Source organism: Tenebrio molitor, chromosome 6 (assembly GCF_963966145.1).
Source record: "Tenebrio molitor chromosome 6, icTenMoli1.1, whole genome shotgun sequence".
In the NCBI taxonomy this organism is placed as follows: domain Eukaryota; kingdom Metazoa; phylum Arthropoda; class Insecta; order Coleoptera; family Tenebrionidae; genus Tenebrio; species Tenebrio molitor.
Genome location: NC_091051.1, coordinates 4,976,901 through 5,213,840, shown reverse-complemented (window position 1 = coordinate 5,213,840; position 236,940 = coordinate 4,976,901). Strand labels below are relative to the sequence as shown.

General features: G+C 38.7%; 13 protein-coding genes and 3 long non-coding RNA genes across 21 annotated transcripts; 12 read left to right on the top strand and 4 right to left on the bottom strand.

The window, feature by feature from the left end:
* Nucleotides 1-28,591: 28,591 nt before the first annotated feature.
* Nucleotides 28,592-37,724, top strand: LOC138133333 (uncharacterized). The gene is made up of 3 exons (XR_011160327.1): nt 28,592-29,801; nt 36,890-37,250; nt 37,309-37,724. It is a non-coding gene; the product is annotated as an uncharacterized lncRNA (long non-coding RNA).
* A 6,520-nt stretch (nt 37,725-44,244) lies between these two features.
* LOC138133332 (uncharacterized) lies at nt 44,245-48,238 on the bottom strand. Its single transcript, XR_011160326.1, has 2 exons — nt 48,102-48,238; nt 44,245-48,051 (listed from the first exon to the last, which is right to left on the bottom strand). It is a non-coding gene; the product is annotated as an uncharacterized lncRNA (long non-coding RNA).
* A 4-nt stretch (nt 48,239-48,242) lies between these two features.
* Nucleotides 48,243-49,639, top strand: LOC138133328 (piRNA biogenesis protein EXD1). The gene is made up of 3 exons (XM_069051205.1): nt 48,243-48,999; nt 49,047-49,160; nt 49,214-49,639. Exons 1-3 carry the CDS (start codon nt 48,385-48,387, stop codon nt 49,439-49,441), a joined length of 957 nt encoding a protein of 318 aa, XP_068907306.1. The 5' UTR covers nt 48,243-48,384; the 3' UTR covers nt 49,442-49,639.
* Nucleotides 49,640-51,619: 1,980 nt separating this feature from the next.
* LOC138133064 (protein giant-like) lies at nt 51,620-58,601 on the bottom strand. Its single transcript, XM_069050855.1, has 2 exons — nt 52,553-58,601; nt 51,620-52,477 (listed from the first exon to the last, which is right to left on the bottom strand). Exon 2 carries the CDS (start codon nt 52,467-52,469, stop codon nt 51,870-51,872), a length of 600 nt encoding a protein of 199 aa, XP_068906956.1. The 5' UTR covers nt 52,470-52,477; nt 52,553-58,601; the 3' UTR covers nt 51,620-51,869.
* Nucleotides 58,602-58,743: 142 nt separating this feature from the next.
* Nucleotides 58,744-60,624, bottom strand: tko (technical knockout). Its single transcript, XM_069050856.1, has 3 exons — nt 60,502-60,624; nt 60,324-60,445; nt 58,744-59,104 (listed from the first exon to the last, which is right to left on the bottom strand). The coding sequence occupies exons 2-3, from the start codon at nt 60,442-60,444 to the stop codon at nt 58,767-58,769; spliced, it is 459 nt and encodes a 152-aa protein (XP_068906957.1). The 5' UTR covers nt 60,445; nt 60,502-60,624; the 3' UTR covers nt 58,744-58,766.
* A 73-nt stretch (nt 60,625-60,697) lies between these two features.
* On the top strand, nt 60,698-61,779 carry LOC138133066 (uncharacterized). The gene is made up of 2 exons (XM_069050858.1): nt 60,698-60,834; nt 61,348-61,779. Exons 1-2 carry the CDS (start codon nt 60,814-60,816, stop codon nt 61,708-61,710), a joined length of 384 nt encoding a protein of 127 aa, XP_068906959.1. The 5' UTR covers nt 60,698-60,813; the 3' UTR covers nt 61,711-61,779.
* A 1,011-nt stretch (nt 61,780-62,790) lies between these two features.
* Nucleotides 62,791-63,264, top strand: LOC138133679 (keratin-associated protein 19-8-like). Its single transcript, XM_069051617.1, has 2 exons — nt 62,791-62,838; nt 62,886-63,264. The coding sequence occupies exons 1-2, from the start codon at nt 62,827-62,829 to the stop codon at nt 63,180-63,182; spliced, it is 309 nt and encodes a 102-aa protein (XP_068907718.1). The 5' UTR covers nt 62,791-62,826; the 3' UTR covers nt 63,183-63,264.
* A 2,111-nt stretch (nt 63,265-65,375) lies between these two features.
* Nucleotides 65,376-66,708, top strand: LOC138133108 (odorant receptor 10-like). Its single transcript, XM_069050912.1, has 4 exons — nt 65,376-66,154; nt 66,202-66,403; nt 66,453-66,608; nt 66,655-66,708. The coding sequence occupies exons 1-4, from the start codon at nt 65,376-65,378 to the stop codon at nt 66,706-66,708; spliced, it is 1,191 nt and encodes a 396-aa protein (XP_068907013.1).
* Nucleotides 66,709-75,067: 8,359 nt separating this feature from the next.
* Nucleotides 75,068-76,559, top strand: LOC138134102 (cuticle protein 16.5-like). 2 transcript variants are annotated; one of them, XM_069052176.1, is made up of 3 exons: nt 75,068-75,228; nt 75,458-75,787; nt 75,965-76,559. In XM_069052176.1, exons 1-3 carry the CDS (start codon nt 75,214-75,216, stop codon nt 76,448-76,450), a joined length of 831 nt encoding a protein of 276 aa, XP_068908277.1. In that variant the 5' UTR covers nt 75,068-75,213; the 3' UTR covers nt 76,451-76,559. The 2 variants fall into 2 exon arrangements, with proteins under 2 accessions (XP_068908277.1, XP_068908276.1); XM_069052175.1 differs by having other exon boundaries at nt 75,959-76,559.
* Nucleotides 76,560-76,970: 411 nt separating this feature from the next.
* On the bottom strand, nt 76,971-228,436 carry Dop2R (dopamine D2-like receptor). Of its 4 annotated transcripts, XM_069052171.1 has the most exons (9): nt 226,715-228,436; nt 222,718-226,608; nt 89,768-89,877; nt 86,923-87,175; nt 86,242-86,507; nt 81,271-81,309; nt 80,522-80,692; nt 78,434-78,621; nt 76,971-78,093 (listed from the first exon to the last, which is right to left on the bottom strand). In XM_069052171.1, exons 2-9 carry the CDS (start codon nt 223,162-223,164, stop codon nt 77,879-77,881), a joined length of 1,689 nt encoding a protein of 562 aa, XP_068908272.1. In that variant the 5' UTR covers nt 223,165-226,608; nt 226,715-228,436; the 3' UTR covers nt 76,971-77,878. The 4 variants fall into 4 exon arrangements, with proteins under 4 accessions (XP_068908272.1, XP_068908271.1, XP_068908273.1 ...); XM_069052170.1 differs by having other exon boundaries at nt 222,718-228,436; XM_069052172.1 differs by lacking the exon at nt 81,271-81,309 and having other exon boundaries at nt 222,718-228,434.
* On the top strand, nt 119,598-125,924 carry LOC138133359 (transient receptor potential channel pyrexia-like). Its single transcript, XM_069051227.1, has 8 exons — nt 119,598-119,748; nt 119,796-120,399; nt 120,452-120,565; nt 120,615-120,817; nt 122,217-122,334; nt 124,926-125,065; nt 125,115-125,598; nt 125,743-125,924. Exons 1-8 carry the CDS (start codon nt 119,731-119,733, stop codon nt 125,796-125,798), a joined length of 1,737 nt encoding a protein of 578 aa, XP_068907328.1. The 5' UTR covers nt 119,598-119,730; the 3' UTR covers nt 125,799-125,924.
* LOC138133403 (transient receptor potential channel pyrexia-like) lies at nt 128,811-130,906 on the top strand. Of its 2 annotated transcripts, none has more exons than XM_069051308.1 (7): nt 128,811-129,215; nt 129,264-129,374; nt 129,433-129,635; nt 129,683-129,806; nt 129,855-129,994; nt 130,041-130,536; nt 130,586-130,906. In XM_069051308.1, exons 1-7 carry the CDS (start codon nt 128,867-128,869, stop codon nt 130,669-130,671), a joined length of 1,509 nt encoding a protein of 502 aa, XP_068907409.1. In that variant the 5' UTR covers nt 128,811-128,866; the 3' UTR covers nt 130,672-130,906. The 2 variants fall into 2 exon arrangements, with proteins under 2 accessions (XP_068907409.1, XP_068907408.1); XM_069051307.1 differs by having other exon boundaries at nt 128,812-129,215; nt 129,852-129,994.
* LOC138133405 (transient receptor potential channel pyrexia-like) lies at nt 132,275-134,701 on the top strand. The gene is made up of 7 exons (XM_069051309.1): nt 132,275-133,021; nt 133,070-133,180; nt 133,233-133,435; nt 133,483-133,603; nt 133,652-133,791; nt 133,838-134,321; nt 134,383-134,701. The coding sequence occupies exons 1-7, from the start codon at nt 132,673-132,675 to the stop codon at nt 134,466-134,468; spliced, it is 1,494 nt and encodes a 497-aa protein (XP_068907410.1). The 5' UTR covers nt 132,275-132,672; the 3' UTR covers nt 134,469-134,701.
* On the top strand, nt 135,769-137,733 carry LOC138133346 (transient receptor potential channel pyrexia-like). The gene is made up of 7 exons (XM_069051213.1): nt 135,769-136,165; nt 136,214-136,324; nt 136,377-136,579; nt 136,627-136,750; nt 136,798-136,937; nt 136,984-137,464; nt 137,515-137,733. Exons 1-7 carry the CDS (start codon nt 135,805-135,807, stop codon nt 137,559-137,561), a joined length of 1,467 nt encoding a protein of 488 aa, XP_068907314.1. The 5' UTR covers nt 135,769-135,804; the 3' UTR covers nt 137,562-137,733.
* On the top strand, nt 144,247-148,241 carry LOC138133347 (transient receptor potential channel pyrexia-like). Its single transcript, XM_069051214.1, has 7 exons — nt 144,247-144,640; nt 144,689-144,799; nt 146,525-146,727; nt 146,773-146,896; nt 146,950-147,089; nt 147,136-147,601; nt 147,652-148,241. Exons 2-7 carry the CDS (start codon nt 144,724-144,726, stop codon nt 147,708-147,710), a joined length of 1,068 nt encoding a protein of 355 aa, XP_068907315.1. The 5' UTR covers nt 144,247-144,640; nt 144,689-144,723; the 3' UTR covers nt 147,711-148,241.
* Nucleotides 170,404-171,528, top strand: LOC138133252 (uncharacterized). The gene is made up of 2 exons (XR_011160292.1): nt 170,404-170,532; nt 170,581-171,528. It is a non-coding gene; the product is annotated as an uncharacterized lncRNA (long non-coding RNA).
* Nucleotides 228,437-236,940: the final 8,504 nt, after the last annotated feature.

The window sequence follows — 236,940 nt, the reverse complement described above, 5'->3', positions numbered from 1 at the left end:
CGACGATGATAGTGATGATAGCAAATGTGCTGAGATGTCGATGCGCAAAGGATTCTTTCCCAAGGTTGTCCAGTTGATCCTTGTACTGATTTAACTTGAACTCGGCAGTTTTCAAATCATCTAGGTTTAACGTGTTGATTTTCAAAGGTTTCAGTTGATGACGTTGATTAAGTGGAGGTGTGAAATTTTCGCAACAATCGTAGTATATTGAAGGAATAACATCAGCTTCGGAATAATTTGAAAATTTTTCTTCTTGGGCGTGAACTTGGATTGAGCCAATGAAAGCGGTGCATCTAGGTGCCATAGTTAGAATGCTGTTTTGATTAATAAATTCAGCCCTTGGACCTCCAGATGAACAAGTAATTGGCAGGTTTTTGATAGTGATGATAATCCATTTGTTGGTCTTGACTTTCTGGACGTTGTAATCTTCAATATCTAGTAGTACTGGGTAGCATTTTTCGTTAGCTGTCAATCTTGTCAAGACTTCGATTTCGCAGGGTGGATTTTCATAAAGGAATGGAATTAAATCCGAACATAACAAAGTTTCTTCTTGAAGATCTTTACATTTCTCTATACTGTTAATTTTTAAGTATTGTCTATTATTGTCAGATAGAGCAACATACTTCGATTCAAGAATTATTGTATGAAACAAGTTTGTTTTAGAGTCTTTTGTTGGAATTGAATACAAATGATAGAGTGGATATTTTTCCTTTTCTATGAGTGGAATTCTCAAAATAAGGACAATTCTTTTGTTTGTTTGATATGCTTGTAAAGTTATTAAATTTGTTAAAACTGGAAGTGCATAAACACTTGGATGCAAAGGAAAATTGTTGTGATCTAAATTTTGTGATGTTTGACTTCTTAATTGGTTCAAGAGATATTCCGGTTTAATAATAATTGATGGATGCAAAACCTTTAATTTTGCAAATGTAATGCTCTCAATAATATTGTTTACCTGAGATTCGATAAGAACTAGAGATTCTAACAACTGTTCACAAGTATTAATTAATTTCAACTGATTATTAAAATAATAATTATTCTCCTCGATTTTATTTATTTCATCTTCGATAATTTTAAATTCATCGTTAAAAATTTGTTCATCGATCTGCAACTTTTGTATGGTATAATTAAAATTTTTAATAGTTGAAGTGGTTACTTGGATTTGTTCCTTAATTAAATTTTGAATTTCCCTATCGTCCTTTTCTAATATCTTATTTCCTTTTTCTGATTCTCTAACATAATCTTGTTGATTAAGAGAATAATTTGGCTTATTTGCTTTAACGTGTGCGTCAAATCTTGTTCTTGATTTTTCTTTGTTCCTTTGTTGATTTGCAACGACTTCCGGATATCGATATGAGATTAAATTATTTTTATCGCGTACAAATTGATTTTGTGTTTCTTGTGATGTTATAATTTCGTTTTCGGATCGTATGTGTCCGAAATTTAATTCTTGTGGAGTGAATTTTGTCGATTGACTTCTATTATTATTATTGGATGTAATAACGACATTTAAACCTTTCAAAACATTTTCCTTTGAGTGATCATCATGATAAGATCTTAAGGATTCTGATAAGGTAGAGTAAAATCTTCCGATTGATCCATTCGATTGAGGTTGTGCTGTTGAACTAAACTCGTAAGTGAATTTGTAACCATCATCATTAGGTGATTTTTGATAATGTTGGTTATTAAATTCTAATCCTGAATCTGAATGAATTTGTTTAGGTGTCGTATCATGTCTAAGAAAAATATCTAAGTTGTTGCAAACATTCTCTGCAGTTTTACTTGTGATTTCAACCGGGTCAAAGTTTACAACAGGAATAATTAATTCTTTTTCTACCGTGGAAACATTCGCAATAGTAGTGTCCAATTTTTCATTATTATCTGTTACGATAGAATTTGGAATTTTTTCTTGAGAATCACGGTTTAATTCAGAACAAATATCTTCATTAAAATTTGGTTTTATGTCGATTGTTTGTACGGTACGAGGTGGTAATTCAACTGTATTTTCTCCTTTATATTGATAATGTAAAGGGATATCTTTAAAATTTGTTTTTAATAAGTTTTCTTTAAGATTTATTATACAATCAAAGGTAGTAAGAAAATCTAATCCTAAAATTGCATCAAATTCAATATCAAGATCTGCAATGTAAATTTTGAACAAAGTATCACTATCATTGAATTTTTTGTAGAAACTTTCGTTAATCTTTATATGTTTGTTTGAGATTCCTTGAATTTTAAAATCTTCTTTATGCTTTTTAATATTTTGTGGTACTATACATGGTTTCATTATTGAAATTGCAGCACCAGAATCGATTAAAAATTTGTTGTTATCTTTACTTATAATGTAAACTAGTTTAGAATTTTCAAGAGAATTTTCAAAGTTTAAAATTTTGTGGTATGAATGACGTGGATAATTTTCTTTAGGGACAATTTTATTATTGACCTGATTATGAAGAGATGGTTTTGAACTTTTGAAATTCTTTAAATAAGTAATGTTTTCTTCCTCAATTAAAAATTGTTCCGCTTGTTCTAGTGTATTTGGTTTTTGACAACGAATTATTGAACCTAGTGGATCGCTGAGACCCGCTAAAAATGCTTTCAACGCTATTTTTTCATGCGACGAATTTAATGCGTTTCGAGCTGCTTGATTTAATTCGTTGTTCAGAGCTACGCTGCTTCTAATTTTTGTCAACAAGTTCTCAATGCGTTGTGCAAATGCTCTAGGAGTTTCGTTAGATTTTTGAAAAGTTGAGGTCAAATCGTAAAGTAACCCTTCCGTGTCACGACAATCACCGTAATGACTAATAAGTAAATCTTTGATGTCGTTCCATTCTTGAAGTTGTCTCGATGAAATAAACTTTCTTGCTTTACCGACAAGCTTACTTTTAATAATAAAAATGATTGCATTTTGTTGATTTTCGGGAACATTTTCAATTGCAAAATTAACCGCTTCGATAAAATCGAATAAGGTACTCTGATCTCCGTCGTATTCGGGAATCATATCTCTTAAATCCTTTAAGTTGAATCCGGCCATTGTTTAAAATTAGAAAATAAAATTTTCTTACAATTAGACAAACGTCAAAATATGTTGCAATATAGCAAAAATAATAAACAAGTACTACTTACAGTACAAGAGAAATCGTTTTCATCGATGCTGTCCGGGTGGTTTCTTCTTTCCAAAGCCCAGGTACTAGCTGTTCTTGATTTCTTCAAATTTTCTTTGGCGATTCTTCTTCAAGTAGTGTACAAGAGGTTTTCTCGCTTCTTCCCAGGAATTAGTTTCGCAAAGATTCGTTAATTCGCACTAAAGTATTAGAACACAAGACTAAATTTTTATTTAATCCGTGCGAATCCTACCGACTGCGCCAATTTTATGTTTCGACCGAAAACACTTTTTAAAAAAATAATAACTTTATTAAACACAAGTTACAAAATTAGATACGAATACGACAGTGACAGTGTCGTGCACAAAGATGGTAAGAAAAATGCCCCCGTGTGGACGTTACGTTTGTCTTATATAGGGAGTGATAATAAAAAAAAAAGAAGATTAACGACTAAGTGACATCCACACGTTCACAGAAAGTAAAAAAGAAATGACATGTGAACCAAATCTGAGTAGGCAAAGTAGTAATATGATACAAACGAAATATTGGGCGTGTGAACCAAATCTGAGTAGAAAATGAGTAATATGATACAAACGAAATATTGAATTTTTAGATAACTGGTGGGAAAACTAAAATTTTAGTACATCTGCGTTAAAAGCAAAGAAATAAATCAGCTTAAATTATTAGGGTCAGGGTTAGTTATCAGTTATCACTTCGTCCGGGATGGTGCACTGTGGGAAACTAGCTTAGCACTGCACTGGGATATAACATTAATGTGCAAAAGCTGGAGTCATCAATTCCAATAGTCATTGTTCATAGTGTTGTTTTTTGACATTTAACACATTTGACATTTGACAGACTGAAAAACCCCGATTGGCGCAAATCCATGAATTGAGCAAAGTTTAGCACCAAATCCTCGGGTCTGCGTGACGTCACAAGAATTTGCCCACTCTAGTCGAAAGGTCAGAAATGGTCGTCGTGCGGATCCTGTCTGTGGTGGAATTCCGAATCGATCTGGGACCACAAAAATCAAACCGAAGTGTTTCCCCGATTTGATTAATTACCACTGGCTTTTCGAGAGGCCATTCGTACGTCACGACGGTCAAGATGGCGGCCGGCTGCGTCAGACGTCACGTTCTTCCCAAAAATCTCCACCGACCGGTCACGCTCACGACAGCCGTTCTCAACTCTTCGCTCCAGCAGAAAGAAAGAAACGCTTTTACGTACGAAAAGCGATTACGCCATTGATTTAACGACTCATCTGATTAAGTCGTGCAAATTGTGTGTTTATTTACGTGCGAATAACGAAAATTCTCGATTTGTAAAGTGGAACAAGCTTCGACCACTGGACCACGAATAATACCATATAAAAAACGGTAGTAAAACGTTTTTACAGCTAGTCGTTAATTTTGAATGGGTCGTGGATGGTGTTCCTCGAATCCCGACCGGAGCCGGCGCACCACGAAAACTCCAGAACTTGGAACGCCTTATCTGCTTATCGGACCGATAACGTTCTATTAATACCGATCGAGTGGCCGGTTCCTTCGATTTTCGCCACAAAAAATCGGAATAATGTAATTCCAGTCACGTGGTCGTGGTTTATAGCTACAGGTAGTAGTTCCACGACATACTGCGATAGTTTTATGGTCAGCGTTTCCAAGGCTAACTTGAACATGACGCCGTTCAACGTGATTATAGGAAGTGATTATTGGTTATTTTAAGTTTGAAGGTTGCCAGCGATGGTCGGTCCCGGAACCGGGCCCGAGACCATTTTTTAGGAAGCGTCCAGCTGCGTAATTCCCCCAATTAACAATTGACAGTAGTACGCCGGGTCCAGCCGCCTAATCAACATGTGTTAAATCGTGACGTCATGGCCGCCTCCGATTGTGGAAAAGGCAACAGAGTCGCCGTTCATGGATGTCATAATGGGACATGTGGTTAATGTGTGTGATATTTACACTTGTCTGTCTTTAATTAGAACGCTCGTCCCTCGGGATCGCAACAAACAAACAGCTATACAGTTACAGACAGCTGAACATCGCACAAAAAACTGTATCCCGATGGCTGAACAGACGCCCAAACGCTCGCTTTTTTCCGATAACGGTCGGCGGCGCAGCTCCCCGGGTGACTCTCCCCTCGTCGAAAATAAACTGCACTTGTCTCGGTCGTCTTTTCTTGTTCGCAGCGGGAGGCGTCTTCGCCAGATCTGACGACATCGAAAACGCTTGGGGTGCGCCGCGCTACACCCTATGTAGCAACAGGCGGACAAACAGCGACGCAGATAAGATAGGCGCTTTGCTGCACGGCTATTTCAACAAGATAAGCGATGTGTGTTCAGGAAGCCGAGAAGAAGTGACAGAACTGGATCGATTGCGTCGGAGGAATCTCACGGTCTTGGCGCGGACTGTCCGAGCAGCGGAAAAGATGAGCTGGACGTCGACCTTATTAGGTCTAATTAGTGGCGAACGGTTCGTTTAAGTAGAAGAAGTGTGGAGGACGAAATGGGAACTTGTGCCAAATGTACCAGACAACTTGGAGATTACTATTAGTCATCGAGATGTACTCGTATCTGCTGTTCGCTTCTATCTTATCTAATCCACGTTGATTCTAATTAAAAAAACTGGAAAAATTTATGACAGCATCAACGCATCAACAGTTTAAGGCACTCACTCGAGATAAATTGCTTTTTCAATTTATTATTATGTCCATTGTGTTGAAAACTGGTGATTAGATAAAGGAGCAACATAACAAACAACCATATATACCCGGTGAAATGTGTTTTGTTTTTCAAAAAATTGTCTTTTTTAAATTTTACTTGACGCAAGTGAGGTTACTCGGTCACGTGATAACCCAGATCGCATTTTTGTTCGATCAGATAAGATAACGCATTTGTAAAGCAGCGTTTGGGTTTTAGACGGATTCCATCGCGTTTGGATTATTTTTCGAGTTTTTCCTCGTACTTGAACGAATCTAATCAAGTTTTTCAATTCAATTTTTTTTTTAATAAAAAATGTATTGCAACTTTGTTCATTGCATTTTCCACTCAAATACTTTGTTATCTGTCTTTTAATCGAGGTAGAGGTGTTGGATTTTCTCATGGGCTATGAGTCACAGCTGCGCATCTGTAAAGTAGTTGACGTTTTCATTTAAAGATTCTTCATTGGTTCATTGCTCCGCTTTCGCTCAGATATTTCCAAGGTCACAGTTCGTGAGAGAATCCAACACCTACTCCAGTTTTAGCAATATAAAGCTCCACTTTATTTGACCAAATGAAGTTTTCCAAAAAGATAAAGCATTTTTAAAAAAATTCTTAATTCTTTTTGTAACAAGATGGGACTCCATCACATTTTAACTGTTTTTCCAGTATGTGTTTTGATCCGAATACATTTTTTCACATATTATATCCCAAGTGCAAAGTTTTTTATCGGAAATTTTTTTGCTAATGAGGTCAGAAGACCAATTATTAGCAAATAAGAGCACGAGACGAAGTCGAGGGCTTTTATTTGATAATAATTGGTCTTCTGACGGAATAATTTATGGATGTTTGAGTTCATTAGCAAAAAAATTGCCGATATTAAAATTTTGCACGAGAGGTATACAGCTGATTATTTCCTGAATTGAATGAAACCAAACGCATTATTTCCAATCCTTTTTATTCAAAATAATTTTAAAAAAATTCAGGTACCGACATTTTTTTTATCAGATTATTGCACGTGCATTTTAGAGAAATTTTATCGGTTATTTTTTATTTTCTCGTTTTGATTGGTCAATATTTGTCACGCAATTGGTTGCTGAACACATGAAGGAAATAATCAAAATTAATAAGTCAAGTGAAAATTTGTATTGAATTTTTCATTAAAATATTTTTTCAGAATAAATTTTTACTAAGAGTTCCCAAAGAGTTCCGTTTTTCAAAAAAAATATTAGGTGTATCTGATTTTGTAAAATCCTGAAGCCGATAAAAAATCTATTCCGGAAATTTTATTTGGTTTATATAAAAGTTCCTGATGAAATCAGCTTTACAAAAAATGTTTTTAGATGTTCCATTTATCTAAGAAAACATTATTTGGGTTCTATTGAAACTATTTTAAATCAAGAAACTACTGTTTATTAATCGAGATACTAAGGTTTCAACAAGATAAAGCTCAACCTTATTTAACTGAAGGAAGAAGCTTTTCCTAGGAGATAAAGTTCCAGGCAAGGGAAGATTTGATTTAGAATGCATTCATTTTCTTTTTTTTTTTTTTTATTTGGGGAATTTTGCTTCTGGTGATTGTACCATTTTCCAAAAAATAAAACCACAACGAGATGGAACAATATCACATTTTAAATGTTTTAAACCAATAGCTTAACAGTCAATCAAGTGAAAATTTTGACTATAAGTATTTTCAATTTTTAAACAAGGATTTTTCGAAATTAATTTTTACGTGGTTTATTCAACAGTTCCTAATATTTTTTTCAAAAAATCATTGGGTACGTCTGATTTTGTGAAAGTCGGTGAAAAACGTTCCCAGGATTTTTATTTGCTTACTCAAGATTAGTTTTTCAAAAAATTCTTCTTGGATGTTGACAAAAATGTATTCCGGCTGTGTTGACTCCATTTTCCAAGCAAACAACTACCTGTTTATAAATCGAGATACTCAGATTGTAACAAGATAAACCTCCACCTTATTTGACCAAGTATGTAAATATTCCACATAGAACGAATTTTCAATTTGTTTTTCCCATTTTGAAAGAATTTACTTCGCTCTTGCCGGTTCTAAAATAACCTGCAATTTCCCGTGCGCCATATTCGTTTTTAACAAGATGCACCTCCACCACATTCTGCCCTTTTAGAGCAAATTTTTGAAAATCGTAAAAAATTTGCCATTCATTTGGAGCACGTAAGTGTCGATCGTTAGCCAACTCGTAACAACTTTACTGCTCACTTCCTTTTAAAGGCAAACACATCTGACACTAATTCCAGGGCGAATTAATAAGTCTCGAATGTAAACAAGGATTACGTTATTTTTATTAGAAAAAATAAACAGAGCAACCGTCAAATAAACGACAGCGACTGGTTTTGATTTTTTGCGAGCGCGAAACCGCAGAGATTTTTTCAAATTTTGACATTCTCAGAGGTGAACGTCTAGGTGTGGTGACGTCCCACTCGACGCAGCTTGTTTTCGAAGAGTTTGACGCAATTTGTACACATTTCCGATTTATTTGTTGTGTATCAAGCGTCCGCGATAAGTGTCAGCCATAACTCGCCGGGTCGCCTCCAAATACCATTCATAATAATTTAACGTGGCGACCTCAGACCGGTCCCGAGAGTAAACACAGATCACGTTATTTTTACGGAAACCAGAACAATCGCCGATTCGCGAAAACACGAATTATCGCCAGCAGGCGCGCCAGATTCGCGCAAATTGAGCGCGCCGAGGGGGCGGAGGGACGCTTCTAGAAGACGAGAGACGCTCCGGCGTATTTATTGACACAGCCGTTAAAAAACGTTATCAGGATGTTTTATGAAACTTCAGTAACTACATCCATCACGAAGATAAACTGAGATCTTCAATGCACACAAAATTATCAAGAAACAAACATAATTAAGCATCTGACGCCCGAATCAAGGTGTCCCCCTTAATCGCGTCGAACCGCCTCGGCGATATATCGCTGCGATTTGTCGCGGCGGCAAATCTCGCCGGGACGAGCACCACCTGTTGCACCCGTCTCTCGCGCCCCGCAGGTGCCTCGAGGGTGCGCGTCAAGGGGCAAACAAAACAGGAATTCGGCCCCTCGCAAATCCCCGGCTCTAGGGGTGGAGCGTTCCATCTTAGGAGCTCAGCATGTGTGCGGCGAGAACGCACATGTGCCACCATGGGACCCGGAGTATTTATTTGTTGGTACGCCCATCCACATGTTCTCGTTCCCACGATTCTGAGATTGCCATGTGTGGAGGCGAGGGTGGTAACCTCGACACTTGCGCCTCCAAAGGGTGGTTTTTGCGTGGGATGGCTCCTCGTTTTTCTTCATTCTTCAACGATTCTTTCGAAGGCGCAAAATTCGCCAAGTGGCAAAGGTCACATTTGTTCGTGAGTAATTAAAAACCAAGCGACATTCCTGAGGCGCGCGTACAAGAAGCGGAATCGTGTTGATGAGTGATTTTGCATGGAATCATAAAACTGGAGGAAATGGGTTTGTGGAGTTGCGGGAAAATGGCGTTTCAATGCCGAATGATTGCGTCTTAATCACCGACTGCGCTTCCGAGAAGAGTGCACTTGCACGAACGCAAACCATAACAATAACAATATAACAATTATTCGGGACAGGATGGGGCCCGAAGCTGAGACTTGCGGCCCGCGCGGTCTGCAACAGTGACTCCCAAACTGTTTTATCAACAGAGGTGTTCTGGTTTCAACCCAATTCATCAAATGGAAATCACATATTAATCACCATGACACAATGCAGATTATTTTCTAGATTAAGATGTTTCTAGCTTTGCTCTTTATTACTACAAAACTCGAACATCCGGCTTTATAAAGATGTGTGATACGTGGAATGGAAATGCGTTTTTTTATCTCTTTTAACTGGTTTAGCTTGATCGTAGTCCATAACCATGATTAGGAAACTGCAAGATTTTGTTTTTCCCTTTAAAATCAATGTGGAAATTTCTGAAAATCTGAAAATTAATTATGTGGGGAGAGATCAATTTATGCCGATATAATCTAAAAAATAATCGTTCCGTGAATATAAATCATCCACATCTATAATTCATCTCTTTAGAACATCTGATTTCTGATTATAGAAGAGTTTTCCCTACGCTTCTAAATAACATTGGGATTATACTCGTAATCTGAAGTTTGGAACATGACATTTGTAACAAAATCTTGTTTCTTGAACACCTCTAAGAAAGTAAAATCTACACAGATTTGTTGGTTTATCTTGGAGAATTTATTTCCTTTCCAAATCTGCAAAAGTCTAGAAAACGAACCTCGTGGTGGACGTTCCAAAAGAGCAGCAACACAGAAATCATCACAAAGTCTACGATTTAGGTAAAAAACTTGCAATACGATGAGTGGAACAGGATAGTTTCCAAAAAATTCATCCCTAACGCATTTTAGAACAATTCCTCACCTCTTTTGGCTGGAAAAAAGCAACAAAGTTTTTCTGTCTCTTCATCTTATAGGTCAAAATTTTGAACAGGAAATTGTAGAAAACTGTTTTTCACCACTTCCTTGCGAATCTAACACTTCTTATTTTTCCATGTTTCCAAAATCTCCTGTCGCAATGAAATTCTGTTGATCTAAGATATGTCAGTTGGTGCTACTTTCCACACTTGCATTTGCAACCAGAAATATAGAGAAAGTTTGGTAATTTCTCTTTTCATAATTTGACTCCACTGATCTTTACCAAGCAAAAATATTTACAACCAAATCTGTCAGAATTTGGTCTTTCTACATTTTTTTGGAAATGGAAAAGACAAGTCTTGTATGGAATGTCCAAATGAACAATAATGAAACTTGGAGCAAACTGGACCAAGAAGTCTTAGGTGGGTCATTTCTAATTGATTTCTAAGTGAAGGATTTGTTGGTACATCCACTTTATTTGCCGGATCTAGCTCCACGACACTTCCATGGATTTGTGCGAATTATATTCAAGGGTCAAAATCTTGTTTGTGGTGTGAAGCAACGCTTCCCACGCTGGGCACCCCCAGCGGGGATGTTCCAGATCGTCTAAACCGCGGCGAAAGTCTCAAAACCTTGAGCTCCGCGCTTCATACTTATTTTTGGCACGGCCATTCGCTCTATGTACTCAAATCGATCGAGTGTCAAATTTTGTTGTCGACTGACGTGTTCGCACAATATTTACATTTCATTGACGTTCGCAATTTGTTTGCGTTTTTTTTCCGCACTCCTCCAGGAGGGTACGTGTGAACGTACCGATATTGGCATGCACACAATCCAAACAGTGCGTGATGTTGGGGCGGTGCGTGCACCGCGGATGCCTTATCTGAGCCGTATTGAAATTCTCTGGAATCATCCGAAATGCGTAAGAATTCATATACACCTGGTTAATAAACATGTGCTATTTCAAAATTCAATTGGTAAAACACTCATCTGAATGACCAAGGAGACAGTCGGCCAGAGCGAGCGTGGGCCGGTGCATCGTCGACGATCGCTAGAGAGTTGCTTTGGTCGATTGACTCTGTTGCGTGCGGCCTCGATAACCACAGGCCAACGACCAGGTCCAATGTTATACAGACAAAACACTCTATAGGAAATAATCTGTCAAATGCACGGCAGACGTCAAGTGTGGCCTTTAGGGCGCTCGGCACCATCTCCAGGGCTGGATTTGGCACCAGGGGTCGCGCGTCCCGCGCAAGCTCCACAGATCTTGCCCAAATTTTGGGAAAACGCCGAGGATCCAATCCTGACCTAGTTAATCCCGAACGCTGCGGTGATCACCTATCTGGAGCTAATTACGCGCCTCATTCATAACCTCCGACCACCTTCGCTCGATCGCAGCCTTAGTTTTTCCTTTGGTGGCCGTCAAAAAGCTCGCCCATTACTGCAGAAAGCGATTCAAGGCGACCGACCATTATCTGCCGGACTGTAAAATGCAACACATCCTTCGCCGACCATAAACAGCCGATAAGAGCGATGTCAATGCACCTTTGTCATTTTTCCCTTCGGGCTCGCATACGCGGTTCGCCTAGTTTCTAATCAGTTGAAATAAACTCCTCGGTTCCGTTTATAGCACTGATAAGGACTTGAAACAACACACAAGGACTCGCCTCGCATGCACCATTGCGAAACCAACTTGGTTCCTATTTACCAAACTATTTCGCAGCACTGTCAAAATCGAGGCGGGGCCTGCGAGAGACCGCCCAATCACAGGCGCGGAACCCGACCACGGGACCCGCGCCCACAAATCGCGACACGCGCCGAAAATTCGCGCCAAATCAGTTGACGACGGAATTTTTCTAATCCCAAACGCTTTCACACGGATTATGACTGCGCTGTGTAAACTCGATCAAATCGAGTGGGTGAATGTGCAAATGTTGATTTGCTATCAGGATCTAGTAAACAAGTTTATCTTGGATGCGATCGAAAATTTTTGCGAGCCTTGTGGGGATCGTTTGGGAGGGAAGATTTTTTGGCAAATTACGTGGTGCAATTATGGAAAACAGAATTAAAGCGTGGAACAATGGCATATTAAGCTAGTAATAAAATCTGTTTACAAAAAGATTGTAAAAACGTAAAATTAATGGGTGTTATCAGCGTCGCATTAGAAAATTCGCAGGAAACGCCATTACCGCAGGAATTAGTTTTCATCAAGGCTGTTTTGTCCTGGAAATGAAACCGAAATGAGTGGAGCTTTATGGGTGAGAGGCATTGTATACAAAACAGCTTTTGTCAGTTTCTTGGCTCGATTCGAATTGCTAATCCGCTATCCGGTGTGGAGCAAACAACAACGAATAAACAAAAACTTCATTAAAATAATGAACGAGCCATGCGGGCGATTTTCTAAAAAATTTCGCCAATTTATATAATTTTACGTACGCACCTGAAAAAGCATATTTAAATAGCATTTTCTATAATCCCGGCACGACGAACATATATTATAATTGTTCCACTTTCGAACGGAAGAAAGTTGAATAGGGAAAGTGAACGCAGAATTTGTTTACAGCGCGCGCCGCGCGAAACCCGCCTCTATCGCCGCCTCCTTACGGCCGACAATCCCCCGAAAAAATCTCTGTCGCTCTTTGTTTACATTATCGAAAAATAACCGCAGCGGCGCTGTCATTGCCGTTCTTGACTGAATCAAATTTCGGTTTCGGGGGTGGCCTTCCGCGGCCAACTCGGGTGCGCCGGACCTGGAGGCTGAGGCGCGCACATTACCATTTCCTGCATAGTTCAAGAACGCGTCTGTCTCCGCGAACGCAGATCCTTTTGATATTTCGGACCGGTTGTAAATGTGACAGAAATAAGGAAGGCTTTCTCTCGCCGAACCCGGCAGTGAACCATAAGGAAGCCGTGTATCCACCGCGATTACAATAATTATCGAACACACTCGATGTGGGGATTTCTTCGCGAGGGCGAAGAAGCCGCGAGGTGCAGACTGCAGACGGGGCTATTAGGCTTTATTGAAAAATTGCGCACAATGGACGCTTCTTTTTGTCTGTTTGGGTGGTGACCTCTGGCGGACGCGACGGGGTGGAGTCCCGCACGGTTGCGCCCAGGGGCCCCTTTTATTGCCCCGATAACGCTGCACAATGATCTAGGAGTGTTAATCGACGTCCAAACATCTCGAAATTGTTCCTTGATTGTTTCTTACCACGAGATGCAACGATTTTTAAAAACGTGAACGATGAAGCGCTGCGCCGCAGGGGTGCACTTTGAGGCCCACTTTATTACATAGCAGTCTCGACGTTCAAACATCTCAAAATTATTCGTAGGTTGTGTCTTTGGACAAAATGAGCCAGATTTAAAACAATGCGGCGGATGGAGTGGAGTGCCGCAGGGTTGCACTTTGAGACCCATCTTAGTACACAATAATCCTAAATTGTTTCTTAGCAAGTTTGATTATGATCTCTTATATTACTATGTATGCATAGTAATATAAGAGAAGATTTTTGGAGAATACGCCGCAAATTAAGAAAATTGTCAAGTGAATTCGCACAACAAAAGTATAAATAAAATACAAACATAATTATAGCTTAGTGAAGGTGAAAAACAATTAACTTAATTCTAGGTATTGTGTTCTTTGTAATTTTTGTCCTCGCGTTCTTTTCTTTCAGCCTCACCAAAAATCTTAAGTAAATATTGCCACTCTGAAGACAAATAATACTCATCTCAATTTTATTTCCACTTTTTTCTCTCCATAGGAACACTCTCTTATCTTGAGATTTTCAGTGTCCTTAATATTGATTATGCAAAGCAAAATGTTTCCACGAATATCATTTCCTTATCTTGACCTTCTACAGCGTTTTGCCACTGACGTCTTCATCATTCTTCATCACGATTAGGACATTTGTGCCATACAGAGTAATTCTTACACTACTCCCACTCCTCTTATTCTCCATTTATTAGAAGAATGTGGTTCAAGGAAAATCGTACCTGTTGCTTTTGGTTTCATAAAAAGTGACCGCAAATTTTCTTTAAAGAAATTGATACATTTTTTCTCTAGTTTTTAAATTTTCCAAGTTTTAGTGAGATAATCTCTCCTGTTTCGTTTTTTTTTTTCAAGACAGCGGACAGACAACGAGATCGGCAAACAATGAGTTTCGTGTTTTATCTAAAAATAAAATTTTTCTGAAGTATCAAAATCTTCAAATAAAACAAACAACAAAAATCAAAATAAGATTAAGAATGAAGGTAAAAACAATAAATTCCAAGTATTGTTTTATTTGTAGTCCTCGCTTTGCGACCTTTCTGCATCTTCACAAAATACCTCAAGTCTACATTTCCACGTTCGGGACAAAGAAAATACTCATTTTCATCTTGTCTTCACTTTTATCTAAGCTTAAACACATTTCTGATGTCCTTAAAGCAACGATTGCGAATTTAAAAAATTCCACGAGTACCACTTCCTTATCGCACAACCTTCTACAAAAATTTGCTACTGATGTCTCTATTTTCTCATCACGCTTGGAATAAATTGGAATAAGGCAAGGTTTACTCTTAAGACCTCGGTTGTGCCATACAGGTGTCCCAAAAGTACCCCCTTCCCTTGAAGGTGCGTCATCTAGAAGTGTTATGGAGTACTGAAAAATAGTTTAAACAATTCAATATCTACTTCTACGATGACTCCTGAAATGCTTGAGCGCGTTCACGGCAACATCGTTAAAAGACCCAACGCATGGGCAAAATTTTGAACATTTATTTTAATAAAAAATTTTGTTGAAAAGCTTGATTGTTGTGTTACCTCTCAAGCTCATCAAAATGGTTGCCTAGGTATTCAATAATACAATGCTATTACATATTTCTAGGTAGAGGTAATTCTCAGGTTACAGCGTTGCCTTTTTTATATTTTAAAATTGCGTATATGTATTTCCTAAATGAAGGGTCAGGATTTTTTAAAAATATTTTTACAGCACTCTACCACATCTCTAAATGACGTACCTTCAAGGACAGGCAGTACTTTTAGGACACTCTTGAGCAACACGATGTGGTGCATGAGTGATTTTGAATAATCCCGCTACTTTTGAATTTACCAAGAAGGACCATACATTTTTATTTGGAAATAGATTTTGAAAAAAATACTGGATGAATTTTTTTTTAATTTGTTTTTTCTGTAAAAACAGTACTTAGCAGTACTGTAGTAGTAATTTTAATCTCACTTTAACCTCATGACAGCAGACAGACAATGAAATCGGCAAACAATGGATGTTTATCTAAAAATAAAAATTTGCTAAAATCTCAAAATCTTCAAGTAAATACACAACAAAAACAAAAATACGATTAAGACATATCAATTAATTCTAAGTGTCCTCGCCTTACGACCTTTCTACACCTTTCTGAAACATCTCAAATCTATGTACAGTTAATTTCAAAATTATCGAGTACACCTCAAAAATCAAGAAGTCTATTTATTACAGTTTTTTCAACATGTGAAGATGCCTTTTTGAAATTTGAACGTCATATTTTTATATAGGTTAGGTAAGTCTGACAACATAAATGTCGCTGATATTTTAGAGCACCATAATATTGTTTGTTTTATCCTCTCTACATGGTGCTCTTCGCGATGTTATAATATTGAACACCCTTCTTCTCATTTAGAAAGAATGACCACTTTCGTGTATTCGGTTAAATTAGGCATTTTGTTTGTCAAAATTAACATTGATCTTTGACAAAAAATGTAAGTGCATTTTACACTGTAGAAAATTAGGTGTACTCTATAATTTTGAAATTAACTGTACCTACTTTGAAGACAAATTGTTTTTTTAATTTTCATTTTGATTTCACTTTAATCTCAACTGGAACTAATAATCACTTCCTTGTGACAAGGCCTTTCCTATTCACACCTTCGTTTATCTATTACCATTGAAATAAATTGGAGTTACGCAAGGTTTACCGTTGGTATCTCGTTTGTGCAGTAGCGTGATTCTCCAACTATTTTCACTCATTTCACTTCTAATTCATAATGTTCACAACATGAAAGTGCACATAATTAGTGCAATCACCTGTTAATGACCTTGAAAAAATTTCCAAAACTTTTATTTTTACTGGAAATGACCACAACTTTTTATCTGCAAACAGAAGGTTGTCTGGTTACTTTTCGAACGTGAAAAAATTGTACAAATCATTCTAAAATGATTATTTTGGCAAGATGATAGTTCCGGGTTGTTGATTAGTCAGGGGTTGAAAACATTTTTGTGATAACTGTGGCAACATGTGTACTGGTTCGGTGATTTATGTGTTTTTGGGTGTCCCTCAAGGCGCCACCGGGGAGCCTCTCCTTTGCCCGAAAAATGGTCCCAAGTCTGTTGCGAAAACGTTACGTTACGGTTGAAAAAAGGTTTAGAAATGCTCGATCGGGGTCAGCCTCATCTGTGTGTCCGAAACGTCTAGATCTGTCGTGTTCGGTGGCATTTTGTCATGAAACCGCTTTATTTTGACTCCGAGCGCGTTTAATTAATATGAAAATTGTGCCATTAAGGTTAGAAAGCTTTAATTAGATATTCCGCTCCATTAGTCAACCTCGAAGTGATTATTTCAAAACAGCAGCGCGCTTTTTCCCGCTCCGAAAGGCTCTTGGGGGCGGAGGAAAGTGGAAGAGTACCGAGACGTGTCAGTCGCGTCCTCCTCCTCGCGATTGATAATCGCCGTGCACATAATAATTCCATTTATCCGTCTAAATATAGCGCGATAAATATTTGGCTTTGCTTTTTGCGTAAATACGCCAAAAGGCGACAAACAACGCCACCAAGGCCGCTCCGGCAGATCTGCACTTGCAGAAGACGACTTCCGCGCCATCAAGGAGAACCGGGACGGCTTGGGCACCCTGATCTACCTGTTATATAAACGATCTTGAAACCTGAATGGTAATCAGCCGGATTAGACGTTCGCCAATTCGCGAAACCATCCAAACAGGATTTTTTGTTTACCATTAACACGTCGAGCATAAATACGACCATGTGAGCCTTCAATAAACAATAATTGCGGTTTATTGAACTTTGCCTTAGTCGAGGGCTTTGGAAGATTTTTTGGCACTAGCTGTTATCTCTCCTAATTGCGGCGCCTTATCTCCCATTGTCGCTAATTCATCTTAATGCCAGATAACGCCACGCCACGCCAAACCTCCCCCCGAGAGCTCACCACTCCCCCAAAACTCCTCTCCATCGCTTCCCCCAAACGGCGTCCATGGTGTTGTTGTGTTGGTGCGTAGAGGTCACCCATAGCGGCTCCGCCACAATTATGTTTAATTAAAGAGCTTTTTATGTATGCATTCGTTACATAAGTCATACTCTTGACTCCCATACCGCGAATTCACAATAACTTATGCAAATTTTTTCCAAGATTCGGTGTTTTTCTGTACGCAGGTATTTCCACCGCGTCACGCAAATGTCAAAAGGCAACTTGGATCGATCGACTCCATTACGCGCACATCCCCAACGATCGCCCAAAAAACGCCATTTGCATAACGTCTCGTCACGATCTCGTCCAGCGGGTCCGGCCCATCAGGATGCGGCGCAGTTGACCATCGCAAGGTCGACCCGGACAGAATGGGTCCCGAGGTGGGTCTCTGCGGGACGGGCGGGTGGCAGCTGGGCCCTCCACCTGTCCGGCAAGGGGAATTCGGCGAGGAATTTGGAGAACAAACAGGAAGCGCTCTTTTTACGCGAAAAAACACCAAAGTGTGAAAATAATCTTGAACGTGGTGTTGGTTTGGAATGATTGGACCATAGTGGTTGGATACTAAAAATAAAACCAAGTAAACAGAAGAATTTATTTGGAGCAAAGTTCATGATGTAGTAGAAGTGCTTACTACGTAAAGCATAAAAACAGATAACAATTGTACAACAAGAGGAGGAAAAGTAAATACAGTACACTTGTTTTTACAATTATATGTTTACCAAGTCCAATACGAACATGAGAAGATGTGAATTGGTCGAGTGATAGGAAAGATGACAAATGAATAACTGTTTTGTAAGGACAGTGTATTGTTGTTGTTCATGATATCGCTGAAATTAACACCAGTAATGAATGAAAGACGTGAAAACATTAATGCACTCATAGATAAAACAATTTGAAACAATGGAAACGAAGGTGAAGAGAAAATAAATGTAATCTCTGATTTCAAAAATCTGCAGCAAAGAAGATGAAGGTGACGAGAACAAAAGTAGTTTTGATGTTTTTGTTACTGGAGAAATGTCATTAGTAGAGACCAGGCCAAAATTTTTCCCGGAGTTGGCCTCAAGGCACCACGTGGAACCCTGTTTTGTCCCCAACTATGACGTTAACTTCTTTCAGTTTCTGTTACGTTCTGTTTTCTTTTAGCAAGAAAAGTGTCTTGACCAAGGAGGAAATAAAATAATTTTACGAAAATTTGCTACACTGATTTTTTTCTTTTCACTGTCTTAAGTATGTGTTTCCTCTCTGACGACAAATAAAGTACTCATCTTAATTTTTATTTTCACTTTATCTCAACGAGAACACTCTCTAATCTTTACGTTTTTAATACCCTCAATAGTGATTAACGTAGAGTAATAGCTCCACGAATATTTTTTTGATCGTGACCTTATACAGGATTTTCCATTTGCGTTCATCGTTGCGTCGAAGAAACTGGAGTCACGCAAGGTTTGCTCTTAGGACCTGTTTTGTACCGATACAGCAATTCTTCATTTACGACAGTAGGATCAAGACCGTGTGGTTCACACAATGAGTAATTTTCAAAAATTGTGCTAAAGTCGGCGCGGCGACTCACTGGAGTAATAAACTTTCCTATTGGTTAAAGCGCGCGCATTAGGAAGTTTGGTGCGGCTCAATGCACGCAGCCGAAATTTCCAGCCATTCTTAGAGTGGGAAGATTTAAATTTCCCGCACAAAACTCAAATTTGGCGAAGCAAAGTAAATCCAGCTTTTCACGAAGTATCACGTGAATACCTCGTGACTACTGCACTGGTTCGCCGCGCCAACTATAGTTTTGGTTTCAACAAAAATTACCGCAAACTTCTACTTGGAAATAAAACATTGTGTACATTGCCTTCTAAAAAGTTGTACATGTACATATTTTACTTCCGTTTCTGGAAACAGTCTTGCCAACTTTAGTTTGCTTCTAATGTAGTAAAATTTATAATAAAAATAAATTTTTAAGTTTTCGTTCAAGTTTTCAAGTGAGATAGTCTATCTTGTTACAATTTCATGACAGCAGAGAGAACAATGAAATCGGCAAACAATGGATTCATGTTTATCTAAAAACGAATTTTCTAAAATCACAAAATCTCAAATAAATACAAATAACAAAAATTTTAAAAAAGATTAATGATGAATTTCACGAAGGTAAAAACAACTGACTTATTGTCTTGTTTGTAGTTCTTGTCCTCGCCTTGTGACTTCTCTATCTCTTTACGAAATCCTTTAAGTCCACATTTCGCGCCAAAATACTCATTTTCTCTTTTTTCATTTTTATCTAAGTTAAAACACATTTTCGATTTCCTTCGCAACAACGATTGCGAATTAAAACAGTTCCATGAATATCACTTCCTTATCGCGACCTTCCGTATGGTCTTCCTATTGTCATCTTCATTTATCTGTCACCACTTGGAATACATTGGGGTTACGCAAGGTTTAACTTCGGACCTCGTCGACGTCTTGCCGCGATTCCCCAATCACCCACAAAAAAATTTTCTCCGAGTTGTCCCCACGGCACCACAGAGGACCCTCTTCTGTCCCCAATAATCCCCATTTCAGCATCTTTTCTCACCAATGGCTTGTCGAACATTAAAATTGTACTTTTTATTAACTTTCCTTCCAACAATGCACCCGGTATTGCTTCCATTAAATTTTTAAAGTGAGAATTGCTTCAACCGGGAAACATTTTGAGATGTCGATCCAGTCTGGGGCATTTTAATTTTTCTTCCTTTCGGTCGCACTTTTCAGCAGGATTGACAAATCGGCGGGAACTGAAACATTGCATTCGCCATCTCAAAAGCGTCGTCGGGTGTGTGCGTCGTCGCGACGCCTCTATCATTGGCGTCAAGATCGACCAATAAGATGCGTCCCCTATCGGCCAATGCCCTGTTCGTCTAAGCTCTTTATCGGGCGGCGCAAATAGCATTTTCCGACAAAATCAAGAACCAACTCGAATCTGGAGTGTTTTTTTTTGGGTATTTATTTTGGTACCGGCGTTATTTATTTGGGTTATCTTGTCCTTCGTGTCCGCCTATTACCCAACGGTTGGATAATCGAACTGTGGCAAAAATGTGTTTTTCTCAAGATGATGAGTAACCAGCAGTCGGCCATTTTAAATCGTCATTGTTTACAACGTTCCGAGGCGAGATGATAAGTTGCGGACGTGATCAAAACCGAGTAACGAAATTAGTAGACCAACAACCAACACGATAAACAGTATCAGAGGAAATTATTTTCGACAACATGGCCGTGCACAATAACAAACCGATTCCAGAACTGCCGCGCTTATCACCTTGTGGACCAGGATCTACGATAAGACGCCGTAAAAAACGCGAACTCTTCGATCCGGCGCGCTCTTTATCGGCAGCTTCGAACTTTCCGGTCGTACCAGGCGATCTCCAGCGGCACCGAATCTGGGTGAGATCGCGGCTATCTCGCGTCCATCCGGTGCAAACCCGCGCCGACCTTGGCCATGGAATCGCTCATCCAACAAGAAATACACCAGCACGGGACGGTTTTCTGGCCTGGTTATTTACAAACAAAACAGTGACGCCGCCAGTGGCGTCCCGTCCCAGATCGAAAACGCTAATTGGAGTCGTGCGATCGATTTTTTGTCCGGATTAACGAGCGTGACCGATAATTGGCGGCGGCCTTGGCCCACCGTGGATCCCACTTGGGTCCTTTCCGCCCAAGGCCGTGCGAAAAACTACCATTTTTTTCCCACCAGCGGAAAACCGCTCCAGCGTCATTTGATAGAATTATCACGGGCCATAAAAATCCGACACTCGCTAATTGTTGCGCAAACTTGCGCGGGTTCGCTGTCCGCCCTGCGCTTCCCGAATATCGCTTTCCCGGCGTACGTGACGCTTTCCGTCGGCGTTGCCACTCCGCCCTCGAGAAACGTGACAACGGTGGGAAAAAACGCGGTAGTCTCGGCCCTCAGCCCCTGTCAGCTAATTTCCTCCAGTTACCGCACTCGCCTCCTTTTTCTCCTCTCGCATTGTGCGTCTTGCGTCGAAGATGCGTGGTTGGAGTCTCCGTTGCCACTTGTTGCCGACCATGCCTTAATCAGCCGGCCGGCGTTGCCACGTCGCCACCTGGGCCGAGTTCACGCCGCACAAACGATGCGATTTTGTTTACAGCCGACTGGATGAATTCAACATAGCACGGCCGGCGTATACGAGAGGCGGCAATCCAAAGCGGACAACGGAAAGTGACAGTTGACGCCTGAAAACTCCACAAAAATATTGACGCGACGGGAGCGGCACCAAACAAACGAGATTAACAACAGGCGCAGAAATACAAACAATAACAAACGCGAGTTTCAAAATGTCGACAGTAAATAAATAATAAACTCGAATTTCAAAATGGCGCGAGTGAATAATCTTCGAGAACGATTAGAATTCGTCGCCCACGTTCTAAAAATAAGCCGGGGCACAGGTCACGATATTTTAAAAACAGAAAGTTGAAAAGAAAGTAATTAAGTGTTTTGCATGCTGATAAAAATAACGTACGCAAAGAAAAACAACTGATATGTCTAGAAAAAATTGCGAATCATGTTTCATTTTTAGCAGTGTATTGAATATTTGCATGCGTGTATGTCATGGAAAAACTAGAATTCTTGAATCTCGAATGAAACAAATGCAATACCGCTGTGTTGTTTCTAGGGTCATGGCTAACCACGATGACGCTGAAGAGTTGAGGGGAGGAGTTATCCAAATTTGCGCTAAAAGGGTTCAAATCGATTCTACAGCGAACAAAAATTTGTTTTTGTTTGTTTTAGACGTTGCTGTTCTTCGTTGTGTCTTTCGAATTGTGCTAAACGAGCGAGTAAATAATTTGTGACGAGTCAAACGCAAAATCGTCTAAACAATGGAAAATATTAGTGGTGGCAAAACAAATATAGAAGTGTTTTTGCAAAAATTATCGGTTGTAGAGTCAGTTAGAACAATTTGGGAAATTTCAAAACAGATTTTTGTTCACGATGGTTTTGTAAAGTTTACGGTGTGGACTAGTTTTTTATTTAATTTAGTAATTGTGACAGAGAAGTGAAAAAAATAAAGACTAGAATTTGCAAAAAAAAATACATAGGTTTCAACAATCTGACGACAAATAATTGCAGAATTTTGCCTTAATAGATATTCTAGAAGTTCAAAATACAGATTGAAATCAAAAAACATTTTTCCAAAACGAACCACTTGTTATTCAGACTTAGTCCTATTGATAAAATGAAACACAATAGAAGCCGAGATAAGTCTTGCACTTACAATGACTGTGTAAATAATTTTATAAAAAATAAAAATGATCTATTCAGTTCTGTGTTTACTCGACAACTTTTTTTCTAATCTTTTGCACAATTTGACACAATCAAATTGAAATGAAAATTGTACATTTTTACAAAATAGGACAACAAACTTCTTAAGTAGACTTAGTCCTGGAGATAAGTTAAAGAAAACATGAGATAAGTCAATACTTAAATGACACCATAAAAAAGTCGTAAAGATGAATCAGTTTAGAAAAAATAAAAAAATATGTTGGTACTATTTACATAAATACTACAATTTTTTAGTTCTCTTCATGGATAGCGGATTAAAATGAAGATTGTATTTTTTCAAAAAAGAACGTCTTCTGGAGATGAAACTGAAAAAACATAAAATCAAAGTCGCATTTGCATTTAGAGATGAAATGAAGAAACTCTTAAAAGCAAGTTGCCAAAAAACGAAAAAGAATGTTGATCACATACTCTTCAACAATTTTCTTATATTATCGTTTTTTTTTCTGTTATCATTATAACTGGTGCTTTTTAAAATTTGGCGTTGAAGAGTCGATTGTGAACGCACCACCGAATTACAATTCTGATCAGCTGTTTAAATCTTACCTCAATTTTTGCATGTTCTTAATATGCAGTTTGACCAGTTTGACAAATCAGACGAGTGGTTCATTCACAATCGACTCTACAACGCCAACTTGGACGCCAAATTTAAAAAACACCCTTTATGCAGTGTCATTCGAAAACGCGACCAAACAGATTCGGGCAAAAAAGATATCTTTCCAAAAGTAGACTTGGTACTGAAGATAAAATCGAAAAAAAAATCCACAGTCGAGCTGAGATAAATCCACTTTCAAGCCATGGTGGCAAATAGGTGGTGCAGCGCTATCTTTGTCCTGCACATTAATTACCAATATGCGTCATCTTTCTCTCTTGCGCCGTTACCATGGCAACAAGTGCGACCGTCGCACGTCAACTTGAAATCGGCCTCTTGAGTGAATTTTGTCCGGGTGAAAAATTTGGCTCTGTAATTTTCTGGCCCCGTTCTCGTTGGTTTGTTTGTTGTTGTGGCAGCTTCCATAAGTGCGTTATTTCCTCGCTCGATTAGATTGCAATCGCGATAACAACAACACCGATAAAACAACAGCCATTGTCATTTGTTGTCGTCGAAGATCTCAATCCACCTTACGTTTCGAATTTGTGTCGAAAAGCGAGATTTGAGCAGTGTAAACCGCTCCGCCAGGCTTAGTTTCACCCTACAATTTATGTTTCTGCCGGTCCAATTCAACTCTCCCAGTATATGAATACGTCCGGGTCGAGTGTCGGAATGTCCGACTCCAGACACTTGTAGATACATTTAGTTAGTGGAAGTGAGTTTCGATACGTTGGCAGCGCTGAAAAGCCTCCAGTCAGCTGCGATAGAGCACGTCTGTCCGTGGGCCCTCCTCTAAACTGCTTTTTGCACACTTGTGGCTGTATAATAATGTTTAGGTTTGACAAGGGGTCGAATTTATCTCCGAGAAATCTTTTTACGAGGGTGGAGTGGCGGTTGGGGCCCACGAGGGACCCTTCCAGTCGACCCTCTTTGACGTCACCGACCGATAACCAGTTACCTCCCGATAACCCGCGAGGTCTCAACTCGCACTTTCACCCGAGGCGGGTGGAGCCACCCCCGGCAGCCTCGGAGACGGCACCGTTTCGCAACCGCTTGCACAATACCACAATTACGCGTGTAGATTCAGGGGATACGTAGGTATTAGCTGCACGGTCGGTCGTCACGCTTCGAAGAAGATGTCCTAGTCCTCTCAAGACTAACCTTAACCTGGCATTTTTACACTGCGCGCTTTTACATTGTCATTAGCGCTAATTGGCGACCCTTTGGGCGAGCGGATTCGAATCGGGCGGACGCGCCGCTCGAGTAAAAGCATATAATTGCAGTAAAAGTGAAGGAAAGCGCATTTTTACGCTGCGCTAATTCGCACTATTGGATTGTTTTTGCGGCGTATGCTAATCAAAAGTCGACACCTATGCTAATTACTTTGCTTTATTATCATTCTGGTTTGTATTAATGGTTCTGTTTACAGCGACCACGGCGTCAGAAAACTTCTGATGGGGCGATGGAGATCAAAGGGGCCGCTCCAGGACTAATAGAGCACTGGAGGGCTTCGCTCGTTCAAATTGGACCTATTAAACAGACCCCTCAAAGAAAGGGCCCCCCCCTCGACACATTTTCACAACCATCCAAATTTAGACAATCCTTGACAATTCACTCTTATCTCAATTTACATTATTCCACTCTTACGTAAATCAACGTTGTTTACGAATCCTCTTCGACAACGTTAAAAATAAAGATGGGGTCAGCTCGAATAATTAAAATTTTATCGAAACTGAACTGTCAGTTCCTGAATTATGATAATTCCACGAAGTTCATCGCGGACCTCGATAACCAAACTCAAACACAAATCGCATAAATTAACCAAGACAGCTGACGCAAACCAACGGAACTAGGAAGCGACTCCATCGGTAAAAGTCATATGAAGTTGTGTCGTGTCAAAACCCAATTTGACACGGATCTGATGTGTCAAATCTTCGCAGATGATGCGATCCGAATTAAGTGCGGATCGGTCAAATTGACTTGATCCGAAAGCTAGTTTGAGTACTTAATTGTCGACTTAAGTGGGAGTCATTTTGCGTGTCAAGTTTCGAAAAAAACAACTTGCGTAGGTGTGATTCAGGTGTAATTATTCGACAAAAATTCGTTTGTTTAAAACGGTTCGGCTTGAACTGCATTCAACTCTACGCTAGAAGGAGGTTGTTTACGTTAAAATATGTCACTTTATCTCGTGATGACTTGGGATTAGATAAATCAAATTAATTTAAAAATAAACTAGTTGGAGATAACGTGATTAAGAGATAATGTAGGTGTGAACACAGAAAGATACAAAAAGATTCAATTTCGCCAATTAAGAACTAAAGCACAATCATGAAGCTTAGTTTTACTCACTCAATTAATCTTAATTAGTAAAACTTCAATTATGACTATATCTAAATTAATTTCATAACCGGTACACATAACCCTATCTCTTGTTTATTTTTATTTCAAATTGTATTTACTTACGTAGGAGGTTGATAAATTGTTGCCCAATACATTTTGTATCGATGTTTTTAAAAATATGGCTTAATTAAAACGAAAACGTTTATGTTCGAGTTTTTTTCAAATATTGTATGACGACCACCGCGTGGACTGATAACACGTAACTTCTTGATAACCGTTGGAAGCTTCGTCTAATTAAACATATAAAAATATAAGTGTTGACGTTATTTAAAAAAATGATAATAAACGATGATGAGTGCATGCAAGAGAGGAAATAATTAGTGAAGCAATTCGAACAGATCAAAATTAATTAAGACAGCTTTTGTCAAAGAATAAAGAAAATATCGTTATGACTTAAATTGTCACAACACTTTAGAAATGCATTAACGGTTTTGTAAGATTGCAGCTTCTTGCTTTTATTTATTTATTTAATTTGTTGACTACCTTTTAATATTCGCCATCATAATTAAACAGTTTCTTTTTAAATGACAGATTTGCAACAGTGTAAATTAATTATATCTCATTAATTATAGTACATTTTGTTTGATTAAAAAATTACAACAAGTAGAGTTACGTCATTTAAAGTAATCATAAACGCAGATATTTCATTGCAAAATAACAATTAGATAATTGAGACGCTTTTCCTCATGTTTATAATATTTTCGTCCCTGAGGTTCAAACTTCAAAAAAAAATCACAACAAAGTGAATTTTTGAGAAACAAATATTACGAAACGTTAAATAAGGTTCTCAATAATAAATAAGGTAACGGACAACTCATTCCTCAAATTAAAAGAGAGGATATTATCGATAAATGCCGTGAGTGTGACAAAGATAGAGGTACACTATTTCTAGGGATTTTTGTGACTTGAAATGTTACGTGTCAAACAGATTAACGTCAAACAAATTAACTTAACCAAATTAAGTGAGATGGAAATATTCGTGGCAACCGTTGTCGTTACCTTATTTATGAATTTATGATCGAAAACCTTAACTTTAAATAAGGTAACGACAACGGTAGTAACAAATATTTCCATTTCATTTAATTTGGCGTAATGTTAAGTTAATCTGTTTGATACGTAAAATTTCAAGTCACAAAAGTCCCTAAAAATAGTGTACTTCTGTCCTTGTCACACTCACGGCATTTATCCGCTCTTTTAATTTGGAGTCTCAAAAATAAGCATTGTCGTTACCTTATTTATCATCGAGAACCTTAACTTTAAATAAAGTCACTAGATATCTAGTGACTTTAACTTTAAAGAGTCCACCGCGTCATCTACTGCCCCACAATTAAACTAAACTTTTTGGTTTTGTTATGTTTTCTCGAACTGTCAAATATCTTGGTTACTCCGTAAGTAAATGTAAATATGTAATTCTATACTGCACGATAAAAAATGTTTATTTTCAACAAAAATACATTTAACGATTCCACTAAAACAACATAAGAAACTGCACTAAAAGGTATCGGGCATTTCAATTTATCCTCAAAGTTGGCGTTGAAGAGTCGATTGTGAACGCACCATTCGCCAACACAAACAGCGCAAAAAATGAGGTTAGATTTAAACAGTTAATCCGTGATCTGTAATCCGTGGTGCGATCACAATCGACTCGTCAACGCATACTTTGATTATTTTCAATGTGTACTTCGAACGTTCAAAAAAGTGTTCTAGAACGCAAAATTATCAGTTAGTGTCCGCACTGTATTTATCTAGTGCGATAACGTTAAGAACATCTCCTTTATTACTGGGAATTTTGTTTGATACATAAATAAAAACATAGTTACGTCATTTGAATTAATCACGAACAAGGATTGCAACGTACGTTGGAACAGTTAGATAATTAATTCTTTTAGAAAGTATTTTTCAAGTTTTTTTTAACTCTACGAAGTATTTCAATTGGCACAATTAGGCTTGGAATTTCAAAAAATCTTTGTACATACTCGTACTTTGGATTTTCAAAAATTCTTCTAAATTGCGAAATTATCAATCAGTGTATGATTTCCACGCTGTATACATCTACTGCGATTACATTGTAGATTAATAAAAATTGCATTTTGTTAATTATGTATTGAAAATTTTGTTTAATTAATGTAATCAATTCTTTACCTTATTTTCACAATGTTATTCTGTCTGTGCTAACAAACTTTAATAATCTCACATTTAAAAAAAAATATATTTTTTCACAACGTTGTCATCGATCATAAATCCAAATTTGTGAACTTTTGGATACAAACATTACTTATAAAACTTTAAAAAGTTCATTGTCTTCTGTTGGTTCACAAATCACAATGCAACAAAATTTTGTTGTTGTTGTCATTTATTGAAATGTAAAATATCTTTACTTTATGAGTAAATCATTCTGTAGCACGTGATATAAAACGTTTTATTTTCTTTCTGTTTACAAAAATAAATCCAAGGACTTGATCAAAACATTGCATTGCAATGCACTAAGAGATAAAAAATGTACTTCAAAACTTGTTCTAGAACGTGCAATTATTAATTTTAATATACAATGCGGTATCCACGCAAGTGCGAAAACATGATTTTGTCGATTACTGTCACAAGCGTGACTTTCCCTGGTAGTCCGGTCCTGATTTTGCATCAGTACTACCAACCATGTCAACGCAATAAAAATGACTCAACTTTAGTCTGCAAAATTGGTCGATCGATTAGTGCGCTGTGTCTACGCTGCATACAGGGTGTAACAGAAAAAAGTGCATTTATTTTAACTGGTAATAGTACTCATCAGTTACAACAACTTTTCTAAATAAAGTTTCTTGGAATTTGCAAAATTGAATTTTATAAATCTTTAAAATCTTTTTAAACAGGAATCGTAAAAAGTGAAAACGTTTTTATTTCCTTCGTATTGCATTTGATGAATAAAATGGATTCACTTTCGTTTGTTTTTTTATTACTGCTGGGGCGGGTAAGCAAATCTTTAGTAAATTTAGATTAGTTTTTAAAACCCTTCAGAATCTGTTTTCGAAAATAAATTATTTAGAAAAGTTGTAGTAGTCCTATTACCAGATAAAATAAATGCAACTTTTTCTGTTACACCCTGTATAACGTTAAGAAAACGCGTTATTGTCGACAATCAGAAGTGGGCCTTTTCCTGGTTGTCCGTCCCTGGTTGGGCAACGCTCGTTATCGGTACCATCACGTCGAGCGTTATATAAAAACGTCTGCACTAAGTATACAAAACCGTATTACTTAATTTTAAAGTTCATTTGTCTGCGGGACATTTCACTTCCTTGTAAATCAATCTGTGCGACACATTGCGCCATTCCCCACAAACTTACCGAGGCAAATACTATTTCATATAGAGGAATTTTGAAAGAGAAACGGAATAGCAAGCCGCACGGAACGACCGATATTTCTCGCCTGGTGGTCGAAAAAACCTCCGACATCCTATCCCCCGCTCGCATTACGCCCAGGAAGTGCGAATTTTTGTTTACAAACAGAAAATCTAAACGCCATTCGGAATTTCCTGCCGTCAGCGGCGCACACCCGACACAAAAAAAAAAACAAGATCCTGACGCTAACCGAATCCCACGACGTCATCAACTTGTTTATGAAAGCGAATCTGCTGTAGCAGAAGAGGACACCATTCGAAAAATATGGACGGATTTAAAGGCCAAGGCCAGCTCGATCACGTGACGTCACGAGCGCTGTCCGTCGACGAAAAACAGGCTGGAGTTGTTAGTGCTGCTGCGAAAACGGTCTGCACGGTTTTTTTTTTCGCCGCACTGTTCTTCGGATCGAATTGGCTGTGTTATTGTGGTCATTGCGAAGCAGGTTAACGTGTTAGACGGTCGTTTGAAGGTGGCGCTGTCAAGGTTGACGGCGCCATCTCGCGACGAGTCGCCATTTCGCGTCGGGGACGCCATCTCGCGGCGGTCTCGCGTCGGTTAGAGTTTGAACCGAACAGACCACTCAGATAAGACAAATATAGCTCGATGGGCTCTTATTTGTTCGACTTATCGGGAAGGGCACCTAAGGTTAAGACTACACAGATAATTTTTTAAATGTCGCTTATCGCACTGACACAAACAAATCAATTATTTTTATTCGATACGGTTCAAGTGTCTTAATCGTTTCCATCTACGAAAAACAGAATTCGGTTTACAAAATAATGGAATGGCGTAAGCCGCGATTTTCGGTTTGTTTTTATATGCGTCAGTTGCGAGATTTTACACCAGGAGCAGCAATCTTAATCGGCTTTTTGAGTTATCTTGCGCACTTTGACTGGTCAGACACGAATGACTCGGAAATATTACTCAAAAATTTTATCGCGAGTAACGTAAGTGGAGCATGGAAAAACTGGCGTTATTTGCAGTTTCTCCGATTTTTTCGGTATCTTATCGGGTGATAGCCTTGGTGTTTCTCGATTTTCCAAACTAACACAACAAGGATCGGGTTGATTCTGTTTGTACACAGATGCGTCACATGTTTGCGTTAGTCTCTTCGAAAACAGACAAAAATTTTTCATTTCGTAAACGGCCAAGGTGCTAATTTACGTCCTATTTCTTTGGCAATTGTGTATCGACGAAAACTGATTTGTAAATAGGTTTTTAACAGCGTGTGTAAATTACCATTGTGTTAGCTTGATAAAAAAATTAGAGATGTGAAAATTGAGGTGCCACCTAGCAGTTGTAACAACTCTGTAATACTGACTGCAGAAAATTCAACAAACAACCCAAAAAAAAAACACGATTTTTAGTTTTAAGTTTTCTCTAAAAACTTAAAAATACGTATGTTACTAAAAAAGAACTTTCAAGGACTTTAGACTGGACTTTACAAGTTTTCTTAAATCGAAATAAATTTGCAGAATTGTGAAACACTTTTGCAACAACTGGCTTCAACAAGTACTGAATTTGACATCATTTTTTCACTTCAATTTTCGGTAGAAATCTTTAGTAAACTTTAGAAATATAGAAATAAAAATCTTTATGTTCGACTGTGACAAATATAGATGGTTTATGACGTTATTTTGAGACCATAAACTACCACTTTATCGGACTAGTCCGGTATTTATTATTCCAAATAATAAATACTACTATAATAAATAAAGTCGCAAACCTGCTGTCATTCTACATTTACTTCATAGATGTCACTGTTATTTTTTTGTAATTTGAACAAACAATGCAGTCGAACATAAAATATTGTATGCAATACGTCCGTAATGATGCTTTATTGGACTCTTCTATTTCGACTCGTCCAATAAAGCATTACATTATGGACTTATTACATAAATAGCTATTAAAGAGTCTGTTATTTTCCAAGTATGTTGAAATTTGTAATTTGCACATTTTGAAGTTATAAAAGAATTTTTTTCTGGGAAAAAATTGGGTAATTGTTCACTTTAACTACTTCTGGAATTTTCGCGTTTTTTCTGGTTAGACAGCTTCAGGGCGTCCTCCATTCAAACCTTGCACAAATGCCTTTTTTTTTCTCTTGTTGTGTTTCAAGGTCGCGCCAATGCCTTAGTATAACTACAGGGCAAGGAAAAGTTTTAGTGGTGGAAAACGATATAGGAGGACGCCCTGAGGCTGTCTAGTCAGAAAAAACGGGAAAATTCCAAAAGTAGCTAAAGTGAACAATGGCCAAAAATTGGATAGATTATTCTATAAGTTTACTTCAATAAGTGGTGGAGTTGACATCACTTTTACAACGTCCTACTTTCCGCAGAAACTTTTGACAATCTTTGTAAAACTAGAAATTCTTCAAGGAGTGATTTGGATATTTTCTTAAAGTAAAAAAAGTCTGACAAAAAATACAAATTGTTATGAAAAGAATTTAGCAGAGCTAAATTAAAGCCGTAAATTAAACTAGACAACTTATCTCGATCTGATAGATATGTATTTGTGAATGACTTTGCAAGGTCAATTTAATTTTCATATTTTCTAAAAAGCAAAAACCATTTTTGTAACGAAGGAAAGACAAATCATCCCTTGCAGAATTGCACAGATTGTGTCTATAAGTCAAAGATCTACAAATTTATCCCAATTTTTCGCAAATTGAAGTAAGCTTGTAAAGTTGTCAAACACTCTTGGAACAACTTACTTCAACAACTGATTGATTTGACATCACTTTTTCAACGTTAATTCTCAGCAGAAAATTTTGGGTAATCTTTGTAAAACTGTAGGAGTTATAGAAGACAAATCAGTTTCTCCAAGAAAATAAAAACTTCTGTAAGTCAAAGATTCATTTATTAAATTTGACAAATTATCTCAACCAGATAGAAAAGCCGGAATGACTTTTCAAGTCAAGTTAAAAGACTTGTTTGTAACGAAGAAAAGACAAATCGTTCCGATGAGAAAAACTGCACAGAACGTTTCTGTCAGTAAAAGATCTAGAGATTCACCTCAATTGAAGGAAGCTTGTGGAGTCGTCAAACGCTTTTGGAACAGCTTACTTCAATAAACGAAGAATTTGACATTGTTTTATTCAAAATAAATTGTCAGTTTAATTTTTTTATCCAGTCGTCGGTATTCAAATTGAAACATGATTTCTGCTTCGATTATTTCAAACTGAACAATTCCATTTCCTAAAAATGTCTAGTTCTACAATTGAAATTTAAAGGTGTCATTGTGTGGCAACCACCGTTGAAGATTTATTCTTATTGTTAGAAGTCAAGCTGTCTGACATTTGTCCTGTTTGCAGTGAGATCTAAGTTAAGACAGGGCAAATCAGGTCAAAGTTCTAGTTGTAGGTACACAACGTAAATCATCAGCGTGTCATTGTACTAAATGCATCACAAATCCATCTAAAAATGACGGGACAATTTTTTTTTCTGAGATTTTTAATTTTTCAGGTTCAGTGTTCGCCTCTGACACAATGTCAATAATTTGCAAAACCTGCCAGGTGCTAAACATTTCGCGTCTGGTTGACAAGATATTGTAAGTCTAATTAAATATTTAGCCAATTACGTACAACCTGCCGTTAAAAATTGATTTTTAAATGTATCTTTAACAACTTGTATAAATTACCATTTGTGTTTGCCTGCGGGTAATTAAGCAACTAAAATAAGAAATAAAATGCAAACGTGAGCGACCCTGAGAAGTATCTTCGCCGCCAAATTTCGACGAAAACTGTTATTTTCGATCCGGAATGACAGTTGATGCGAAGAAAATCTTCATATTTATTGTCAGCTGTCGGATTTGGAGGCATCTGTGATCGTCCGTCGTCTTAAATATTGACTCTGCGATAAAGAAGAGATAGATACAGCGGAGACATTGATAGGAATATTTTGAGTGCACACGTGTGAATTTTGAAAGTACAATGCCTCATTATACTAACAGATCGAAGGGTCCCATCTCTTCAATGGATCGATCCGAGTCCCCGATAAATCAACCGGCTGACCTCGGCCAGAAAAGCCAATTTTCTTAAATTAATAAATAGGTGGGGAATTCCTCCTAACAATGCCTTATTAGCATTTATTAGCAGGAAATGTCCTTGTAAAACACCACACGTACAATTTACATTGTAATTCCAGAGGATAAATCTTGGCTGGCGGTTTCATAACCAGACCCATCCGAGAGGCAGTCTGAGTGGCGCCGACGATGACCGAAAAAGAAACAACGCCGGCCAAGGGGTTGAGGTGCAGACCTTGAAACAACTTTTGGTCCGGTGGTTTTTTTATCCAGCGATGGAGCCGAAATTCACGGTCGAATCGGCCGGCCGCCTCTCTCTCCGGATTCGCGTCTGATTGAGGAACAGCGCTTGGTGACAACACGAAAATAATAAACAGAGAAAAAAGTCGGATTTTGAAAGAGAGAAACTTGCGCGCTCAGAACCAGTCTCTAAAAGTGATGTTTGCAATATCCAGTCGTCCGTGACTTTCAGATCCTCAAATATTTAGTGATCGTTCGCAAACAGAAAATTAAATAACGTTCATGAATATACAATGCGAGGCGTTGTTATTCTTCGCGTTTGCCCATCTAAAAGCTAAACAAACAGAGGACCCCCGGGGATGGCGCGCAAACAGGAGACCGCCGCCCCTGGTGAACGACCCCAGTGGCGTAGCCGGGGAGAAAGCGAGGGAAAGACGCTCGACCGGCAATTCGAAAGCTTCAAGAAAGTGCCGGCTGCTACAATGACAAATCAAAAATTCGTCTCGATTCCCGAAAGTCGAAATTAGAATGCCACAGGCTTGAAACCGCTAATTTTGCAAATTTGCAATCGCACCGACTGCTCTCTGATACTGGGAAAAAATAAACTTCAATTTCACAGTGTTTAAGGAATTAGCGCAACCAAACCGCAAACTGGAAAAAGCTAGAGAAAACGCAAAAAGACAAAGTGGACTGGAAGGAACAAAAGACACCAACAAAAACAACAGACAACACGGACACTTTTCCAACGTTTTCGATTTGTGCGTTTTGACGCGCACTTCGTGGTGTTTTCTGAACCCGCGGTGTGATTCCGAGAATCTTTACTTCATTATATTCACGATAATAACCACTCTGTATGACGGGAAAATACCAACGCGTGACCAACTACACTTACTGTCTCCAACCGTGTGTTATTACCATTTTTGTTTACCAATGTAACCACGCTACGGAGGATGAAGAAAAAGTAACCAACAAGAATTACAAAAAAATACAAAATATGTACCAAAATAGAAATGCTTATTTTGTACAAGTCATTTGTGAATGTTAGAAACTGCAAAAGCAGTTTTTGGGCAATTAAAAAGTTCTGGGGAAAAACCAAAAATGAGGAAAAATGTTGTATCCTATGAAAGGATTTTTGTTAAGAGAAAATTCTTCTTGCATATCTTATTCCAAGTTGGGCAAGGAAATTGACAACAGTGAAGTTGCGTAAGTTTTAATTAATTTAAAGGGTCCACCGAGGAAGATACAATTTTGGGTAATTGTTGGAATTTTCGCGTTTTTTCTGGCCTCAGGGCGTCCTCCTACATCGTTTCCCACCACTCACACCTTGTGCAAATGAATTTTCCTTGCCCTTTAGTTATACTAGACATTGATGCGACCTTGAAACACAACAAGAGAGAAAAACAAGGGCATTTGCGCAAGGTTTGAGTGGTGGGAAACGATGTAGAAGGACGCCCTAAGGGTGTCTGGCCAGAAAAAACGTGAAAATTCCACAAATAGGGAAAGTCAACAATTACCCAATTTTGGATATTTTTAAATAGATGAATCTCTTTCGAAAAAGCGACACCTGGTACCTAATTCTGAGTTTTGACCAAAAGATGATTTTAAAACTTGATCCAAAAATGGTTTCAAAATGTATGTACTTTCTGAAATGTTTAGGTCCTTTTTCCAAAATAAAATATTAGAGTATTGCTTGAACGTTGTTCCCAAACGTTCAAGTGTTCTCCATATCCATGAAAAATCTTCACTGTAAAATTATTTTTCAAGAAGAAACTCTACGAGGAGTAGCTTTTGGAGATGGTTGGTGGAAGCATTTGCTAGAAACAAATTCCAAAAATAGAGAATGTAGAAAGAGGGACAAAACATTGAAATTGCTTAAAAAGATACTTTTCCCAAAAAGACCTCATCCTCATAAAATACGGAACGGAAATACGGAATTTTAGGTTATTGATTGATTACCATCTTGAACCAAAAACATCTTCCTTTGCAACCTATTTATGAGAATTTGTAACCAAAATTGTATTTTCTGGTGAATTGTTCTACAAAAAATAATCTAACCGAAGTGTTTTCTACAAAACACTTAGAAAGTGTGGTGCGGCATTTGAAAATCAAAAACAGATTCACTCTAGAGGCAGCGCAGCAGAAACGATTGTTGGAACGTGTTATTTCAGAAGTTATTAGTCTTTGGTACTTTTTTCCATCTTCATGTACACATACTAGATACACACACAAAGACAAATATTTTGTGGTTTAAGAGAGTGCAAAGCACGTGTTGCCAACTTATGACAAATTTAACTAAATATGTGAACCTCGCGCAAACAATGAATCATGTCAGAAAAAATTACATCGTAGGCAACCCATAATCAAATGAACAAAAACAAAAACCATTTAAATTGAAGAGACAGGACAGGAGGATAATGAAGCATCGATCAAGGCTAAATTTAAAGACTTACAAATACATACCACGCGTGAAAAAAATATTTCTACTGGACCCAAATTTGCACAATAGGACTTTGAAAGGAAATATTTGTGATGAGTTTTGAATAATTTTTGCAATTTGGTCATGATGTCGACGATCGCTTTTCCGATGAGTCATTTCAGAATCGTTTCTATTTTTGCGTGGTCAAGTGTCTCTAACAATTTGAGTAAAATTGTGATTGTCCTGTCAATCACGAATTATAAAGTCAACGGTGCCATTACCGTCGACTTTCGGTTAATTGTGGGACCTGAGCCGGCACTGACCATGTGGAATATCAATTTTTATAATCACCTTGCGCTTTCACTTTCCATTAAATAAATCCATGCAAAAGTTGAATTATGATTCATTCATTTTCCGTTTCCTGTGTGGAAGTCGAAACTGTGCCCACCATCACCTTTCTCTCGCTCACGCGCAACCAATTAAAAAAATAAAAAATCCATTCGAGTTCCGTACGTTTTTATTTAAGAAAAATAACAAAATCCACTAACAATTTCCCTTCGAAAGTTACCCTTAGGAGTTCCTCCTTTTCCTCCTCCTCTTTCTACTCCTGCGCCGTCTCCGCCCTCTGTCTGACGGCTCGGGAGTCCTCGTCCTGCTCCTGCTCCTGTCCGCCTCCGAATCCGTCTCGGTCTCGTACTCGTCGTCCTTGTCGCTGAAGATGCTGGTCGCGTCCGTGGACTGGCTGCGGCGACGCCTGCGGCGGCGGCGGCGGCCGCCCTCTTTCTTCCGCCGGCGCCGCCTCATGGTGTACGTGTTTTTGGAGGGGTCGACGCGGCCGCCGTACGCGTTCCGGATGGCGTTTTCGACCAGGCTGATCGACTTGGAACCGCCGCCCCCTTTCCTCTCGGAGATGGCACGCAGGACGTGAGGAAGGAGACCTGGGTACTTCCCATTGTGCTTCATTTTGGAGTACCACGCGTTCAATTTTGATTCATACTTTGACAAATTTTTTGTGTTTTTCACTGTGTTGCCACGTAAACAAATTTTGTTTTGACAGCGCCAAAGCGATCCAGCGCAGGATTTGTTCCGCCGTTTCTACAACCACCTGTCGCTAATCCCCTCGTTTGCGTCGCAATTTCGCCAAAAATCGAACTAGGCCATCTAATTTGCCATTCGTAGATAAGACGAAGGGCAGGTGCAAGTTCGCACTCGCCTCTTTTGCATACCTCAGCCATCTGCCAAAAATGCGACCCAGAAGACACCGCTCCGGAAGAGTTTGACGCACTTGGTGGGTTTTCGCGGGGCATCTGGGCCAGTGGACCAAAATAAATGCGGCTTTTGTGCGGAGACAACGCACTTTTCGCAGAAGAGGAGTCGCTGGAGCGGTGCCAGTCGAGAAAGCGGCCATTACAAAACAGGTTCGTATTTGCCTGTTCATTGAGTAATCGGCGATTATGAAGACGGTAAATATTGCAGGTCCGGAGGTTCGGTCTTGGCCAATCCCGTCGAAAATCTCCGCGCTTCTCGGACAACAAACGTGACCTTCACGGAGCGAGAGTCCGGGTCTCTAGCTCCGCAATAACAGGAACTCCATCAGCTTAATTACCTAGTTACCAAGTTTACAAAAAAGTACTGTTGCGGAGAAGAAAGCGAAGACGCTCTGGGACTCTCGGAACGCGGAAAAAGCGTCACCAAAGACGAAGAAAGACCTGGTGGTGTTGTATTTTTTGGACAAAAGGCGGAACCGCTTGTTTTGATAATTGCTCCGAAAACTGCGCACCTATTGCGTAAAACTACTCGAATTATTACATCGCGATTTCCTTTAATTTTAAAAATCGAAAGTAAATGTGTTTGACTGTTACTTCACTAAATAAATACTGGTTCGATGACTTTCTCTTCGCGTTTAATCCACGATCCACGTAGGTTTCCATTTTCGAAGTGGCAACCATATTGACCGGAGTTTGTGTCGCTTCTGTGAATTATCACCGGACCACGAATTCGATTAGCGAGTGACGTTCGCACCAAATTCCTTCGGCAAACACAAACAGATTTAATTACGGAAATTAAATTTAATTTCCTTTTGTTGGCGGAGTCGCGATTTATCGTGTTGTTGGGCACGAGGTGCCATTACCGCGACCATTAATTGTTGGTGCGACGAAAAACAATACAAATTATTACATAATGACGGCGATTTCGTAATTGATAACAAACAAATTAATCGGTTTAAAAATAGCCGGCCCGAATTTCGGCCGACACTCAATTTGCCCGACTGACTCATCAACATCGATCTGGACCAAATAGCGATCATTGCCGATTTCAAGTGCATTTGCGTCAGAAGCCACAATTCTGCTCATTGTCAAATGAACTAAGACCCCCATATTTCACATGCTTCTTATCTTAATGATTCCACAATTCGCCATTATATTGCCGCAACATAAACTAAAGCACAGTTTTGTTTGCTCGCTTATTGGACAATTAAAATATTTATGGAGGAATTTGCACGCCAGCTCTTTCAAAAATCCAACAATTCGATACTTGCACCGAGATCGCTCATGCTGAAAATTATTTCCTCGTATCTTCGGTAACCGTGACCTTTTGACCCGGTTTCAGATCGTATATTCCTATTTTTTCGCATTGTGCGGAATCGCTTTTCCTATCGGAAAATCTCCGAGCGCCAACTTTCTTGCACTTTTTCGCTGTGCTAGACTCTTCGCTCTACTTGTCCATCGAAACGAGGATGACACTGAAACCGCCGACGCAATCCAAAAAACGCTACTCTTTTTTTGCCAAAGCTCCACAATGGCGGATTTTGATAATGAGCGACAATATCTGTACATGTTTCTCTCAAGGTTGTTCCGGTACTTGCTTCTGATTAGTACTCGTGTTTTTGGAGGATCTCCAAATGCAGTTTCCCATCGCATCCTCCTTTCCTTCGGCTTTGTTCTTGTCCACGAGTCCTTCCCGACTCACCTTCATCGAAAGTCCGGACCTCTCTCTTTCAAGACTAACTTTAATTATCGCCGACGTTAATGACTACAAAATTAACCTCTGTACACTCCACACAATTACGCGAAATCAACAGAAATATTTGACCAAGTCCTATTTTGTTTCCTCAAAACAAGAGACGAGTACTTTGTATCAGAACTGGCCGGCAAGATATCCAGATCCATCATTCTTTTGCCGCGCCTTTGTAAATGTATTGTCTTATAACGGCAGCCGGTATTTCTCCGACTATTAAACGCACTATACATTAGTCACACTGTCTTTCCAACAGTCCGGTCTTGTCTCTTTCAAGAGTAAATTTAACTATCGTCGACGTTAATGACTACAAAATTAACTTCTGTACACTCGGTGCATACAGTAAGTCCAGAAGTAACACCAAGATTCAATCAAATAAACGTTTAACAAGTTTTATTTTCTTTGAAAAATGCAAAATGGCCAGCAAGAAGTCCAGATCTGAAACCAGTATGGTTTTTTTGCTGCGCTGTGAATTGTTCTCACTCTTATGAATATAGCGTCTTTCAAAACACAAGAATAGTTGCCCAAGAGCAAATTTCTTGTTCTTGTGATGCATACAGTAAGACCAGAAAATCAGAAATTACACCAACTTTGAGTTGTCAATCAGCGAACAGTTAGCAAGTTCGGTCTCGTTGAAAAAGTGCGTTCTGCACCAAGAGGGAGTATGTTTGTCCCGAACTGGCCACCAAGAAATCCAGATCTGATACCCATATCACTCTTTCTCTGCATGTCGCACGTCAAGACTTTCAAAATGAAATCATTTTCAAGGTGAAGCAAGCGTGCATTGCCTTAAAAAACCCAAGAATACTTGTCCAAAATCTGTGACCGACTTCTCGCAATCTCAAACGCACTATACATCATCACAATTTCTTTCCGTTTTCAAATTTACTTTCATTCTGTCGCACGAGCGGTCCATTTAATTCGCCCGAATTAAAACCGGAGAAATGAATTACTGGATTCGAGCTGCAGTGGCATCCATTTTCTCTGATTCTGATTATGCAACAATTCCGTTCGGCCATTCCGCCGGTTCGTCAACTTTCACAAGTTCGCCTCTTCCCGTTTTCGGGTGCGAGTTTGCGTCACAAAATCGCGCCGTCCGTGGCGGCGTTGTGATCGGTGCGTTTGTGACCTTTTCGAATCTGGTTTAGGCACGCCGCGTTTCCAAATAATACGGGGATATATCTCGGCGAGAACTAGAAATCTCATCAAGTGACTCGCCGGCCGTCCCACATAATAATCGTCTCTGTCGGATTATAAAAAACGGCGTTGCGAAACGTCGTATTATAAATACAATTAGGCAAGCGAAGTAAAAGAGATACATAATGCATGAGCGTGTGGAGTGGAGAGGCTGTGGCGAAAATGCTTCCAAGCACATTAATTCTTCATGTTATCACTTAAATGAAAATAATAACAGTTTAATTGGGAAAAAACCAGACAAGTAGCATGTCTGGAACATATTAATAAACATAGTAGATGTTGTCGCCAGTAATTTGACTAGATTGACGACCGTCCAGCTGTGGGCAATTGTTTTATATTAAATGTGACCGGCGAGGGGTCAACTGAGCCCCTTTCCGTCTTGATTGGCTGAACAAGCGCCGCTCGAGCTGTCCAATTACCGTAATTGTCCGAAAAACGAAAACACTCTGGTGGCAACTTTTGAGGACCGCTCCGACCTGTCGTGATTCGCTCCAAGAAAGTGAAAACTGATGTTACAACAAGACTGGAAGATTATGTATGTCGCGTCGGACACACAATACAAGGAGGCTCCACCGGCATAATAATAATACACCGCACGACACCGTACTACGAATGCTAATATTACATTTTATATGTTTCTAATACCCGGTATCCTGTCTCTTGTATAATGGATTGACGAAACCAACACCCGATCCGACAAAAACAAAGCTCGCGGGGTTGTGGAACTGGTTCTCCACCTTTTACGCGGTTTCGATCGAAAAAGCTCTCGGCCATCCGGAAAAACAACTAACTCTTCGTAACAGCCATTCAGGAAGGATTATGGGGTCGAGATTGCACAAGGGGGGCCGTGCAAAACACGTGTACCGCAATTAGTTAGTCCAATTGGAAATGAATGGAAGAGAGATTGGGATCGACGTGAGTTTCCGGCGTGGTCGATTAACAGATGGGTGGATTACCCTCGAGGAGGGGTTGGTAGACGGGGTTTACCGTTTGCTGTGTTGTACCAACGCACCTGTCCACTTAGTGTTCACATTCCGACCTGAAATCTGCAAGGGTGTTATAAAATCGTACCGTTGGCTACCTGGCCAGGAGCTAACCATTAACACAATATTTTATTATTCTTTGGGAATTCCGACCAGAAGACGAGATTGTGGCGAATCTGTTTTCTTATTCTGGACGCCGCGCCGTTCGATTGTCTTTAGCAGTATTGTTTTAGTCATTTATAAACATATTTTGTTCTTCCTCGTTAAAAAAAATTGTATTAAGAATGCAGACGGAAACTGACCTTTCTCAGGAGGCTTCTTCGTCCAAAGAAAGAGACAAATATAAATAAACTTTGTTTTTTATGTCTTACAAAATTCAAGTAGTGCTAGTTAACCAATGTTATTTATTATTTCTGTTATTTTTTTATAATCAATTGTCAAAGTGTTGTCAGGTTGGTATGAGCCACTGGTTATTTGATAGTAATTAGGTTGGCAACGTAAAATGTCAACTGTATGTCAGTCATTTATGTGAATTGTGAAGGCGCTTGCGCTAGTGAAGCCTCAATTACATTTAAATAAAAATAAAAAGTTAAATGAGTTTCCGAAAGCAAGGATCTAACACAACGAGAAAAATTGGCTATGATTAGATTACGTGAAGAAATGCAGAGAGAAAAACCGACCATGCTAAACTGCAGTAAAGATGCACACATATTCGAGGTATTTTCTTTTATAATTTTAATTTTAATATGGGCCAATGGTGTTCGTCACTGCGAGGAACTGATTAGAGAGGACTGGAAATAATTGATGGGAAATCTACCAATTGAGGACATTCTTTCAATAATAATTCAACTTTTCGCAGAATCATATTCGGAAGACGATTGGGGGTTAGATTCTAAAGATGAATAGGTAAACTGCTTATATTACCCATTAAATAAATTCCCATTTTCCTGTTCAGTTGCACTTTTCAGTATCATTATGGTCTTTATTTCTTGTCTTTTGGTATAAAATTTGGCTGCACCTGAAACTTTTCTGACATTTGAAAATTACTGACCTAACCTCAATCCTGATTTAGGGAGATTTTACTATAGAGGTGTTCCGAAATGCAAGGTTTTAGGGTGATATAGCCTCTTTTTTGAGGGAATTTTGACACTGACAATTGATTTAAAAAAAAAATTGACTTTATTTTTAACCAGTTTTTACAGAAAACTTGGTTCGTAGTTCCTTAGGGAACATGCATCAAAGTTTAATTTTTCTATTGTCGCCTTGATGATGATAGCCTTACTGACGAAACGCGCTTTCGCTTCAATTTAATAATAAAGTGTATTTGGTATTAACGATAAGGTGTTTATAAAACTTTGGCTGTTCTACTTTAAAAGTCAAGAAAACAAAAAAATATTAAACAGGTTTCCGGATTAATCACTTTTTTTGTTCGACACTGTCAGAATTTGAGAATTTTCTCCTATGTGAACGGATTTTGATAAATTTGACAACTTGTCAAAACGAAACGTCAAGCTAATTTAAAAGATTTTCAGCGATTTGGAGCCTTTGGGGGGCTCGTCGAACAAAAAAACGTTGTATTCAACTCATTCTTGTGTAATTTGGGCTTTTCTTGGCACTGAACCTTTAAAACTTTCGTTTCACTCCAGTTTTAAACTGGCCCACTCATGTCAAAAAAAGCCCAAATTACACACGAACTCGTTAAATAAACTACTATTTTGTGAACAAGATAAAGAAAAAAACGACAATTCGTGGAACTATTGATGTTTGTAATTTAACCATTTCAAAAGATTTTGAATTTTATTTTACAGAAGAAAAATGCATCATAATCATGTTAGTTCATTAAAAAAAAAAGAAAACAAAAAATCTGAAAATATTAAATTATTGGACTAGTGTAATCTGTGCACCATAACGTGATTGGCTGGAGATCTATAAAAACTTTAAACGACCATAATACATTATGTTGTACTTTGAAAGAACCCTTGTGAGATCCCACGATTTCCCGGTCCCCAAATATTTGTGGTCGTTGAGAACTTAATTGTTCAAGTTTTAGTTTTCATTTAATGAACGACCCCACATTCCAATTTCGAGTTTTATTCACCGAGTACTTTTCGATATCTTGCAAGACTGCACTCTCCACGCCAAGTAATCTTTTCGTTTACAATCCATTTTCTCTTCGGCCGCGTTCACCCGACTTTCACGCTATTTTTGTAGATTCGTTTTTTGCCCAACGCTGTGAACAATTTCCATTGTGTCTGGTGGAAGAGCGATCTCCACGTCCATCCGTCATTTCGCGTCGAAACGGTCGTTTCCCGTGGAGGCGCTCGTCTTCAAATGCTGAGACCTACACTTTCCGGTTATCGCTGCGCCGCCTTTCTCTAAATCAGCCGTTTATCCAGCAAACGTAAATAGCCTTGGGCCGAAAGGGCACCCCTGCCCCACTCCGCTACCGTCGGAAACGCTAGACCGGCGACAGAGAGCCTACGAAAGCGGCGATTGTTACGAAACGTCGCTACACATTACCATATAATATAGATGTGAATTCGGATATTCGTGGAATTGAAACGTGTCGTGAATGCACAATGCACCCGGTGTCGAAACGTCGCCGCTCTGCGAAATTTCTTTCTTCCACCCAGCTTTTCCCCGGGCGAATGCTGCAAGAACGGTCCGTGTTGCGTTGACCGCCGCGAAAACGCCGCCATTAAAGTGAAACCGGCACATGCATTCGTTGCGGCGAAAAAATCCGATCGCTTGCTGCATTTCTCGTTTTAATTACGTGTGTGCGAGCTAATTTAATTTCATATTAGCTTGTCGCTGCATATCTTGCTGCACCGTTTTCGTCATTACCGACTCTCGGGCAGGGTGTGTGCGGTCGAGTCGCTCGCCTTGGTACCGAAAGGCGTCCGAACGCGGTGAAATCGCACCGGGATGGGACACTAAATGGTACGATCGCGTGCCGTTTCCTACTTCCGGAAAATGCAACCCAACTGCACGGTTATTAGAATATTGCGACATGTGCGCGATTACCTAACCGCACAGTTATGAAACGGACGAAAATAGTCGCAGTGTTCGGAGAAAAACCGTCCTGTTGACCAACAGGATGCAGACGAGTGGAGTGCCGTCGCCACCTCTTCCCAACAGGTGGAGAAGATGGATCGTGACTCAAATAATGTCGTTAGCATCTTCAATTTGGGTCATGACAATGAGAATCTTAATGGCTTGTTTCAAAATGTATTTGAATACCAATAGGTTAACATTGTCGCAACAGCGAAAACGATAACCAAACAGAGGAGCCCCGAATCGAAGAAACGCGACACCCATCTGGACACCCTGAGGGGCTTCTCTTTCGCCACTTCCCATCAACTGCAGTCGACCGTGGTGTCCACCTTACCGTCGTGACTTGGCACTCTTCCTTCGAAAACTGTTGTCCTGTGGGAATCACACAAATTGAGGATCAGTACGTTGAAAAACAAAATTAAGCCGGAGGTGTTTTCGTTTATCATATGTGATTGTCCAGGAGTCCGTCTAGATCGCCGCCCCTCGCCGGTATATCCGCCGCCCCCTTACGTAACGGTGGCCGCGTCCGCCACTTTCGCTTCTCGTCCGAGCTCCTCCGTCGCATTTCTCTTTTGACGGTGAAAGTGATCAACATGAGGAAAAAGAGTGAAACCATCGTTACGACCGTGACCTAGTGCACGGCGGGACCTGCAGAACTCTTCTCTCGACGCGGTGCGCTCTCGAGCGCAACTTCCAACCTGGCGCACCCACGCCTATCCTTCGATACACCGACGATAAACACTGTAATTAGACGACGGGACTACTCTTGCGTTAAATAATCTGGACTAAAACGAGACTGGAACTAATTGTCGAGCCGCTGGAAGCCCCCGCTTCCTTGTGCCGCATCTCTGGGGGGCAATCCGGCATCGTAACGGCCGTGTAATTTCGCAATTGTCAGCTTTTAGGCGGTTTTTCGACGAACTGCGGTTGCATGTTGGCGGCGAGTCACGTCAAATGCGCTCGAGGAGGGACTCTTCCTACGTGGTGAGCGGCCTCTCACGGAGAAGCTCCCAACTGGGGCTAGCTCTCAGCCGTAAACGCACTAATTACAACGGACGACACTACAATTTACCAAATAATAACCTACACACAAAAAAAATAACCGAGGGGACAAAGCACAGAGTTTCTGGTCCCACCAACCGAAGAAACGGAAAAACAAAAACTGCTCAAATTCTTTTAGAAAACTAGAGTATCCGTTTGAAACAGCAAAAGAGTCCTGAGAAACAGTTTTTAAACAAGGCAACTACATAACTGGTGAAAAGAAATTGAAAACAATGGAGAAACGTCCATGTATGTTGAACCAAAAATTATGTTAAATGGAGTCATAATTTCGTGCGGTTTTCAATTTTTTCTCATGATTCAGGTGTGGTGACCACCGGAGCAATTTACATCGCGAATGACCTCGAGTGTGTAGCCCCGCCTTGACCGTCGGTGCAGTTTCCAAAAGTCTGTTTTGTGATCTGTCGTTGGCAACTCGAAGTGTGAAATGCGTCGGTGGTGCCAAAACTCATCATCGAAGAATGTTAAAATCTGGACCTGGGCAATGGAACGTTTGTTGCCGTAGATCGTTGTCCGACGGCGTCTTGCACGAAAAATTTGTTAAGAGGAATGTTTCTGAGTGAGCTTCGAAGCGACTTTTTTCGTGAGGCGTTGGTTGACGGAAGCGCCCCAAAAAAGAGAAGAATTCGATCGGAGGGGCATCGTCGGTCGCGATTGTGTAAGATGGCGTTCGCGTCAAAAAAGACAAAAACAGAAATTTTACGAGCGCTTCTTGGAAGCGGAGGGAAACGTGGTTAAAATTACAACTCCGGTCCGGTGACTTAGTCAAAACAAAAGGTCAAGTAACAGATGTGAACTTCTCAATTTTCCCTAATTGTCGGTCAGCATTGCACGACGTCGATAAATACGCAGTTGACGAATCGCCGACGCAGGAAACGCAAACCGGAAAGGTCCGGCGCGCTTCCTCCTCTCAACCGGAAAAGGGATTATCAGCGCCCTCCCACAACGCCAGATTTAACAGTGCGTGAAAATTTCATTTAATTATTGCAACCAGGAAGAGTCGAGTGTTGGTTCCTTCACGTGACGATAGATTATCGAGGAAGGTTTTTGTCATTCGTTAAAATTCTACGGATCGTTCCCGGTTCTCTCTCGATCTTTGTGTTTTGAAATAAACTCGCGACTCTATTATTACCGGGGGCGGTTATTTTTACGCACTGGCTTGTCTTGTTTGTGTGTACGTTTCACCGGCGATTTACATTTATTTTCTGGTTCTTTATTGTGATATTTCGAGGCTCACTCTTGGTCAGGGTCGCCCAACAAACTGCTTATTCATGACAGCCATCTTAAAATAAGTCGAAGCGTTTTTTGCACATCGGACACACCTAGACGAGATTCGCGAATTGGATTTGCGTCCTCCAACGCGACAAGTCGCAGATTCGGACGACGCCGAAGAATTGTGACTAATTGAGGTGTACTGGTGTTAACAGGAGTCCGAAGGGTCACAGCGATCCACTGATTCACGAAGTGACTCTTCATGCTCCGATAAAAAATCTATGATTCACGGCGGATAAATCAGCTTTCGCTCGACGTAAACCGAGACCGCTCCGCACATAAATTCGATATTCTAAAAACGCGTTATTAGCTTGAAAAACAAGTTTATTTCTAGAATTCCGATAAGAGCGCCCGATAAAGACCTCTTTCTCATTGGCCGAGACTTCTCCCAAATCCGGCTCCGCCGTCGAGGACCGCAATTGATTTTTTAACCCTCCAGTTGCGCCACTAATAACCCCTCTCGACTGACATATGTCGGTGGGGCTTATCGCACCCCTCGACAATTCGACCGTAAGCCATACGGGTATCACCTCGTCCGTCGAGAAACCCGATAATGGCCAAATTGAGATGAATAATTGGTCACTTACGGAATCGGGGGTCGCGTGCGTCGAAAAATCACACGAGCATCCCCCGGACATGTGGACGCATACGGGTCGCAACCCTTGACGACGCCCCGATGCGGGCGCAACCCCTCCGATTACAAAACAAACACGCCCAACTGGCTATGAATTTTAATGCAAATCCCACTTGTTGGTGCTTTCCCATCGCTTCTGTAACGAGAACGGTCGCGGTCGCTTTTCGACGAGGCCTTAATGGGAATGCAAATCGATCAAAAAGGCGAAGCGATTTTTTTACGGCGAGATTAATTGGCCGATTCGGGAAACAAACGAGCTGTTCACCGCTGTATAAAATTGCAATAATTTTCGCAGCCAAAGGAAATACAATGCGGATTATGATATGAGTAATTTATCGTGACATTGCTATACATCCTCTTTTGAAAAATAAATTAAAAATAAAACGCGAAGTCCAAGGTTTTCAACATGTTAATTGTTATGTACTAAAAATGATTCACCTGATACACGCCATAATCATTTATACCAACACTAAATTTACATTTTTGCCACTTTTAATCTAACAGATAAGTGAAAAACGCAAATACGCCTCCGTAATCATGTTCGTTATTATTAATACGAATTGCTAATGATAAAAATTATCATAAGTATTTTTTCTGGCGTAGTCACGACCTAGCTATGTTTTTCGAATGCCAGTACAATAACAGACCACCAACATGTATGCAACCCAACATACACAAAGCGCCCTCTCACGGCCAGTGCACCTCACTAAAATACAACTCTACATTCACCTAAATAATCACTTACTCATCTCTTTAAATACATCGTAGTTGCATTTAAAATTCCTCCACCAAAATAATACTCCTCTGAAGCCATATAACAAAGACGTGAAAATATTCCACAAAAAAAGATTCCTGCAATGACCAAATTGTTTTTTGTCAACTAGAAAACAGCTTTTTTTCTTGTTCAAAAAAAGATTCTTGCACAACACTCTCGTCAATATTCTTGGCATAAGGTGCAAAAAAACTGTGGAATCCAAAAAATATGTTTTAATCCATTCCAGACTATAAAAACTCTGATAAAAACATCATTCATTCCCTCATTTAATTTGAACCTTTCTTACTGTTACAGGTCTTGACGTCCCTAAAATATACAAATTCTGGTCAAGATTTTCTTATTTACATTCAACAATTTCCTTATAAAACAACAATAAATTAACAATAGACATTTTAAAAACAAAGTTTATCACCATCTTCCTTACCGACTGCCGACTGGACACCACCCTGCATTACCGACTTGACCAAAACAAACCAACATGGACACCAGGACCAGCTGACACCTAACCTGTTTTATTTCCAGTTGAGTTTGTGTACGTTGTTTCCGTTTTTTGTGTGACTATGGCAGCAAAAATAAAACGTGGGGATCGCGTGATGCTCGAGATCCGCTCGTCGGAAGTGTTCGAAGGCGACGTGGAGTACTTCTCGGAGAAGAGCGTCGAATTGTACAACATCTTCTGTCAGGCCACCAACACCGAGTACGAGGGGAGCATGGTGTTCTACCGCAACGAAGTGGTGGCGATTTCGCGCATTTCCGAGTCAACCGAGTCGGACAACTCGCTCCCCGAGAAAGGGGGCTTCCCAGAGGAGTTGAAAAAAATAAAGATGCACCCGGACGAATTCGCGCGGTTGAAGCAGATGACCTTTGATTTTGTTTTTGTAGATACGTTTGGACCGCGATTTAAAGATGCGGTTGAGGTTTTAAGCAACAGGGAGTCAGTCGCGGTTGTTGGGTTAGGAAGTACTTTCACAAGGGGGAAGCAGTTAAGTTTGTTGATGATGGCTGATTTTAAACAAGTTTTTATTTTTGATATGTTCTGTTTGGTGGACTTGAAGGAACTCAAGGAGATTTTACAATCTAGTTTTATATGTAAAGTTGTTCATGATGGTAGTGCATTGTTTGACTGTCTCTACCATAAGTACAAGGTGGAAATGAAAAATGTTTTTGACACGCAGGTACCTTGTAAACTTTTACTTATGCAACACTCATATTTTTATTTTAGGTGGTAGATTCCATGGAATCAGAACAAGAAGAAAAGAAAATTGTTAAGAGGAATTTAAGTGAATGCTTAAGTCATCACTTTAATTTCCCCCCCTCTTTGTTATCAGCTGCAATGGTAAATATTTATTTATTCATCTTGAGAATCTATCTCAACATTTTTTTCTACAGGATGACATGCCTGACAAAAACTGGCTTGAGAGACCTATTATAAAATCAAATAAGATCAAGGCAGCACAATTAATCACATATTTGTTAAGTCTGAGGGATCACCTGGTGTTAAAAATACATCAAAAATATACTGACAGAATTCATACTGAATACACCAAGTACAAACATATAAGTGATCATGAACTGATGATGATGAGAAATATGAGTTTACACAGCTCTAAATCATAATTTTAAAGTAGTTTGCTTAATGGTGATTTTAATTTTTTTAGAAAATATGAAACTGACATTTGCTATAGCAATAAATTATAACTATAAACAAATTGCGACTAAGGATAATGTGATACTTATTTTAAGTAATATTAAGCAAATTCAATTTTTTTATATGTATAGTGAAGGTTGGTCATGAGTAAAATTACTTACAAGTTACATTTTGGCAGTTTTGGTTTCCTTGAATTCTTGTTCGCACGAGTGAAGCACTGTACCACAAGAAAAACCCACAAAGTGAAATCAACAGTGTATTGCACAAAAATTTCGAAAAAGTTAGGTTATGTCTCGTATTTTTATTTTGACATTTACCTCATATTATTATAAAGTTTTCAATACAATACCACTTCATTTTAATTAAGATCAGTTAAAAATACTTTAATATGATACATAAGACAGAAAATTTGCCAATTAAAATGTAATTAACGGCGTTCAATTCAAACAAAAATGACAACTGTTATGACGTCATAGTCACGTGAACAAGTTGAAAAATCAAGAGAAATATACAGTGTGATTTGTTTTTCAAATTAATTTTATTGCCACCACAGTTGACACCCTACCGCGACTTTGATTAAAATTTACTGATTTCTTATAAGCAATTGCATTTTCTATTGTTTTATCATAAATTATTATCCAACTAATTGAATAAAGAATAATGTCCGCAACCAACATTACACTTGTTTCAACGGAAGGTTCCAGAATCCTGTACAAAATTTCTCAGTTTTCTCAATTTATCACGTCCAGTATCTCATCTCTTTTTTTTTCTCTACCATCCTTACGATTACTATTTGTATTTTGAATTTGGTTATTGTCCCTCTGCGCATTTATATTCCACGAACCCAAAATCGGGAAAAGATGTTTTCTGCTCCCGAATTCGCTTTATCAGACGACTCTGATCGAGAAGTCCAGAACGCTCCTTGAAGTATGCTCCAGAACGGCGACATTTTTCCCTTTAAATTGAACGTCTTTATCTCGGGGTCGTTAGAGTTATCGGAGGTTTGCGAATTTCCATTTGAAACGGGACTTTATTGACAGGTGGCCGAGCCGTAATCTCTTGGGCGGGTCCTCCACTCACGAAGGCACAATTCCGAGAAGACACGTTTATCACTAAAATCCACATTAAAAATTATATCCGGAGTAAAAACAACGGAAACGTATCGCGTTGACACTGATTAAAAATTTAAATTGAATTAATTTCTCGGCTAAAATAAATAATGGAAAAAGGAGAATTGCGGTCACTGTTTGATTGTTATGTTTTCGTCGTCAACCCTTACAGGAAATTATTGTTTTTTTGATTCACGAAACAGAACAGTGATAAATTGAAGGTTCAAGGTTACGCTGCGACCATTTGTAAATGAGGCAAATCTGCAGTATATTGTCAATATGTAATGTTAATTCGGATCATTTCTCGTCTCCTATTTGTTGCCAAAAGTTTTCGAGGCTCTGGTGGAAACAACAGCTTTTTACCTGTAATGAATTTAATGTTTTCGTCAAATTGTTGCTGCTGATTCCTTTTGCTTTTCTAATAAATGGTAAATAAATCCCCTTTTAATCTGAAGATCTAAATGATGATTTATTACATTCCTCAACAAAAATTTACTTAAGCCAGGTATTTATTTTATTTCCCTTCTTGAAAATTAGAATATTAAATACGTTTGTTCAACTTAAAAGTAATTAGGTACCTGTCGGCGAGATTAACCTTTCCAAGAAGGACGAAAAGGATATTCGGCAAGGATTCAAATATTTACGAAATCTGAAAAGCCTCCATATTTCTTAGAAAATTTGTTTGTTTATTTATGTTTGAAGAAAACAGCTAACTGGTGTCAGTAAAGTTTTAGATCCGTTGTTATTGAGAAGCAAAGTAGGTACCTAAGCATGTTTTATTGAAATAAATTTCGTATTGAACCACATGTCGCAAGAATATAACAGTGCCCCTTGTGTTTTCTGGTAAAAAAAAATTAAATCGTTGTCCTAAATATATAACGGAAATCTATTTTGATTAATTAAATTGATCGAATTCGTCTTGCAAGAGCATTTTGTCATCTCTTTTTAATTACCCTCACCAAACTGAAGCTTTTTTTTCAAACTCAAACCACAATTTGCATTAAACGGATTTTTTCTAGTAGAAAAAAAATTCAGACATTCGCTTCAAATCGTTTTTATTATCATATTAAATCACCTTATACACTAAAGTACGCAATTACGAAATCCGCATGTTGCTAGAACGTCATCGAGCTGCGGCACCACCGTGAGCTGGTCGAGATTTTTTAGGACGTTCAGCAACAAGTCAACAATTATGAAGAGTCACACATATATACAGAAATAAACATAAATACTTTGAATTTGGAAATTCCACCGTTCATTTTCAACTGACTAGTAGCTAACACTGTAATTACACTTTCGGCCCAGAACGCGTATAGATGAACTGTGTTAGCCTCTTCAGCTCTTCTTGCAGCGACTGGGAGTACGCCTTCAAAGACGTGTTTTCTTGCTCCAGAAAGGCGCATCTGATCGCGATCTCGTCCTCTTTTGCCCTTCTGGCATCTCGCGATCTCTTCGCCGCTTCGTTATTCTTGCGCCTTTTCTCCCAGTAGGTCGGGTCGTCGATTTTATTCGCATTGTTGTTACTCCTTCGCATGTTCTTATTAGTGCCGTTGTTGGGGCTCTGCACCTGCGACATAACCTTGTGGCGGAACTCCTGGAACGCTTCGGTGGAGTCCTTTCCGAACAGCATGCCCGGAGTCATCGCTCCCTGCACCATGATGAAGGGGTCCTTGATGTAGGCCTTGAACGGGCGACACCCTTTCACTTTGGGCGTCTTCACCTCGGGGTTGGTGGAGTTGTCGCACGATTCGGAGTCGCTGTTGGAAACCGGGCTGTACTGGCTGGTGGCGGCGTCGAATCGGGCCGTACTGGTGCAGGAGTCGCTCTTGCGGACGCACAAGTCGAGGACTTCCTCGCAGGTGGACGAAGCGGTGCGTGCAAACTCCATCACTGAATCTAGAAAAAAAAATCCATGAAATCACCAGTAATAATAATAATTATTATTATGAAAAAATGAAACATTTCACTCACCGAGATTGCGATTTAAATTTGAAAAATCGACGAACCACCGAAGCACTGTTGGTTTATTTCGGAAATGTACCAAGCACTGATAAGAAGTTGTGAGTTGATGTAAGACTGCGTCCAGATCAGTAATGATTACAGCAGAATTCGTAAGAGTCTTTCGACGTCTGTGAGTGACCAATGGATTCCCTTTTCCAAATTTTTGTCCCCACCCTCAAAATTGCATGGTCAAGGATGCGAATTTGTGGTGGGGTGTGCAAATTTGGGTGTTTCTTGCGCTTCTGTAATTTGTTGTCACCCCTCCACAGAATTGGAAATGCATCCAACATTGGTGCCGTCAAAATTTTTTATCAAAAGACAAAAAGTAATCTCTTCACAAGTTTTTTGTACAACAAAACCTCACATAAATTAAATTGTAATTTCATGATTTTGATTGACACACAGTGTGTTTGGTACATACTTTTGATTTTGAAAAAATCTGCATTTGATTTAATTTTTTCACTGTACTTTCAGGCATCAGAGAATAAACAAAGGGCGCCAATTAAGTATAAAAGTTTTTATTTTATTTAGCTTTGGACCTAAACATGTCGGGCTTGATGATTTCATGAGAAACTGTGATAAGGGTTGTTTGTCGGGTACACAGATTAGCAGTACGCGTAATGAGGCATAAATAATCGCAAACAGTTTTGAGGAGTTTCTGGAAGGCCACAGGGGTTTTAAAATCGGTGAACTTTCTCTAAAAATTTGCATAAAATCTGGGTAAAGAGGTATTTTCCCGTCCGTCTTAGCGTCATGATTTATAACAGTTGCCAAAGTGCCGTTAGAATCGTAAAACCGAAGGGGGTAGTTCCACGTAAATTCGGCCAAAATTGGCAAATGTATGTCAACCCTTCGTCATTCTGACTCACCCACTTTTAGCCACCCTCGCCTACACAAATAACTATGAAAATAGGAAGATATTGAATATGTTCCAACCCTTCCGCTTCCGCAAATCTCGACATGTGCGCATCACATGTGGGGCGAAATTGTCAATTAACAATTGCAAACTTTTGCGATTATAACGGAAATGTAAATGTGTTTTCTCTGGGAACTTTCTAACTGTACTTTACGACGGGTGGTCATAAAAAGCTCGAAATTGTGGCGCACTCAAATGCCGACACTGTTATTTCACTTTACCTAACGTTGTATCATTAAAAAACTATTACAGGTATGAAAATGTCGCAGGTTGGGAGAATTTCGAGTAATGAACGTACATTTGAAAGTGTGATGGGTTTTCATTTCAAGGTAGTTGCGTAATTGCCACCGCAATGAACAGATCTTAATCTAGGGAAATGTTTTGGTTGTGTTAAAAGAATTCTATACTTATAACGGGAATAAAATTTATCTTTCAAGATTTTATTCTTGAACTGGGTTATTAAAAGTAATAGATGTTACCAATGACAAACAGAATAATTATTATGACAAGTTTATGTTTAGGCTATTTCAATAAATTTGAATTTTTAAGCCGTAATTGTAGAAGCTTCAGTACTTACTTAATTATTAAGTAAAAATTTACAACTTTCTGTTATGCTTTAAGAAAATATGATCACAAACCGATGAGAAAAACGGAAGCTTTGAAAACTTGAATAATCCAGTCGTACATGATAATTGTCATGATCATGAACGAGATAAAAAATGGTTTTGGTTTGAGAAGGGTTCCTATATGAATGAGTCACTGATAGCCTGAGGTTATTTGTGATAACGTAAAGCTGCGCTACACGTTGTCCATGCTTTCGTTTTTCGCAACCACTCTTGTTCAAAGATTTTTTGAAACACACGGTATTAATTTACCTCGCGTATCATTTCTAGAATTATTTTTTATAAAAAGATCATTTTGTCTTTATTGCAATTATTTACATTTTTCAGTATATTTTTCTTACAGTTTTAGAGATTGGTTTGGCAAACAACGAGGTAGTTTTGTTATCCTAAGAAATTCCAAATATTTTGTCGTATTTAAAAGTGCAGACCGAAATGGACATAATAGTCGCATTTTGAGGAAAACTTGAAGCAAGAATTTGAAAGCAAACATCTAGCGATAGCAGATAAATTTTAGCAACTGTGATATAATTTTTGTTACACAGACCCCGTAATAGTCAATACAGTTAAAGATGGCAAACAACATTAGGATAGAAATCTGTTTCAATATTTTTACAAAACGGTATAGTCGGAACATGTAAAACTTGTTTTGATCATTTATCTTGAAGGAGACAGTTTAAATATAAACATAATAATTACGTATCTGTTTTGGTTTCATTCTTACGTCGTTGTCATTTCCGAAAAGTGCTCATGATGGAAACATGTATTAAGTATGTATTTTTAGTTCTACCATTTTGTCAATATGTATTTTGCAATTTTTTTCTTCAAATGACATTTAACATCGTAATGTATTCGTTGTCTTTTATTAACTTTTAGACTTTTACTCAAAAACGTCATAATGAAATGTACTAAAGCTAAAGAAATATCCAAAACATTTTAATGAAGTTTAGAGATGCGGTGCAAGATCTTGAAAGATTCAAATTTATCTCCTTTTCGTTAAATGTATTTTAACCAATTTGTGTTTTGAAATGTGTACAGTTGGTTGCACAAAAAACGGGAAATGAAAATTTTCCTAATGTAAATTTGGTTTTGTCCATTTGTCAATTAATTGTCTACTTGACAATACCTGTCAAATAATATTTAAAAATGTCATTGAATTTTGACCATAATTCTAACCTATCGTAAAAAGGTTTCACACTATGAAAAAATTGTAAAAATGTGGCAATTTTATTCTGACAGTTCCCGTTTTTTTTGCAACCAACTGTAATATATCTGTCCATCTTAATTGTTCTTATGAAAATGTTTTCAAATATTTTTGATGAGGAAAATGAAAAAAAAACCTGTCAAAATGTGTTTGTTTTTGTTGTTTCTGGAGATTTAATTTTCGGAAGTGTAGTTTTACTTTCATTCCAGATTTTTTGAAAGTTATTATAACTACCCAAAGTACCTACTCCTGTATTTTGTCATTGTTATCCAAGTTTCATTATTTAGCGTGACAATTTATTTTCCAGCGAAAATGTCTATTTATATTTTTTATAAACTTCACCTAGAAACCCTTTTAGATCTTGATTAGGGGAAAACAAAAAAATCGAATGACCTCAAAAAATGTAATTTGACTACCACTGCGTGATCACAACAGTCAGATTTTTGTTCTCATGAAATGTAACGAGCGTTCAAAAAGTGTGTGCTCTTCTCTCCCCTTTACAAACGCAAGTCGTCTTTTCACTTGATATGCCTTGACATTTTTTTCAGATACTTAACCTCACTTTGATCATTATATCTTAGGTTATTAATTTAAAGCAAAAACAGTCATATAGAACTATGTACCTAAACGAAAAAAACTCTCATTGGTTTGTTTTAAAATAAACTTTTTCTTTGCAAAAGAATAATTCACACCACTACTTGTTCACTGAATAAATGCTATTTGACAGCTGATAAAACTACGCCATACGTTTTAACTAAACACAACATCATGATCATGAAGTACCTACGTTCTGTTATTTGGTCCCGAATGTCTTTGTAACTTGTAGTTTCAGTTTTTAACACCAAGCAGGAACTTTGTTTCAATATTTTAACCAAGAAGTACCTACCTAAATATCTTGTATTAAAAAGCTACTTACCTTGATAAAGTCACTTAATATACACAAATAAAAATATAAAATTAAAATCGTTTATAATACTTCTCCTTTGAAAGTGATAATTTGGAAACAAAAAGAAGTTTTAACAAAAAATGCTTTAAGAAGTTTAACACTCTCTGTTACTGCATTTTGTCATTGCTGTAGGTTTTTGTTCAAATAACAGTTGACCCTATTCCCATTTCAGATACTAATTTTTTTTACTCAAAACAGGCATACAAACTCCCAAACTGTTAAATATTCTCTTAACGTCTTAAATCTTCCAGATTCAATTAATTTCAATCCTGGAAGGTTCTTCTTACCCAATAATACCTAATACGTATTTTGAGGTTATTAAATTTCCAGAAATTTCTCGTATTCGTAACAAATACTTATTTCATTCATTTTCAAACCAGTGGAATGTTGACAAACAAAACTTGCACAAAAGGTTTCATTAGAGCTATTGAAATAATTGCTACATTTTTAAAAAGAGCAATTTTTTTATGAAGCTGTACACGATCTAAAATACAATTCGACTAATAGACCAATCTAAAACGTATAATAGTTATTTATATAACAAGTGCAAAAAGTGAATGATTATTGCACGCGACTTGAAAATTGACCCACGAGCCACAGGCGAGTGGGACAACACGTCAAGTGAAATAACACTTTTTTCACGTGTTGCATACACCATTTTTTCTACGATCGAACAAAAAAACGTTGTATTCAACTCGTTCCTGTGTAAATTGGGCTTAACGAGCGTTTTAAAGGCCCACGAGTGCCAAAAACATCTTTCACTATTACACTGAAGGTGAGGAGGAGCTTAACTAAAATGTAATGAACACTCACTTTTTGCACGATCATAGACAGACTGTTGACAGATGCGTGCAATAAAGATTTTATTGCACTAGTGCAATTAAGAGGCACTTTTTGCACTGAAAACAAACATTTTAGACGTGCGTTTGAATCAGAGAAACACAACATTGAAAGATTCAGATTTGTGTTCTTCTCGCGCAATCTTTTTTGAAACTAATTTAACAATTTCGCATTGAATTTTTGATTGATTGCCACTTGCTGAACACAGCACAAAAAATCACCGCAAAATTTATCATATTTTCTTCCTCATTTGGCCCGCTTGAAAAATACCCTCTGAACCCACTAGACAGTTCTTGGGGCCATTTACAATTTCCTCGATTTGGAAAAATCGTGACTTTACGCAAAGCCCCCTCACCAGCGACAGCTTTCTCGTGCAATTCCTCTCCCCGTTTATTGCCGCCATAAATCTCTACGACCTTGTAAAAAACATAACAACCCAAAAAACGGGAGAAATTCGCAAGGACCTCGGCATCCGCAAACGGACCCCGCGGGCGGTCGATCTAACTGTAAATGGCCAAACGGGAAGCTCGGGCGACGAGTGCCAGGTGGCACGCGTTAAAGGGTTGCTCCTCCCGAACGGTCCCCGTAATGGGGGGCCCTCGGTGTCGACAGTGGTCTGCGGTGGTGCGACTCAATCAAACCCCATTCGATTGATCGATGGCACAATCAAAAACCGTTCGACGGACGATTAAGAGAACGGGAGAGGTGACCTCGACGTCTTGTTGCGTGGGACTCTTCTACCTACTTGTCACTTGTCATCGTCCGCTTGCCTTTACAAATAGACGCATTATTAAAGGGTTTTTGACGTGAATACACTAAAACTAGCCTTTACTTGCTCCCTTTGTCGAGTTATGATGGATGTCTCTGTCAGACTTGGAATAACTGTATGTGTGCAGACAATATTTTAATCTCTATTGCAAATAGACCGAGCGCGCTTGACCTACATAGGAACAGCTGCCGTAACCAATGGGTTTTGACGATTTTTTGCAAAAACACGCCGAGACGGACGAACGGTACATTTGACCGTTTATTAGGGGGCGATAAAATTTTACCTAACTCCGGTAGCCGGGGCCGACCGCAAAGGGTGCCGGCTCAGGTCTTCCGCTCGAAATTGCACCGTTATTTTTGGATGAATGACTTGAATATTCACGTTTTAACTTGCTACCTTAATAAAACATAACGGGCCGGCGCTTTGCGCCCCCAATTTTTATGTTTTCATTTTTTAATTGCTTCACCTACACCCGACCCGCTTTCATTCCCTTCGCTCCTAAATCCTCCCCATCTAATTAATTCCACCGAGAATTTTCACATCACGTTACTCTAACTGATCACGCCGATTTCCGACAAACACTTTGTCAATTATTACCCAATTCTAATTAAACACGCTGATTGGAGCACGCGAATTAACCGAAAAACTCTTCAATAATTAATGCACCAATCGGTGCTCGTCAATGTCGTTCCGGCCCCAGGGTCACAACGATTATCCTGAACGAATCCATTAATTAGCAAATTCATTTCCGAAAACTGAACCGCAATGCGCCTCACTCCACACATCCCAAATCAAATTCTTTTTTTCTCTTTTTTTGCTCAAATTTTTGTGCAACTGGAGTACTTCACGGTCTGCATTAACGCAACTTTTCAACGACTCAATTATTATTTTATTTCTTAATTACATGACCTAGGTCGAATTTCCCTCGCACGCATCTAATCTTGACCCCTGGACAATCCTTCAAGCGCCCCACTTGGCACAGGACGATGTTGTGCTCCTGTAAGTTGTGTCCTATTCCGGGAACGTACGCTACCATTTCTTTCCCGTTGGAGAGTCGCACCAGGACGCACTTCCTGTTGGCGGAATTGGGTTTTTTTGGCTTTTTGATCAGCGTCCTCAAGACGACACCTTTCATAAAAGGATTACCGTCCAGAGGACGCTTGGGAATGCGCTCTTTTATGTGGGGTCCAGTCTTGTGCATCCTCTGCAAGGAAGAGACGAACCGCTCTGCAACACAACCATAATTGAATCCTTATCTGTGCAGCTGAACGAAGCTGACATCTACGGAGTGGTCAAATGCAATAAGCACAATCCCGGAGATTAGGATCTGGACGCACCACGCGTCCAGGCCCGGACTGGTCGCGTTGGCGGGTGCTCGGTGGCGGTGATTTGGAGACGCGGGGGTCGGAGTCGAGGGGTGGGTCGGGGGCGGTCGTGTTTGTTGGGGGCCTCGTGATGGAGCGATTCAAGATCGAAGTTTGGAAATTTGTGTAATTGGGGTTGGGCAAGAGTACGGCCCACGAATAATCCTCCCACACTTCACCCTTTGGGACCCGGTGGCAGGTGACGCATCTCGGACATTGTCCAGTGACAGATGAATAGCAGAAACCACAATGCATTGCTCACATTCACGCTGTATTACACTAGGAAATGGGAAATATGCCAATGGGGATTAAGATTTGTCGTGGCCACTGGTCAGTGGTCATTTCGGCCACACACGTTATGTAAGTCCGCCGAAAGTTTTCTCGTTATGAGGAAACGGACGAGGGACAATGCCGCCGCTCGCAAACTGGTCAAATCGAGATGAGAAGCGACAATGGCTGAGTTTCAATGAGATACTTCGACCGATAGAGAGACAACTTGTCGACCGGACTTAACTTCAATTTTTGCCACCGAATGATTTGAAACATTCTTGTAGTATGTTCCGGCCGCGAAAAACTCCACTTTTCGAGGACTAATAACGTGACAAAAGCGACCGACAGTTGGCCCCAACCCTTAATTCGTCGGCAAACACCTTAAAAACATTTCCTGTAAAAACAATCGCCGTCCAGCGAAGTTTCCACGTTTCGAGCTGCTTAAATCAACAGAGAGGCAAATATTTACCGTCCGAGTCTTTCGCCGCGCACGAGCACGCTATAACCTCCGTCCATAAATTCAAAACACAAAGACAAGTTTGGGCGAAACTGAGCGATTTTCCGTGTCATGAGGCGCGAAGCAAACGCATGCAGATTGGCCACTTCGACTTGTCCCTCGCATAAACAACAATATTTCGATTTCGCTCGAGCGGAATTTCACGCGAAATTGGCCTTTTATTGGGTCCTGAAAAAATTCCGCAAGCGCCGGAATTAATCAATAGCGGCCGAATTCTTGTGTATGTGTGGTTGTCTACCCGGTAGGAATTTTACGGTGGGAATTTCGGGACGGCTAATTAACAACTCAGACTCACCCTGGATCGTCAGACATGACAATTTCTCGGCGAGCAGGCACGGGGGCGGCGCCTGTTGGGGCGCGAGTAGGCGAGCGGGTGTCTGGCCGACCCTTCGAACAATTTGCATTAGGAAATTCATGCTGCAAGCGAGATTGGGAAATTGAGCGGTCAAAACGGTCGCAATTTATCGATTTACCTAGTTGTGCAACGAGTTAAAAGCTTCACTTGTACACATAACCTACAATAATAAATGTCAGTGGGTGATCGCCGAGTTGGGGATTTTGGTTTCTTTGGGTTGGCGCGGCCGCGCGCGGTTCAAATCGTTGGAGCGCGGAATGGTGCAATTCTTACAAATGCAAAATATTTGTTTATTGGTGGATAGTCTGGATGGTTGCGCCTATGAATTAATGATGTGGTTTCGAGTCGGGTTGTATTTGCATATTAGTTATTTGCCATAATTCAGTCGGCGCCGAGTTTGCTAGAAGAAAGTGGCACAGTTGTTGACAATATGCGTTCGGTGATCGCACAGGTAGTTCTTCAATAATTCGTAATTAGCGTAACATTAATTAACTAAGACTGTCCAGGTGGTGATTAATACAATAAGCGTTGGGTTAATGGTGAAAAATTTTGATCGGGTCTGGGCACAAAACCGTGACCTAGTTGGCCCCCAACCTTTAACTTATTGGTCGATCGCACTAACCCGTAATTTATTCACTAAATCCTGCTATTAGTTTGAATTAGTTTAAGTCGTTACGTCATAATTGCGGAAAATCGACTCGGAAAACTCGACCTCCGCTTGCGAACAATGGGTTTTTGTGCTAATGGTCGGATTGTACCTTAAATAATGTCATTGCTAGGAAAACAATACGACTGGTCACCCTACCAACAACGAATCTTTTGTATTTTCGTTAACTAGGTAATATCGGAGGCCTTCCATTGTTGCGCAACGTCGAATTATGAAACTAATTACAGGAATGATCCCTCGCGCATTTCGTGTCTCATTAACGGAATAATTATCGATACTAATAACAGCAGTTTACAGGTCTTGTTGTTGTTCTTCGCCAGCGGCGCGCTCGTCAAGCGGTCGCCTCTGCAGGTCGGTTTGGTGGCCATCACCGAGAGACCGCATCTGCACAACGTCACCGCCAAGATAGCGATCCCGCCGGTGATAATGAGCTCGCACACCCACAAATGGATACCTGGACATGTTCACCACCACTCGTACATTCCTGCTCACTTGAACCACCTCTACCTCCCGACGCACGCCCTGCTCCTGGCCAGGACCGTGGAGACGGTTTTCGTGCACCCCGATCTCTACAGGCACCACATCGGGGGCTTCGGGATCGGCGTCAACACGGGAGGCCACGGCGCCGGACACGGCTTCCACGTCGTCTTCAACTTCTAGACCTAGACTAGTCCTATTTATTTATTTATTGCCAGTAGCATAGGGAATGTAATAAATGAAGTAACTCCACATCTCCTTATTTATTGAACACCCCGGAGAGCCATCGCACATCTGTTTGATCACTTCACAAAAAATCTTGACACCCAACTCGCTTCCTCCCTGGTGTCTCATCTTTCAAATCGACTGTTACCATTTTAGTTATTTTGTTAGTTGTAATTTACCCGTTGCATCGCGGTTCGGTGTCATTAAGCTGTAAAATATGGACCGTAAATCTCAGCAGATCGTTTTATCGTTGCGGGGTCCCATATTTTATTTTCTCATTGTTGTAATTTACACCTCAAGTGTGGTGCATCGCCCACCATCGCGTTTTCCTTCTATCAGGTACCGAAAGCGCAAGCGACGCTTTTTCTTAATCCTCGGCATATTTTTATCCTGCCCGGGGCCGTAATAAACGAGACAGTTGCTTCCATTGTGATCGTTTTTTAATGTCGCCAATTCGCCACACGTTCTTTAATAGAAAAATCAATATTTTCCTTATTATTCGCCTTTTTTCTTCCATTCCCGTTCCGGTGGGTACGTGAGCTAATAACACACGCAGCCTTCCCCTGTTATTTCACAACTTAAGAAAACTAATTTGACACTGACGTGTCCAAGTCAATTACGAGCGTACTCCACCGTACAAACGTACATATGCTAATTTCGCACACTGCCACAACAATTTCAGGAAAAAACCTTATCAGTGTCAATAACAGCGAAAACATGGAACCTTGATGGATCAGCGTGCGTTGAGGAATTGCGTCAAGTCGTTACACCCCATTAATCTCGATTGTTATTGATCAACTTATTAAAATGATGGAGAGCCCTGGTAAAATGGGGGATGATACCGTACGATGGTCGTCAAAAGGGGGCCATCGAGATATGTAATTATTTCAATGGAGACACGCAAGTGCCTGCGAAACAATAAATAAAAACTTCCTTTTAACCTTAGCCGTTTTGCAATCGGCTCACCTTGGAAGGGGTTGCAGTCCGGTGCCCCCTTCTTCGACTCGAGACCGCTATAAATATGTACAAGATGGACACATAAGACAGACACACGTCGTCAACGAACAAATCATCATGAAATATTTGGTGAGTCGGGAGTTTTTGTTGACAAGTGTTTCATTGCAGAGTTTCAGGCTCTACTTTTGGTCGTCGCTGCAGTCGTCTTGGCGGAAGAGCAGCAAGTCAAGAGGACCGCCAAAAGAGGAGCCATAGGGTACGGATACGGGGGCTACGGGAGCTACGGATTGGGCTACGGCTACGGACACTATCCATACTACTCGAGCTACTACACCCCGGTCATCAGCAAGGTGGGCTACGGCTACGGAATCGGACATGGCTACTACGGCGGGTACTACCCTTACTACTCGGGATATCATGGCTACGGAGGCTACGGGGGCTACGGCGGCTACTACGGCGGCTACGACTGGTGACGACTTCACTAAATAAGACAAACTTGTAATTTTAATTTAAAACTGTAACCACTCCCAACTGGTCAATAAAATATTTAAAACACTTAAGTGTGTTATACTTTAGCTAGGCTCGAGCAAATGTAAAATTGTCGCGTAATTGGTGCAATTAGGGACTGGCTGAACTCGCCCATCGTTTATTAATGTCCAATTGGAATATAAATTGCGCCTCGATTTGTAACTCGTCACTGTGCATTCAAAATGCGCATTGTGAAGACTTATTTCGGCAAAAGAGTCGACACTCGGGTCAATATCGACTATTTTCTTTCCATTCAATTGAAAATCTTGCAAGTGGTGTGGTTTTATCCCGACGAGCACACTCTGTTTTACTGGTTGCTCACCTTCGCAGCTGTCACCATCAGTTCGTTGTTGATAAATGATAATAATCGAGCCTTATTCGAGTTTCAACAGTTACGAAAGTTTTATCAGAAATGGGATGTTCACCACGTCCTTTATTACAGCGTGGGTCAAAAACAATCAGTTTAGGAGGCAATACAAAGAGATTGCGATGCTTTTGGAGACACACAAAAATCCTGCTTTCCAACCGAGGAGCGACAGTCAAGGAAGAGCGTTGAAGGACGTCAACAGACAACTGTTTTCTTCTTTTTTTCTACTGGGTGATTTTAACATTACTCCTGTTCGCGAGTTGGTTGCTGATAACGCCAGGAACTTCAAGCAAATCAAAATTTCTTGTTAAATAAATTTGACAAGTTGTTTTAGTAATTGTACCACTCCTTCTGCACGTAGAACCGCGGCTACGGGGGCTACGAAAGCTATTACAGCTACGATTGTGGTTCTTGAAGCTAATCTAAATAAGTCAAACCTGTAATTTAAATTTGAAAATGTACCTGTTGCTAAGTGGTCAATAAAGATATTTAAATCAATGACGTGTTTCATTGCTCTAGTTTAAATAGTTTAGGTGAAATGTAAAATGAGTCGTGTAATTGGTGCAATTATTAAATACTTGAACTCGTTCATCGTTTATTAATTCTCAGCTGAAAGGCAAATCCCTAATCGGGTCCAAAATGCACATCGTGTTTTGGCAAAAGAATCGCCGTTTAAGTCAGTATCGATGATTTCCTTTAGATTCAACAAGTAATGACGTTTCTTTTTTTTCACGCAAGAATACGATGTTTTGCTGGTTCATTACAGTTGCTGCGATTTTGATTATTTAACTGTTGGAAGTCACATCTTTTTTGAGGTTATGAAGGTTCCATCATAAATGGGATTGTCTCCACGTCTTTTATTATAGTGTAATTCAGAAATTATTACTTCAGGAAACGGTCCAAACACTTTTCAGTACTTATGAATATACTGAAAGATTCTGTTTTCCAACCATGAGCGTCATTGAAGGTATTTCAGATTTCAGATTTACTATTTTTTTCCAAATTGTTTACCAGACGTACCTACATCTTTGTAATTTTCTTGTCGTGTGTTTTGCACCTCAGCAAGGAAGAATTTTGGCAGCAGTTAGAATATTTTAAAGTTTGTATCAGCCTTAGCCTTGTCTTTTATTTTTCCTTTGCACTGCTGCGGTCATCATTCTCCCATCATATTTTCTTAAAAAATTGTCTAACATTATAATAATAAAAACCCTGTCAACTGTACTTACGAAACTGCATGGATTCCTGCCTCTAAAAATTCAAAACTGATCTCGCCATTTTTATGATATGGTTGCGAGACCCTCTGGAGTCTGGACAGTATCGTGGGCAAGTTATACTGTATAGCTTTGCAAACTTTCGTCAAGGTAAGAGTTGCACTCTTGCCAACAACAATTAACATTGTATTGTCGATGAACAACTAAAGTAAAAATAAAAATATTCTGCGAGAGCAGGCACCGGTACTAGCCCTACTGCACGTAGAACCATGGCTACGCAGACTAGGGAAATAATTACAGCTACGATGGCGATTCTTGAAGTTGAGGTAAATAACCCAAACCTATAATTTTATTTAAAACTGTATCCATTGAAAATTGCTCAATAAAATATTTAAAACACTTAATTTCTTTCATTGTTCAGATAATTTAGGTCTTGATAAAATATAAAATGGTCGTGTAATTAGTGTAATTATGGAATAACTGAATTCGTTCATCGTTTATTAATGTCCAACTGGAATATAAATTGCGTCTCCATTTCCACCCACCATTGTACATCCAAAATGGATACAGTGAAGACTTATTTCGGCAAAAGAGCCGACTTGCGAGTCAACATCGACGATTTTCTTTCCATCCAACTGAAGATTTTGAAACTGACTTCGTTTTATTCAGACGAGAACATTTTGTTTTTCTGGTTGATCACCTTTGTTGCCGTTTTGATAAGTTCGCTGTTGGTGGTCACGACTTATTTGAGTTTCAACAGTTACGAAAATTTCATCATAAACGGGATGTTCGCCACGTCTTTTATTACAGCATGGTTCAAAAGCTACCAGTTCAGGAGGCAGTACAAACCGATTGCGATGCTTTTGGAGACACTCAAGCATCCTGCTTTCCAGCCGAGGAGCGACAGTCAAAGAAGAGCGTTGAAAGACGTCAACAGACAACTGTTTCTTCTCTTTTTCTACTGGGTGATTCTGACAATACTCTTGTTCGCGAGTTGGTTGCTCACAACACTAGGAACTTCAAGCCAACGTTTGATGTTTGATATGTGGCTACCTTTCGACTACACGAGCCACCCTTGCTACGAAATCGTCTATCTGCTGCAGTTCTTTTACTTGATTGTTGACGCTTCACTTCTAATCAGTACCGATCTAGTTGTTCTCAATTTTATGGCCATCATAGGAGTGGAATGTGCGATGATTGGTGACACTTTACGCAACATCTACACCATAACTGAAGAAGAACTGGTTGAAAATAATCTAGTCGTGTTAAAAACGGACGTCTACAAGCGTATGGACACAACTCTGCGAAGTTGTATCCAGCAGTACCAACACGTTTTGGAGTAAGTCCAACAGACTCTTAATCACATTTCTATTTTATTTATTGCAGATTCACTCAACTTTTCCAAACCGTCTACCAAACATACATATTTGCAATTTTCTTGTCATCTGTTGTGATGATCTGTGTCATCATGTTGCACCTCAGTAAAGAACAAGATTTTGAGCAGTTGGCGTTTTTCGCAGTTTACCTCTGTCTGAGCCTCCTTGAATCATTTTTCTTTTGCTACTTCGGCCAGAACATCATATCTCGTGTAAGTCCGACTCAGACATCTCTAACACTTTAATAACTCACGGTTGCAGAGTGGAGACATTCTCAACTGTGCTTACGAAACTTCATGGATTCCTGCATCGAAAAAATTCAGAACTGATCTCGTCATTTTCATGATACGACTTCAAGATCCTTTCGTCATAATCGTGGGCAAGTTATTTCCTATGACTTTGCAAACTTTTCTTGGGGTAAGAGTCGTACCCTTATCAACAATTTCTAATCGCGCTGTTTCAGATACTGAAAGCTTCGTGGAGTTATTATACAGTGATATTGTCAGTGAAAAACTAAAATAAAATATAAAATAAAAAACCATAATCGAATTTGCACCAGTACAGGCTTGATGAGTTTATTAGTGATTGTAATCTGACAGTGGTACTCCTTGTGCACGTAGAAGCGTGGCTACGGCTGCTACGGAAATGATCACAGCTACGAAACAACTCTACAAAGTTGTGTCCAATAAGACAAACAGGTAGAAATAAACGTCAACTATTTATTGAGACTGTAAACTTTCATTCAGGTAGGCAAGAGTCACCTTCTTGTCAACAATAATTAATTCCATTGTTTCAGATAATAAATAAAGCTTCAGGAAGTTATGTAATACCTACAATTACATTGTTAGTAAAAAAAAAACAAAATAATGAAAGCTTCGTGTTAGCATTTGGACAGTTATATGGCCTTGACAAGTTTTTTAGTGATTACCTATAATTTGACAGTATTACCCTCACTGTACGTAGAACATGGCTACGCAGGTTACGCGGCTCCGGAAGTAACACAGCTACGATTGTGATTATTAAAGTTGATGCAAATAAGGCAAACCTGTAGTTTTATTCAAACTGCACCAATTGCAATTACCAATAAATTATTTAAAACACTTAAATTTGTTTCATTGTTGTGATAATTTACCTAATCTTGATGAAATGTAAAATGGGTCGTGTAATTGGCATAACTCTCGTTCATCGTTTATTAATGTCAATTGGAATACAAATTGTGCTTCTATTTTGCATCCCCCTTTGTTCATCCAAAATGAATACCGTGAAGGCTTATTTCGTTTAGTGTTTTTCACTGCGTTATGTTTTGGAACTAGAATTTAAAAACCTGCAATTTATCAGCGTACGGTACGGTCGTACGGACTAGATCAGTTCAGAAAGTAGAACCTGATTGTGGTGCTCGTGAAGAAATTGAAAAATCCTGCTTTGTAGCCAAGAACTGACAATCAAAAATACGCATTGAAGCAATGAAACAAAACACTTTTTTTCACTGCTAGTAATAAAGTCTAGCGTTATCGGTTGTCATAGAACCCTGAGAAGTTTCGTTTTTCTACGTTGGCCCAGTGACAGGTAAATCATTTTTCATTATTAACCAGTGGTGAATAATGGAACAACCGTCACCTAGCAACGAAAGATTGTCGTCTATTTCATTGGTTAACGTAGACGATTTTCATACCAACTGTCAAGAAATGACAACTCGGACCCGTCGCATCCGACAAAATAATTTGATTAATAATTATTATCAGAAAGGGTTTTAACGTATCTAGTAGTGAAAAAAATAGTATATAAACCACGGTGGAGAAGTCCCTTATAGCCTTCGCGCCTTACAACCCTCGGCGCGCCTCGGGCTCTAATCTTGGCGCTCTGGCTATAATCATGAACTTCTCCACCTTGGTATATAATATACTATTTCTTCTTGTTTTTATTGAGGGACTGTTATAATATTTTTATTCACAAGTGGGATGGTTACAACATTAGGAAATCCAAAAGGTAAAACTTTGATGTTTGACTTGGCATGTGGTTACCCTTTAATTGCTTGAGTCGTCTTTGGTACGAAATTACTTAAACACTTTACATTTCAACCAGTTGGCATTTTTTGCAGTCTACCTCTTTTTGAGTCTTTTTTAACCGTTCCTGTTCTGGTTTTTTTGTGAAAACATATCTTGTGTAAATGTAAATAAAACATTTCTTAAGAGATAATTAGTGGTCGGAGAGTGAAGACATTCTCAACGCCGCTTACGACACTGCCTGGATTCCTGCATCGAAAAATTCAAAACGGATCTTATTATTTTTATGATCTGGTTGCAAAACCCTCTCGTCATAATCGTGGACAAGTTATTTCCGATGACGCTGCAAAGTTTCGTTGAGGTAGGTTGCTGTTCTAGTGAACAAAAACTATTTGTTTTGTTTGAGGTTATAAACGCTTTGTGGCGATATTACACAATTATATTGTCAGTGACAAACTAGAACTAGAAAGAAAATAAACATTTCTTAATAGAGCATGCATCAGAAAAATGGTTTTGGCAAGTTACTTTACTAGTTGCAATCTGACATGAAGAGGACTACGCAAAACTACCAACGCTACGAAAGGTGCAGCTACGATTGTGATTCTGAAAGTTAATGTAAATCAGTCAAATCTGTAATTTTAATTTGAAACTGTACCAATTGGCCAATAAAATATTTAAAACACTGTGCGTTTCATTGTTCTTATAATTTAATTAATTTTGATGAAATGTAAAATGGGTTGCTTAATTGGTGCAATTATGAAATAGCCGAACTCGTTCATCGTTCATTAATATCCAATTGGAATTTAAATTTCGTCTCGATTTGCATCCAAAATGAATATCGTGAAAACCTATTTTGGCAAAAGACTCGACGTTCCCTTCAATATCGACAAAATTGTTGCGATTTTGATAAGTTCTCTATTGGCAGTCACGACTTTTTAACATTAACCTGAGTCTGTTTAGGAGGTGTATCCGGGGTCAGAATATAACCTTTCTAACCCTCACAGCTCCTAAATTAAGTACCACAGATCTATAATCAGATGTTCGCTTCAACTGCGTTGATGAATGTGTAAAAAAATATCTGAAGTAGCTTCATCGGTATCGGAGAAATGGCACGTCAAAGAATATGATGAAAAACTGAAGAGTAACTAAAAATCATTCCTGTATTTTTCTTTGGTGATTTCAACAGCACTTCTATTCATGAATTGTTTGCCCACAACAATAGAAAATCGCAACGGTGAAAGCTTGATGTTTGACATCTTGCTTCCCTTCGACTTCATGATCCATTTCTTATCTATTGGAAATCTTTTATTTGATTATTGAGGTAAAAGGAGTCGAATGTATGATGATTAGCCACAATTTACGCAACATTTCTTCCACAAATAAAGAAGAGTAATTAGAGAAGACTTCCGTGTTAACTACAGATGTTTACAAGCTTATGGAAACAACTCGAAGCTGTATCTAGCAATACCAACACGTTATAGAGCAAGTCGTGCGGATTCTTAAGACATTTCAATTTAATTTATCGCAGATTGACTAACCTTTCTTAAACTATTTACCGCACATGCATATTTGCAATTTCTTTGTTATCTGCTGTGATGATCTGTACCTAGATCTGTGTCATCATATTGCACTTAATTTATCAACAATACCTACCTTAACAAGTTTATATCTTACGTAGTTGGTCTCTCTTTCAGACTCCAATATATTTTTGAATTGAAAACTACTCTTGACGTATTTTAAAATGCAACCCACACTACATATATTTCCGAAAAATGCTGGCTACTGAAATTAAAATGTCCGGCTTTTTTTGAAAATGTATTGTGGATTGAATTTATTATTACCTACGTCAGGCTCATTATCACTCGTGAAATACCCTGTATAGTTTTCTATAATATAAACGATAAAGACACGACAAATATTGTAAGTTTACAGATGAATGTAGGATTTAATACGTAATTCTCAATTATATGGCTTCAACAATTCATCTATTGGAAAAATTTGTGTAGCAAAATGTGAAGAGGAAAATGGACAAATTATCATAATAGAGGGTATTGCTATTGTGTGCTTGTGTTGTGTTCAATATCATCGTCAAGAAAATAAAACTTAAACATCCAAACCTAACCTCACAAATTTTGCCAGAGTGTACCTACCTCTAAAAGCGGACGGATACGCAGTTTCTATTGAAAAATACAGATTTTTTATGTTTATTTAAAAACAGCATCATAGAATTTTTCACTTCTGTCGTGCGGTCTTAAGCACACACTCTTTTTTTTTTTAATAAAAACATCACGTTTTGTGTAAATATGATTAAAATGTTTCTAGGAATTTAATAGTTAACTGCTGCAGAGTAGGTAAAGATATCCTCAATTTTGCTCACTGCATCGATTTTTGCATCTACAAATTCAAAATTGATCTCTTCATTTTTATGATTCTGTTGCAAGATTGTCTTGTCATAATCATGATCAAGTCATTTCCTATGACTCTGTACCTAAATTTAGTCAGGGTAAGAGTGACTCTTGCCGCCAACAACAATTAATTCTGTGGACAGTTGTATTGTCCATGAAAAACTGCATTGTTTTTTTCTGCTAGAATAAGCACCAGTACTACCACTACTGCACGTAGAACCATACTAGGCAGACTATTAAAATAATTACAGCTACGGTGGTGATTCTTGAAGTTAATCCTAACCTATAATTTTATGTAAAACTGTATCCATTGAAAATTGCCCAATAAAATATTTAAAACACTTAAATTTGTTTCTTTGTTCTCATAATTTAAGTAGTCTTGATGAAATATAAAATGATCGCGTAATTAGTGTAATTTTGAAGTAACTGGACTCGTTCGTGGTTTATTAATGTCCAACTGGAATATAAATTGCACCCACCACTCCACATCCAAAATGGATGTCGTGAAGACTTATTTCGGCAAAAGACTCGGCTTGCGAGTCAACATCGACGACTTTCTTTCCATCCAACTGAAAATTTTAAAAGTGACGTCGACAAGAACACTCTCGTTCTTCTGGTTGATCACTTTTGTAGCACTATTGATAAGTTGGTTGTTGATAGTCACGACTTATTTGAGTTTCAACAGTTACGACAATTTCATCATCAACGCGATGTTCGCCACGTCTTTTATTACACCATGGTTCAAAAACTACCAGTTCAGGAAGCAGTACAAACTGATTGCGATGCTGGTGAAGAGCTTGGTAAATCCTGCTTTGCAACCAAGAACCGACAGTTAAAGATAAACATTGAAACAATTAAACAAAACACTTTTTCTTCTTTATTTTTATTGGGTGGTTGTTACAATATTTTTATTAACAAGTTGGATAGTCACAACGATGGGAAATCCGAAAGGTAAAACTTTGGTGGGTACCCTTCGACTGCTCCAGTCACCCTTGCTACGAAATTGCATATTTACTGCAACTGCTCTACTTGCTCAGCGCTGCAATCATCTTGGGTAGTAACGATCTGAGCGTCCTCAATTTTCTGGCCATCGTGGGTGTTGAGTGTGTGATGATTTACGACACCTTACGCAACATTTACGTCGTAACTGAAAAGGAGTTATTGGAAACGTACAAAGTTGTCACAAGATGTTTACAAACGCATGGAAACAACTTTGCGGAGTTGTATCCAACAGTACAGACACGTTACAAAGTAAGTTGAACGGGCTCCAGAATCGTCACATTTCCATTTAATTGATTGCAGATTTGCCAGACTTCTCCAAACTGTTTACCAAACGTACATATTTGCAATTTTCTTGTCATGAGTTTTTTTATGATCTGTGTCACTTTACTACACTTTAACAATGAGCAAAACGTCAATCAGTTGGTAGTTTTTGCGGCCTATCTCTTTTTGAGTCTTTTTGAACCGTTCCTGTTCTGTTACTTCGGACACAACATCATATCTTGTGTAAGGATAAATCAAAAATTTCTTAACAAGTCGATAATTAATGACATTCTCAGCGTTGCTTACGAAACCGCATAGATTCCTGCTTCGAAAAAATTCAAAAGCGATCTCGTTATTTTTATGATCCGGTTGCAAGATCCTCTCGTCGTAATCATAGTCAAACTATTTCCTATGACGCTGCAAGCTTTCGTCGGGGTAAGAGTCGCACTCTCACCAATAACAACAACAACAACAACAACTGATCCTTTCGTTTCAGATAATAAAAGCTTCTTGGAGTTATTATACAGTAGTGTTGTCGTTGAAAAATTAGAATAAAATGTGACGAGTATGCACCCAGCAATACACCTGCGGCGAGAGTTTTTTTTTTTAATTGCGTGTTTGCTGGAATGTTCTTTTTGGAGAACAGCCGCTCACTTAATTGTGAGGTGTCCACAGTCAAATTACGTCGATTTTGTCACGAGACGATCCAAAAAGAAGCATTCAACCTGTTCGGCGCTTTCTAATTCTCGATAAATCATTATAATATACGATAATTTTTAAGATTACATCTGGAAAAGTACGTGGTAAAGAAAGCGAAATTCACTTCCGATTTGTCCGTGCCCAACCCACCTTGTTTGTAAGGTCTAGTTCAGAGCCGCAGCGCTTCGAGCCACCTGCCTCAACTATCCTATTACGATTGTGGATGGTAACATTTAAAAAATTCAATCTAGTCGGGAAAAATGCCGTTACAGGATCAAAGCGATCCCCGGACGGGATCGAAAGACACTCTAAGACTCCATCAATTTTGCACAAAGCGACACAACCCGAACTGGGACCGCGCTTTTGTCATGGTAATAGTCAAAATGGAAACATGGAATTTTGGAGATCAACTCTTCACGGCGAGTTGATTAAACTCAAACATTTTTTGCCGAGCTCGCCCAGCTCTAATTTATGCAAATGTGGATATGCCGGCAGGTTAATGCATTTAAATGGTACTAACTGGAGGAATTTTAATTAAACTTCTTACATTCAAAAAGTTCCAACAATTTCATCTCCATCAGTCCGGGTTTATTCGCGATAAACCCCAACTTCGTACCCACAAAATATTTACCCCCGTGCCATAATTCATGGAGAGTGGGTGTTACGAGGACACACGCTCGATGAATAAATATCATTTCGGACAAATTTCAGGACAATTTCAACGCGTGTTGCAACTCTAAATGTTAAAAATTATATAACTACTATTTTTTCTCTAAATAAATGAGGTTGGTTTTGCGCGACCAGCAGCGACTCGTCTCCTCACTCTCCACACATCATGCACTAGAGGCACTACTTTTGAATTTCGCGCCACAATCAATCATGGCGAGTACCGAAAAATTTGAAACGATCCCAGGAAATTATCATTTTTACACAAGATGCATCACTCGACCACGAAATCTTGCACTTTTATTAAAATTATCCCACAGGTGCAAATTTACCCTGACCCGTGAGTCTCACCTTTACGTAATTGCGCATCGCCTAACCTCACTTTTTTCCAGACGAGTGGGCAGTCCTGCGCCTCTGGGGCGCCGCAATTCCGGTGTGATAACAGTTGTTAGCCGAAGACAAAGTGCAGGAGAATGCATGATAATAAAAATCGGTCAAGGCACTTGTTGCTAAATTGCACCAGATATTGCTAACAATACAACTTGTTTTGAAATGTTGAACCGAAACTGGACTTGTCTAGAACAAGGGTTGCGTCTTTTCAAAATATAAAGAGATTTGTATGATGGCACCAACCAGGGTGTCCTTTGTCCTGTGACGAGAGGTCATCAGGGCGAAGTAATTGCATAGGGGGCGCTTTTACGTCAGAAGAGTGTGTTGCGTTAAATGTCGGAAAGAACCGGCGAAAAAAAGATTTTGTGAAACTAGAAAGATTAGAACAGTTATTTCAAGGCTGCGTTCTTTGAAAGTGGGTTGAAATACTGAACTTTTTAAAATATCGAATCGATAAATCAAATCAGAATGAAGCGAGGATCTTATTATGTAGTTGTGGCCAAATTTATCGACTTTTTTATCGTCGTATGAAACATTTAACTCGGTTATATAACGTGGTTTTTAAGAAATTCGGCCGACTCTGAAATGTGTGAATTGTGGCATTTTAAATATTTTTCGCATTTTTCGGAATGCACCGGCCAGTGCGTAAATCACAGCCGAACGATTTTTTTATGTAAATTTTTTTATTGTTGGCGTTCCTTTTAATTAAGCTGAATTTTGGAAAAGCACGAGTTATTTCGGTCCAGTTAAATGGTCGTTACGAGAGGTGCTTGCCGTGCTGATGTTTACTCAAATTACAACAATGCCCATTACACAAGCGAATTGCTGATCTCATGCCGGTGTTATCCATAGCCGAATTATCATTTAAATAAAATAACAAGATACGTGTTACGGTCGTGTGTTACGAGCCTCGCCCATGTTTTATTGTTTAATGTTTTATCCGGTCATCATTAATAACAGGGTTGTTATTACGAAAGCAACGAAAAGAGAAATTTCACGTGATCCCGGTGAAATTGTGCTATATTTAAATCGGCTGGTGTTATGTCACTGCAGCGTATCTTATTTCATTTGGGAGATGTTGCAGTGTCTCTCTCGATGCAGGTTTTGTCTTTGTTGGGAGATGAACGCAGCAGGCGAAATAATTAAGAGTTTCCACTTACCTTGACGATTGTCTATTTCTGGAATCAATTTCTGGGGTGAAATTCAAACGAGAAAGTGGACAATTTAAGAAATTTATTATTTTCGATATTGATCAGATCTGTAGAGAATTTGCGTGTTGCAGGAAGGAAGAGACGGAACAATGCAGATGATGGTGGAGATTAAAAGCGTAAAAATGTACGCAAAAGAGGAGACGACGTTCGCACGTGAGAGCAGAAAACGTAAAAATGTGAAATATATGAGTTTGACTTTATGGCGTTGATACGAAGTGTTTGAGTTTTTTAGTGGGTCCGGAGACAATGCGAGCCGGTAGTAGGGGTAGAAAAGGGCGTGTTTGGAGAAAGGAGATCACCAGGAAGTCGAAGATATATAACGAGCTGAAACCCTCATGCACACACACTCTCACTGAAACTGTTCACCAAATCATCAGGCAGCACGATGAAATTCCTGAGCGTGAGTAAATTTTTAGTGTCAGTGGTCTTGTGAATTTGAGAAAAAAGCGCGTCGCAATTAACGAAAGTGATTAATCTGCGCCATCTGTTACCGTCAAATTTAATTGGACGCCTTCGCCGGCGTTTTATGTAAATTCATTGGAATCGAACGGTTCAGGAGGCAATAAAACAGCAGACAGTGTCGGGACGGCTCTCCAAGTAATTAACTTTCATTTTCGTTCTGTTCGCAGTTGGCAGTCCTGGCGGTGGTCGCCCTGGCCCGCGGCGAGGCGGTCCAGGAGAAGCGCGGCGTCGTGGCCGGCCAGCAGGCGTACACCAGCCAGCAGACGTACGCCGCCCCCGCCCCAGCGTCGATCGCCTACACGAAAGTGCAGCAACCGGTGCAAAAAGCGGTGGTGGCCCCCCAACCCCAGTTCTACAGCCAGCAGGCTGCCGCCCCTGCGGCTTACGCCGTCCCCACCGTCCAGCAGCAATATCAATACCAGCCCCAGGCGCAAGCTGTCGCCTATGCCCAGCCGGGCCTCGCCAAGTACGCCGCAGCTCCCGCCGACGCCGCCAAGGTGAGTGTCGGGTCACTCCACTCGGACTCATGAATATTCCGATCGAATCCTAATCGCTTTCTTCGGAACCGGAGCGATTTGAAAGAAATTAGAAAGCGCGAAGGTCGTCGCATTCACCTTGACCCCCGAACGCGTTTCCGTGAAAGTAAAATTCAATTTCCAATTAATTAGTTGCAGGTGGCGGCGTACAGGCCGCAGTTCTCCCTGGCCAACGACGTCTCCTCCTTCACCTATTCTAGTCCGGTGGTGACGTACAACAACTTGGGACTTCTCTCGCAAGTCGTCGGCAAGATCGCCAACCCAGGGCAAGCCAAAGTCGCCGCCGCACCCGCACCCGTCGCATACCAAGCACAAGCGCAAAAGGTCGCCTACCCTCAACCCTCTCCGGTGGCTTACGCCGCACCCGCACAACTCCAACAGGCCAAGTACGCACTCCAAGCCCAGCAACCTCAGAGACTAGTGGCGGCGGCTCCGCAACAGTACTTCTCTCAAGTTCCACAACAGGCGTACGCCGCCGCCCCTCAAGCCGCCTACCAACAAGCCCAAGCTCAGGCCTACACCTCTCAGTCCGTTCCCCAATCCCTCTACTCCCAAGCCCCCCAGTATTACAACGCCGCCCAACAGGTCAAACAGGTCAATCCCGGAGTATCCTACGCCCAATAAAAACAACTCAGTCACTTTGTACATATTTCCTAGATCTAGACTGTTAAATTAGGAATGTACCTTCTAGTATTATCGAGAGGTGTTATTTAATAAAGGTTTTTTTCTAAAACGTGTTCTTTATGAAGTGAAGGGGATCCGTGAAGAGTAATTACTGAATTAATTACACTTTGTGTTAAGGAGACGATCTGCAAGTGAACGCAGAAGAAAATTAATTCTGCTTTGTGTAAAACGGTAACATCAGCTCGGTTTTCTGTTGTCCTGAGATACAAAAGCACGATAATATCATCTGGAATAAAATGAAGAGTGCACCATCTCGAATAATAATTAAGACGACGTAGTGGTGTGGCTTGTTCGAGTCTCGAAGAAGAAATAAAAGCGAGTTCGAGTGGACAAATTCGTTGTCGAGATCGCCCCGGCGAAAAGGATCGGGTTAAGAGATGGAAAATTGGAAGCGATCGATGGTAATTAGAGAGAAGCGGAGCGGATTGCGTAAAAGGAAATGAACTCAATTAGAGAGTCGTTATAAGAAATAGCTTTATTTTAACATTAGATATATGTCCATTGCAATGCACCTAATATAATACATCCTATGTTACAGTATTATGATAATAAGCGTAAGGTTTTTGATTTTACAAGGGATGGAAGTATCAGAGCAAACGTTTGTAAAAATGGGGCTCAAGAGTGTGTCTGAAGCGACGGCCTCAAACACACGCACTTTTACAAATATTGCTTTGGCTCACACAGGACATATTACTGCAAGTTAAGCGCTAATACTGATGTTTAAAATGTACCACCGAAATTATTTGCAACTTGTTCATGTATTATTTACACAATGTACAGTGAAATGTCAACGGAATTTGAATTACGAGCGCCGCCGCACCGGGGTGCACTCGTCGCCTAGCTGTTATGTTGGTTGCATAATTCGACCCCGATGCGGCGCCATAATATTGTTCTACAGCAGCTGTCAACTTGAGATAAATATTATATACAAAACGCGAAACTCAACGATATACTCTTTTTAAAATTAATCTAGACTAACTTTAGAGCGATCACAGAATATATTTGGAATGAAAGTAGTGATTGACCCCGCGTCAGGGAGCCAACTTTACGAAAACACTAATTATTATCAATGATTGAAGCTCGTTTGCGTGGGCTCTGCATGGAAATTGATGATATGTCTATAATAAATTCGGAATCTTCTTATTCGCCTAACGTACGGAGAGCCGGAGCGAGAAATGAAATCGCTGAGTCTTCAGGTACGGGATAATAATAATGACAGAAGCTTGAGCAAAGAAAAAACGCGAAGAATTCAATATGGGATTAGCGGAAAACATGTCTCCTTGAACGTCGTTTATGTACATTGAGCAAGAGAAATCTTCATATAAAAGAGTTCGAACTGAATGTTACTTACAAAAACCTAGAGTTAAATTAAGGCCCGAGGAACATTAATTTCTTGAAGGCTTTCCTAAACTCCGGATTGAATATGGTATAGATGACTGGATTCACGAAACTGTTCATGTAGCCCAGCCAGGTGGTGAGAAGGAACGCCGCCACGCCGGGTTGGCAGGGCAGGTTCAGCTTGCTGCACATCGCGTCCATGATGTTGCACGTGAAGAACGGCACCCAGCAGATGAGGAACACGCCTGGAACAGGAGAGACGACAGGGTGAGGGGTCGCACGCCACCCCCGACGTTTTTAATTGATTCAATCGAGTCGCACGGGACTCGTCGAGATATTGCAAGATGTCGAGTGTTCTTGTTATTCGAAACCGAGATCTGTGAAAGAACGACGAAGGAAAGTTTCCCTTTGAATCGGTGGACGGGAACTTTTTCGCGCGATCAATTCGCGAACATTTCCTTTCGAATGGACTTTTCTCCTCTTGTCGCCCTTTCTCCCTCCGGTCGATACAAAACGACGGCGAAATTAGTATAATGCGGGGCTTTATTTATTTATGGAACGGATGCGGCTGAACGTTTCACTTACCCAGGACAATGGCTAATGTTTTCGTGGCCTTTCTCTCCTTTTTGGCCGACGATTTTTCCCGCTTTTTACGACTGGCCTTGTTCACTTTGTATATGGTGAATCGGGCTGCGGCTGTGGCTTTCCGCTCTTTTTTGGACCCTGTTGATCTGTCTCGTCCAGATCCCGTATTTATTGTTGATACGACGGTTCTGGAAAAAGCATACAATATTCATGGGAGCACTTTGCAACCGCTGCAAACACGGGGTGGCCCAACGACAAGGCGCGATCAAAAAACGCTGCGGAAGCAAAACTGCCGGAAGTGTGGACGGTGAACCTCAAAAAACATAAGGAAAGGCTTGAACGATTTATCGGGGCAGCTCGAATACCACCAAAGCTTCATCGTTGCGTTAAAAAAATAAAAAAAATATCTGGTCAGGAGCAAGTAAATTTACGGCAATAATACTGATTGCCTATCTGTTTGTCTATAAATTCCATTTCTTAATAATCTCCTTTCTCGTTTCTTAAAGTGTGACATCTCTCGCTTTAGCTTTGTAGTTTCAAAATTTTCGTTTTTATTTACGAAACATGTCAAATGTCAAAAAAAATCTGTCAAAATATTCCTAAAGAAAGAATTTTTATCTATCTGGATATCTACATAACTACCAATTTATCTGTCTTTCTGTGTTTGCCTGGAGTAAGATTCCAAAATTTAGTTTTTTTTCAAGAAGATTTTAGGGTTAGAATGGCAAATCAAAAGACACTATAATCTATAATCAAAAATCCACCAACACTGCATTCTATACCTCGAAAATACAACCGACAACGTCGCCAACTTTTGTTTTTAGGTTGTTTCCAAGTATCAGAAAAAAGTGGGGTTATGATATGAAAGAAAACTGTTGACAGTTGTTTAGGTCGTAATTCATCGTGTTTTTTAATTCTCATTTTATTATATCACTCAAAAGTTATGATACGGTAGCTACCACCTTTTTGTACATAATAATTATTTTGTGTTACGTAAATAAACTCAACAGTTCAATGTCAAATTCTTGCGGGAGGTTGGGCCAATCCAAAAAATGAAACTTATTCTAGGGATTTCTTTTTTCTGCCAACATAATTCAACATGGTGGATTTTTGATTTTGAAACAGATTATAAGACATAAAACAATCTGTCAAAACATTTCTGTGAAATTTTGCACCTTTCTGTATTTCTGTCTCTCTATCTGTCTGTGTATCTATGTATCAATTTTGTTTCACTAATCAGGACATCTTGGAGGCGAGAATTGCAATCTAGAAAATATTTTTTTTTTGCATTTTCGCAAATATTTTACAAACAATTTTTTTTTAAATTTTTTAAAGATATATCTGCATACTGATCTGTTTCCGTGTATTTAGTTGTAGCAGGTCTGTCTATTTATTTATTTATCAATAAATTTTGGTCATCAGTCCTTGACACAATGAAAAATGCTCTATTGTTATCATAACCTAAAACATGCTGTATTATTTGTCATAATTTGTATTTTACTTTTACTTCAGTTTTAGGCTTTCACTTTTTTGTTTAATTTAAGTGTAAATCTTTGAATTAAAAAAAATAACACTTGATCTATGGAATTTAGTAAAAGTCTATTTCTTATTTTCGCACATTTTGTTGGTGGACTTTCATTATTATTCTGTCATAAATCACGAACATCTGTTGTCTGACCAGATTCGGTTCCTCTCTACCAAGTCGTAAAGCAAAAACATTTTTTTTTAATATTATATTGGGATATAGATACATTTTATTATTAAAAATAGGACAAAATGTAATAATTGACAGAATAAAAAACACACAACGGCACCTTGGTAGGGAAATTAATTAAAAAAATAAATAGTTGTGTTGGCAACAATGAAACATAAAATGTCGCAACCCACACTACTCTAGCCGAAATTAATAGCAAATGAAGCTTTGGCACTGTCGGATTCAGCTTTCGACACTGGCCCCGCATCCCGGTCATTATTTATCCGTTCCGGGGTGACAAGAACAAGAGGATCTGCCCTTCTAGCGGCGCGCCCCCTGCCGGCAAGTAACGTAAAATATGTCAATCGCACCGGATCAAGCACATCGACACTTGCCTAATGTCAGTGTCCAGAGTGGCGCCGTTTCTCTTGGACTGATTTCGATTCCTTTTAGGACTCTCCGGTGCTGTGGTGTCAGGTTGACTTGGGGCGTACCCTGAATCGTTGTTTCCGTTCGGGTCAGCTAGAGGCGCTGGCGACGCTAGGCTGGCTACCACGCTTGATATGCTGCCAAATAAATAAAGACAAAATGAGTAGCAGACACCGCGAAATCTGCCCCGACCTAAACTAGCTAGAGGGGTCAAGCTGGGGATTGACATATTTTCGTTACTTGGGGGGATGCGGTGGCGCTTTGCACAATTAGTCTACGTTCAAGTATTCATGCGACTAATCCGGGGTGATTTCTCTGTGGAAAAGATTCGCCGGAGGACCCAAAAATCTACAAACTCAATTATTAATCGCCCCGTTTTAACGAAATTTATCTCTGAACGCGCAAATTAGCAAGGTCGGCTCTAATTGATAACGAACTTTGAGCAAATTGTGACGCTAATTTCTTGCCAGACGGTACTAATTAATAAAGTTGTCGCGGGGATTTTTTTGCTTCGGGGGTAAACGTGTGTGACAATTAGATCGAAGGGGTTGGAGAACAAACATGACTTTTCGACAGGTCGGGACACACAAATTATCCATGTTTACATCAAAAATACACAGCAAACACCTTGATCGTCTCTAACGGGACAAAAGGTCGACCGGGATTTAATTAATTTGACAACTATCACTCGAGGGTCCTCTAATGGCCAACTTACACGTCGTCGTATTTAGGCTTGGAGTTTTTGCGCTGCACTCTGCAAAAAACAAACAGACCTCGAGTTCTCATTCGAGACAAAAACCTACTATTAACTCCTAAAAAAAATAATATTTTCTTCGGGGGCGAGTGAGAAACTCGAGATAATTCCGGCTGATCTTCTTAGGACTTGAGTCAATTGTTCTATAAAATATCTGATTATGAGGAAGCAGTGGTGAGATGAGAAAAATCGAGAGCGGCGGTCTTCCCCAAAAATCCCCTAATTGGGGGGTTCCGCGATGATGAGCAACAAGAATGAAAAATTAAAACATCGGCTAAATACGTTCCCGCGCTCGTGAATAACGTTGTAAAATTAATTTCGCTCTTGCACGACTTTTGTTTCGGGCCTAGAGTCTAGGCGAATTATAGGTATTAACTTTAATTAAATTGTGAATAATACAAGTGGAACTGATTGTTAGTCTTTGTGGGCGAAGAAATCTAAATGGGCCCCATTAATTACTCGTGGAACAAAGGCTGCCCTTAGCGAATTCTTAAATCTAGGGCGCGATTAATCCGAAAAAAATATATCCAGGGCTTTGTGCCGCCCAATTCGGAAATCAAGCCATAAATCGGCGAAGAGGAAGCTTGGCACGCGATCGCACCTCACTCGTCACACTCTTTGCGAGATCAGAAGCATCGGATGCACACGAGCTGCACGTCTTGTGCATTGAAATACGACCGGCTTGGAGAGCATCGGGTCGCGACTGGGGACCGAGAGGTCTCACGAGGGCCGTAAGAACAGGCCCATTTAGGCGAATTTAAATGGAGGCTGGCTATAAAAACGGAAATTTGATTATGGGAATTTTATCAAGGGTGAGGAATCAAATTTTGAGAAAATTTGTTCTCGGCGCTGACAATTTCGTTCGAGGGCGGGTGTCGTGCGGTTGGTCTAGGAAAGGATCCAGATGTATAAATTTCGCGTTTCAATTTCAAATTGAAATGTTTTGTTATGTAGGACGTCTCGTGAAGCAAGAACGCAAGTCGGTGTGACGAGAAAGCTGTTTTATTTTTTTTCGCCCTTGCTTTGTATTAGGTTATGTTTAACACCGAGTGGTCAAAAATGTATCTATATTATGTCTATTAATCTGTTTCAAGTTTTTAAAGATTTATTTTCATCTATTTTCCGATATGTCTGTTTGTTTGCCTCTTTATCTGCGTTTCTCTGTTAATCTGTTCGTCTACAGGAGAGATTCTGAAATTCATCTTAATTTATTTTTGGAAGTGAGAATGTCAAGCTAAAAGATACTTTCCTTTTGCATTCACTCAAGTTACTTATTAAAAAATTTGTTAAAATTTTCTGGAAAAATGTATCTTTCCATCCATCTATCTATCTACATGTTTTTTTATCTATAGACCGTGCCAAACACAAATAACCACCACCTGTTGAATTAAGTTGGTGAAAACAAAATTAAAGTCCATTCATTTTGCATTGAACTTTTCAAGGTCAAATAATTTAAATTTTGGCACTGTAATTATGTTTTGTAAATAGTGACATGCATATAACCAACATAATGTGATTTAGCAATGCTCAATTCAACGTTTACGGTGTTTACCTGCAGGTCACTATTTACAAAACATAATTACAAAGCCAAAAAATAAAATTATTTGACCTTGAAAAGTTCAATACAAAATGAATGGACTTTACACTAAGTGTACAATGGCAATTTTGATATTACTAGGAAGCTAGACCAATCAAATCTAAGTACACAACGTTGGCGGATGATTTTCTAGGTAGAATGCAGTGTTGGTGGTTATTTGGTTTTGGCAAAGATTATACAGGGTTATTCTAAATGATTGAAGTCAAAGTAGGCGTGAAAACTGAATGCAAAATTTATGGTTGCCGCTCCACATAAAAAAACATCAAAATGATGTGAATAAGTGAGTACTGTTACGATTTAAATCGCCGCGCGATTGTAAATCTTCGCGATTTTTCTAGAATGTTCTAGAATCCATCGCGACGGAAACGTACTCGGACTTCCGCCGAAAAATCTGCGCACAGAGGGGGTAGAAGCTATAAATCGGGGGAACCAGAGACAGAACAGGGATTTTTCACGACCTTTTGCCGGGGAGTGTTGTCAGTGCCTGGGGAGAGTCAAGGGGACAGTGATCGAGTGAATTTGCAGGGCCGACGAGACGACGTAGTGGAGTTCACGAGGGCCGTTGGAGACGATTCGTCTAAGTACCACCGCCCACATCGCCAAGCGGATCACGGACTTCACTACGGAAGGTTCCAGACCGAACGCTTTTGCGGATCAGGATCTCGTCGGGTCCTGTCAGTCCAGGTCGTCCCCGGACTCACCGGAAGGTGCCGGATCTACCCTCCAGCAAGTCAGGAGCAGTGGTGACACCCCATTTTCCACAGGCCGTAGCTTCTCAAAGTTTTCGGTTGTATTTTGTCACTCCGTCGAACTAATTGAGCGTTTTGTATTTAACTATAGTCAAATTTCCATTGTCACTCATTATTTCGACGGGTGAAAAGTTCTATCAAATTCCTTAATTTGTATATCGCGTTTAGGATTTATAATTTGTTCCACTGTTAAAGTTGCAGTTTTGTCATAAGACGCGTCATTTCAGTAATCGTACTAACTTAAGAAAAAATTTCCTTATCAAGTCCGTCGGGTTTTTATATTCACGAACGATTATCAATCCGTGAGTGACCTCGCCAGGAATTGTGTATCGCGCTCACCGAACATTTTTTTTTTGCGCGTGGTTCGTACCGGAGAAAAACATCTTAACTTCAATTTTTTTTTTTGGAGCGAAGGAAGACTTGGAGGACCTACCCGCTTATGCGGGCGGCGTAGCCGAATAGCGACGTTACGTAGGACCAGTCGGCCTTCCTCCTTCGCTAAAGAAGGAATTTTTTTTTACTGTTTCGCCGGTACTCGTTCGTTGAATATCTGGGACCCGGAGGACCCTCCGAGGAGTTAGGGTTATTCAATTTTGTACACGCCATAGGGCTAGTCAGGCTTCGTTGTTTTCTTTTTCATTTATATCATTATTTTCATTGTTTGACATCTGAATAAACGATTAGTTGGAAGATTGTGTATCATTTCCCGTACTCCGGGCTGTTCTCACCAATTTTTCAGCTTCAGTCGGCGTTTCTCGTGGTTCGCATTGTAAACCGAGTCGAAGCCACGACTTGTTCGTTATACCCCTGAACATTCCGGATTTGTAACCGGTAACAGGGTTGCCCAGTTTCGGGAGCGTAATTTATAACGTAACAGTACCTACACACCGTTCACACACGGGAGTTAAATTAGGTGCAAAACAATTCAATATTTTTAAGATTGATTGCAAAACAACTCAATATTTCTGGATTCAATCGTTAATTTAACAAAAATAAATAAAAATCTCATCACCGCACTTTTCATCTAAAAAATGACAGTGACAGCGACAAAACTGACAGTTCACATGAAAGCGGCAAAAATGTAATAACATGGGTATGGCCTACTTCGACTACAATCATTTAGAATAACCCTGCACTTGTCTGTCTAGGTTTTTCTTTATTTTTATTTCTATGGTTGGTTTCTTTGGTGTTTTATTGGTCTCTGTCTGAGTGCTTATTGTAATTGTCATTTGGAAGATAATTTTCTTCACATTTTGTTGCAAATGTTTTTTAAAGTATGTATTACATAATTTTATCTATCCATGTCTGACATGTGTTTTTCTATCTGTCCATCTGCCTACATATTTGTCTCTGTGTGTCTATTTATCTCTCTAAAAAATCCTCAAACAATTCTTTAAAGTCTTACATTCAGATCTTGCTATGTAGTGCTTCTTTCTTAGTTTGTTTCAAGTTGCCAAGAGATGTTACTCTTTCTGGATACACCATTACACCTTCTTTCTTATTAAATAAATTCTGCCAAAAGTTTTGTTAGCCTCGCAGTTTTAATAGATCCTTAAAAAATCACCTGACAAAAAACTTTCAAACGATTTCTCTTCATCTTTGCAAACGCTTTGAAATGTCACTAAAAATGTAACTCGATAAGTAGGCAACCAAACATACAAATGATCTTGAAATTGATATCCACCTAAGAAAGCACAGCTCTTTTGTTTTAGTCGTTGTAAAAATTTTACATGTTGCTATATTATTTTTATTGCGTTCTTTTCTGTTTGTGACTTGTGAGGTACTGTTGTTAACCTCTGACGCGAAAAATATGTTTGTACCTCGAAAATGCTTCACAAAGAAATTTAATCGTCATCGTGGTCCTTTGAGAGCAATTTTGTATTAAATAAAATCGAAGCAACACAGTTAAAAAATTTGGTATTTAACTCGACATCAATCACGCTAAATTATTTCCTTTAGAATTTAATAAATTGATGGAAATTCCTAACCGACAATTTGTTAAGTGATTACGAATCGATGAAAAAATTCACATGAAAGGATGTTTTTTGTGGGATGTCCTAGAGTTAATTAGTGAAAATGTCGGTTTAAAAGATATTTGAATACTTATAACTTCATCAAATTAATCTGAAAAGCGAATACGTTTTCATAAATTCTACATTAATTCAAAAGACAAAGAGCTCTAGTTGACTTACATAATTAAGCGAACGCAAGTCAATACGTTAATAATATGCGAAGGACACTTTCGGAAGACGTAACTCCCTTGGAATTCTCGACCTAACAAACTTGTTACTAAAATAATACAACTTTCGGTGCGTGCTGCAACCTTGACAGGTTCATCCAGAGAAATATGTTTTAAACTTGTTATCACTGGGACTCCCTGATCCTCTGAGCCGTTTGCGCCGCCCCAAATTATCAGCAGTCGTTCCGCGACTGCCTCCATTTTCCCCATATTAACATTAACCGCGCAGATTAAACCCAACAAATTCTCCCCCTCGGCCGCGAAATAAAAGTGCCTCTCGTAACCGTAATTCGATTAGGCGGCGGCGCTCCCGTCGAACCCGATAAAAGTAAAAGAGGAGGACTTACGCGGCTTCTTCGACTACCGTTGCTAAAATGAATTCAGTGCTCTTGTCGTTTGATATGACGTGACAGTCGGCTTCTGCACCCTCCTCGTCCTCGTCCCCCGAGCCTGAGCCTGTGTTCGTCGCCTGCTCTTCGATGGTGGCCGGGCCGAGGGTCGTTTCGGCCAAGCGTCTTGTGTTAGCCACGTTCTCTATCACAGATCCGGGCTTGATTTCGGAGGGGAGCGGTTTGCGGTTGAGACGTGCCTGGATCGCCCTGTTCCTTAACGCCTGCAATGTGTACAGTTGGTTGCATACATTCACGGGAAATTGAGTCGTGGGGGCGGTGGAGTGAGAGCGGGGGTCGCATCTGTCATTTTTATTGTTTTGTTTGTGGAGGAAGAGGATCGCGGATGATGGGGCGAGGCGTAAATGCGAAATCCTATATTGAAATAAATGGGTGAGGAGGTCGCGTTATTTGCAAACGAATAAAGAAGTGAAACTAAATAGAGCCGATCCGGGCCCGGAACGGTGGAAGCGGGACCGGCAAGGCAAAAGGTTTTAATTGGATGAAATTTTGCATATGAATGGGAGTAAATTGGGATTTGCATTGAGTTGGGAGCTTCTTTAAAACGGGATCCGTGATCGGGTCGGTGTCGGAGGAAGCTCAGGTGGTTAACAAAAATATAATACGTCTCGCTCTCACCTTAAATATATTGTAGTAGAGGAAAACCATGATGATACAAGGGATGTAGAAAGAGGAGAGACTCGAGTAGATGATAAAATCGCTATTGTAGAATAGGCACGCATCTGCTTCACGATCGGGCGTGTTATTCAAGCCCAAGACGATGGGAGATCCTATGGCCGCCGATATCATCCACACCAGAGCGATCGTCAACCACACACGTCGGTTGTTTTTGTGTTTGGCGTACTTTATCGGCTGCGTCACGGCGATGTACCTGGAAAATCACCAAATGGAAGATGCGACAAAATGGACGTTGATTAACAAGCGTCAATTTGTCCAATTAGGATCATTAAGTGCATGGTTCAGTCTTATTTCGCACGAAGCGGGATTTAATGACGCGAAAACAGCACAAAGCCCTCACAACGCTAATCTAATTCCCTCGTGTTTTAATTTAATTCTTTCATGAAATATTACTCGACACTGTTTGATCTACGCCACTGTCATTACACGGAGACACTAAAAAAGCATGAAAGGCAATACAAAACTTAATCAGTCGGCACGTGGGTCGCTACAGTTCTAATTCAATTACTGAATACTTTAAATTCATATTTTTGGAACAAAAATTAACATTGCGTCGTCGAGGCTACGTTTTTCCAATTACATGACTTATGAAAGTGAGCCTAGTCGTCGAAAGGACTCCAGGAGAAGTGCTACCCACGCGCCAAGGCTCAAACAAGGAAAGTTGCAGAAGACGTACAAGAGGGATACAAGTTTGAACAAGAACGAAACGAAAGCTCCACAAAAGTAGAATAATTTTTTAGTGAGGGTTCCAAGATTTGCGGCAACTCCTTGGTCAGGAGAAAAACTGTGTGCTAGAATGTAAATTTGACATTTGACAGCTTGTACTTGTCATTGTGCATTTTTATTGTTAATTATTGTGTAAAATACGATATTCTGAGTTATGTAAAGCATTACAAGAATTTTTTACAGTTGTAGTAAAAAGTAATCATTTTGTTTACACTTAATTTGCATGAAAGATAATAATTATGGTTTATTCGCTGCTACAGGATACATTTATTGTAATGTAATGTCTTATTTTCGAAATGGAACATGATGAGCGGAGTTGTTCAGTTTCAGCCTGCAAAGAATACATTCTTTACGAAATTGACAGATTTGTTCGAATTGGAAGTGTAAATAAAAGCAAATCAGCTTTCCATTACCTGAAGAAGTATAGGTATAGATTTGTCACCTTCCAATTTCCAATTTGTGTGCTAGAATGAAATCTGACATTTGACAGCTCGCGGTTGTCACTCCAGTTTTCATTATCTATTGCAATCAAAAGTGTAAATTAACGTGTTGCAAATTAGTTGAGGCATTAAAAGAGCCTTTTTCAACGACAACGAGTTGTTGAGTATCGGCCCCAAAGAGGAAATTCTTTACGAAATCTTGCAACATTCAAATGTCTTTAGTGGTTCATACTAGGAATGTAATCGCCAGATTTGTTCTAATTGGGAGCGTAAATAAAAGAAAATTAGCTTTGGAAGCTTCCAGTCTCTCAAGAAGTATGCGTATAGCCGTATAAGTAGAATCGCCACCTCTAAGTTTCCGTGTGCAAGAATGTAAATTTGACATTTGACAGCTCGCGGTTGTCACTCTAATTTTCATAATTTATGGTTATTTAAAGTGTAAATTACGTGTTGTAAGTTAGTCAGGCATTAAAAGAGCCTTTTGAACCACAACCCTGTGCAGGGCATTATTTATTGTAATAAGAAGTGACCATTTTGTTTACACCCAAACATAAACACCCTCTTGCTTGAGCGCCAATAAAAATGGTTTATTACCTGGAACAGGACACATTTATTGTTATGTCTTATAATCGAAATGGAACATTCGGCGATGATGAGCGGAGTTGTCAGTATCGACCCGCAAGAATAAATTTAGGAAATATTGCAACGTAAAAATGCAAGAAAGGTCTTTGTTGGGTCATATTAGTGATGTGATCGACTGTTTTGTTCGAACTGGAAGTGAAAATGCAGGAGATTTGTTGTAGGGAAATGATGTTTGAATTAATTGTGACAGTTTTTTAATTGTAAATAATGTTATTTAAAATCCCCTTGTGCTTATGCAACCAAGTAATCACCAACTAATTCTACAGTATGGTGGGATCATGTTTTGTAGAGGTATTTTGAGAGGGGTCAATAAGAACAGAGATGAATTTGAATATTTGGATTCGTTTGGAGGGCTTTTGAGCGGTGCAATTGGGCGATTTCGCTGGGGGCCATCGACAAAAAGCTGGTCGAGATACGGATCGGCCGCTATCCGGAGAATTATCGTCGGGAAGTAAAAACCTGATGTACAATGAATTTTTTGGCAAGACCGGTTGAATGGGCCCCCGAGGGATTGCGACCTTTGTTGTGGCAAATTAAACGAGGCTCATCAATCACGCGAATGATAATAGGTCGGCATTGTTATTCGGAATATACACATAAACCTAGATATGCAATTTAGACTAACAACGTCCCTTTCTAGAGACAGCGCGACAGGTACCCGATGAGCGAAGTCATATTGATCCCCAGCGCACACGCTCCGCCACAGCCGCAAGGAGCTATATGGATGTCTGTCACTTATACTAATGAACTCATTAACTTCGTCTAAAGTGGGGACGGTTCGTCACGTTCGCACCGAGAGCGGATACACCCCCGCCCCTAATTAACGGGCCGATGCGAAAAATGTAATCAAGTGGGTAACGGTCCCGCGGTGGCTATCAAATTAGGGGGCGATAGCGCACACCGCATCCGCTGCCGGTTTCTCTAACAGTTTGATTAAAGTCGTCGGAGTGGATGTGGGTCGGCGCGCTATCACGCACCTATCTATGGAGATGGCGACCAGGTTGAAGATGGAGGAGGTCGAGCAGGTCACGTCCATTGCGATGTAGAAGTCGCACACGAAGCCGGGCAAGGTCCAAGCGCCGTTCACCTGGAAAATAAATGCACGGGTTACAGTTTACAACAGCAATCGCCGCCTCTACGGGAACGGAAATGGATACCTGAGGGATTGCGATATTGATTCGGGACGCTTTGAGGTGATATCCGATACATATACACAACTACAGTGGCGTCACAAAAATCAAAGCAGATTTTGATTCGTGACAAACGACAAAAACGTTACAAATTTATTTTAAATTCATTCTTGGTTAGAGAAAAAGATCATCAAAGTAATGTTTTGATGAGAACAAACTTGTTTTTTTAATTCTAACAAATACCAGGGTTATTCGAAAAGTTCGCGACCGGATAATTAAACGCAGCATTTTCATTTTTTATATGTATTCTTAATGTAATCTATTTTTTATACGCTGCCGTAATCAATAACAGGGTGATGTACTGTCGCGAGCAATAAATTTTGGTCGTCAATGTCATTTCAAAATTTGGTTAGATTGTCACAAATTTAAAAAATTTCCCTGCCTGATTATGCCCACGCCAACAAAGTGTCAAAAAATTGAGAAAAAAATGACAATTAATGTCATACAACATGATGATAGGTTATGATATTTACGACTGTTTTACAATGGAGCATTTTCGATTGCGTCAAAGAATGACCTTGACGATCAAAATTTATTGCTCGCGACTGTACATCATCACACGATACGTTTAAAAATGGTATTGTTGTTCGACACTGTCAGAATTTGAGAATTTTCTCCTGTGTGAACGGAGTTTGATAAATGTCACAACTTGTCAAAATGAAACGTCAAGCTAATTTTAAAGATTTTAAGCGATTTGGAGCGCCTTTAGAGGGCTCGTCGAACAAAAAAACGTTGTATTCAACTCGTTCGTATGTAAATTGGATAAAAAAAGCCCAATTTACACACGAACTCGTAAATAAACTCCTACATATTACTGTTACTTATCAAATTGGGTTCCAAACATGGAAATCGTTGAAACCAAATTGTTTTCTTGTACTTTATTTCTTTTCAAGTTTGGATGAAAATGTCATATTGAAAATAACAAGACGGCGATTGTTTTAATCAACCATAAAAAAATTTAGAAGGAACATGACAATTTTCTTTTATCCTTAATGGTAGGATACATCGCAGTTTTTTGTCAATTTGTTTCCAACAACACATTTTATAAACAAATATTATGAGTAAATAACTATTAGTTTATTAAATGAATACATTTAATTATTCACTTCAAAACTGCACATTTTATCCAAATTTAAATAAAACGGGTTGACCGTTTCAATCTCGTTGCAAACATTTTTATTGACTCAATTTAAAACGCATTAATTCATTGAATGAAAATATTGCGTAGGAGGTCCAAAAATGTCACCCGACCATGCGTAACGATTTTTTTTTCCATTCATTCATCAATTAACCCGTCAGATAATATCGGGTCTTCAAATGAAATCCTGGGCTGGGGAGGCGTTGGAAGCCGTCAATTGTTTTGTTTTTTTAATGTGTAAATTGACAGTTGTAATTAGAGCATGTTGACATCTAACCTAAAATTTGTAAACCAAAAATGTTTCCGTTTTTTTCTTTCTTTGCAATGTTTAACATTAAAAATCGAATAACTAACGATTCAGCCTATTCTCGAAGGAAATATCTAAGGGCACCGCTTGCTAAAAACAAACATTCAATTATGTGCCGATTAAACGTAAACAAATGTCATTTGTGTCAAACGGCGGGAAATTCAAACTTTACACTGTTCCAAATGGTTTAATTTTTTCAACGCCTACTCAGCCCATGTTTTCATTTGAACGCATGATAGTTGTTCCTTTGTTCTGCATTTTAAAAATGTTTCAAGTGAATTTCAGGCTGTCATTGGATTGTTAACAAAACGAAACAAAAATCCACTGAAGACTAAAGATTCTCTGACTATTGCTTGTACGACCTTTGTCTCTTCGCATCCCTCCACACTTTTATAACAAAACTTTTCCTCTTGAAAGTTTACTATCTTTCTTTAAACAGCTCTACTAGTTTCATTCAGACTGTCCAAACGACAAATCGCCAAAAAAATACATTTATCTCAGCAACCAACACAATTATTTGGTCACGTTTTCATCATTTTCAAATCAGTTTGTAAAAAAAAAAACGGATGAAGCACAAAACTACACAATATTTTTTTATGAATGATTATAACATCGTAGTTGGCGTAGAAAACCACACACATTTTAGATGTGCCGCTAGTCTCGTAACATAAGACAGACTAGTTATGTAGAAACGTGTGTATGTAAAGCGGCACACTTACAATTAATCGCCCAGCCAACTACAATGTTATAATCATTTATAATAACCCTGTACAATATACTGTATTGTATTTTGTGTGGTGAATTGCAACATCCTGTTTACTTAAAGAATTTTGTAGTTAGACTGCAATAGTTGAATAAAAACAGAGAAGCATAAATATTTCACCGTTAAAATGAATATTATTGTAATATTGATTGTATTGGCACTGTCACTGAATTATTAACGAAGCAAAAAAATTCATCGGAGCTTAAAGCTTATCTAGATGTTGCCTCCCGCCAAAATTTTTCTCTTTAAAATTCATGATCTATTTTATGTATAAACAGCTTGACTAGTTTTTTTCGGATTCTGTAAAAGAAAAATAGTCAGAGAAATAAATTTATTTAAGCGATGTAAAGCATTATTTGGTCATCTGCCAATAATTTCCAAATCAACAACACTTTGCTTCGTATGTTGTGTGGGGACGCGCAACATTCTGCTAACTTAGCGAATGTCCCAATCACCTTAACGTCCAAACTAGGACAGGTCAAAAAATGACTATTAAATAAAAATATTATCATATAAAATGAGTGCAGTGAAAAATTGTCTGTCTGACTCTCTCCCATCTACGCCACTGCCTTCAGCGCTTTCCCGATACGATCTCCGACTGTAAAAGATTTTTATTGTCATAATTGAGGTTCCAGCTTGCAAACTTTGCAACGTACGTCGTTGTATTATCGCCTTCGGCCACACTCCAAACAAATCATTCGTTCGACACTAATGCAATCTTGATTGTCCTTGTTCTCTTTATTTTAGCTTGGGATAATCCAATTTGCACGTTCCATATAACAATGACATACAAAAGCTACAAGATGATTGCCGAATCAATTCTATTTAAAAATTATTTCACGGAAAATCCCACCGGATTTTCCGGAAGGCTGGTCGCCGCTTGCACTGAATTATCCAGCAATGAGTGTTAACAAGCTCCCGTTTCAGCAATGCAAACCGCGCCCTGCAAATTCTTCCGGTTAAGCTTTACGTAAACACGTCAAGGCTGAGTGGTCTTCTCGAGCTTGTTGGCTTACAAAATTAAGCGGCGATGACTGTCTACGTCGGTGCTGGCCATCACTTCTTGATCCGGAGAGTCCGGGTTTCATTTCTGCGGCGCCTCTGCGTATTTTCGCATCGCCGCCACAAATTTACTATAAAAGTGGGAACCTGCGCAAGTTTAATAACAACAACCCTATCGATTGGCGATCGGTGCAGAACAGGCCCTCGTGATAATCGGCATGTGCTGCGGCCCCATCGAAATTCAGAGGGCGCGTTTCATCGTCTCGTAACGCAAAATAATCGCAACTTGTTCGCCAACTAATTAATATGTAATGGAGCGGCCAGAGCAACAGCAGGTCGGGTTCGTGAAATTTCGCAGGAAGTTGAGCGAATTATTTCTGTATTATTAATTAGGATGATTTATAATGGAGGCGACGCAAAGGGGCTAATGGGGCCGCGGCTTAATAGCCCTAGCATCGTCCCCTCACGATTTTTCTCCCGATCGATCCGCACCACGTCTGAAATAGTAATTATTGTAATGGAGTCCTTCTTTTCTCTCCCTTCGGAGAGTAAACAAGCCTATAACATGTTTATGAAAGCGTTTCAGAGCTCCGTAAATCGCTCGGTTTCCGCCAGTTGTACTCCCTCTCCTTCGCCATCTCCAAGACGGGAGAATCGGACGGAGAGCGAGACACCGCCGTGCAACCCTCACCTTTTCTCCACACTTAAACGGGGTTGATCGTTTTGCACCGGTCTCGGTTAATAGCCACTGTAATTGAAAATATACCGACAGGGCTCTAATTTATGGCGCCTTGTAAAGCGGACAAAATTGCCCGGAGCAAGCTTTAAAGCGCAGGAGATTCATCAAATTACATTGTCCAAGGGGTACATCTTAAGAAAACGGAGGCGGTGAATTGAGGACGAAGGAATAGGCCAAGTCTTGAGAGAAAGTTATTTTGGGATGCTTTTCGGGAAATGGAAGAAAACCTTCAGGGTGGAAGACTTGCAGAGGGATTGGCAGCTGTCAGCTTGTCGTGTTGGGTCAGTTGCGGGAAAATGTCTTGCTCCAGAGGAGTCATAAGGAATTCAGAATAAATTATTATTTTTTAGTGTTTTGAAGTGTCAAGAAGGGATATAATGGAAAAAAAATGTAAGAAATAGGTATATCCTTAGCAGATAAGTATGATATATTTGTTTCGTTTGGGACGAATGAAGCCCCAAAAGAGTTATTTCTGTATCAAGGCTAAAAAGTGCATCTTTTTCGTCCGAGTCTGTGTTTTCTGGCCGAGGCGCAGCCGAGGTTTGAAAACAGGCGAGGACAAAAGGCACTTTTTGGCAGAGGTGCACGTTAAATTTTTTAGGTGATCGTACGAAAGCAAAAGACATCATCATTGGAAAAATTACAAATTTATTTTGTATCTACTTTTTTCAAATACATAGATACATCTATCAATACATATTAACAATTTTTTTATTCAGCTTGCCAGCAAAACTAGAAATGTACTACAGTTTGTTGCAAAAAAAAAAACGGGAAACGAAAATGTTCCTAATGTAAATTTGGTTTTGTCCATTTGTCAATTAATTGTCTACTTGACAATACCTATGAAATAATTTTTTTAAATGTCATTGAATTTTGACGTTAATTCTAACCTATCCTTCGTAAGAAGTTTTCACACTATGAAAAAATTGTGAAAATGTGTCCATTTTATTTTGACAGCCCCCGTTTTTTTTTTGGCAACCAACTGTACAATACAATTTCTTATTTACATAATTTATGTTCACAGAGCAATTATCGGTTTTGTCGGTCTCGTTATTAACTTACAAAACAGACCAACAGATGGCGCCACGGTCAGTGCCCGAAAAAGAGTTACTTTTCGTCCGCTTGTGAGTACGTAAAATTACTGTTTGCATTAAGGGTGCCTAAAAAAATAATTTTCAGAACGCATAAAAATTGTTTAAACAATTACGTGTTTCCTCCGGTGTCCAACAAGGTTTAACGAAGCGATTTGTACCGGTCGTGTGTTTTTTTGTACTCTCGGAGAGAATGTAGTAATAACGGATGATTTTTTTGCGTGGGTGGCACTTTTTAAGACAGGTCCTGGTGGAGGAAACAGTGAAGGGCCATTAGGAATTGGAACCGGGTCGCGAATTCGGTCGAGAAATCGGCGATAAAAGAGCCTTTATCGTAGGTAGTCGTCGGCAATCTGAAGTCCTTTCGCGTGGGCCTCGAGATGAAAGGAAGCGGCCCCGGCAAAAACGGCAATCGTCTTAATGAATGGCGCAGTTGATGTGAGCTTATCTGAATGAGCGTTTAGTCCCCGCGATCCGCCGCCCCTCCGTTATTAAATAAATAAAATGTCCAAGTTTTCCCATCGGTCTTGATTACCGTCTGGCGGCTTTTAATTAAAACACTTGCTCTCCCTTTCGGCTCTTCGGCGAATTACAGAACAATCGTGATACCGACCGCGTCGACAAATTGTATACATGTCGGACATGCAGAAAACGTCAACTCCAATTGCTCTTCTTGTAAACGGCTTTGTGGGGCGCTTTGAGGCGAGCTGACGGCGCATTTTTCGTCCTGGCTAAATTGCATTTACGGCCGTCGAGTTAAAATCACACCGTGTGCAACATGATTCGTTTGATGTCGGCGCGATACCATCTCCTGGGAGAACGCGCACGATACGGGTCTTCCTGATAAAGGACGAGCCGCAGGTGCCGCCGCGTCCGAATAAACGCTAAGGTCAAAGTGTAATCAACAATTACGGCATCTCCAGGGTGCAACATCCGACCTGGACGATTCGAACGAGCACGAACGTCTCAATTTTTCAGGGGAACCGAGCCCCATCGGTGATTATTTTGATGGGGCGCTTACAAAAGAAACGCTGTGAATTGTTGGTAACGTGCGTGATGGAGGATTGTAGATGGCCAAAAAACGGAAAAATTCCAAAGACGCAATTAATTACGCACACATTTCAACAGAAATTTCATTTCGTAACTGTGATGTCTCGTGAAGAGGATAAAGGGCGCTTCTGAGGGTTTTTCACATAAATTTAATGGCGAAGGCGCGATTGTTGCGCCGGAATGCGTGTACAAAAACAGACAAACAAGCTCGAATGCAAATATCTAGTTCAAGACGCCGACGCCAAAGAAGTTAGCAAAGATGAGCCGGCGCTCGAGGGGCAAAAGAATACCGTTAAGACAATCGAATGAGAGAATTCACGTTTTTCTAGTTTATTAGCTTTAACTTGCCGCTGAGATGAGTTGCTTCAAAGAGTTGAAATTTTGAATAGTTTTTGTTTGAAAGAAATAAAATGCAAATGGATCTAATTGTAACACAAAAAAATCATCAAGGTCTAATAAGTATTGAAAGAGTCTGTGGTGTAAGGAGTGTAGTTTTAACTTTGATAGATGAATCGAGTTAGCCTCGGAAAAAAAGAAAAGCAATTATGAAGAAAGACAGAATCGTTTATTAAAAGACGACAATGGCGGATGGACCGGGAGACTAAAAAATAAAGAAAATTGATAAGATTTGAAAATTGAGTTTTGCAGGTTCAGTTGCAAACAAAAACTGCAGAAATGTGCAAATTTGTGCCTTTCATAATGAATGAAGTAAGTGAGATTAAAAAATGGTGGATGCGCCGGGAAATGCAGTCAAAGCTTTGATATCTCTGTTACGTGTTGAAATAAACACAAGCAGAAAATTGCGCTTTGGGCATTTTGTTGTGGTAAATCGAATAAATGAAACCGCAAATTGTAGTCGTGGTGATTGGAAATTAAAATAACCAATTTTGAAACATTGGTGGATGCGCCGGAATTTTGTTGAATTATTTAGGGTGAATTATTTAGGTTGATAAATTCGTTAACAGCGCTAGATCAAATTTAATAACTGTGTTTTATAGCTGTATTGTGTTGAAAAGAAGAAGACAGAAAATTGTGATTTTTTAATTAAAAAGTAATTTGAAAGGAAAGCTTTTCAAAAATGGTGGATCCGTCGGGAAAATAAAAATCTCTATTTTGTACTGTCGAAATATGAGTTGAAGAAAATGGTATATGGGTCAGAACATTTAACAAGGAAAAGAACGACAAACTTTAGTGTTATTGGTGCTTGTTAAAACGGAGAAACTGTGTTTTGCAGGTTCAGTTGTAAGAAAAAGGAAATAGAAACCAAATCGATATATTGAGAATTTAAGAAAATATGATATATTTGAAAATGGTGGATGCGCCGGATGATTCCATATCTCTTTTGTTTTTTGAATTAAAAAAAAATTGTGGATGTCACAAAATCTAAGACAAAGACATAGATCGATAAATTCGCCATTATTGGTGCTACATAAAATCTAAAAACCGTGTTTCATGCGTTTCGTGTTAGCCGTAAGAACTCAGAAAACCAGTATTTTCTATTTCAAAAATGAATTAATTTTTTTAAATTCAGTAAAAATGGTGGATGCGCCGAGAAATGCAGTCGATGCATTCTCTCTGTTACGTGTTGAAATTAACACAAGCAGAAAATTGCGTTTTGGACATTTTGTTGTGGCAAATCGAATAAATGAAACCGCAAATTGTAGTCTTGGTGATTGGAAATTAAAATAATCAATTTGGAAACATTGGTGGATGCGCCGAGATTTTCTTGAATTATTTAGTTTGATAAATTCGTTGTTAACAGCGCTAGATCAAATTTAATAACTGTTTTATAGCTGTATTGTGTTGAAAAGAAGAAGACAGAAAATTGTGATTTTTGAATTAAAAAAAAATTTGAAAGGAAAGCTTTTCAAAAATGGTGGATGCGTCGGGAAAATAAAAATCTATATCTCTGTTGTTATTTGAAATAGATAAATACAAAATTTTGTTTTGGAGGTTCTGTTTCCGCAAGTAAATAAATATAACGCAAATTTTGTACTGTCGATATATGAGTTGAAGAAAATGGTCTCGTATATGGATCAGAACATTTAACAAGGAAAAGGAACGACAAACTTTAGTATTATTGGTGCTGGTTAAAACGGAGAAACTGTGTTTTGCAGGTTCAGTTGTAAGAAAAAGGAAATAGAAACCAAATTGATATATTGAGAATTTATGAAAACATGATATATTTGAAAATGGTGGATGCGCCGGATGATTCCATATCTCTTTTGTTTTTTGAAGTAGGTGCAAGAAAAAATAATGCCAGTCCTTATTTAGGACATTAGCAAAGAAAAAATTAATTTATGAATTGGAAAAAAAATTGTGGATGTCCCGGAATCTCAACAAAATCATAGATCGATGACTTCGCCATTATTGGTGCTACATAAAATCTAAAAACCGTGTTTTATGCGTTTCGCGTTAGCCGTAAGAACTCAGAAAACCACTATTTTCTATCCCAAAAATTCATTAAATTTTTTTAACATTTAGTAAAAATGGTGGATGCGCCAGGGAAAAATAAAAATATCAATTTCTGGTGATGTTTGGGTTAATTAATAGTATATAACGGTATTAGGCCGATATGGGTTATATAACAGACATGGTTGAGGTATAATCAACCGAGTCTGTTATATCCATATCGGCCGCATGTTGTTTTATAGTTTTCTTTATACCAATAATACTTAACATTTAACGATGATTTATTTGTAAGACTGACATTTCTCTTTACTTCAAAAATTAAATTTAGTTGTCATCTATGCCGTAACCGTAGCAACGGTAGCAAAAATAACGGCCTCGGTCTGATAATTTTGAATAACGGCCTAGTCTGTTATAGGTATCATATCAATCAAGTACTGATAAATCCTAATAACAGTATGGTATAAAGAAAATAAATTAAAATAATTAAGTAAATTAAATTAAAAACCTTGCCCTGTAGATTTTGGAAATTACCCGTAAATTTGTATTCTTAAGAATACGAGTAGATATAAATTCAGAGGCAATTTCTAATGATTTTTACTAAGTTTTTAATTCTCGCTGTCTTTGTTGCTTCTCGGATTAGTTAAACAAAAACTCTCTCCTGTGGATTTTGGTAATGCAGAATGAATAAAAAATGTAAATGTTTCAAAGAAAACTGCCGATATATAAGTTGGAGAAAATGGCGTAGGTGTCAGACAGAATGCTTCAGAAAGGAAAGGAACGACAAATTTATTGTTATTGTGTTAGATAAAATGTAAAAACTGTGTCTCGCAGGTTTCGTCGTATCGAAAAAGACGTGTTAGATATGAAGGTAAAATATATTTGAAATCACTATGAGAAAATGAAAAAAAAGAATAAGAGCGATAAAAAGCTAACGTCAATGGGTTAAATTTTTTGTCAAAGTAGAAAGAGTTCATCGATTAAAAAGGAAAGTAATAAGAATAAGAATTAATCAAAATCTTCGGGAAAAAATTCTACTGGTCATAACGCGTAACCTACGAAATTGGTTTAGTAGAGAAACTAAAAGACAAAGCAAAGATGAAGAAAACTTCAGGAAAAAAATTATTTGGATTTGTTGTCGCTATCTAAACATTATATTTGATTAAACGTTATCCGTCCCTGGAAAGAGAAATCCAACTCGGATGGTAAGAGCAGAAAATTTGCAATTTTATTACTACTGAGATCATTATAACAGTTTGCTTCAGCATTGAAAGTATCTCTTTATTTTTTAATAAACTTCCATAATTTCTAAGATTCGTGCAATCCTTGTAAAGATCTTCTTATACTATGGCGGACAATAAATTTAGGCCGGCAAATTTCTGACATTTCAAAAAAGTCAATGCAAGCGACCATTTATTGTCATTATGACTGATGTGTCAGTTTGTCAAACTGAAGGTTTTCAAGCTGTTTGGCGTTTCCTTCGCCTTTTTCGTAACTTACAGATCATGACGCACTAGCATAACTGATTTGTAGTAGCACTTCTCTCTGGTGCACGCTTCTTTTCGCAATTTTAATTTTGATTATCGCTGTCACGATGACAAGAATGACAAAAATCGAAAATGGGGTTAGTTGAACATAATGCCAGCTTCACATTTTGATGTCAACTCAATGACAGACCGGCCTAAATTTATTGTCCGCCATAGTACCGAGTGACTATAAATGATTGAAAATTATTTTGTTATGTTGGTGACACATTTGAAATCTTTAGTTGGCAACATCGTTGGCATGACACACGCAATTTTTAAAATTGAAACAAACGTCAAAAAAATCTAAATCGACAATGTACTTCGTGACTTAACTTAACCTAAATAGAAATGATTGACAGATGATGCACGAGAAGACTTCCACCACCAACTGCATCAGTGCTGCCAATCCACTATTTTCCTTCAATCATTTATAGTCACTCGGTACATATTTAAACGTAATGGTGAGTTTGTCGAATTGTACCGTGAGACCGAAAAAAAAAAATTAGAGTAGGCGCTGACCAAAAATTTCAGTTGGCAATTCGTTAAGATTTCAATTATCTGATGTCCGTCTTAAAAGTTAGGTTAGTGATTTTGAGAATGTTGACATCTTAATTTTCATAAAGAATTTTGTGTGACCTGTCGGTTCTAAAAGAATTTCCCCAGCTAGTGTAATGAAACAATGAGATTTAAAACTCCCGCACTTTTATTTAACGTCAAGGGTGAGCACGCGCACGCCGCTTGTTTATAAATCGACCCAAGATCCCACGATCATCGATCAATCAATATTATCCAGAGAGGTTGTTGTCGGTTGTGGGGGCTCTTATTGTCAAGGGGTAATTTCATGCACAACAGACACACGATAGAGTAAAAAGTGCAAATTTTTTTTCAAGGATAAAGTGAACTGTACCAAATGACAGGTTAGTTTCTTGGGTTAATCTCTGCAATAATTCTTTGTTCAACCTCTTCAATATTTTCAGTTGATCTTTTTGTCGGTCGTCTACTGCCATTTTTGCGCAGAACACTACCTGTTTCCAAAAACATGTTTACGCATTTGTAAACTTTCTGGGCAAGTTGTTGGTTAAGTGCCTTGAAAGTCCGGAAACTTTTGTTGAAATTCCTCAAAAACTCGAGGTGTCGAATAGGACCAAGCCTTTCTCCATTGCTGAAGAAACACTGGACAATGAAAATTTGTTGCTCTGAAGTGAACATATTGTAATAACAAATTTTAATAGTCAATAATTAATAATGACAATTACCATTGTAATGACATTTGAATTAAATTTTTACGTGCTGCCAACTGAAGTGTATTAATCATGGCCATCTCGATTTTATTTTATTTTCGATCGCACGGTACTATTATTAAATGCGATAATGTGTATTTTTAAATGTCTCAAGTCCCCGAAATGTCAAGTAAAATTGTGTCTTCTAAAAAGAATTAATTTGTCAGACTGGCGTTACGACAGATTAAGACGTTGTACATTGCCAGACAGAATGTCTCACGGGTTACGCCTGCGACCCCCACAATCCCCCCAACCGTTTATTTTTTCCGGTTTCCACGAAACAATTCTATCGCGATAGAAAGTTTCGCAAGCTCGCAGAAGTTGTGTTGTCAGTTTCCGGCAAAAAACTCCCATTCGTCCAACTCCAGCAGCAATCAGCACATTTAACATGTGCTTCACCTCCAATATTCGTCCATCAAGCGGACACAACACCCTTCTGCTATCAGCTCTATCGAGTCTCTCCGGAAGGTGACGTTTCCGAGGCCCGCGGAAGCCGCTTTGTTAGATTATAAACAATTTACAAGCGCCACAATGGTGATCGTAATTTTTTACAGTTCGTGGAAAAACGTGCTTGTTTGTGCAAATTCGAGGCGAGCAAACATTAACACCCATCCCAAATCTTAACCCTCGGGGGTCAAATAACCCAATTCCCGGGCCGGGGCTGCGATGGAACAACGTATGGGGTCATAGTTGGCCCCGAAATGTTTATAATTACACATACTAACGATTATTAAGAACGTTGGTGGAATTGTGCGCAGTGCGTAATCGCGTGGTATTGTTCCTGGTGGACTGCGGGTTGGATTTCCTGCTGACAAAGGGCGGAAAAAGCGCCATTTTTGTCAGGAAATATTTCCTCCCGGGCGGCGGAGATTAGACCGCGTGTTCAAAGAGTGACGCAGATAATTCGAGAATAATTCGCTTGATGAAGACGCCGCCTAATTCGATTTGTTTTTTTGCCGCCGCCGGCCGACATTACAAACGTCCTGATTTGGATAGCGAAGTATTAGCATTTCTTGAGGGACGCGTCAGGGTTGACTTAGCACTTACACGGTTATTCACTTTAAGTGATAGATCTGAGTAATTCGGTTCGTTCTTGTTGGTGCATGTTCGCACCGAAACCATGAAGATTTATTTCCCGGTTGCTTTTACTACAGACGCTAACTTACAACAATACGCTCGCCTCGTGTTTAGCCAAATTTATTACGAATTATTCGGAGAGCAGGCCCCGGTTAATTATTACCAGTGCAGGGTTGCTCTTTTCAGCGGAAGCGATGTAGCACTTTGATAAGTTTTGCTGGAACAGGAGCGGGCCCAGGGGCCGTCCTTGCGCCGTGCCCAGCTCAAAATTACTTGCTCGCCTTAATTCCGTCAGTACAAATATTATAACTGGCTCGCTAGACCGTATCATACATTTAACCAATTTATTTTTTCTTGTAGAAAAAAATTGATTGATAATTAATAAAAACTACGATTTATTTATTTAGTCCTAATTGAAAGAAGAGTGAAAATCGCAATTTTCTACTTTAAAATATCATTTAAAAAAAATCTAATTAAATGTAGCAAAAATGGTGGATGCGCCGGGAGAAATAAAAATAAACTAACCTAATCTCTGTTGCTTTTTGCGTTAATTAAATAAACAAAAAAATTAATTCCCAGTGTTTACTAAATTTTGAAAGGGCGTAAATCACGCAAAATTGTAATATTTCGCGGCGCCCTTAAACGCCTCTCAAGTCTAAACTCTAGCAACTACACCGCTTCGAATGAAATCTTGTCCTCCACAAAAACGTTTCCGTAACGTTTTTCTCTAGTCCTAGATCCTCGCCCCTGTCCTTCAAAAAATGGCGGCGCACTTTTTCATAATTCGATTAGGCGGGATCGCTTTATTTACAGCCGCCGTCTTATTATCGATTCGATTCGACGAAAGTGTATTGAATTACGGCCTCGAGAGTTGGATTAAGTTTTCTAATAATTCGGGAGTTTCGCAACAGCCTGTATAAACACCAGCAGAATTATTTCACGTTCGGAGGACGTGGCGAAAGTGCCAGCTTAACCTTTCCCCAACTTTTGCCGCTTCAATTTCGACTCGTCTTCTTCGGAAACGCAACATTTTAAAATTTATAACTTCGATTAAGAGATGAATTTTCCGAGGGCCCACGTGTGCTTCATTACAAAACTCCAGTTACCGTCCTTGCGCGATTGACACCCTCTTTCCTAAATCTGGCTGTTGCTCGTGCATAAATAAGTCCCCGGATTTGGAATATTCTCCCGGAGCCGCTCCGGAGGACACTCTCCTCGCCATAGAGAGGCGGTCATGTGTAGGTGATGAATAAATGCGCGGAGGGCGCGATATTGCCTTAAAGTCGAAGAGATATGAGTTATGGCGCCTCTTCCCGGAAAATAAAAGGGACGTTTGATCCTCTCTCGAAAATGGACGGGAGGAGTTTCCCCCGGGAGGACATCAGCCAGAATCAAGACTAACTGCGATGAAGCACTGATACGTCGCACTCAGCTGAGACCGCTCCCGTGACGTCATCAATCATAGGCGACACCCCGATCTTCGCGGGAAGGGTTAGCAGCGGCCAGAGCCAAGTGAAAAATTTCCATCTCGCAAATGGGACGCCGGAATTAAATCCGACAGGTTTTCTTTATACGAGACAGGAGGGAGAAGAATGCTCGTCGATGGAAGTACCCGGGAATAAAATTAGGCGATTGTTTTGTACAGGGGAAATTCTACTTTCAGGGCACGGATACGTGAAATTTTGAGCGACGGTGTATTTCTCGCACGTTCGTCAACTTCAAATAGTGTTATGAATGGAGAAAAGAGAAGGGAGTTATGACAAAAAGAGAGGCGGGAGGAACAGTGAGTCAGGACGCAAAGATAGGAGTAAATTAATTACATTGGTATTAACCGAGAGCCGACTCGGGTATTCTTGCTCAGGAAACTAAACTGCCAAGCTCACGGTTTTTTACTTTCGACAAACATAAAATGATTATTGTCCCAGTTGTGAAACTTCCACTGAAGTTAATTCAACTTGAGTGAAAATAGTTACGAAGTCTGCGCGGCTATTGGATCGAGAGCTGTGCGAAAGGGCGTTGTGCTAAAATTATCTCCAGTTTTGTTTTCATCACTGTTTTGGACATTCTTTACGACACTGTGGAGTGCATAATGGTGGATGCGCTGGGAAATAAAAATAGGTTTTGTGGTGTTCAAAAGAACAAGAAAACCACGTGGAAACTATCAATAATGTTATTTTTCTTTTTTTATTGGCCAGTTGTAAGCGTGGTGGATGCGCTGGGTAAAGTTAAAATTAAATTAATTTCTACTTGTGCCGTGTTTTGCGGCTGATAAATGAAAACTTTTGTAGATATTGTTATGACAAAGCGAATAAAAGAAATTGCAAGTTTCTATCTCGACCATTAGAAAAAAAAAAATGGTGGATGCGTCGGAAAAATATAAAGTTAGTCCATATCTCTCTTGATTTTTGACATTTGTGTCTCATTGAAATTGTTGCCGCAAAGCGAATAAAAGAAACCGCAAATTTCTATCTTGGATATTAGTAATGAAAAAAAGATTGGTAAATTGGAAGAAATGGTGGATGCGCCGGGAGAATTTAAAAATACATGGATCGATATGGCTCGTGCTAGCCAGAGAGATGAAAAAACATTGTTTCTTGTAAATTCTGTTGTGGTAAAGCGAATAAAAAGAACGGCAATTTTCAACGTCAGATAATAAATGAAGGGAAAATGCCGGATGAGCATTGACATTGATACCTAGGAAATGAGTAAGTCGATAAATTCGTTGTTTTTGGTGCTGGATAAAATATAAAAATTGTGTTTCATAATGAAAAAGAGACAAAACATTTCTAGTTTCTATCTTTAATAGGAATTAAAAAGTAAATGAGGAATTGCAAAAATGGTGGATGCGCCGGGAGAGACAAAAAATAAGTTAGTTCATATCTGTGTTGCTTTTCGAGTTACGCAAATGGAAGAAGCTGCCTTTTGTGGATTCGGTTGTTGCAAATTGAATTTAAGAAAAAGCAAATATCGATTTCGAACAATAGCAATAAAAATTTTGAAATGGATGATCCGAGATAAGAAAGAAATATTTTATACATTCTGTCTTGTGCTGGATAAGAACTAAAAGCTGTGCCTAGCAGACCTCGCTGGAATGAGAGGAAGGGAGAATTGTGAAGTTTGTAACTTTAACAATAGTTAAAAAAATAAAAATACAATAATTAGTGCATGCGTCGGAAGAAATTAAAATATTACTTGGTCGCTATCTATTTTACTTCTTAAGCCAGGTAAATGAGGAAATTGTTTCTTAGTAAGTACATAAAAGAAATCAGAAATTTCTATCTCGGACATTAGTAATAAAAAAAAATTCAAATTGAAAACTAGGAAAAAATGCGCTGAGAAATTAAATTAAAAAATAAATTCGACAAACCTGCATCGCTTCGTGATAATTAAATTATTAATAAATTAGATAATAAAAAAACTGTATTTGGTGTAATATGTTAAAGTAAATAAGAGAATTAGCGAATTTCCATCATCAGTAAAGAAAATGTTGAAAAAATGATATTTAAGAGAAATTGGTCCGTAAATTTGTTCTGTCTTGTGCTGACGTGTTTTTCAGATCTTCTTGGAATAAAAAGAAGTGAGAAACTTCTTTTGTATCTCTAATATTAATTTAAGAAAATAAAAAACGTAAACGTAAACGCGATTTTTGGGTTAATTCAATAAAAAAAACCTTGTGTAGATTTTTTATAAATGAAAACGTTACAGGTAATTTCCAATGATTTTTGATTTTCAACGTTGCAAAATGAAATTTTAAATTTTTTTGTAATTTTTTTATTAGAGATTTTTTATGAACCATATACAGGGTATTTTACGAGTGATAATGAGCCCGGCGGAATAGAAAATGCAACCCACAATACATTGGAACGTAAACCTGGACATGGAGGCGATAAAATCCGGCTTTTCCTCCTGATGTATTGTGGGTTGCATTTTCAATTCCGCCGGGCTCATTATCACTCGTGAAGTACCCTGTATACATTTTACGTGTTTCGCGTTAATAGAAAAAAAAATGTTTTCTATCTCAAAAATTAATTTTAAAAAAATTTAAATTCGCGGAATTGGTGGATGCGCCTGGAAAAAATAAATATTAATTGGTCGTGTTCTGTCTTGTGCTGATGTATTTTTCAGATCTTCTAGCAATAAAAAGAAATGAGAAACTTCTTTTGTATCTCTAATATTAATTTAAGAAAATAAAAAACGTAAATAGTGGTTGCGTTGCCGTCGGAGGAAATTAAAACATTAATTAGTCGCTATCTCTTTTGTTAGATAAATGAAAGAATAGTGTTTTGTAGATTTTGTTGCGATGATAAAAGAAACCACAAATTTCTATTTCAAAAAGGAAAGAAAAAAGGACGAATTTGAAAATTAGAAAAATGGTGGATGTGCCGGGAGAAACAAAAAGTGTGTGCTTAAGACCTCACGACAGAAGTGAAAACTTCTATGACGCCTATGATTTTAAGTAATATGTTTTCTATAAATTATATTATTATGGAGGAATCAGGAGCAAGGCGTGTTGCGTATTGCGATTTTATTAACGTGTTGCGAACGATTTTAGCGTGTCGCATGAAACTAATTCACTGTTCGGGAATAAAATGTACCTATGTGGTCCGTCTAAAGAAGTTTTCACTTCAAAAATAATTTGTCGAGATTTCTATTGCTTCATGATAGATAAATAAAATTCAATATCGAATTGAATAAAGTAAATAGAAAATGGTGGATGCGCCAAATTTAATTAAATATTAAAAGGAAGCCAGAACTCTCTACCTCCAATATTAAATTTAAAAATATAATTAATTGCGAAAATGGTGGATGCGCCAGGGAAAAATTAAAACTAAATTTGATGAGATTGTAAGATTGTCGAGAACGTAGTTCAGTAAGCAAAAAAGAAAGAGAAGCTTTTAGTGCCGCTTCCTTGTGTACTTGTTCCGGCTGGATCACAGTATGAGTTGCTAAAAGGGACAATTGGACTCAAAAGGCGCTCCAGTAAGATTGAAGTTGTCCGAGTGGAGCAGTTATCGAGTGAATCCGTCTGTAATGTGTGAAAAACAGCATCGTATCAGACATTTGCAAACTTTGCCTGTGCCGAGCACGCGATTGCTCCGACGGGTACCACAGCGCATTACCGAGCCGTCTGTCGCCACTCCATCCCTTTGACTCTGCACAATCCCCTCGATGAATAATTATCGAGCAATCCACCGTAATCCGGCAATTATGTTGCAGCAGCTCACAGTTAAGACGTCACAATATAATTCCAAATTGCATCTGGAGTGCTCGCGTGTGAGCCGGATCCCGGAGGAACATCAACAACAAACCCGAAATAAGACTGAATTCTGGTAATGAAGGCAATTACGCTCTGGTAATGGGATCGATGATGCGTCTTTCAGGAGCGTAAGCGGCCGAAATTAATATCGCAGCTGCTCTAACACGAGCAAAAACTTTCATTTCGACTAATTCGCGAATCATTCCGAGTTATAAAATTTTTATTAGGAAGCTGGAGACGGCGGATTTGCATGGGACGGCTTTAATTAGCTCCAATAAAAATGAGGCGTGTTTTATTGCGGATTTTCGAGTCGAGTGTTCGGTTATTACGGCTCGGGAAATAAACAATTAATCGGTGAAAGTTTTTCAAAGGACGATTCTCGTTCCAGGACTCGGCGACCTTTTGTGAGTCGGGTCGAGGACCAGGACAATTTGTTTTAAGTAATTTCGCAGTGGATTTTTATGGCACTTAAAATGAATTAAAACGAGGTGGAAATCTTTTTTTAAAGTATCACCTAAAAAGCGGATACAAGAAAGAATTGTGTTTTGTGCACTTTATTGTGACAAATTGAATAAAAGAAACCGTCAACCCATTTTTCGGACGTTGCCAATGAAAATAACCAATTTATGAATGGAAGAAGCGGTGGATTTGTCGGGATCTTACAAAAGGAAATAGATCGATACATTCTATATGACTGGTGTTGTGTAAAATCTGAAAACTACATTTTTGCATTTCGTGTTAATTGAGAGAAAAAAGACAATGGAAATTTTCTATCTCAAAAATTGTGTTACATTTTTTTAATTACATCTAGAAGAAATGGTGAATGCGCCAGGAAAAATATAAATAAATTAGTCCAATAAGTTTCTGTTGATTTTTGGGTTAATTAAATTTAAAAAAAACCTTGTCGTGTAGATTTTTTATAAATGAAAACGTTACAGGTAATTTCCAATGCTTTTTGATTTTTAACGTTGCAAAACGAAATTTAAAAATTTTCTGTAGATTTTTATAGAGATTTTTTATAAACAATATACAGGGTATTTTACGAGTGATACTGAGCCCATCGGAAGAGAACATGCAACCCATAATACATTGGAACGTAAACCTGGACCTGGCGATAAATATCCGGCTTTCCCTCCTGATTTATTGTGGGCTGCATTTTCTATTCCACCGGACTCATTATCACTCGTGAAATACCCTGTATATATTTTACGTGTTTCGCGTTAATAGAAAAAAAGATTGAAAACCGATGTTTTCTATCTCAAAAATTAATTTAAAAAAAATTAAAATTCGCCGAATTGGTGGATGCGTCTGGAATAGCTATTTATGCACCAAGGGCGTTACAACGATGATTACGCCCGGAGAACGATGAATCCAGCTCGAGGGCTTTAGCCCGAGAGATGGATATCGTTCGATGGGCGTAATCATTCGGTGACGCCGTGGTGCATACAAGATTTTATTTTTCACTATACGTGTTCTTTAAAAAATAAATAAATTTGGCATCTTTGCAATTATGAATTGATGAGGGCGTTATGAATTCATTACGCCCGCTTATTCTTATTACGCCCTGTTTTATTCCCCGGTTGTTATGGACAAGTTTACGTATTTCGTATCCTAGGAGTTATCATGCAATTATAAATACTAAAGTGAAAAATAAAAAATAAATATTAATTGGTCTTGTCTCTGTCACTTTTTGGATTAGTTAAATAAAAAGACTCTGGCCCGGTTTCTGGAACGGTCCGATGACTTAACGGCCGGTTAAATCAAGCGTTGCTATAGAAACGCTAGAAAGTGACCAATCACATTACATGATTTTTGTATTATTCGGCGAGTTAACTAACTGGCCAAATAAAATGTTTCCAGAAACAGGGCCTACGTCTTGTAGATTTTGCTACGGCTAAGTGAAAAAAAAAATGTAAATGACTGTCTCAAAATAACAAAATTAATGTTACTGGTGTTGTTGTTTTTGGGTTAGTTAAATAAAGAAACTTTGTCTTGCAGACTGTGCTACCGCAAAGTGAATAAATAAACGCAAATACCTCGAAGAAAATTGTCGATATATGCGTTGGAGAAAATGATGTAGGCGTCAGAATATTTAAGAAAGAAAAACAGCAAGAAATTTATTGCTTCTGAGGTTGATAAAATGTAAAAACTGTGCTTTGCAGATTTCGCCGTATCGAAAAAAGTGTTAGATATGAAGGTAAAAAACCTTTGATCTCACGATGAAAACATAAAGAAAAGAACGGAAATAATAAAAAGCCAATATCACTGAGAAAAAAAATTAAATACTTTCTCGGGACTCGTCCAGAAAGAAACACATTGCTGAATTCGAGATTGCCGGTGCTAAAAAATGTAAAAAAATTTTTTTTTTCGATTAGCGTGTTCGGTCATCACTCTTCACGTCTTGTGAGCATCGCGAAAGGGACAAATTAATCGTTGAAAGTTTTTCAAAGGAGGGATCCTGATTCCAGGACTCTTCGGTTTTTGTGAGTCATTCTCTACTACCAGGACAATTTGTTTGGCAAAATGGTATAATTTGCCAACAAAAGGATCATTCACTAGTAGCCGACCGTTTCGAAGCCTCTTATTTACAACGTTGCCATAAAATGAATTCAAAATGTAATTGGTGTTTTTTTCTGCTGATTTCATAAATAATCAAAGGAAGTGAATCTGTTTAGGTCAGTATAAAAATCAGAATTTGACTTTTTGGTTTAAATTTACTTTTTATTTTTTTGACTTTGTTTGTAAGTGAAAAATTACCAAAAAATTATGAAATGTACCTTACCAATACCCAGGTAAGTGTGAAAAATTTCGACAATTTTATTTAATTGGAAGTCGCGAATCTAATTAAAATTCCCAGAAATGGTGAATCCCCCATGAAAAAATAAATATTAATTGATCGATGTCTGTGTGACTTCTTGAGTTAGATAAATAAAAAAACTCTCTCTTTTAGATTTTGTTACCGTAAAGTAAAAAAATTAATGTAAATATCCATATAAAAAAAAACCGATAAATATATCAGTTAAGGAACATGTTTCAGGCGTCAGAATTTTTAAGAAAGGGAAACAGCAACAAATTTATTGCTTCTGAGATTGATAAAATATAAGAACTGTGTTTTGCAGGTTTCGCCGTATCGAAAAAAGAGTTAGATATGAAGGTAAAAAAACCTTTGATCTCACGATGAAAAAATAAAGAAAAGAACGGTAATAATAAAAAGCCAATATCAGTAAGAAAAAAAATTAAATACTTTCTTGGGACTCGTCCAGAAAGAAACAAATTGCTGAATTCCAGATTGCCGGTGCTAAATAAATTTAAAAAAAAATTCGATTAGCGTGTTTGGTCATTACGTCTTGTGAGCATCGCGAAATGGACAATTAATCGTTGAAAGTTTTTCAAAGGAGGGATCCTGATTCCAGGACTCTTCGGTCTTTTGTGAGTCATTCTCCATTACCAGGACAATTTGTTTGGCAAAATGGTATAATTTGCCAACAAAAGGATCATTCACTAGTAGCCGATCGTTTTGAAATCGGTATAAAAATCGGAATTTGACTTTTTGGTTTAGATCTCCTTTTTTTAAATTTTTTTTGGCTTTGTTTGTAAGTGAAAAATTATCAAAAAATTATTAAATGTACCTTACCAATACCTAGATAAGTGTGAAAAATTTCGACAATTGTATTTAATTGGAAGTCGCGAATCAAATTAAAATTCCCAGAAAATAATGAAAAAATAAATATTAATTGGTCAATGTCTGCGTGACTTCTTGAGTTAGATAAATAAAAAAACTCTCTCTTTTAGATTTTGTTACCGTAAAATAAAAAAAAATAATGTAAATAAATATGTATCCTTCTCAAAAAAAACCGCCGATAAATATATCAGTTGAGGAACATGTTTCACGCGTCAGAATTTTTAAGAAAGGGAAACAGCGACAAATTTATTGCTTTTGAGGTTAGATACAAAGTAAAAGCTGTGGTTTGCAGGTTTGATCGCATTGAAAAAAAGTAGATAAAAAACGTTTGATCTCACGATGAAAAAATGTATAAAGCCAACGTCTGGGAGGAAAAAAATGGAAACGCTGTATTTGGAGTCTTCCGGAAAGAAACAGATTGTTAAATTTGATATTACTGGTGACAAATAAGTTTAAAAATTTTTTTTCGGGTCGAGTGTTCGATTATTCCGTCTTGTGAGCATCGCGCAATAAACAATGAATCGTTGAAAGTTTTTGAACGGACGGATCCCGATTCCAGGACTCGTCGACCTTTTGTGAGTCATTCTCGAGTACCAGTCTGAGATCTTATTTCAGTAACAATGCGGGCATCAACAATTGAAGCCCAGGGGTAATCGCAGTTAACAATGACGTCTATCTGGAGTGCATCAATGGCCCGAGGACCAGGAGAAACTATATAGTGCTTCCAGCGGCAGACCTTGATAGCGCCTTTGTAAAATTAACTATTTACCTAAATCTGGGTATTGCTCGCCTTTATGGCGGCCCTAATGCGAGGAGGGATTAAATTTCGGCCGCATTGTATATAATTTCCCCCGAGGTGGCCCTCTCAAAAATCCTAGTTATTGCTGGTGTCGTCTAGTTACGCTTACGCAACTTTGCGGTCTGCCTAATGTATTGCACACAAGATAAAACAACCCTTTTAAGCGCGACGAATCAAAGTTGACTCCGGCTACGTTATATTTAATTGATTGTAACTCCGGTCCGGCTTTGCATCAAGAATTTGCTATTTGCACCGACCGCAGCTTCGCACACTAGCTACAAGCCTATTTGTATAAATATTTAAATAACTTTGATTTCGGGGACCCTAATGCCGTCCGTAAACTTCGTCTTTATTTGCATATAAACTGCGAGGAACACCACTTGTCCGGATTTACATCCCAGGTGAGACTCCTTTTAATACTAACGATACCGGAAGGGTGCCGGAAAAATCCGGTCTCGCAACTAATCCCAAACCTGCAGGATCGGTATGGATTTATGCGGGGCGCATCTTTTCCGCATTAAAATCATCTAAAGAAAAATCGGTTGCAGATTCTTTGCCACAAGGTGCGTCGCTTAATTTTTGCTCGACAGCGATAAATTGGACGGGTTGTGGAGAGCAAACCAGTTTACAAATGATTTTTTCTTTTGGTCTTTCGTTGCTGTTTTTATTTCGCTATTTAAAAAAAACTATTTAAACATATCTGCGTTACCTCCAGGGTTGAATTAAATTTCAAAATTACAGAAATTATAATTTGAAATTTTAATGGATGTGGCGGGATATGAAAAAAAATCAATATCTCTCTTGTATCTAGCTTGATTAAATTCAAAACTTGTATTTTACAAAGTTTGTTGTGAACACGAACAAAACTGAAACTTTCTGATCTTAATTATAATTTTTTTTGGACAAATTACAAAAATGGTGGATGCGTCAGAATATTTACAATATTTATTTTAAGACGATACCATTATGTTTGCTTTCTCTAGAACGGGGTAGAGATTTGAAAATGTGTGTTAGAGATGGTGTTGTAATAAAAAAAACTTCCACTTTTAATTAAAAACAATTTAGGCGTAAATAGGCGTAAATACAGGGTGTTTTTGAAATGCGTGCACAAATTTTAACCACGAGCTACTGGCTACAATTTTTTTCAATTGCTTTTAGTCTTCTACGTTGTCAAACAACCTCGTAGGTAAAATTTCGGCACATTTTAAAAATACACCCTGTATATCATATTTTATAAAACGTACACCAATGCGGTTTCCTTGTTTCAAAGCATATTTCCTATAGGTTACTTCGCATTAGCGTACATTTTATAAAACAAGATATACAGGGTGTATTTTTAAAATGTGCCGAAATTTTACCTACGAGGTTGTAGGACAACGTAAAAAACTAACAGCAATTTAAAAAAAATTTAAAATTTTATTTTTTGACATAGAATTTTTTAAATATTTTTTCCGTGTTCTACATGAAGCCAGTAGCTCGTGATTAAAATTTGTGCACCCATTTCATGTCTCTAGAAATAGATAAAATTCACAAATCATCATATCTTGTTGATCTAGTTGTGAAGGAAATAGTAAAGAAATCCGCAAAATTTTCTCTGATTTGAATGATCAAAATATATTTCTTTGCAGCTGGACTTAAATGGTGGATGCGCCGGAATAGCGTTCTGAGTTTGAATTTGAAGTTTTCTAGACTTTTGTGTACTGGAATAAAAGCAGAAATTATGAGAATCATATTTAAACATTTGAATAAAGGATGAATGCTCCAGGATATTTTACGAAAAATTCTTCAGCTAGAATAAATCTAAAACTTGCATTTTAGTTATTTTGTTATGATAGTAAAATCCAGAGAGCTGTAAGTTCCTCTTTGAATTAAAAATATTTGTTAATTCGTATAAAAAGTACACAGACGGGGATGTTTCAACTGGAAAATCCTAGATATTTTTTTACTATAAAATTATACACAGAAACTTTTGTGCCTTGGAGATTTTGTTTTAATTAGTCAAACATGGAAATCTGCAAATGGCAAAAATGGTGGAAGCGCCAGGATATTTTTAAAGAGAGTCGGTATCACATTATCGTTGAAACTTAGTAAAAAGTCCATAGGTCACGATTTATTTATCAATTACACGAAATATTTAATAATGAAATTATTCCTATTAAAATACGTTCGTTGTGGGCGTGTCCATGCTGTCAGATGTGATGTTAAAATCACAAATGGCGCAAGTAAGAAGGTCGTTCAGTCGAAGAGAAGAATTCTTTGAATAGATTTTCGAAAATTATGCAAATATTTCAGAGCAACTCGTCAATATTACACATTTTGTCAGAAATCTTGGACAATCAGGGCAAAATAGAAGGAAAGATACATCTTTCATTCTCCCCCGAAGGTGAGGCTTTCCAGAGCCTTTTCAGCCACATTGACGGGAAGATTCGGGATGGGTACGGTGTGGATGGGTACGGTGGTAGGTGGTACTGCAGAGGTTGATACTGACCCAGCAATCGCCTTATCTGTGATCATACCACGATGTGATGGTGTGGGGAAACCTTTGAAAAAAACCCACTTCTGGTACGGCAGTACCGGGGTTAGAACCCGGGACCTCCCGAATGTAAAGTGGCGCGGTAGGCGCTTGGCCACAGTACTCGGTGGCAAAATAGAGAAAATCTGGAACAGACTAGAACCGCATCAAGAAAACTTCGCGGTCGATCAGCAAATTGCAAATTCTTTATGGATTTATGCAGATTGTCCGATTGAAGAGCATTCCTCCGTTATTAAAATAAACACAGTTGCATGTGCACGCTCGCATATACAAATCGGTGGCCGCATCGAAGCAACGCCATTATTATTCGTTTCACGCTTTTCCACATTTTATTCATAAAATATTTTCCATAATGAAAATGTATAAGGTAATTCGGTGGCGGTTTTCTACAAGAATTTATGCAAGGATCAAGCGGGATGCGGCTGCGGCGCGTCTCGACGCACATTAAATATAAAAAATCTCCAAGCTCGGAACGATTCTGTTTCTCCAATTTTCCTAAATTAGGTCGAATCTCCATTGTTTCCCCGAGTTAAGTCGCAAAAAGTTTTATCCCCGCGATTTTTTTTATTCGATGGGGCGACAATAGAATCCGAACGCGAGGACAGATTATACCGGCGGGGCGGAGGTAAAAATGATCGAATCCTGCGGATTTGATAAATCAGCGATAGATATGAATGTGGTGGAGTTTTTGCCGAAAATAAAACAATAATCTGTGTGCGCAACAATAGAGAGTAGTGTTTAATTAAATATGACAATGGCCGCATCTGTTCGCGGCGGATAAAAACCCTCCATGTCTGTGCGCATTTGCAACATTATTAATTACGCGGATCTGCAATCTGTGTCCTCCGCGGCGGCGGTTTCCTGGAGGCCGTGCGTGCAGCGGCATCCCCGGCAGGTAACGAAGCGGATCTCGATTAATGAAACAAACCGGGAACACACGTTTTGCCGGGGTTTTGACGATTTGCAAATTCCTCCATTAAAATCAAAAATTTCATATCCGCATTCCCCGTTTTAAACGGATTATCTGTAGCCTGAACTTTAGTAATTTGAATTCTTCGCTCGGCTTTAACATAATTGCAGTATCGATCAGGAAGAAGGTTCGCCTGATGGACGACAATAATTCAATATAGGAAATAAAAAGGTCGGGATGAGATCGATTCTTGCTCCGCTGCATCTGTCCCCTTTTCTCGGATGACAACCGAATCTTGATTTATACGCGCAATAAAAACTTTTTAAATCGGTTACTTTATGTTTAAGGTGCGCCATTGCTATTGATTTATCAGATTCTATTATGTCCGAAATTTGGCGGAAAACTTCGCACTGCCCCGCAAGGATTTACACAAGAAAATTCGCATTCGGACTCTTATTTCAGATTTCTTAATCGAAATCTCCTTGGAAAAGTTTCACGATTTATAACAACTTATACCACAATACCTCACGTGTGAAATAACTTCCAATTTCAATAAAATGTTGCTAAGACCTATTATAACGGGCCTTCAAATAAATTTATATTTAGAGCAATCTATGGAAATTCAATTGTTTGCAACATTTTTCCAGCGTAGAAAATGACACAAGAAACGTCTGACATTTTAACGAAATAATGAAAATTAGGTTAGAAAATATTTTTAATTTTTGTAGTGCATTCTCCCTATTCCCCCTCCACGGAATATGACAATATGATATTGGGAAAAAGCTTACTATGTAACCTGTGTAACTCCGGAGAATAATTGGTTACCTACAAAAATTACATTACACTGTCAAGAGAATTAGAATGTCGCCTACGCCTACTCTAAATATATATTTATTTGAAGGCCCGATATTTTGGAGACTGGGCAGAAGTTTTTGGAAATTGCTCCGATAGTCAAAAATTTTCATATGTAAATTCCTCCGAAGGTTGACAATTACCACTTCTTTAATGTTTAAATTTATTCTCTAAGAATGGTGGATGCGCCGGGACAGTTTAGAAATAAAGACGTCAATTCCTCTGGTATAAAAATTATGTCTTTACAGAATACCGAATTAGTGAAATGATTTTTCCCCCTAGTGGCGTTTACGAAAAGTGAAGTTTACAAAATAAATTGGAAAAGTTTGGATATATCGTTGTCCTTCTTGTTGGATAATAACTTTAAACGGAGTTTTATTGAATTTCTCGATAATAAATAAACTGCAAAATGGTGGAAACTCTCAAATTGGAACCTGTCTATATTGCTATATCATTTGCTGTGTGGTATCAATCTAAAACCTCTATTTTATAGAGGCTGCTGCGGAAAAACAATGGAAACAGCACCAGATATCATTGCCATTTATTGATTTTGTGTTGATGAAGTGAACAAAGTAAATCGCAAGCTCTCGGTGTATTTATAAAAATAATATTTCATCAATTGAAAAATGGTGGATGCGCCGGGAAATTTTATAAATAAACACGTCGATATTGCTGTTGTCACTTGAGCGAAGTAAAATCTGCTGTGGATTTTATTGCGATGAATTGAATAAGAAACACCGCAAGTTTCTATCTCTAAAGATATTTCTTAAAAATTCAATTTGAAGAAGCGAAAATGGTGGATGCGCCGGGATGGTGTAACAAGGTTCATGTCTTGAGTGTCATATAAGTCTCATTAAAATTATTTTGGCAAAGAGTAAAGTACCAAAAATTGAGAAACAACTTGAAATAGGAATGTGTTGATATATTTGTTGTTTTTACGTAAGAAAAATTTAAACCCGGAGCTTATAGATTTTGTTGTGAAAAATAAATAATTTGGAGGTTGAATGTTTTTTGGAATTAGAAAAAAAATACAAGGTGATTCTTATTGGATTTAAGGTAAAATTTTACAAAGCCATGAAACCATACTTGTTATTATCATTGGATAAATAAAAATTAAAAAAAAGAAATTAAAAAAAATCAGTTTATTTTTTTAAACTAAATAAATCCAAATTTTGTGCTCTCAGACTAGACTAAATCTTTTGATTGTGTTTTATAGATCTTATACTTATGAAAAGGTGTATTTATAAAAATATTTTATCAATTGAAAAATGGTGGATGCACCGGGAAATCTTATAATAAAGATGTCAATATTGCTGTTGTCACTTGAGCGAACTAAAATTTGAAAATTGTGTTTTGCGGATTTTATTACGATGAATTGAATAAGAAAAACTGCAAGTTTGTATCTCTAAAGATATTTCTGAAAAATGAAATTTGAGGAAGCGAAAATGGTGGATGCGCCGGGATGGCGTAAAAAGGTTGATGTCTTGAATGTCGGATTAAAATTATTTTGGCCAAGAGTAAAGTACCAAAAATTGAGAAACAACTTGAAATAGGAATGTGTTGATATATTTGTTGTTTTTACGTAAGAAAAATTTAAACCCGAAGCTGATAGATTTTGTTGTGAAAAATTGATAATTTGGAGGTTGTATGTTTTTTGTAATTAGAAAAAAAACAAGGTAATTCTTGTTGGATTTAAAGTAAAATTTTACAAAGGCATGAAGCGATACTTTGTTATTATCATTGGATAAATAAAAATTAAAAAAAAAGAAATTCAAAAAAATCAAATTTTTTTTCGAAAATGAAATTTGAGGAAGCGAAAATGGTGGATGCGCCGGGATAGCCTAAAAAGGTAAGTTCGAGTCATTTAAGTTGTATTAAAATTATTTTGGCAAAGAGTAAAGTGCCAAAAATTGAGAAACAACTTGAAATAGAAATGTGTTTATGTACGTGTTTTTTTTACACAAGAAAAATTTAAACTCCTGAGCTGATACATTTTGTTGTAAAAATTACATAGAAAAATTACTTTGCTCTCTAAGATGGACAAGAAGAATTTGATAAGTAGCAACAATGATGGATGTGTTGGAACATTTCGGAATTAAATAAACTAAATAAAATTAAGTTAAATGAGATGGTTGTACGTTTTTTGGAGTTACAAAAAGTAAAGTGATTCTTGCTGATTTAATTTTACAAAGATATGAAACGATTGTCATTGGATAAATAAATATGTAAATAAAAAAAAGAGTGTATGCTTAAGACCGCACGACAGAAGTGAACATTTTTTACTCGAATGAGCCTTTCAGCTCGAAGCGTGTGACGTGACGCCTGACGCTTAGCGCCGTGACGGTGAAACTAATTCTCTGCCCGGGAATAATGTTGCGTCTAAAGAAGTTTTCACTTCATAAATTATAAAAAATCTTAAATAATGTTTTTCTAAACTAAAAAAGAAATCTAAATTTTGTACTCTCAGAGTAGACTGAATCTATTGATTGTGTTTTATGGATCTTATACTTATGAAAAGGACAAAGAAATCCGGAAGTTGCTATTTCTAATACTATTTACAAAAATGACATTTAATAGATTGGAAAATGATTGAAAGTGTTCGATATCTTGTCATTTTAGTTAAATAAAAAATAACAACGAGGTTTTACTGAATTTCCAAGTAATTAATGAATTGCAAAAATGATAGAAGATTTAATTTATTAAATAATATTGGTTGATGTTTCGGTTGTCGTAAGTTCTTGTGTCTTCTTGGTCTCCTCTGACCTTTTGACCGAAAAATACCTCTTTCCCAACTCTTGCAGTCACCTGTTCGCAGTCGCCCTCTAATAACCAACCTTCAAATCCAGTCGAAGCAAGTCTATTAATTTTTTGCCTCCAATACACAAAAGCACAAAGAACATAAAGGAACGCTTTACGCCGCTTATCCAATCTTTTCCCTCCCAACAGGACTCTAACAAGAAGAAATAGTCTCCTTAAGTCACCCTGCGATTCGATTTTTTGCATCCGCTGATTCTCTCATCTTCACCAAAGCCCTCCGCCTGCAAGATTCACCTCCTGCGTTTTTTTAATTTTAGCTGTGGTGATTGATCATTTTCCAATGTATAAAATCTTGATGAGTTTCTGATCGCCCGCAAGTGCGCAAAACGCTGCCGTATCTGCGGTTCATGAAAATGTAAATAAATGTTTAAAATTTATCGATAAACAAGCTCGTGTAGGCCATAAGGGAAGCGGTTTCGGCGCGATAAGAGTTTATTAATCTTGAATGGGCTAGTTGCGGTCTCGGCCCAATTCACATTTATTACCTTGTTCCTGGATGAAGTGGTCGTGTTTTCATTATGGCGGATGAGCGCCGGGTGAGTATCTATCGATTGTTGATTTCGACACGTGATATCTCTTGAAGGGTCTGCACGGGGCTGTGGCGTCGGGGGACGAGGCAGCCGTCCGGCTCCTGCTCCGGGAGCAGGACGTGAACGCGCGGGACGAGAAGGGCTGCACGCCGCTGTTGCTGGCCGAATGCATTAAAGATGAGGCCAGTTACGATTCCATCGTGCAAATCCTGATCGAAAACGGGGCCGACGTGAACATTTGCCACGACACGCCCCTCCACAGCGCCGTCTTCTACCAGAAGCAGCACTTGGTGGCGGCGTTGCTAAGGGCCGGGGCCGACGTCCGCCGCAACAATTTATTGCATATTGCGGCGGAAAAAGGATGCGAAGGGATATTAGGCCTGCTGCTCGCCGATAAGAGATGTACCGAGGACATGATCAACAGTCGGGACGCCAGCGGCAGGACACCTGCTTTCCTCGCCGCCCTCCACGACCACAAGGCCTGTCTGAAGATGCTGATCGCGCGGGGGGCCGACTTGAGTCTCGCCGACGCCAACGAGGACACAGTCATGGGGGCGGTGTTCGAGAACATGACCCGCGCGGTGGAGTTCACCAGGGAAGTCCTGGATTCGAGCGTGGGTCTGGAGAAGGTCAACGAGAAGAACCGCTACTACGTCGGTAAGTCGGGGGCGGGACAGGCGATAATGGAGTTTTCCGTGTCCACGTCCAGATTTCAGAGTACTGGCTCCGGGGAAGGGCGCGAGACAAATGGATGTAATTTCCAGCCTGCTTGTAGCTGCCAACGACGAGGAGAAGACAGAAGTTTTACAACACCCTCTTATTGGTGAGCGGGGAATCGATGTTATTACCCCATCAACGGATTTTTTTTACAGAGCTCTACCTGACACTCAAATGGTCCAAGGTCTGCTATTTCTTTTATTTGTGGATTGCCGCTTATGTGGTTTTCGTGCTTTCCCTCTCAGTATATGTCACTTTGATGGCCCACAACTACGTCGGGATTGACGGGATCATGGCCGCCTCCAGGTGGATTTTGATCGTCAGTGCCACGTGTCTCCTGGTCCACGGAATCCTCCAGGTACCTCCAAAATCATATTCACTTTCTCCAAATCCTAATTAAACCCCATTACATACAGGGTGTTTTTGAAATGCGTGCAGAAATTTTAACCACGAGCTACTGGCTTCATGTAGAACTCGCAAAAAATATTTAAAAAATTCTAAAAAAAATTCTGTATGTCAAAAAATAAAATGACATTTATTTTTTGAGCTACAATTTTTTTTTAATTGCTTTTAGTTTTCTGCATTGCCCTACAACCTCGTAGGTAAAATTTCGGCACATTTTAAAAATACACCCTGTATACCATATTTTATAAAATGTACGCCAATGCGAAATAACCTATAGGAAATATGCTTTAAAACAAGGAAACCGCATTGGTGTACATTTTATAAAATATGATATACAGGGTGTATTTTTAAAATGTGCCGAAATTTTACCTGCGAGGTTGTTTAACAACGTAGAAGACTAAAAGCAATTAAAAAAAAATGACAGAATTTTTTACATATTTTTTCCGAGTTCTACATGAAGCCAGTAGCTCGTGGTTAAAATTTCTGCACGCATTTCAAAAACACCCTGTATTCATTCACATTCAGCCAATAATTTAAACCATTTCTAAAAATTCTTGATTTATCTTTCTCTGTATCGAAAACTGCGCCATGTAGAGCAAAAACATGTAGAGGCTTTTTTGTAGAGCACAAGATTCCAGACAAAAAGCCATCGAAGGTAATATTGTAGCTGTTACAGTTTTGACGTGAGAGACCTTGAAATGCGCGCCGCGAAATACTCCGAATTTGCGCAACTTTGTAATACATAACTGAAAAAAAACTATATGTTGTCTAAAAATTATGAAAAAAATTCACACACTGTCTATAGACTATAGAGAAATTCATGATACCATTTGGAACAAATTTCTGGCCATTCTCGATTATTGACATTGCAAAACATAAAATTACAATTTTCATTTTTTACCACAATTTGAAATGCTCCCCAGCGTGTCCCGTTTGTCGAAAATAATGATCTTTTTTTGAATTGTGGACTTTGTTGTCCTCTGGATAGAGTTGCAGAGCTACATTTTTTGTATCAGCTGAAAATATATTTTTTTCGAATTTATTTATGGCCGGACCTCTTGATCGACCGGGGACTAAGGTCCAATTAAAACGTTAAATTGCTTTGATAGTTTCCGTTAATTGGGAAATAATTTCGTCGTGTAAGACGTGGGTTAAGTCGGGCGGGTCTCTCGGGACCCGGAAAAACTCCGGGTGCCTGAATTCCCGCGCAATCATGTTTCAATCCAATGAATCAAGCCGGGGCTGTATTACGGAGCCCGTGGCTCTTTTATTTTTAATTAATGAACTACAATTCGGGACAATTAATCGGCAAGAAAAAATGGAGTTCTGTTTTGATTTATTGTCTGTTGCAGTGCTGTCTGACGCACGGGAACCATTTCCGGAAATACGAAATGTGGCTGAATCTAGCCTGCACATCCCTCTCTCTAATTGTGGCAATCGTGGAGGATCGTGCCAGGAATGGAGCGCAGAGTGAGTGGATCCCGACAGAAAAAATCAAACATTTAGTGGTATTGCTCCGGATGATGATTTTTTAATTCTGGTGTGCAAACACTACGACTGGATTAATTCCACAATTCACAATATTTCATAAAATAAAACAGCTGGTTTTTGTTGAGTTAAAACTATGCAAAACCTGCTGAAACTCGATTATTTTATTTGTCTACTTTAATTTAATTTTGCACAGTGCTGGTTGGAAAATTTTGCCTCCAAAGCCAAATGGAACTAATCTATGAAGCTTTGTTATTTTTTTAATTGAATTCTGGTAATACAATATATTCGTTTCTAGTCATTTTATCAAAATTCGTCCGGCTGCGATACGAAAAAAATAACCTAATTAAAAAGTTGTTTACGTTATGAAGTGTTATTATTTGATCTGTGTTCATCAAGGTGAAAGTCTGGCAAATGACAGAACTGAAGAATGCTCATTAGCGATAATTAAAAACTGAAACGAGACATTACAACATCTTGTTTCGCTTCAAATTTAACGATTGTAGAAGCTGGGTAGAGATATTGGATTCTATCATGGGCTGTGACCTTGGAAATATCGCCGCGAAGGCGGAGCGATAAACCAGTGAAAAATCTGTAAATGAAAACTGACAACGTCGACTTCTTTACGTGCAAATATACGAGAGAGTGACAGTTTCCCTTTTGTCCTTAAATGCCACTTTATAAATAGCTGGAATATGACACATTTTAACTGTTTACCCCACAGACTGTTCATTTTATCCAAATTTAAATAAAGCAGATTGACAGATTCAATATTGTCGCAAACATTTTTGTTCACAAACACATTTATGTGTGTTCATTGAAGAAAAAATTTTGCGTGGGAGGTCTAGAAATCCGGTAATTCCCGAAACATGTGTAACGTGTTTTTGTCATTCACTCATCAGTGGTTAATCCTTGGGATAAAAGTTATTTTGTCGCTGCGGATACATTGTCGAGTAAATTTTGAAAATGTTTGAACTGACTGACGCCGTCATTGAATTGTTAACAAAACGAAAAATTCGATTGCAGATTCTTTGCATATTGCTCGCGGGGCTCTGTTCTTTCGCATTCCTCTACTCTCTTATAACAAAACTTTGTCTTTTGAAAGTTCACGATTTGGCAACTCGACTAGTTTCGTTCAGATTATTCAAGAGACAAATTTGCAAGCAAAGAAATTTGCCTGAGGCAAGAAGACAACCATTTGCAGTTGTTCAATAATTTCCAGGTCATCACAAGACCAAACAATTTGTTTCAAAGTGGTGTATACTGTATAAAGTGTTGTGTAATGACTTGCAACATCCTGTTTAACTGCTTCAACTGGGAAACAATAAAGATCCGGTGACTGTACTTTAAAGTTTTAAAAATAATATTTTCTGCGAGATGCAGAAGAACGGGTATTTTATGGTTAAAATTTTTTTATTACAAAATTGACTGAATTGACGATGTTATTACATTGTTAGTACAACAAGAAATTCTAGTGGAGATTTAAAGTTGTTTCAAGGAACTTTTATGTTTCTATGCCCTATGTTTTATTTTTAAATAACTTGACTACATAGTTTCGTTCTGATTCTTTAAAAGAAACAGTTCTCAAGCAAACAAATTTGAATGAGCGGTAATAGTTATTTGTGTATCAAGGAGAAAAAGTACATTTTTTTTGTCCGAGTTTGAGGTTTTTGGCCGAGGCGCAGCCGAGGCTTGAAAACAGGCACTTTTAGGCGACCACATGAACTACAAAGCAAAACACATCATTGGAAAAATTACAAATTTATTTTGTATCTCCGTTTTCCAAATAGATAAATTTATTAATACATATTAACAATTTTTTACAGTGCCTGTTAACAAAACTAGAAATTTACTATTTGCAATACAATTACTTATTTACATAATTTATGGTGACAGGACAATTATGGGTTTTGTTGGTTTCGTTGCTAACTTACTTAACAGGCTAACAGATGGCGCCACGGTCAGCGTCCGAAAAAGTGCGCCCGAGAAAGAGTTATTTTCGCCCGCTTGTGAGTACATAAAATTACCGTTTTCATTAAGGGGGCCTAAATAGAAAATTATTTGGACATGCCCCAATAATAAATAAAAATTAGAAATCACTAACATAACAAATTTTTTTATATTTTAGTATTTCGCTGCTTACTTGGATAAATATTTATTTGTGCTTATTGAGAAACGCGAAATGAATAATTTAATAATTCATTCTGTACCGATCGCGCCGCTAATTTGTATCTTTTAAAGAAAAATAACGAATCAAGAGGATCTCGTTCTCGTCACAATTTAATTACAAGGTTCAAGGTTACAAAAGAAGGAAAAAATTGAAGCCGAGTGTTTTTATTTGACAGTTTGTTTTAAATTTAATTTCGGGAAAATGTTGCATTTTCAATGAATATTTTTGCTTTGGTTGAAATAAAAATTCTTTGCTCTCTGGTATGAAATAATGAATTGATAGTAGTTGTTGTTGGGAAAGTGCACAATTAGTGGCATTTTCCACTTTTCCGAGAGCCTTCCCGATTGCTCCCATTTCCCAGATGACTGTAAATATCTCCGTAAACATTCCTCTCTTGTTGCAGACATTCCTAATTGGGTCTTGCACGTAAGCAGCATAGCGATCCTTCTTTCCTGGACGGAATTGATGCTGCTAATTGGCAGACTTCCAACCTACGGCTATTACGCCCTCATGTTCTCGGCAGTCCTGCAGAACGTCATCAGGGTAATCCTGGATGAGTAGTGTTGTTGGTGAACCAATCCTGTCCCCGCAGGTGCTCCTGGCATTCTTGTGTCTGGTGGTGGGCTTCGCCCTCAGCTTCTCCATCCAGTTCAGCAGCTGCCCCGAGTTCGCCGACCCCTGGCGCGCCCTCGTCAAGACCACCGTGATGATGATGGGCGAGTTCGAGTACGGCGATTTGTTCGCCGACCAGTCCCTAGGGGTGGAACGCGCCACCTCCCGAGTCATCTTCTTGATGTTCATCATTTTGACCAGTATCGTCTTGATGAACCTGATGGTGGGGCTGGCCGTCAGCGACATCCAGATCTTGCAGACGGAGAGCCACGCCAGGAAGCTGGAGAAGCAGGCGGACTTCTTGGGCCAGCTGGAGAAGGTCTTGACGTCGAGGCGCTTCAAAGGGCGGCACGTTCCCCAGATCGTGAGGAAGCTTCTCGGGAGGAATTACATCGAGACCAGGTACGAGTTGGAGACGTCGACGAGGTTCCGCCGCTCGAAGAAGCTCTCCTCCAGGCTTATAGGTAATGCGAGTTGTGCATAAGCTGGATAAAGCTGCGACTGGAGCACTTTACTCTGTTTTACTTATCGCCCCCTGAATATTTCAGGACCGGGTTAAACACGAATAATGTTGCGTTCGCGTCGAGTAACTAACCGATTTTTTGCAGATTCTCTCGTGGGCATTGCCAAATCTCACAGAGAGCGAAATGATTGCGACGGTTAAAGTTTGATGCGGAATCCCGAGGCGGTTGATGGATTCCAAATAGAATTAATTATTTTGCGCTGAATCAATTAGTCACAGTTAATTACAAAAACTTGTTTGTTTATACGAATAAATTGTTCAACAACAGTGTTGTGTTTTATTTCGCCGGTAAGGAAAACAACTTGCCTATTCTAGACGAATTCTTCAAAGTGCAAATATTGACAGGACTTGTTCCTACACAAGCAGATAATGAAAGAGGGTTTCGATAATCAATTGTATAACGGATATGTGTTTATACACTTTCCGTCCGAAGCTGAGCTTTCGTATGAAATATCACCGAGGATTTGAGGATCGAATTGTCCATTGTCCTAATCCAATCATGTCGAACTGCGCTTTAATAAAATTTAAATCCGGGAAGATTTTCCTGACGAGTTTTTAGCACCCTCATTCCACATTTAATGTAGTTTGCAGTTTGTCTTCGAGAATGACAAACAGAAGAGGCGCTATCGCGCAAACAATTGCTTCAATATCTTCTTATACAAATATTGGATTATAACCTTGAAAAAAAAACATTTGCTGTTGGTTCTATATTTACATTGATAAGGTGTTCAAATTGAGTTTAGTTTTGTTGAAAGTTTTCTCCAAAAATTGTGAAAAGATTCATATACTAAAAGAATAATTAAAAAATTAACAGTAATTCCTTCGGTACAGAAAACTACTCCAGGGAGAATAAAATTGTACAGAGAGTACAAAGCTTTGTACAAAAAGCCCTCGACGATAGTGTGTGAGAGTGACGTGAGAGACCTTGAAAAGCGGCCCACGAAATACTCCAGTTTCGCTCAAATTGTTTGAAAATAAATTTGCCTATTGTTCAAAAATTGTGAAAAATTTCACACGCTGTGGAGACACAAAAATAGTTATTTGTGAATCAAGGCCCAAAAAGTGCATCTTTTTCGTCCGAGTCTGGGTTTTTTAGTCGAGGCGAAGCCGAGACAAAACAGGCGAGAACAAAAGGCACTTTTTGATCGAGGTGCACACAACGTTTTTCGTGTTCGTTTAGGCAAAAGTTTTGAAAAACATGAATTAATTGTAAATTTTGAGGCTGTCTTTGACATATGTCGAGTTAAGTATACAGGGTGCATCCTAAAAATCGTCGCAAGCCATATCTCCGTTATTTATGACTCAATTTAAATAAAACAAAAACTGGAATAAATCACTTTAAAAACACTATAAGCACAATATAGACTAAATTTTTTTCAAAAAGTTATTCAAGGTCAAATGTTTTTTCAAATAGCTTGGTATATTTTTTTATTCCGATTTTGAAAGAGATTATTTTTCTGAATCCAACGATATGCGACATGTTAGAATGAAATTGACAGTAACGGCGAAAATAAATAAATAATATAGCATTATTGGAATTTTTTTCTTGGAAAAAAATCAGATATACAATGGAAAACAATCCTAAACGCAATATTTATTACACGTTCTGTCATATTATTTTTTTTTAATCTTCAGAAAGTATTGTTATTGCGTTTTCCCTAGTATACCTGGTTTTTTTCGATGAAAATATTTCCTATAATGCTGTTTTATTTATTTATTTTCGTGCTTACTGCTAAATGCACTCTAACATGTGGCATATTTCTTTCGAAATCGGAATAAAAAAATATACCAAACTATTTAATAACAATTAGACAGGCTGTCGCAAAATTAACGTATTCCAAGTCGGGGGTTTTGTAGGGAAAAATCTCAGGAATCTCGAAAAAATAAAATAAAAAATATAGGGGGGGGGGGGGGCTTTTCAAAGATATATGGATGATCTGAAGGTTCAAACTTTTCATCATGTTTTCTTCAAATAAAAAATATAAATGGTTGACATTCATTTTGAAATATGGTGAGGATGATTATGTAAAATATTAAAATATAAATGAAGACATTTCTTGAAAAAACAGCTTTATCTCGAAAAAATAAGTTTTATTTTTCCAATTTTTGTTCAAAAGGGAAGTACCTACAACATAGGTAGAATATTAATCTGGTACTTTTGAACAAATATTGGCAACTTTGATATTTTTTTCAAAGTGACAGAAATTTTTTTTAAACATTTTTACTTGGTCAACAGGATGTCCCCTACTAAGCCCCGAAGTCGGAATACGATAATCGTAAGACACCCTGTATATGTGAAAAAATATTGGATATTGTCTAAAAATGTTGAAAAAATTCATATTTTGCGTAGATATCATAAAGAAGCTTTTAATACTAATTAGAATTCATTTCTAATCCTTCTCGATTTGGACACTGGAAAAATATGTATAAAAATGTATTTTTTTTATTAGCACCACGTGTATCCTCGTCCACGAAATCTTCAAGTACAAATTAAACCCCCATTAGACATTTGATGCAGAATCCAGAAGCGAATTACTCTATTCCAAATATGTAGAATAATACTGATTTATGAACCGAGTGCGAGAAGACATTTTTCGCGCATGAGTGCGAACGACGAACGAGCGAGTGCTTAATTTGCGCGAGTGTGCCGAATACGTCTTCTCGCGTAGAAGTTACTATAATATTTTTTGAAACGAACATTTTTTCACTCTTTCGAAGTTTTCAATATCCAAATTGGAAAAATGGCTATTTGTAAACCACAGTTTATTATTATCAGTCAAATTATTTTCAAAATACTCAAAAAGGCGAATGCTTTTTGGATGACTTTGAAGCACTAGTGCGCGAAATCGACGTTCACGGTCGCGAAATGTTATTTTAGATGTAGCGAGTTCAAAAATAATTTAGCACTTCAACTGAATCAATTAGTCATATTTTATTACAGAAACTAGTTTATTCATAAATATTATTAATAAAATTTAAACCCGGGAAGTTTTTCCTACGAGTTTTCAGTTTGTCTTTGCGAATAACAAACAAGAAATGCTATCACACAAACCAAATGCTTCAATATCTTCTCCATCCTTGATAACAGACAAATATTGGATTGTAAAAAAAAAACCGTTACCTTTATATTTTTACATATTTACATTGATAAGCTGTCCGAATTGAGATCAGTTTTGACTGTCTCGTGATGAAGTACTAGTCCCCCCAAAATGACGCAATCCGAATCAATTGTAATCGCCGAAAATATTGTCGATGGTGGCGACAATTTTTGTAAATTGTTAAAAGAGTCCAAGAAAAATGGAACTTTAGAGAAGTATCTGCAAAATCAAAATATCAATCGTCTTGCGTTCGTTGCTGCCGAGCAAGACGATAAGGATTGTTTGAAAATTTTAATTGACCGAGGTGTCAATCTAAGCGTCGCTGTTAAAGACAACGAAACTGTCTTGGATGCTATTTTTGACAAGGTCAGCGACCCTGAAAAATTCTTTAATGAAGTGTTGGACAGCAAAGTGAATTTGGACGAGTCCAGTAGTCGACGGAACAAAGTCTACACACTTGGTGAGTAGAATTGATTCTAGATTGATACAAATCGCTTCTGGTTTCTAGATTTCAGATTGTTGAGACCAGAAGAAGACAAACAAATGGCAGTCATTTCGAATCTGTGTGAAGCAACCAGTGACAAAACAATGATCAAAATCTTGCAACACCCTCTTTTCGGTAACCGAGATTCTATATCAACATCCACAACACACATACTTAACACTCTCTTTTCTAGAAATTTATTTACAACTCAAGTGGTCGAAAGTTGTCTATTTGTTCTACTTTTGGATCTTTCTTCATATCATTTCTGTGATTTGCATGTCAGCGTATGTCACTCTCTTGACCCACGATATAAGATATCATGACGCGGCCTTAACAGTAATAAGTTACGTCATGTTTGTCATTGCTCCCACTCTATTTCTTTTCGGAGTCGTTCAGGTAAACATGCCGACTGTTAAATCTCCAAGACTAAGTATTTGTTGCAGACTGTTTTAATAAATCCAATTCGTCTTTGTAAATATGAAACGTGGATGAACCTCATCACTACAATTCTCGTCTTGGTGGTGTTGGGCATGGAGCTTTGCTCTGGATACGGTGCCAGGCTACAAAGTAAGTTTCTGCAACTGGCAACAACCAAAATAATTTGTGCTGTAGCAGGGATGCCGAGCTGGGTTTTGCACGTGGCGAGTGTTGCAATTCTCTTCTTGTGGATCGAGTTGATGATGTTGATCGGAAGACTTCCCAAATATGGATACTACGCAGTTATGTTTGGTGTCGTCTTGAAGAACATCGTCAAGGTACTTCGTCGAGAGTCGCTCCATTAGAAACAATTTCAATTTCCAGGTGCTCCTAGCGTTTGTGTGTCTCGTCATTGGTTTTGCTTTAAGTTTCTCCATTCAGTTCTACCACCACCACGACTTCACTGATCCCTGGAAGGCATTGGTCAAAACGGTCGCGATGATGATCGGGGAGTTCGACTATGGGACCATTTTTGACACCAGTAAAAACAGTACAACAGTAACAGTACAAGGTGGTTCACCTACTTCGAGAGTCATCTTTCTACTCTTTGTCATCTTGACTAGTATTGTGCTGATGAATCTCATGATAGGTCTGGCAGTGAACGATATACAGAAGTTAGAACAAGAGGGTCACGCGAGGAAGCTGCAGAAACAGGCAGAGTTCTTGACACAAATAGAACAAATCATAAATAAGATGAATGGGAAATTTCTTTCGCCACTTGCTACAAAAGTGGTAAAAAGGTTTGACATCGGGGAGATGGTGAAACTGGATGCATCGGTGAAGTTTCTGAAGACCAAGAAATTCTCGTCTAGAGTCAGAGGTACCAAATCAACAAATCCTAATTGGCTAGTGTAAAATTTTCTTTTTAGATGCTCTGTTCAAAATAGTGCAGTCGAAGAAAATCAAGAATTTGCAATCAAATGATTCGAATGAAAATGTTTCGATGGAACAGTAGAATCTAACTTATTTGTTGTCCAAATATTTGCAAAAAGGATGAGGACACAGAAAAGTCGAAAATAATTACTTTCTTTAAGGTCAAATTAGATCCCATTAGATATTAGATACTGAATCCCGAGGCGAATTACTCGATTCCAAATATAATAAATAATTTGGAACTTCAGCTGAATCAATTAGTCACAGCAGTTAATTACATATACCTGTTTGGTTATACGAATAAATTGTCCGACAACTGTGTTGCGTTTTATTTCGCCAGTAAGGAAAACAACTTGCATATTCTAAACGAGTTTTTCAGTGTGTCAGAAATGCAAATATTGACAGGAGTTGTTCCCGCACAAACAGATAATGAAAGTGGGTTTGGACAATCAATTGTATAACCGATATGTGTTCATATACAGACTCTCTTTAAAAGAATGTGGGATCGCAGAGGGCTCTGGAATTTGAATTTGCCACCCCCTTTAAATTAATCCATTACTACATTACTATTAATTGCAAATTGTCAAATATTCAAAACTTGTCAACAAAAAGTCAACTTAACCTCATTTTCGCTTTCGAAGTCCTGTTTTGTTGTTCCTTGCGTTCCTGGTCTTTATACTTTTAAAAGAAAAGGATCTTCCAAGGCTAGATAATTTCCGGTGATGTTACAAAGGTATTGTCTTTATCAGTTTTATATTGAAAATCAGCATAATTTTATAACCTCACAAATATTTTAGAAGTAGTTGCTAAAATGGTCTTCACATTTGAACAAAATAAGTTCCTTATGATATCTTATTACCGCAATGGTGTTAAAAGAGACGAGGAATGGACATACAGCGTTCAAGCTTACAAAGAATTTTTAGCCACGTACCTGGACTAAAATGTTTTAGAAAAGTCCCTCGCAGCTGAGATACATCGAATTGTTAATCATTTTGTTACTACTGGTAATGTTGAAAAGGGGAAATTGTCAGGTCGTCCCAAGGTGATGGAAAATGTGGTTAAAAATATACGAGATCATTTAGAAGCACATCCCAGAACTTACTAGATTGTGCTTTCAAATTGCAGTACATGCCATAAAATTGTTGGAGGAGAACTTGCATTTACATCCATACAAAGTAACAACTGTACAAGAGCTCTTCCTTAATGATCCTGAAAGCTGTATAAATTATTGTAATTAAAAATTAATAATAAACCATCTATATTTGTCACAGTCGAACATAAAAACGTTACTACCGGTCTTGTAACGTAAATAGCTATTGTTCGACACTGTCAGAATTTGAGAATTTTCTCCTGTGTGAACGGATTTTGATAAATGTCACCACTTTGTTGTCAAAACGAAACGTCAAGCTAATTTAAATGATTTTAAGCGATTTAGAGCCTTTAAGGGGCTCATCGAACAAAAAAAAGTTTGTATTCAACTCGTTCGTGTGTAAATTGAGCTTTTTTGACACTCGTGGGCCTGACGAACTCGTCAAATCAACTACTATTAAACTCGGGAAGATTTTCCTGACGAGTTTTTAGCCCACCCATTTAACATTTTAAGCAGTTTTCTATTTGTCTTTGAGAATAACAAACAGAAGTATTGTATTCTCAATTTGGTTGTAGGTCGTAAAATTTTATTGCATATTATGAGGGATTAACAGGCACAACGGTTGGGTTTGAAAAGGTTGGGATGCGGCGCGTGCCGTTTTCCGTACAATGCAAATATACAAAATGTACAATACAACCCTGCTTAAAATATTACCTGCTAGTGGTAAACTAGGATTTATAAGCCCCCCAAGATCTTTAACTTAAAGTACCATAAAATTTTACGACCTACAACCAAATTGAAAACACAATAGTGTTATCGCGCAAAGCAAATGCTTCAATTTCTTCTCCATCTTGATAACAGACAAATCTCAGATTCAATCCTTGAAAAAAAAAACAGTTGCCCTAGGTTATATTTTTAAATATTTACATTGATAAGCTCTCCGAATCCAGATGAGTTTTGACTGTTTTGTAGTGAAGTAGTAGTCCCTTCAATATGGCGCAATCTGAATCAGTTGCAACTGATGAAAAAATCGTCAATTATGACTCCAACAATTTTGAATCGTTAAAAGAGTCCGCAATAGATGGGACAATAGAAGAATACCTGAAAGATAAAGATAAAAACAGTTTTGCGTTCTTTGCTGCTGAGCAAGATGAGAAGGATTGCTTAAGAATTTTAATTGACCAAGGTGTCAATCTAAGTGTTGCTGTTAAAGACGGCGAAACAATCTTAGATGCTATTTTTGACAAAGTCAGTAACCCTGAAGAATTCTTGAGTGATGTATTTGACAGCAAAATTGATTTGGACGAGCCCAGTAGTAGACAAAAGAAGATTTACAAACTTGGTGAGTTTACTTGATTCTAGATTGATACAATTCGATTCTTGTTTCTAGATTTCAGATTGTTGAGACCAGAAGGAGACAAACAAATGGCAGTCATTTCGAGTCTGTTTAAGGCAACCAGTGACAGAAGAATGATAAAAATCTTGCACCACCCTCTGCTCGGTAACCCAGATCCTATATTAACATCTACAACAAGCATGACACTATTTTGTAGAAATTTATTTACAACAGAAGTGGTCGAAAGTTGTCTATTTCTTCTACTTTTGGATCTTTCTAAACATCATTTCTGTGCTTTGCATGTCACTGAATGTCATTCTCATCACCCACAAGTCAAAATATCGTGACGAGATCTTAACCGTAACAAGTTATACCCTGTTCGTTTATTCTCCAAGTATTACTCTTTTCGACAGAATTCAGGTAAACGTAATGACCCTCACAGTTTCAAGACTAAACGTTTGTTGCAGTTTTGGTTACTAAATCCAGCCAATTTTTATCATTGTAAGACGTGGATTAAACTCATCCCCACAATCCTCCTCTTGGTGGTGGAAGGGACGATTCGACTTGGACATTATTCGCGGCCGGAGGGTAAGTTTCTGAAATTGACAAGAACCAAAATAATTTCCGTTTTAACAGATATGCCAAACTGGGTATTACACATAACTAGTTTTGTTATTCTCTACTTCTGGATCGAGTTGTTGATGTTGATAGGAAGACTTACAAAATATGAGTATTATGCAGTTATGTTTGGTTTCGTCTTGAAGAACATCGTCAAGGTACTTTGTCAAGAGTAGCTCCACCAGAAATAATTCCAATTTCCAGGTGCTGTTAACCATTATGTGTCTTGTCATCGGTTTCGCTTTAAGTTTCTCCATCCAGTTCTGCAATCACAACGAGTTCAGTGATCCTTGGAAGGCCTTTGTCAAAACAGTCGCAATGATGATAGGAGAGTTCGACTATGGGGAGATTTTTGACAACAGTAATGTTGAAAGAAAAGGTGGTTCTCCCACTTATAGGGTTACCTTCGTATTTTTCGCCATTTTGACTAGTATTGTGCTGATGAACCTCATGATAAGTCTGACAGTGAACGACATACACAAGTTGAAACAAGAAGGTCATGCGAGGAAGTTTAAAAAACAAGCAGAGTTCTTGACCCAAATAGAACAATTCATAAAGAAGATGAATGTTAGATTTCACTGGCCATTTATTAGTGACTTGATAGAAAGATTTCAGATCAAAGAGACTGTGACTCTGAATGCATCGGAAAAGTTTCTAATGACCATGAAATTCTCGTCTAAAATCAGAGGTACGAATCAGTCAATAAATCAATCAATTCTAATCGACCAATCAAACATTTTCTGTTTTAGGTGCTCTATTGGAAATAGCGCAATCGAAGAGAATCAAGAATTTGCGTTCACAAGATTCTAATAGAGATGCTTCATTTGAACAGTAGAATTGAGCTTATTTTGTTGTTGAAATATTTACAAAAAATATAAGGACGCAGTAAAATAACCCCAACATTTTCTTTTGTTCTGCTATTTTCTACTACTATTTAATAAATAATAAGGAAATACATTTTTGTAGGTAATATGATTTAATTTGATAAATTTAGTTGTGCTGATTGAAACGTCAAATTAGAGTAAACAGAAAATTGTTAAATTGAATTAAAACATCTTTAAGCCTCTTCTCGTGATGTTTTACTTTAAATTCCTCCCGAGAGTTTTCGAAATAGTATATTATATTACAAGGAGCAAAAATGGAGTTTTATGTGCTGCGCCTGGTAGATTGGCTGCCGAACACAGTGAGGCAGACAAACCAGCTTTTAGTTTTCTACGTTGTCCTACAACCTCGTAGGTGAAATTTCGGCACATTTTAAAAATACACCCTGTATACATATCATAGTTTATAAAACCTACACCAATGCGGTTTCCTTGTTTTAAAGCATATTTCCTATAGATTACTTCGCATTGGCGTACATTTGATATACAGGGTGTATTTTTAAAATGTGCCGAAATTTTACCTACGAGGTTGTAGGACAACGTATAAAACTAAAAGCAATCTAAAAAAATTGTAGCTCAAAAAATAAATGTCATTTTGATATGAAGGCTGCTATGTATTGGACAAAATTAAAGTGCTTATATCTTCTTCAGGAAGAGCGAATTTTTTTTTCTGAGTATTTTTCGAGCTCCACTGGGTCCTTCCCTACTACGCTCTCAATTCGGAATTCGCGAATTTTGAGACACCCTGTATATTTTATAAGGTTAGTAAGTGCATTATTACAGAATCGAGAAAGACTTCGCCTAGATTTGTATATTTCCGAGAGTCTGTTATAGCACCTCATAACCGTATAGTCCATAATTGCTTATACGAAATGTATTGACTTTGAAGTAATCGTTTTGACAAGAGAATTTTGAAGGCATTAACGTCATTAATGTCATTAATTACTTACCGCATTTGGGCGGTAAGTTCAACTTACAGATTGTGTCAACAACAATGGTAAGTAGCTAGTAAGAACACGATTGTGCGAAAATAAAATTTAAATTCGGGACAATTTTCCTGAAGATTCTTTACCCTTCTCATTCAACATTTACGAGTAAATCAGTTTTCAGTTAGTTGTGAATGACAAACGGAAATAGTGCTATCGCACAAAGCAGATGTTTCAATATTTTCTTCATCTTGATAAAAGGCAAATATTGGATTTTTTTCTTGTAAAAATCGAATGCGTTTATTTGTATTTTTATATATTTACGTTGATAAGCTTTCGAATTGAGATCAGTTTTGAATGTTTGATGGTGAAGAATTGTCCCTTCAATATGGCGCACCCCGAGTCAATTATTAACATCAAAAAAGACACCAATGATTTTGAACTGTTAAAAGAGTCTGCAAAAAATGAGACTTTAGAAGAATACTTGAAAGATAAAGATATAAACAGTCTTGCGTTCTTTGCTGCTGAGGAAGACGAAAAGGATTGCTTGAAAATCTTAATTAATAAAGGTCTTAATCTAAGTGTCGGTAATAAAGACAACGAAACTGTCTTAGATGCTATTTTTGAGAAGGTCAGTAACCCTGAAAAATTCTTGAGTGATGTGTTGGACAGCAAAGTGGATTTGGACAAGTCCAGTAGTAGACGGAAAAAGATTTATAAATTTGGTGAGTTCACTTGATTCTAAATTGATGCAATTCGGTCCTTCTTTCTAGATTTCAGATTGTTGAGACCAGAAGAAAACAAACAAATGGCAGTCATTTCGCGTCTGTTTGAGGCAACCAGTGACAGAGGAATGATAAAAATCTTGCACCACCCTCTGCTCGGTAACCCAGATATTATATTAACATCTACAACACGCATGACACTCTTTTCTAGAAATTTATCTACAACTGAAGTGGTCGAAAGTTGTCTATTTGTTCTACTTTTGGATCTGTCTTCACATAATTTCTGTGCTTTGCATGTCAGCGTATGTCACTCTTTTGACCCACAATATAAAATATCACGACAATGCCGTGATGATAATAAGGTACGTCATGTTCTTCATTGCTCCAACTCTTTTTCTCTACGGAGTCATTCAGGTAAACGTGACGATTCTCACAGATCCAAAACTAAATATTTGTTGTAGACTTGTTTAATTAGACCATTTTGTCTTCATAACTATGGGACGTGGAGGAACCTCCTTACCACAACTCAAGTCTTGGTCGTGTTGGGCATGGAGACTTGGTCCGGATATGGTGCGAGGCTGAAAGGTAACTTTCTGAAATTGACAAGAACAAAATAATTTCTGTTCTAACAGATATGCCGAACTGGGTTTTGCACCTGACTAGTTTTACTATTCTCTTCTTGTGGATCGAGTTGATGATGATGATCGGAAGACTTCCAAAATATGGGTACTACGCAGTTATGTTTTATCTCGTCTTGAAGAACGTTATCAAGGTACTTTACTGAGGGTGGCTCCAGTAGAAACAGTTTTAACTTCCAGATGTTGCTGGCTTTCGCGGGTCTCGTCGTCGGTTTTGCTTTAAGTTTCTCCATCGAGTTCTACCATCACGAAGACTTCAGTAATCCTTGGAAGGGCTTCGTCAAAACGGTCACGATTATGGTCGGAGAGTTCGACTATTTGCAGATTTTTGACAACAGCAATGTTGCAGGACAAGGCGTTTCATTTGCTTCTAGAGTTATCATTCTACTCTTCATCATGTTGACTAGTATTGTGCTGATGAACCTCTTGATAGGTCTGGCAGTGGACGACATACAGAAGTTAGAACAAGAGGGTCACATCAGGAAGTTGCAAAAACAAGCAAACTTCTTGACCCAAATAGAACAAATAATAAAAAATTGTGGATGTATTTCACCATTATTTGAAAAAATGCTAAAAAGTTGTGAGATCAGCGAGACTGTGGATCTGAATATATCGGCACAATGTCTAGGGATCGCGAAATTCTCTTCGACTAGACTCAGAAGTACTAAATCAATCAATCCTATTTGGCTAATTTAAAATTTGCTGTTTTAGGAGCTCTGTTACAAATAATGCAATCGAAGAGAATTAAGAATTCGTAGTCAGACGATTCGAATGAAGATGCTTCAGTTGAATAGTAGAATCTAGCTTATCTGTTGTTCAAATATTTGCAAAAAATAAAAGGACACAGTAAAACAATCCAAATATTGTCTTTGCTGTATTTAATAAATAATAAGTAAATATTAATGTACATAATATGATTTTTCAATTCGATTAATTTAGCTGTAAAAGTAAACAAAAAATTCTCTTCTCGTCATGCTTTAGTTTAAATTCCCCGAGAGAATTCACGAAATAGTTATTTGTATATCAAGGCTGCGAAATCGTACTTTGACGAACCGAGAGAAAAATTGTCGCTGAGGCCGCTTGCGGTCGAGACAAAGACAATCTCGAGATCGTCAAAGAATTTAGCCAAGGTGTACACAACATTTTGTGTGCAACCGAAAATTTGTAATTATAAAATGAGCAAGTAAAATTTCCTTCACTGTCAATAAAAATAAAGTCGGCTCACATGTCGCCATGTCGCTATGGAAACGACATAAATAAAACAATTCATTTTGAGAAAAATTGCCAAAATGTCGGAAGAACATTACGATGTTTCAGTTCGGTGTACTCATCCAGAGTTACAAAATAATTTTTCGTCCAATTTTTAGTTAATCGTTCCCAAAAAAAAAACAGTGTGTGCTTAAGACCGCACGACAGAAGTGAAAACTTCTATGATGCTCGTTACTGATTTTAAGTAATATGTACAGTGGGGAGCACGGAATTTCGCACACCAATTTGTATGTCATTAAAAAAAACTATCTAGTCTAAGCTTTATGGTCATTATAATCAATCATGATTTATGTGATCATGACTGATGTTTCACCTAAACTGTCACGAAACTGCCGCCAGTATCTCATTTTAATAAAATTATGTTAGTGAAATGTCCAATGTGTGCGAAATTCCGTGCTCGCCACTGTATCTATCCTATAAAAAATATATCATTATGGATGATAGTACTTGGAGGAATAAGGAGCAAGGCATAAATAATTAATATTATTTAAATTAGTTCTACAAGAAACTCACACAGGCACAGAAGAACAACTGCATTCAAGGGGACTTATATCTGGATATATCTTAGTAGATCATTTGTGTAGTTCCATATACGGCTTGGCAACTTATGTTAGAGAGAATTTATCAAATTATGAAAAAGTAGAAAAGAAGGTAGTAAATGATGTACACCTCATAGATATCAAGATTGGAGATACACACATTATTAACATCTATAAACCGCCTAATGCTCGATGGCCAGACATACTTAACTTAAACTGCCAACACCCAGCAATATTTATTGGAGACTTCAATTGTCATAATAATCAATGGGGTTATGCAGACAACGATGAAAACGGAGAATTGTTACTTAGATGGGCAGAGTCACATAACTTACATCTAATATTTGATGCTAAAGATAGGAAGAGCTTTCATTCTGCACGGTGGCAAAGGGACTACAACCCAGATTTGTGTTTTGTGACTTCAAATAACAATGATGAACCTTTGCAAACATCACGTTGTGTACTAAATGACTTTCCCCATAGCCAGCATAGGCCAGTATTAATAACTGTCGGTATACAGATTCCGTTATCCAACACTATCCAAAAACCACGTTGGAATTTTCAAAAAGCTGACTGGAAAACATTTCGAAATCAAGTAGAACAAACCGTTCGTTGGATCCCACCAACCAGCAACAATTATCAAAGATTCGTAGGAGCGATTAAAAGTGCCGCTAAAAAGTTCATTCCAAGAGGATTCCGGAAAGAATATACAACATGTTGGTCGAGTACTACTAATAATCTGTTTGACAAATATCAAAAAAGCCCAAATATAGACACAGCGGATGAATTATTAAAATCATTGAATAACTCAAGAAAAGAAAAATGGAACAAACTTATGGAAAACATGAACTTCACTCATTCTAGTCGCAGTTGTTGGTCTTTACTTCGAAAACTAGGAGCGGCTAATGAAACTACTAGATCTAAATCTAATATTAGTCCAAATTCGGTTGCTTCTCGTCTGGTTAACGTCTCAAATTCTATTAAATTAAACAAAAGGGAAATTAGAAATATGAAACGGAAATTATATAAACAAAGAAAGTCAGCATTAACATCGGAAATACTATCTCGTCCATTTAGTGTAGAAGAGATGCAAGAAGTAGGTAAAACACTGAAGAACAGAAAAGCTGCGGGTTTTGACGGCATCTATCCTGAATTCATAAAACACCTGGGACCAATAGGTTTAAACTGGCTTAGGTCTTTTTTTAATGACATAGTTTCAACAGGTAAAATACCAAATGAATTCAAGAAAGCAAAAGTTATTGCCATACTAAAACCCGGAAAACCCGCCAATGAAGCTTCGAGTTACAGACCAATCTCTCTACTCAGCGTATGTCATAAATTTTTGGAAAAGCTTATCTACAATAGAATTTCACCAATAATAGAAGAACATCTTCCAATAGAGCAAGCAGGTTTTAGACCAAACAGAAATTGCTGTGACCAGGTACTGGCCCTAACATCTTATATCGAATCTGGCTTTCAAAAACGTCTAAAGACTGGAGTTGTTTTTGTTGATCTCACGGCAGCCTACGACACCGTCTGGAAAGATGGACTAATACATAAATTGTATAATGTAATACCTTGTGGAAAAATGGTCTCACTCTTAGAAGATATGTTGTCTAACCGTCAATTCAGGGTTTTCGTTGAAGACAAAAGCAGTAAATTTCGATTTCTCAACAATGGTTTACCTCAAGGCTCAGTATTGTCACCAATCTTATTTAATTTATATACAAGTGATTTACCCCCAACAAATTCCCGAAAATTCATCTATGCTGACGACCTAGCAATGGCTTACCAACATCACAATTTTGAAAATGTAGAAAACCGACTGTCAGAAGATTTAATACCTTTGAATAAATATTTCAGAAAATGGCGACTTTGCCCAAATCCTCAAAAGACAGAAGTTTGCTGTTTCCATCTCGTAAACAACCAGAAAAATAGAAAACTGAAAGTAGTCTTTAACGAAACTACAATTAAGCATAATTATTCTCCGACATATCTAGGAGTAACTCTTGATTCATCTCTAACCTTCAAATTACACATCGAAAAGTTACGACAGAAACTGAAAACGAGAAACAACATTATACATAAACTCGCGGGCACAAGTTGGGGAGCGAATGCACACACTTTACGTATCACAGGACTAGCTCTAGTATATTCAACGGCAGAATATTGTTGCCCTGTCTGGAAGAACAGTGCACACGTGAACAAAATAGATGCTCAATTGAATACCACACTTCGAATAATAACGGGTACTTTAAAATCTACTCCAACACCATGGCTACATGTCCTAGCGCACATTATTCCGTACGATATTAGAAGAAAATACGTAACAAAACGAATTTGGGATAAATTTCAAAATTCACCGAACATGTACTCCATAACACAAGACATGGCAAATTTACCACCCTTTAGATTAAAATCGCGTAAACCACTTTGGAAAGAAGAATTTCTCATGGAACCATTTTCCAAATCTGACTATTGGAAAGCAGCCTGGCAAGACGTAGATATTTTCAATAAAAATCTAATTGAGGATCCTACAAAACAACTTCCGGGATTTGACCTACCTAGGAAAATCTGGTGTAAATTAAATCGTTTTAGAACCGGGCATGGCAAATGCAATAATACGTTGTTTCACTGGAACATTCGTGAAAACCCTTCTTGTGAATGCGGTGCAGAAAAAGAAACCATCCAACACATTTTGGAAGAATGTCCCCTTACTAAATTCCAGCAAGGTTTCTCCAAACTACATCTACTTACCGAAGACGCCCTAAATTGGCTACAACAAATTAAAAACATATAATTTACCATAATTATTTTATGAATTTCGAATTTTAATTGTAATTTTCTTCATACGAATATATATATATTATTTAAATCTAATGCTGTTTTTAAATAAACATCAAAAATCTGTATTTTTCAGTAGAAACTGCAAATACGTCCGCTTTTAGAGGTACACTCTGGCAAAATTTGTGAGGTTAGGTTTGGATGTTTAAGTTTTATTTTCTTGACCTGATATTGAACAGAACACAAGCACACAATAGCAATACCCTGTATTACAATAATTTGTCCATTTTCCTCTTCACATTTTGCTACACAAATTTTTCCAATAGATGAATTGTTGAAGCCATATAATTAAGAATTACGTATTCAATCCTACATTCATCTGTAAACTTACAATATTTGTCGTGTCTTTATCGTTTGTATTATATAAAACTATACAGGCTATTTCACGAGTAATAATGAGCCTGACGGAATAATAAATTCAACCCACAATACATTTTCAAAAAAAGCCGGACATTTTAATGACAGTAGCCAGCTTTTTTCGGAAATATAGTGTGGGTTGCATTTTAAATTACGTCAGGCTCATTATCACTCGTGAAATATCCTGTATACAGGCTGTTTGATGAAAAACGCCTCAACCCATAACTTTTTTATTTATTATCAGATTTTAATGAACAAAAAAACCGAAGATATGTTTTTTCATGCGCTACGAAGCAGCCATAAAATAATTTTTTTTTGGCGTTATTTTCAGTAGCTAACGATAGTCAACTTTTTTTTTAAATGGACACATGCAGTTTTTTAGGCTCAGTCTGGTAAAGTTTTTTTTTCTGAATCTAATGATCTATTAAAAGTTATCGTTTGGTCCATAGCTGACTGAAAAAAAAAAAACAATTTTTAATTGTGGTTCAATTTATTATGAAATTTTCAAGTGTGCCGTGAAAAACAATTGAAATACAAATAGCAACAAATGTCAAGTGTGAGAAAATTTTCAGGTGCAATCTTGAAGAGTTTTATTATTATTTTCTTGGAAAACATAAATAAATAATAATAATTACGTATTATAATTTTTTCTATTAACTTTTTGTTTGTGACTAATTACGATTTTTATTACACTCGAACATCAAATAATAGTCAAATGACTGCTATCCTGCATGACTGACAATGTTATTTTATACTTAAATAAAAAAAGTTTAAAAAAGCAAATGAAAACTTCTAAAGCTTGTTTGACACGATGCTAAATTTTGTAGAAAATTTGTTAGAAAATGAGAGAGACCCTCGATAGGACCAATGAACGATCAGGATCACAGTCTGTCTTTGTCAGATCCTGATCGTTCATTGGTCCTCTCTTATTTTCTAACAAATTTTCTACAAAATTTAGCATCGTGTCATACAGCCTTAAGCTGACGTTTAGATGACATTTATCGTACTTTGTATTCAGATTGTTTTTCACGGCACTCTTAAAAATTTTATAATAAGGTGTACCACAAAAAAATGTTTTATTTTTTTTTCAGTTAGCTATGAACCAAATGATAACTTTCAATACATCATTAGATCCAGAAAAAAAACCTTACCAGACCAAGCCTAAAAAACTACATGTGTCCATTTAAAAAAAAAAGTTGACTATCGTTAGCTATTGAAGATAACGCCAAAAAAAAACATTTTATGGCTGTTTTGTAGCGCTTGAAAAACCATATCTTTGATTTTTTTTGTTCATTGAAATCGGGTAATAAATAACAAAGTTATGGGTTGAGGCGTTTTTCATCAAACAGCCTGTATATATATACAGTTACTCCTGCAGCTCTGCACTGAGGTCAGACAGGTCACAACACAACGTACAATGAAAATTTAAAATTGACAACTGACGCACAGTTGATTGTTTTTTGCTCGCTCCGCTAAAAAACTCGACTCCCTTGATTTTAGCTTGCCGTGTCGTCCTGCGAACGATTGTCGCTGAGCTGCGAACGATTTTTGCTTATGATTTTACGTGTCGCATGAAACTAATTCACTGCCCGGGAATAAAATGTATGTGGCGCGCCTAAAGAAGTTTTCACAAAAACTCGAGTGCATTTTAAGAAACTGTTTCGCGAACTTTGTGCCACTTTGCAGATGTTGTCCTTGTGGCAACATGTAAAATCGTGATCCTGAACCGATGGTGTGTCGAATCTTGTTGTGTTTCTGTATTCAGTTATATCAAACACCCGGCTTGGATGTAACTGTTAGCTAGCCGTTTCATATTTTGTATTAAATTTTGAAGGGTCACTTTGACAACTCAAATCAAGGTGTCAACGGTGTTGGCAATCTAATTTTAAAATCATAGCCTACTCTAATTATAAATTTAAATGATCTCATGGTTAAATTGTTCAACAAGAGTTGCGTTTTATTTTGGAAAACAACTTGCATCTTTTAAACGAATTCCTCAAAATGCGCAAAAAACGCAAAAATTGACGGAAATTTTTTCACAAACAAATAATGATAGAGGGTTTGGCCAATTAATTGTATAACGGATATGTGTTCTATTGTGTATAATTATCCTTTCCGTCGGAAGTTGTACTTTCGTATGAAATATCACCGAGGATTTAAAGATCAGATTGTACATTGCCCTAATCCAGTCATGTCCAACTGTGTCTTAATGAAATTTAATCTCGGGAGATTTTCCTGATGAGTTCTTAGCCCCCTCATTCAACATTTAAATCACTTTTCAGTTTCTCTGTGCGAAAGGCAAACAGAAGTAGTGCTATCGTACAAGACAGATGCTTCAATATTTTCTTCATCTTGATAACAGACAAATATTGAATTCTTTCCTTGTAAAGAACGGTTGCTTTTAGCTACATTTTCACATATTTACACTGATAATCTGTTCGAACTGATCAGTTTTGAAAGTTTTGTGGTGAAATATTGTCCCTCCAACATCATGGCAGTAGCAATTGATATATACAACGTCGATTATGACGTCAATTTTTTTCAGTCGTTAAAACTGGCCGTGCGAAATAAGACTTTGGAACGATTCCTCGAAAATAGTGATATACAGGACCTTGCGTTCGCTGCTGCACAACTTGACGAGAAGGATTGTTTGAAAATTTTAATTGATCAAGGTGTTAATCTAAGCGTCCCTGTTAAAGGCCAACAAACTATTATGGATGCTATTTTTGACAGGGTCAGTAACCCAGAAAAATTCTTTAGTGAAGTGTTGGACAGCAAAGTGGATTTGGACGAGTCCAGTAGCAAATAAAACAAGGTCTACAAACTTGGTAAGTTGAATTGATTCTAAATTGATACAAATCGGTTCTTGTCTCTAGATTTCAGATTGTTGAGACCAGAAAAAGACAAGCAAATGGCAGTCATTTCGAGTCTGTTTGTAGCAACCACTGACACAACAAAGATTGAGATCTTGCAACACCCTCTTTTCGGTAATTACAACAACAAAATGCTTTATTTTGCCCTACGGGCTTTCGGATTCCTGATTACAAAATATAAACATAAAAATAACAATGTATTGTTCTCCCTCACTCCACTCGTTCTCTATTCTTTCTCTCCTCTTCCTTATTCTTTCATCCATCTCCCTGCCGTCTTCGCTCCCTATTTCTCCCCATTCCCTTCTCTTTCTCTCTCTCATTTCGCCGCATGTGTTCGATCTTCTCACTATCCTCGCGTCACCTCCTGCACCTTCTCTCTCTCTTCTCCGTCCTTCCCATTCCTGTTCTCTCTCTCCTCGTCCCTACCTCTGCAACCCGCTATCATTTTCCTCTCTCACACACACTCTCTCCCCTCCCTATTATACTTCGATTCTCTTATTCTCTCTCTTCTCTCTTACTTTTCTGTGTCTTTGTCCCTCTACCTTTTTATTCACCTTCTCCTTGTATATTTTCTCGCCGAGTCGTCTTCTTATTCTCTCCTTCTTCTAGCAAATTTTCTTCAGTTTCTCCTGTCTCTTATCCCATTTAAACCAGTTCCCGTTTATCTGTATTTTCCTGTATCCTATTTTCACCCTTTTTCCTCTATCTCGCTCCTCTCTGGCCAATATCTCTTAACTTCTTTTGTGTTTCCCTTTCTTCTTCTGTCAAATCGTCATCTATATACTTTCTCTCACCTTTTTTTTCCTTTAACTTACTCTTACTTAGCATTATGTTCTTCTTCTGCTCCCAACTTTCTATTTTTGCCAGCATCATCTTATCTTTATTTATTTTAAATGCTTCCTTTACATTCACTTCCACCCCTATCTCCCTTTCTAACCATTCTTCCACCCCTCTCTCTATATTTCCACTTATTGCCCCTATTCCAGTTATTATAACATTATTCTTCCTCTCCTTCTTTTCTCTTTGTTCCATCTTTTCCTCTATCATTTCCATCCTTTTCATCCAATCTGCTTTCTCCAACTGCCCTTTTTCTTCTCTTCCTCTCGTCTCCTCTCTCACTCTCGCTAATTCTTTCCTTAGCTCCCCATTCTCCTCTCTCACTGCCGCTAATTCCTTTCTTAGTGTTTTTATCTCCTCTCTCATCTCTCTTATCATGGTTGTTTTCATTTCCTTATCCATTTCCTTGCTTTAATTGTCTTCTTCGCTTCTATTTGGTGATCTTCTCGTTCTGGAACTATTTCTGAGTGGGTTCTTGCCTTCTTTCGACGTTCTACCCTCTTCTCTTTCTCTCTTGCTGCTTTCTTTCCTTACTTCTGATGATTTCAGCATGTCCTCTCTTTCTTGCTCTCCCTCCTTCTCTCTCGCTGCCGCTAATTCCTTTCTTCATGCTCTGCTCTCCTCTACTATTCCCGCCATATCCTCTTTTATCTCTCTGAGCACTGATTCTATTTTCTTCTCTATTTCTTTGCTTTCTTCGCCTCTACTTGGGGATCTTTCGGTTCTAGAACTTTTTCTGAATGGGTTCAGGCCTTCTTCCGACATCCTACCCTCTTCTCTTTCTCTCTTGCTGCTTTCTTTCCTTGCTTTCGGCGATTTCGGCATGCCCTCTCTTTCTTGCCCGCTGTCTTCTGCTTATCACCTCTCACTCACTCGTTCGTCGTTGTTTACGTTTGTTATCTCTGCACTTTTTCCACGTCTGCTCGCTATCGCTGCCAAACCAGAAATCTTTTCGGTAATTAACTTAGATTGTTCTACAACACAACTGATACTATCTTCTAGAAATTTATTTACAACATAAGTGGTCGAAAGTTATCTACTTGTTTTACTTGTGGATTGCTCTGCACGTAGTTTCTGTGGCTTGCATGACGGCGTATGTCAGTCTCTTGACCTACGATATAGGATATCATGACGAGGCCTTAGCCGTAATACGTTACATTATGGTCGTCGTTGCTCCAACTCTCTTTATTTACGGAATAATTCAGGTAAACGTGCCAACCCTCAAAATCAAGACTAAATATTTGTTGTAGTGTTTGGTACTACGTCCATTCCGATTTCGGAGATATGAAATGTGGATAAACTTCAGCAGCACTATTCTCGTCTTGGTAGTGTTGGGCATGGAGGCTTGGTCCGGATACGGAGCGCGGGTGCAAGGTAAGTTTCTTAAACTCAACCTACAAGAACGAAAATCATCTCTTTTCAAGCAGAAATGCCGAACTGGGTCTTGCATATGACTAGTGCTGCTATTCTCTTATTGTGGATCGAGTTGATGATGTTGATCGGAAGACTTCCAAAATATGGGTATTATGCAGTCATGTTTGGTGTTGTCTTGAAGAACGTCGTCAAGGTATTGTATCGACAGCAGATCCAGTAGCAACAGTTTCAATTTCCAGGTGCTGCTAGCCTGTTTGTGTCTCGTTATTGGTTTTGCTTTAAGTTTCTCCATCCAGTTCTATCACAAAGAGGAATTCAGTGATCCGTGGAGAGCCTTGGTCAAAACAGTGGCAATGATGATGGGAGAGTTCGACTATGTGGACATTTTTCACAACAGGAATTATGTACAAAGTAGTTCACCTGTTTCAAGAGTTACCTTCCTAGTATTTGTCATCTTGACCAGTATTGTTCTAATGAATCTTATGATAGGTCTGGCAGTAAATGACATACAAACGTTGAAACAAGAGGGTCATGCGAGAAAGTTGCAAAAACGAGCAGAGTTCCTCATTCAAATAGAAAAGATCGCAGATAAAATTACATGTGTTTCGCCTTTTATTAGAAAATTGGTAGATATCGATGAGATTGAGAGTCTGCATGCATCGGTAAACTTTTTAAATAACATGAAATTGTCCTCTAAAATGAACGGTATCAAAACAACAGATTCTAGTTGGCAAATTTTAAATTTTCTTTTTTAGATGTTCTCTTCGAAATAGTGCAATCGAGGAAAATAAAGAATATGCACTCAGACGATTGACAAAAAATGTTTCGGTGGAACAGTAGAATGTTGTCCAAAAATTTGCAAAAAAGATCAGGACACAGGAAAGTCCAAAATTGTTGTTGTTGTTGTAGGTATTTAGTAAATAACGAGCAGATATTTATGTAATATGATTTTTCAATTTGATAAATTTAGCTGTGCTGACTGAAACGTCAAATTAGAGTAAACAAAAAATTGTTAAATTGAATTAAAACGTCTCTTCTCGTGATGCTTTAGTTTAAATTCCCCGAGGGAATTCACGAAAAATAACTTTCACCCAATTTTTAATTAATCATTCCTGAAGAAAAACAAATTTAATTAGCCCCAGAACAAGTTTGGAGATCGATACAAGAACGCGAGTGCACTTCTTCACGACTTGTGAGCCACATTGGAAATTTCGTCCTTGCAGCAACATGTAAAATCCTGATCCCGAATTGAATGTCGAATCTTGTTGTGATTCCCCTGTTGTGCTTAATATTTTGCCCCCACTCGAATGTCAAATTGTGGCAATAACGAAAGGAATAAATTGTACAAAGCAATCTCGCTTCCTTAATACCATTTCAATTTTTATCCTGCAGACTTAATTATTTCAAGGTAAAAAGCCTAATCTAGTTTGGGATTGATTGTTGTGTCGTCGAGCTCGAAATACCCTGATACAGCTGTAATTCAAGAGGAGGCGGCGGATGCGTTTTTATCTAACTGGATGGTCGATGAATTGAAACATAAAGACTTTATCTGACCCTTGCCGAATTCCCCCAAGAAATATGTGCTCCTGCTTTTATTTTCCACCATCTCCCGATGAATTTATTCTTTATATTATTACATTTCTTTGTACCTTATCTCGTCCGTATAATTCAAGTTCCTGCATCCGTTCTTAACGAATTCATTCGAGTGCGTGTTCAATTACAAAACGCTCGAGGTTTTCCCATTCTCTTCTTAATGCAATCATCGAACTACTCTTCTTGTGGGAAAACACACTCCTTTGCATATTATTTTATTTCCGCTCGGTGCAGCTTTACCATCTCGCCGACGCAATTAGTCGTATACGAGGGCTTACGATAACTTGGGAAGAGGTATTATGGCGGCGGCCATTATGCAAACTTGAGCGTGTTGTGATGGATGAGGCAAGTTGACAAACTTGCTCTTCGCAAATCTGAATTATTTATATCAGTTTTAAAACTAGCGTTCGATTGTCGCAATTCAACTTGACATGCGCAACACTAAATAATCCTCGATGGTAAATCTCTTAGCGGGTGCGAAAAAAATCCCCGTGCAGATTTTCCTGTTTTTGACCGCATCTGACCGTTAATCGCCTTAATTGCATTATCATAGATATTAGGCGGACATATTTGTAATAAACCGGTGTGCGATAGCGGAAACCGAGCTGTCATTCTGTCATCCTGCGTTTCTATTAAATCCTGAGACGGCTGAGCCGGCCCGAAAGCCGTCACGAGACAGACACCCGACCCTCCTCCATCTGGTGCAGGACGCACCCGTTGGGGTTAATTGAGTCTCGGACCCGAGCCCGTAAAAATAAAATTAACCCGACGGATATAGAAATTTACAGCGGCGAGGGCGTTAATGACCCGAGGCGGAATCACCAGATTCCAAATCTAGGATAATGAAGCTGCAGGTGATCTACGCGGGAGTCGCACCCTTTGTAAAATGCGTATTGTTGCGATCACCGCCAGGTCTGCGCTAACGATGTCTGTTGCGGGGAAAAATGATGCGGAGGAGTGATCGAAGACAAACGGAAATTTCTTATTGAATCACGTCGGAGTTATTGTTTCGGGAGTGGGTCCAGGTTCGGGTTAATTATCTGGGAAGGCCCCGAGGGAGATGAACTGTGTATTAGGATGTACGGCAGACATGAGCAGGTACGGCGTCTTAATCGATGTTCAATAATAACATTACGGCAACTATTCGAATAGCAAAAGCAATCTCGGCACGCTCACTTTGCAATTAAGGGTTGCCGTCATCGCTGCTCGAGTTTACAAAGGAAAACGCCAATTGCGCGATGATTTAAAAGTGGAGAGTCCAACACCAGATTCGCACGAGAACTGGAACGTTTCAGGGGCTGGATGCGGCTTTGTCCGAGACGGAGGAGGAAGATAGAATCTGGGACAAGATGGACAAATTGCGCGTCCTAATCGGCACTTATATTAATTAGAATATAGAAGACGATTAGACAAATTGGACAATATACAGGGTATTTCACGAGACCCGGTGGAATAGAAAATGCAACCCACAATACATTGAAAAGTAAACCTGGACATGGAGGCGATAAATATACGGATTTTGCCCCTGATGTATTGTGGGTTGCATTTTCTATTCCGCCGGGCATAAGTTATAATAATATAACTCGTGAAATACCCTGTATTCAGAAATGTTTAAATCACTCTAGAAGCAATGTTCTACAAGCTGATCAAGAAGAAAACAAATCAAGAGTGCTACTTCCTCATCTTTTGTTTTATCGGAACTATTTTCTTACCTTGAAGTGTACACAAAATTATACTTACTATGCAGTCGTTTTATTGGTTGCCTATTCACCCCGTTTCGCAAGTAATATTCTAATAAAATTGGTTTCTCTTCAAAGGTAAAACCTATTTTACCACTTATTCTGGGATAATTGTTGCTTACAATTACAGTAAACGTCTGTAAACTTTGCCGAAATCGAAAAATTGTTTTCTAGGTTAATAACAGTACATCGTTGACGTTTCTTTGACAGTGCCGTCACATTTGGCAATAAAGCTGGTAAATTATCCATTCTTATGAATGTAAAATGTTGCTCTTCTTTATCATTATCCATTATCAGATAATATTTAAAGTAAAAACGTTTTGGATGTTAATTGTCAAACTCAAGGCCGCTTGAAACTGTATGTTAATGAGATCTGTCATAAATTCCAAATACCTTATTGGCGCGTCTAGTTCCTTTTGCTGTTAGTAGTGGTAGTGCCAACCTAACGACAAGTCCCCAATTCATATCTATAACTTTGTTATATTCTTGAATAAAATTCAATTGGACAAAGATGGAGCTATTATGTGGTAAATAAAAATGAAGAGGTACAGGAATAACGTCAATATCTTGGTAAAAAAATGTGTCAATATACCAATTATTTCAATTCAGCTTTCATTCAAGTTTCTTAAAGAGGTTGTCACATTAATATGAGGGTAGATTTTATTTTTAGGTGTGAATGGAAATTAAACTCTAACGAAATATGTCGCTGAATTGAAATTACTCCAAACGGAACGAGACATATAAATTAGGAAGAGAAAAAATGTACAAGGTGATTCATGAGTAATAATAAGCCTAACAAACTTTGTGATGCAACCAACAATACATATCCCCCATAGTTTTTTAGTTTGTGTTTTTATTAATTATTCCACATCATGATTTTGATTAAATTTGACAAATGTAATGATAGGCATGTTGTATAATATATACAGGGTGTTATTGAAAGTTGTACAGATATTTTAACCACGAGCTACTGGCTCGGAAAAAATATCTAAACAATTCTATGTCAAAAAATAAAATGACATTTATTTTTTGAGCTACAATTTTTTTTAATTGCTTTTAGTCTTCTACGTTATCAAACAACCTCGTAGGTAAAATTTCGGCACATTTTAAAAATACACCTATATATCATATTTTATAAAACGTACACCAATGTGGTTTCCTTGTTTTAAAGCATATTTCCTATAGGTTACTTCGCATTGGCGTACATTTTATAAAATATGATATACAAGGGTGTATTTTTAAAATGTGCCGAAATTTTACCTACGGGGTTGTAGGACAACGTTGAAAATTAAAAGCAATGTAAAAAAATTGTAGCTCAAAAAATAAATGTCATGTTCTACATGAAGCCAGTAGCTCGTGGTTAAAATATCTGTACAACTTGCAATAACACCCTGTATATACAGGCTGATTCACGTAGCCCGTTCATTAGAAACTTTCTGATTTCCCCAAATCATATTAATAATAATAATAATAATAAAATTGGTAGTTGACTATAATCGACCACTCCAAGTTCAAATGAAATATTTTTAAAATGGTGGCACTTCCGGAAATACCGGAAATCGACGCCATCTTTATTTTTTTAAATGGAAAGGCCTAATTTTGACTTCACATTTCGATTCTCCGTTAAATTTTGAGTTTAGAACGTCTTTTTGTCAACACTTATCTGTCATCGTTTTTGACCTGTGTCATCTTTTTTGCAAAAAAGCGAGGTTGCAGGGCTTTATTAACAAATTTATAACTCTTGAACCATCGGAAATAAATAATTGATTTTTTCTTAGTTGAATTCCTAAAGACCTGGCAGATCTTTTCCGCCATTAGTGATTTTTTAATGCTTCATACGCCTACTGAAATTTTTCAAAATTGCTAATCAAAAAATGTCAAAAACTTCATTTTTTTAAATTCATTTGTGACACTAGATATAAATGTAAAATTTAATTCTAAGCCTACTTTTATTAACATTGTGTATGCCTATTCCCAGCCGTTTTGGCGTAATTTCAATTTTTTGAGTAAAATATTCAGGAACAGAGTGTCACGGTCAAAATATTCATCTTGGATGAATATGTAAAATACTTGATTTAGGTTCTTTTGGATCACAAAAAAAAGTTAAAAGTGTGTTGAAGAATTTGTATGAAATAGGAGCGGAAAATTTGATATATCTTAAAATCCATCAACGTGGGACTTTATTGTAGACTTCGATGGGCTCAACCTTCCTCATGAATATCGTTTTCGTCTAACATTAACGATTCAGCCGTGACGAGCGTTCAAATTATATAATTAGATAGTCGGCAAGAGTCGCAAAAAAGAAAGTGTCATACTTCATTTAAATATTACGCTGCGCTGGTGAGATCGTGAGAGTTGGATCAATAATAAATCAGTTGGAAAGATCGGTGACAACAGTCGAAACGTGTTAGTCGACGCTACGCCACACAGGCATTACTGTGCCCAAGCAGGTTTTCTATTAAATTCCATTACCAAAGGCAAAGTATGCAAGGTGGGTTATTGTTGTTTGAATTTTGCAATTGCATAAACAAGTTAAGTCAATTAAACGGGAGAGAATGGGAGCTTCGTTGCGCAATGCGTTGACAAAGCCCTAAATTGAAGAACGTATTGACAACATTTACTTCATGAAAATTTCAAAGCCCCAGCACAATAATTTGGTTGAAAAGAGTTGTCAACCTTCACAATTAAATAAAACAGATTGAAACAAACAAGATTTAAGCGCCGTACCTGTAAAATTGAAATCGCCGTTTCGCTTTGACACGTGCCCGCCTGACCCGTCCAAAATTTTTCCTCTAATTTAATGAGTTTAGCTTTGCCGACTGGAAATGTCAAATTAGAGCAATAACGAAACGGGTAAATCGAATTACACCTCTCGTGACCCCCTTTCTCACCGCTAGTTGTCATTCCCTAAACGCCAATCATCTACTAATTTAAAACTGCACCGGCGAAATGAGTGCCGACTTTCTTGACACAACTTTTATCGCTTGATTTGCATGTTATCGCCGGTCAAGCCAGCTTTTTAGCCAACTTTTCTGCTCCCCTTACAAATGCTCGCCTTGTACTTCGGATTAGATACGAGATTACAACATCACGCACGCTTTCAGCCCAAGTGCTTTCGCCTAATTTAAACTGAACACGATCCATTTAATTTCGCACTTAAGCCGATATGAAATCGGCGACTGGATCGAGATGGCGTCACGAGCCCTGCCAACAATTTAAAAAACGTGAAATTTTTTCGACGACTCGTGGGATTGTCGCACTCGCCTGCGCCTCGTGCGGTCAAAAAATATCACAACCACGAGATCGCAAACATCTCTTGAATCAGAACAGCGACCGCAACGTTTGTTTGTTCTTCTTAAGAATGCAGAGGTCGTCCATTAGATACGTTCGTTTCCATTATTTGTCGTTCATTGAACCGGCTCTATACATAATTCAATAAACAAATTTACATTGGGGAGTCGGGGGCGTTTTGCGACTTGCAAGACAGTTATTAGGATTTTTGCGTGGGGTTGGAAAGTTTCGATTCCGAGTGTTTCGGCGCTGATTTAATAGATGTTCGCGGGAGGTGCGACCGTTATCCGGGTCAGGGGTTGGGTAATTTATACATTAGGCGAAAGCCAAGACTATGGATCTGATGTATATTTTCACCCTCCTCAAACCGGCTGAAGTTTTATCACTCGAGAACTTTGCTAATACAGGTAAACCGGAAAGTTCGCCTTTTATAAAGTTTGGTGCGATATGTCGGATTGGTGCGCTGCCGCGAATTCCGAATAATAAGCTGTAAGCTTGAAGTATGGCGCCGCTTTCCCAAATATACATCGCGATAATGAGGAAACATGCGACAGAGCGAGGGATCACGAATAAACAATTAAAGGGAGTCGCGGCAGGAATTTACGGCGCGTTTTATATTTTTTCCGGGGTGGTCCCGGGGGAAGGTACGGATGCGGGGCCAACTTTTAAATTTACTATTCTAGGAGCAATAAATAAGAGCGGCCGTATTGAATTTATCACTGCACCCTTTATCCAAATCTACTCATTTATATTCTGACGTGTTTGCTTTTGAGGTTCCGATTCAATAACACCCCCGATTTGTTGCGAACAAATATCGCGCCGCCTCCTCGCCCAAAACCAATTACTTAATTATTTGGCTTCATTAAAACTTTTTTATCGGAAGGAGCTCGAGCTTCCGGCTCGGCGACTTCCGCCCTAATATTTATTTAATCAGAAAGCCGGAACACCCAACTTTTTCCCAGTCATCACAATTAGTATGTCAAGATTCGCCGTTGAGGGACGCTATCTCCAAAGGATTTAGTCGTCCCGGGCAAACATAATTTAAAGGAGCTTTTAGTTATCTCCCGGATTACCGGACACGCTGTTTTACGAGGCTCCGGTTCAGGTATATAAACGGGGTTCGATCGCTAATGAGCGCTTGATTGGTATTTGCTTACTGTTCCGGGGCCCCGGACTTGATCCGGATCTCCCGCTCAAGATTGGACCAACTTACTAATGTCCGAGTTTGAGGAGCGGTTCGACCGTTTCCCTTTCATAATGTTATGGTGATGGCGCGCAAGCCCGCAAATAGGAAAAGTTTACAAAGGGACTCCGGGACTTGATGGTAATTCAACAACGTCCGGGCCGCTGCAGGGACGAATTCCCACTCCGGAGAGTCTAATTTTAGATTTTTTAAATATTAACGGATTGCTGCGCAGACCTGGAGAACGCAGGACTCGGTTTTAAAGGGCCAAGAATTTAAAGGGCTCGAAAGAAGAAAAATTCTCAATTTGAACAATTTGACTTCGAGACTCGAAAATTCGTCATCGAGGAGATTCTCCGGAATATTCGAGCAACAGAACAGGATTGAACAAATGGAGTGGATGTGCCGCACAGTGATGATCATTTTAAGTAGCAAACTTGTCTTGTGTTGACCACCGAGCGCTGTGGCCAAGCTCGGAGTGCGTTTGCTTTACAATCTGAAGGTCTGGGGTTCGAATCCCACAGACTGATGTGACCAGATGTGGTTTTTTTTCTATTATAAATCTGGTTTACACCAAACAGATGCATATCATAGATGGGCAAGCAAGTCCATACTCTATAATACTATACCCAGTGTAGCCGAAAAGGTTTGGGGACCCCGTAGCGGCGCACCTTCCCTAGAGACGTGACGAAATGAACCTCTTCACTTTTTCTTTCGACCTCGTTGTCAAAAATTTTCAAATTGTCTTTTTTTAGTCGAGAGAGAGAATAAGGGAAACAACAATTTGTTGGGGAGAAGAGGAAATTCCAACTTCATGTTTTTATGCGATTTTATTTTCTCGGGTCTGATCCCCGTCGCGGGTCTGAAAAAGCCGCAATTACCAGAGGGCTAAAGCAGCGCTTCTTCCGAATGCAACATACCTAGCGATTGTTTTAAAATAACTGATCGGCTCCTGGGGGCAACACGCGTCAGTTTGCGTCCCGGATTCATCCGGCGAATTTTCTTTGCTCGAGTGGTTGCACCGGATGCGTTTTGCTAATTAGGTTGTGATGCGGCCGCAAATTGGGCCGGCTTATCCGTTCCGGTGGCGGGTGGTGTTGTCGTGTGTCCCGGAGTTGACCGGAACAAACACGCAAGCCGCTGTTATTATTAATCGGACAACAAGTGGACGGCGCTCAACAAATATTTACATAAAAAATATTTATCGCCTGTGGTAAATTGCGTGTTGCGGCTTTTTGTTTGTTCTCCGCGTGTAAACATTGCCGAAGAAGCTGTGACTCGGCATATATTCGCGGAAAAAATGTATTCCATCCTATATCCGCGCCCTCTACAAATATATTGTAAATCAGTCCGTTTTGCGAATACACTCCGGAAAATATCAGATCTGCTTTGCATGAAATCGCTTAATATCGGCACATGTGCCGATCGAATTTAAATTCCGGAAACCAGTTACATTCATACTTGAAACTGATGTATATTTTTATTCCGGGACGCGGTATACATACGAATGCGGCGATATTAGTGCAGATTCCGGACTCTCGATCACTCGTCGACAATAAAATCCGGGGGCGGCTCCAATTAGTGGCTACCTTGAACGCGCAAAACTCTAATTCTCAAATGGCACTTTACCACGAGTTATGAAACACTCGGTAAACGAATGGCAGAGTAATTAGGACGCTCGGTATTGTTGCAGTTATTTTTTCCCGGCGGAATTTAATAGGGGATTCTTCTCAGTGAAAGGCCTTTATTAATTACGCCGAAATTAAATTTTACAAGGAGATTTATGGCTGCAAATGGCATTTTCATCGGCTTAAGTGCATCGACGCTAACAAGAAGCTGCAAATATACCTTCAATAAGTCAACGACAACCAGACCAGTGGCGCCAAAAAACCGACTGGAATGTTTTTGTGGATTTTTTTTTAACACACGTTCTACAGGTCATTATAAATGATTGTCTCATCGCAGTAGGCGTTGGTGACGCAGTTGAATGTGCCACAAGCTTCATAACATGAGTGAGACTAGTATAGGTGGCGCTACCGGCGGTAGTGGAAATCTGGCCACTAGTTTGTCTAACGTTGCGAGGGTAGCGGCACATTCAAAATTTGTGTGAATATTCAACGCCAACTACGATGGGACAATCATTTATAATGACCACTAATTGTTCAGTTCTACCAACCTTCAGTCAGTCATGGCGGAAAAATTCACTGGCGCCATCTCGCGATGACAGGTTGACCAAAGATGAATAGAACAGTGATGGCGCTAGTGTAGCCTCTCGCGCTTTCGGTTTGGTTTAAAATGACCGGAGAACTCCGGAACGGCTCCGGTGTACAAATAATCGAATCAGCACGTCCATCCCCGGGTCATTATCTACACAATTAAGCGATTTAGGGGTTCTGTCACAACTCATTGGCCAGAAAATATTCTCTCAATTACGCTTTTTTATTAAACAATTCATTAATTCATCACTTTTTACGACCGGAGTTGCACAACTATTAACTCATATGTCATATCACATTGTAGCGTTACGAAACGCCACAATGGCGATTGGCCGGAGTAGGAGGCCACGAGGTCCTACTTATGCTCGCGGGGCTAATAGATCGCAGTTCGAAGACCCGGAACTAGCAGTTAACGCACGGCATTTGGCAACGCGACGCGCCCACCCTGCCTTCAAGTTTTTTACGTCGCTCATTCCGGAAGCGGAAAGTTTCAATTTAGAGTCATTTGTGCCAGCCACCACGGGGGGGCTGGAAGAACACATGTTACCCCCGCAAATGTCAGGCTGAGGTGGCCTCACGCCTCTAGGTTGGCGAGCTGCAACCTATCTTTCAGAACCCCACTTTCACTTTCTCTTTCTCTTCACTTTCTCTTCTTCTCTTCTCAGCGATAGGTGACCGTACGGCGATGTTGGGTCCCTTTTCCTCTTTAGTAACTTGCCGGAAAGTCATCTCCTTCTTTTCAACCCCATCTTTCTTCCTGTCCTTTTTTTGACCTGCGAGTTACGGCAATTAACATCAGGATAGACGTGCACGACTTACCGACACAATACCGTCCAAAATCTGAATTCTCCCGCTCGGTATAATTTCGAGGTAAACAAACCGACGCCATGACGGTCCACCTGTCATGACACGCGCACGTGTAGTACCACCGGAAATGCACATTTTTGATTGCGCAGTACCACGCAAGCGCAGCCCGCCTTATAGCACAACTGAATAAGGTCGAGAATCGCGCGCGTGACGATTTTCGCGATTTATGGGACTGCGGTACCGAGATTAAAAATGCGGAAGTCGGACACTTCGTCGAGAGCCGTCGAAGCGACGCCAGCGAAGCGCCTTTTAGAGTTCGTGGTCGAGTGACCCCTCGCACTATAGAGGTAATTATCGTTCAATTTTGAATTCATTTCACTAAGACCATGTATTAGGGGTGGTTCGATCCAGTTTAGAGTCAATCCCGTTTGGATGAATTGATCCAGTACCGTATCGCAACTTTAGAGTACCGAAAATTTTTGAGTAAAGGAGTGCCGGAAGGACTTCGATTTAGCGCCAAGAACCCCCTTTTTCGCTGAAAGGGATCGTTCGCAGGGCGATTCGTAGCCAGATCGTTCGCAGGGCGATTCGTAGCCAGATCGTTCGCAGGGCGATTCGTAGCCAGATCGTTCGCAGGGCGATTCGTAGCCAGATCGTTCGCAGGGCGATTCGTAGCCAGATCGTTCGCAGAGGCGACCATTTTGGAGAACATCGTTCGCAGAGGCGATCGTTTATTTTGAGCACCGTATCGCCAAGGTCACACCGCAAGTCAAAAGGACGCTATTCGAGGAGACAACAGACCCGTCATAAAGCTAAGTCGCCATATTTTTTTACCGCGGCATTGCAAAATTTAGGAACGCCTCGAATTTCTCGCTTCTCGCTTTCATAATTTTTGTATGTTCACTAAATTTTTTTGAAACTTTGCAAATGTTTAGAATTTTTTTGTAAGAACCTTTTCATTCAATCTCCAGTGTCAACTTAAAGAAATTTCAGTCAAATTTAACGTTTCGGAACTTCACCGATTTAAACTTTCCTATCAGGATCAATTTTAATTTTTTGTCAAGGTGACACCCCAATCTTGACCTTGGGTTTCATTAAGTTTACATTTAATAATTAGCTCGATCAGAAGGAAGTCTAAGTTCGGGAGGTTCCTCATCAGGAATCAAAACATCTTTTATTTCGTCGAAGAATATCATGTTGAGTTTAAGATTCGGTCACATGTGAAAGAAAAGCTTTTCTGGTTACGACCAAAGTAGATATTAAGGCCACCAAAAAGTACTGGTTCCGCATCTTTCAATTTTCATCTAGTAGTTACAAGCGAACCATTATCGCATTCGTGTGAACCAGTACCGAACCACCAAATACTGTTCTGTGGATAATTTTGCAGTAACCGAATAAACCAAAATTTGTTTAACGATCAGAAAGCGTTTGCTTTTACTTACCTTCGACGAGTAAGATCTGAGCACTTGTCCCGGCAGCTGGACAAGCAACAACCAGCTCAAGACAATAGCTGCCTGGCGCCCATTTTTTAAAAATCCGAACCCACGCCCTCTGCCCCGAAAAACCCCCTGGGAGCCCGGAGCTGTCACTGGCCAACTTTTGGTCACACAAATTTTGACGCCCAGAACGTGGGGCTCGATTTTTTGGAGCAACCACAAATTTTCGTTTATCGTTCATCTTCATTGAGGCTCAGTCACTTTTTTCAATCGGAGCAAAGGGAGTTGGTAAAGGTTTATTGAAAGTTGAATTTTTTGATTGTGTGTTAATGAGAAGCGGAAATTTAGCGGCGAATTCATTGTTTGAGTAGCGGTCTTATCTTGTACCCTCGACGACAAAAACCTTTTCGCGGAATCGACTATCGTGTTGCGCGCTGTTTTTTGGTAGTGTTTTGACCGGCGTTTTTATTGCGTTACCGACCCGTGGAATCGCGGTGAGTCTTCGTCAAAATGGACGAACAATTCAAGGTCAAGCATTTACTAGCTGACGAGCTGACGTATGAATTGCGTATACGCGGCATCACGACTAGCCGAAACCAGGACGATAAGAGGAAACTGTTAGCGAGAGCTCTGTCCAAAGAACTAGGTCGACCGGACGAATACTTTCTGTCACTTCATGACGCAGAGTATGATCACGACACCGAGGTCCAGGCCATTGAGGACACCCTTGAGAGCATACGCACGATTTTGACAGAATTTGAAGGAACGGCGGAAGACATGATCTTCAAACGGTTGAAGACCCGTCTAACGCACCTTTCATTTCGCATTCGGCGAATGAGACGCGAGCGAGATGCGGAGTATAGAAATGAGGCGTACGCGACATGTTTGTTGCTCGAAGCTGATCTTCACGACAAGGCAGCAGAAGCGAGCCCGGTTACGGTGGAAGCGCCACCAGTCGTCGCGACTACTCCCATTTACGTGCACCCTCACGCGAGATCTCCGGAACCGAAACTAGTGCCAATTCACACCTGGGGCGTATCTTTCAACGGGGAGGAAAATGGAATGACGGTGAACCAGTTCTTGGAACGGGTAGAGGAACTGTCGGTAGCGCGAAACGCAACCAACAGGGACCTTTTTAACGCGGCCATTGATCTCTTTAGCGGCAAAGCGCTGATTTGGTATCGTTCTGTTCGGAGCAGATTGAGCGATTGGGACGAAGTGGTTCAGTTGTTGAAACAGGAATTTCTTCCACCGGATTTCGATGAATTGTTGTGGGACGAAATCAAGGGCAGGCTTCAGGGCAAAAGCGAGTCGATAACCATTTACGTTGCGGTTATGGAGACGCTTTTTGCTAGACTTAGTCGACCACCGGCGGAGATAACCAAGGTAAAGACGATTCGGAGGAATTTGCTTCCATGTTACCTTAACCAGCTTAGCATCACCGAAGTTGTCACCGTACCGGAGTTGATTAAGTTGTGCAAAAAAGTGGAGGAGTTATCGGCTTTGCGGCAGAAACATCGCGCTGCACCCAAGTCATCTTGCGTGTTGGAGCCAGAGTTGGCATATGTTCGGGCGAGCGAACCCGCGAAAGCGAGTCCACGCGCCATCGTCGTGAAGGAACCCTCAGGCAATTCAGCCAGACGGAGTGAACCCGCGAGTTCGTCCTCCAGGTCGTTCAAGTGCTGGAATTGTCAACAGCCGAATCATTCGTTCATGAACTGTCGACTGAAAAGAAAGCAGTTTTGCTACCGTTGTGGGGAGCCAGACGTCACCTTGGCGACCTGCAAAAAGTGTAATCCGTCGGGAAACGCGCAGTAGGGACGCGGCAGACTTGCGGCCGTGCTACGTTCCTAAAACATCCCAAGGCCGATGTAAACGCATCGATCATCGCGAAACGTACGGACACCCAGTGGAACGCTTGGTTAGACGAAGTCAAAGAGTTTTGCAAGCCTTCTCGGGCAAATTCCGCTTCCATTTTCGTCAGCAAAACCAATGACAATAGGCCATTTATCAGACTGCGTCTAAACAATAAGGAAACTGAAGGACTCGTGGATTCCGGTTCGAATTGCACTATAGTTGGTGGAAAAGGAGCCGATTTAATTCATTTTCGCGCAGGTGGAAAAACTTTCCCATCTCGGCTAAAAACCATCAGAACTGCCGACGGAAAACAACATCCGGTAACCAAAGCTATCGAACTAGAAGCAGTGTTAGACTCGTCGAGACGGCGAATTCGTGTCTACTACGTGCCAGATCTTCAGCATAGCGTCATATTAGGGTGCGACTTTTGTAGATTATTCGGACTCAAGATAGATTTCGCGGGTCACAAAATTGAAGTTGCGTCGGATATCGTAAGAGTACCAGAATGTGACGCGGTGACGGAGTGTGGCGCGGATCGGCATGAGATCACCGAGATCATCCGGAAAAATTTAGATTTGTTGAGCAACGACGGAAAGTTAGGGAGGACACACAAAATGACAGTCACAATCGACACGGGAGAAGCATTGCCGATCAAACAACGTCCGTATTGGTGGTCTCCGTACATGCTTGCGGAAGTCAACAAAGAAATTGACCGCATGCTCGAGAACAATGTCATATCGCCTTCTGACAGTCCGTGGTCTTCTCCAATTTTGTTAGTAAAGAAATCTTCCGGTGAATACCGACTTTGCTTTGACGGTCGCAGGCTCAATGCCGTGACAAAACGTGACAGTTACCCATTACCGCGTGTCGACAGGATTCTCAGTATGTTGCGAGGAGCAAAGTACATCAGTTCGATCGATCTCAAGAACGCTTTTTGGCAAATCCCGTTAGATTCAGAGTCTAGACCGAAGACAGCTTTTGCGATTCCCGGCAGAGGTCTTTTTCATTTTAACGTATTACCGTTCGGACTGACAAACGCAGCCCAGAGGCAGCAGTGTCTCATGGACAGAATTTTCGGACCTGAACTAGAACCTCACGTCTTTGTTTACCTGGACGATCTAATCATTATCGCCCCGACATTCGAGAAACACGTACAAGTTTTGAGGGAGGTGATACGACGTCTTCGAGACGCGAAACTCACCGTGAATGCGAAAAAGTGTCAACTTTTCCGCTCAAGTTTGAAATATTTAGGTTTCACTGTCGATGAACATGGTCTAGGTACCGATCCAGACAAAGTAGCGGCCATGGTGAGCTATCCAGTCCCGAAGACTAGTACCGAAATCAAACGTTTCGTAGGCATGTGTTCTTGGTATAGGCGTTTCATCCCTCATTTTTCGACCCTCATGTCCCCGATAAACGCGTTACTTACCGGAAAGCGAAAGCGACAGAAAACGGAGTGGACTCCTGAAGCTCAGGAAGCTTTTCAGAAAATCAAGGATGCACTTGTTTCAGCACCCGTATTGTCAAGTCCTGATTTCTCGAAACCTTTCGTGATCCAAACTGACGCTTCAAACACCGGTCTAGGAGCAGTTTTAACGCAAGATTTAGACGGAGATGAGAGAGTGATCGCGTACGCCAGCCGTTCGCTAACAAAAGCCGAGCGAAATTATAGCGTTACGGAACGAGAATGTTTAGCCGTTTTGTTCGCGTTGGAAAAGTTCAGACCTTACGTTGAGGGCACCCATTTCACGATCGTGACGGACCATTATTCATTGCTCTGGTTAAACCGAATGAAGGACCCAGCAGGCAAGTTAGCGCGATGGAGTGTCAAGCTCAATCAATTTTCATTCGATTTGGTCCATCGTAAGGGCAAGCTCAATGTAGTACCGGACGCACTATCGAGACTACCTGCAGAAATTGCTGCGGTAGACATTGACAGCTTTCTCGGCGTGAACTTGAATGATTTGGACGAGTCGTACACGCGACTTCGCGACAACATAATCGCCAATCCTCAAAGAAATCCATCATGGAAAGTCGAGAACGGTCTCGTGTATCGATTCGTACCGAACAAAATTGTACTACCCGGCAACGTCCCGGAGTGGAAGCTTTTAGTACCGCGAAATCAAAGAACAAAAATTTTAGAATCATGTCATGATGCACCGACATCAGCTCATTTCGGGTACTACAAGACACTTTCAAGGTTATCCATCAATCACTTTTGGCCGAAAATGCGTCGTTCCGTCATTCGTTACGTTCGAAACTGCAAGGTTTGCAATGAGCAAAAAGCACCGAACACCGCTCGCGCAGGGCTTATGGGAAAAGAAAAAAAGGTTCAGTTTCCGTGGCAAATGATTTCCGTTGATTTGATTGGTCCATTACCGACGTCCACGAAAGGATATTCGTATCTCTTAGTGATCGTAGATTGGTTCACGAAGTACGTTGTACTATTTCCGTTACGAAAAGCTACGAGCTCAAAAGTTACAGAATGTATCGAGAACGGAATTTTTCTTGTGTATGGTGTACCGCAATTCATTTTGGTCGACAACGGCAAGCAGTTTGTCGGAAACGAATTTGTAAAGACTTGCGAGAACTACAAAGTTCAAAAGATCTGGTTCACAGCCAAGTATCACCCTCAGAGCAACCCTGTGGAGCGATACAACCGCACAGTTGGCACTGCCATACGAAGTTACGTCAAAGGCGCTCACAAAAAGTGGGATGCCGAGGTGGCAAAGATCGGGTACGCGATTCGCACAGCGGTCAACGAAGTAACCGGATTCAGTCCAGCATTTCTCAATTTTGGTAGGGTAGTACCCTGTACCGGTGAATTTTACGGCAAAGTAGCGGAAAATCCGGAAACCTTGACGACAGCTGATCGCGAAGATCACGCGAAAAATTTAGAACACCTCAAGACCATCTTGCAGGATGTAACCCAGCACCTTCACAAAGCGCACGAACGCAACGAACGCTCGTACAATCTTCGGAAGCGCGACGCTGAATTTTTTGTAGGCGACAAAGTTTGGAAACGCAACAAAGTACTTTCCAGCGCTGCGAAAGACTTTGCGCAAAAATTAGCGCCACGCTACGTGCTGTGCACGATAACGAGAAAACTATCGAAACTCGCGTACGCTCTCGAAGATGAGAACCGCGCAGATCTAGGTGTTTGGCACATGAAAGATTTGAAAGAATTCAGAGGATCTCTGGCAGAAGCCGAAGAACCGTAGCGAGCTTTGCATTTCACTTTTTCGTACCGTTCAATTTTTCGATTAATTCTTTTGTCCTCCTTTGGAATGTTGACGACAGTAAAATTTTACCGTGGAGTTTGTTCAGGAAAAGTTTATTTAAGAACCCCAAATTATGACATTTAACCGGACTTGACTTACATCATACCGCAGTACTCAAGTACTAATTGACATTGAGATTCAGTTTTCAATCGTTTGATACGCGCAGATATCGACAAGCCATTTTCGTGGCGAAACCAAAACTTTTCCAGTGATCAAATTTTGACGTTTTTTTTTTGTGAAGACTTCATCTTCGTTTTTTTGTAAAAAGTAAAAGGCAACTGAGTTACCTTTTCCTTTTTCTTTTTGAGGAGGGGGGTAGTGTAGCGTTACGAAACGCCACAATGGCGATTGGCCGGAGTAGGAGGCCACGAGGTCCTACTTATGCTCGCGGGGCTAATAGATCGCAGTTCGAAGACCCGGAACTAGCAGTTAACGCACGGCATTTGGCAACGCGACGCGCCCACCCTGCCTTCAAGTTTTTTACGTCGCTCATTCCGGAAGCGGAAAGTTTCAATTTAGAGTCATTTGTGCCAGCCACCACGGGGGGGCTGGAAGAACACATGTTACCCCCGCAAATGTCAGGCTGAGGTGGCCTCACGCCTCTAGGTTGGCGAGCTGCAACCTATCTTTCAGAACCCCACTTTCACTTTCTCTTTCTCTTCACTTTCTCTTCTTCTCTTCTCAGCGATAGGTGACCGTACGGCGATGTTGGGTCCCTTTTCCTCTTTAGTAACTTGCCGGAAAGTCATCTCCTTCTTTTCAACCCCATCTTTCTTCCTGTCCTTTTTTTGACCTGCGAGTTACGGCAATTAACATCAGGATAGACGTGCACGACTTACCGACACAATACCGTCCAAAATCTGAATTCTCCCGCTCGGTATAATTTCGAGGTAAACAAACCGACGCCATGACGGTCCACCTGTCATGACACGCGCACGTGTAGTACCACCGGAAATGCACATTTTTGATTGCGCAGTACCACGCAAGCGCAGCCCGCCTTATAGCACAACTGAATAAGGTCGAGAATCGCGCGCGTGACGATTTTCGCGATTTATGGGACTGCGGTACCGAGATTAAAAATGCGGAAGTCGGACACTTCGTCGAGAGCCGTCGAAGCGACGCCAGCGAAGCGCCTTTTAGAGTTCGTGGTCGAGTGACCCCTCGCACTATAGAGGTAATTATCGTTCAATTTTGAATTCATTTCACTAAGACCATGTATTAGGGGTGGTTCGATCCAGTTTAGAGTCAATCCCGTTTGGATGAATTGATCCAGTACCGTATCGCAACTTTAGAGTACCGAAAATTTTTGAGTAAAGGAGTGCCGGAAGGACTTCGATTTAGCGCCAAGAACCCCCTTTTTCGCTGAAAGGGATCGTTCGCAGGGCGATTCGTAGCCAGATCGTTCGCAGGGCGATTCGTAGCCAGATCGTTCGCAGGGCGATTCGTAGCCAGATCGTTCGCAGGGCGATTCGTAGCCAGATCGTTCGCAGGGCGATTCGTAGCCAGATCGTTCGCAGAGGCGACCATTTTGGAGAACATCGTTCGCAGAGGCGATCGTTTATTTTGAGCACCGTATCGCCAAGGTCACACCGCAAGTCAAAAGGACGCTATTCGAGGAGACAACAGACCCGTCATAAAGCTAAGTCGCCATATTTTTTTACCGCGGCATTGCAAAATTTAGGAACGCCTCGAATTTCTCGCTTCTCGCTTTCATAATTTTTGTATGTTCACTAAATTTTTTTGAAACTTTGCAAATGTTTAGAATTTTTTTGTAAGAACCTTTTCATTCAATCTCCAGTGTCAACTTAAAGAAATTTCAGTCAAATTTAACGTTTCGGAACTTCACCGATTTAAACTTTCCTATCAGGATCAATTTTAATTTTTTGTCAAGGTGACACCCCAATCTTGACCTTGGGTTTCATTAAGTTTACATTTAATAATTAGCTCGATCAGAAGGAAGTCTAAGTTCGGGAGGTTCCTCATCAGGAATCAAAACATCTTTTATTTCGTCGAAGAATATCATGTTGAGTTTAAGATTCGGTCACATGTGAAAGAAAAGCTTTTCTGGTTACGACCAAAGTAGATATTAAGGCCACCAAAAAGTACTGGTTCCGCATCTTTCAATTTTCATCTAGTAGTTACAAGCGAACCATTATCGCATTCGTGTGAACCAGTACCGAACCACCAAATACTGTTCTGTGGATAATTTTGCAGTAACCGAATAAACCAAAATTTGTTTAACGATCAGAAAGCGTTTGCTTTTACTTACCTTCGACGAGTAAGATCTGAGCACTTGTCCCGGCAGCTGGACAAGCAACAACCAGCTCAAGACAATAGCTGCCTGGCGCCCATTTTTTAAAAATCCGAACCCACGCCCTCTGCCCCGAAAAACCCCCTGGGAGCCCGGAGCTGTCACTGGCCAACTTTTGGTCACAACATCAATGCGGATATTGTCATCACTCATCATATTGTCCTCGTTTGGTTTCACATGAAAAGGTCAAATTTAATTTTTAATTTAAATTCTGACTTCCCGGCGGCCACCCGTCCAAATATTGACCGCGCTTGGGGGGTGCTTAGTTTTTCGATCATCTGCTTATTGGTGCTTTTATTACCCCGGAAGCTGCATCTGAGTGGGGGGAAGGCTCTAGAGAAAAGTTGAGTGTCTTTTTGGCGTGCGAAAAGTGACTCCAGAGCTTTCAGCATCGATTATCTGTCGGATTAAAAGTTGACCGAAGTTGCGTGATCAATTCCGACTTGAGGAGTTTAATCTTGACGACTAAACGGTTTAATTAATTCGATTAATAATTACTAACCGGAACCGGTGGATGTTGTGGAATCCGGGGTCGAATTTCGACAAGGCGAATATTCCAGCCTCCACTAATTACTGTGATGTGGAAAACTCGGCGGAAACTTTCTAAATATCGGGCAAATTAACAGGGGAGGCGAAGACGACCGGTCCGGACAGCTGATCAATTCTCGTCGTCAAGCTCCGCACCTGACGACGACTAAAGAGCTTTTTGTGCTCCGGGAGACGCTTTATCTTACATTATAGCATAGTTGGAATATTATTTGCTGTCTAATACATGGTAAACTCCGCTTTGACTCGCGCTACGTAGCAATATGATGCAGCATTCTCTCCGAAACTATGTGTTAAGTCAAACAACTGTAACGCAACCACCTACAGAGTTTAAATCTTTTAATTAGCGCCAGCTTCAGGCACACGATGTTAAACCAATTGAACCAATCCAAAACTGTATGTTGCCCTGAGGCTGCAACCTATTTACAAATCACAGTGTTTCAACTCAGTTTAGAGGGAGCCCAAAATCAAAAAAAAATTGAAAATGCAAAATTCCAGTTTTTTATATTTTTCTCAAAAACTATGTAGACAAGTGTGAAGTTCTTGCAACTGGAATATGGGAATTAAAAGAGCAATCCAATGATACCAAATTTATCGCGCTAGCTCGTTTAATAAGAGAGATATTACTATTTGAAATTTGGAGTGGGTAGGACCGTGGGTAGGGAAACCGAAACTGTAGCAATTCTTGAAGTTTTTTTTATGATTACAGACCTGTGCGCAACTAAAGCACTACTTTTGTTTATGTTTACGCTCTTTTTTACTCTCTAGCAGTTAAGAGCTCTAATTTTCCTCCATCATCGGCACTGATCCTTATCTAAATGGCACTTACCAGCAATTCTGCTTGTGTCGTCTAGTTTCTTCAGTTTTCGGTGCGAATAACTTTTGTATGTTTTACTGGGCGGGTCGTAGATGCTCGAGTTTCTTCGACCCAAAAAGACCTCAACCCGGAAGTTATGTAAATCGCGATAATCGAGTTGGCAAGTCTCGAACTTGTTTTCGATGATTATTTACAGAATGACACATGGAAATGATACTGAATAAATCTAATTTGAACTTTGTACGACTTGGCTGGATGTTGGCGAATGCCGTGCGGAATACGTAATGAACCGTCCGTACTAAACTGGAAATATTGGCTTTTGTGCGTGCGAAAAATCGGATATTGACACAGGCTGTCGGGCGACTTGTTTTGATACACACAGCGACGAGATAACAACAATGAATAATTTGCATACGCGGCGATCGACCGATGACTCTGGCGACAACTATTGGAAATGGAAATTTTCCACAAGTCAGCTTTTATTTCCAGAACGCCCCGGAGTGAAACACGGGGGCATTGTGTGTATGGTCGCCGTTTCCGGGGAACCTTTCATGTGTCCGGGATTTTCCGCTAGAATTATTTTTAACTATTATAATTGACGTTATTTGAGGACTCATTAGGAGTTGGCGGCGCCCCAAGGAAACTTCGAACCTTTGTACGCGTACAATGCACGCGAGGTTTTGGCGGGAACCGAAGAGGCGGGACCGAGATTCAAGAAGGCGGAGCCTCGAGGCGCACAGGAGGGACTGCCGCTCTCCCTACTCGCCTCGCGTTTCTCCAAATTTCTTCGGCTCGAGCGGGCCGACCCGCACCAAATTAGGAAACGAATTTCGCCGCTCCATAAATTGTATCGCTCTGTGTACCGACTGAAATTTAAATTTATCTGTAGAATTTAAAGTTGGAACAGTTGGAGCGGTAATCTGCCGTTGTAAATCTGCCATTCGCGCCTTTATAATTCGCGTGTGTTTTTTCGACGAAACAATGGCGAAAAATGCAGAGGCCCCAGCGGAGGAGCAACAGAAGGCTCTCCCAGCTTGTTCATTATTTCCAGTTCACACGATCCCGAGTGGAACGTTTTATTTCCTGTTTGAGTACAATTTGCATCTGCACTATTCTAAGAGGCTTTTACTGCTACCAGTTGAATACTTTCACTCGTAAAATTCCGTTTTGACACGGCGCCTGCTGTTGCTCAGGATTACGAATGAAAATCAACAAAGAGTGAATAATGCGACGGCCACGTTTGTTTGGATTTTACTTGAAATAATAGCGGCTAAGACTATTTTTACGCAGAGGCTTTGATCTCGTTGTCCATGACCGAACCCAGCGGAAATAGCCGCCGAGCCTCCAAATGAGGTTCTTTCCCTTGAAATGTCTATTAATCCACCGATATAAATTTCTTCACCTCCACATTTCAACAAACTCATTTCAATAAAACTACAAACGTCACACTTTCTTCTATCGATGAAACCGGAGTTGATTTACAACCAAAAGCTCACACTGACTATTTTATCTTTCTTATTTGCGATATTTCCATCCTCTGGCAGCTCATTTTCTGATGATATCAACAGTGTTATGGATGTGTGCTCTATGTTTTATGATCCTTCATATAATGTGTTGAGTTAGCAAACAACGCGTTTTAAAAGCCCTCATAAATAACCTCTCTACTGCACCAACGATGTTAGAAACTACTCCTATGAGCACGAGTGTAGCGTTACGAAACGCCACAATGGCGATTGGCCGGAGTAGGAGGCCACGAGGTCCTACTTATGCTCGCGGGGCTAATAGATCGCAGTTCGAAGACCCGGAACTAGCAGTTAACGCACGGCATTTGGCAACGCGACGCGCCCACCCTGCCTTCAAGTTTTTTACGTCGCTCATTCCGGAAGCGGAAAGTTTCAATTTAGAGTCATTTGTGCCAGCCACCACGGGGGGGCTGGAAGAACACATGTTACCCCCGCAAATGTCAGGCTGAGGTGGCCTCACGCCTCTAGGTTGGCGAGCTGCAACCTATCTTTCAGAACCCCACTTTCACTTTCTCTTTCTCTTCACTTTCTCTTCTTCTCTTCTCAGCGATAGGTGACCGTACGGCAATGTTGGGTCCCTTTTCCTCTTTAGTAACTTGCCGGAAAGTCATCTCCTTCTTTTCAACCCCATCTTTCTTCCTGTCCTTTTTTTGACCTGCGAGTTACGGCAATTAACATCAGGATAGACGTGCACGACTTACCGACACAATACCGTCCAAAATCTGAATTCTCCCGCTCGGTATAATTTCGAGGTAAACAAACCGACGCCATGACGGTCCACCTGTCATGACACGCGCACGTGTAGTACCACCGGAAATGCACATTTTTAATTGCGCAGTACCACGCAAGCGCAGCCCGCCTTATAGCACAACTGAATAAGGTCGAGAATCGCGCGCGTGACGATTTTCGCGATTTATGGGACTGCGGTACCGAGATTAAAAATGCGGAAGTCGGACACTTCGTCGAGAGCCGTCGAAGCGACGCCAGCGAAGCGCCTTTTAGAGTTCGTGGTCGAGTGACCCCTCGCACTATAGAGGTAATTATCGTTCAATTTTGAATTCATTTCACTAAGACCATGTATTAGGGGTGGTTCGATCCAGTTTAGAGTCAATCCCGTTTGGATGAATTGATCCAGTACCGTATCGCAACTTTAGAGTACCGAAAATTTTTGAGTAAAGGAGTGCCGGAAGGACTTCGATTTAGCGCCAAGAACCCCCTTTTTCGCTGAAAGGGATCGTTCGCAGGGCGATTCGTAGCCAGATCGTTCGCAGGGCGATTCGTAGCCAGATCGTTCGCAGAGGCGACCATTTTGGAGAACATCGTTCGCAGAGGCGATCGTTTATTTTGAGCACCGTATCGCCAAGGTCACACCGCAAGTCAAAAGGACGCTATTCGAGGAGACAACAGACCCGTCATAAAGCTAAGTCGCCATATTTTTTTACCGCGGCATTGCAAAATTTAGGAACGCCTCGAATTTCTCGCTTCTCGCTTTCATAATTTTTGTATGTTCACTAAATTTTTTTGAAACTTTGCAAATGTTTAGAATTTTTTTGTAAGAACCTTTTCATTCAATCTCCAGTGTCAACTTAAAGAAATTTCAGTCAAATTTAACGTCTCGGAACTTCACCGATTTAAACTTTCCTATCAGGATCAATTTTAATTTTTTGTCAAGGTGACACCCCAATCTTGACCTTGGGTTTCATTAAGTTTACATTTAATAATTAGCTCGATCAGAAGGAAGTATAAGTTCGGGAGGTTCCTCATCAGGAATCAAAACATCTTTTATTTCGTCGAAGAATATCATGTTTAGTTTAAGATTCGGTCACATGTGAAAGAAAAGCTTTTCTGGTTACGACCAAAGTAGATATTAAGGCCACCAAAAAGTACTGGTTCCGCATCTTTCAATTTTCATCTAGTAGTTACAAGCGAACCATTATCGCATTCGTGTGAACCAGTACCGAACCACCAAATACTGTTCTGTGGATAATTTTGCAGTAACCGAATAAACCAAAATTTGTTTAACGATCAGAAAGCGTTTGCTTTTACTTACCTTCGACGAGTAAGATCTGAGCACTTGTCCCGGCAGCTGGACAAGCAACAACCAGCTCAAGACAATAGCTGCCTGGCGCCCATTTTTTAAAAATCCGAACCCACGCCCTCTGCCCCGAAAAACCCCCTGGGAGCCCGGAGCTGTCACTGGCCAACTTTTGGTCACACGGCATTAACGGAAATTATGACAAACAAAATAAAACAGTGGAAAAACTAACCCACAAGAAGCTCATCTACTATCTTATGCTTTCTTATTGCGTATATTCTTTTTTGGGTGTACCCCACGGTTGCACCTTAGGTCCTTTGCTTTCCAATAAAGCTCTAATCCATTCTTTTACAACAGTTTGTTCTTTGTCAGTTAATATACGATAATGAGATCTCTTCAGACATTTCAAAATTATCTAAATTTACTCTATTTTGGTGTCTCTAGAGTCATCCGGTTTTAAAGATACCTGAAGAGTGTACTCCAGTTGCCAAAACTTTGCTAACGTGAAAATTCTAAAGTTCTCGCTTTCTAGATTAGTTTCTTAGAAGTGGATTATTATTTTTGTACTTGCCACAAACACTGACTTCCATTTTCGTAAAAACATTTTTTGAAAATTTTGACTGTCCAATTTGTCAACAAATAATGTTAACTTGTTTTCAATTGCAAAGGCATCAGTGAAAATATATCAGTAACATCCGGAGCAGTTTTTAGAACTTTTTAGGTTTTTGTATCGTGTCAATTATCTCGATTTTTTTTCCAAAAAAATTCTAGATCCAGATTTTGAACAATTCGGTACTGCTTCCAAAACTCATTTATTTAAGTGTTTTGCTAAACCAACGTATTGATTGCAAGCCCAGCTGAATTAATTCTTGTTTGCTCCAATTCTGTGTTAATATGCAAATTGCGTTAATTAATTATTGAACAAATTATTACTGTTCATTTGGAAGCCATTTGTTGATGCATCGGTTATACTCCCGTATTTCTTTACTCAGTGTCAATACTGTCTCTCCTTTGAGCGCTGTGTTATTAGCATTGCAAGAAAGATGCCATTCGGGTGAATCAACACACCGGAAGCATTTCTTCTGAAGACGCTACAAATGAAGTTTTCGAGTGTCGTCTAGTAATTGCATCTTGATGTGAAGGATGAGATGGGAATCTGTCGATGGCGCCCTCCACCCCTCCGTAATATATCACACGTAGAAATTGTCGTATGATATACGGCGCTCTTGTCACTTCCATTAAATAAGTAAATAAAATTCGCAGTCGTCTCCTGGAGCTCGTCGCTGTTTATTTTATTCTTACGCCTCTCCTCCAACTATTTGCTTTGGTTTTTCTCTACTTGGAAGTTCTTGCTCGAGCGGTTACCGTGTATTAGACGTCAAAGAGATGTGTCCAATTTCGTGTTTATCTTTTGTATGGTGGAGCGGCGAGGTGGTGGCGGCGACGGGGTCGCCCGTGTAATTGTGTCCGTTAGTGAAAAGACGATAATGAAAATGTAAATTAAAAGTCGAATAGGTATTGGGGATTGACCAATTTTCAATCAGCGACCGAATTCGAGATAAAAGCGGCGAGCTCGCGTCTCGCAAATGAAACTTGATTTAAAACGTAAATTAAATTTCCAATTATCGAAAGTATCTAAGCAGTATCGGTTTGGGGCGACTCTCGGAAGCCGCAATCAAATCATTTGGCCGGCGTGGCCCATAAAACAAGCGCAAAAATTTCAGGTAGGATTCGAAACGGACCGGTGCCGTGAAAGATTAATGAAAGATGTAAAACGTGCACACAACTCACCCCCGGATCCGCGTTATAGAATAACGTGCGCCGCTCCTTGTCTCACTTGTTGGCCGTGTTTGTCTTTTGGTATTCTGTCCGGATTCACTTCCCTCAAAGGTCGTTTATCATCTTGCATCAGAAGTTTTTAATGACTCTTCTGGATTTACTACTTTAAATTCCGGACGCTTATTCAAAAAGTTTCCGCAGGAACAAAAGTCGATGGCGCCGCCCCCTTGACCAATCGATACATTCTTAATTTGTAGTATCGTCGCACTTCATTATCGCTATCGCTGGGGGCCCGCTCGCTATTTAAATTTCTCCAATCCGTGTTTGAACGATTTCATTTTAGCCAAATTAAGTTGCCCTTTCGACCCGGATTATTGGATTAGAGAGGATCGTCAAGTCGTCATTTTGCCGCCAGCGCAAAAATTTTAATTGGGCCTTGACTCCCAAAACGACATTTTTTGAACACTGGTCCTGACTAGTCTTGTTCTCTTTACTCAGAAATAGACTTTCCTCAACGAGCAGTATCGTTGCTTGTCAAAGAAATAACAAAGCGGCAAAACACTTTATACCGTTTTTCTCCTCTTGCAATATGTTTGTCATCAAATAAAAAATATGAAAATGCTTCAATCGCCCTCTTATTTTTTCCACTCAGTTAAGGGTTTATCTACGCAGAACACAGTTTGGAAAATAATTCCAAACCTTCCTTTTTATGTTGTTCACATTTGAAAAATATAAATCAAAAGACGTTTTATTCCAGTTTGGTAGTTCAACAACTTGGTAATAAAATAAATTGCTAGAAGTGATATACATATTTTATTTCCCAATTTATGTGCTTCCCAGAGATTCAAATTTTAACAGAAAATAATAAATGTTTTATCTTTTTCTTTTTCCTTCCAAAATTTCATTATTCATATCATTATTTTAATTATCCATCAATTTTGGATAAAATACGTCCTCCAGACCATATTTCTACTCTTTAAAATCTAATTTCGATTCAGGAGAGTACAGTTGGTTGCAAAAAAAACGGGACCTGTCAGAATAAAATTGACACATTTTTAAACTTTTTTCATGGTGTGAAACCTTCTTACGAGATACAAGTTAGAATTTTTTTCAAAATTCAGGGACATTTTTAAAAATTATTAGATAGGTATTGTCAAACTGACAAATGGACACAAACAAATTTATATAAGGAACATTTCCTTTTCCCGTTTTTTTTGCAACCAACTGTAGTACGGATGCTTTAATAATTATTTCTATTTGTATATCAAGGCCGCGAAATCATTCTTTAACGTACCGAGAGAAAAATTGTTAGTTGCGGCCGAATCTCGAGGATGTCAAAGGATTACCAAGGTGTACACCACATTTTTAGTGCAACCGAAACTGGATTCGCGGCCTGTTTTAGGTACGCGAAGTGCTCATTTCGCGTACTGGTGCACAAAGAATAAATTATTTAAACGTTCCAAATCTTGTTACAAGCATTTTAAGTCGTTCTTGATAAGGACAACAGACAAGGAATGTTGTAGTCCTGATTTGACACTTTGTGATTTATTGTTATTACTCGGCTATAACCAGAGGTTATAGATTCTCTTTTCCAATCTCTATGTTTTCCAAAGCATCAAACTTTAAAAGCCAATTCTCGTTTCCTTTCAAAACATTTTTATTTTCCTTATTCATCCTTTCCGAATGACATTTTTCCTCCTGATCTATTTTAATTGCTTTCTCAAAGGGTCATCTCTCAAGTGGTAGAATTTAGAATGTACCAAATCAGGACAGTACGGTGGATGCTTTAATTCACACCCCCCAGAAGGGTAACAAATTATCGAAGAGAAACTTTCTAGTCGTGATTTGCCACATTGCGATTTCTTTTTGTTCGTCGCGTTAAAAGACAAGACGTTGAGAGTCCCCTTGTGGAGTTTCCACTCATTAGAAGTGTAATTTTGTTTGTATGGAACGGTAGAATTTCAGTTTGGATGAGTGGCTGCGTCGAACAACCCTAATGAATTGGCGAACACTTGAAAAAAGCTTGCGGAGCACGCTCCGTGTAGTGTGAATTGTTAAAGTCGCAAATAGACCCCAAGTAGACGTTGGAGAAATTATCTCTGGGCGAGCAGTGGCCTTAAGTGTCGAAAATGGGAGCCCTTTGCCGTAACTGCCCCAGCCGCCGATCGATCCCTCGGGAGGCGGCAGTAAAAATTACCCCCGCCGCAGATTTGGCCGGGTTACGGCCGATTGATGGAATGTTTGCGATGCATAAAACTATTGTGTGTTCGTGTGTCGTGCGTGACTGCGAAGCCGTCGTAAAACACCAATCCTAACAGTTCCCGTTGGCTGGAAATTGCGGTTTAGTCGATAAAGACGGAGTCCTTGACTAAAACTGAAAGATTTTATTGATAATAAAGGGAATCTTTCGGTGTGCAAGGTCATAAATCGTCGGATTTCAGCCGCGTTATAAATTACGGCGGGGCGCCCCCACACACGTGCGCGTATTACTGGTTGCCTATGATTTTATTCAGCCATGTTATTACACTAACGACCATAAAATACCGGCACAATGAATTCCGCCGCACCAACTTTACCGCTTTAGTTACGAGACACTACATTGTTATGGGCCACCTAAATTATCTCCAAAGTAAACTAATCTCCGGTAATTATTGCTGTTAACGATAGTTGCGGAAAAATGTCACCGGGCGAAGGGGCGGCCATGGCGCGATTAATTCCAACACTTTGATCTCGACAACGATTCTTTGAGGCTTTGACAAGTCCAACAAGAAAGGAAAATTATGAGTTATTGTAAGAACGCGGTCGCGAAACAACGTCAAAGATGCACTTACCAAATCACTCTTTTGATGCATCCGCGCCTTCACCAAATACCAACCTAAAAGCTTCGACTTTTTCCATACAAATAAAACTTGAACGGAATTGTACAAACGCTTCGTCAGTCTTATATTTCATCGGACATCTGATCCGGATCAACCAGGAGTCAATTAAGACTTAAACTACTAGTCGCGACTGTAAATATTTCATAACGTTGATCTACTTCTTTCAAATAATTTGTAATCTAATAAAACATTACTGAAAACATCCAGGACTTGTGTTTTTAACAATTTTATGAGATGTATTGCGAGATACACCGGTTTGAAGAGACAGAACGCAAGAAACAACAAAGCAGGACTTTGAAAACAGAAATGAGGTTAAGTTGACTTTGTGTTGGCCACGGCCTCCTAGATATGACAAGAGACAAGTCAGCAAAATCTTTGTGATTTCAAAATGACATTTAACGGGAGCACCTGAGCTTCCTCTTTTGAAACGAAGTTAAAAGCACATCAATCTGTAATATTGGTTGCATACTTATTTATACTCAAATCAAGCAATTAAACCCTTGTTAATTGTTGTTAAATTTTACATTTTGTAGTTTCCGTTGTTCTTGTTTTGTAATTGCACAGATGGCAAAACTATTTTTTACCGCAGCGCACCCTCGAAAACAAAAACAATGCCTTGAACTACGAATGCGCATGGCCGGATAGACTAAAAGTCTATCGTTATATCTAGGAGGCCGTGGTGTTGCCTCAATGGTTGACAGCTTGTGAATATTTGACAGTTTCGTAATTTCTCGCCTTTCTTGTCGTCTTCTGACAACATTTTATCCACACTCCTGCAGACCGCTTTCTAGGTAAATCCCTGGTTTCGGTCAGTGTGATTTATTTAATAAAATTTCTGAGAATTTCGACTTTCATTTTCACTTATTAAATTACATTAAAACGTTAATTGCAAATGTTTTTGGAGTATAGAAGAGCTCGTCTACATTTAGTTCTCTTTTTTCCTCTGTAATTTTCTTTTCGAGAAATAAAATATTATAATTTTTGAGGGTCGATCGATAAGACCCTTCGGTGATCGGTGGCTAATTCATAAACGCACATTAGAAATTCCGTTGCCTGTCGACCCTGGAGGTTTCATTTATTTGCGATTAATCACGGCGCTGCCAACTCCTCCGAACCGAATATTAAAAATTCATTATCCGTCTATTTATTGCTGGCCCTGTTGGTGATGGCGGAGCGAGTTTCTTGTTCTGTGCAGATGGATTGTTTCGTTTCAATTTTAATGTTTCCGGCCCAACTCCGTGCTTCTATTATTAATTTTGTAAATAGAGTCCGGACCATTCCGCGAAATATCACTTTCAAGACAAAAAAAAATCCAATTACCAGAACGCAACGTTCGGAGGGCGCTTCTCAAGGGAAAAATGTTTTCGCAACGTACGATTCAATTAAGTCGCGATTGAGTAAACCGAAATCTCCATTGTGGTACCTGCGAGACGCGCGACCCGGAGTGGGTCCCGCCGAAATCCGGGGGAATCGATTTCCCCACCAGATACATCATCAGCATTTATTAAACAGTTTATTGCTTTGGCGGTTTCATTCCGGACTGACATTAAGCGTAAATTATGGCAGTTTTGCCAACAAAACCGCCGAATCTGATCGTATCCCGCGTTTCAATCGTGTGTTTTTTCCCTTTATTGCATATTTATCGCCGCTGAAAATGAAACATTGATGCTGCACATCTGCCGAACGGAGTGCCTGCAGGATCATAAACATCCTTAAAGTAAACCAGCCTCAAAATGCGACCCGCGTTAAATTATTTCTATCGGGACGCGATTCTAGACCCGTTCCGGATCCATTATTTACCTCGCACCTTTATACATTTTTGCGACAGCCCCACCATCAATCATCTTAATGATAATTAAATCCAACAGGAGACGCTCGCGATTTATGATTGGGCCACACACGCGGCCCCAAAGTAAACAATCTCGTAATTAGCACCACCGGGAAAGTCGTAATTAACGCAACTTGAGGAATTAATGATGATAATTTCGCTTTTTTCACTCGCACGAAATTCATTATGTGATCCGGGGCTTTCAGGACGAGAACACGGAACATTTTCCGACTTTGTTTAATCCTTCTCCGAGCGTATGATGTTTTTCCAGGGATAATTTTTTCCGTATCATCTGCTCGCGCTTTTATCTTTGTTCTCTGCGCAACGTAATCCTTCATTAGACAGCCGAACCCTCAAACGCGACCATTTTTAATAAGGTCTGTAACGTAACAAGAGGATTTCATTTTTTGAGATGCACCATCTCAACATCCTCAACAAAGGACATCCAATATTTTCATTCGAACTGACTCTGTCCACTGCAAATGCCGAATTTTGAACGTCCATCTGTCTCCTAATTGTGAAAAGCGGCACAAACGAGCGCAAGGTAAATATTAACCCAATAACGGACCTCTGGAAAAAGTTTCGACAGGGGAAGAGAATCCGGGCACATTTTTACGGTAATTAAATTATTTGATTGCTTTGGGAAAAAATCTAATTTGAAATAAAACAAAAGGAATGAAATAATTTCGTCTCGGACAGAAACGGAACGAGACGAATTCCGGACCTCAAATAAAACTATTATTTAAGCCGGAAAACAAATGAGTGGAGAGCTGTAATTGATTTTTCAAAGAGTCTTCTAGTCCAGCTACGCTATTCATGTAATCACTCGCATTAATCCCAAAAACAAATTTTTTTCTTCTTCTTTGGTAACAATTCATAATTAATTTTTTCTCGCCCCGCAAATTAGGTTTCTCATTTGTTTTTGTTATGCAACACATTAAACAACCACGAAAGTAATTTCGAGGTCAGCTCCTGGTGATTATGTAACACATTAAACAAGCGGGAAGATAAATTTGAGCGTGTCGGGGACGACTCCTTTGAGTTATGCAACACAAAATACACAAAACAATGATCATGCGATAAATATGGAAATTATATCTTAGGTTTAGCACTGGAAATTAAATTTTGAGTGGGCTAGTTTTGTTTGCGTGGGAAACGCGGACGCATCCGAGGAATCTCATTCGCAAAATTCGATACCTACGCCGCCCCTGCGTGGTTAATATGTGACAATAAACTAAAAATTCCGACGAGGAATATTGCACGAATACCTCGAATAGTCCGGATGCTTGTTAGTGGAAAAAATCGAGCATCAAAGACGTTTTTTTCTTGTAAACATGAGACATTCAATTAGAATAATGAAGCCCTCGGAAGATCCCCAAGGATTTTTCCTGTTTGGTGCATCCCCAATCGCTTTTGTCTCACCCTGTACACCAATATTCCCAATTAAAGCACCGGATGCAGTTGCGCGTGAACGCTTCGAGTACCCCTTTGTGCAGCTAGTTCTTCCTCGAGTGGCACAGCCCTCGACCTTTATTAATAATTTCCAGTCGCCGTTATTTATTGTGAGCCGTAATTAGCCCCGAAACGCGCCTGATTTCCATCGCGCACGTAATAAACTTTTTATCGGCCTCTGACTGCTGAAATATCAGCGGCGGCCTTTTGAAGATACGCAGAAAAATCGTTAGTTGGACGTAATAAACGTACGTTTTTATGAAATCTGATACTCATATTTCCACACTCGTAAAAATAACAATACAGATAAAAATTCGACGGGGACGGGGTCAGCGGGAGCGGATCTAATGGCACGAAACAGTGAGCTTTGTGCACAAACAGGATCGAGTTTTGCACCTGGTGGTTATGCAACACATTAACCAATCGGGAGGACAGTTTTGAGCCCGTAGGGTTCAGCTCCTGGTAGTTATGCAACACACTAACCAATCCGGACGATAGTTTTGAGCGCGTAGGGTTCAGCTCCTGGTGGTTATGCAACCCAAAATACCGCCAGGACTGTAGTTTTGTGGGTTTTTAGTGTAATATTAATTGTGCGTGGGTTCGGTTGTCTAAAACAATGTTGTAATAGGCCATTAAGTGAACCGGTGCCAACATCTGACTATACGTCCTCGAGTCGTGCTCAAATTGACCTGACCCCTTACTAAATATCGTATTCCATTGAGCTTCACACCGTTGGATTCCTCTTTTCAAGCTGCTTCTTTTGGCTTATAGCAGTCGAACCCGTAGTCCTCTTGGTTTGGGTGAAAAATGAAGAAATTAAAAAAAATATATTTTGTATTAAAAATTGGGGTTTAATTGGCCATGCCTCCCTTTTTAAATATCGGAGTCCATTAAGCATTACAGTGTTGGAATCCTCTCTTCACGATGCTTCTTTTCATCTATAACAGTCTAAGTCGTAGCCCTCTTAGTTTTTGAGTAAAATGAAGAAGACTTATAGAAAATTATTTTTCCATCCGTTTAAATTTGAAGACTCAATTGACCATTGCTTCCTTACTGAATATTGTATTACATTGAATTTAATACCGTTGGATACTCATATTTCCACACTGGTAAAAATAACAATACAGATAAAAATTCGACGGGGAAACAGTGAGCTTTGTGAACAAACAGTATCGAGTTTTGCACCTGGTGGTTATGCAACACATTAACCAATCGAGGGACAGTTTTGAGCGCGTAGGTTTTGGCTCCTGGTGGTTATGCAACACACTAACCAATCCGGAGAATAGTTTTGGGCGTGTTGGGTTCAGCTCCTGGTGGTTATGCAACCCAAAATAGCACCGGGATTGTAGTTTTGTGTGTTTTTAGTGTAATATTAATTATGCGTGGGTTCGGTTGTCTAAAATAATGTTGTAATGGGCCATTAAGTGAACCGGTGCCAACATCTGGCCACACGTCCTCGAATCGTGCTCAAATTTCTGCCAACAAATCTGGCAAACTGTAACGATAATAGTAGTTCGGTTATCTCTCCCACGCCGTTTCAGCCCTAGTCGCGCCATTTAAAGGAGGCGTCCAATTAGCTGTCAAGTAATTATCACGTGCCTTATATTACGCTAATGAGTCGCTTAATCTAATAAAGCAATGTCTCGTCGAGTGCCCGTCGTTTTTTGAAGCGATCGATTGTGTCGTCGAAAGTTGGCAACAAATCGACATGTGGATGCGGAGCCGGTTCGATCAAATATCTGTCGTCGACTTCATTTATTCGGATAATGGACACAGATTTGGATCGATAGTGATGGAACGGTTTCTAAACAAGAGTTCTGCGCGAAGCCGAATTAATACGACGATCGTGGGGATCTCGGACAAATGAGGGATTGGAAGGGAACGTATTACCAGCCATCGCGCTATTTTATGGCATATTCAGGCATAAAAAAGGGTAATATAACGGCGAATAAAGTGCGGGGTATATGGCGCTGAGTGCTCAGAGACGAACTGCGGTTTATGCCACTGAAATATCTTCCAGATGTCCGCCGACCGAGGGGTTATTTTATGGAAACACTTTCCTCCAATAACGGGATTTTCGTTTTAATTTTTCCTTGCACGTTTGCTCAGCACTTGTCCTTCTTCCTGTTTTGCTGCAAGCGGCTCAACTCGAGCATTCTCGAACATTTACATTCTGACAAGCAGCAAACAAACTGTTTAAAAATTCAACTTTTTACGATATAACAAGATTCCGGCGGAGGCGGCGCCCACACGCTCCGTCCCTTCCAATAATAAACACTTCAAGACAAAATACGTCCGTTAAACCTGAACGACGTGTTCCAACTCCCTCCAAGTTTAGCGAACAAAGACACTCGGAATTAAAAAGAGGCAAAGATTACTCGACAACTTCCGTCCACCTCTTAAACTCTAATTGCCGCCGGTGAAGTTTCCGCCGCACCGAAAAACAAGAACCAAAACAGCAACATCTTCGACCGTAATAAATCTCGAGGGCCACTTGTCAGCGTTGATAACCGCAGCCGCCAGAGGGCGACTTGTCAATTTGGACGGCGAGTAAACACCCAGCAAATGTAAAATCGTAACTCGCGATTATGACGTGCGGTTCGGCCGCTATCGGCCAACTCCGGAGTATAACTTTCCCATTAGGACGGCGTCGTACGCGCATAAACACGCCCGAACTTTGCGGTCGTGCCGGAGTCGTCGTTGATTATTTGATACCCGGATTCCCGGAGCGAACTGGAGACAACGGCGGCGACGGTCACGGTTTAGGTCTCGGCGGTCGCCTCTAATTTACAATCGCGTCACTCAAACCAACGAAGACTCGCCCTAATTATTATTTAAATTATTCCGGATTCCCGTGGCGAATTTAACGCCAGCTCCGGGTTTTATTTCGGCATCTGAATCCGCACGGACGTTGCGGGACCCGCTTCCTCCGGCTAATTAACGAGAATATGGAAAAATGGAGTCGAACAGGATCGCGGGGCTTTTATTCCCACAAAGAACGAAACGCCGGAACTTTCCGAGTAAATTGTGACGCTGTTGTTGCGAAAGTTTTAACTATCTCTGGAACGGTCTTAAAGAGATACGAATTTCTATTACTCGGAGTGAGCTGAAAGGCTTTTTGTCGCAGAATTTAGACCGTCAACCACTCTACTACCATCTGGACTATTTCAAAGAAAAAATTACATTTATCTACAAGTTTTATTCAAATTTATGCCCAAAAGTGTGGACAGGACAATGTCACTCATCAAAAACACTTGATACGAAAGTTGAACACACGAATTTCTTTCAGTAGGTGAAAGTTGAAAAGCTTTTTGTTGGTCGAGCTTGATTCAGCGTGAGCTTTGAGCCGGCAAAGCAAGTATTCACTAAACTGGAAATACCTTAACGATTTTAAACTGGATAAATGTAAAGAAACGTAATTTTTAAAGAGCTTTCAAGTTCATAAGTTGCTAAGTGTTTAGATAATAAAATGATACTCTGGAAACTTCCCAATACCTTTCAATATTTACAAGTTTATTAAATTTGTCTGCGACAAGATTTGTTCGTTGCTAAAATAAGATTTCAAGAAGTATTAAAGATTTACGTGACGGGCAGATTACCAAAAAGGAATAAAAGCTCTGAGTTAGCAAAAATAAATTTAGCGAATACCGATATTTAGGATTCAAAATTCAAAACCAAAAACTTCATCAATGTCTCTCGACAATTTTGACATGGTAAAAATTGTCTTGTGTAGAGAACGACAGCATTTCCTCATCGTCAGCGTTCAAGAGATGTTAGTTAACGCCACGCCACGTGGGCACCAGGGTCTCCACGCCAATTTTTAGAGAGAGAATAACACTATCGGGCCTTCAAATAAATATATATTTAGAGTAGGCGTAGGCAACATTCTAACATTCTAAAATATTTTCTAACCTAATTTTATTTCGCTAAAATGTCAGACGTTTCTTGTGTCATTTTCTACGCTGGAAAAATGTTGCAAACAATTTCCATAGGTAGCTCTAAATAAAAATTTATTTGAAGGCCCGTTATAAATTAGTCACGCTTTATGTTTTAGTTGTCAAGACTGCGTAAATTTTTGCAATACGAATTTCAGTAAAATGAAAAATGAATGTTACAAAATATGTTATGTGTTTAATTAAAGAAGAGAGGAATGGTGAAACAAGAAAACAAACAATTTACGTATTTGATGTGCTAATTAAATTGTAAGAAATTCTGACACAATACAATATTAAAAAAAAAAATGTAAAATTACTGTGGAAACTTGGTGGATGCGCCGGGCAAATGTCAGTGCTGGTCGAATTGGGGTGGGCGTCGTGACCTTTTTGGAGCTTTTGGTGTGCGCCGGAACCACTCGTGTCACGTAGCTTATCGGCAATAGCTTAAAGAGCCGGCCCTGTACAGGAATATATTAAAATAAAGCTCTTTAAAAGAAAATATTCTATCAAGCCCGGAACGTGCCTAAAATACGCTCCGGGTCAATTATTTAAATTCACGTGAAATGTACGGGAAATTTTCGGCGAGAGCCGTAAGATTGATTCGTCAATTGGATTTTTCATAGTAAACTTCCACACTGAATTATTTATGCGAGTGGAACAAAAAGCTCGGCTGCATTGTCAGCCCCAGCTGTTTCCAATTTGTTATTTTTAACATTTAAATCGACACAACGCAATCCGGTAAACAAACAGGCATCGGTTGGCGGCGTTCGCTTTTCAACGACTTCGCCCCTTGGCCCTGATTGAAACGTCGCCGTCACCTTTTAATCCGGCACTTGATTTATGTGTCCGCAATCTCGTCCGAGTTCGGAAAAGTGTCGGTCCGACCGGATTACTTTATGTAAAATAGCCGGAGGAAGCGGCCCCGGAGCGTCCATAACGGGACAAATCCGCCATCCCGTGCACTCCCTATTTGCAGTAAGGAAGGTGGCGAGTCCATCGGCGCAAATGAGACGCGTCGCAAATCAGCCATCCGCCGCCATCTTGTCCTCCGACTTCCGGATTTACGAGCTTAATTGTCCGCTATACATTAATCAGCTATGCTAGACAACGCAATTTGCTCGTAACGAGGTTAGGTGGCTGCGACTCGACGACTTCCGCCCCAAAATTAATAACATGAATTCGGGGGGGCAATCGGAAAATCGCCGCACCGCTCAGAATCGCTGTGGAGGCGGCGGCGATGTTAGACAAACAACCGGGCAAAAAATTCGAGCGATCTGGCCCAAATTACTTTCTAAAATTTATAGAAGCTGGGACCCACCCCCGACACACGAGACGTGATTCGGACTGATTGGTTGACATTTCCGATGAGCAGAGGCTTATTTGATTACCCACGCCGCCACCATCTGCAACACTAATTAAAGCGATGACGGTCTTCCTCGAAATACCACCCCCGCGCCTATCCCAAAAAAAAATCCACTCGAAACTACTTTCCCGGGAGAATTTTGTGTTGCATAACCACCAGGAGCTGCTCTCGACGCGCTCAAAATTACCTTCTCGGTTGTTTGATGTGTTGCATAACCGCTAGGTGCAAAATCTACTTCATTTGTATTCAGGGCTCTCCTCACTGTTTACCAAACCCACTTTCGACTGTTAACACATGTTCGACCGAACAAAAAATCCTTGGAAACTTTTTTAATTGTGATCGGAAAAAACGGAGAGACGTTTAAATTAAATTTGAAACTTTTACATCCGGTACAGGTTAATTCGCAATCTTTTCGCCGTGATTAATATTCGAGGGAAGATTAATCGGGTGCCATAAATACACTCTACGAATTATCTTTTCCAAACGTTCACCTGCGTCGGTGCTTTTAAAAAAATTCAGACGCAGAAAATAAACGGAGTCGAGCCGAACTCCGAACTAATCCTGGATAAAGACCAGGACTGTGTTTATTTCGCACAGATCTACCAAAAATGTTCCGGATTAATTAGCGAAGGGTGGGAAGGGTGTCGCATCAAAGGAGCTAAACTGATCTGATCGCTTCTAGCATCAATGGAGATCTTCTAGATGAGGAGAGCAGGTTTTGTGCCAACAACCGAAACACCACCAGAACAAAAAAAGATTTTTTCTGATATGATTTTTAGATGAAAAATCCCGCACAAACGCCGCATTAAATAAAAAAAGCCTTGGTGGAACCAAGCGGGGATGCGCTCTAAGTGCATTAATATTCATAAGATCCGGAGACGAGTGATTACGCTGACTAGATTGCACGAGTGAGCGTTATTTAACAATTTTATTAAATAGTTGCTGAATTTTCTCCGGGCGCATTTTTATTGAAGCTTGAAATTTTAATTTTATGAAGTTAAAGTTCGAACGCGAGCTCAAACCTGAAGTTTGTACATTAAACTCTCCGGAATGGTGCTCCTTGCCCCGAAACACGAAAGATATTACATTTTAACTTATTGGATATAATTAGGAATTACTACTTGAACGCCGTGCATCAAGTATTCATGCGACTCCATTCATTCCCCTGAAATATTATAAACTGACACGAACCTAATCAAACCCCGGCGCTGATAAATTTTTAATCCGGAAATCTCCCGGAACTCGCAATGTAAATACAAAGGGCCAGGACGCTTCTTTATTCAGGACTTAATAAAAAAATTGTCACAGCTGTCAAAGCGAATTTATTTCCCGCCGTCATGACTGAAACAGATCCGGATGACATCCTGAAATGCATAGCTAATGGAAACGCCACCGACAGTCGACATTTGCATACCGGCAACTCTCCAAACATCGAACATGACGCCCTCCTTGGCCGATTAGCGCGGATAAAATTCCCGGAATTTACGAGCTCGCGCCGGATTTGCCTTCTTTGAATTTTTTATCGCCGGAGGGCTGTCCGATTATGTTGGCGCAATTGCGACAAAGCTCGTGTCTTTGGGGCCGATACTATCGTCACGGTATTTACTTGAGCCTTAAAATACATGGCACGGAAGCTCAATCTGGCGCTTTTATTGTTTTATTTTTTAATGGCCCCGCGCGGCCACTTTATGGCTCACGATCTAGATTAAAACATGTGCTGGTGGCGGCGAACGCGTCCAAGGTGCTCTAATAAACGTAGATTTGGAAAAATGACACAATTTTGCTTTTATTATGTTGTACATTAATTACATTAGTTAGTTAGATTAGAAAGATAATTTCGCAATTATAGCTTCTAAAGCGAAAATGTGTTGTTTCATTTTACTACAGATAATCCACTACAAACTTTTTGGTTTAAATTTTACATCCGGCGCATCTACCATTTTCTATTCTTACCAGTTACGCAGCTAATAACAGAAATAAAAATTCCCTCATTTTTCATTTGCTCTTCTATTGTGTGTCCTTTGCAAAATGCATATTGAGATTGCACTTAATCCAAAAGCCAAGAAAGATTTGCAGAAATATTCGTCGTTGCAAATTTTCCCAGCGCATCCACCAATTTTGCATTTTGCATATTTCATATTTTGAGAGCTGAAGCAAGGACTCGCAGTTCCTCAAGTTTATTTCTACATAATAAATACATCAAAATACAGCTCTTAGATTTCAATTAGTCCAAAGAACAAGGAAGATGTCGCCTTTGGTGTTCAAAGAAAATGTGTAAATTATTTATTTTTTAAGCTGATATCAAAGATTACTGTTTTCTTGGTTTGTTTCGCTATACTGAATTCTTTAATAAACAGATACCATAAAGCTTAGAGGACAGTAGAGAATTTCAGTTTTCATGAAAATTCCCGGCGCATCCACCATTGTAATTTGTCTCACAGCCACATCACAGATGAAGATCCATGGGTCTCGTTATTTATACCGTAAGATCTTTAAAATAATGTTTTTAAATTTTATCTAGCTCAATGGACAAGAAAGATTTTAAATATGCTTTCTTAAAAATCTCAGGCGCATCCACCATTTTTGCAATTTACGTATTTCATATTCTCAGACCTCATATGAGGACCGGCAATTTGTTTCTCTTTAATCAAGACTGAAAATACAGGTTTTCGATTTCATTTCCCTTAAATAACAACAATCGTATCGTCTTTTATATTCAAAGCAAGTAAATTTCTAAATCATTTATTTTTATTCTTGATATCAGAGATACAGACTCACGGTTTTCTTCATTTATTTCTTCATTTTAAAATCTTTAAAAGACCGTTTTTCGATTGCATCTGACCTAAAAGACAACCAACAATTAAATATTTTCCTGATCAATCTCCCCGGCGCATCCACCATTTTACAAATTTCATATTTACAGAACTCATACTAGATATAATAGCTTGCAGTTTTCTTCACTTACTTCTCCATAACGAAGACTCCAAAATACAGTATTTGGATTTCATCTAGTTCGAATTATAACAAAGATACCACCAATTGTCTTAAGAAAATATCCCGGCGCATCCACCATTTTTGTTCAGTTAAAAATAATTAATTTTCACATCTGCCGTCATAGGAAGCGACCCATTTGTTAATCATATTGAAGTCCTCGAAGCAGTTTTTAGATTTCATTTAATTCAAAGGAAAACAAAGAACATTCTTATACGCATAGTTTCCCGGCGCATCCACCATTTTTACGTATTCGAATGTGTTAATTTCAATGATTTAGATTTGTTTTCAAGAACAATTCAGACATCTCCATTGTAAATGATCTTGCTCCTTGGGTACATTTTATTTGCTACATATTTCTAGCACTTGCGAGTTTTTACTTCTTTCGTTACAGCTAAATCTGTGAAGTAACGTCTTTGCGCTTTACTTTTCCACATTTTTCATATTAGAAATTTTAGTTCACTTTTCAAAAAATCCATTTCAAACGTCACTTGCCTGAAAGCTCTGCACCTTTTCCGAGCCGAAAGCAGAAACTCTTTATTGTTTTCATTTTACTCTGGTAATAAATCTGAAGAATCATTACTCTTAGGAAATTCGCGTTTTGGACCGGGAAGTCAAAGCTCGCTTTAAACCGACTCATAAAGCTGAGTTTTTGTCATAGACAAAGCACCACTAACGATAATAATTTGAAACAAGCTCGCGACCGCAAGTCGCCCGTCTGAAAAACTGTTTCATCTTTTATTAAAACGTCGTCATACCAAGCTGCACAAAGTGACTGCGTCGCAGCTTGCATCCATCATTGTCTTGAGCCGGACTTTGACATTACACAATATCGAAAACACGCTCTTGGTGGATCTTGCGATGCGCTCCTGACAGGACATCAATACTTCCTCCATACTTCGTCTTGCGAATTCCATCAAAGTCAGGACCTCGTCCTTTAATTACGGCGCGTCCCGGAAACCGCGCTCCGCAATTTCGAATATTTGACCAATCAAGCATCGAATCGTCATTTGTGCCAGCTCGAACGTGAGATTTTCCAGATTTTTTTCGGGGATAAAACCGTGGGGAGGGGGGCGTCGCACACGACGCCATAATTAATCAACCACAAACCAGTCCCCCGTGAAGATTATTCCAACGGATTCGATTCCACTTTCATCTGGTCTAATTAAATGCGCGAGCTGCTCAACCAAAAAACTAATTAATGAGCAGGGATCTTGTTTGTTGCTCTTGATTTGGGACAACTGTGATCAAAACTCCGCTCCTCGGGGGCCCATTGGGCCAGGACCTCGACGCTATCGATCCGCATGAACTGGTTAGTGCCAGCAACAGGGGTGCTCAAATTAATGCCAGGAGGGTGCTAGGACTCCATCGACGGAAGAAGTAACTGGACGGGAATGGCGCGATAGTAATCTAGTCCTGCAGGATGAGGCGTTATCCTTGTGATTACGGGACACCTGTATCTTGCATGGACTGCATACAGGATGTGGTGGTACAGTGTTTACAAACCAAATGTCCATTCAATAAAATTTAAAAAATTGACAAAATCTACCAAACCAACATCTGACCTACAAGAATTTGATAATTTCAACCAATGAATAAAAAATGAACACGACATTTTGAAATAAATTATTTTCTTAAAACTGTCCAACAAGATCTCTTTCATTTGACGCTTTTAAGACAGCTTTTTTTTAAACTGGAACCATCCTTTTAGAATTTTAGATTCGTGCAAATTATTCCCAAATAAAGGCAAAGTGTGTTCAAATACTTCCTCTTAGAGCGGAGAGATGGTCAAAGTTGTTAAAAGCCAAAATATTTACAGGACTTGTTGATTTTGAGGTTTTCGCTTGTCAGTTAATAAATATTTCATTTACTGAAGCAACTTTTCTGAAAATCTGCAACTCGAGTTTTGTGTTAAAATAAAATAGCAAATATTCATAAATCTTTGTCTTCAACTTTTGAAGTAAATATTTTATTCATTATATTTATATAACAAAATATTTCGTTGTAGCCGTTATGTTTATTTTCCACGAAATTCTCCGATTCCTGTTTGTAGCAAAATACAATTGTCAATATTCTTTGTTTTTGCATTTTGGTTTATAAATTATTACACAGAAAGCAGATGTACAAAAACGATTTGCTTTGTTCCTGAAAACTCATCGTTTTTGGCTAATTTCCACCAATATTTATTAATTTTTAAATTGGAGAAATCTTATGTCCATATCCTTGTTATCCTTTGACGTAAATCATATCTGAAATTGTGTTTTTCAGACTTGAAGAAATACAGAAAGTCTCCACCTCTGTTGGCAAATGTGAAAATGGTGGATGCGCCGGGAAAATGTTTATATAAAATTGTCGACATCTCCGTTATTCTTCGAGGTAGATTAAATTTAAAAATTGTGTTTTCAAGGCCTTATTGTGGACAAACGAACCAAGGAAACTACAAATTTATATCTACGGTAACAACTGAAGAAATAAATAAGAAACGAGTAAACACGGCTGATTCAATCGAATAATTTTTTGAGATAGATGGAAGTTAGACGCCATGTTTTAAAGACTCCCCTTATTGGAAAATGAATTCAGGAAACCTCGAATCTATTTACGTTGAAGCACGAAGTCAGTGCATGCTCCAGAGAATTTTATTAGGAACAAAATAGACAGAGCTGCTGTTCTCTGAATTAGATGAAATCTAAAAATAGTGTCGTTGGGGCAGTTGCAAGAAAGAAACTAGAAATATTTATTTCTAACGTCAATTACAGAATAACGGTGAGTAATTTATGGATTCAGAAAATGGTGGATGCGACGGAAATTTTAATAAGCAAAAATATGTATATATAAGGCAAATGAAGTTTGCAAAGTGTATGGTAAAGGAGTCGGTTTGAGGAAAAGAACGAAGCAAACTGTAAGAGTTTATTGCTAATATCAGCTCTGTGAAAATAAATAATTTACACATTTTCTTACTTTGAATATAAAAGGTGATATTTTTGTTGTTTTTAGAGCTAAATAAAATATAAAAACTGTATTTTGAAGTTATCATTATGGAGAAATAAAAGAACAAATCTGGGAAACTGTATATTTAATATGAACTCCAGGGAGATTTATGAGGAGAAAAATTTAGAACTTTTTTGAGCTGGATGAAATACAAAAAGATTCTTTTTAAACTAATGCAGAAAACTACGAATCTCTTTCTCAAACCAGCTGCGAAAATGAGCCACTTATAAAATGGATAAAAACGAAGGAAACTCAGTACAAAAAATTCCCAAACGTTATCGTTTGATGACGTCAATGTATATTCTAGAAAAAAACGTCAATTCCTTTGTCGTCCTTTGAGCAAAAAAGTTACAAGTGTGTCGTTAACACCGAAAGTGAGAATTTACCATTTATAAAAATCAAAAAATATACTAATTCCTCTCCTGTCCTTTACGTTAAGTTTGATCTAAAAGAAGAGATGTAATAATTTTTTGTCATGTAATAATAGTTATTTGTGTATCAACGCCAAAAAGTGCATTTTTCCGTCCGAGTCTGAGTTTTCTGGCCGAGGCGCAGCCGAGGCTTGAAAACAGACGAGGACAAAAGGCTCTTTTTGCCAGATCAGCAGATTAATTTTTTTAGGCGACCGCACGAACTACAAAGCAAAAGACGTCATTGAATTTATTTTGTAATTTTCAAATAGACAAATTTATTAATACATATCAACAATTTTTTTTATGGTATTTGTTATCACGTTGCCAACTAGAAATTTACTATTTGCAACACAATTACCTATTTACGTAATTAATGGTTTTGTCGGTTTCGTTGCTAATTTACTAAACAGACCAACAGATGACACCACGGTCAGCGTACGAAAAAGTGCGTCCAAAAAAGAGTTACTTTTCGTCCGCTTGTGAGTACGTAAAATTACGGTTTTTTTAAGGATGCCTAAAAAGGAAATTATAAAACAAAAGTTAATGCCTGTGTCAAAACACAGATATTTGTACTGTTTACAAACTTTTTATGTTACAGAAAACTGTCTGGTTCTCTGTTTGAATGTACTTGGAAATTCGCTGTAATAAGAATATACGTCACAATAGATGACAAATCAAAATTGTAAAACAGTTGTTGAGAAAGCAGATCTCTTGTAGATCGCCCCAGAAAAATTCTTCTATTCCACCTAAGTAATTCAAAAATCGTTCAATAAACACGCCAACATATTACACTTTTATCAAAATGATAGATGCAGCAGCGTGCAGTCGAAATGTATTCATAGATAAGCAAGTCGAGTCAAGACTCCTGAAAGTGCTGCCCCTCGCCGCCGCCGCCTGCATGTTCTTGTTTTTTTCAGGTGGAACCGCAATTCGGGCCAAGTGCAGCGGTCTATTAATCGTGGGGCGGCATAATTGAGGCGTTTTTGACACGACTCCCATAAATCTCGGCATGTCTCTGGCGAGATGCACAAAAGACTGCGCCCTAAATAATTCATCCGGGGCGCAGCGTTCGATTTGTTCCGGTGGCCCCGTTTCCCATGCAAATACGGTTATTTTGTGTTTGCGTAAGAAAATGTTTATTCAAACGGTGTAATTTCGGGACGACGGACCGAAACTGTGTAAAACATTTCCGTGTCTATACAAAAGTCAAATAGAGCCAGGAACTGCACAAGCGTGAAATAGACTACGGAAACATTAAAGGGATATAGTCGAAAAGACTTCCTTTACAATGGATAATTTTCAAAGTTTGCGCTGAGGTCTTATGCGGATCCTTTATATTCGAACATGCCGAAACGGGCTAACCAGTCGAAATTTCGTTTGTTGTGCGTTCGTAAACTCGGCGAAAAGTACAATGGCGCGAGCGGGGCTCGAGATTAATTACTGATTAAATTAATTGTATTGTTTGCGTTCCCTTTCCGCCGTCTCCAAAGATATCAATTAATTCGCGTCGCGAAAAAACCGCCCCCGAACACCGTCTGGGGGGCGCGCAAATATTAAATTATGGTGCTTCCGATTCGCATTGTTCCGGGATTCATGTTAAGTCTGAATACGCCGCCAAATTAGATTTTGTTTGTTTTCCATCAACAACGGCTAATACGGCCGCCGGACTCGAATCGTCGCTAATTGACACTGCAAAATGGGAAATCGTCGCCGACTCCAAACACCATTTTGTCGTCTGAGTAGCCACAATTTACGCTAATCCGCCAAATACATGAGTGTTTCATTACGCATTAATCTTGATTATAAACATCACCGTCATTATCAATCACGGACTATTCGTGTGTGGAGGCCAATTCGCCGACGAATTATCATCAGGATAATTATTATGCCTGTGGACAAACATGCCCTCGATGCCAACGTCTTGGCGTCGCTGCCGTCGATTTACAAATTGCGACACAAACGCGATCTCCCAGAATACCTTTTGTCGAGTGAAGAGCCGCAAAATGGGCACTAATGACTGACAGGGCGGCGGCGGCGACGGCGTTTTCGGAGGCAGCGCCAACATGCCGCAGGAATTAGCTTTTTCGACCGATCCTGCGACACTGCTCCTCAAATCCACACAAAAATCTTCGCACTCTTTAATACGGGAAAACCTGAACGAGCCACCACGACGCAAATGGTGGATGCGCCGGAATACTCTTTATTTGTTTTTTACAGAAAATTCTTTATTCTTGATGGTTCACTAATCTCATTACAATTTAATCAAGACAAAACATCATCTTTAATCGCGCGTTCAAATGAAATCCTGGGCTGAGTAGGCGTTGGAAAAAGTAAACCGTTTAGAACGGTGTAAAGTTTGAATTTCCCGCCGTTTGACAAGAATCACTATTGTTTGTGTTTAATCGGGACATAATCGAATATGTTTGTTCTCAGCAAAGGGTACTCTTAGATATTTGCTTCGAGAATAGGAATCGTTAAGCTTTTCTATTTTTAATGAAAAACATTGCAAAGAAAGAAAAAAGCAAGATTTTTGGCTCTCAATTTTAGGTTAGCTGTCAATATGCTCCAATTAATTTACGCTGTAAAAAAGCACAACAATTGACGGCTTCCAACGCCTTCCCAACCCAGGATTTTATGATTGAGACAAAAATAAATGACGAAACCTTCAACTGTTTCATGGTGAGAACATTACAAGAAAATTATTTGATTCGGCAGTTAAAAAAATCCAAATTGTTTTCTTATAACTTCATGTCTTTAATAAAGTTTAGTGATTCCCTTTGATCCCTTCTGTAAAGGAAATATTTTAAATCTTCTTCCTTACTTCAATAAAGAATAAAATAAATTATGAATTCACAAATAAAATCTCTTGCTTGTTCTAAAAAAGACTTAAATTAAGTTTTATTGCTTTCAAAGACTTAAAAAAGAACTGTATAAGAAAGAATAGATGTTATTGGTGACTTGATGACCTGATTTCAATCCAACAGAAAACGCGTGGAAGTCACATTGTGATTTAGTTAAGGGGCTCAAAAAGAGTAATAAAAATGTCTTTTGATTATAATAATTCAAAAACATGAAAATCGAAGAAATATGGGAATAATAATATTGGTGGTCTTTACGATGTCCTGATTTTAATCCAACAGAAAACGAACGAATTCATACTCTATGGATTAGATTTAGATGAAGATCAATGAGAGTTAGTAAATTTTTTTCTTTTGATTGTGATAATTCGAAACACATGAAAATATGGAAAGAACAGTATTTGTGGTCTTTACAATGCCCTGATTTTAGTCCAATAGAAAACGCAGGGAGTCGCACCGTGGTTTAGTTAAGAGGCTCAAAAAAAGTAAATTAAAAAAAAATTTTTTTGATTATAATAATTCGAAAGACATTAAAATCGAAAAAATATGAAAACAACAATATTGGTGGTCTTTACTATGCCCAGATTTTAGTCCAATATAAAACGCGGGGAGTCACACTGTGGTTTAGTTAAGAGGCTCAAAGAGAGTAAATAAAAAATTTCTTTTGATTATGATCATTCGAAAGACATAAAAATCGAAGAAATATGGAGATAATAATATTGGTGGCCTTTGCGATTTCCTAATTTTAATCCAAGAAAAAACGAACGGATTCATACTATGGTTTAGTTTAGATGATCAAAGAGAGTTAGTAAAAATTTTTCTTTTGATTATGACAATTCTAAAGACATAAAAATTGAAAAAAATATGGAAAGAACAATATTGGTCTTTACTATGCCCTGATTTTAGTCCAACAACAGAAAACGCGCGGAGTCACACTGTGGTTTAATTAAGATGCTCAAAGAGAGAAATAAAAAAAATTCTTTTGATTATGATAGTTCAAAAACATGAAAATCGAAGAAACGTGGGAATAATAATATTGGTGGCCTTTACGATGTCCTGATTTTAATCCAAGAGAAAACAAAAGGATTCATACTATGGTTTAGTTTAGTTAGATGAAGATAAAAGACAATTAGTAAACATTTTTTTTTTGATTACGATAACTCGAAAGACATAAAAATCGAAAAAATATGGAAACAACAATATTGGTGGTCTTTACTATGCCCTGATTTTAATACAGAAAACGCGCGGAGTCACACTGTGCTTTAGTTAAGAAGCTCAAAGTGAGCAAATAAAAAAATTCTCATGATTATAATAATTCAAAAATAATATTGGTGGCCTTTACGATGTCCTGATTTTAGTCCAACAGAAAACGAACGGATTCATACAATGCTTTAGTTTAGATGAAGATCAAAGAGAGTTGGTAAAAATTGTTCTTTTGATAATGATAATGCGAAAGGCATAAAAATCGAAAAAATATGGAAAGAACAAAATTGGTGGTATTTACTATGCCCTGATTTTAGTTTAACAGGAAACGCGCGAAGCCATATTGTGGTTTAGTTAAGAAAGAGAGTAATAAAAAGTCTTTTGATATTATAATAATTCAAAAATATGAAAATCGAAGAAACGTGGGAATAATAATATTGGTGGCCTTTGCGATGTCCTGATTTTAATCCAACAGAAAACGAACGGGTTGAACTATTGTTTAATTTCTAAACTAAACAATATTATGAAAGAAAAATGTTTGCAAATTCTTTTTGATCTTCACCTATGAAGCAAATCGAAAATATATGGAAACAACAATATTGGTGGTCTTTACTATGCCCTGATTTTAATCCAACAGAAAACGCGCGGAGTCACACTGTGATTTAGTTAAGAGGCTCAAAGAGAGTAAAGAAAAAAAAAATCTTTTGATTATGATAATACAAAAACATTAAAATCGAAGAAATGTGAAAATAATAATATTGGTGGCCTTTACGATGTCCTGATTTTAATCCAACAGAAAACGAACGGGTTCATACTATGATTTAGTTTAGATGAAGATCAAAGATTAAAAAATTTTCTTTTGAATATGATAATTCGAAAGACAAGAAAATCGAAAAAATATGGAAAAAACAATATTGGTGGTCTTTACTATGCCCTGATTTTAATTTAATCCAACAGAAAACACGCGGAGTCAAGCGGTTTAGTTAAGAGGCTCAAAGAGTAAATAAAAAAAAAATTTAATATAATAATTCAAGACATGAAAATCGAAGAAATATGAAAACAACAATATTGGTGTCCTTTACGGATGCCTGATTTTAATCCAACAGAAAAGAAAGTGAATAAATATTTTTTTTTTGGTAATAATGTGTAAAGACATGAAAGTGTTAAGAAATATAGAAACAACAATATTTATCGATTTCCACTTGGACGCCAGAGAAGTTTTAAAACGTGTCCGAGCCATCCGCCATTTCATCATTGGAAAATAGTTTGCAACTGGTCGCAGAGCAAAACTATTTGTCGGCGGCTATTTCATTATTAGGGGAGATTTATCTTGCTTTTTAGGAAATTCGAATGGAAATAATCACTCGAGTGATAACAAACTATCCCGGCGCCTCCACCATGTGCACGTAGCTTGTAAAAATAATATCGAGAGCCTTCCCCATCGCGTGTCCCTTAATCACCTCCCTGCACTAATCCGTCGAAGTTTTTTGATCCCTTTCCAGCGACCTCGGTGAACTACATAAATAATTCGACCACAAAGCCAGCATGATGAAGCACCCCAATAAAACTTATCGATTGTGTGATTTACGCCGCCACCAGTCCAATTAACAAATCTAATAATTTGTTTTGGTTGCGTGTCCAGCAGCGGGACTCTGTCCTCTCCACAAAGAAAACATCGTCCGACACGCGAATCGTTAAACGCAAATTAGACGCGAGTGGGCGGCGAATCCATCACAATCTGACGTCCATTGGCAAATTCCATTTCCCTCCGGTGTTTTTCAGCGAACTTGACCTCGCTGTCGAATAGTTGCGGAAACTTGTTAAGACGGATTATCTCTTGATCCTTATCGGGGCCGACTTTGAAGTAATCGGTGGTGAAGTTCTGACGGACGATTTTTTTCCGGGCTAACTTTATTAATTAAACGATTCCGGTGGTAAACAATTGCACCTTTGTGACCGACCGGGGGAAATTTCAATGAGGAGTTTTTGTATTTTGCCAGCTTTGTCCCGCCACACAAAGTAGCTAATTGAAAACTAAGTTTACAAAAAGGCTTATTGTTGTGACATGTCACGGGTTTGACGGGGCCGGTTTATTATCCTGTCGCGTGTCCTATCTCTCGTCCTGATAATAAAATCAGATCATCCAGCGAGCGCGACAGAGGCTCAGGATGCTGCCGCGATGAAGGACAATCCGAAATAAACTTTTCCGATGCTGATAAAATATTTGCCAATACAAACAGGTTCCAAGCGGCTCTATTTATATCACGTCCAAAAATAATCACCGAAAAAAAATATATATATTTTGATAAAAACTGATTTGCTCAAAAAATCATTGAAGAAATAAATCTTGAAATAAAATGAATAAACCTTCGACACAATTTAAAATAAATAAAAGAAACTTGGCACAACTTGGAACGACAATACCAATTACACTTCAGTCAGTCCCATGTCATCCTGAGGGAATCATATCATCGCATAATCCAATCATTCATAAGGAGCTCGGTTAGACATAATCACGTTAAAAGGTGGGTTAAGCTTGCTTGCACTTTATACACTTGACTGCAAATTTTAAGGCTTAAGTGATGACTTAGAGTAAATGCAACATGTTCAAGTCTTATCGTTAAATGCTTGGAGGTTATCAAAAAAATTTTAATGGAGATTTAAAAACGTCAAGAAGCAGGGGATGAATTGGAATATCGGCTCAATGGAACCAGGAATGAGTGAGATAAAAAATTACTTAAAAATGGTGGAAGGGTTAAAAATCTAGAAAAAGTTCTTCTCTTCACTTCTTTCGACTCAAGAAATGAAGCAACTGTCTTATTTTGAGATGAGGAATTAAATAAAGAAAATTGCAAATCGCTATCTCTACTGGAAGCGGGAAAAATCTATAGAAAGATCCGTATTTTTCTTCTCTCTCGAGTCAAGAAATGTAGTAAATATTTTTTATAGATTTTTGACATGAGGATTCGAGTAAAGAAAACAGCAAATCGTTACTACCAGTTAAGAAAATTAAAATATAATAATTTAAAAATGAAGAAGGCGCCAAAAATTGAAATTCTTCTCTTTCCCTTCTCTCAATTAAGGAAATGTCGCAAAGATCTTTTATAGATTTTGATACGCGAAATCGAATAAAGAGAAGAGCCACTCGTTATCTCTATAATCAGCTGAGAAAATTAAAAATTCATACTAAAAAAATATAGGGGTCACCAAAAATTAAAAAAAATCCCCCTTTTTTCCTTCTCTCAAGTTAGGAAACGTAGCAAAGGTTTTTTTTTATAAATCTAGAAATGAGGAATCAAATAAAGAAAACCACAAATCTGTAGCTCTGCTATCAGCTGAGAAAATAAAAAATTAATAGAACAAAAATGGCGCCAAAAATCTAAAAAAAAATTACCTTTCCACTCTCTCGAGTCAGAAAATGTAGCAAATGTCTTTCTTCTGATTCTGAGGGTAGCTTGGTAGCTCGGTGGCCGCCTGGCTGTCGGAGACAGTGCTCCGAGGTCGCGGTCCCGGCGCTAGTGGGTTCGAATCTCACCGAAGGAGGGGGAGGATTTTTTCGAAGGAAGGAACCTCCGCCGGGCCATGGATGTGGGTGTATGTCTATCAGGGGCTGACGGTAGGGTGGTGGAAGAAAGAGCGACACTCTTCCGACACCACCGCGAGGTCAGCAGGGTTCGAATCCCAGGCCGGATGGGCCTCCCATGGATGTTGTGTGTTGTTGTATTCGTGTTGTGTCGTCCAGAAAAAAGAGAAAGGAGAAGAGAGGGTGGGCGTGGGTAGCCGGGGAAAGTACCCGGAGCCCCGCCGCACCACATAAAAAAGGAAAAAGAGAAAAACAAGCCGACCGTAAAGGTACCTGATAGGCCAAGTGGTGAAAGGGGAAAGGCTATAACAAAAAAACAAAAAAAAAATGGTGGAAGCCACAAAAATCCAAAAAAAAATCCTATCTTTTCCTCTCTCAAGTTAGGAAATACAGCAAATGTTATAGATTTTGAAATGAGGAATTGAGTAAAGAACGCCTAAAATCTGTACCTCTGCTATCAATGGAGAAAATTAAAAGTTCATATTTTAAAAATGGTGGAGGCGCCAAAAATCTAAAAAAAATTCTTCTTTTTTCTCTCTCTCGAGACAGGAACTGTAATAACTGTCTCATATAAATTTTGACATAAAGAATCAAGCGAAGGAAATCGCAAATCCTCTGATATTGACTGGGAAATTTAAAAATCAATAATTTGAAAGTGATGAAATCCCCAAAAATCTATTGATATTCTCGATACTTTCCCTCTTGCGGTTCAGGAAATCTTTTATTGATTTTGACATCAGGACTTGAATATAGAAAAGGACCAATCGCTGTCTCTACTATCAGCTGAAAAACAATATATTTTTTAAATCGTGGATGTCCCACAAATTAAAAAAAAAAGTCGCCCTCTTTCCCCTCTCGCTCTAGCAAATGTTGTTTAAAGATTTTGACATGCGGAATCGAATAAAGAAAACTGCAGATTTGTAGCTCTGCTATCAGCTGAGAAAATTAATAGAATAAAAATGGTGGAAGCGCCAAAAATCTCAAAAAAAACATCTTATCTCCCCTTCTATCGAGTCAAAAAATCTAGCAAATCTCTTTCTTCTGATTCTGACATGAGGAATTAATTAAATAATGAAAAGAGTAAATATCAGTAGAGAAAATTAAAAATTCATGTTTAAAAAATGGTGCAAGTCACAAAAATCCAAAAAAAAACCTATATCTATTTCCCCTCTCTCGAGTTAAGAAATATGGCAAATGTCTTTTATACATTTTGACATGAGGAATTGAGTAAAGAACACCTAAAATCTGTACCTCTACTATCAATGGAGAAAATTAAAAATTCATATTTTAAAAATGGTGGACGCGCCAAAAATTTAAAAAATTCTTATTTTTCCCCTCTCTCGAGACAGAAACTGTAATACATATAGATTTTCACATAAAGAATCGAGCGAAGGAAACCGCAAATCCCTGTCTCTGCTGTTGATTGGGAAATTAAAAAATCAATATTTTATTGCAAATTTTATTGCAAATGATGAAGGCTCCAAAAATCTATTGAAAAATTCTCGATACTTTCCCTCCCACGATTCAGGAAATGTAGCAAATGTCTTTTATAGATTTTGACAAATGTCAGTTGAGAAAATTAAAAATTTATATTTAAAAAATGGTCGAAGCCACAAAAATTCAAAAAACGTCCTATCTTTCCCCTCTCTCAAGTTAGGAAATATGGAAAATGTTTTTTTATAGATTTTGACATGAGGAATTGAGTAAAGAACGCCTAAAATCTGTACCTCTCCTATCAATGGAGAAAATTAAAACTTAGTGATTCAAAAATGGTTCAAATACCAAAAATTCAAATCTTTTCGATTTCGCGAGATAGCAAAAATCCAAGCGTCCTTTATACATTTTTATAAAAGAAACCGAATGGAGAACATTGTAAATCTTCCACAATCAACCAACAAACTGGACAATTGGTGACCTAAAACGGGTCAGACACTAAAATCCTTAAAAAAAAAATACGAGATCTGTTTCTCGAACTAAGATGAATTCTTGTAGCAATTAAAAAAAATAAATTTTAAATAAAGAATTAAACAAAACCAAAAATCTTTCTTTGTGTTGCCAACCGATAAAATTGACCAACACTGCAGCAGGGTTTTCTATATTTTATAGCTCCATAATTACACAATTACAAATTCACTTTTTCAAAAACCGACATTTTTGGTTATAATTCGCATGTCATATTTTTCAAAGGTTACTAGGTTTCCGTAGCAATCGTGATTTTTACGTGAAATTGAATGTGAATGGAGTTGACGTCTTCTGACACTCTTTGTGGAAAAGTGAATAGAAAGTGTTGAAAAATTAAAAAATGGCCTACCCTGAGGACGAAAAAAGAATGAAGGTATTTATAAGGTCTCATCTTTATAGAAAAAGATGAAATTGGTTTTGATTTGGCTTTAATTTCAAAATTTGTCACCAAAAAAAAAAAGTTTGCGGTCAACGAAAAAATTTTGTAATCAACTCTTGTTAATGAGCGATTAATAATCTCAACTATTAAAGCCACTCACTCGCTACACTCGTTCGTGCTTTAAACAGTTTCGATTATTAATCGCCTTCATTAACAAACTAGTTTATTAAATAACTATTAAGAAGCCCTGGTAACAACATAGCGTTCCATCAACAAATCTAAGATCTAAAAAATGTTTACAAAATAAATTGTCCAGTTTGTTAGTTCATGCGATTTAATTGTGGATGTTAAAATGTATCCATTCCGCTACGCATTTTCACCTGAACTTAAATTGCGTTAAAAATCGCCATTTTCGAAAAAAAATTCGGTGAGGCAGTAATATCTTATCCCCCCTTTGTATCAGCACCCGCAGACAAGCGCGATACAAATTTCCAGTCCCCAAATGATTAAACGGCATTAAGAAATTTGCATATGACCTAAGTAATTTATCCCAAAATCGATTATTCCGTACCAGTGATTATTGTATATGAGCTATAGACGGTATTAACAAGTAATGCAACCCTCGCCCGGCATATTAATGCGATACAATTTGTAGAGAACATAATGGAACTGCGCGCATTATTCATAACGCGTCAGTTTTTGCCGGCGCCCCTTGATCGACGTAATTAACTGCGGCGTCGGGCCCCAAGGAGGTGGCGCAGTCGGTGCGAAAGCACCCGAATGTGGCCTAATCCGGGTCATTTATCAACTTTTAATTTGATCCGCGTGCGCCTAATGCAAATACTCCCGGCCAGTTCGCCCAAATAACTTTGTTTAGCACGTTTTAATCGGATCAGGTCTTGTTTGGGTAGCGGGGCGGTAATAGCGAATGCATTAAAATCTCGTGAATATTGCAGCCCCCGATCGGAGCCAACTTCCAACGAGTTACTCCCGGACCAACGAGCCGCACACTCCGTGTTTTTATTAAGTCGTTTCTGTTTTCGTGGGCCAGATCCAGATGCTGCGGAAACAAATTCGTCTTGGAAGTTTCTTCCGAAGGGGAAAGCGGAGGACTTGTTTGATTTGTGTTTAACATTCAGATGCGCTTTCGTTGTTCCCTGCCACTGAGATAACTTTTAAGATCTGGTTCCCGAATCATTTATATTCTTAAGTCCGGGGACGACTCTTTTTTCCTACATAATTCAGTGTATTTTTCAGGTGTCGCTGCGAATGATGCTGTTCTGCTTCATCTTGCATGATAATGGTGCATTTGCATAATTCAACAGTTTAAAACGCGTCGAATATTGTTTGGACTTTTCCAAGGGGTTTATGAAAGGGCGACGGAGTCATCAAAGACAGCTCAAGCTCTAATATTTTAATCATAAGTTGGGAAAAACGCGCCAAACGAATATTTACTCTTCCTCATCTCGTCGCGAGCTCTTCTGACAACAGGTTTAGGAAATCGTTCGACTTTAAAAATTGATGGAATTTTTCGTGGTTTCACAAAACATAAACAGACGTAATTCTCGTCTCAATAAACCTCTTACAATCGGGAAAAACTTCGCCGATTTGGACAGTTTCCTCGTAAAAAATAAATACTACTCGTCAATACTTTAAGAGAGAAATCCCCTTTTTATTCTACATAACCCTCTTATTATTTCAAATATTTAAAGAGAAAAACTTTATGCTCTTGGAGTTTTGTCATAAAACAAAGGGACAGACAGAATGGGATGCGTTTAACTGAAAAATTCTTTATTTCTTTTACGCTCACCACTCTTATCTGGTTTCTTTTTCTAGTAATTTCTCTCTCCACTAAAAACCGTTAAAGACTTTTTTCCCACATTCGTCTGACAATTCTAAAAAAACATAAATCCGTCTTCTCAAAAAACTGAAACAAAATTTTCCAGAGAAGTCACGTGATTAATTGAAAAATACTCATGTTTTGATTATTTTTCTTTCTGTTTTCTATTACTGAAATTGAAAAATCCTTCTTCCTATTTTGGTTCCTATTTTTTCTGTTATCCTACACTGATTCTTCTGATTTCACATCTTTTCAATATCCATGAAGATATTATTTTTTGTCTTCTGGATTACAATTCTAAAATCTTCTTTCCTGGTTTTTCTTAGGTATTTCATTTTGAATATGAGTATATTTTTATTATTATCAGCATCCTTTTTCTATTTTGATTCCTCTTTTATTTTTGTACATTAGTGTCTTGTTATTTCAAATTTTTATGTAGAAATAATTCGATACTTTTCTTAATGCCATCTTCTTCAGTTCCTCTCTACGTTGTTTTTTTTTCTATTAATATTTGATACTCTTCTGCATTACAATTCTAAAATCTTCTTTAATAATTTTTCTCATTTCATTTTGGTCATGCGAAAATTCAATTTCCTTTTGTTTTAATTTTTCATCGTTTCTACGAAATATTTTTTTAAATCAACAGAAGTATCTTCCAAAAAAACTTCTGAAATAGTTATTTCTGTATCAAGGCCAAAAAGTGCATCTTCTTCATCCGAGTCTGAGTTTTCTGGCCGAGGCGCAGCCGAGGTTTGAAAACAGGCGAGGACAGAAAACGCTTTTTGGCAGGTAAATTTCACACGAACTACAAAGCAAGAGACATCATTGAAAAAATTACAAATTTATTTTGTATCTACCTTTTTCAAATAGATAAATTTGTTAATACACATTAACAATTTTTTTATAGTATTTAGTGTAGTAATTCATGGTGACAGGACAATTATCGGTTTTATCGGTTTTGTCGGTTTCGTTGCTAACTTGCTAAACAGAGCAACAGATGGCGTCAGCGTCCGAAAAAGTCCGTCCAAAAATGAGTCACTTTTCGTCCGTTTGTGAGTACGCAAAATTACCGTTTTACCATTTTTGCTTCTGCCCCGCACGGAAATAAAGCCATAAAATAGTTTTGCAAGTCCATTGCAGAACATTCCGCTGGCGAACATTTTTTAAGCGAAGAGATCGTGAAAAACTCAGCCCCATAAAAAAATTTTCTGCCTGTAAAAGTGTCTACAAGCCCTCGAACGACCCATAAACCCAAAGCCTTTTTCATAACATTTGTAAAAAAATTTATGCGTATCCCTCACGGTAATACTTTGTAATTCGGCATCTTCGCCGGGTCGAACCTTCTCAATTTAAAAAATCTCGTCGAGATACGCAATCTAGTTAAGAGGCATCTTCCCGCGCTTTAATTTTCGGTTTGGAGCCACATGAAAGCCCGCAATCACCCTCATTAGGTCCTCCCCCGGGACCCGAAAAAACCGATGTGTAAACACATCAACCGTCATCCCCGTAAACACTCCAAGTAATCTCGTTTGCATTATGACAATTTCGTTAGTTAGTAGATGGAGTTTAGTTATATCCACTTCATTAAATTACGGGAATAAACACAATTACGGAGACGAATGTGGATCTGAAGTGAACTGCGGAGCGACCCCTTTCCGGGAGCACTCTTAATTATAAAGCAAAAATGGGGCACGGCAGCGTGCCCCGGGGGCGGCGTTCGAAATTCGCCGCAAAGGGATGCTCCGCCATTATGACGCACCAAAAAACGGGAAATGGGACGCATAAATTATTTCGCAAGTTTGATCCAACGACAAATATTAAAAACAATCTGCAGGTGGCTCTAGCGAAGACGTGGTCTGAGGTATCGGAGAAAATTGCGCTTTCACGACTTAAATTACCACCAGAACAGTTTTTAATTTTAGAAAGAAACGTGACAGTGACATTTTTGTTAATGAGGTTCTCGAGACTTAAAAATTAATTAGTGGGTTTTAATGGTATAATGGAACAAGATTTAACATGCTAGCTAACATTGTCCCGTCAATTGATGTTAAAGGAGTTTCTCTCGTTTGTCTCTGTTGGTGCTGAAACATCCCAAGGTCGCTGGTTAAATCCGGCTCGAAGGACCGAATGTTTCAGCACCAACATACAATGGAGTTTTGTAGCATATGCAGGGGTCTGGTCCAAGTTCATTTAATTGTCGGAGACGGCGAGGGCGATACCCGCATGAGATAAAAGAAATTTCCCGTGAAACAAAGGGTGAAAGCTGTTCGAAGCGTGAGGGTGAATTTTTCAGTCACTAACGGAATTAATTACCGCCGCCAGATAAAAACCCGTGTATTCACTTCTTTTTAATTAAATCGACTTCCAACAAGACTAAATATTAAGCGGCCCCCACTTCATAACCGCCCACTTGGCGGGCATTGTTGTCCCTTCCGTAATCTGCAATTAGTCCCGGGATGGCAACGTTTTCGTCTTTGCAAATTTAATGCAACCGTAAAGACGAGCTTTACGCCGATCGAATCCATAAATTCGTAATTTGACGTGGAGGGCCGGATTAGCCGACGGGAAAAATTTCAGGAGGCTGAGTGGGCCATAAAAAAAGTTATGTCGGGCGCATCATGCCGTAATTAAATTCTACTACGCCAAGCAGAAAAATATGAAATTAGAAAAGGTACGCGCGGACATCGTGAATAATAAAAACGGATTCTTAAATTTTTATTCCGGTGGAAAATTAAAAGTGGACAAATGCGAAGGACCCAAGCAAAAAAGGGCTTTACGACCGGGACTGCCACGAAAAAACGACGGGATGAATAAGGAATCAGACCCGAGGGACGAGGACGGCGGGGATTGCGTAATTACCTGACAGATTAATCCGAAGCGAAGCGACGATTAAAATTAACAACGCAAGCTTTTTGACAACAGTTTTCATTATTATTACTTCGAACATCATTAATTAAAATTTTACAAATTATTGCTCACTAACTGTTCGTTAGGCTTCAGCTTCGACAGTTTTGTATCAGTCAATTTAAAAAAAAATCTGCAATAAAAACAACTGAAACTAATTGTTTTGTCTTGGTTCGAACCTTAACTAAAGTTCAGCAAATCAGTAAACTTCGATTAAGGTTTGTGTTGTCAGCACACTTTCGCACGTCCAGAGAATTAAATCTTCCACCAACCACAAGACAATCAATTAATCACAAATCCAGTTTCTCAACAGTTATTTACCAAACTTCTTTATACGATAAATATTTCCTGGGAAGTTTTAGCGTTCGAATCTTGTAAAACGTTTCATTGTTTTCTCCAAAAATGTGAAGTAATTACATAAAAAATCCTTTTTGTTTTAGTTCCCTTTTCTTCTATTATTCTATGTCCATTTCTTACTATTTTAAAAATTTACAAAGCAAAAATCGCACAGTCCATCAAATAATAGTTTTCCATTCTTTGTTAGTAATTTTCATTTCTTCTGAAAACATTTGAATATTCTCTTCTCAGAATTGGCTACTTGTGTATAAAGTTTCAAAAATGAAGAACAGAACTTTTCACTTTTTGTAGGGAAGAATAGTAAGTTATTAACTGAAAAATTCTTCTTCCTACTTTTCTTCTACCTTCTTCTGTTATTCTTGTTAGTCAGATTTTAATTTTAAATTTTTTTTTTCGTTCGTTTTTGGTTCGTTTTTCATCAATTTACTGCATTACTTTCTTGTTCCTTCAAAAATTCATTAAGCAAAAATTGTACGCTCTTGCGGATAATAACTTTCAATTCTTCTTTAATAACATTTCTTTTTCTTTTCTTTCTTAAAAAAAAATGAATTCTGAAAAATCGTTGCATTGCATTTTGCTGCAAATTTCTTTTCCATATTTCTTCTTTCCTTCTTTTTTTAGTCATTTTCCTTCTAATTTTCCTCTTCACTTTCTTCTTATTTCAAATAGACATGGTTATGATAAAGTAACGCACAAAATTCAGAAAACGTACACTATTAATTTTTGAAAAAAATGCAAAAACACGTCAGACAGTTTTTCGAGTAAATTCTTGCTTTAAAGTATTGTTTAATTTATTTATTAGTTATTATTAAAATCAAGTTTATTTCGTTTATTATTGGTTTATTTAATTTTTTTATCTATCAAATAATCTAACCGGAATCGTAGCTTCCTATTTGGAACAAATATTAATGACGTCATAACTTTCACAAATTTGGCCCATTTTTTTTTCTATATACATTAAAAGACGGAGAATTTAAAAAATTGTTTGACGTATTTTTGCATTTTTTTCAAAAATTAATACTGTGCGTTTTATAAATTTTGTGCGTTACTTTGTCATAAGCCTGTATACAGGGTGTTAGTAAATGGTTGGGAATAAATTTCAGGGTGAATTCCTTACGAAAAATGTGACTTAAAACCTAAATAAAGTTTTTCGTTAAAATGAGTAGTTTTCTCAAAAAAAAAAAATGTAGTCCACTGTTGGAGAATTTCTCTAATTAGTTCATTTGTCTGCCTAAAATCGCATTAGTTTTGAATTTTTTTTTTAATTCAACGTTTCACGTTTAAATTTTTTCTTTAAACCATTATTATTTCGCAGTATTTCAAAGAAAATACGGGTATTCCAGAATACGTTTATTTTTATTTTTTTCTTTTTTTGAGAAAACTACTCATTTAAGGAAAAACTTTATTTAGGTTTTAAGCCACATTTTTCATAAGGTTTACAATAATTGCAAAATCATTTTCAACAATTTATCTTCACATCAAAAATTTCATATTCTTCCTTCTTATCCTTCTCGCTTGCGCACGCAAATTGTTAGTCTTTAAAAATTTCCCAACTCGTGTTTGTATAATATTCCCCAACAGACTAATCCCAAGCAAAACTACGATTAAAATTAACAGCAGGAGCTTATTTTTTCAAGAGTTTTAATCATCACTAACTTGCAACACCATGACTTCACAAAAAATTAATTACGCGCTAGGTGTCCATTAGACTTAAGCTTCAACCTGAGAGTTTTATTAATTGGCCAAGTTAAAATTACTTAAAACAAAAACTCTGCAACAAGAACTACTGCTGAACTAATTGGACAGTGTCGATTTAATTCTTAAACAAAGTTCATTCTTGCTCAAATTAAAACGTAACTGAGCTTTCAACTGACACTGATATGCTAGACCCTCAGAGATTAACGCAGCCACAAGTGTGGCTTAAACGACGATTACCACAATGAATTTATCATTTATACACGGTTAGTTTGCTTTAGTTTAAATTTTAATCGAGAGAACTTCAGTTCAATTATTCCACGTTGTGAAATACTTGCTTGCCTTTGCTTAATCTATGAATCAGTAAACCTCAATTAAGGTGTGTTTCACTTGATCGCAAAATTGAATTAATAGTTTCACAACAGTTCACGAAAGTTCTTAAACTTGGAGAAAAAGTGCTGTGTTTAATTAAAAAAGAAACGTATTCAATACGGGTGATAAAATGTTTTGTAGTTTTCCGTTGATTTGTGTCGTTGCAATCTGGTTTAGTTAAGGTAGGCGCTCACTAGTCCTCATCGTACGCATCCGTCCGCTGCGTACGATGCGGATTAGCGAACGTCCACGAAACAGCACGTTTAGATTTCTTCACTCTTTCTAAAATCTACCCAGTTTTGGTAACAAAATGGCACAAGATGGCAACGAAGTGTCACAAAATGGCGTCATACCGAATTCAATTGAAAACCGTTGGTTGCGACAGTTTAAGCAGAAAAGTTTGTCAACAAACAGGAGACATCCAATGCAGCAATGAATATTATTTCGTCGAGTAACGGTCGATCCTGCGGCTGAAAATTTATAGCGGCCATATTTTCCGCCTGGATATCTGCTTTATAGTTGTGTTCGCGTTATTGAAACGGCGCGTGCTGTATTTATTGACTGATCTATTTTATTTTATTCCATTCCAATTTGCTAAGCAAACGTTTCCATTTTTTATCGACACCTTTACGTGATTCCCGCGGCGATGCCATATCGCCGCTCCCAACAAATAAAACAAACGCGAATCTTCCACGTCACGTGTCGCCCGACGCCGCCTTTCATCTCGCCACACATATTTTTTCTCCGTCGGCACAATGCCATAATTTCGAACGACTTTTATCTCTCTGCGCCGGCGAGGATCAAAGCTTTGACGGAATCCACGACAAATTAAATTTTCAATAAGTTTACGGTCCGTTCTTGGGAGTAGCAGTTTAGGGGGCGGGGGCGCCAGCCTCCGGACTAATGAATCGCACTCCGGGAAACGAAATTTATCAAACTTTGCCAATATTTGCCGTGAAAAAATTATCAGCTTTTCGCAACGGTATTCCACGGATTTTCAATTGGACTCGGGTCTGCCTCGGCTGCATATTACGGGTTATCGCGGGCACGTTTCATCTTGATCCGGCAACTTGTGAAAAATACCTTTCAAGAGGGAAGCTCCTCGGAGTCGAAGGTCCGGAGATTTACCGCCCCTGAATGGGAACGATTGCATCTTACGTCCGTTTCATTGTGCATGTCTGGCTAATGCCCTGATTAAATCCGATCTCCGACTTACAGATAAATTCGACGAGGCTCGTCCGCATCACGCGCTGCTTAACCGCATCCGAATCGGGCATAAATCATCGCCGTTTCATTTTCGAAATTGAAACAAGATAAAATGCGAACATTTATCGTCGTAATGCACACGTGGAGTACGATAAAAGCCCAGATAGACCGGATAATCATTATTCACAAGGCGGAATTTTACCGCGGGAGGGTGTGTTAATTCAACCGAAAGGCATTCCGCAGATCCGTTACGGGGTTTGCCCACTTCTGGAGGGTTCCCACATCGACGGAGGATCAGAGGCTCCCAGGATCACACAAACCCAGTCACAACAAAAATAATAATAACAATAATGCAATCATTCAAATGATGTAAAAACGAAGGAAAGGAAAGGATACATCTTTTATTCCCCCCGAGGGAGGGCGGGCTGCTGAGGCTTTCCAGAGCCTTTTCAGCCACATTGGCGGGAAGATTCGGGAGAATGGGTGCGGAAGGTGGTACTGGTACTAAGAGGTTGATACTGACCCAGCATTCGCCTTATCTGTGATATGAGACATACCACGATGTGATGGTATGGAGAAATCTCTGAAAAAAACCCACACCTGGTCAGGCGGCACCGGGGTTAGAACCCGGGACCTTCCTAATGCAAAGTGGCGCGCTAGGCGCTTGGCCACAGTGCTGGTTGTAAAAACGAGGCAGTAACACCATTTTGGGAGAAGAAAAACTTATTGTTAATCCGTGTCCCTGGATGTGTGAAGGGTCAGGATTAAATAATAATAGTAATAGTAGTAAGTAAGTAAGAAAAGGAGAATAAGGAGTACAAATATTTGGACGATTTCGTTGATTAGAAAAAACAATATAAAGGTTAATAAAAAATGTACAATAAGAATAAAAAGTGGTGGAATTGTTTGTGCTGGGGCCATGTCCTGCGGACCATCGGGGCAAACTATCGACCGCCGCCACTAAAAGGATTCCAGGACATTAAAAGCACCGCCTGTGGATGTCCTGTCGACACCGGAGAATTGACAGCCCCGACGTGCTCCTTTCGCGGGACCGGATGCACTAAATTAAAGGATGATGCGTGCGGCACAACCCTCGCGAGGGGTTGCATTATTTAATATTTGGGGCAATTCCGCGGCAGCCCTACATTAACCATACCGCCGCCAGATCGATCAATTTCGGATGTTTGTCCTGGCCCAAGTCGCTTTTTGCCGTTTGTCCATGATGTAGTAACACACGTAATTGTTTGTTTCCAGTTTGACTGGTAGGAATTTCGATCGGGGGCGGCACCGCCCCCCTCTAAATACGTTCGAGGGACGGCGATCGAACATCACGCGACATAATTAAAAATATGTAACGGCGGTTGTGCGCCAGAAATATAAATTTTTTGTCGGCGATGGAATATTAAATTTGCAATTCAACGACCGCCACACTTGATACCACCGATGAATATTTAGGGGAATTGCTTTTATTCCGGCGAAGATTGTTTCTGGATAAGCCACTGACTCGTTTCGCAACTCGTGATTTCACAATTACGACGCTAGTGAGAGGGCGCTGCCGTCATCTGCAATGCAAATGGACGACACAATTTGTCCACTTGCACAAAAAATAATAATACAATCTCCATCTCCAAAACGGAATGCTGCAGAACAGGTCCTCTACTGGAATGTTGCACCACTGCAACGCCAGAACGTGCACGTATAAAATATGCAACACATCGTACACATAATTTAAGGCTGTCACAACACGAACGTGTTTTACGTTGACACAAGTGACCTTGTCGCCTTTCGAACATTCTGCACCTGACCGATTTCATCCTTCTCGTCGCAGTTTTTCCCGAATTGTGTTGAAGACAATAAAAAACAGGTCACTGTTTCGCGATTCGACAAAATTTCACTCGATCCCAATAAAACGAAACCCTGAATGCGGGGAGTGTCGCGTATTAGAGCCGTATTTACATATTTGCAAGACTGTTTCGTTGCAATCGGTTCGCTTTATTGGCGCTCGTAAATTTGCGTCCAGTTCAGTCGGTAATGAGCGCAACTTGTTTTGTTTTGCAGGAAATGGGACCGGTCGAGTTGGCTCTTCTTTCATAAAACATTTAGTGCCCGAAGCGAAACAAAGCGATGCTTCGATATTTGCTTTGATGAAACATGAAAATCTGGAAGAAATCGCGTGGGGATCCCCCGATCTGTCTGATTATCATGCACGGCGTGTTTACAGAGGGAAACAATCAAAAGCGACCTCTAGGTGGCAAATCCCCAATTAGGACCGGACTCGTTGGCACACCTACTTGGTGTCAGCTTAAATATTAATTGTGTTTTCGGGGGGTCCCCGATCCGTGCACGTAGAGGGCGCCACCCGCGCTAATAATTGAGTTTTTCTTCATTACTGAAGTTGATTACAATTTGAAAAAGAGTCCGTTCTGCAGGAAAGTTCGCTCTGCACGTGCGACAATAAGGATTGAATCGTGGAATTCGCTTCGCATTGCTTAATAAAGTTTTCCTGTCATGTCGCATCGCAGTCCGCTGATTTATTTGAAGGTTATGCAACGGACAGCAAATTCATCACCGGCGAGATTTATGGAGAGCCTGCCTCCCGCCGCCTCTCGGCGGCGCATTTTTCCAAACCCCCTCCGAGATCGGGGCCGCAACAATCGAAACTTTCCCGACGACAACGTGATTGTTTTTCCGTCGAGGGGATTAATTAAATTAGAGTGTGTCGCGGTCGAGGTAATTCCTTTCGGGCTAACTCGTTCAAAGTTTGATCAGCTGGCGGTTCTTGGTGGGTCCGACCGCGACACCTGGTGCACGCCGAAGGGCCCGACGTCTGATAATTGCGCTAATTGAGGGTTGTTTAACTGATGCGGATCGATGACGAGGAAACTTTTAATAAACGTGCCCGGGATAATTACCAAAGAACCGGCAACTGCCAAGACGGGCTCGGGTTTTGTTATAAATGACGTTGCGGAGCTCCACGAATATAATAAAAGAAAATGTGCTTTTGAAAAGGGTAAATTCGCGTGTGTCAGTTCGAGTTTGCTTTATTGATAAGCAAAATGTCGGGATTGTTTAGGGAGAGCCGGGCCCGATTTCTCCTCGACGAAATGTGGAAAAAAGTTTCAAGAATAATCACCGACTTGGGCGGCCATGCGTACTCAAGTGGCCACAAATCGGGGAATCAATGGGGCAAATGGTTCAGGAACGAGTCATGAGATCTCTGAGTTTTAAGAAAAAAGTTTTACAAACTTCGACACTTAAAGCTCTTGTTTGTAAAAACGGTGGATGCGCCGGGATGCGTCTGTCTTTCAGACTCGACACCGAAATTCTTAAAATCGATGATCAGGACGTCTTCAAAACTATGTTTGGTACATTCTGTTGTAGCAAAACAGATAAATAAAGTTCCAAAACAGCATTCTTAAACTAAAACGGTATTTTACGTACTCACAAGCGGACGCACTTTTTCGGACGCTGACCGTGGCGCCATCTCTTGGTCTGTTTAGTAAGTTAGCAACGAAATCTACAAAACCGATAATTGTCCTGTTATCCTGCAAATACTAAATTTCTAGTTTTGTTGGCAAGCTGATAACAAATACTATAAAAAATTTGTTAATATACAGGGTGTCTTAAAATTATCGTATTCCGAGTTCGGGGCTTAGTAGAGAACATCCTGTTGACCAAGTAAAGATGTTTAAATTTTTTTTTTTTTTAAATTCAATTTTGGAAAAATATCAAAGTTGTCAATATTTGTTCAAAAGTACCTGATTAATATTCTAGCTATGTTGTACTTCCCTTTGAACAAAAATTGGAAAAATAAAACTTTTGTTTTTTTCGGGATAAAGCTGTTTTTTCAAGAAATGTCTTTTCATTTATATTTTAATATTTTACATAATCATCCTCACCATATTTCAAAATGAATATCAACCATTTATTTTTTTATTTGAAGAAAACATGAAAAGTTTGAACCTTCAGACCCATATATCTTTGTAAAGCCCCCCCCCCCCTATATTTTTTATTTTATTTTTTAGAGATTCCTGAGATTTTTCTCTACAAGACCCCCGACTTGGAATACGTTAATTTTGCGACACCCTGTATATTAATAAATTTATCTATTTGAGAAAGGTGGATACAAAATAAATTTCTAAGTTCGTGCAGTCGCCTATTGAATTTAATGTGCACCTCTATCAAAAAGTACCTTTTGTCCTCGCCTGTTTTTAAGCCTCGGCTGCGCCTCGGCCAGAAAACTCATACTTGCACGAAAAAGATGCACTTTTTGGCGTTGATACACAAATAACTATTCTAAATAAAGCTCTGTCCTTAAAAATGGAAAAGGGTAGAAGCACCGAGAAATTTTACGGAACAAATTCGATATTAATCGAGAACATTGAAAACTGGTGCAAAATGTGACTGGAAATTTGAAAATTGGGTGAAATTGCGAAGGGAGTGGTAAGCCTAGGAAAAGGTACAAATAGATAATTAAAAGGGCACCAAGTTGTGAGTTTTAAACTGTAATTAAACACAAGAGTGGGTCCCATTTAGCAAAATTAGTTGCACGAGCGAGTGCCTTTTCATAAATTTTCAGACGCAACCGAAACAATATTTTAAACTGCTGAATAATTCAAATAGTACAATTAGCACGCAAGGCGAAAGCGAAACAGCATCATGGTCAATTACTGCGACAAGTTGAAAAAGTTGTAGGATCGCCCGAGGAGCAGATTTGGCAAGATCCCGTGAAAAAGTCCATCACGTCGCGTCCCCGGGGAGCAGCAAGTCGAACCCGAAGGATGCAAACAACGCCGCAAGAACCGACCTGTCCGTTTACATACCTGTTCGTCCGTCTGGCAGCCATCTCGCTCTAATTACATCCGGAGAAGATGGTTAAATTTCTTCGGCGTGCGAATTTTCGGCAAGTCGGTGTTCCACAATGGCCGGAACACTTCAAAGCCTCCGAACTCGTCGTTAATAGACAATTTCGCCTCCTCCATCAGCGACTCCTCCACGTGGGGAAAGTTTGTTTAAAATTAATTCCCCTCGCATTATAACTCGGCGGAACTTGTGTGTGATTGTTCGGGATTGGAGGAATAATTAATTTAAAATAGCGACTCGTCACGGTGACGTCTCGGAGCGGGGGCGGCATTTTTCCTCCTAATCGAATTAGACGTTCCGTAACAAGAGTGCAATTTACGGAGACTTAACGCCTAGCGAAATTACAGCCCTTGCAACAAGTGTCGTCGGGGGCGGCCATAACTCGATTAGGCGCCGCCGAAAAATCTTATTATTTGCGTCGGGGCTGATTGTAATTCTGGGGGCCGATCGGGGACTCCAACATCCAGCGATAATTAGTGAGGGAGCGAGGTGCCGCCGTCCCCGCGCGCGCGCTTTGTGCGGTTTCCTGCAATTTTAATGGCTTGATTTAATTCTAAGCAATTTAACTTGCAATTAATTGCGATCTGAATAAGGCTCGTCGAAGTCGGGCCCGATTTATGGCCGCTCTAATTTCGGATCACGTGGCCGTGACTGAAACCGCCCCCCGAACGGCGGCTCATCCGCCGGCGTTATCAATTTTTTGCCCGAGCGAACAGCGTGATAAATTATGTTAAAATAATTGTCGCTGCAGGTAGGACACGAACCGCTGAAAATAAACAATTCTGTTGGATTAATTCACTTGGAAATGGTTGGTTTAAATTTATTTAATTTGCGCATTGCGATAAAATTAATTTTGAACGTCCGCGCGGCTCGTTGTCGCATGTATTTATGCTGCATTTGCAGTTTTGATGACTTTACACTTCACGTTCATTGCGTTTTGCACGCGAACTCCACAGGTGAAGCCGCACGGAAAAATTTTACCATTCAACATACGCCGGACAAAAAAAACTAATTATAAATAACGATTCATCACACCATGGTGACATTTTCATCGTTACGAACGTTTCCAGGTGGTGCAATTATGGTGGATGCGCTAGAAAGTTTTACAAATAAAAGTGTCTCCCTCGAGATAGTTATTGCGCTAAAAAAAATAAACAATTAGTAAATACGCATCCACAAATAGGGGTTGAGTCGAAAACTATAGAAATGAAAATATCGATAACCTTGACTACCTCTTGAGCCTTACAAAATACAAAAATTGCATTTGATAATATTGCGTATTGCGCAACTGACGGATAAAATGCTGCGCAAAAGTGGTGGATGCGCTAGAAAAATGTAAAAGGTGAAATTATTTTCTTGTGGCAAAACCAACAACAAAAAAAAAACAGAGAATCTGTATAATAATCCTGACACTTAATGATTAATTGTAAAAATGGTGGATGCGCTGGAAAGTTTTAAGTAAAACTGAAAGACTGTGCTTTGTATGTTTTGCTGTAGCAAAACTAAAAGATAAATTACAAAGTTTATGTCTGTTACAATGGTCCCAAAGAAATGAATAATCGATTACAGAAATGGTGGATGCGCCACAAAAATGTACATTTTTCTCGTATCACAGCAATTCTAAAACTCCAAGTAACGATGTATGTATAACAAATTGCTAATTTATACATTTCAAAAACCGGCAAATGAAAAAAAAATAGAGAGAATTTAGAAATGAAAATATCTTTTCTATGATTTGTACTCAACAAAATCGAAAAGTTGTCCTTCATAATTGCAGATAATGTGCAGAAATGGTGGATGCGCTAGAAAAATTTAGAAGGGAAAATGTGCTTATGCAAAACCAACGGAAAATGAAAAATTGTATTTAAGTGGTCCTGAAAAATTAAAAAATTATAAATTGCAGACATTGTAGATGCGCTCAACTCTCTTAAGTGACAGCACCGCGATTTAGGTTTTCTGTTGTAGTATTCGCAAATAAAACAAAAACGCTTATTAGATGTTATTTTAGTAAAACTAACAAAAAAATCAGGAAAAAAATGAGTGTTTAATATTGACAAAAAATGGTGGATGCGCCGGAAAAGTTTAGAAACGAAAATGTCTCCATCTCGATTATTTTTTGAGCTAAATAAAACTAAAAATTGTTTACTGTTGCAAAACTGTAAATTTGTTAACCCAAAAGTCATTTTATTAATCCTACAAATTGCCAACTGTTAAAAAAGTAGGTGCGCTGAAAAATTTTAGTGCGCTGAAAAATTTTAGCAATGAACGTATCACTATCTGTGTTGGTTCTTGAATCGATTGAAACTTCAACAACTGTTATTTTACTGTGGAAGAAAATTTACTCACAATAGAAAAGTTGAAAAAATGGTGGATGCGCCGAGATATGCAAAGAACTATTGGACTTATCTGGTTTAGTTTGCTATAGCTCCACACAGTGTAATATCTTATTTGTAAAAAGCTATTTACCTCTTAGAATTTTTAATTGGGCATTTTTAAAAATAGGAAATGAAAAATTGTATTCCATTTCATGTGTAAATACACTTCACGTTGAAAAATTAAAACACGACATCTGCAAATCCAAAAACATTACTTGCATAACTCCTCCTCTGTGAAACTTTGAACTTAAAAATCGTGTTTATCCGACTCCACGAATATTTTTCCATTTTTTATGTATTCATACAGTTTCAAGGATTTTTTCGACTTAATCGCACTTCTTGTAGAAGAATTTCCAACTGCAACTAATCATGGCCCTTCCATTCTTTATTCAAATCAGTCCACATTCATGAGTAAATGCAATATCGTTCTCGTTCCGATAAGATTGCCACTTCCATCGATCGTAGATGCACAAGCCGGAGCTCAGGTGCGAAAATTACCATAAAAAGTAATTAAAATTATAATGTCGAAACGTCCTTCATTAATGCCGCTCGTTATGTGGCACGTATCCCGAGTAAATTTTTACGAGCGGAGGTCAAATTCTGTTCGCGTGTTCGCCCTTTTTACACTTCTTCCTCTTAAGCACATGAATAATCCATCGCCGGCCGAATTTAGAGCATCCGATTTGGTAAAACTACAAGTAAGGCAACATCAGCAGAGAAGAAGTCTTAAGTCGGCGATTAGTTTTTAACGTCTTAAGTGGAGGGGCTAGGTGGGACGCTTTCGTGTCTCGGGGCACTTTCCGCTCCGATTCCCTTTTGAAATATTTATGAGTCTCGCATTTAAACAGCATGCAAAACAATTATTAATAAAATAAAACGGGAATCCGTTGCATAATTAGCAATGCAGATGGTCGTGTTTTCCGGAAAAGTTCCGTTTTCGGCTCGTTGAAAATTCAAAAAACCGTGGAGGTTTTAGCTAATGGAATTATCGCGGGTGTAATTCAATTACGACGTTCTCACGTACGAGATGAAACCTACCCGGCGAGGGTGAAGCGCAAATATGGCTCGGCTGGAGCACTCTCAAGACCCGAAGCAAATAATTTTTTCAGGTCCCAGATTCCCGCAAATTATTAAAAACGATAAATTCCGCCCGTCCCGAATTAAAATTCGTCTGATTAAGCCCAAAGACAAACAGCACACCGCGTCCTGATTTTTCCTGCTAATTACGAAATGAAATTATAGCGGATCCTGCGGCGGCCGCACTAACGAGCTTTTTCCGTTGGACATTTCGACTGATTAGATCCGTTATCGAGTTCTGGCCTCGTTGATTTCACGGCACGTTGCTTTAATGAGCGCCGGGATTAAGACATCTTCGCAGCTTTCCCACTTTTCGATTTTAAATTTAATTGCCGCTCTAATCACGACCGAAAAATGTCGACGGGCTGATATTTCATCTACACTTGTTACGCGACTTTATCACCCATTTATTCGATGCAGGAATTATTGCCCCCGGCAGTAAACCGACCGCTTTTAGCGACACTAAACCCAAATTGAAAATAAAAGCCGCACTCCACTTACATTAATGACGGCTTTAATTGCGATTCAAAGCGCGCCAAGACCCGGAAGAATCGCGGAGAGCTCCACCGCCAACAAATCGCGCAACCCCGACGTTATGTATTCGGCCTGTTATGGAAAATCGGAAGTCGAACAGTTGGGCGACGCAAATTAACCATACTCAGCTACGTTCATGTCATATCTCGGTTACATCATAATTATCTCCCAATTTATGGCGCGTGTTACATGTGTTCCAGTATTTGTGAGGATTTCAACAGATTCACAAACCTCTACACCCTACAATATATCGAAATTGTCAATTCCTCCCCCACACAAACGATTTATTGTCCCCACTCATAACCCCAAAAATTAACCTAGTCCCTCAGGGTTGAATATTTTTGCATATTTGACTTCAAATTTTAATAATAATGATTACGAGTAAATCCAAAAAACTCCTGACTGTCAAAATGACATTTCTATTAAACGTCTGTTTTGACTGTACTTACTTGTAAAATTTTCTCTCCAGAGTATACATCAAATCTAGTAACAAAATCAATTGAGGTTATGTTATTATTTTACACACTTTTAAAAGTAATTCATTAAAGCCTGTACAGGAAACAGGAAAAGATAAAACCTAATAAATTGCTACGGCTGTCTCCTCGCTAATAAAACTCTTTCGAACAAGATCCAATCTAAAATGTAGTATTTATAACCTCACTTATTAAATCCAAAGTTACATCATACTCACATAAGATTTATGGTTGTTTAAGTGAACAGTTTGTTCCCGATGCACAGTTATAATCCTGGTGACACAATATCTGCATTTTTTGATACAAATCCGAACTTTAGCCATCAACAGAGATGGTTCTTTTATGTCACTCGAATATCCATTGCACAATCCCGAATCTTTCATAACCCGTGGATTGTAATAACTCCGATTCGATAAACCCCCGGCCGGAGTTGTCCCTGTGTACCTCAGCGCCTAACCGGATTAGTATAACTGGTTGCATACTCCACGCGACAAAAAACCACCAAGAGCTAAATGCAAATCCGGCTACGAATAATTCGCGAGATCTGTCGGTCTGGAAATTGAGTTTGTAGATCTGTCAGTTGCACCCTCTGCGCCGAAATTATATCTAAGCCGTTTCAATGCAAATATTGACGTTTAAGCGATAGAGTTGTGTATTTTCGGCGAGATTTCTTATTGTGGCTGTCTTTTGGGGAGGTGCGGGTCGTGCTGTGCCAATTAGGGGCGTGAGGAGTGTTGCAAGATGCGACAGATGCAACGTTGCACACGATCCGGACACCTAATTGCAAACCGCTTTGTCTCTGGTTAGTCACGGAGTTTCTTGTTTGGTCCAATCTAAGTCGGCAACGGCGACACTTTCGCAATTACGAAGTCCGGGAAATGAGGTGCTATTTAAAAATTTAGCTTCCGGGATTGGTCAGTGCTAGGGAATGTGTCAGGGGAGACGCCCGAAGTTGAATCTTGAATGAGACTTTGCTATTCTTAGTCCTAGTTATGAACGTACCAAAAAACTTTTCGTCGCATTTGATAAGTGGGTTTTGAGTCTTCCTCTTCTGCACCATCACAAGATCCGCCTAATGTAAAACGTTGTCTCTACATTCATGTTTTTAAGTTGAAATAGTTATTTACGAACCAAGTGCGAAAAAGATTTGAGGCAGAAGCGACGAAGGAGATTTTGGAATTATTACCCAATAGTTCTCAATTTAGTGAATAGATGGCGCTTGCCCAAGTGTCAATCGAATTAATAGCCATTTATTTTCATTCTTTCGAAATTTTCAACATCCAAATTGGAGAAATGACGTTTTGTAAACCAGATTTTATTATTATGAAGTCAAATTATTTTCAGAAAAACGCCAATGCTTTTTGGATGATTTTGAAGCACTAGTGTGCGAAATCTACGTTCGCGCCTCTACGGTTCGCGGTTAACTGTTGCGTTTGCGAAATGTCATTTTGAACTTAGTGAGTTCAAAAAAACATTTTACATGTGGTCAAAATATCTTTGATGAAACACATAGATTCTCTAAAATTTAGAGTTTGTCATTTTGTATAGGAGAGCTCACAGAAGGGGTTCATTTAAATGTATCCTAAAAGCAGGCGTTTCACAATTTCATAATGACATTCCTTGTGTCAAACATAACCTATTTGAAAAGCCATGCCATTAAAAGTCAGAAAAGCCTGATTTACATGTGTTACAAATAGGAAAATTCAATGCTCTTGATTTTTATGAGGTACTCGATTTTTTTGCAACCGACTGTAAAACAAAAATTTAAAAAAAATCATCACTCATTGCATAATCCAGAGACTCTGTCTGTGGTCCGAAATAAACATACATTTCTTTTTTTGTCATCTCGTTTGTCGTGTGTAATTTTGCAATATCCTGTTAAAACAGAGACATACAGCTTCGTAACATACATTTTTGCAAACTCCTTCCTCCATACTTTCTAACTAATATTGAAGACTTGCTAGGGAAAAGCCAAAATTTAAGCATTTTTCTCCAGCTTAAGCGTCAGATTAATTTTTTAGAAGCTCTTAACGTTTGGTAAAATTTGTTTTAGATTGAGCATACATTCATCGGTGTGGTAAGTATTGTACAACCTGATCAAGAATGACTGAGTCTGTTGGTAACAATGAAAATTTGAATGATTTTGGTACCACTGTAATCTAAACGCATTTCCGGTTGTCAGCTTTGACAGAGTTGACAGGCGAATTTGACGTTTACCATCAAAGGGTCATTTTTGTATTAGCATAAACATACCTAATTTTTTTTTAATGTCGTGTCAAGTTAAAACATCTGGTCAGTGCCAATTACGAAACAGAAAAACACCAATATTTTTCAATTGTTTCATTGCCAGCAGACTCAATCATTGTTGATCACGCTGTAGAAGGTGGAAAAAAATTCAACAGCGATTCACTCTTATGTGGCTCAGTTATCGTTAAGTAAATCACTTCTTTCTTTAGTGTAAAATATAGATTTTGATAAAATGGTGGTACCGTGACGAAGGTCGAACCGGGGAAGGAAATAATATTAATAATAATAACAATATGCCTTTATTAAAGAAGAAATAAAATACAATCGGGCGAAATTTGGCTTTTGCTATTCGCACTTAATAAAGCAAAATACATAAAATAATATAAAATATAGAATAAAATATGTCTAAAAATCGAAGAAACCACCCCTTACAAGAATAATGAGAAATGAATATAGAATTGATTAAAAATGTATTTTCTGGTGGTGAAGCAGAATCAGTTGTCAAAAAAAATATATCTGTAATTGTAGAATCCAAAGCCTCTTTGTCTCTTTTTCTCCTGTCTCATTTCTTTGCCGTGTGTGTTTTAGCGTTATCTTGTGAAAATGGAGACGCACAGCTTCGTAACATACAGTCTGCAAATTCCTCCTAACCCTCGCTTGATTATCACTTAGTTAAAGTGTAACACTAACTGCAGAACCATTACAGAGAACATTCAGCTCACGTTCAAGCCTTGCAAGCATTGCCTTGAAGCAAAATGTTCGCATTTTTCACCGACTTTAAAAGAGACGTGGAGGCGGAGGAACATTTTAAGGATCTTGTTAAATTGGAAGATATCGCGGCCATAAACAGCAAATTAATTTTTTAAACGCTCTCTACGTGCAATCTGTTTCAGATTGAGTGCACATTCCTTACACAGCGCGGCCTTTCTTGCAGAGGGTGGAAGGAAATAAAAGAGCGATTCACCTTTATGTGGCTCGGTTAACGTTTAGTAGATAACCCATCACAATCACTTCCCTCTTTAGTGTAAAATATAAACCGTGCGAGAGACAGCAGTATCTCTGCGAAGGGCGGAAACATCCCCAACAAGAATAATTCACGCGAGTCGATCCGAATCCTCATAACGTACAAGTTTATTACGAGCAATGACCGGATGATGAATCGATCTCGTCGCTTTTTTGCCACATCCGTTATGATTTATTTGGCGGTTTTTGTGCAGCACAAGTCTTGGGTGTTTATCAAGGCCCGCTGTATCCACTCGGAGGGTGGCTAGAGTGTTCGATATTTCGATCTGTTGGAGATGGGCACGCGACAACCTATCGGAAGTGCTAATTGCGTCCATATTTCGTAGACTTGTTGTGGCGGAAAGAGAGTTGGATTTATGGGGGCAGGTCACGCGACAATGGAAGGGTTGGATGAAAGTGCAGTCGGTTTGATTAGGAGACGTCCCCCGCCCGGAATACAGGTTGTAAAGTGCCTACATTGATCTGATGGTGATGACCCTTTGTCATGTTTATTACCCACCCTTCCGATTTGTGCTCGGCTCGATAACCATTGGGACGAGAGGGTGTGCGCGACGAAAATAGCTCGTATGTGACATCTAACTAGACTAAATGTTCTAATTGTGCTCACCAGGACGTAGACGGCGAAGGGCATGACGACAACGGCGACGAGCAAGTCGGCCAGCGCCAGGCTGACTATGAAGTAGTTGGTGGCGGACTGGAGAGTTCGCTCCCTGTAAACACTGAGTATCACAAGAACGTTGCCGAAGAGCGTGAAGATGGGGAAGAGGACGAGCACCAGGGCCCAGTAGTTGCGGTGGTAGAGCGGCTCCGGCTGGTGGACGAAGCAGGAGGTGTTGCTGCTGCTGTTGTACGAGCAGTTGACCAACTGCCTGTCGTAACTGGAGTAGTCCGAGTCGTTGGACAGGTTCAGGTGGTTGAAGTACTGGTCGATGTCTTCGAAGAGGAGCATGAAGTGTTCCGCCGACTGGTTGAGGCCGAGCAGGCCGGTCGCGTTCCTCGTGGTGGCATTGTTGAAGATGGAAGCGTTGGCGGCGTCCATTTTTTCAGGGATCATGTTTACAATGGGTCAATTTCAGAGCATCTCGCTATTTATTACCCACAAAGGATTCGTTATCCCGCAAACATCCAAAGGGTATTGTCAGATGCCTGGCTAACACAATCAACTTCTTCCGGCTGGTTTTGATCGCCCGGAAACTATCTCTCTTCCTCCCTCGATAAATCGCGATTTAACAAGTGGACCGTCGTCGCACAAATTAATTAATTACCTCGCTCGGCCGAAACCTCGCATTGTCAGTTTCAGTCCCGCGCGCGCTTGCACTTGGAGCTCTTCTTCGGGGCACTCGGTTTACATCCCGGTTGCACCTCTTAAGCCGACTCGCGCTCGTTGGACACAGACGCGTGCACTCCGGGGCACAAACAGAGGCGCTATGCGCCGGGACGCCGCCGGTGGAGCGCGACGCGCACGGCGCCGCCCTGTCTCTCGCTGTCTCCGACAGAGGCGTCCTCTTACACGCGCCGGCCAAGCCATTGCCGTACTTGTTGAAGGCCCCGAACCCTCCGAAAGAAACTCTTACACCTTCGTACGGTAATTACACCCACACTCCAATTTTTTACCAAAGCACACCTTCCGAATCTACTGCGACGAAAAAAACACACAAGTCCGAATCTGCAACGCACAAACAATTTTTTCAAACACGACCCCGTCAAAGGCGAATTCTTTCATCAAAAAGTTTTTGGCACGACAGGTCAACTACTCCCCGCTAATTAAAGTTGCTTAGCGAAGCTCAATTCCCATAGCAAATAGAGCTCTCGGCATCCACTTATAACTCCAATTTTTCGCTTGACGTGCGGCTTAATTAACGACCAAACTCGACGCCACTCACACACTCCTTTTTCTGCACAAGTCAATGAAGACAAACAAAGCGCGAGTTTGACACTTTCCTCTAGAAAGAGCATCTTTTTCTTGCTCCGTGGGAACCGACGGCTGCTCTCTAATCCTTGGAAAATCGGAAAAACCCACAATTATTTCACCCAGACTAGTAAATTAAACCGAAAAATAATCGAAAAACGACCTCTTCGTGCTCCTATTTACAATTCTTATCTCGCCGTATCCCGGCGATGCTGCTAACTGCTCGCTTATCCTGCAGGATTACAAGGGCTCTGCTGCAGACTTTAACAGCCGTTGATACAGACGCGTCACTGCTCTCACACATTATCCTAATCTGGAAGGACAAAAACTCACAGGATAAATTAATTCCGATCGAGATCGGAGCGTTCGGAAAAGGGACAGGTGTCGAGGACGCTACGGCAACACTGAACATAAAAATTCTAAGAGTTAAATCGTGAGTGAATAACAAAAAGAGGAATTTACTCTCGTTGCTTTTATTAAAGTTTTATCTGGTTCTTGTTTATTTTTTCGTTGTTGTTCTCGCAGAGCTTTGGAGTTTTGAGTGGGCAAAGAGGGTGGAGAAAAAGCGTGTGAGTGGATGCTCCCCCGATAAGAACTAGCATCTGTTTTGGAATTCTTACTTGTTAAAATCGCGAAAGCGGAGAAGCCGATTATTGGTGTGTCTAGACAGGGAAAAAATATTTGCTTGTAGAAAAAACAATGTTAATCATCTTAGGGAGACACGCGTGCAATTTTTAAGGAGCCGCCGTCGGCAAAAACAAATTCTGGCGTAAGCGGTCCATAAAGAAACAATAAAAGAAAATCATGAGAGCAAGCTTACGTTTCTTTGGCGCGGCGAAAGAGGCGAAAAAATTGAGAAGTTATGAAAGTGTCTTGCGTTCACCTTTATCTTTACTTTTATGGCTCTCAAAATGGTTTAGAGCGCGGATGTGAAGCGTTTAATTCAAGGCCCAGCGGAGAGAATGGGTGTTTTCTTTTTTCTGGGTTAATAACGGCAGATGGGGGATTTAAAAATATTTTCGGGGGGCTAATCGCCGCCTCCTTTCCGCAGTCCGATTTCCTCGGAAGCGTGAAAAGTGATACGGTTTCCTTTTTAGGTAAAATTGAAGAAGCCCCACTAGTGCGAAGGCGTTATTGGATCGGTTCGATTTCGGAGGGTTTTCGCGTCTAATTAGCGACAATATCGCGCAATTAGCGAGGTCGAATGATATATTCGGGGGGCAATTTATAATGTTGAACGGGACGGATCTCGTTAATTTTCCGATGTAAATTCGTTTGTAGCGAATTAGTGTAATTAGCGCTCCTTTCAGAATCTTTCTTCTTTATCACCTGCAATTAGGACGCGAGGGATTAACGCCGCCTCCGACGATTCTATTAAATCGACGGGACACCACCGCGGGTCCGAAACCGATGCAACAACGACAAAAAGGCGCTTACTGCCTCGCGCGCCAATAAAATCTAATCTCATTCACACCCTCGTGATCATTTCAAGTTGATTAAATTTAAAATCGTCGATATAATCCGCTCGCTTTGTCGATCTCAGATACGTTCAACGCATCTTTGATCTTCCCTTCCACCCACATGAACAACTCCTTCCGCGACGTCTTAATCATGGCGCCGATCCCACTTCTCAAGGGGAAAAATTAACTTACCGCAAAACATAATCCAACCGCGTTTCGACGAAATGAGAGCGCACCCCTTGTGTACACTAATATCGAGATCAAATCCGAGACACCGGAAGCGACAGGTATCGCAGCTAGTCTTCGACAAGTCGGAGTGATGAAGCAATAAACGCGTTTCAAATTTGAATTTTTCCACGATAAAATACAAATGCAAATACGAATAAAATATTATTAGATTCTCTAGTTTGCCACGCACGTTTGGAATGTTTCGCTACATTCGACAGATCAACATGTAATAATTTCGAGCGATCTCGAGCGGGTTTTGTTCGCGTTGAGATGTAAACGATCTCTTCGCATCATCCGAACTGCTCTTCATTTACGTTGGAGGGTCTTGGGCTCCGATCGCCAAACAGTTTCTCCGTGTTTCAATTAGGGGTCAAGTGCTTCTTCAGAATCCGACCGGGATTAGTTACGATACCATCCAAATCCCACAATATTGGCCGAGAGGATTTTTTTTGCTTTTAACATTCAACTGAAACAAAGAACGTCTTCTTCTAACGGAAAATACGTTTTTAAGCGTTGTCGAAGATGCGAAGACGATAAGTTATAATCTATGCTCCAATTAACAGGATGGTTCATTGCGTTCAAAAATTTAGTGAATCGCTGTCAGCGTGTTGCGTGGGATGAAAGGTTTTGCAAGGAATCATGTACAACAGTATTTGACAAAAAAAAATATACATAATAAACTTCACTAGAAACACAAAAAATGATTCATTTCATTTATTAACTTTTTTTTTAACAAAGTTTGTAAACAAATAACCCCTTTTTACCAGCTGTCGCTGACTCAACACTTGTTGATACCTACTTTTTACCAAAGCATTACAAATTTAATATCTTTGGTTAAATTGAGTAATCTTTCTTGTAAACATTACGTCAGTAACATTGTGAGCAGTCTTGGATCAAAACCCTAAAAATAAGAAACATAACCTCACTTTTTTAAGTCGCTTTATTGACATCTTCTCTTTGACAACATCTCTACAGAGTTTCTTAATTAGGTATATTCGTATACGTACTTAGGTATATCGGGGAATAAGAATATAACTATTTCTACACTGATATTTTCCTGAATAATTCTGCCAAAATGTTGGAATTTTTTTAAGTGATGTGTGTAAATACAGTGGCCGGCAAAAAAAGTTAGCCATCATTTAAATGTCAGTGTCATTAAAGCGTTAATTATACATTTGGATTTTAATGTGACAGAAAAGTGATGGCTAGTTTTTATTGTCGGCCATTGTACCATTCTGGTCTCGACATTACCGAACCTCAAACACAGTTCATTCGCTCCTGTTGTAATTATTATACTAAAAATAACACAAAATTAAATTTATTACAGTGAACTTAAGAACTTAAAAATACAAATTCTTGGAGACAAGAATAATAATTGAAAATATTCTAACACTTCGCTCATGGGATAATGTATCAATTGAAACGAAAGAGTGAGTGAAAATGTTTTTGTGCGATAAAAACTTTAGTTTTTTTGAATAAAGAACGCTCGCTGTTGGAATACTATAGTTTGTCCAGCGAGAGATTGGTTGACATAAAAATCACTGAATTCTACGTAAAGAAAGTAGTAAAGTGTCCTTTATAATTTTGAACTTAACTGTACCTAACGCACGTAAAATTTGAAATATATCCTTCAAGCAGTAATATTTTTGTCCTGAAATTATTCTCTAATTAATGTATTCTAGTGCATTTTGTAGTGTTGGGTTAATTTAATAACACTTAAAATCTCCCAATCTCTCGCTGGACGAAGTTTACCTCACAGGTTTACCTCCTTCCTCATTCCTTGACATCTTGACAATCCTTGACGATACGAGCGCCGCTAAACGGCAACCAACGTAAACTGGTACAGTTGTCTGCATTATATACAAAGGCGCCCTCTAGCGCGAAGATTCCTATTTGAAATTTTTAGACAAAAAAAGATAATTTCTGCACTTCACTTCTGCCTTTTCATAATTTTATAAATACCTGACTGAGACTTTCCCCTCATCATCATCAAGTAGTGTAGACTAGTAAAGCCCCTTCAACACACAACACTTTTTTTAAGGATTCTGTCCTGTTTTTAAGGTATACTTATTTAAAAAAGTAAGTTATTCCATTACCAGCTAATAAATTAAGTTTGTTTCTTTTCGATTTAGAATACACAGGGTTATTATGAATGTTTCTAACATCATAGGTGGCTGTGCGCTAATGTTTTAGGTGCGCTGCTACGCCAACTAGATATTAGAAACATTTATAATAATAACCCTGTAGAAAGGAATTATTTGATAATTCAACAGTCATAGAGGTAAAAAAAAGTCTATTAAATGGAAATAGAATTAGTTAAAAATCAAGAAAAAATTGCTATAGACGTCTGGAAAAATAATAAGAGTATAACACTGAAAATTTCTAAATTAAATAACCTCAATTAAATTTTAAAAAAATGCAGCAAAAGTAAAAAGAGCTATAAAAAAACATTACTTGTTGTGTGTCAAGTCTATCCAACAGCTGAACAATTTTTTTATTATTACAATGGATAGAAACAGAGAGTGAAAATGTTTTTGTGCGATAAAAACTTTACCGGTTTTTTGAAGAAAGAACGATCGCTGAAACAGTTTTTAGTGTTTTTCATTCGAGGATTTTAATCCAGTAATTTTTTTTTTCGTGCTTTGTTATCAATGTATGTGTAAACACATGAGCGGGTATGAATTTTAGGGTTCAAATCATATTTAATTTTGCTATTTGGAAAATTTTGCGGAAAAAAAAATAAAAAAAAAATAGTAGTTTATTTAACGAGTTTGTGTGTAAATTGGGCCTTTTTTGGCATGAGTGGGCCAGTGTGCCAAAAAAGGCCCAATTTACACACGAACGAGTTGAATACAAGGTTTTTTTGTTCGACGAGCCCCAAATCACTTAAAATCTTTGAAATTAGCTTGACAAGTTGTGACATTTATCAAAATCGTTCACACAGGATGTTTATTACGTGGACTTCCACAACATCCTGTAGAGATACAGGAGATTAGTGGCGGGTGCAAATTCATAGAATAATAATGTGCCCAAAATTATATTATAATTATATTCATTTGTTTGATCGGGCTACGCCCTCGTTAATCAAACTGTAAATTCATGAAAAAAAGTAGGTATAATACCTATGACTTTCATAACTAGTTGTACAAATAACAGTAGTTGTACAAATAACTATTACTTCAGAACATAAAAGATTAATTTTACTTTCATAATGGTGTTTTCAATAACGAAAAATTGAATATACAGCGCTGTTGCCTGTTTGGCCGAGTTTCGGCAAAAATTTCTACAGAAGATTTAAATTTAAATTGAATCGGGCATATGCAACCAGAAATACTTCCATTCCTATCGACATACTGCCTTCTTTGATCTGAATAATTGTTGATCGCACGGTATAATCACGGCTTGTTGCGAGTGAGTTTTTATTGGAAACATGCTATAAATTTTCTAATTGATTACTTATAATTAGCCTCCTTTGAAATCAACACATTTTTGTATTTGCTTACCATTTACAGACAGCACAAAAAAATAAGAATTTCGCTTTTACACGAGCTCAAATTATTTCAGTTATCTCTCCAAAGCAAACGTAAGAGAAGGGATTTTATATGAATGGCTCAAGTCTGTTTTGGGGGCCCAACAGTAAAAAAACAAATAATTGTTGCCAATAAAAAATTATCGATACGCTACCGAGACAAGTTCCCATTCAACAAGGCGAAGCCAGTGTTATCATTAAAATAAACGCTGATTGGCGTGTTACCATCACATTCTACACAATGGATGATAGGAGGCATTTTCTCACAGCGCTTGGAGATCTCAAAAAAATCAATTTAAATTCCATGGTGATTGTTTTATTCTTGCAGCTTAACCGAAGATGACACTGATCATGATGCTAATACATAATAATGCACCCAATAGAATAATGATTCAAGAACCCAATTGAATGATTGAAAAAACACCCAATAGAAGAATGAACTAAATAACCATGAAACAAAATTAGGTAGGAAATTATAATTTCAAAATAAAACCAATAAAAATGTTATGAGTTTTACTTATGTATGGGAAATTGGTTTTTAAAGAATGATTTTCTAACAGTACCCACAATTTTTGCTTAGATAATTGCAACTTTAGTCAATTATAGTCAGTATTAAAAAAAAGTTTTTCTTTAAAAAAAGGGCAAAACCTCTGAAATATCTGCTTTTTAAATATACCTTTAAAAACAGGGTTGAATCTTTTAAAAAGTGTTGTGTTTTGGAGGGGCCTTACTAGTAGTTAGACACATCAAAACATATTCATTATTCTTGTGTTGTCCTAATTCATAATAAATAATACCTTCTTTAAACTTAAACAGGAACTCGTTTAAAATGAAACACAAGTTATCCATGCCTAATTTAAAATTTTAAATTTCATGGTCATTTGTGGTAATTCTGACCATCATAGTTTATGAGGACTTTATAACAGGAATAAGGTTATAGGTCTTGGCTTCCAGTTCTGCTTTGACTCCTGAATATCTATTGTATTGTATTCCACTTGATGCTGACAGAAGTGAATATTACCTGCTAAAAGTTCAAAAGATTTTACGGTTACGATCTTGCTCTTAACACGTCAAATAAATACAATTAATTCTTTCTTCCATTAAATTACTAAATGTCAAATTAACTTGTCCGCACCAGCGCCATCACATATCACTCGACATAAGCTTCATGAATCTGCGAGGGCGCCCTCTGGTGTGGAGGTCCGAAATACGAAATACAAAATTTCCCGGCGTAGAGAAAACCGCAGTTGATGCATTTTCACGTCTTCTCGATGTTAGAGCGCATCGTTAATCTCCAATCAAATTGAGGTCATCGCGAATTTTTTTGTGAATAAAAGTAAACAACAATGGTTAGCGAGTGGTTAACAAGTACATCAGACAAATTATTTATTGGGAAAACAAAAAGTCGTGACTTGTTGTAAACATTTCAATTATCGCATTTGCAGTAAAACGGGTTCATGGCTCACGTGGCCGGCCCCCTTTCTGATTTTTGGACCGGTGATCTGACAATCTGGACAATCGTCACTGTACGCACAGATTATCCCAAATGATGAGATCCAATCGAGGATTAAGCTTTGGTCGAGATTATCTGGATATGTCGAGTGTTCCGACAATTATTTGTTAGATCGGCGACAAATCACGGCGACTATCAATTATCTTCGACGTTGATTATTTGTTTTCTGTTGTTTTATGGCCATTGTTGGATTTTGTGAGTTGGCACGAGAGCGGCGAAAAATATTTGAAGAATCTAGATGGGATGCGTAATCGTGAAATTCCTCCATTGCTGCTGTTGTCAGCTTGAAATTACCTAATATGTCCGGTCACAGCAATTATGCAATGTGCAGTGCATGACAATAATAATGGCGAGGCAACTGGAAGGTTAACAAACTCCTAGGAAAATCGTTGCTTCACTCGAGATAATACTAGGCAATGACCTTCTCCCTTTATCTAGTTGGTGTTTTCGTTTTGGCCGGGTCAGACTTCCCTTTGACAAATTTCGAAAATCACGATCACATTCCAGATACCAGGAGATAAATATTTATACAAAAGGAGGAAATCAAAACAAGTGAAACGTCACGCAGATTGGTTAAAAAATTAACGCCGATGATAGTTTTTGTGTAAACTTTTTGACCATATTTTTAATTTGTTCTAATAATAATAACCCCTCAGTAATTTATTCGGTGAGACATTTTGATGTGGTCCTATCGAAAAACACGTACGCAAGATGTTTTTAGGGCAAAGAGCAAACTATGACGACGTTAGTCACTATCAGATTTAAATTAACGATATGTCAAATCAAACTGTACTAGAAAAGATTATCTTAATGTAAATATTTTTAAACATTACGATGGCACATGTTCCTTGTGCAAATGGCAACAGGCATTTCGCAAAATTCTCTAAAATTTGTCGTTTATCTAACATTAATACTGTGGCCTAGAATTTATATTTTGAAAATTTGACGCATTCTGTGTATGAATACGAGTTGACAGTTGTATCAAACACCCGGCTTGGATACAACTCTTAGCTCGCTGGTTCATGTTTTATATTGAATTTTGAAGCGTCACTTTGACAATTCAAGTCCAGGTGTCAACAGTGTTGCCAATCCACTGTAAAAATCATAGCCTACTTTAATTATAAATGTAAATTATCTCACGCTACTACTTTGGCAAAGCTGATGTTTAGATCAAGACAGTGCCATGCACGAAAGTCATTTTGGCTTTTATTGTTAAATAATTTTATAAAGTAAATGCGTACAGTTGGTTGCGAAAAAAACGGGAAAAAAAATTTTCCTAATGTAAATTTGGTTTTGTCCATTTGTCAATTAATTGTCTACTTGACAATATCTATCAAATTATTTTTTTAAATGTCATTCAATTTTGACAATAATTCTAACCTATCTCTCGTAAGAAGGTTTCACACTATGAAAAAATTGTAAAAATGTGTTACTTTTATTCTGACATTTCCCGTTTTTTTTTCAACCAACTGTATGCTTATGTCTATTGTCAAAGACGAAATTGTTACCAGAATGACCAACGTTTGTGACACAGGACAAAAGGAAAAAATCACAATTTTTGATGTTTTGTTGGAACAAAAATGACAAGTTGGAAATTTTGTAATTCAATATTATTAGAATGGAGAAACAAGTTCTTGGGGTCAATAGAAATTTTTAAAAATTTAGAATTAAAATGCATTCACGTTGTTTTGGCATAATGAGAGACTATGGAAATTTTGCATTTAATTTGATAGTAAAGCTGTCTGTTGAATTAGGTTATGTTTTTCTAAGTTTGAGGTTATAAATAGCGTCAATAGCGTGCATTGTTGTTCGTTTTACTAGTTTGCAATAGAAGAATACTCAAACATCGCGGGAAATTCAGCAACATGTTGTCAGGCACTTTAGTGACGGAAATCAAACAGTGTGTCCAACGTTAAAAAAATTAATCATGGCCTCCGATTCTGCCAAAACAACGTGAACGGTGTTTAGGAACAAGTACAGTAAGAAACAGTGGAAAAAAGTGGATTGCATTGCATTAGAAGATAAATGGAAAATTCCCGAATTGGGTTTATGTTCCAAAATTGATAATTTTTATAAATATGATTCATAACTTTTTATCTGCACATTGTAGTACTGGAGTTAACTGAACTGACTAATTAGAATAAGTGCTAAAAAACAGAAATAGCCAATAACGCTTGATTTCGTTTATTCGAGATAAAATCCAATAAGGCTTGATTTCGTTTATTCGAGATAAAATAACGCTTAATTTGGACACAATTTTCTAATATGACGTCATTTTAATCTCAAGAAATTAGTTGGTGCTAATTGTCACGTTCTTTTCTCATTTAACACTTTTAGGTAATATGACTTACCACGTGGTGATTCTGAGCCAGTGCTTATTATCAGCGGATCAAATAAGTCATGTGCAACATTACAACAGTCAAATTATTAAACATGAAAATAAAACATCTTCCTAAAATGTTTCATAACTCACTTAACATTCATCTTGATATAACACTTACAAAAAAAATTGTCTTATGCTAAGAAATGTTCTAATTCTTTATAACCTGCGTTCAGAAAATAATCCTACTAGCCTATGTAGGTATTTTTGAATGTGTGTATATTTTAGACGCAGGTGATATTTTGTTCATACCGCGCGTTCAAATGAAATCCTGGACTGGGGAGGCGTTGGAAACCGTCGATTGTTGTTCTTTTTTAAAGCGTAGATTAATTGGAGCATGTTGACAGCTAACCTAAAATTATAGCCAAGAAAATCTTTCTTTTTTTCTTTCTTTGCAACGTTTTACATTAAAAATAGAATAACTTAATAATTCCTATTCTCGAAGCAAACATCTAAGAGCACCGTTTACTGAAAACAAACGTGTTCAATTATGTCCTGATTAAATATAAATATTCGTGTCAAACGGCGGGAAATTCAAACTTTACACTGTTCCAAACGGTTTAATTTTTGCAATGCCTACTCAACCCAGGAATTCATTTGAACGGGCGATATTATTGTGTTTAATCGTTGAATATGTTCATTCGACGAGTTAATTTTAGATTGTGTAGAGTAAGTAACATAAAAAGTGCCTGATTTTGAAAAGCCGTTATGTAAATTCACAGAGATAATCGAATCCATATTTAAACATTTTCTTTTTTAATTTTTTCAAATTAAAACAATAAAGATTCAAAGAATTTAAGAATTCTACTGGAAAGGGATATGTACTTGGTATCCAAATTGTAAATTTTGGAATTGATTTTGCTATTTCCGGTTTACCTAGAACTTACTTTATTTGTTTTAAATTATTAAATCTTGACATTTTTTATATTGAATGGAAATTCAGCAAAATTTAAAGATATTAGAATAAGACTTCGTAATTTGATTACATACATACTCGTAGTTCATTGTCTGGTCATTGGCGGTTCACATAATTGACACGCCCATCCTGAAAAGACTTCGACTAATAGGTGAAGTGAATTCTTAGATCTATGAATTATTGCTTTCTAGATATTAGTTTAAAAAATAAACTCATTTTAATTTTTGAAATCGGGAAATCTTGAAATAAAATTACATTAAAAATTAAAAATAAGTATACAATTTTAAAATAAATGTACCTTTATTTAGAACATCTTAAGGACATGTGGTTTTAAACAAATTTTAGGTTTTCAGCAGGTAAACTTTACTGAATTGTGTTTCATTTCTTAAACTTTTTTAATTAAAAAAAATCGAATTAAACATCCTTTAAAATCATTGCTTAATAGTTATTTAATAAACTAGTTTGTTAATGAAGGCGATTAATAATCGAAACTGTTTAAAGCACGAACGAGTGTAGCGAGTGAGTGCCTTTAATAGTTGAGATTATTAATCGCCCATTAACAGACAAGTTGATTACAAAATTTTTTCCTTGACCGCAAACTTTTTTTTGTGACAAAATTTCAAATTAAAGCCAAATCAAAACCAATTTAATTTTTTTCGATAAAGATGAGACCTTATAAAATACCTCCATCCTTTTTTTGTCCTCAGGGTAGGCAATTTTTAAATTTTTCAACACTTTCTATTCACTTTTCCAAGAAGAGTGTCAAAAGACGTCAACTCCATTCACATTCAATTTCACGTAAAAATCACGGTTGCTAAAAAAATCTAGTTACCTTTGAAAAATATGACATGCGAATTATAACCAAAAAGGTCGGCTTTTGGAAAAGTGAATTCGTAATTGTGCAGTTATGGAGCAATAAAATATAGAAAACCTTGCTGCACTACCTGCTGCAGTGTTGGTAAATGCAAACAATGCATGTTCGATGTTGTTTATACATCAAAATATCATCAAAACGTCAAAATCGCAACAATCGTTGATTAATGAAAAATAGCGTATTAATGAGGTACATTAATGAGATACATTAATACACTATATTGTAGACAAAATAATTCATTAATATTGAAATTAACAAGCGGTCAACGCAAAAAAAATTAATCTAGAACTTAGCTGTCAGCAAGTTGAAGGATCAATTTCCTTCTATTTAGATTTAATAAAAAAAAAAAAAAAAAAATGATTTTTGTGTCGATCTTACAGATGTCAAGATACTGTAGGAGTGTAGGCAACGTTGTAATGAGATTAATAAATTAAAAAGATAAAAATCAATACATCTTTTTCTATAGTTTCAAAATTTTGATGCAAATCGTTGATAACTGGAAACGTCAAGGCCGCAAAAACAATTCATTTTTCATAATTGAATCATTTTGTCTACCTAGATCAGTATAAGCTCCCTTTTTATGTCACATCCAAAGTACTTTCAAAATGTTCGTCCTACTTACTTTTGAATTTTTTTCAATTTTAAAATACTTTCCTAAAATATTTAGAAACAGCTTTATCGTGAAAAATTAGGAAAGAACCTTTCAAAATAAAAATAGAGCAGTTTCTTTAAAAAAAAAGTAATGAAGCTGATTAATGTACTACGTAATAAGCAGTTTGTAAACCTTTTTAGATCTGAATCATTTAATAGAATTTTTGCAGTGTGTAAATTTTATTGCCTCACCATAAACTTTACTCAAATAATTTCTCAAAAGAGTCAATAAATGAGTTAAAATCTAGATCCTAAATAAAACAAATTCTAACAAACCGTTGATCGATTTCACACATTTTCCGAAAAATGCCACTTATCCTCAACCGACATCCTGCAAATTATCTAATCTTGTCGCAAAAAATGTCCGCCTCTACTGCGTCAATTCGTAATATTATGTTTTATGATCCATGAAATTTCCGTTATTTTTGCTTCAAGTGCTCCTGCAAAAAAAATATCGAAAGGAAGTCAACGTCAGAAAAAAATTTTAAAAACAGGTTAGCCAAGACGCCGTATTAGTTAGATTTTGATATAATAAAACACACATTTTGCATTAAACATTCAATGATTATTAATTGTTTCTGTTTATCAAGATTATCTATTGCATCTAACAAAACGTCAACAAAAACAAATCTGAATGAACTCGTTGAGAAGTGTTTAAGTAAGTTGCAAATAAAATTCCAAAACAATTTCTAGTTTCATCTGGCATCGTGCATCTCCTCGGTGTTATACAAAAGTGACATTCCTAGAGGGCGCTAGTTGCGGACAAACAAGTCCAAGCCCGCTGATGCATTACCCGCGGAAAAAAATACTTACGTCTTGTCGCAAAAAAACTATTTGCACCTTTTGGTATGGAAATCGTGGTGCGGAGCGCCATTCACTCGTCAAGATTAATGGCAATCCGGAAAAAAGCCGGTGTTGTTGACAAGCTCGGCCAAATCTACTCGTACAAGACGGATGAATTGTAAACGTTTGATTGGTGGCGATCGGCGTTATGTAAGCGAAAAACAACGGAATCCTTTAATGGACGCCGATTATTACCAGATCGGCACGAGCAAACACACCACCTCCGCCGTTAATTAATTGTCATAATAGTGAGGTAAAGTGACGTCGGACTTATTAGTACCTGTCGACGACGCATCAGACGTCCCTAACAAAAGAATCTCTTTGCCTATATTTGTGGGTGTTTCGCAAGCCTGGTTGGCCTCTCTTAGATGTGTATTGATATCAAGGCTCTGGCGCGTGAAATATGATTTTTTCAGAAGGAAAGTGGAAATCGAACAATCGCCTCGTGAATCGACGTGATTTTCTCGATCGAAAACAATGCGACTTATCTAATCTGCCTGACTACTCAAGTTAAGTAAGAGACGGGT

Coding starts and splice junctions, on each gene's coding strand:
- LOC138133405 (XM_069051309.1), top strand. CDS start 132,673: ATGGCGCAATCTGAATCAGTTGCAACTGATGAAAAAATCGTCAATTAT. Junction 133,181..133,232: donor CTTGCACCACCCTCTGCTCG/GTAACCCAGATC, acceptor ACTATTTTGTAG/AAATTTATTTACAACAGAAG. Junction 133,792..133,837: donor TCTTGAAGAACATCGTCAAG/GTACTTTGTCAA, acceptor TCCAATTTCCAG/GTGCTGTTAACCATTATGTG.
- LOC138133108 (XM_069050912.1), top strand. CDS start 65,376: ATGGATACAGTGAAGACTTATTTCGGCAAAAGAGCCGACTTGCGAGTC. Junction 66,155..66,201: donor CAGTACCAACACGTTTTGGA/GTAAGTCCAACA, acceptor TATTTATTGCAG/ATTCACTCAACTTTTCCAAA. Junction 66,404..66,452: donor GCCAGAACATCATATCTCGT/GTAAGTCCGACT, acceptor TCACGGTTGCAG/AGTGGAGACATTCTCAACTG.
- LOC138133359 (XM_069051227.1), top strand. Junction 120,400..120,451: donor GAAGAACCGCTACTACGTCG/GTAAGTCGGGGG, acceptor GTCCACGTCCAG/ATTTCAGAGTACTGGCTCCG. Junction 122,335..124,925: donor TGCCAGGAATGGAGCGCAGA/GTGAGTGGATCC, acceptor CTCTTGTTGCAG/ACATTCCTAATTGGGTCTTG.
- LOC138133064 (XM_069050855.1), bottom strand. CDS start 52,469: ATGGAGTTTGCACGCACCGCTTCGTCCACCTGCGAGGAAGTCCTCGAC.
- LOC138133066 (XM_069050858.1), top strand. CDS start 60,814: ATGCGTTCGGTGATCGCACAG. Junction 60,835..61,347: donor TGCGTTCGGTGATCGCACAG/GTAGTTCTTCAA, acceptor AGCAGTTTACAG/GTCTTGTTGTTGTTCTTCGC.
- LOC138133347 (XM_069051214.1), top strand. CDS start 144,724: ATGGCAGTCATTTCGAGTCTGTTTGTAGCAACCACTGACACAACAAAG. Junction 146,897..146,949: donor ATACGGAGCGCGGGTGCAAG/GTAAGTTTCTTA, acceptor CTTTTCAAGCAG/AAATGCCGAACTGGGTCTTG. Junction 147,602..147,651: donor ATTGTCCTCTAAAATGAACG/GTATCAAAACAA, acceptor TTTCTTTTTTAG/ATGTTCTCTTCGAAATAGTG.
- LOC138133403 (XM_069051307.1), top strand. CDS start 128,867: ATGACGCAATCCGAATCAATTGTAATCGCCGAAAATATTGTCGATGGT. Junction 129,375..129,432: donor CTTGCAACACCCTCTTTTCG/GTAACCGAGATT, acceptor TCTCTTTTCTAG/AAATTTATTTACAACTCAAG. Junction 129,995..130,040: donor TCTTGAAGAACATCGTCAAG/GTACTTCGTCGA, acceptor TTCAATTTCCAG/GTGCTCCTAGCGTTTGTGTG.
- LOC138133346 (XM_069051213.1), top strand. CDS start 135,805: ATGGTGAAGAATTGTCCCTTCAATATGGCGCACCCCGAGTCAATTATT. Junction 136,166..136,213: donor GAAAAAGATTTATAAATTTG/GTGAGTTCACTT, acceptor CCTTCTTTCTAG/ATTTCAGATTGTTGAGACCA. Junction 136,751..136,797: donor ATATGGTGCGAGGCTGAAAG/GTAACTTTCTGA, acceptor CTGTTCTAACAG/ATATGCCGAACTGGGTTTTG.
- tko (XM_069050856.1), bottom strand. CDS start 60,444: ATGAATTTCCTAATGCAAATTGTTCGAAGGGTCGGCCAGACACCCGCT. Junction 59,105..60,323: donor GTCATGTCTGACGATCCAGG/GTGAGTCTGAGT, acceptor GTTGTGTTGCAG/AGCGGTTCGTCTCTTCCTTG.
- LOC138133328 (XM_069051205.1), top strand. CDS start 48,385: ATGGCAGCAAAAATAAAACGTGGGGATCGCGTGATGCTCGAGATCCGC. Junction 49,000..49,046: donor AAAATGTTTTTGACACGCAG/GTACCTTGTAAA, acceptor TTTTTATTTTAG/GTGGTAGATTCCATGGAATC. Junction 49,161..49,213: donor CTTTGTTATCAGCTGCAATG/GTAAATATTTAT, acceptor TTTTTTCTACAG/GATGACATGCCTGACAAAAA.
- LOC138134102 (XM_069052175.1), top strand. Junction 75,788..75,958: donor CTCCCGCCGACGCCGCCAAG/GTGAGTGTCGGG, acceptor CCAATTAATTAG/TTGCAGGTGGCGGCGTACAG.
- Dop2R (XM_069052170.1), bottom strand. CDS start 223,164: ATGATCCCTGAAAAAATGGACGCCGCCAACGCTTCCATCTTCAACAAT. Junction 81,310..86,241: donor ACGGTAGTCGAAGAAGCCGC/GTAAGTCCTCCT, acceptor TGTTTTTTGCAG/AGTGCAGCGCAAAAACTCCA. Junction 78,094..78,433: donor AACATTAGCCATTGTCCTGG/GTAAGTGAAACG, acceptor CTCCTGTTCCAG/GCGTGTTCCTCATCTGCTGG.